This window comes from Colius striatus, chromosome 23 (genome assembly GCF_028858725.1).
Source record: "Colius striatus isolate bColStr4 chromosome 23, bColStr4.1.hap1, whole genome shotgun sequence".
NCBI lineage: Eukaryota > Metazoa > Chordata > Aves > Coliiformes > Coliidae > Colius > Colius striatus.
The window spans coordinates 6,524,615-6,785,599 of NC_084781.1; the positions used below are offsets into that span (position 1 = coordinate 6,524,615).

Here is a 260,985-nt window from a genome sequence, read left to right on the forward strand (position 1 = left end):
GCCAGGGACATTTTAGGCTCTTTTCTTAGTATTTCTGATAGCAACTCGTCCGTCGCTATCAGAAACCTTAGCGTGTGGCAGAGAGCAGAAAAGCGGGAGATAATACAAAAGAATACAGGGACGAAGCCACCAAATGCTGTTCGTTGTGAGCTGAGGAAAGGTCAGGCGAGATTCTGGACAGTTATCTCCTTGCCGTCGCTGATAAAGCACAGGAGAGCTCAGAGCCACCAGCGGCTGCCTTCAGACAAAGAGATATTTAATTAAAGCTTGAGAAAAGAAAAAGAAGGATAAGTGCTTTAGAGATAAATCCCTACAACCTATCCAGGCTTGAAGACACGCAAAAGTTGAGGTTTAATCTTCCTGTAAGCGTGTGGCAGGGTGCCTGGGCATCGACTTTGTGCTACGTGCGTGGGTGTGACCCAGGGACAGCCCGGGCCGGCGGCAGTGCCAGTGCCGGAGCCCGTCCGGGCGCTCGCCGGGGCTGAGCATCATCCCCCCGCCGCCGGGCTGCGGCTGCCCAGGGTGTTGGAACGTTATGTTTGGTTTGTTTGCCTAATTAAAACAGAGGCAGGTCTGGCTCTTCCCTGCCCAACTGTCCGGCGCTGTTGTGTGGAAGCTGTTGATTGTAGCGCTGCTGCTCGCGGTGCAGATTTGCAGAGACCCGGATCCCCTAAGAGCTGCCGTTTAATAAAAACACTGGCATGATTTATTATCAGCCCGTGCTAAGGGAGCAGCCTCTCTCTCCAGGTAAAAAACACCCTCTGAATCCGCTCTCTTAATTTGCATAGGTAATGGTCATATCATTAACAGCTCATTAGGAGCAGAGCAATGTGACAAAACAAAAGCTGAGGAAGGCTGAGCTGGAGAGAAAGCGGGTCCCCTGCTTGGCAAGGAAACGCCAGCTCCAAAGCGTGGGTTAAAAAAGCGAGAGCTGTGTCTGGCAGACAGGAAAACGTAAAGGGAAAAAAGCACGGGTCATTTAGATCTCATGAAATGTAACGCACGAGGAGCGATTTGCAGAATGAAGGTTAAAATTGTCCTGTTGTGGCCATGGCGGCCCTAAACTGCTTGTGCCGGGCAGCTTGCGAGCTGCCTTCAAGCTGAAACGGATGGGGAGGAGGTAATTGAATTGTAGCCCGGAGCGGAGGGAAGGGAGTGAAGCCGGAGCACAGATGATGCCGGCTCCTGCCTTCCCGGGGCCGTGCCGGGGATGCCATGCCAGGGATGCCATCGCAGGGGACACCCTGCAAGCCCCCGAGCCCTGGCAGGGACCAGCAGCCACGGGGCTGGGGACCGCCGGTGACAGGCTGAGTTGTGCCCTTGCTGGGGCACAGCCGGCCCTCTGCCTCTCTGAGTTGCCCCATGAATTACCCGAATGGGAGAAAATAATGAGCAGAATGTGAGGCAGAGCCCTGGTGAGCACAGGGGCTTTTGTCAGGAGAGAAAACCCTGGAGCCCTCAGATGAAGTGTGTGTGTGGGGGTTGTGTGTGTGAAATAATAAAACAGGCAGAAAAAAATGGATAAAATATAAATTAAAAAAGAATGGAGCTGGTCTCAATCAATAACCCTTGAATTATTGACTGCTCTTCCCATTACAGTCTCATCCCCCAGCAATCTTGCAGGGAGGCCCTCTCAGAGCTGGAGCGGGGCTGGGGGAGGGAGGTGGCTGTAACTCTTAAAGCTTGTGTTTAAGAACAACCCTCTCAGGGTGCTGCCACTGCCATCGCGCCTTTGCTCCGCCCAACTCAGTTCTTATACATGAGAAAGGAAATGTTTGGAAGATAAAAAGTAAATCAGGTTAAAGACCTGCTGCGGGAGCTGGGATTTAGTAGAGGAGGAGGAGAGCTGGGAGCCTCGCTGCCGGGGGAAGCGTCTCTGCTGCTGAGAAAGGGCTTTTTGTTGCTAGAGCTGAAACAAACGGGCCATCTTCCTTCTTGCTGGTCATTCCTGCTAGAGAAAAAGACTTGCCAGGCCTCGTGTGTGCCCCGTGTGCCAGACTGCCCGTGTTGCCCAGGAGTGTGGTGCCGGCTGCGCCTCTTTAAGCACTGCCAGGGATGACCTGTGCCATATGAGCAAGAAGCCAAGCCCCCAGGTATCCCCCCTGGGCTGGGGTCCCGTCCCCTTTGTGCCCAGCAGCCCTGACATTCTGCAGCCACAGGCACACACAGTCCAGTTCCCCTTATTCCACGCTCATCTGAATCTCTCCAGATCAGGCTCTGTGTTCTGGTAACACTTCCAGGGTGCTTTATTTACACATTCATCATAAGAAGAATAAGCATAGAAAAGCAGGACAAGTTCTGACAGCTTTCAACAGCAGCCTGAAATAAAGGCAGGGGCCGGCTCCTGGCTGTCCTGAGCTGCTGGCTGCAAGCACTTGGTGCAGGGGGTCGGTGTCACGTCAAATTGGAGGTGTTCCGTCTCTCTGCTCTTCCTGGGGATGGCTGAGGAGCACCCATCTCTGCTCCAGTGTGTCCTGGAAAAGCTCTGGGGACTGATGTTCCAGGGTGCCTCGCACGTGGGGACATAGGGGATACTTCAGTCTCCTCTCTCCTTCTGGCATCACATTGCTTTTTGATGGGGGGACAACACAGCATCGTCTCCTCGGCGCTCGGAAACCCAGCTCAGCAGCAAAGCCCCGACAGCCGCCAGCGCCGTGGGAGCGGGTGGGAGAGCTGGCAGCAGCCAGCAGGCGCCCGGCCAGCGCTTGGCTTTGTGCTTCCCTCCCTCATGGGTTCCTTCCCAGGGCGGGAAGGTTTGAACACCTCCGAAGGCGGAGGAATAATACCAGGCAGGCCCGTCGTACTCCACTGACTGGGCTGCGAAAGAAACGGGGCTATTAATGCTAAGCTCCAGCCTGTGGAACACAGAAAATGGTATTAAAGGATTTGCTTTTCATGACCATAATTCAGAGTTAATGTACATTTGATGTTTAATGTATGAACCACAGGTGATTTCAAACTGGCATGGCCTTTTCTAAATAGTGTTTTAATCTTAGGGGGTTTTTTCAGTTTTTTAAGGTTCAGCTACTCAGCGTGTCAGGCGAGGAGAGAAAAAACCCCACGGAAAGCTAGGTGTGAGGATCCAATGTGGGCAGAGGCTTTTGTTCCGTCTTTTATTGAGGTTTTACCTCTAATCTCTGCCTTTTTGATGCAATTTAAGATTAAGGAAATGAAAGACGAGGCTGCCTGTGAACGGTTATACAAACAGGACAGCCCAGGGGCGCTTGCGGGCGGGTTTGTAAGAGGCTTTGGGCGGCTTTTCCTTGAAGGGAGGAGCCAGAGGCTCGTCGGAGGTGCTGGGGGTGCAGGGGCTGGGCATCTCCCACTCGCCATCAAACCTCCGGAGCTCTGGGACGGTCACCCATGAGCTGCTTGGGAGTCCGTCGTTGGCATCTGTGGTTGTTGTGCAAGGTCTTTATTGAGAGAAAAGTCACCTCTGCGGGCTCTGTGAGGAACCAAAGGCTCTCTGAGCACGGGAATGGGCGGCTCATGCTCCAGCAAGGGCTCAGCTGACCTGTGCTGGGATAAACCCGCCCCTGTCTCCTCTGCACTGTCACCAGTGGATATTTGTACTTGATGCCCTCCCTGGGATGCCTCCCTTCCCAGGCAAGAGCCCATCGCCATCTGTGGTCGGGCAGTAACCATCTAGGTATACACAGAGGAGGGTGGATCCCTTGAACAGCTCAGGAAACCAGGGAAAAACAAAGTTCCTGCCAGGCAAAACATCTCAGGTAATCAAGCCCCTTCTCAGGGCACTGGAGATAAATTGTCACTGCTTATCCTGAGGAGCTGAAAGGTCACGAGCACACCTTCTGAAATCATTATTAAATAACTTTGCCATTTGTTCAGGATCAGTTGCAACCTCATTACTGGGACGGGGAGATGATATCGCTGCAATCCTGGGCACAGATCCAAAGAGGTCATTAGTAACAATCGTCCCAAATTTTGCAGGGGGAGGGAAGATTTATCTTCAATTAACACACGTAACTTTCCAGGCGTTTGTCTCTCTGGTAAACAGTCCGTGAGCACTCGGGAGATCCATCTTCTCTCTTTCCATCACATATATTTCAGTAGCCTTGAAGGGGGCGAAGGGCAGAGTCGGAAAGAAATGTTCTGTCATTGCAAAGCTTTAAGCTCAGCAAAGAATCAAGAGCCATAAATTACAACCTCTTTAAGACCACGGGACTTTTTGCCTTGCCTCTTGCCTGCTGCATCCACTGTAGCCCCTCGTTTCTATGCAGATGGAGACCTTGGGTGCGCAGCAGCCACCCAGACAGCATTTCCTCCTCCCTCCTGCCTGGTGCTGCCCAGGGGCTGCTACCTGTGCCCCAGCTCTGCTACCAACCACGCTGGGGTTGTGGGTCAGTGGGAACAAGGCCAACAAGGGTCGCTTCTTTCAAGTTAGGCAATGATTCCTCATTCATATTTCCAGTCAAATGAAACACTATTTGGGGCTTTGGCACCAAAGAAAACCCCAGGCAGTGTTTCCATGAAGCCTTGGCTCCTCCCCGGGGTTTGTCAATCACCTCTCCTTGTTGAGGCAACTGCGAGTAGTGCTGCTGGCATCAGCTGGTGAGAGCTATTCCTCCAACGGTTTGCCCTTTGCTTTTTATTGTACTGAGAAATTTAATTGGCTGCTGATTCAAAGACGAGAAGCCCTTTCCCTTTAATCTGGCAGCTGCTGCTTTTGTCCTCCCAGGATTCCAGTACCCGGCACCAATTCCTCGAGGACAACCGAGAGCTCCTGTGCTGGGCAGAGCAGTTCAACAGCTTGCCTTGGTGTTACCCAAGGGGGCTGGAGGCACATGGCAAACACAGGTCCCCACCACCCAGCCAGGGCCTGAGCTCTGCTCTTGATGCCCAGTGCCGTCTGTGCCGGACCCAGCTGAGAAATGCAAAGGAGAGCCAGGCTCTGGTAGTGCTGGGGAGCGGTTGCAACTCTGAAGGGAGCAGAGGAAGGAGAAACCATCGAGCCTTGTGCTTTCGTGCATTTCAGGGCTCAGATCTGACCCTGTGGAAGTAACCCAGAGCGTCTATTGTTTAATGCCCACACGATGCCCTGTGCAAAACACAGTGATGCCTGCAGGCTATCTCTGCTAGGAACGGGTAATGGTTGTCAAGTCCTCGGTCTGCTCTCAGCAAGAACAGAAAAACCAAGGCAGGCTCTGGAACTGTAGATTTAGCACTGAGTTTTTAACCCTTTCCCACCTTGATCCTTGCTGTCTTGAGCTGCTGTGTCACCCACCGCTGCATGCTGGCAGCGTCCAAACGAGTATTGCCAAAGCTGAGCTTGGGCTCCAATCTGTCCCGAGCTCCCAGCCTCCTTTGTCCCCCTAAACTTCTCCTGACAGCTGCTCGTTCAGTCTGTCCCAGAAAAAGAGAGTTGCCACGCTCGTGCCAGGTCGTTTGCCCTAGGAGTTGCCATGGGCCATGGCTCTGCTCGCAGCCGCGTCTCGCCTTGGCACCAGCAGCGCATCTGATGCCAAACACGAGGTCTCCTTGTCGCAGCTTATGTTTGTCTTGTCATCTTCATAGTGAACATGAAAACCTGTTTATTCCCTTCCTTTTTGGAGCTTTCTTTTACATGTTTGAAGGCTGTTTGCATGTCTCCCCTCATCTTCCTTGTCTAGAATAAGCAAACCAGAATTTCCTCCGCTTTCATCACGGAGCAGTGTTTTAAACTCTCTGCCTCCTCTGGTTGCTCTCCCAGTAGGCTCCCACTTTGGAAGCAGCATCCTCTTGTGCAGCAGGATGTGCAGGGGCCCGAGTGGCACTGGGCAATTTCTGCCCATTCCTGAGAAAAAGAACCCTTTGTTCCTGCTGATTTTGACAAAAGAAGCAGGAGCGTTCCCCTCCCTCCCTCCTTCCCCCTTCCCCCCTGGCCTTGCACTGCAGTGCTGGATGGCGTTTTTGCTGTGGTGCCGCTCTCCAGCTTCAGGGGGAGGGAGAGCAAGAGAAAGCTCTCCAGCTAGTTGCCAGTACAGAGAAAAAGCTGATGTTTTCACTTTCTGGAGCTTTTCCCCTAGAGCAGCTCAGGGAAAGAGGCGGTGGGGAGTGTGGAGGAAGACCTGGGGAAGCAGCAGGAAAAACACCACCGGAGCTTTCATTTAAATAAAGAGCAAAGTAACATTGTGCTCCATTGATTACACATTTTTCTGACTGTTGTGACATTTGCAGGAAGGCTAATTTATTCAAGCATGGAAATCTTTAAAAACTTAATTAAGTTATTTCTGCTGTTTCCATGCCGTATTGTTTCGACTTCACATTTAACTTTTATTTCTGGTTAATGTCTTTAGAAAAAAACAACCCCAAACCAACAAAACTTTGAGGGAGAAAAAGAACTAAGAGGAAAAGAATTGAAAGAAAAAGGGAGGAGGTGCAAACCTTGGCTTGATACTTTCTGTGAGTGCTCCTTTGCAGGGGCTGTCCCACCAGAGCTGGTGCCTGGGTTCGGTGGGTGTGTGGGCACAAGTGCAGCCCACCCGGGAGCATCGGGGAGCTGAGAGGTGGCTCCTGTCTCTGGGCTTCCCGGAGCATCTCAGGCCCTTCCCCTGGGCATCCCTGGGCTCTGGGTAGGCCGAGTGCCATGAGGAACATCCCCCCGGGAGCTGGTGTTTTGCTGAACAGGATGCTCTGAAGGGCGCAAGACGCTGCCAGCAGAGCTAAATGCTGCGTTAATAAAGTTTCTGTCAGTAAATTTGCTAATTAAGGCTCACAGATGGAGCTAGAAGGAATGCTCATGGCGAAAGCCAAGAAGTGTGAAAATTGCCCGCTTCTGGAGGCACGCAGCAAGTCTGGGGAAGGGAAAAAAAACAAAAGGGAGGAAAGAAAAAGCTTCAGGAGTTTGAAGAAGCATCACCTGAACCTCAGGCAAGCAGGGAAGGAGCAAAGGTCGGGTTTGGGGGCTGAGGGTGCTTTTGGACTGTGTGAGCTGGGGCTTGGCCAGACGGTACGGCCGTGGGTTTACAGCAAAGCTGCCCGGGAGCAGAGGTTTGAACCGAGTCCAAGTTTCTCAGTTCCCAGGTTAGTACCCTCATCACCACATCTTCTTATCCGTGACAACAAAGACACATGCTAGGAGAAACTGCTGCTGCTCTCAAAACCCCAAGAGCCATAAAAGCTGCAGCCACAGAAGATGAAGTGCTATAAAGTCTCCCGGCAGCGGCAGCCGGGACTGGGGAAAGAGTAATCCCCTGCTCTCTACTGTTTGCCGAGCATTAGGCTAATTTCCCTTGGGCTTCCTGAGCAGACCTTCTGCTTTCTCACTGTATTTCTGTGTATTATTTGGAAGTTGTTGGCCTCAACCTCCAGTTCCGACTCCAGAACTTTTACAGGATGGATTTATGGCGTTCCCACTCGGAGCAGCGCAGTGATTCACGGCGCCAGCGCTAATGGACATTGCTCTCGGCTGCTTTTCTCCCCACTTCTTTGCTGAAAGGTGCTGGTCAGAGGGGAAACGCTCGTTCCCCTGGCACTGGAGGTGGCTGAAGGGTCCTGGGCTTCCTCACCTTGTGTCAGCCTCTTCCCAAATGTCGAGGGAGGGAGGTGGGAGATGGGAAGAGCAGCCTCGTGTGTGTCACGGTGCTGCAGGAATCGCTGCGTGGGGCTCCTGGCTGAGGGGAGCAGAGGGAGCCAGGGGTGCTGGGGCGACCCGGGGGTGCTGGAGGGAGCAGAGCGTGCTGGGGGGAGCAGAGGGAGCTGGGGATCTGCCCCACACTCCGCGGGGAGTCCGTCGTCTCGCCGCGTTTCTGCGCTTCCTCGCTCGGTAGCTACGGCAACATTTGTATTTGTCAGCCCGTGGCGGTCCTTTGCAATATGGAATATATTTGCGTTGGGTGTTTGCCATTAACGTTTTCATTTCTGTTTAGTGTCAGGAGTTTTCGATCACCGGCCTTGCGGAGCAGCGAGCCGCTGTTGTTTTCGTGCCGGCTTTCTTCTCATTTGCACGTAGCATCTGAGTCGGTGACAGGACAGGAGCGCTGCCCCGGGGAACCCAGGGCCAAAGCCACTTACCACATGGGATGTGGGGTTGGCCCTTCTCATGTGTCACTGGCTCGCAGGGCCTGGCTTTCTCTGAGACCGCACTGTACTGAACAGTCAGGGCTGAACGAGCTGGTCATCCCCTCTGACACCTGCCTCCATCCCTGCCTGTGCTCCTCTCCTCCTGGGCTGAGACCCAGGAGAAGCTCGGTGCAGATATGTTCCCCTGGCTGGGCACCAGCTCCGTGGATGCCCAGTGGTAGCCTCTGGTGCAAGGTCCTTCTCCTCTGCCTTATCCCAGCTGTGCTTTACCCATACCACACAGTGGCTTTATGTTTCCACTTTATGTCTTAAGTCTGTGAAGTGGAGTAGAGATAAAATTGCTTTAGCCTGTAAAGAAATGAGGGCTGAGTAAATGCACATCCTGCCTGAAACAGCAAGCTCCATATTTCTGAAGTGCCGTTTTCCTCAAATATAATTAAGCCATAATGTTTAGAAGTGAGCAGTTGAGAGAGCAATAAATGGCTACCGGGTCAGGTAAACACCGGAGCTGGCAGCAAAGTGGTCGGCAAAGCTTGAGAGCCCTTTATTGGCAGCATCCGACGTGCTCCTAAACATTAGTGTCTGCAGACAGCGAGCAGTAAATCACCGGGGACCAGAGCTGGGGGTGGTGGGTCCCTACATCAGCCCCTGTGGCCATGGGTGGGTGATGGACTGCAGGATGGGTTCCTGGCTGAGCTGCAGGCTGGAGCCAGAGGAGCAGATGCTTAAGCTCAGAAGCTGGTCATGGTGTGAGTAATTAAAAGGTGGACTTTCCCTTTCCTGCTTCTCACAGCCAGGGAACCAAACCTGAGCAGAGCTGCCGGCCAGCACGTGGGGCTGATCACGGTGGCTCTGCCTGAGCGCTGGACACGGGCCACTGGCCCTGCTCCGGCTCTGTGCCTGCCAGGGCGAGGTCTGTGGTGGTCAGTGATGCTCTGCAGCATGATTGAAGGTGCCAGAATCTGTGCTGAGACTTCCAGAGAAGCCTCAGAGGCAGAATGGAAGCTGTTGTTCCTTCTGCGGTTCGGAGGCCGCTCTGTCTCATGGATGGGGTGCGAGATGTAGCCTCCACCCCAGGATGGAGAGGGAAGGAGAGTTTGGGAGCCCACCAGCTTTCTGGAGCACGCTGGCAAAGCCAGGGAAAGGCACGAAAACCATCTCCTGAGGATCCTTAGCACACGCATTGCATGCAGAGGATGTTGCAAGACTGAAGGGAGGCTGTGGGAGCTTTGCAACGGCACCACGTGCTGTTAACCTCTGATTTACAGGCTGGCTTTCCTTGTGTGTAAAATTGTTTTAAAGGTTCCTGCGCTCCAGCAGTCCAATTACCCAAAAGATTTCTGTTAGGTTCCTTCCCCTCCCAGCACTGCTTGTGACGAGGGCTCTCTGAGAGCGACACTGGGTTAAAGCCATTATGGTGTATAATGCAAACGGGGCCACTTATTGCGTTTTTACGAGGGTGATGCTGCACCATCTAATAAATTTTATAGGAAGGATTTGAGACGGAAAACGCTGAGGTTCAGGCACAGCAGGGTTGGCCAACCTGAGCTCTAATTGCAGATGGAAGTCATCAAGGGGGCAAAAACATGTATTTGTCACTCTCCTCTTTTGGAAGAGGGAAGGATGGAAGCTAAAGAAGAGAGAAGGAACACCAAGACAGATGAGAGAGCAGCTACAAATGACCGAGCTCCAACAGAACAAGAAGGTCCCGAGCTGCCAGTGCCAAAGCTACGTCTTAATAGATGCTGAAGCCCTTGGCCCGAGCCTCTCCGGCTGATCCGGTGCCAAACTGCTATCAGTTGGGAAAAAGGCCACTTGGAGTCTCAGCTCCCTCCCCTCCCTTTAGGGCTGGATGGCCCATCTGATATTTCATGCTTCCCTTGTTCTCCCTGTGGCAGCTGATGGAGCCAAATCCCCCGCAAATGACCAGTTTCATGGGCTGTTTCCTCTGCTCTCATACAAGGAGCTGGGAGTTGGCATTGCCAGCCCTTCCCCGGGAAAGAAAGGATTCAATTATTGATGGCTGCCTCTTGGAAAACTAATTGTATTGCTAATTGTTTTTTTCCTAGGAGGAATGTTACATTTTTTTTGCAGGCGAATGGCTTGGGGCAGTTTGAGGGTTTATAAGGAGGATTTCATCAAAGATGTGATGCAGGAGTGAACTCGCTGAGATGACATTTCCTTTCCAGCTTTCTGTTTATACTATCAAAGTGGGGGTTGCTGGGAGCCCAGGGCTGTAGCTGCTAACCTGACTCATTCCCTACACAGGGACGACACTCCACGCAGACAGCAGATTGTACCAGCTTGGCTGGTGCTTGTGTGTGGTGGCAACAATAATGCATTTGATCTGTCTCCTGTTGAATTTGGGAGCAGTTTTACCTGTAAGTTCTACAGAAAGAAGATCAAGCTGCTACACGGGGCAGGGGATAGTCTAAGGCACAGGGATATCAAATCCAGGCTGCACAGAAACATCAGGGTTTGAATGGTTCCTTCTCCAGCAGGCAGAAGCTCTCTCGTCACATCTTGTTTTTTCAGAACCTTGGTAAATCTTCAAGCACCCCCCAAAGAACGACAGCATCAATCACCTATTAACTGCAATGAGTTCAAAGCTTTCTGTGCTGGGGATGCTTGCTGCCTGTGGAGAACAGGCACATCCACGGAGCCTCAGACCTGCTTGTCCCCGTGCTCCATCTCCCGTGTGGCCATCCCAGGGGCTCTCAGGTGATCCCACGACCAAAACACACATTTCTCCAGCCTGGAAAAGAATGTATGTAATTCTCTTCTCATTTCCATGGTGTTAGGAGTGAAGTGGGAGCTTGTGTCAGGCCAAATCCCTTTCCTGATTCTGTACAATGAAATGCAGCAACGAGGGAAACATAATACTTCATTATGCTGCAATCCAGCTGGCAATTTACACGCTGCTCCCTTTTTTTTAATGGTGCCAGCTCACCTGAAGATTGCAATGAGCTGTCAAAACAAACAAACACAGACATCTCCCTGAGTCCTTCTGCTCCGAGGCCCCACAGTCCCCTGCAGTACCTGCTGCTGAGGAGCAGAAGCTGCTGCAGAGCCATAGGTGGCGAGGAGAAGGCCCCATTCACCACCCCCCAGGGACAGTGGAGTGCCTGAGGCTGTTGAGATTTAGCTGAAGATGTGATCACAGACTGTTTCAGCTCTGGTTCTTTACCCTGCCCCTCCTCTACCCCTCTCCTTTCCATAGGATGCTGCTCTGCCAGCCCAAGAGGAGCCGCTCCTCATCCGGATGGGAGCACGCTCGGGGACTCAGCTGCAGCATCCTACAGCAAATCAATGGCACTGCTGTGCAGCAACAAGCCCTGGCCTCAAATTGACAACAAACAGGTAAGGATGGATCCTGCAGGTTCCTCCACATCAGGAGGCATAAAGCTCAAGAGAACAGCAGCAGAGAGATAAAACACTGCTGGAAACATAGGACAGGATTTAGGATTTGAGTCTGGGTTTGAGTTTTCGCTGTCGATAGGAAGGGATAAAACAACTGCAGCGTCTTTTCTGCCAAGGGTTCACAAGCAGCGTGGCAGCAGGCAGAGGTAACACAACAGTGAGCACAGCAAAGGCCTTGCTGCATGAGCCTCGATGCTGCACAGCTCTGCTACACATGATAGATTGCAAACCTCACCTGTGACAACACATTGTCACCTTGGCGATGACCAGTTCTGCTTTGATAACAGCAGGACAAGGACTGTTGTGTGCCCCCCCCCCCACAGATGCAGCCTGCTCTTCTGTGGCAAGCAAGGTGCCACTTCAGCATGCCACGCTGCAAGGTGGTTTGGTGACAGTGCAAAAACAGTGAGAGGGCAGCGGATGCAAAGATAACAAGCTTGGTGTAATTAGCCTTGATGGATAGGAAAGGAAGCAGAGAAGTATAGATGGGAATGAATAGATTAAGCAGTCAGATTAGCTACTACTGCTTAAAGAGGGACTCCTGACCCAGCCCTCCAGCTGCAAGCAATCTGCCTCTGCTCTGCTGCTATAAAGCAGCCCAGCCAGAGCCAGGCAGCCCTTTGGTCATGAGCTGCTTCTGTCTCTGGAAGAACAAACACTTCTTGTTTGGAAGAGCGAGTGCTGAAGGCGTTCTGTCCCTTCCCATCCCGTGCAGAGGGGAGCCGGGCTGTGCTGCTGTGAGGAGGAACGAGATCTCGGAAATGTAATTCGGCTGGAGCACGCTGCAGGGCAGCAGCAGCTGAGGAGGCAAAGCCAAATAACTCAGCACTGTAATGGCACATGTGAAAAAAGGGGAAGAGAAAGGAGAGTGGTGGCGGCGTGCTCTCCTCTGCTGGGCATCACAGATGTAGCTGCTGCCGCCTGATCCTCGCCCGGCCGTCGGAGGTGCTCGCTGCCCGTGCTCCGCTGGGTGTTGTACAGACATCGCAGTGTCATTTCTGATGCGCAGAGGTCAAGCCCAGAGGCCCTACAGGCACCTCGTGGCTCTGACAATGACTTACAGAGCTTAGAGCCAGAGCACAAGTCCCTCAGCGAGGATGGCAGACCTGGAGAGGGTGAGCTGTGCTGGAGCTGAGCTGGCATGGGGCTGCACAGGACCCCCCGGCCCTCGGCAGCTCCAGCGCAGCCGTTTTGGTATCATCCTGCTCTCCCTCCTGCCTGGCCTTCAGCAACCTGCTTGGGATGAGCTGCCTGAGTCATGCTGGGACCAGGCTCCCTGCAGTCCCCCGCAGGAAGCACAGCAATGGATGGATGGATGGATGGGTGTGCAGATCTGGCCTCGTCCCCGCTGCCCTCCCGAAAGAACTGTGCTGTCCTCTCCGTGCCGACTGCATCGCCTGTGGATAACTGGGACTTAAATTCCGTGTTAAAGCCCTTAAGGTGCTTTGCAGAAGAGATATAATATTGTTTTACCGTGTCCTAAATGAGATGCTATGCTTTATATAGACATTAATCAATACCTGAAAGAGATGCCGTTAGGGAAGACGGAGTTCTTCGCTTTCAGATGAACTCTTTGCCGTGTTACGTCCCAGATTGTGGAAATTGAAATCAATTTATCAATCTAATTTTCTGTTTACAACTTATGCTTTTATTTTTCAGGCCTCCCTAATGAGGCTGAAGGGAGCCTGTGGTCGATGTCCTCCTCCCGCTCTGCGGCGCCTCGGCGTGATGCTGCTCGTGGCAGGGGATGCGCCAGGCTTAGATGGGATGCAGAGCCCACGTTCCCTGTGCCACGGGATGCTTAGAGTTTCCATGGTATCTTTTTCTCCACACTGAATTAACCTCCCCTGGTAATTTCATCCAGTATCCCTAAACCATTCCTCTCTTTCAGTGAGCTCCGGGAGCCTCCCGCTCCCTCTCCGCAGTTCTTCGGCAAGCAAACGGAGCGATGGCAGAGGCGGCTGAGTCGCAGCAGCAGGTCTCCACTGATCTTCTCATCCGTGGCAGCGGGCACTTGGAGGCTGTGTGAAGTCCTGCTTGCAGACAGAGAGCCTCCCAGCCAGGATGGGCCCAGCGTTCCTGCGATAGACCGAGCATTCCCTTCCCGAGGAATCATCCAGGTAATCCCCGACGGCGCTGTACCGCTCCACGTGGTTCCCAGCTCTCGCTTGCTTCAGGTAGTAAATGCTTTCTATTTCTAACAAGCTGTGAATCTGATGAAAGTGTAGAAAAGCCAGGACCAAGCAGCAGAAGAAACAAACTGTGTGGCACGCAGGATATTGCTCCTATAGGGTATCTTCAAGTTTGCCTCGTAATGATCCGGCAGCTGTGAATCTATACAAACTAGCACTGCTCCAAAGGGCTGTAATTATTAATCTGCTAACGCAGACACAATACACTCAGCCTTCCCCTCATCCTCTCCTAGGAACGGGAAATAATGCTGTAGTGGCAATTACCTTAATGCAATTATCTCAAACGTGAAATTTCCTACCGGCGCTTCGTGTCTCAGAGCAGGGAGGGGGACGTGGGGGCTCTGCCTGTGCCCCTCACTCCTGGCACGAGCCAGACCTTTCTGGCAGAGCCAGGCACCGGGCACTGCAGTGTCCTGGCACAGCAAAGGCAGCTCTCACCCTCCAAAAAATACCCAGAAGGAGCTGAGACGAACTGGTCTTGTTTAGACACAGCTCTCCGTAGCAGAGAGGCAGCCACGCTGACGGTAATCCCGGGGTTAACGGCGAGCATTAGCAACGTGATTCCTCCAGCCCGCAGAACCCATGGCAACCCGTCATTAAGGACACTCAGCGGGGAGAGCTAAGCTGCAGAAAGTTCCTTGAAACACTTGCCCACGCACACAGCAATCAGGCAAGAAGAATATTCTGCAATTTGTTCAAGACCGGCTCCGAGGCTATTTTGGTGCTCTCATCTCCGAGGAGGGAAGGAAAGGATTGCAGAGGGCTTTTAAAGAGAAGGATTGTGACTCGCCCGAAACAGTGCAGGGCTTTTGCTTCCTCTCCTCTGATAAATATTTAAATGCCAGTGGAGTGCAGGGCTGGGGTTGCTCCTGGTTGTTTTGATAGGCTTCTGTTTGTTGCCACACATATATATTTATTTACGTCCCGTGCTTCCAGTGCAACTGACGTCCTTGTGTGGCATCTTTAGGCTGATATCTCTTATAATTAGACAGAATTGTCTTTTCATAGCGCTAATCTGCGCTGACTAATTACTCGATGAATATTTAGCACAGTCAGGCGTGAGGCGGGGAAGCGATCTCGTGGCACAGGGAAGGGCTGAGCAAGGGGCGCCCGTCCCGCAGGAGGATGCTGAGCCTGCTGCCATCCCTCCTGACTCTGGGCTACCTGGAAGTCGTCCTCACTTGAGCACAGCCAAACGACCTGTCGGGAAGTTCCCCTGAACTCCAGAAACTGAAGAGAGGAGGAAATCTCTCGCCAAGACCCTGAGAGCTGCCGAGGCTTTTCCTGCTTTGCTCTGGGCGTCCCTCTTTGCTTTCTGGGTCATCCTGCAACATTCTTAACATCTTATTTTTTTTAAAAGGCCAACCAAGAATGTAACCCCTCAAAACCATCTGTTTACCTAAGGGATTCTCCACTGAAAACTCCAGGCTCTTGCCTACTGATGTACATTTATGTAACTGGGCAATCAGAAATCAAATGACCAACGTTTCTTTCAGCCCCACTCTCTGCCTGTGCCCTCGGTTGTCCCTGCTCCAGAGTGGCACATCGGGCTCCTTCCTGCTGCCCTATGCTCTGAGTGCAGTGCCACCCTCTCTCCGGCACAGCGACTTTGTGAGTGAGTTGCCCACACTCTGTTTCTCCCCAGCCCGTGCTTGAGGCTGATGAATTATTACTCGACACAAAAACCTCATTAAAACCACTGTGAATTTGAACAAATGAAGCACCCAGGGGTCTGGCAGAATGATACAGCTCTGTCTTACGGGGTCAGTCCTGGAGCCGCATCCGTGGCTGGCGCCGCGTCGCCGTTGATAGACGCTGCTGGCTGGAAGCCACTGACCCCCTGCTCCATCCCACAGGCACCGCAGCCTTCCCGGAGCTCCTTTTGTGCTGCAGGATTGTTCCCAGCAGGATTGATAACGATATGGCCTCGTAAATAATGCTCCCCAATGGGATGCTGTATTGGTGTCTGGCTATTAATGGCTGGGTATTTTTCTTCATAATGTTCAGCTGCCTTATTCGGGATTAATGGGCCTCGCTGTCGTTCTGAGGAGCGGTGCGATGGCTGCGACTGCTGGGGTTTAACATATTGCTTCTAATTGAAGCGGTTGTTACTGTTAAAGGTCTCCCCACATGTCCTTAGAGCCAACTTGGGGAAACGCCAGCTTGCCACTCTCTGGCCACCTGTGAAGTTTATTCCTGCAAAGGTGACTCTCCTCTCCCACGTGTCTGCAGCATCCCAGGTGTTCCCCGGCTTTGATGTGCAGAAAAGTCCCAAACGGCTCCAGCTCCTGGTGTGATAAAGCACCAGCCTCGCCTCCGCTCTCAGCTTTGCCTCTCGCTGCAGAAAGGTCTCTGGATCTTCTGTTTGATGGCCTGAGCCTCTTAAGTACCCATAAAACTGGAAGGGCAACGACACCTCAAGGTATTGTTTCCCCATCAGTTCCCCCCGCTGCATGCGCTGCCGTGTGTTACCAGCCGCTCCTGCCTGGGGAGAAACGACCATAATCCGTTGCAAGCAGCATGGTGAGAGGGAGATTTAAAGGTCTTCTCCTCTTTATTCTTCAACAGGACCCACTTTGATAGGCAATCCTGAAGGCATCGCTGGGTGCAGCTGAGGTCCTGATAGTCAGGAACCCCTCAGGGACGGGTGCCAGTGCACAGGTTGGCACTGCCCAGGGCTCCTCCGACGCTAAGAGCATCTCTGGGCATGCACAGAACCCTCCTGGTTCCTGAGGAGCCATCAGCCGAGCCCAAAGGCCGGTGGGTACGTTTGATGTCAGCTTTCATGCTTTCATGCATCCCACTGAGCCTGCATGCATCAGCTGGAGCTTTCAAAGTGCAGGGGAATAAAACTCCTCATTTATCAGGGCCCCAAAAATGCCTTTGGGCAGCTCTATTGTTCGTTGAGCACAGGGAAAGGAGCAGATGTGGTGTTAAGAACCAGAAAGCACTTTGATAATTCCATGAATAACCAAGCCCAGGTAAGGAGAGGGGAGCTTTGTTTTCACCCGGGGACCAAAGCAAAGTGGGCTGCTGGAGCTCTCTGGAGCATATCCCCATCAGCATGGTGTGAACTTTACTGCCAGCCTTCAGGGACACGGGAGAAGGTCTGCCCAGGCAGCACAGCAGGTCTCTGCTGGACCTGCCCATGCTGTCAGTACGAGTTGGCATCAAATCCAGCCCCAGAGCTTGGCCACATCCCGGCTGGCTTATCCTTCCCATTGCTCCTGGCAGCACAAGGCTCCAGACGGGTCCCTTTCTGTCCCGATGGCTCCGTGTCTCATTGCAACTCCCAAACCTGTGAAAGGAGGTGGGTAACTCCAGCCTCGGAAGTGTGGCTGCCAGGGGCACGGACCCCCCGCCCTCCCCAGGGGGCTGCCAGGCCCTGGCTCCAGCCGCAGCGCCCGGCGGTGCCACCGCGCCGGCAGATGGGCTCCTGGCCTCCAGATGTTGTCACCGGGAAGTCCTGTCAGGGGTTGCTGGCCGGGGTCTCGTTCTCGCCTGTCAAGACTTGACATCTTCAGCGTATAATTAAATGCCAGGACGCGAGCAGCAGAGCAGGTGCATGCTAATGAGGAGATCAATTTTAATTATGATTTTAATTAAACACCCAATCCGGTAGGAAATATGACAAGCAGGCTAGGGATGCAAAATTTATAACGGGGAGAAAGAATGGTGAGAGACAGGGAAGAGGGAGACGAGGCATGTGCAGAGCCGTGGGGGAACCGCTTCGCTAGGCTGAAGTGGCCAATGGGCAGTGGCATGGGGCAATCCTGCTCGGGGCCTGGGAGTCCACAGGGCATCCTGCTCCAGGTCTGGGAGCCCACAGCTCTCTGCCAGGACAGGCAGCACCTTCCCAGAGCCTTTTGGAAAGTGGGAGGAGGTAACTCATTGTCCAGTCAGCAGGGCATGAATGAAACACTTCCAGGTGTCCTTTTCCCCTCAGCTCTACTTCCCTGCTCCCCACCAGCCCCCTGATTATTGCAGAGGGGCTGAAGGAGGTACAAGTGAAAACTGAGCCAGGTGGAAGGAGGAAGGAAGGATGGGGTGGTGGGTATGAGCTGGAGCTGAACAGGCGGGCAGCTGGCTGGACTCCCTGGCTCTGACAGCCCCTGCTGTGTGGCTGTGGCCATAGCCATGGCAGTGGCTGTGGCACTCTGAAAGGAGGGTCAGGCTGCTCTCTGCTCTGCCTGCCCGGCTGCAGGCTCTCCAGGCTGGATGATGGCTGGTGCTGAATCACTCTTCTCAGCAGGATGCTCTCAGCACAATCAGAAGACAAAAAGCAGCCGACAGTTTCTTCTCGTTGCTATAATTCGAAGAGTAAAGCTTGAAAAACCCCACATTTAATGTTCTGTTGTTTTTTTTCCAGCTCCCCCTCTTTCACAGGCCCTGGGTAAACTCAGTGGCTGGTGCCACGAGGAGAGGGCTCAGGCGGTGGCAAAGGCAGTGCCTGAGCCCTGCTGTGGTGGCTGGATGCCTCGTCCTGGAAGCCAAAGGCGATGCTACTGCTGCTTTTCTTAAAAACAGATGTGTCCATTTAGACTCAGTGGCAAAACACAGGAGGAGGGGGAAATCAGCTCGATGGGAGCCAGGCGCGAAAGAAGCAAAGCAGGGCGAGGAGAGGCTATCTGCCAGGGCCTCGCCTGCTCTTGTAAACCACGGGGTGTGCAGCCGCACGGTGGAAATCAGCTATAGAAAGGAATTACCACTAAATGGAGATCTTTGGCAAGAGGCTTTACAGCAGCCTGGGTCACTGGGGGGGCTGTGGTTTTGGATCACAGATCAGAAGGAGCCTTTGGGATCCCTCAGTGTGCAGCTCTGGATTAACTCCTGTGTGAACTCGTGCATGCTTCCAAAGAACAAACGTCTCCCCGATTTACGGTCTCCCCAGAACAGGAAACCCTCCATCATTCCCTCTGCAGGTAACTTCCACCACATTATTCATCTAAATCTGGCTCCAGCTCTTGGGTTTTGCAGAATTATGGGATGCCTTTCACGGAGAGACACTGAGCCACTGAAATCAGGTTTTCGCCATCCCGTCCTGTCCCTGCACAGGCAGCTGGTGCCCCAAGTGCCTTCTCACTGCCCGTGCTGCTGAGCCCCAGGACCGAACACTCCTGAGCACGTGTTTAACACAGCCCAGGTACTGGGAGTGGGAGTTTTAAGCTCATCAGTTACCTGAACTTGCCCCTGGCCCCGCTCTCTCCCTCTCAGTCTCCCCCTGACTCTGCAGAGATATTGATTTTTGTCCTTTTTCACTATTACCTGTTATGAATTGACTCCAGCAACCTTTTTCCCTACCTAATGAGGCCATTAGCAACGGGGCGTGGGCGGACAGGCAGCCAACCTGGCATCAATCCAACCAGGGCATGTGTCTGCACAAAGAGACGGGTGCAGAACGCCGTGCACCCCAAACCACCCCCACCCCGGTTTCAGGGGACGGCCAGCGCGGGGTCCTGGACCCCGGAAGGATGCTGAAGAGCACCGGGGCCATGGCATGAGGGCACGGCGCCGGCTCCCCGGGGAGGGAGGGTGCGGAGCGGTGGGCAGTGTGAGGCGCCCGTTGGCTCTGCCTCGGATCGCGCATTTCCCCGCGGTCGGGCTTGGAGTCGGGGTGGATCACGGGGGGCTGCTGATGGCAGCGGGGGGCTGTGACGACCCCCACGCCCCGCTTTCCCCGACAGAAGGAGGCTCGAAGGAGAGAAGCTGGTGTCCTTCCTGCAGCCCCCCGCTCCGCTCTCCCACCGGGTCGGGCTTTTCTTCGGCGGCTCGAAGTTTGCCTGGCGGATTTGCCCCTCCCGTTTAATTAGCTGCAACCGAAAAGCTCCGGCCTGTGCTTTTATTTTTCTCAATATCGCACGAGCTGCTTGCTGCGTTTTTTCCCCTTTCACCCTCTGGAAATGTCAGAACAGCGGGAAACCCGAACCGCTTTGTTGCCTCCGCTGCTTTAATAACTTCATGGCTCGCAATCCTCCGGTGGCCCCCCGTGCCCACCCCCCACCCCCAGCTCGGGAGATAAGAGCCCATCAGCTGTCGAGGAGGCAGCGAGCAAGAGCAGGGCGTCTGTGTTTAACCCCGGCAGGGCAGCGCGGTGTTTGCCGGGCAGCAGAGTCCCGCACGCCTGCACACGGCCGCCCACTAAATCATCCCGGCCAGATAGCAATGAGAAGCATGGTTAGGTACTTATCTGGGGCTCAGTTTAAAAGGCGGCAGGCGGGTGGGGAAGGAGGCTGGTGAGCTCGGGGGCAGCTCGGCTCACCTCCGGGAACGGGTGGTTGTTAAAGCTTGAAGCACCTCTGGCTGCAGGAAGCAATTTGTCTCCCGAGGCTGACAGGGGCTTCTTTCTTCTCCACTTACTCCTCGCTCAGAAATAAAAGGGGCATCCGCTCACATGAAAAGCAGGGAAGGCTCCAGGTTTCCCTTGCAAGGTCTCTCCCAAGCTGGCACGGACGGGCAATTTGTACAAATGACACTTCCCCGGGAGAGGAAAAAAAGAAGAAAGACCCACCCCGGCTTCCAATTTGCGCCTCGTTTAGTGCTCCAGCTCCTCTTCTTCCCCCTCACTTTCAACCTCATTTGAGATATTCTGTCTCCCGTCCCTGCCTGCGCTTCTTCCCTGGCCCACAGCTGCAGCCAGAGGGTCAGGGTTTGCCGTCCAGGGACACGCGGGACGATGCAACCCCATCAACCACTCGAAGTGGGTTAGTTAAAACCTCCTCGGACTCCTCGGTGAGTGTTTTTATCCAGTATTAGAGCGGTTCTAATTCGATTTATCTTAATTCACTTACAATTTGCTTATAATTAAACTACAGTGAACCAAGGGATCTGATTTACCCAGCGCGCTGAGATGTGATGAGGACTCTGAATCAGCCACCTCAGTTCACTGCACAGCCTATTAATATAAATTGAAATCAATGGTGGTTTACATTAATGCTTTCTGGAATGTCCACACACGGGCACGTCGGGGACATGGTGCAGAAGCCATTTGTCTTGGGGGCGGGGACACACACACACCACCCCGAGCTTTGCGCTCATCCACAGCACCAAAAACTCTCGCATCCTTCCTCCCAGGTCTCAGGCATCGTCCCCCAGCATGAGCTTCCCCTTCCAGCCCCAGGTTTGGCCCTGAGGAACAACCCCGAAACGCGGGATTGCCGGGTTACAGAGGGACTGGCATTATTTGTGCCCCAACCCATCACATCCCCCTTCCCATCCCAGGGAGGCTGCTGCCTGTTGCTCCTGTATGGATGCAAATCTCCCCTTTGATTTGTAAAGCCACCTGTGTAGTTGGACCAAAGAGCCCGGCAGATGGATTTATGCCACTCAAAACCCCTCCTAATGGCCTGATAAAAGGGGGTCATTATCGGGAGATAATGGACCTCGTCAACATTAAGCTCTCCTAGGACGCAATTCAACGCACTCAATTATATCCTAATCAGGGCCGTTTTGTCAGAGGTTATTGCCCCGAGGAGTCAATTAGATTATATCTACGGCATTAGTATTTTATGGAAAAATCATTCACGGTAAAGTGTTAAATACCTTCCCAAACTTCCACTCCCCACCCCCGACAAAGGGCTGTGTGCCCTGCAGAGCTGCTGGCCAGGATGGACACTGCAGCTCAGCCCTGCCCACCTCCCGGGGAAGGATGCTTGGCCACCTCCTTCCTGCCACCTCCATCCAAGCTGCATCCTACGAGGGCTGCAGGTGCCCTCGATGGGGTGCAGTCTCAGAAAGAACATCTGCAGCCCAAAGGTGCCCCCTGAAAGGATGCTCTGGCCTCATCCTGACGCCTCGTGTGCAGCTCTGTACACCCGAGCACAGCAAGAGCCTTCTCTTTTCAGGATGGCTGGAGCTGACACATCTCACCAGTGTCAAGCAGCTTCACATGTGTCAGGGAAGCCTGGGTGCAGCAGCAGGACCTGCCCCAGGTCCCAGAAGGGATAGAAGCCTTGGAGCTGTTCTCCCAACCCCAGAGCCTCTTGGCTCCCTCTACGTCTGCTCCAAAGTTATTTTCATGCTCTGAGTTATATTTAACTCCAGCCATAATAGTTTGGCACTTGGAAACCTCTCTGGTTTATTAAGGCAGGCATTTGGACACTTGCAAGTAGAGCAGGTAAGGAAAAGCAGCTGCAGAGAATTGCAGAGAAAATGATTTTGTTTCGTAACCCTTTTTTTTCCCAGTAAAAAAAAGAAACCAATTGCTCCCTGCCACCTGGCCCTTACCCCTTCAGCCAGGACACCTCTTCACCTGGGCTGGCGGCAAAGCCTGCTGCACCTGGCCTGAGGGCATCTCCCTGGGCAAAGCCTCCAAAGGCCACCTCAGCAGACCCCCTGCAATGGTTAGAAGTGCTCAGGGTGGGGACCAAGCATCCTCAGAAGCCCCAGAGCTGGGCTCTGGAGCAACAGCAGTTAAAATCAACACCTTTGGGAGGTTTCTGCCAGACAGCTCTCAGGTGGGCTCATGGCATTTTTGTCCTCTCAGGCAGATTTATGGTAAAGACACAATGGAAAGAGAGAAATGAGAGGAAAAAGATGTACAAAAAGCCAGAAATGCTACAAAATGCTGTGGTATCCCTTCACCTTCTGAGACTTCTGTGTGCAAGTGAAAGTGTGGCTTTGCTCCCTCGGTTGGACTTGCTCAATGCTCCTCAATAAGGCTCCTCAGGAAGCTGCTGTGGCTGGTGATGTGAGTCCTTTGAGATGCTTCTGTGGGTCTCCGGGACACCCTGGTGCGGAGCCTTTCCAGGGCTCAGCTGGGGCCTGCAGTCATCCCCATCATCCCTCCCCCAGCAGCTGACACAGGAGGCAAGTAAGTGCCTCACTGGAGTGGGGATTGACATATGGTAGGGTTGGGGTTTTCTATTAAAAATAGTTCTCCTCCTTCCCTAGGCAGTTTTGATGTGAATATGAATATTAACATAATTTCATGATGATTAGAGAACACAATTAGGGGCTATTAATAATGACACAAATAATGACATTTAAGGCCTCATTTTCTTGTGAGTAATACTCTGTCTGGTGGTATTTAAACAGCTTTTGTCTAGCACAATTACTGCGGTGCCAAGGTGCAACCGTGTAATCGCAGTATCAATCACACAGCTCCTTGCCAGCAGCACCCCCCTGTCTCCCCCCACTGTGAGGGAGCTGGAAGGGAAAGGGGCTGCAGTGAGTGGGGGTGCCACTGAGCAGCAGGTTGGAGAAACCACGAGTTATCACTCTCTACAACTCCCTGACAGCAAGTTGTGGAGAGGTGGGGGCCAGTCTCTGCCCCCAACGAGTTACAGGACAAGAGGAAACAGCCTCAAGTTGCCCCAGGGGAGGTTTGGTTTGGCTGATGAAGAACTTTTTCCCTGAGAGGGTTGTCAGACACTGTCCCAGGCTGCCCAGGGAGCTGGGGGAGTTCCCAGAGACGCTGTAGCTGTTGTGCTGAGGGCCATTGGGTAGTGGTGGACCTGACAGTGTGAAGTTACTGGATGAACTTGATGATCTTAAAGACCTTTTGCAACCAGAACGATTGTATGAAGCCAGCATGCCAGCTGCCCCATGACAAGAGAGCGAGGATTGTCATCTCAGGGCATCACTAACCAGCAGCATCCCCAGCTGCTCCCCAGAACACAGCTGAAACAGAGTGACCTGGCAGCTGGTGGCAGGGCACGACTGGAATGGCAAGGAGACATTCTAGGGCAGCACTAAGGGTTGATGGAGTGATGGGGACGCTCAGGGAGGGGCTGCAGGGCTGCTTTCTGGCTCAAGGAGATGACTCCTCTTGGCAGGGCACCCTCCAGCCAGCCCCTCATCTCCTTGCACCTCAGCCACGGGGTGAGGAGGGAAAAGCTGCCCTAATATCAGTGAAGCCCTGTCCCAATGACTGGCTGGTCTTCTCCAGGCTCTCCAGAGACCAGCTCCCACGCCCCACGGTAAAAGCAGCTTAATGGGGCTGTTCCAGCTTAACTCCACCAAAGCCAGGCATTGAAAACGCCCCATTTCTTACACAATATGCTTCGTGCCGAGCTCAGCCCTTGAAAGTGGCCGTGCTGTGCTAATGTGACTTAATGGAAACCTCTGAATCAATTCTTCACTCCCCGAAGAAAATCCCCCTGGTTTATGCAGCAAAAGCTGTAATAGTGAAAATGGCTTCAGATTTCTGTGGGAAGAGAGAAAGAAAAAAAAAGAAGGGAAAAGAGAAGAAAGGCACATTGTAGTTCCACAGAAAGGGGGTCAAGTGAAACTTTGCCGGGTAAGTGATGGGTCTGTCTGTGTTGCCCTGGGGCAGTCCGGGGCTGTGCTGTCCCCAGGGCTCTGCAGGGAGCTGGCACATCTTCCCCAGCAGCAGATGGGGAGCTCTGTGGTAGCACTTACCCTCCCAGTTACAAACTCATTTAGCTGAAACCCCCCCAAAACATGTGGCACCTCTTGGTGCCCCAGAGAGGCAGGTGGCAAGGCAGAGGCAGGAAGTGTTAGCCCAAGCTGGGGCAGACAGAGTGCCCAGCCTGCAAACCCTGGCCCCCAGGCACTGAAGACCATCTCTCCATGGCACACACCCCTCCTCACCTCATTTCACACAGAGGAGGTGGGAACTGTGCAAGCTGAGCCCTCCTTATGCCAAGTTACACACTGAGCCGTGCTGGTGGTCTCACAGGGACAGCTTAGAAGATTCCCACAGTCCTGAGCATCACCTCTGGCTACGGAGGACTCTGGCAGTGCTAAGGAGCAAAGGCTGTGTTTTACCTGTCTCCTGTGATTGCCAGCAGGGTGTGTGAGAGGGAATCCCTCCCCCTAGACGAGTGCTCTACGTGTGAAGCATTACATACACCTACCATTCACACACACAACATACTGCAATAAAGCATTGCCATGCCATTCCTAAGACAAACACCTTCAGGCCATTCTGCATTTGAGCACTGAGTAAGATCCTGCTCATTCAGAACTGCTGTTTAATTCCACAGAGAGCCTTTGAGGCATTTGGTACTTTGCTCTGTGTGTGCAGGGGCAAGGGCTCAGGGTGGGCCTGGGCAGGAGATGCTCCGGCTTGCAGCAGCCTGATTTGCAGGGCAGGCTTTACAACAGCCCCCAGAATGGAAAAGGCTTTCAGAGCTCCTGCAGTTTGCACCCTAAGACTGCCAGAGAATAACAGCTTCCTGCACTCCAAAGCTTCTCCCCGGAGCCAGGGGGTGTCTGGGCAAGAGGAGGAGCACGACATTTCCCAGGAGAGTGCTGGCAAAGTGGACAGAGGAGCATCCTGGAGAAAGGCAACACCCAGGGTGTTTGTGAGACCCCCCTCTGTAAACCCTGCCACCTCGTCTCTCCAAGGCCCCAAAGGCTGCCCGTTCCCTGCAAAGGGCAGGAAAAGCCACCAAATAAGTCATTAAAACTTTAATCAAACACCACAGAAGGCTATGGAAATAACAGTAAAATTTAATGAGCCGGTCTTGCCCGCTTCCCAGAAGAAACCACATGGCAGTAAAAGCGTGGCTCCTGAAAGGTGCCCGACTTCCAGCTATTATCCACACACCCTCCTCGCTCTTTGTTCACCGAAGGAAGCGGTGTGTGAAGTACTTCGGCCTCTCTCGCTTTTCTCCTCTCGCCACAATTTGTTCATTGTGGAATTGTGTCTCTTTCTTCAGAGCACAGAGGCAGGAAGGTCTCGTGGTCCAGCATAGACGCAGCCCCTCTTGCAATAATGAGGATGTTAAATTGATGAAGCAGCCCCTGCCTCGACCTGCAGCGACCTTCCCTTTGCTTCTGCTGAGGCACTCGGTGCTGGTTTCCCCCTGTGCTCAGCTGCCAAAGGGGCTGCCGAGCCCCCCGTCCTTCCACCACAGTTCCACCAGACAGGCTGTGGGCAGGCAGAGAGGGAAAAACCAAAACAAGAGCAGAGGTTTTCTTCCAGCCGAGAAGATGTTCCAGCTCCCAGCTTAGGATGCAGGCAGCATAGCATCCAGAACCACACAGCTGCACGAAGCAATTCGGAAATTGTCTTGTTGGACTACAATGTGCCAATTTTCCAAATTTACAGCCATTTTCAGTATTACAGCTTGTGGCACTAAAGCCAGGAGGCTTTTCTTCAGGGAGCAAGAATTGATGCAGAGGTTACCATTACCGCCCGCTCCCGCAGCACGGCCTCTCCTCCGGCTGCCGTCGCGTGGGGCGCTCCTAAGGAAGGCGAGGGGGAGGCTTTCCTGGACAGACTTTGTCAGATCTCGGTGCTATGGGGTGATTCTGGGCTGCTGCAGGAACCGGGAGCCCCACACGCCAGCTGGGAGAGCCACGTCTAGACCTGGGGATGGGGGGGGGTGGTGTTGGCTGCCGTTCCCACACTGTTTCAATATCCCTGAGTGAACTCCAGGCTCATGAAAGTGAATTAGCTCTTGGGCCGGAGCCAGGGCTGCGGTGCTCGTGTGCTCTACTCGCGGCTCAGGGACACAGTGAACTCAGAGACCCATTGCAGTGATGCTGTGGGGTACTGGGGTAGGGGGAGCGACAGTAAAGAGGGTTACCAGGAGGCACACGCATGGGCTGAGGCTCAGAGCACCTCGCTGCTCCAGGGAAGGGCTGGCTGGGGGTGCTTTGGGTACAGCTGTGTGTGCATTTGGCTCCCCTCACACCTCTGGTGTGGGTTATGGCTACAACGGGGACGTGCTGCTCGCTGCAAAGGCGTTTGTTCCCAAAACCCCCTGGGACGGCATTTCCAGGCAGCACCTGGCCCAGCTCTGGGCTTCTGTCACATCCAGCAACACCCACCATAGCTCATAGCTGTGTCTGGCACCAGCCCACACTGGTGTGTGAAACCTGCTGTGGTGGTGTTTTTTTGCTATCCCTGCTGCCCCCCCACCCCCCCCAGCCGGTCCCATTTCCCCCCTCCACGAATCCCCCCCAGGTCACCCTGCCTTTGTTATTAATCATTGCACAAGTGTGTATGTTTATTTGCAAATGTGACTGTCATTGCTCACACTGGGACTGAGCTCTTGTGCACTGAGCTCTTGTGCACTCTGCACCGCTTCTTTGCGACGTGCCGGGCTAAGGGGGCACTTCCAGGGCATGGCAGGGGCGGTGCTGGAGGCAGGTGGGACAGATCAGGCAGATTGGGCTGATGATGAGGCAGGTGAGGCTGATGATGGCACAGCTGGGGCAGATCGGGCCGATCGGGCGAGGGCAGAGCATGATTGGGTAGCCGGGGCAGGACGGGCGGGCTGATGGCAATGGCTGGCGGCTGTGCGGAGGTGATATGAGGCGGTGGGGAGCAGAAAGCGGCCGTTTTCCGTGGAGGCGAGGCGGCGGGAGGCGGCTCCGGGCGCCGGTGAGTGAGCGCGGGCCGGGGCCGGGGGGGACGGCGGCGCCGGGCCGGGCGGAGCGCGGGGCTCGTATCGCGGAGTGCTGACAGGACGTCCCTGTCAACACAGTGTTCCGCCTTGATGCGCCTTCATCTATGAAGATATTTAATGAATTAGTTAATTAATGAGCGGAGTTTGATGGATGGATCACACGGAGTTCTCAGCAGGGTGAGCCTGACCCTGGGATATTGCTGCTGTTGCTTAAATGCATCCTCTCCCTGGTCCGAAGCACTCTGTGTTCTGGCAATTTGCATGCATTAAATGTAGCTCCTTAATAGGATGTAATGTTAGTGAAAAGCCAAAAGCATAGCAGCTGTAACTTAAAAGACAGCCCCATTACTGCAAGCCTTATAATTAGGGTAAGAGGGAGACTTGTGCTGCCATATGTTAAACTCTTTTGAGGTTAATAGCTCTGTAAGATTTTGCAATTTAAAGAAATTAGTCTTGAGGAACGATGACAAGGCTCGTCAACGAGACGGCTGGAACGCTGGGGCCGGGGATGCTCTGCCCTGGCTGCGACCGCTCGGCTCGGGAGCTGCTCGCCGGCCTCCCGTGCGCCGGGTCACGCCTGTCCTGCCCTCCTCTGCCCCAGCCTTGTTCCGTGAGAAACTTTGTTTCTGTCGCCGCTTCCCCTCGCCCGCCCCCGGCGCCGCCGCGGCTGCACCCAGGAGGTGCCGGCGCCTCGGCCGGAGCGGCTGTGCACGGTGTGTGCGAGCAGCCCCCCTCCCTGCGAGCGGCCCCCCTCCCTGCGAGCGGCCCCCCTCCCTGCGAGCGGCCCCCCTCCCTGCGAGCAGCCCCCCTCCCTGCGAGCAGCCCCTCCCCTCCTCCCCTTCCCCTTTTGAAGCCGGCTTGTTTGAATTCCGAGCAGCAGCTGGTGCCTCCAGCTCCCCGGGATGGTGTTTGACCCGTGCGCTGGGGCAAGGAAAAACTAACCCTTGTGCAGGACTTCCCCGTGTAATGGCTGTAGAGTGCCCTCTGCTTCGTGTAGCTCAAAAGCATCGGCACAGACAGGCTCCGGGAGGACTGGGGAGCGTTTAGGGGAGGTCACATCTCCCGCCGTTGGTTGGGGATTGGAGCGGCCAGGTGGTTTGTGTTTTCTGCCTGGCCCTGGCAGGGAGGCAGCTCCCCGGAGGCTTGAACTGATGGAGGGCTCAGACAGCTCTTGGCTTTTCCCTTCCTAGCTGTTACTGCTGCTTTTCTTCCTTTTCTCTGTCATGTGGGCAAATTATTCTAGCCTCAATTTCCTCATCCATAAAACTGAGACTAAAAATGTACTTGTTAAGGGTGTCACAGGGCCTTCTGAATCTACGACGGCTTTGAAGTCCTCTTGTTAAAAGTACCGTGGAAGTGCAAGTCATTTATCGCTATCATCCTGTCAGATGGGGGGCTCTCGGGCAGCAGCCAGGCTCCTGGGGAGGTCTGCAAGGGGCTGGAGGCCTCTAGGGACCCGTGGGGTTTGTGCACTCGCTGCCACAGCCTGTTGCAGCTGCCCAGGCAGGTCGTGATTTGGGTACCGACTTGTTTTTCTCTTGTTTTTGCTGAAAAATGGGTAAATGACCTTAATAAGCAGCCAGGAGGAAGAAGATAGGGCTGGTGGGTCTGGGGAAGGTTCTGTGTGCAGCTGCAGCCAAGGCTGCTTGAGGATGGGTGTGAGGTGGGAGCAGGTCAGCCAGGCTTGCTAAATATGAACATTAGCTGCTGTGGTAGTGGGAGGTCTTAAGGCCATTATGAAACCTCCCTCACCTTATTGAAGTGTTGAATAGTCTGTTTGGGGAAGCTGCAGGAATTGGGGAACTACCCTGAAACTCCAGGTTATTGGAGGGGGGAGATAGATTGTTGGAGTCTCTCCATTGGAGTTTGGAGTGGCATGGAGTTTGGGGGATGTTTTGATAGTGACTGATGTCTCAGCTTTGCAAAGTGTCATTTGTTGTGTGTCTGGTCAGAGAAAAAGGCTTTAGCTCCAAGGGGATGGAGCTGCTCGGTTACTCTTGCTTCTGGGATAGCTCGTGTGTGCTTTCTGAGGAGCCTGGGTGCAAGGGCTGTGCGTTTGTCCTTGAGTGATGTAGTATCAGTGTTTCAGTTCTGCATGGTACTCAGCATGGCAGAGCCCTGGTCTGTGGTGGTGGCACCTAGGAACCCCACAAGTAAGAGCTGGCAGATGCACTGCTCGGTAGCCTCACCCTCCAGAGCAGGCTGTGAGCTGCCTTTTCCCTCTCCCCGTCGTCGTGTGCTCCAATGTCAAAGGCAAAATCACCGTCTCTGGATCAATAGCAAAGCCATTAAAGTGCATCTTCAATTTCTGTGTGTGATGCTGCTGTGTTCATCACTGCATTGGCAACTGTTTTATAACAAGTTCATCTCTTCTTGTGCAGGGAAATACTTTACTGTCCTCTCTCCTGCAGGCTGACCATGAGAGGGTTGATCCCTTAGCAGGGAAAAGAGGAGTTAGAGGGGATTTTTTTGGAGCAGAGCAGCTACATGGCTACAGATTTTCAGCATGAAGGAGGAGCTGCCAGCCTACAGCTTGCTCACATGTCAAAATACAGCTGCACTTGGGGCTGAGCTGTGCCAAAGCATGAATAACTTGCTTAGGCTCCTTTAGCTCAAGGGGACTTAGGCATTTGCAAGCATATTCTAAAGCATAACTCTACTACACAGGAGCATGAAGAGCCCCTCGCTGCCCTCTTTCACCTTCCTCTTGGGGCTGTGCCTGCCTGTCACGCTGGCAGGGCCTGGCCTCAGCCCCTGGATCCCTTTAGTGCTGCTGCTCCCCGTTGAGCTGCCGACGCAAAGCACGTGTTCAGCAACTGGTGCTTTGTGATATGCTCGAGGTGTTACTGGCTTTAGTGCTCTGTTGCTGGGACATTTTCTGGTGCTGTGTTGAGAGCTGTGACTGCTCACCTGTGTCTGTAAACCTCCTTCATCTCCCTTCAGCTGTCTGTATGGAGCTGGCAGGTGAGGATGTCTTGGTCCTGCGCTCCTCTCTTGCAGGGAACAAAGCTGACCCAACAGCTTGCTTCCCTTTCCATCTGCTTCTTCCATATTGGAAGACAATGATATCTTAGTTGTCTGAGACTACTCTTTAATCCTTTCTGGTCTGCCTGGTGTTGGGGCTTCGTTGCCAACTTGTGAAAAAAAATCAATAGTGTTTAAATTATTCAATTAAAAGCGTTGGCTGCCAGGTCCTGTTCCTCCGATGCAGCCGGCTCCTGCTGAGGGAAGGTCTGCTGCCTGCGTGCCCCAGGGTGCTGATGGGGGAGGTTTGGGAGCCATACCCCTTCCCATGAGGGGACGGGAGGTGTCTGCTGAAGCAGCATCTATCTATGAGCACCAGCTTGTCCTGTGTGAGGGTTTTGGTCGGGCTCCAAAAGGACTTTAGCAGCTGCAGAGAGCTGGGTGTCTGCAGACTTACAGGGAAAGATGCTTGTGTGCAAGGATGCTTTGGTCCTGCCTCATCTTTCTCTGAAGAGGTTTTGGAGGGCTTTGAGGGTGATTTGACCTTCTGAGCAAGACTAACGTGGTTGGGGTGTGGGATGTCTCCTGCTGCTGATGCTCATGTGCCTCAGCTGTGTCCCTGCTGCTGCCATTCAGGGTCCAGTTTAACAAGTGGTCACAGAGGGGATACAGATCTTAACCTGGTCCTGCTCTGACAGATGGGAGAACTCACTTCAGGAGCCTGGGACTCGCAGCTGGCACAGCGAGGGGCTGACTGGTGTGTGATGAGTGAGGACAGTGAGTGTAACGGGAGGAAACAAAACAGAAATCCATCTTCTGGCACTGGTTAAATAATGATGGTGGTGTTTGGACAGCAAAGACATATCCTTTGGATAGCATGACAGAAAACCTTATGGATGCTGTCAAATGTGGCCTTAGCTCCTCTGAGCACATTGTTGATCTAGTTGCTCTGAGAGGTGAGACAAATAACCTGTGTGGGTCCAGTATCCTTCATCCCTCTCCTAGTGCAATGGCAAACGCAGAGGCAAAGGGAGTTTGCAGAGCAGGGCAGAGGGGCCCCCAGCAGCTGCTGAGGTCTGAGCTCTTGTGGCAGACATGGTGCTGTTGTCCCAGCTGTCCCATCGCCCTGTGAGCTGCCACGGGCTCCTTAATCTGCTCTGTGCTTCTCTCTAAAAATAGAGATGGTGACACTTGGCTGAGCTGCTGGAGAGGGACAGGTGTGCAGGAGCCAGTGACGGTGGCCCCTCTGTGGGCAAGGGGCAGGGAGGGGTGGCAAGCTGTGTGGGGCTTTCCCAGCTATCCATAGCTTTTTCTCTGCCGTTTCTCCTTCACCCTCACACTGGCAGTGTCCTGGCAACACTGAATGCTGATGAGGTGCGAGTCCTGGTCCGACCTGCAGTTCGAGCTGCGGTTCTGAGCAGCGGCTCAGCTCTCCGTTCCCCTGTCAAGCTGTGGGTGAGAGGTGGCTGGCGAAAAATGCTTTGCACTATTTTACACCTCTTTGCACCAGCAGCTTTCCAAGCCCTTTGCAAATATTAAGAAAGGCAGCAGGTGAGGATTAGTGTTGCTGTTTAGCGGAGAGACATAAACCAGAAGCTGTGCAGGAGCCTGTCCGAGGCCGTGGGATTAGGGCTGTGCAGCCCCCTCCCTGGCCTGCTGCCCAGGCAGCGATGTCCTGCTCTGCCTGTGCTGGGTTTTGGGGAATTGTGCTGCTTGGCTGCTGTCCTGCCAGCTGCAAACACGAGCCGCTCCTCCTCTGCACTTCCAGTTATCCAGGAGGACAGCGGTGGCCCGAGCAATCAGCTCGCAGGCAAGATGGGCATCCTGGGTATCTCCTGCTTCTCAGAGCGAAGTGTTGGAGCTGAGGATCCCAAGTAGAGAACAACCTGTCATGTTGTATCCCCTGAGGTTTCATTTCTGCTTTTTAAATTATTTAATTGATGAGCCCTTTTTATACATCCACGTTAAGCTGGTTTCCACAGTAACAACCAAACCTGGAACCCGGAGCTTGGAGCCCTAGCTGAGTAAATAATGCCAAACCCAATCTTTGAATACTTAATTAAATTCACTGTCATGCCCCTTTTATCTTTATTTTCTGTGGCTCTTTGGTAAACAGGTTTTGTGGAAACACTGGCTTTAAAGGCAATGGCAGTGGACACCCTTCAGGGGAGGGGGGCACAGACCCCCCTGGCAATCCCCAGCTCTGCTGATGCCTCGTTCCGGGGCAGAGCAGCCCCGTGGTGCCCTGTGATGTGTGTGGCAGTAAGTGCATCCTGCTCTGCCGCCTTGGCACTGCTCTGAGGCTGTTGACTCGTGTTCGGTTTGTGGCCTGCGGTAACTCCTCCTGCAGTCCTGCTTTTCCAGCAGTACCTTTAACAGTTCAGCAGCCTCCCTGGGCTTTTAGATGAATTTCCAGGCTCAGAATGGCTCTCGATGCTGCACACCCTCTGATGTGCTGCCCTTCCTAGCACGGTGTCATCTGCAAATCTAATGTTTTCCATTCCATCATTTTGGTAATGAATGGAAATAATAAGTAGTGCTAGACCTCAGACCCCAGCAGTGTCCCTGGCAAATACATCCTTCAGTTTGACAGCAGGCCATTAATAAGTACTCCTTGCATACAGTTATTTATCCCATGACACAAATGTGTTCTCTGGTAAGAGTCTGAGTGATGTGCTTTTCTACCTAGAGCTTCATTCCAAAAAGTTGTTCCTCCTAAAATACTCCTCTAAGCAGTGGCAGCCCCGTGGGGCTGCTTGCCAGGAGCCTCTGAGCTTGCAGAAGGCTGGCTGCCTGAAATGGGGGCTCCTGCTCAGACACTCTTCTGGGGCACTCTTGGTCATTTGGGGCGACTGGATCCAGGTTGACTTTCTGATGCCAATCCCGGGCTGTTAAGTTGGTTCACCAGTGATGGGCCTTGCAGTCGTGTGAAACAAATCAGAGCAGCAGCAGCATGGGTGTTGGGTGCAGCAGTTAAAGCCCAAGGAAATTGCTCCCTGCTAAATCCTCTAGTGTGCAAGGGAAGGAGAATGGCCAGACCTGTACCTTTGGAGTGGGAGGCTTAAGAAACCTTGTGGTGTCTTCTGTTCCTTCACATGCACAGGTCAGTGGATGGTGTGGCAGATGCCATGCAGGACAAAGAACAGTGGTTTGGTTGCTTGGAGCCAAGTTTTCAAAGATGCTGGTAGATGCTGTTGTGAAAACCTGTCCCTGACCTCCCCAAAGGACAGGTGCTTAGTCCCAGTGCCTGACCTTGCAGGCTTTACTTGCTGCCAGCTGAACACACTGGAGCTGTTCTTCCCCCACCTAAAAGAGAAGAAATGGGGGGGGGGGAAGGGGTGATTTTTAGAGAGCCTCAGATCGTCTTTTCTGGGACAGAACTTAGAGTAGAAGTCAGGATTTGGGCATGGGGAGAATGAATGAAGCTTGCTGATGGTCAGCTGTTTCAGTAGTGCCTGGTACCAGATCAGAAACTCAGGACTGTCAGGAGGCAGGTTTTTAGCCTCTCTTTCCCACCTCCCCTTGATGCTGCTGCGTGGAGCAAGAGGCTTCACATTGACAGCGTTGTCAACTTGCAGTAATTATCTTGGTTCACCTCTAGAAAGATCAATTATCCTTCCTGACAAGGAATATGATATTAATACCCAGTTGTGTTGGTTTGCTTACAATAGCTCTTTGGTACTTTTTCCATGGTATCACAACACATCTTAATCAGATGGTGAGTGGGCTTAATTAGCCCAAGTATAGGTTTTATTTTTGATTTCTATGACTACTTAATCTAATGGAAACACATTATCTGCTCTGAGGTCTGCAGTTTTCCATTTGTAATTATTGCTGCCCTTAATTGATAGTGCATCAGGGGTTGTGGCTGCAATATGGGAGTCGAAACGCGTCTCCTTCCTTGAGCACTGCTCCCGGTACGTTACTGCACGGGCCTCTGTGCCCCTGTGCTCTGGGGCAGATGGAGTCCTGGGGCTGTGTTGCTGGATGCCTGGGTCCTGTCAGGGCAAGGAGGGAGTTTTTTGGAGGCGTGGAGCCTCTGTGGTGCGTGTTGTGGGGTCACCGTGTCGGGGTGGAGCTCGGGCAGTTAAAATGCAGGGATGGAGTAGCTGGAAGCTGTTCAGGTAATGGAAGCAAAACAACTTATACATCTCCCAAACGAGGCCTGGCATTTATGACTAAAACCTCACATTTCAGGACATGCAGATGGTTGGGAAGGAACAGCTTGGAGGGATGGGCTAATAGGAAATTATTAATCGTGGTGGGTTTTTTTGCACGGTGTTTTGGATGAGGGCTGGGGTGCCTCGGCTGGAGCCGGTGGCAGTTGGCAGCCAGCGTGACGGCTCAGGGGGTCTGGGGGGCACGGCGACACCAGCTCTGTGTTGCTGAGCTGCTTTGTATGCCTTTGATGGCTGGAGCTTGCAAGGTGCTGTGGTTTAGCCTCTCTCCCTCCTCAGAGGGAGGGAAGGCTGCTGGCTGATGCGGCTGGCTCCCGCTGGGCAGCCCCTGTGTGTAACACGGTGCTCTCTGATGTACATAAAGACACACATTCGAAGTGGATTTCACAAGCCCTGCATCTTTGTGAGGCTGTTGGGTGTTGCCTTTTCCAGCTTCTGCCAGCAGAGGGAATATACATAACGGTGCCAAAGGCTCCTTTGCTCTCGTGAAGAGGACCCTGCTTAGCTGGAGAGCAGGCGGTGGGAGGGCAGACGCTCGACACCCTGATGTTACCTCTGGGATGGGCTGTGCCGTGTCCTGGGCCATGCCATCCTGTGCAAGGGCCTGCCCGTGCAGATGGGGAGGCAATTTGTTTCACAGAGTACTTGCACGGATTGCCTTGTGCCCAACCGGCTTCAGTGACAGGGAGAAGCTGAAGCCTCTTTCCCAAGCCTCTCACAGGGTGACTGATCAGATAATGTTCCCTAAGCAAATGCACAAATAACATGAATTGGGGTTGGCACTGAGCAGTGAGGTGTAAAAAAACCAATTTGAGGTGTTCTAAGAAAATGCCAGAGCCTCTAAGATGTGATTGCTTGTCGGAAAGCCGTGCCCACGGTGCAGAACTGCGACGGGTGCTGGGAGTGCTGAAGGCAAGACAACAGCCCCGGGGAGAGCAGGAGGATGAGCCCGGGGAGAAAGCGCCAGAGATGGATGGGGAGGCTGAGTTTACAGGCTCCTTGCGTGATCCTGAGCTCAGTTTAGTCTCCTCTGGCTGCAGCATCTCGTCTGTGGCAGTTTGTTGCTCCATCTGCCTGGGGTAGGGAGAGCCTGTGCAGCCCCCGGCAAGGCTGGAGAGCTGCTGCGAGCAGGGAGGTGGCACAGGCAGTGCTCAGGGGAGGCTGGTGCCTGAGCCAGGGTGGGAGCTGGGCTCTTTCCCAGCTGATCAGAAAGTCCACAGTTCGTCATCCTCTAAGACTCTTTGCCAAACAGATTCCTCGGCTTGTGGCTTTGAGCCTGGGACCTGTCCCTCCCCAGTGCTGCTCCAGCCAGGGCTTCCTCTGTCCCCTGCTCCCCGGTGCTGCTGTGCCTCCCTTCCCCTGTGAGCCTGTCTGGAGAGAGGCAGACGATATCTGAGATGGCAGCCTTGCATTTCTGCTCCATTTCCCTCCAGCCTCTGCCTCCTCCCTCTCCTCCTGTAACATTCATTAGCCACAGAGAGAGGCAAGGCTGCAGCACTGAGCAGAGGCTGGCTGCAACCTCTGAGTAACCTCTCTGCCAAAGCCCGTGCCTTTGCAGCCCTGCCATCTCCTCTCCAAGGAGTTTGTGAGTCCTCACCCCTGTGCTTCCTGTAATACTGCTGTTGCTCGTTAGCATGGTGGAGTGATCATCTGACTCCTTTATGGTGTCTGTTTACACTGGGAAACTTGTGGAGGAAGGCTCCATGTTGTTAAACATAAAAGCAGGGTTATAAGAGACGTGGGAATTCTGTGTTGTTAGAAATGGCACATTTTTGGAGCTCAATAGATGAACTGCTCACAGCCTTTGGGGTATCACAGCTGCTGGGATGCCATTGGCCATGTTGTGTGGGTGCAGGGTGCTGGGAGTGGTTTGAGGTGGACTCTCTGCCCCACTGACCCCAGTCCAGACCCAGGAGAGTCCTGTGACTCGTGTGTTACTGGGTTACACCGAGTTTCTCTTGGAAAGGCAGCATGTGCAGCCTGTGAAACCTGTCTGTCCTTGTGCGAAAGAGTGGCCCCTCTCCAGACCTTTCACACTCGCTTCACTCTCAAGCTCGTGCCTCCACTCCTGTCTCTCTCCTCCTGCTCTTCCCTGCCTGGCAGAAGAAAAGGCACTTCAATGTGAGGGGCAGCAGAGGAGGTCGGAGCTGAGGGTTGGAGTTTTGTGCCTGTCACAGAGCTGCTGTCCCCTCCATCCCCCCCTGAATGCCACTGGTGCTTTCCTTGCATGTCTTCGCTGCTGCTTGAGCACAGTACCAGGACAGGAGAGAAAATACTCTTGCAGATAAGGATGTGAGGGAGTTATCTGGAAGCCTGCAGATACTGAATGTGAGGGGGAAGGTCACTGGAAAGAGGGAGGTGGCGGAGATGGAGATTAGGTGATTTGGAGATGGCTTGAGGGATTTAGTGGGGAAGCGGGGCTCCCATGGAGCATGAATGGGCAGCAGCACCTCTGATGGATTATAGGGAGCCTGGTTCAGAGGCTTTCCATGCTGCTGCAGACCCCAGCAGGAAATAGACGGGGAAATCTCTTGTTGAGAGGAGGCTGTGGAGCTCCAGATAGTGATGTGCCTTGTCAAGTCCCTTCCCCACCCAGAGAAGATGCTACTGCTCGGGCAGAATGGAAGCAGCTGCCTCACAGTGTGTCAGTGGATACTGTGCCTGCCTGCAGCCCACTGCAGCAAATCCCTGGGACAGGCAGCTGGGGAATAAAAGGCCCTTTCTGTGTCTAAGATACTGTTGTGGGATGCTCTTCCAGGGCAGGGTGTCTGTGGGGAAACCCCCCCTCTTGTCCTTCAGAGCCCCATCCTCCTCCTGTGTCCCTCCCCAAGCAGCTCGCTCGTGTGAGCATTCCCCACGCTGAGGAGAAAGAGCAGCCGCTGACCTCCTCTTGCTACACCTGCCTTTGGGATTTGCCCCTTTGTGTAGCCTACTTCAAACCCTGTCTTAGCGAAAGCAGGGTTTTATGGTCTGGCCCCTGCAGACGATATCTTGTTTATATTGTGCTGGGGCTTTTCCGTGCCCCTTTGCGGCCAGGGGAAAATAGGCAGCAAGCTGATACTGCTGTGCAATTGCTGTCAAGGATGTGCACCCCAGGTAATCGGCAATGAGATGGTATCTTTTCAGCTGGTGGTAAGCAGTGAATCCCTCCATCAGCCCGGGCGAACGACATCAGCCTTTATCCTCTATTGTTAAGGACAAAGAACAGGGATTTATGTGCCAGGCTTAAGCTTTCTCAAATCTCCCCCTATATTCCCCAGCCGTTTTCCCTGGCTGTGCTTCCACAGCCACTCTTTCTCCCACTGGCCTTTGTTTTCCAGCTGGTGTTGCCCTCTGTGAGATGTATTTAGTAAACATCACCGGTATTTACTGCAAACTGGCAGCCCAGGTTCTTTTTGGCAGCCAGTGCTCGCTCTGCCTTCCCCTGGGCAGGGGGGGAGGGCAGCGCTGGGACCCCTTCCCCTTCCAGGCTCCGTGCTGCTGCCAGCGTCATCTCGTGCCTCCTCTGAGGAGCAGGAGGTGCCTGTATCCTGAAGAGCATGTTAACATTTAAATCAGTGCAATGGTCTGGGAATAGCATCGAGTTAAAAGGACCTCTCCTGAAAAGAGCACAGCAGGGACTTGGCTGAAGAGTTCTCTCAGCCCTTTAAGCGTACACGGCTGCACGGATTTTCATCAGCAGCCGGCTTCGTGCCAGTCCATTAGGGCTTGATTTAGATGCTTTTGGATGGGGAGGAACGGGGGAAGAGTGGGCATCTCCCCCTTCCGCAGGGCAAGCGGTGGTGGTGGGGGGCAGGTCTGAGGCTGGTCCCTTCCTCCTCCTGGATGTGTGCCTGGGCCACGTTCTCGAGGTCCTTCCCATGCAGGAAAAAGGTGGGAGCAGTTCCCAGCGGGTTTGTGCTGCTTTTGTTGGTGCTGTTGCCCTTCTGTTGCATTTGACTTGACCTGTGGGTTTGCATAGCTGTCTGCCCAGCGTAAGGCCTCATCCTAGTCTCTGTGGTCCAAGGTGCTCCTCAGCATGGAGGAGGAGGTTTAATGTGCTCCTCGGGAGCGTTTTGCTGTGAGTTTCAGAGCCTGGGTGCTGCTGGTAGTGCTGTGAGCTCGGGGGCCCATCTGGAGTCCTGCTAAGCTTTTGTCCTTATTTCCAGTGGCAATAACTTCAGCAACTTAATTAGTGCCCTGGAGAAGTATTTCTTTTTATCAGCTTGGACTTTCCTGCTGTCTGATTTTATTGCAAGCCCCGGTTCTCATGTCTTGTGAGATGGGGAGAGGTCCCAGTCTGCCTCTTACACACCATCCCTTGCCTCTGTATTGCTTCTCGTGCCAGTGGCCATCCCAAAGCCAGAGTCTCGTGGTATCAGATGTGCATGTCACAGCTGTGCAGGACCCTCTGCCGCCCCCATCTCTCTGGTCCCTGTTTTGGGGTGGGGGGAGTACCGCAGGTGTGATGAGGGAGCCGTCCCAGCCCCGGGACCCTCGGTGCCCTTCGTGGCTGAGCAGGAGCTTTCAGCGAGCTGTCTGACGTTGGCAGCCCCTTCAGCTGAGCTGACAGGATTAATTTAAAATCCCATATGGTGGAAGAGTTGGCTTTTCCCTCCCAGGCTGCTCCCTGTGTACACAGCGAAGCCACGCACGGTGTCTCGTTGCCTCCTCACCTGAGTTTCTGCCTGTCTCCCTTGGCCCCGGCGAACCCCAGCAGCTGTCCTGCCCAAATGCTGTTGCCATTCTCGCCTCTTCCCGGGGTAATAAAGCACATCAAAGCCCGACATCGGACACTGAGTGCATCTGGGCTTTCAAAGCGCTCCATGTCACGGTGCAGGCAGTTTGGGCAGGTTGAAGGAAGGGGGGAAGCCGCCACCTTTGACCCTAGTTCCGATCTCAGAGGTTGAAGGCATCAATGACCCAGCTGCCAGGTGCAGCCTGGAAGGAAAAGCTCTGTGTGAGGGTGCCGGGGCAGCGCCTGCAGACTGCTGCCCTCCCAGCACGGCGGCTTTGAGGGCAGCAGCACGGGAACAGCTCTGCCTCGTGGTGGGGAAGCCTCTGCCCACGAGTGCGCCGTGATTTAACGTGACTTTGGGCGAGCGAATCCATCTCTCTGCGTTTGTTGCCTTTGCAGCTCCCAGCGCCGAGGTTCTGTCGGCTGATGTTTATAAAGCCTTTTGAAAAGTGGCTGTTGGCGTGTTGGGCCTAACAAAGGAGCAATTGTGCGCGATAAAAGAGTGTTTTCCAAAACACAGCGTAGTAAAAGCAGCTGAGATAAGGTCTGCTCTCATTAATTTGGGAAAAATGATATATTCTTTTCCCTCCTCCTTTCAATAAAACCTGTCTGCGTGATGAGCTGACATCTTTAACCATTGTTTAAGCTGCACAGGTTTAAATACACACTCCCTGCACAGGCTGCTGATGAGTCACTAGTCACAATTGCTTAGCCCAAGCGATCGCTCTGTGCCAGACGGCAGAAGCCCGAGCTCTGCTCTTTTCTTCCCTTGCCAGAGCGACGTGGTGACTGAACAGTTTCTGAGGCCTGTGGTTAAACGATTTGGAGTCGATTTCTGGTGTTGCTGGGAAGCCGGATGGGTTCTATGGAGGTGCTTCCCCAAGGCTGAGGCCATGGCGTTCTCCATGGCCCGAGGAACATTGAGACTGAAGTTGCTCAGGAGCTGCTGGTAGAAAATGTTTCTGGGGGCTCTTGGGTGCTCTGAGCTGCGCTGTCGATTTTGGAACGCCTACCATCCTGTTTCTTGTGATTGCAAACACATAAACCCTCTTAGCTGGTGTAAGAGCCGCTCTGCAGCGTAGGAAATGGACTACAGCAAGGGCTGGTGGTGAGAAAACTGATTGCACAAATGCACAGACACTCGCACCCCTCCCAACGAGCCCTTATTGGTGCTAAGGTGGGATGGTATGAAGCAAGTATGAGTATCTTAGGGAAGGTGGCTTGTGAGACACCTACCCAAAGCGGCTCTGAAGCATCGCTGTGTCGATTTAGAGGCTGCAAGACCAGAGCTGTTGGCATCTGTGATTATTTTTTTGCCTTCCCCAGGGCCAATATTTGTAATCACAGCGAATCTGTTGTCTTGGGCTCCAGAATGGGCTCTTTATGGACTGAGCACAGGGAGGGGACTTGAATGTGCCACAGGCTAACCCGGATAATGGAAGGGGATCGGAAGAGGAGGCTCAGTCACTCCAAATTGCTGCTGAACGCTGCGTGGCTGAGCCCAACGAGGAGCCTGGGCGCTCTGGGCATGCGGAGGCAGGCGTGGGTGGCTTTTGGAGGGCAGCTGGACCCGTGGGTCGCTGGCAAAGCATCTCTTTGAAGCTCTGCCTGCCTCTTGGTTCTGACGACATCCAGCTCCGTAGCTGCATCCGTGCCCTTGCCTGCCGGAGGACGGGGTCTCTTTCTCCCGGCCTTCCCAGGGATGGCCCATCTCCTGCACAAAACACCTTTATTTTCTTTTAATCAAATTGTCACCAGGAGACACATCTGTTCCCTCTCGCCGTGCTGCTTTCATCAGGGGTGAGGACACGGAGCCGTCCTTTTGAGCACGCCGATGCTTATGCAAAACACTCGAGCCAGGCAGGGCTACTCGGATATCAAAGGCAGAGCCTGAAGAGGTGGCCTGCTGGAATTTGCATATAAAATTGCAAGCCTGAAATCCAAACGCGGGAAAGATGTGAAGATCAGCGTGAAGGGTGAGCTTGAAAAGCAACTGGCAGGCCCCGGGAAGGGGGGAGAGCGAGGGCAGGGACAGGGAGAGGAGGCGGCGAGAATGAAAGGGGAGGAAAGCGAACACACGGAATATTTTAGCTGACAGAAGTTTCTTGTGCTGCAGACGGGGGATGAAAGAGAGACAGCGAGGAGTTATTAGGACAGGAGATAAGGAAACAGCAGAGATAGGAAATAATTATTTTGTATCTGTCTTTATAAATGAAAATGAAGGGCATTAACTTGAATGGGATTTAGACTTTCGGGGACAGAAGGGGAGGAATTAGGAAGCGCTCAGATAACAGCTGCAGCGATTAGGAAAGGTCGGGGGCTCCTGAAAGCGATGCTGCTCCTTCATCCTGTGCAGGACCTGCTGATCTGTTGGGGTGCTGCCATCCCAGAGGGTCTGTCTGCTCAGTCAACTTACAGCTTAACTATCAGTCAACTATCAGCTTACAGCTCCCTAGCAAAGATGCTCAGGATAACAAGGAGTGCTTTCTAATATTGCTGTGAGGGGGGAGGAAAAGCCACCAGCCCCAGCACTTCCTAGAGGTGTGTTTTTTTTCATCCTTCTTGCACACAGAATGAATTTCAGCAAGTCAGGCATTTTTGAGTTCTTCAGGCCAAACAGCCCTGGGCCCTGTTACATTTTCATGGTGCTTACAAGAGCACCTGCAAAGTTCTTTTTCCTTTGCACCTCGTTTAATTTGGACTGCTACTTTCATGGGCTGCCTTTCCCTGCTTGGCTCCCTTATCCACAGGCATAAAACCTCGTGGATGTAAGGAAAGCCATTTGCTTGCTGGCTGGGAGAGAGCAAATGGCTGTGTCTGAGTGTGCCTGTAATTGCAGATGTGGAGGTTAGGCTGCCTGACCCGTTGGAAACCACAGGTCAAGCTTTAACAAACAGCCTGGCCACATCGAGTTGAGTGTCCGAAACTGAGCTGTTTGAGCCAAGCTCGACCTTCAGAGCCTGCCTGCTGACTGCTTCCTGGAAATGCCCTTGGAAGAGCCTCACTTTGGGCACTGAAGCTCTGGAGCTGCTTGGGGAAGCCCCCGCTGCTCCTCTGGCACCAGCTCCCCAGCCTGATACGAACTTTTAACTTTTACCCTGATCAGCAGCGTATCATAGGCTTTAAATAAACCAAATAACAGTAATTTCTCTTAACCTCAGGCTCTTAATAGCACTTTTCTCTTGGATTGCTCTGATACACTGAACTTGACTGGTCACAGATTGGGTTGTGGTACCATTGTGGCCTGTGTGGGATGGGAAGGCTTCTTCCAGCTCCTCTGCAGGGGCTTTTGTACCATCCTGCTGGTGGGTCTGCACGCTTTATCCCCTCTGAGAAGCTGGGGACTGGCTTTGCTGGGGGCCTTGGGGGTAGCACTGGGCTGACTTTAAGCCCATGGCATCAGATAACCCCCTAATCCCTGTGCCTGCCCCAGCCAGGGGGTGTGCAGCCACGCAGCTGCACGGAGCAAAGGGGCGTCTCTGATCCGATCCTCCCGTCGAAATCCTGCAGGGGAAGAGCTTGAGGAGTTCCATATGTCTGCCTAAAAGAGAAGCAGGATCAGCCTCGTGAGTGGGCGAGCTGCTTATTTATAACTCTCCTGCTGAGCGTGAGTTTGTTGAATTTCTGGAGCAGCTCAGGGCTGGAGGAATTTGCTAACAATAGTGTCTGTGCCTATATATAAACCTGGAGATGCTGCAGTCTGCCGTGCATCCCAATTACCAGGATGGTGCATGATGTATGGTGTGCCATAGGTAATCTGGGACCTTCTGCTGCTGCTGGTCTTATCAGCTCTGAAACTCCCTGGGAGTAACCATTGTGCCTCCCTCCTTTCTGTAGCTTCAGAGAAGTTGGAATACCACCCAGCCTGGTCCTCTGTCATTGTGCTTTTACTGCTGTCTGATGTCTTTAGACCCACTGTTGTGCTCCCCCCACCCAGGTCTTTTGCTGTTGGCTCTTGTGCCCAGTTTGCTTTCATGCTCCAAGAGCGATCCCAGACTCTTGATGGAGACGGGGACTCGCGTTGTCGCGAAGCGGGCGGTGGAGAGGAGAGGGATGCAGAGGACTGGTGAGGTGACATTGCAGTGTGAAAGGCAGCAGTTCCAGTACATCAGCCAGCAACCTGCTCAGGGGCTTTAAATAGACATCACTGGAAAGAAGGGTTTTTAAGAGATGTCCATTATGCTGTTAATTGCTAATTGATAAAATCTGACACGGAGGAAAGGCCAGAATGTGCATGAGGGAAGCTAAGCTTGTCCTGTAAATTACCCAAACAGAGCTTGAGCTTCCTCCTCGCCTATTCTGTCAGCAAGAATAGGCCTATTCACCTGTTAAAGTGGGAAACCATGATTGAAACGAGATTTACAGTACCAGTGGTGGGAAATAATCAAAAGGAGAGGCTGCCTTTTCAACCTGCTGACTGCAAGCAGAGGGGCAACCGGAGGAGGGATGTGGCTGGAGCAGTGACTCCTGGCACAGGGCAGTCAGGGATGCTTCTCTGGAGCACTGAGTGGTGGGGTTGGGGTGGGGAGCAAGCCTGGGAGAGCACACTTGCCTATTAGATGGTCTAAGGACAATTTACACCCTGAATAAGCTTCCTGGGCACACTGACAGGCTGTGCTCCGTGCCGGTGTGCTGTTTGACATGCAGCAGCTGTAGCAAGTTATGCACTGTCTTAATGGAGCAAAGTAAATCCCATCATCTCCAGAAGCTGGAGACTGGACCTGGGGAGGGGCGGCTCCAACCTCCCGATAAACCCAGTCACAATATCACCGTTCCATGTCATGCAAAACAAAAGGTGCAATTTCAAATACCATCCTTCAGGTGCACTGAGCAGCATTTGGTTGTCAAAACTGGATTTCTTTCAGGCAGTCGTCCAGAATAAACTGGTAATGAAGAGCCATTTGACAGCAGGCAAGCTGGAAACACGGGTGTGAAAATAATGTGCGACTTCATTGTGCGTTCGGCCACTTTGTCTTCCTCTGGTGTGGCAGAGGGGAAATCGGAATAAGGGTGGTTTTGGGGATGAGGCTGCAGAAGCAGGCTGGAGGCATAGGAGGGGCCTCCGAGGGCATTTTGGCAGCAGGGCAGGCGTGTGCCTGAGGAGCTGCAGTACCTGCTGAGCTACCCCTGTGCATAACCAGCTCTGTGGCTTGTTTTACTTCAGCTCTGGAGCATAAACCAAGGTGCTGTCCGCAGGCACAGCTCTGCTGGCCGTGCAACCCGAAGGGTCGGGCGCAGCACCCGCCGTGCCGAGCCGACGTTCCTCTTCGGGCACCATGTCCGCTACCCAGCTGGCAGAGAGGATAAATGCCCCAGTCCTTCCCCCATCATTCCCCTGCTGTCTGGCAGAAGCAGCTGACAGGACCTGTTATTTTTCCTGCTATCCAAACCGTCCGCATGCGAGCGCTTTCCTGCTTCGGTCGAGACAGCCGGGAAAGTTTAATATCATTTCAAATCAGAGCGCCAATAAAACTTGACATTATTAATATGATGTCAAGGGGGGTTTTCCAACTGCTTAGGGAAAAACAACGTGTCCCATTAAACAAAGCTCCCCGCGTGGTGAAATATTAAGTGACTTTTCAGCGAGCGCCAGCTGGAGCTATTAGTTTTCCTTCGGTGCGGTTGATGCGGGGAGGAGGGCCGGTTGGGAACCTTTTATGAAGACATTAGCTGCATCCGTGCAGTCAGAAAGGCTTTTGCTTTCCCCGGGACTCTGTCTGGAGCTGCATACGCAGCCATGAATTATTAACGGCGGTAAATACATCTGCGTGTGTGTCCCCTCCCCTCCTTAATGCACTTGTTACGCCGGGGAGTCTGGAGCATCCACGGGGAATTCGATCTGAGGTTTTAATCAACTGAACCCGCTTCTTAATCTTTTCCTGCATCTTCCAGCAGGAACTGGGGAACGGGGGAGTGTTGCAGGCTTCAGCTCGGGCCATCTGAGTCCTGGCTGGACTGTGGTGGTTTGCTCTGGGCGGTGCTGCCAGGCAGTGGCTCATCCCAGCTCTACCCCTTGGCCTGCAGAGCCCAGCCAGGTGCTGGGTGGTGGCTTTTTGGGAAGGGCTTCCCTGGGTAAAGCCGCCGCTGCTGCTCCGTTCCCGGCTGGCTCCGTTCTTCTGGCTTGCAGCAGCGATTCTGCAATCGTTCCTTTACCTCCCTGTTGCTGTTAAAGACAATCACTTCATCTCTTTGTCCAGACCAAACATGTTCTGCACAAAAAGAAGAGTTGAAAGCTCTATTTTTCTAGCCTGCCTTTGGCAACACACGCGGGCTGGAGCAGGTATTTAGCACGCTGGAAGGCTTTGTGCGCCACATTAAAGCCTCGTCTGACTCGATGTTTGCAATGGGCATGTGTTGGTGCATGTTCTTAAACACACCTCTGAATTCTGGTCTTGCCTCTGCCTCCGTCTCTGGTTTCCCCACTGGTACGGTAAGTATGGCTTTGATGCCTCGCAGGGGAAGTGTAAGTGTGTAATTTAACTTTTATGAAGTTCTTTGACAGTGTGAAGAGCGCTGCCTCTGAAGCAGAGTTTCAGGGAAGTCGAGGCAGTGATGTCCCACTTTTATCTCCGGGAGAGTTCCCACATCTGAGAGTGGAGCCCTCCAACCCCCAGGGCTTCCAGCAGCCACGCTCTTGCCTTTAGGCCATAACTCTTTTTGACACTTTTAGCCACTAAAACCCCTTTTCATGTTCTGAAGCGCCGGGACAGCGTGGTTATCCTCGCTGTGAATTCCATCATGGAACTCTTTCCACCAGGCCACGCTCAGGGCTGGGAAAGCTGAGTCTCAACCCCCTTCCCAAGGGTACCCCCACTCCATGTGCAGCGCAGGGACCAGGCCTGGAAGCAGCTCTTTGCCCCGTCTGGCTCTTGGGGATGCTCCGGGCAGCAGCGTGGGGCTCCACGAGCTGCTGCGTGCTGTTTGGGCTCCCGAATCAGCCAGGCTTCTCAAATAAGGCAGCTGGTGGTTCTGTAGCCCTCAAGGAGGAGCAGGAAGCCTCTCACTGCCTTTCTCTTGCTGCACAACCTTCCTTCACCTTCTTCCTTTTAATGTCTTAATCAAGTGGCTGATAAGAGAAGTGATCCATGAAAAGGACGGGTATCTTGACAAGGCGCAGGAGCGTGTGGCGGCCCTTTCCCCACAGATCAGCATCCTCCACGAGAGGGAGAGACCAAAAAAAAAAACCAAAAAGGCAGGTTTTTGTACCCTTAAGCTTCCACTGCTGCAGTTCAAAAGACCAATCTTTACAGAAAATAAATTTAAAGGAGAATTTTTGATGCACATGATGGTCTCTCGTGGTCGACAGGAGTGCTGCCGGCGGTACGCGCACTTATGCAAAGCCAGGGCTGGGATTACTTAAAAGTGTCTGTAGTTCTTTGATTAACCAGTGTGTGTTTTATTTTTTTTTATGTGGCACAATCAGAGCCCTCCACTGATGGTATCTTGCTGTTATTGTTCCATCCTCGAGCCTCCCCTTCTTCCTGTAGGGTGCCTTGTCAAGGATTCCCCAGCCCTGTGTTTCAGGGAGGGTTGGCACACTGGGGTGTAATCCTGGCGTGGTGCTGTGCCCTCCTGAAGGCTGGCTGTGGAAGCAGAGAAAAGGGATGGGTCTGTCTGGTGAAAACTGTAAGGCTTCCTGTGGTGGGGGAAGCGCTGGACCAGGAGACAGCATCCTCCTCCTTCTCCTCCCCCTCCATCTGGAGCTGGCACAGCAGGAGCCACGCTGATGATTTGGGGTGCTCGCTCTTTGCGCTGTGCTCTGCTGGTGGTAGGAGCTCTGGCCTGAGGTGATGCTTGGCTTCAGCAGCACAGCTGGGGAAGAGGCGAGGCCCCTGTTCTCTGCTTTGTCTTTGCACCCTCTCTCATCAGCTGCCTTGTTCAGCTGTTTCCCGGGTCTGGGCTGAAGGCATGTGAGATGTTTGCGAAACAGAGATAATAATAGTCAACTCCCAGAAGGCAAAAGCGAGCAATCTGAGACTAGGGGGGGTGCTGGAAGGGGAAGTTCAGCAGCTGGAGCCAGGGAGGCTGAGCAGGGAGGATGAGCTGGGCTTTCCGGGTGGGTGCTGCCTCCAGCTGCTCAGGACAAGGAGTCTGGAGATCTCGCCTGCCCGAGGCATGTAGGAGAGTGTGAAGCTGTGTGTGCAGTTAGAAGTGTGTCCCTGCCCAAAAGTCCTTCCAGCCTCTGCAGCAGCTGCAGAACTTGAAGCATGGCTACGAATTCAAGCTCAGATCTCGGTCTCTCGTGCTTTATCCTATGCTGTTCTATTTTCTCTCTTGCTCTGGGCTCTCCCTGCATGCAGTAGCCGTTGGCGGATGGGGCCTGAGCCAGCAGAGGTTAATCCTTGGGAAGCCTGTATGATCTGTGTGCTGGGTACATGCAGGGAGGCTCCTGCTCTCCCCTCTGCGGCTGCGTTGCCTCTGCAGCGCTGATGGCCCTAATGGCTTGTTCTTGTCAGTTGGCTGAGCAGACAGCACTCCCGGGTGTGCGCACAGCCGGAGACGAGCTGCATCAAGGTGTCTTATTTCCCCTACAGACTTCCCTCTGCCTTCCTTCAGAAACAGAAGGGAGGAGGAAAAAACACCAGCGTGGAGGTTCCCCAGCCTGTTCTTGGGGACCAGAGAGTGCTTGGTGTCGCTTTGGCTTCCCTAAAGGAAAGGGCACCTTCTGTTTCTGTGTGCTGAGCTGGTGCAGGGACCACGGTGGTGGTGGCGATGAGCAATGTCCAGCAGGCTCAGGAGATGGGTGCTGCTGGGGGCCAGAGCCTGTCTGGGATGCTCCCAGAAGGAGAAGATCTGGGAGCTGGTCAGGTGCTGTGGTGTCAGCCAGGAAGGGCAAAGGGATGCTCAGCCCTTTGATTATTTCCCTCCTTTTGCTGTGCTTTCACTTTAAGCAGAGATGAAGGTAGAGAGTAAATTTCCCTTCCAAAGATGGGTGTCTGCTCCTGAATAGGATCGATGTGGGGTCAGCGCTGGAACGCCGTGCTGCATTTGGGTTTCAAAAGTTCCCAGCCATTACTGCAGTCAGGTTTTTCTAAAGGACCCAGCGTGACCACATCTACAGCCGGAGGTTTCAAAAACAGAGCAGCACTTCAGATGCTGAACTCCTGAAAATCCAGTCGTTTAATTTGTTAAATGAGAGCGAAGGTCTCCTCAGACAGTCTCCCAGTCATTGTGAGAGCTGAGCTGTTCTGCAGGGAAAGCATCTGTGCCCGGCTGTGGCTCCTTTCAGGTTGGAAGCACATTAGCCCGGAGTCACTTTAAAGTGTGTTTTAAAGGCGGAGAGCAAAGGGAAGGTTGCGAGATGTGACCTAATATCAAGTAGCTGGAATTTGCATGGCTTGTCGCTGGAATTCGAGGCATTTAGTCCATGATGCCGATGCCAGTGCTGCTTGGAGCTGCCTGGCTGACATTAGGCGCTGCCTTTTCCCCGTGGGTGCCGGCTGGAGGAGGGAAGGGGACGGCAGGAGCCTGCGGGGGTGAGCGATGGCTCTCCGAGGGCAAATAAAAGTACTTCTGTGACAACTCACTCCCAAGATTTCAGGCACATCTTTTCTGTAAGAGACTCCGGCGGGCTGAGCACTGCCTGGGGATACACAACTCTGCATTCATTACTCCCTCCAGCAGCTAGCTGGCTGTGCTGAGGGCAAGACACTTCATCTGCCCACGCTGCCTGTCCTGCTCTGTGACATGAGGCCAGGAGCTCTCAAAGCTGGTTGCAAACTGCAGAGCTCCGATTCCTTGGCTCTCTGTTTTGGGTCACATCCCAACCCTGCATCCTGCCTGGAAGCAGAGGTTTGTTACCTCTGGCAGTGGGCATTGTTCCTTCCATAGCTATAATAATCTTCAAGTGAGCAGGTATTACCTGTCTCCTTTGGCTTCTGCTGGCTCCAAGAGCTGGAAGCACCCAGTTGCCAGCCTGGACACAGTGGCAAAGGGATTCTGTCACCTCTGAGCACAGGGAGCGGGTTGGGAAGATGCTTCTCTGAATGTTCTGTGCAGGTGTAGAGTTGTGTGTAAATACCAACTGATGAGCTAAACCTCTGATTGACCTTTAACTACTTGGTAACTGATTCTCTCCCATAATAAATACCTCCCGCAATTAATAGTCAATTGGTACTTAATTAACGAAGCAATAACAGTGGAACAGAACATTGTCACAGGATAATGGTCTCCTGCAGCCATTATACTGTAGCTGTCCCACTAAATCAAAATTAAGTGTGGTATTATGCCTGTTTGGAGCGGGGAAGGTGGAGGGAGCTGCGTGGCACCCGCTGCCTCCCTGCTGCTGGCCCCGGCACATGGCTGCCCTGCCGTGCTCCCTGTGCCCACATCCTCAGGCAGGCAAGGCATTGAGGAGGCTCTGCTGTGAAACAGGTAATTGCAGCGAAGGTGAAGAGTACAGAACAAATGGAAGCTTTAAATAACCTTCCTGGAAGGTCTGGAGTAGCCCCTGGGTACGGCTGCAGCTGCTGGGAGCTGTTGTTACGTGGGGAGCAAATGCCTTGTGCTAAGCCGAGTTTAATAGCGTGGATGGCACAGATCCTCTCTCCTCCTTCCTTCTGCTGACCTTCTGCTCTGCCTGGCCAGAAAGAGGGGTTTTAAGGACGGATGTGAGGCTTTCCCTCTGGGGAGAGGGCTCTGGGAAGGAAGCTGGAGCTGGAAGTGTCCCCTGTCCTTGCCTGAAGCGCAGGCTGGTGCGTCAGAGGTGACCATGAGTGTGCCAACACCAGCTTCTTAAGGTTGCTTTCTTTTTTGGAAGTCTCATTTTCGTGTCTTGTCAGGTCTATTTAAGTATTTAATGAGGTGAGGTAGTACCAGTGAATTTCACACCACACAGTAACCCTGATGTGGGCTGCAGCCTCATGGAGTCGCAAGGGTGATGTGGCGGATGCTGGCTGGCAGCAGGATGAGGGGTTGCTCTGGGGAAGCATTGGCTTTCAGCATGAGCTTATATCTCCCCAGGGACCCTCTGGAGCAGCATCTTCACTCCCACTGTGACTTCTGTTTAGGCAGCCTCAATTTGGGCTGGCTCATTTGCACTCAGTGGGTGCTGGTGGGTGCACTCCACTGCTTCCACCCCTGTCCCCCAGGCTGGAAGGCTACGGGGATGCACAACCAGTTCCTTCTGTTCACTGTTGACCCATCCTGACAGCAGTATTTTTGGTGGCTGAGGATCCCTGAGCAGCTCCCTCAGGCACCCTGATCCTGATGGCTCTGCTGCATCCAGCTTCAGTGAAATTGGAGGAGATTTTTTGCACCGTGTTGCAGAGCGTAGAGAGATTTGTACTTTGGCTGCTTTGAATATCTCCTGAGTGACTTGACAGATGAATTTTTTTTCCCTTAATTCCCCTCACTACTTGCAAATCTGTTTGCAAGCAGCTTGCTTTCTCAGAGGAGGACTTGGAACCATCAACTGGCTCCTGCATCCCGTTTACTGAAGCATCCCTTCCCGTGACTGGCTTTGGCAGTGCCTTTTCCCTTGATCAGAATGGGGTATGTTTTTTGATGGAGGGAGCAGGAGAAAGCTGAGTGTAAAGGCATTTTATACAGGGGTATCTGCAAGTTTAAGGTGTGTTCTGGTACTCTGGCCACGTGTGTGTGTGTGACTGAAGTGCCTTATGTTGAAATTAGAAATAATTGCCTCTGACTTTGCCTCTGTCTCGGGATATTTATTACATCTTTGGTCTGATCCTGCCCGTTCTGTGGGGGCAAGAGGGATGTAATAGCTCCATTGTGCATCTTTAGCTGTGTCCTGTATGTTACAGCAGGACCTTGCAGGGAGTCTGTCCTTCTCCTGCCTTTTTTCCAAAGGCTGCACAAATAGGTGAGAGGTGAGCTAGGAGTGGTCCAGGACCGCTGCCCTGTGTGTGGGAGGAGAGGTGGGAGCAGCATCTGTGCTGTCTGTCCATGGGATCTGGGCCCTGCTTACGCTGGTCCTGTACAGATTCACTTGATGCTGTTTGTTTATAGTTTCCTCATGCCAAACCCAACTCAAACCCATCATCCTCTATTACCAGCCAGACAAATCTCATTATCCCAAAAGGGGGGGTGCGTGGGGGGGTGTGTGTGTGGAGAGAGCAACTAGAAATTCCATCATCCAGCCTTGTGTGATGGGGAGCCCCTGAGCCCTCGCTTGCCCCTCCAGAGGCACGGCTTCCTCAAGCATGCCTTTGTGGAGCTGCTTCATTTTCCTGCTCTGTGCGCTGTGCTGAGGGACACACTGCGAGTAGTTTATTACAGCTTTCTGTTTAGTTCTGCTGCAGTACAGCAGAAATAATGCAATCATGCCTCAGCTCCATATGGTCTCAGAGGCTGAGAAGCAGAACAACCCTTTCTCTTTGTTTGTGTTGCCAGTGTTGGGAAGGGCTGCTGGGGACCGCTGGCTCTGCGCTGTGCCCATGGCACGGGGGGCATGGTGGTGACACCCCCTTGTGTAGCTGCTGCAGGGGAAACACCATGCTTGGAAAACAGCCACAGTTTAGCTAAATATTAGTGTTGGGGGGGTGTGTGTGTGGGCTCCACATTGAGTCAGTTCTGCAGCCTCTGTGGTGTGGAGGGCTGGAGCATCCTACCCCAGGCCGCCTACCAGCTCCAGAACGCGTGGCTGCCCTCCCTCCTGCTGCAGCAAAGGGCCTCGTGCTGCCCGCTGGCCTCTGATGCTGCCCCTGCCCTGCCATCTCATCAAGGGCTGGCAGAAATGAGGAGTGGTCGTTGGGGTTTGAGGCCTGTGGCAGGAGCTGTGAGGGTCAGGGCGCTGGGTGGTGATGGAGGGCAGGTCACGGGAGTCACGTTGCGGGGTGTTGGGTGCAAGCTCTGTCTGGAGCACCCAGACTTGGCTTTGATCAGAGTGAGCTGTGTTGCAACCAAGTCCAGGGGTCCCTCCCTGCTCAGACCAGGGAATCTGTGTTGTAACTAAGACATTTAGCAGTTGTGTGAGCAAAGTGTTGGAAGGCACAGAGTCCTGTCAGGTGAAGTGATTCACTACACAAAAATGCCCCAACTGCTGGGTTTGCTCGGCTGCAGAGGTCATGAACTCTACTGAATTCTTCCAGTCTCCAGCCCTGGAGCTCCATGAAACGAACCTGAGGGGAGAAGGAAAACATTCCTAGTGCCCCTGTGCCTCTGCATGGCTGCAGCAGCAGCGAATGTTTCCAATTACCATGTGGAGCTGGCATGTGCTGGGTTATCCCACCCAGCGCCGCAGGGTCTGTGTTCCCTCGCTGCTGCGGAGAGACTCTGTCAGTCAGCATCTGCCCTCGTGTAAAAACATAAACCCCAGCTTTGTTTTTCATCGGGGAATAATAAGCTCTGTCTGGCAGGAGAGGCAAGGAGAGGGGAAAGTGAGAAGAGGGGGGCAGGGATGCTCAGAACTTTGAGCTGGGGCAGGGGGCATGGCACCACGCAGCCAAGGATGGGCACAGGAAGCCATGCTGTGTGGATAACACACCTTGTCTGGCTTGTTGCCTTTGAGAGGAAAATGGGACAGACCAGCTCTGTTTCTTAAACCTCCCAAAGGCCAGCTCTGCACTGTGCTGTTTTCCTTGAGAGGCTGAGGCAGTAAACAGCGTGTGGTAGGCATGTGTCTGGTTTCAGGATGCTGCTGTTGAGCACGGGCACTGCTGAGAGACCTTGAGGAAAGGTGGGGGGAAATGGGTTGAAGGATCAGGAAGGCTTTGCATAGGGATGGAAGGCAGCACGTGGAGGCTGCTGTCCAGGGACGGGTGCAGATGGAGAAGAGGGAGCAGCACAGCTGCAATGTTGTATGTAGAGGAAAATTAGGGACGTGGCAGAGGTGGGGAGGGTCTGCCCTGCATAGCAGTCCAGCCCTTGGAATGCTGCTTGCCCCACAGCTGCACCTCACAGCTATAATTAAGCTGCAGGCTGGGTATTTATAACCCTTCCTGACTGCTCTGGTCATGCTTCACATGTCTATGGGCAGAGTCATCAGTGGGCAGGATGGAAACTGGTGTTGGAGGAGTGGAGAGCTCCCCAAAGTAACTGGTGTGTTGCAAGGCAGGTCTGAGCTGGTGAAGCTGAGAGCCTCTGGCTGCCCTGGGATGGGAGAAGATGGCTGGTAGGCACCTGGCCTCGGCTCCTGACAGTGAGGTTGGCCCCAGTTTGTGCTGCATGTGAGAGCAGCTGGGGAAGGGTGCTGCCTGCAGAGCAGGAACTGTGCTGTCAGGGGTTGACCAGCCCTGTGCCTGGGCATCGGGCTCGCTTTGTGAGGGTGTCAGTACTGCAGTGCCCTGAATCCGTGGGCTCTTGGTACCCAAGAGAAGTCCAGCGCTTGGAAAAGACTCGTGGTGTGGGTGTCAGGGCAGTTCTCACTCCTGAAGGGGCTTGTGTTTGATTCCTGCTGTGCTTCACACCAAGGCCTGTGATGCTGGGAGCTGGGGGTCCCGAGGAGAGGTGAGCTCTGGCTGGGGAGAGAAGCTGCTGACAGGGGTCAGCCTGTGCCAGCTCCCTGCTGCACTGTGAAATGCCCTGCGTGTGGGGGAGTGTTTCTTTAAAGCCAGTAAGAGTAAGCAGCAGCAGAAGAGCTCCTTGGCTGCCTGACAACCCAAATGTGGTAGCAATGCCATATGTTTCTGGCTTTAACCCTCCAAGGAGTGCCCCACTTTCTCCGTGTTTTGCTTTTCATTCTTCTTTCTTTTCTCAAGCAGCTCTTCCCACAGGCCCTGGGCTGGGTGGGGAGCGCTCTCCTCTAGTGGTTTGTGCTGGAGCAGATGAAGCAGCCTCTCTGCTCCCTCTCCTTCCCCCACGCTGCCAAGCAAACCCCCCAACTTTCTTGGGTGACGACATAAATTTGCAATGGCGTTGTACAAAAGCTCCCCACCACACCAGAGCTGCCTGGCATCTGTAACAAGCTTATCAAAGGGTTTCTTTGCAGGGAGATCTGAGCCCTCCAGGTTTTGATTCATAGCAGGTGAAGGCAGAGTGTGCTGAAGCCTGATTGAAATGTGCGAGGTCAACAAAATAGAGCAGAGAGTGCACAATAATTGGGGAAGAAGCAGCAGCCTTGCTTGCTGCATGTGTTCCTGTGATCCCTCCACTTTAATCTCCCATTTCCAAAGGGAAGCCCGTCTTGCATACTTGATGGCAGTGTTCATTTGCACAGGAGGCCTGTTTTCCACAGAAAAGGGAGAAACCCCCAAACTGAAGCAGACACTGACTTTGTTCTCCCCCCTTCCTTGTGCGGCTGGCGAGGGAGATGTTTCGAGAAGGGCTGTGGGGACAGCAGCTGAGCCTGGCTTCCATTTTACAGCATCTTGCTTGTCCCAGACTTGCAGCTTGTTTTTCCTCCCAAAGGGCTGGTGTTTGCCATAGATCTAAAGATGAGGAAAAGGGGTTTCTGTGACTTTCTGGAGGTTAAAAGCCTCTTGAGGGACGAGGCATCAGTGCTGAAACGGGGGGAAGAAATCTGTCCCCTTTTCCCTCCTTCCCATCTGCTGTGTAATCACCAGCTGTTTGTCCTTAAGCTTGGATTACACCCTCTCCAGCAGCCTGCTGGGCACAGCACCCTGTGCAGTGTGTGCTCCCTGACACACACCGTGGCTGCAAAAAGCCTCTGCGGCGCAAAGCTGGGGGAGGCTTCGAGTCTGGCGCCGTCTCTCCTGCAGAAACCTCGATTCCTTCTCTCTGCCTGCTCCCCCTGGAGATGGCTGAGCTGGAAACGCGGAGGTCTGGGGCTCTGGCCTCGGGATGCCGGTGTTTGAGGTGACTGGCAGTGGGAGCGATGCGATGTGGCCGGTGTTGGCTGGCGTGGCTGTGTGCTATTTACTCATTCCAGATTGTGGGGAGGAGGCCGAGTGTCGTGGCCAGAACCCTGTTTGCCCTCCCAGGCTGGGCAGCAGGAGCCAGGGAGTCTCTGTGTGCTCTGCTGCTCCCCGCACAGCCCCTGCAGGGTGTGTGTCTGGCAGGGGAGCGGTGGCGGGCTGATGGTGCCTGATGGAGTGTGGAGCCAAGAGTGACGCCGGGGTTTCAGGATGGGTGCCAGCTCTGCCTCCGTCGAGAAGAGATGGAGAAGTCAGCATAAAACCTAGACATTGCTTAACAAGCTCTTCAGTGCTACTTGGACGTGCTGAGCTCACGCAGGGAAGCTGTGGGTGCCAGGTCTTTTGTACTGACAGGCAGCTCGGTAGGATGAGGGGCCATCAGTCCCCTTTCTCCTGGGGAAAGGTTTCCTGGCCCCACAGCCAGCCCTGTGCTGCAGAGCCGCTGCTTTAGAGGGGGAGAGGCATGGCTTTGCCCTCCACCTCCCTTCCCCTGGGTGCCTGCAGCACTCCCAGCCCCGCTTCACCCTCGGCATCACCCCCGTGCCCCGCTCCGATGGGTCTGCAGCTCAGCCCCCCGCCTGGTGCCAGCAGCAGCAAGGAGTGGGGGAGGATTCAGCCGCACCACGACTGCCTGAAGACATAGCTACTGGAGCCTAATTATCACCAAACCGGATCAGTACCTCTCTGCAGCCAGCAGCCTGATTAACAAACATCCCCCCTCCAGATGAGAGCTCCTGGTGTAACCCGCACGGAGAAGCCTCTGCGCTCCGCAACAAAGGAGCTGGAGGTTTAAAGAGGCAACCTCTCCCTGTGCAGCGCCTGCTACATCATCATTAACCATAGCCCTATCAGATGTAAACTATTCTTAGACACCTGTGTCAATGGGGGAGGACAAGGAGAAGGGAAAAAAAATACAGCAGGAATCCAGGGCTGGCAAACACAGCATCCAAAATATTGCTATAGATTAGTCTGACTCGTGTGCTCAGAGCAGGGAGGTTCAAAGGAAAGCAGGGCACGGGGAGCAGCCTGGTACAGAAAGCTGGGAATCGATTGATTTAGCTCCGAGTTGGTAGTAGTACAAAAGAAACCAAGGGGGAGGACGGGGCTGGGGTTTTTGGGACGCAGCTCACAGCAGGAGTTATGAGGGGTGGTTCTTGCCGGTGAAGCAGCTGCTGGAGATGGGGTGGATGTTGCTGCTGTGCCCTGCTTGGGATGCGCAGGCGGCTGTCATGTGGTGGGAGACACGCTCAGGTGTGGTAGGAGAAGAGGAACAGGCTCCTCTGGCTTAAAGGGAACCAGAAAGGAGTGTTTACTGGAGGGGGCTGGGGTTAGTTCTGCTGAGCCAAGCTGACCTCACAGCTTTGGGCAGGACAGGCTCCAATACAGCCCCATCCAGCTCTGGAAGGGGGGAGACGCAGTGTTGTTACCTGGGGCATGTCTGGGCTTCCAGCTCACCCCGTGACCGCAGGGCCACCCCCCTGCCCGTGCTTCCAGGCCAGGTCTGTGATCAGTGGTGTAAAAGTGGGGCTTTTCCTCTGGAGTTTCCTGGGAAACCCAACCATGCAAGAGTCGGGAGCTGCTTGGAGGCTGTGAGGCAGGATGGTCCTTGGTTAATGCATCACCAGCAAGTGGGAGCTTCGTTGCACGAGGGCTAATCATTGACAAGCTGTACGTTTTGATGTGTTATTGCTTCATGCCCTGAGTATGTGCATTCGTTTCCTGGCTCTTCGGGGGTGTTGCTGATTCAGTCTTTGTTCCCCTTTAGGGAACAGACTGGGGAGGTATTGGGGAGGTACAGGTGTTGTGCTGGCTTGTGACCTCTCCTGGTAACCATCAGTTACCAAGTGTGATGGGTCCAGAGACAGTGGAACTTCTGTCCTTTGGCTTCTGCATGTGTGAAAAAGGTGTAAATTAGTAGAAACCTCAGCCTTTCACTTGGAAGCAGGGCTCTTGGATGGGGTCTAGGAGGAGCCTAAAGCCTTAAACTCAACTTAACAACTGAAAATGGAAGCTCCCATGCCACAGTCCTGGTTTGAAGGTGCAAAGCCTGTTCTTGATGCCTCAACCTTCAGGTTTAGGTCTAAGGGCATGTCTCTGTTTGCTTTTGCAGCACTGTGTGTGCTGGCTGTTGGGTGTCAGCGCCACAGACAGTGCCCTGGGGAGGGTCTGCCGGGCTGCTCCCTCTCCCCACTGCGTTCTCATCCTGCCTCTGAGCTCAGTCCCCGGGTTTGCTTCTAAATCTGCCCTTGGAAGCGGCTATTGATTTTTTTCCTGACTAATGCACCGGGCTGCATTGTGCACCACACACCAAACAAAACAAAGAGAACTCAATCAGCCACTTAAACAACAAAAAATTCAAACAAAACCCACCGGCTTCCCATTACAGGCTGGGCAGATCATGCAGTTACCACTTGAAAGGGTTCCCATTGACCCATAGCACTCAGTTGAAATGAAGGTAGCAGAGCAAATACAGGCTGGAGATGCAGGCTCAGGAGAGCTCTTTCCTTACATAAAAAAGAACATGTTGCTTTTTTCTTTCTTGTTACCTGCAAATGAGAAGGAAGTGCTGCTCTCCTCCGCTCTGTGCAGAGTTATTCCGAGTGTGCCCACTCTCAGCTCCCTTTTCCCTTAGCTAATAAGTAATCATGAGGAGGTTTGTGGCCTTGTTGGTTTATATTTGGCCCAGAAAATGCCTTTTTTTTTTCTTTCCCCTCCTCCACCTGCCTCTTTCAGTAAAACACATCTTGAGATTTCTTTGTGAGCCTGTAAATACAGAGTAAATAGCTTTAATTTAATTTACTGGGCTGCTGTAAGAAACTGTATCTGCAGGCAGGAATTCCAGCAGCCTCTGCTGAGCAGAGAAGTGCCTGTGAGTGCTGGATGCACAGGTCTTTCCTTGTTTTTCCTGCTTTTCCACCCCTCTTCCTAAGAAAGAAGATGTTTCTTCAGCTCTGCTGCCTCCAGGAGCTCTGCTCTGACTGCAGATCTGACACTCGGTGCCCTGAGAAATGTTCTGTCCAGAGGCTGTTGGCCCAGCTTGCTCTGAGGTGGCAGAGGGGAGAGGGCACCCTCCTGCCTGCCCGAGCTCCAGAGGAGCTTCTCTCCAGTTGTCCTCATGACTCCCTCTGCTTTCTGGAAAATACTTGGCAGACAGGGCTTGATGCCTGACTGTTTCTGTAAGCAGCATCTCTCCAGAGATGTGACTGAGGTGCAGAGTTTTATGAATGGGGAATAGGGGTGGCAGATGGGAAGCAGCAGCTCTGAGCCTAAAGTGATGGTGAGAAAAGGGAGAGGATGCGAGCTGCTGCTCCGTGACGGCTGCAGGGAAGGAGGTTTCTGTGCTGCCTTCAGGCTGGATGAGTGCCCAGGTGCTCACAGAGCCTGGCTGTAAGGGATGGCTCCTTTGGACCAAAGCTTATGATTGCTGCCACGGAACAGAAGCACTCTGTCCAAAGCTCCTGCTTCCTAAAAGGACAAGGGCGGCACAGAGAACCAGGCTGGCAGCCTCCTTTGCCAGCCCCCTTGTCTGCAGCAGGTGCTTTGCTCACTTCTTTCACCCCAGCTTGCAGCAGGTAAAACAAACAGCAGCCACCTGCATCCTCCCTCTGCTCATCCCTGGGAACGTAATGGGGAATTGCAACCCAGTGGGATCAACTTTAAATCCATGTTCCTCAGCAAAGCAACAGCTACCTGTCTGGTCTGTAGGAGCAGAGCCAGCACAACCCCAGCTGACCCAGCTGAGGATGAAATGGAATGGCCACACTTCCAGCACTGTCCTGTCCCTCTCTCCTCCTGCCCAGCCCAGGGAGAAGCTGCTCACCCCGTGCAGCTCTGCAGGCTGGGTGCCAGGAGCTGGGTGGGAATGCAGCAGAGCTGGCAGCGTCACCACCTTCACCAGGATAAATGAGTCAGTGGTGTGGGAGGCTGGCTGTGCCTCGCTTTGCCCCCATCACAGGGGCTGGCACTCTCCCAGCCCATCCAGTGCTGTGTTGTGTGTGTGTACGTGTGTGGGGCTTTACGCTTCCAGTGATGAGATTTGCCAGCTGAGATTTCGTATTTCGCATCAATTTGTGCAGCGTTACTCCCCCCACACACCCCTCTTGTGTTTTGTTAGCTGCCTCGGTTAAGCCTGACAACTTATTTAGAAGGGGCTGGTGCCCAGAGGTGGAATTTGCAAACAAATAACTTTCCCTGACGTGACAGCGTGCGAGTGATCGCACAACTCCTCGGCGACGCTCGCTGAGGTGACAGTGACAGCGGGAGTTTTGTCCTCATTAGTTCTCCCCATCAGAAAGGCTCCTGCCTCTGCCCAGCCCAGGCGTGTGGTGCTGGGAAGGGGCTCCTCAACCCACCCCCCCACTGCTGCTGAGCACCCTTTCCCTGCCTTTTCCCTCCTCTCCCCGTCCAGCCTTGGTTTTCCCTCGGCAGGAGGGGTTTTGCTGTGTGTGTGTGAGAGTGAATCCACATCTGGTCCAGGGCAGGAGGAAAGAGGGATGACGGTTGCCTCACCTTTTGCTGCTTAGAACAGATGTAAGAGTTCCAGCGAGTGTTGTGCTCTTCTGTGGTCATAGCAACTTCTGAATTAATTTTGCTGACTTTTAATCTGGAGTATTTGTAGTTCCCACACGGCTTGTTCTCTCTGGCACTGATCTCAGTTACCTTGTTACTGTTGGCGTGTGTGGTGGCAGGGGAGGAGGAAACGCGCTGCAGGCTGGGGTTTGTGATGGGAGCTGATCTTCCTGGGCTCTGTGGGTAGGGGGATGAGAGGGATGCCCCTATTTTATGCACCTTGTTGCTGGGGCAGTCCATCCTACTTCCCGTCTGCCCGCTTACGGCTGCTTCCCTGCTAGAAAAGAGAGTTACCCTACAATTTCCATCTCCCTTACTGAAGCCTTGGGATGCAGAGCTCTCTGGGGACAGAGGAGCCCCTTCTCCATCCTTTCCCTCTCCCAAGCTGCTGCAAACAAATGCCTTGGGAGCAGCTGCTGAAGGTCCATGGAGGAAAACCCACCCATCTCCCCGAGAGCAGAAACTGATGACACAGTTCCCCTGCTGGGGTGCAAGCTGGGCTACCATTTTTCCTAATTAGTCATGATGTCTTGCCCATCACAGGAATAAATAGCAAGCTTTCCCTAAGGACGTGAGATGAGGAGCGCTATTTATCGTTGCTCTCAGAGGAAGCTGACAACATGACAGGTGAAATATCAGGAATAATTAAGAAAAATAAGGGCTTATGTACTTTATTGCACCACCAGCAGGGCTGTCTTGCCAGCGACTCGTGCATCCTCGTGTGTGTGCCGCCACCCTGCCTTAATATGCTGCAAATATTGCCCTTTCTGTGCCGTGCTGCCCTGCTCCTGCAGGTCATCGCTTCTGGGGCCCTTGGCTTCTGCTGACCGCTCCGGCAGCGACACCGCTGTGGCTTTAGCAGCTCCAATGAGCCAAGGGCTCGGTGCCTCAGTGGCAGGGATTGACCTGGGCTGGTGGTCACGTTAGGGACAGCATCCCCTGGCTCTGACGCAGAGCTGGTCCCCGCTGCAGTCGATGATGGATGACGCAGGGGAGAGCTGGGTGACCTGCTTTTCCGTGACGGCGTTGGCCTGGCCCCCGGGGTGCTCCTGGGGCTGGTGCCAGGCTCCACGGGCTCACTGGGAATGAAGTGAAAGCTGTGGCCCGTCGGCGCTGGGAGACATGTTTGCTTATGAGGCAGGACAGCTGGGGAGCTCAGGAACCAAATCTGCTCAAACAACGTGAACATGCGATTACAGCAAGTGTCACTGGGCATCACTGAACTCTCCCTCTGCAGCCCCAGCCTCGCCTGACACGCATAACAGATCTCCTGGACACATCTTGCGCTGGATTAAAACGCCTACTCAACAGTGCTTCAAATCCCTCAAGTTTGGGCTTCGCTAATGGTGCCTCTCGTTCGCTGGCTCCCGGTTCAGGGATGGTTGACTGATATTAAGGCTCATTAAGACTGTGCTGTCGCGTTCCCAGGCGTGGCCAGGGAAATGCATCTTTTTATAGGCCCCTGGGAGAAAAGCAATTGTCCATCGCCATCCTCGTCTCGTCCCCTTTGACCGTGCGCTCGGGGTGCTCAGTGGTGGCTTTTGAGGAGGGTTGTGAAAGGGACGCTTTGTCGGGAGGAGGAAGCCAGCAGCAAACAACTCCTGAAGAGGGAAATGCTGCTCTTGGGGCACTTATATTTAGCTCACTGGCAGTGCTGTCCCTTCAATTTATACTCATGCTTTTGTCCCTTTTAACTACCAGCACCAAGGGTCTAAAAGAGAAGGACATGGGTGAGGAACGGGCAGCTGCTGCTGCTGGCGGAGGTGAAGGTATTTTTAACACAATGCATGAGAAGAAGGAATTTGTTTCCTCCAACCTTCAGTCAAAACCAGAGCTGCAAAGGGGCTCTGAAGGAAAGCAGAGCCCGTGTGCTTCTGTCTGCAGCAGCTTTGCGTGCAGCAGTGGGAGCAACACCCCATCCGAAAGCCCCAGAGGTGTGTTGAGAAACAAGGGTGGAGGTTCCTCCTGGCTGGGTGGCCTGCTGGGACTCCCTCGAGGGCAAGGTGCTGCTAGGGAGGCAGGCGAGCATCATGCATTGGTTTTAAAATATGCAGGGTGGCCAGGATCCCAGCCCAGCAGAAGCAGATGAGTGGCAATGAGAGCCAGGTCCCTGCCAGAGGACTGGGGTTTGTTCTTCTGAATATTTATGGAGCGCTGTATTACCTTGTGCTACAGCCTGTGCTCCCCGAGGCTTTGCAGCAGGAAAGAATATCCAGAGCAGGCCTTGCATCTTCTGTGAGATGCCACTTCACAGCCTGACCTTGAGGGTTTCTCGCCTTCCTCTTTGCTTTGCCATGAGCAGAGCGATGGGTCTCGCCCCTGCGCGGTGTCCCCCTCAAATGCCCCGAGCCCTGGGCAGGCAGGGAGGTGACGGCCAGTGCTGGCCTGGGCTCAGCCAGGAGGCTGCCTGGTGGTTACAGGCGAGGAGCAGGGCATGCAGGGCATGGGATGTGCTTATGCCAGGCAAAGGGCAGCGCAGGGAGCCTGTGACCATGTTCCCCAGGGAGCATTCTGGCTCCCGGGACGCTGCCTTGCCCCTCTGCTCCCGGAGCACCTCAGGGAAAAGCATCACTCAGCACCTCCCCTTCAGCAGTGCTGTGCCCGCTGCTGGCTGTGTGTTCCCATCTTACCCATCCTACCAAGGAAAAGCTTTTCTTTCCTCCCCCTTTGCTATCTTTAAAGCCTTTGCTTTCTTTATCAGTAGCCTGCTGGTATCAGGTCCGACAAGTCTTGAGTCTAACTGTGCGATTCCTCAATTCTCCAAGCAAATAAGCCCAGATAAGACCCAGACCTTTGAAGCCAATTGTAATTTAATACAGCTTAAATTGTAAACATCGAACGGTTGCAAAGGAAATATGATCAAAGCCATTGATTTTTTTTCTGTTGGTAGTGACACGGTGTCTTTCTGAATAGTTCCCAATCATGAGACAATGGAAACCTTTTTGCAGGTATTGTAAGCCTAAGTGGTCAAATAAATAATTAGCAAGCTACTTTTTTAAGCTCTGCGTATTAAAAAGCAAGGAGATCCTTACTTTGGTGTGCAAATACTAGGCTAAGCATCTTTTTCTTTGAGTAAAAGGGAGGAAAATGCCCAAACAAACCACTTTGGGCTGAGCGGAAGATGGATTTCTTCCACGGGAAGAGCGGAATGCTCACTGTGGAGAACAAACAGCTTCTCCCCAGCTGCATCAGCGTAGCACTGTACATTTGCCATTGCGGGGCTTGCGTTTCTGCTCTGGTCTGTGACTTCTGCCTCTGATCTGGGAACCGGGGCCGTGGGGTACCGGCTGCTGCCAGGCTTGTGTGACTCGTGGTGTGATGCTCTGTAATGTCGTTGTCCTGGCAGGTGCAGGAACGTGGTGGTGAATGTGAGAATTATATACTGGAGGGCAAGAAACTGAGGTTTCTGGTTTCCCTAGCACACAAAATACCTGCCTGATTACAGGCCCTGCAAAGGCTTTGAGGCTTTCAGAGCTGTGCCTGTCCCGTTCCTTGAGTGGGATGCTTGCCCATCCCCTGCCCACCTCCCTCTCTCCTTGTGAGGGTTTGTCTGCGTTTTCACATGCAGCCACGATGGCTTTCAGATGTCAGTATTTCAGCTGGCTCTCGTGGCTGCTGTTCAAAGCACAAAAATAAGGTGGCCAAAAAAAAATCAGGATGCAGCAGATAACGCTGCCAGTCGCATCAGGGCGATGCTGCAGCTCGGGGCAGGAAGCCACTGCTTATTGTTAATGCCAGGACCGGGCTCAAAGTGGATGTCCTCAAAACACAGCCGAGCTCTTCCCCGGCCCTTCAGACAGAAATGAAAAGGCTTTCATGTTCTGCGGGGGTGGAGAGCACAATTTGTGATGACCTGGCTCCGGCTGGTATTCGAAAGGTCACTTTGAGTACGACGCTCTCTGAGCCCATTGAGCGAGCCCCGGCGCTGGGGAAGGGGGGAGAGGCGGGGGAGAGGAGGCTAAAATAGCTCTGGCAACAGGCATTGTTTAAAACCAACAAAGAGGCAGCGAAAGGCTCCCTGCTCGCTGCTGTCAATAGCCACAGCAAGGGCACTGGCTGGCACGGCGGCTGGGCTGTGCCGCGGAGGAGAGGAGCGGAGCCTCGGCTCCTGCTGCTGCGGGGAGCACAGAGGTGTTGATGGAAGCTGCTCCCCTCTCATGGGGACGGGGGGGCTTGGGACCTACCTCAGGACACCTGTGGCTGTCCCATGGGCCAGGGCCATGACATTGTTTTGATAAACAGAGTGTGTGTGCTGATGGGCAGCATCATGATGGGGGTCTGAGGGGAGCCCCTACTGACTCAAACATGGTCTGAGCACCCCCCCCCCCCGCCCGGAATCAAGCATCCAAGGCCAGGAAAGAAACGATTTGCCCTACAGAGCTCAGCCAACTGTCAACTGCTTGGTGAGCATCAGTGAATAATAAGGAGCGAGAGCAGCATTAGCCCTGCACCCGTGCAGTCGTCTGTCACACAACGAGGGAAGTATTGGCACGTTGTCATGTTTCAAACACTGCTGATCAATGTCTTAACCTATAACAACAGAGGCTGGCCCCTCATGTGCCCAGCACCATGGCCCTGCGGCGCTGTGGGGCTCAGGGCTCTGGCAGAGGAGCATGCTGCTGCTCTCTGAAAGGGCTGGCATCTCGTCTGCCTGTTGCTACACCCCGGTGAGGGCTCTCTCTGTGCAGCGTAGGCGAGGCTGTCCCCTTTTCCCCACGGGCACTGTGGCTGGTGTTCAAAAGGGAAGGACAAGTTGCATCAGGTAATTGGTCCTTACCAGGTGTTAGAAATAAGACAAGTTGAGGGAAGAGGGGGTGGATGCTCAGGAAGAGACAATTTTGCTGACTGAGGTCTGGATGCTATCTGCTGTATTATTTCTGCGGGGGACTGGGCAAACGGATCCCCAGCTTGGTGCCCTGTCTGTGAAACGGAGACAGCAGCATCTCAGGGATGCTCTGAGGGTAGCAAACGGCTGTGACAGAGCTTGCTCTGCTGCTGTCTCAGGAGCCACTGGAGCACGGTGGGAGGAGAAGCCTAGCAACTGCCACCTCTGTGATTCCAGTCTCCTGTCCTTAACTGCAGCATGCAGACGTTTCGGTGGCTGAGAGGGGAGAGGGAAGACTTGAACTTGTATCTAGGTTAGTCAGGAGGCAAAAAAAACTGTACTGAAAGTGGGCTTTGTCCTGCCCAGCAGTGAGGAAAGGCGGGCTGCAGCTGACGGCGGAGGCAGCAGCTCCTGGCCTGGGTACCTGGTGGGAGAATAATGAAAGGGCAGAGGTGGCTCTTCCTGCAGGCTCAGGCATTTGGGGAAAATGGGATTTTCTTATTGACTCGGTAGGGAAGAGAACAAAAGGGTTTGTGCTGTTCCGGGCGGCGACGGGAGCCCCGTGCTGCAAGCATGAGTCCACGCGGGCCCCGGTCAGCGGGATGTGCCCAGGGAGGCAGAGCTCTGTGCCAGCAGACGGGGGGACTCAGCAAAATCTCTTAATGGATTTATCCTTCCAATTTCCCTCGGCTCCCCCAAGCTTTGGGTATCGGCAAGGAGAGCAAGTTAAGGCATAGATTATAAAAGTGATGGATCTACAGAAAAAGGAGAGGTTTGAAGGGCTGAAATTTACTGCAAAGCCTGGCCCGGGAATGACCCTCTGCCTCCTCCTCTGGATTTTTCCCCGTCTTGTGCAGAAAAATGCAGCTGGTCAGCTTGACAAGTGGAAAGCGAAGCTTTGCCATTAATGTGCAACGCTGAAACAATGATGTATGGCTGGCGATAGATCATGTTGGGTTTCCGGAGAGCGGGGAAGATGAAGGCATGAGACTAATTCATGATGCATGAACGCATTGATCTTCCTGGCTCTGAAAATACAATGTAATGAACCCCCGCTAACACATCATTTTTATGCCACTGCACCTCACTAATATCTAATGATTTCACCTTGCTCTGAGATAAAATATAATTGTATGGGAGTTCCAACTTTGTTCTTTAATACTCGCGTGGAGTTAACGAATTATGTTTTTGCTCTGTAGCTGTTGGCGAGTTGAGACAAGCCTACAAAAGCCTGGCGATTACTGGGCTGAGATGAGCGTTGTGTGTCCCTGGGTGTGTGGGTTTGTATCTGCTGGGGCCGTGGAGGGTGCTGAGGAGCTGCTCGCTGTACTCAGGGAGTTCTGGACTTCGACTGTCCAAGCAGCACCTGGAGAACAGCGGTGGCTTTGTGACTTGGAAGCACAGCAATCATTTCCTTGCTTCCCAAGTCTTTTGAAAACCAACTGGCTTCATTCTGCCCTCCCAAAGCCCCGGCTGGGACAAGCGTTTTGCCTAAGCAAAGTTTGGGTTCCCTCTGATAACTCTCCCCCTGAGCTCCTTCGGCTTGTCCCCGACATTGGGATTGTTTTCTGCTGTCCCCTCCTGGGCTTGCTCTATTGCCCGCAGTTTGCAGCTGCTTCAGATCAACAAGAGAGATGCCTCTTGGTGGCAATTGGGGCGGGCAGAAAGGAGAGAATGGGTAGCTGCTGCGAGTCTCAGCAGAGCTACATGGCTCTGGTTTGAGGGGGCTGGTAGAAGCAGTGTGTGTCTCTGGAGCAGCAAGAGGGACGCTGCTGACGGCTCCAGTCCTGGGCTGTCAAAAGCCCGACAGCAGCCTGACAGCCCCGGGCTGGCTGCCTTCCCCTCCTCCCCGCAGCAGCGTTTGTCTTGGCATCTTATCTGCAGTCACCTGTCTCCTCTTGCTCAGTGTAGTGACAGGAGGCTCTTTTGGGGGCCAGCGAGTGGTAAACTCGTGTTTGTTGCACAGCGTCTGCTGCAGCTGGGGTCCTGGCCCCTGGCTGCGGCTGTTAAGCGCCACGGCAGCGCGGGAGGCGAGCGGGAGCCAGCAAATGTGAGTTGAAGGTGAAGATGTTTGTGGATTCTTCAAAGGCGAGCCTTACTGTTACCAAAGAAGTCAATGAAAATCTAACCACTCCTGACAGTGAAAGCTGGAGTAATGTTGTACCTAATCTGAAATTCCCTCTGGGCTAAGTAAGGCTTCTCCTTTCATGTGCGATGCTCGGATCCCTTCTGGGAGCCCTTTCCTCCGCACCGCGCTCGCTTACGTGCCGTGTTGACAGATGATTAAGACGTGAAGTCTCTTAAATCAGAGGAACAGCCAAAGTTCTGCTTTGTGTGCTCAGGTGTTTACCCACAGCGTTTCAGTCCTGGAGGTTCGGGACATGCAGCTGCTCACAGCTGGAGGTGTCCCGGGCAGAGGAGGTGCCAAAGGAGCTGGACAAGTGAGATGCTAGAGGGAGAAACCAGGCCTTGATGGGTTGCCATGGGTGGTCTTCCTGGAGTTGCTGTCCTTAGAAGTTACCTTACGTGGTTCCCTTTCTTCTACAAGACTCTGCTCCCTGTCTCCGCCAAGCAAACCTTGTGAGGTGACTTGGGGAGACGGCGCTTGGTGCTTCTGCGTCTTTCGGCTGCTTCCAAAGCCCAAGGTTAAGCAAGGTCGCTGTGGTGGGCTGCTGCTGCTCAGGAGCCTGGTCACCTGGGTCCATGCTGGGTTTTTAGGAATCCAGGTGGGGCAGACAACACCCACGAGGCATCTCCTTGTGGGGAAGATACGGCGTTTGATGGGATCAAAAGGGCTGGGTGTTATTCCCCAGCAGCTCAAAACAAACAAAAAAGAAAACCCAAAGGGTTTTCCATGGCGCTTGTCTGGAGCGTGCTGGGCTGGGCGTGCCAGCAGCTTCCTCAGCTGCCTCCCAACAGACCTTCCAACCTACACTGGACTCTGCCGTGGGATCACTGAGCATCAGCAGAGCCATCTCTATGCCAAGCCTGTAGCTTCCCCGAGCGCTTATTTTGAGGGCTTCCTCCCTCCCCCTCCCCGTGATCTCCCTGTCTTGACTTTGCCAGGCACTTTTTCTCCTATAAGAATATTAAACACATTTAAAAAACACTTAAATGCTAATGCAGAACCTGAAAAGAGGATGTCAAATGCAAGAGGCGCTCCGAAGACATGATGTCTCTGTTAGAAGGGTTTGACCCCGGTAATCTAATTTGCTTTACATTTAAAATGATACTTCATTCTCTTATTATAAGGCTCGGTGTCATTGGCTCATAAAGATTACAATTTCTTGTCTTCCAGTTGTAATAAATCCCATTCAAGCACCCTCTTGATTTGAAATTTGTCACAACAACACGCAGAGGGCACAGTTCCCGAGTTTTATGGCGCGGGTGCATTAGAGACTCATCTGCAGGAAAGATGATGCAAGACTATAAAGTGATTTGTCCCTCTCCTTCCTCAATCGGAGCTGTGCTTGATAAATAAATAAATAAAGCCTAAATTATAGCTTGTTCCTCATTCCTGGGTAGCGACAGCGGTTGGATGGGCAGGGGAGACAGCCTGGCTAGCTCTTCTGTGCTTTGTCCTTACACTGGGGAATAATCTGCTCCCTTTAAAACCACTTGGAAATATTTCATCTTGTTTCAGCAGGCTTTTGGAGCTTAACCTTTCTGGTTGTACTGACTGGAGATGGTGATGAACCCACGGGTGTTTCACACATGCAGTGTTTCGGGTGTGAAATAACACAGCGGCAGCGGCTGACGTTGACCTGGGGGAGCAGGGGGGATGTTGGGATGGGCAGCCACACACGTGGAAAGAAGATTTGGCTTTGTGTCCCAGTAATCTGGCTGTGCTGCGGGTTGCAGCAGGCACAGGGTGGTTTGGGGTCCCTGCCCATGTGTTTGTGGCAGTAGCAAGGTGTTTGGTTGTGTCCAGGAAGGGAGGAATGGGTGTGTGGGTGCCTCTGTGGCACGGCTACCTGTGCTGGGGGAGAGGGCACCAGCAGGTCCTCTTTCTGCTGCTGCTGTGTAACTGGTGCTCTGTGGTGGGCTCCAGATTGCAGGGGCTGCATCCTGCTGAGCGCTGGATCTGTCCTGCTTCCCCTTTGCACAGAAGAGCGCTGGAGAGAGGGCGGTGATAAGGCACAGGTTGTTTTGTGGGGGTGTTTTTGAACGGCCTGAAATACCTGGAGAGACCTTGCTCGGTGAGAAGTTCTGTACTTTCAGTGCCTGTTGTTCCTTAGGGGTTTGGGGTTTTTTTTTTGGTGTGGTTTTTTTTTTTTTAACAAAGGTTTCAGCTGAACAAAAAATAAAAATCCCATCTGTGTGGCTTTTTTATTAAAAGATAAAAAGCTGGAGTTCATAGGAGTTAGCATTAAGTCACAGTCCGCAGCAGTCTGAGGTATTCACTGGCTGGGGACTCTCTCTGTTTATTTCAAATACCCCTTTATCATTTTGTTGAAAGAGCGGTGTTCTCTGTAAAGCTCTGCCAATTGAAAAAAGAATCAGATAATGAAGACTGATGCTGCACTGATGACAGCCCTTCAGATCCTCAATAGGATTTCTCCAGAATCAAAAGACTTTTTTTTGTTTTATTGTCACACTTGTGGCTGGAAAATAATTAAATGTAATCTTTTTTAGCTCTAGAAACAACAAAAAAATTGGGAAATCTAAAACCAGTTCCCCCCTCCCCACACACACACACAGGGAAGAGACAAAGCAGATGCAAACATCCAGTGGGGGTTGGAAGATGGGTTTGTAAAGTCGAAATGCAAGTGCCGTGTGTTGCGGTGGGTGCCCGGCGTTGTGTGCTTCACAAAGGCTGCGGTGCTGCTCTGGTGTGTGTGCCTGCAGCCTTTGTCCCGAGGGAATTGAAGTCAATGTGATATCATGCACTCGTAGCAATGCTGTTTTCATGTCTTAGCCTGGCACTGGGGTTGTTTTGTGGAATCGTTTTGCGCCGTTACCCCACCTTCTCAATCCAAACCCAAAACACCCGGCCGCGTCTCTCGACTGCGCTGAAACCGATGCGTCTGAGCTCTTCTGGAGCTGCAGCTCTCTCCTCCTCAGCAGGGCAGGCTCCCCCGGCTGTCAGCAAGCTGGTTCTGCTGCCGAGAGATGTGGCAGCCCCTTGTGCCTGCGTGGGAGCTGGGAGCTCAGAGCAGCCCCTGCCTGAAACACTTGGTGTTGGTGAGGGAAGCGTGTGTTCAGCGTGGTGCTGGTGCGCTCTTGAGTCTGCACCTTGGCTTCCCTCTCTGCGTGGTGGCAGCAGGCTCTTGCCCTCTCTTGGGGCATGTGGAGTGTGCCAAGGCTGTGCCTTGGCCGTGGCGGAAGCACACAGCTTCCTGCAGAGCGATCCAGCAAAGGTCTGGGAGCATGGCTGAGGTCAGTGACTGGTGTGTCAGAGTCAGGGCGTGTGGTGTAGACAGAGAGAGTGCTTGGTGACATGCTGCACATGTCCCTGCACAGACCAAGGGCTGAAGCAGTCCTCAGTTGGGCTGCCTCTGCATTATCCACACTCCCAAATCCACGATGAGAATTATAGAATCAGTCATTACGGTTGGAAAAGACCTTTAAGATCATCGAAGGGGGGGTTCCCTGCGCCCTGGCTCCGGGTACAGGTGAAGCTCCCAGCCCTGCTGGGACTGGACCACACAGCAGTGATGGCAAACAGCACCTTCCCCATTGTGCTTGGACACCTTTTTTGTTACAGCTTTTAAAACTTTGAACAAATTTGTTGTTCATCACAGTGGAAGGCAGATAAATAAAATGTATTGGGAGCTATTTGTACTGTAACTAAAGCCCTAAATTTATAGAGGGAGAGCGTGGCAAATGACAACTTTGTCACAGTACATGAAAGACTGGAAATTAGGCTTTGCATTTTTTACCTGATGTTTCAGGAGGCTGTGCTGGGTTGCCCGGGCTGGGGCTGGGGAAGCGGCGATGCCGGCTGGCCCTGCCGGGGAGCCCAGCCGGCTGCGGGGGAGGCAACCTGCCGGGGAAGCGCCGTTAAATCTGAAATGCTATAACTTGATTATTCCTTCCCTGGATTCCTTTTGACAAACTCCTCCATTTCCAAAGGGTTACACAGGATTTAGCCCTGCGCTGGCTTTCATGTGAGGCATGTGGCTGAAATCGCGTGCGCTCCTCGGAGTGCTTCAGAGACGGTGCTTTCCTGAGACGGACAACTGTTTCATTCCTCTTGACAGAAAACGTGGAGTGAACAAACGCTGCCGTGGGTGGGGGAGTCTTTTTTGTCTTGGCCTCTATAGCACCTTCAATCTGAGGCTCAAAGACCTGCGTCAGAACAGCAAGTCCCACACTACCTGCAAAAGTTAAGTGCATTCTGTGCTGTTGTCCTTTCCTAGAGGGGAGAACTTGGGCTTCTTGGGGTTGCTTTTCTCTTCTTGGGTTAGTGTAGGGAATGAATGGTGCCAAAGCCAGGGGACTCGTGGGAAGCCATTGAGGCCAGCAAGTGATTTCTGTTCCCTTTGCCTGTCTTGAAGTGAAGAAAAGGTAATCAGGGGCTGGTTTTGTAAACCCACCCGAAAAGAGCTTCTGCTGTAAGTTCCTCAAGGGATGTAATTCATGCCAGTTGCCTACAACGATCTGTGAGTTGGGTGATGTGTCTTCTAAGATCCTTCCCAATAGTGGCAGGGGCAGAAATGGTGCTGATTTGCACCAGGGTGGGTTTGATCTCTGGCCTGGTACGTTGCCAGCATCTGCTGCTCACCCACCCATCTACGGCTCACGCCTGCTACCAAACAGTGTGCAGACCAAACCTCACTGTCCAGATGCCCTGCTGTGGGAAAGGGGAGCTCACTTGGACCTTGCACCTCTTGCTGTTCCAAACCCTGGGGCTTGGCTCTGTCCCTAGCAGAGTAACACAGACTGGAATTCTCACTTTTAAGTTCATTTCTGCTCCTGATTTAAGAGCTGACTTAACAAACAATTGATTATCGGTTTTAAAATGCAAAAACACCATCTGGTCTTTGAGATGTGCTAAGCTGGGGCGGGGGGGGGAATGGAGGGGGGGACAGGAATGACACATCTTGAAGGATGTCCACAAGTGGCACAGGCCAGGCTCTGGGGAGAAATTCCTGCCGCTCCTGACCCCTAGCAAAGCAGAGAAGGAAACTTGATCTTTTGAGTGGGCGCCTCTAAATCTGCAGCTGGGGGCCCTGGGATGGGCTTGGCCCCAGGGTGCTGTGGTGTTTCAGCTTACAGACCAGCAGTGCAGAGCGTTGTCCCATGAGTGCTTTGTTGTGAGCTCCTCTCCTCCCTGGCACTGAGAGCTGGCTGTAGGTATTGATGACGGCCCTGGGGCTTTTCAAGGGCAGTAACCTGCTGCCAGCCTCACCTCTGGAGCAGGCACAGTGTTTCCAGCATCCTGCATCTCCTGCTGCCTTCCCTTGAGATGGGTCGGAGCGAGGCTCAGAGACGAGCGGCTGCTTGTCAGTGGGACGTGTCACCTGGGGAGCAACCTCGCTGTGTAATGCCTGCAATTGCATCAGCTCTGCTTAGGGGTTGTGTCAGCCCTTTCTGTGCCCCTGTTCCCTCATCCCTACCACCACTCCCATGTTAACCGCCGTCCCCGGCTGCCGGTGACTTGATTTAATGCAGCTTTCAATCAGTGCCAGTGGGGCTCACGCTTCAATATCATAACTGCTAAACACAGTGTGACAAATAATCTGAGGCTAAGCTTCCAGGACAGAGGAAATCATTTTCCTCTTGAAATTAAAGTTGATGCATAATGGAATGCAATAAGATGTTTCCAGCAGGAAGGGAGCCAGTTTCAGAAGGTCTGGAGTCCCTTTTCTGCCTGCCCAAGGAGAGGAGGGAGGTTGGGGAAGTGTCATTTCCTAGAGTTCAGGCTTTGCAATTTGCATTCTGTAATCTCCTGGTCATTTAGCAGCAGATAATTTGTCACGGTTTGTGTATTTTTTTTTAGATGTCCTGCTTATTGATATTTATTATGCAAATTGTATTTCCTACTACTTATTGTTTTGCACCCTATGAATACTTAAATTATTATAAACCTTTTTAGTTAATGCGGGTCGCCTTTCATTGCTGACGGTTGAGCCGCCGTGGGTAATGATGCACCGTCTTGTACAAAAGGGGCTAAACTGTGTAATTAGAGGCAAGCAGGATAGCTGGGTGCCTAACGACACCGAGGCAAGTGCCTCCTGTGCGGGGCCACTCCAGCCTGGGCTAGTTGGGCGTCTCATGCAGAGACAAAGGCTTTCATGCCAACTGAGGCATGCAGCTGCTTCAGTTATGGGACTGAGATGGTTATGGTGGCCTGAAACTGTTGTTGTGCAGGCAGGAGAGTCGTTGGGCACGCCTGTGGGGCAGAAAGGCATCTCAGGGCAGCATTAAGGCACGGAGAGGTGTGGGTGCAGGGTGGGAATGCTCCACAGGAGTGGCACTGGGTGTTTTCTCAGGATCTGGTGGTGTGAAACCAGCCCAGTTTCGCCATCGGAGAGTGAAAGCTGTTTCCAGCCCTACTCTGTGACTCACCCCCCCCCGGGGCGGTTTGAGCTGGAGCCTTGTCAGAAGACACAGTGATAAAGTCGAACTGACACCTCACCTGCCTCAGGTTAACTCGGAATAACCTCATTAATAACGTTAGAAGTGTCTGACAGCCTCTGCTAATGCTCGTGCGGGGTCTCTGTGGCACAGGGAGGGCGAAGGTGGGCTCGGGCCCGTTCCCTGCGAGATAAACCCGCCCTGGCAGGACCCTCAAGTGATGCTTCACTGGGGCCACGGCTCCGCGGCGGGGCCGGCCCCGGCGCTTTCCCCTTCATCGCCTCCCTCCCAGCTCCGCACAGCCGCTTTGCGCCGGGCTGCGGCTGCCGAGCCCCCCAGGGCCGCCTGGGCTCGGGGCTCCGCGCTCCCCCGCGGGCTCCACTGCGCCTCCAGCGGCGCCGGGCCGGGGGGCGGTGCGCGGGGGTCGCGGCGCGGGGAGGCCGCCGGGCCGGGGGGCGGTGCGCGGGGGTCGCGGCGCGGGGAGGCCGCCGGGCCGGGGGGCGGTGCGCGGGGGTCGCGGCTCGGGGAGGCCGCCGGGCCGGCCGCGGGGTCCCGGGCGCCGCTCGGTCTGCGCCTCGCGCCGCGCCCGGCACTTTGCCCCCGGCCCCTGGCGCGCGCGGCGGGGGAGGGGGCGTGGCCGCGCGAGGCCCCGCCCACCGCGCCCCCCCTTTGGCCGCCGCTGCGCCGGCGCGCGCGCATCTCATTATCGGCGCGCGCGGCTGCGAGGAGCGGCGCGGCGGGCAGAGCGGAGCAGGTGCCGGCGATGGCGGGTCGCGCCGAGCGCAGCGGCCCCGCGGCGAGCAGCGGCCCCGCGGCGAGCGGCGGCGCCACGGGCCTCCTCCCGTTCCTCCTGCTGCTTCTCTCCGCCGCCGCCATCATCCCCAGAGGTACGGACGCGGCCGCCCCTCGGTCTCCGTGTGTGTCCCCCCCCCACGCCCCGAGCCCGCCCCGGCCACGCGGGGGCGCCGCCGAGGTCCGAGGCGGGCGGGGAGCGATCGGCGCCGTGTGCGTGTGCGCGCGCCGGGGGCCCCTCTCGGGGCGGGGGGTCCGTGGGGTGGGTGTGCGTGCGACGGTGGGTACGGCGAGGTGCGGGGCTCGCCCGGCGCTCGAATCGGCCGCTGGTCCAGGGAAGCCTCCCCGGGGCCGGGTCGTGCCGGCGGGGCGAGCGGCGGGCTCACCCGCGCGTGTCGGGGCGGCGCGGGCAGCCTGCTGCCGGTTACCATGGAAGCGGCTTCTCCCCGCTGCCCGTGGGCTCATCAAGCGGCCTCGTAATTAAAAAGTAATTGCTGTGCGCGCCCCCTCACCTCCCCCCTTTCGGCCCCCGCGTCGGTGTTTAGCGCGGTGGGGGGATGCTGCACCGCGGCCTCGCCGCCGCCCGCGGGAGCGGGGAACCTGTTGGAATCCAAGTGCAACTTGCGAGGCGCTTTCCTCCCTCCTTCCCTCTCCCGGCAGCGGTGGGGATCTCGGAAAATCCTACCCCGGCGTGGTGCCCGGAGCACCGGGAGGCGGGGGCCCGGCTGGGCGGCTCGGCGGCGGTGAGCCCGGCGTGACCCAGCGGGCTCCCCGAGGCGCCCGGCCGAGCCAGCGGCAGGGACCGGCCCTCGCGGCTGCTGGCTCCGATGGAACCTTCCCCCTGCCACGGCACTTTGTATTTGCTGTGTGTCACCGGCGAGGTACAAGGCTCCATTGAGGGGCTGGCGCGGCGAGGGGAGCGAGCGATATTCGCTCGGGTCCTTTTGGGAGGAACAAGAAGACCATTGAGCGATCCGTTCAGTTCGCTAACGGGGAAAGGGGGGATAAAGGAGCAGCGGCTCGGCCGAACAAAGGGCTTTATTCACAGGCGTGCCGTACACGGTTTCTCTCGTGCCCCCGATGGCGTTTTTGGTAGGATGGGAAGTGGGGGGCAGCCAGTGTCGTTTTTGGCTTATATTCCTTTGGCAGGAGATCGTTGCCCAAGCCGGGGGCTCTGCCCGACGGCCGGCTCCGGTGGGGAAAATCGCTCCATCTCTTAAGGAGCGTTCACTTGGTTTTGGCAGTGCCAAAGGGTGACTCTGTTCCCTGCATTTGGCCGCCTGCAGCCCGGAGCCTCCTGAGGGGGGCCAGGAGCGATGGAAACCAGCCATCGGCGCTGGCGCCTTTCGCTGCGAGACGAGGAAGCGCTCGTGTCGCTTCCGTCCGCCTGCTCTGCGCCTGGCAGCAGCCGCCCGGCTGTTTCTGTAGTCGATGTGTCCTCCTCGGAGTTTTCAGATATTTTGTGGCAAGGTGCTTTTTTTCCTCATGTGGGATTGGTGTTTTGCTTAGCTGGATGTGTGACAAATTGCCGGCCGGTGCGACCTGCACACCCCGTCACTGAAAGATGCCCAAATGAAGAATATAAGCCCTAATGCAAGACGGCTGCCTTTCTCCTTTGTTTTACTGTCTGATTCTTAATACCTTTCCTGGCATTTTGAATCTGATTTTAAGGGCTGCTTTTAGCTGGCACGATCCTCCGATAGGGTAGGGCTGTTGATCACCGCCCAGCTAACGGGCAGAACAGCGCGATGTAGAATGGCAAAGCAGCCGACGGGAAGCAGAAGCGGGGTGGGATGCTGAATTCAGGCAGCTGCGCCTGACCTGGGCCGTTGTGGTTTCCCAACAGTGAAAAGCAGCGTGCAGCAGCAAAGGGAGGCTGCAGTGTTGTTTGTGGAATGTAACTGTCTCGGAGTTTTGATGCTCTGCTGCAAATCGCAGCATAAAATCCTCAACCTCTTGCTGTAGTGGCTTTTAGACGACACTTCCCAGACACCAAGGAAGTCAGGTTTTTGTTCTGTTTCCCCCTAGTTTCTCGAAGCTATGTGTTGGTTAGCTTCTGTAAGTCACGGGAGAGAAAAGGAGCGTCGTGGCAGCAGCACCAGGACAGCAGTCGTGTCTCCCGCGCTGGTTGCCACCCAGGCACGAGGGTGCGAGTGCCGTATGGCCGTGGCAGCGGGACCCCGTGATGCAGAGTGTGCTTTGGAGCGTGTCGCAGCGGCTCGGCTGCCTACTTTGAGTGGGGGTGATTAGGACTGCACCACTTGAGCTCGGTTTAAGCTAAGGCAGGAGCTCGAGGTGACTCTGTGTGTTTTTGGGGTGCCTTATCTGATCTTGATGCTTTTCAGTTAGTGTAACTTCATAACGCCCCTGTGAAGCAGGGGGAGAGTTGAGGCAGGGCTTCAGTAGAAGCTGAGAGGCTGGCAGGCAGCGCTGGGCTGGAACGCAGTATCTGCCTAACGGTGCAGAGCAACGTTGCACGGCAGTTGAGAAAGAATAACTTTTGAGCCGAGGCCGTGGGAGGCATTCGGAGAACGGCTTCGGCGTGGAGCTGCAGCCCAGCCGTGGCACGAGGGTGTGATGGGCTGAAGGAGAGGCGGTCACAGCTGTGGTCTCCCTGCCTGCCGGCATCAGACAAGCCCCACATGGCAGAGAGATCCTCTCGAAGGCAGGCAGTGCCCCTGCTGAGGCTGTGTTAAGCCAGGCTCCTTTGTAGACCGGGAGCGAGTTTCCAAGGAGCTTTTGTACGCAAGCAAGGCAAGGCTTCCGATCCGCAGCGGCTCCGTGCGGGCTGAGCTGAGCTCAGTTCTGTGGCGTTGAAAAACACAGGGTTGCGTTCTGCATGCAGTGCAAACACTGGAGGAGCGTTGCAAGGAAAGGGCTGGTGAATCGAGTAATCCATCTGGGTTGCAGCTTGGGCTCATTTGTCTTGCATGTAGGCAGTTGAGCGCAGGTTGATGAGCAAGACAATCTGGCTTGGAAACCACTGCCAAGGAGGCTCCCGTGGCTCCCGAGGGTGGGAAGACTAGGAAATGGCTCGGCTCCACGCACACTCTGCCCGGAGGAGGGAGCAGTCGTCAGCACCTTCAGCTGGATGGACACCGTCGATGTTTACCGGCCGTCGGGATGCTCCTTCGGCACCGGTGGCTGCCGTTTGTCTCGCCGAGGTGGCCGTATGGGCAGGAGCCTGGAGAGAGGGCTTGCCCTCCTCCTGGGAGCCCCAGCCCTTATCAGCTGCTGCTTTGCTGATGCTGGTTGCTGTGGCTGCTCTCTTTGTTTGCCTTTCCCTGTCTGTCCAGGGTGTGTAAATAAAGGCAGCTTTGTCACCGTGCAGCGCGGTAGCCCCGAGGGGCTTGGCGTGCTTTCCTCCGGCAGGGCCAGAGCCAGAGCCGCCTGGGCCGGTGGGGTGATGGTGTGCAGACCTGGGCTTTGGACTAAAAATGGGTCAGCTCTTTAACCCTACCGTGTCCTGGGGCCAGCCGGAATAAATCGTTGTTTTCAGCCTGGATGTGCCCTCTGCTTAAACAGCCCGTTGAAGCGCTCCCGAGAACGCCTTTGCTCAGAGTAACGGGTTCCCGATATCTCACATAGGCCGATCTTTCTGGATGTTTCTGCTTTCACCTGCTTTTTTAGGGCTTCTCGCCGTACCTTTAAACAGGGTTTCGACAGCCTGCTTTTGACAGCACCTGGCAGCGCTTCGGCCTCGAAGGCAGGGCTCCCTGTATCCACAAAGTTGAGCTGGCTCGTGCGGTGCAGGGAGCCGGCTGCGAGCACAGCCCGGAGGCTGCGAGCGCGGCGCGGGCGGCGCGTCTGCGGCGTCCGCCGTCGCTGGAAGGCGGCCAGCGAGTAAATACTTACGCGGAGGTTGAAGAGCCCAAGCACAGGCGGACGCACAATCTGTGAGAGATTGGATGCTACGCAGGGGGAGGAAAAAAATACCCAAAAGTTGGGTTTGTTTCTCCTGGGAATATCGTGTGCTGTGCTCTGCGCTGGCAGCACAAACCCCTCGGCGTCAAATACAGAGGCTCTGTTTGGAAACCTGCAATGAAGGACAGACCCTAGGTGGAATGTTGTAATTGCTAGTGGTACGTACTTGTTTAAGTTTCATAAATCAGTCGTTTCCTGGGGATGTAATTGCACGCTGCAGCTCGCAGCTGCTGTCGTGGTTAATGCGGAGCTCCACCACAGAAGGCTTTGAAGGTCGTCCAGTGTGGGCTTGGGCACTTCGGCGTGCTTGGCTTCAAGGGGAGCGTGCTGGTGACAAAGGGTATTTTTTGCATCTGTGGCAGGCATTGTTTGAAGGAAAATACCACGAGGCTTCAATCAAAAGTTTGGTGATTGCAGCACCAGGCAGCTGGTCGGGGCACACGCCAGTCGGTGCGTGGTAGCTGGCCCACGCTGCTCCGAGACGAGCCGGCGTTTGTGGTTGGGCCGCAGGCTGAATTTAGATATTCCAGCTTGTAATCTGGAGTGCAGAAGGAGCAATAGCCACAAGCTGTGTGGGTCCAGGCTGACTCCTCTGGCTGCCCTCGCCTGCATGTGGCAAACATCTGCCTGCTTTATCTCCTCCTTTTTGTCATAATAACACTTCTCCTCCTCGCCGTACTTGTTACCTGTTGAACTTGCTGGTTTTCCTGCTCTGTTGCACACTGGGTTCTTGCCTCAAGTCTTTGTGTGGCATCGAGGTAGGTGTTGGGGAGCTCCACAAACTGCTGTATGGGACTCTTGGAAACCTGACTTTCAGGTCAATCCCATGCCCCCATTCCAAATATAGCAAGTGATAAAAATACATGAGTAGCGGTTCTCATAGTTGGTGCTGAGCTCTTACTACACGTTCACTCACATGTTGACGGCTTTCTTCTTGTCCTCAAAACACTCCTGCTAGATTGTACCAGCAGCTTCTAAAACGCTCCTGCTAGATTGTACCAGCAGCTTCTCCTGGCCTGCATGCCTAGTGATCTGAAGTTGATGCTGACCCCTCATAGGGTTGGGCCAGTGTGCTATTTTTACCCTCTGGTTTGATTTTAATTGATTGCTGCCTTCTGTGGTTTAAAACCTCGAGTATTAAAAACATTGTGACCTTACTGGATTCTCAAGGTGAATCTATTATAAGGCTTGAGACCCCATTAAGATGCCAGCATAAAGGATCAAAGTGACATGTAAGCACATTGCTTTGCTCAGAAATATGAAACTTTTACGGGCTGTGGCTTCACTGAGAAATCTCTTTAGTCTTGATTTTTCGGGCTTCTTTTTTTTGGTGTGTGTGACTGGGAACGCTGGCAGCTTCTGGGTGGTGTCTGTTTGCTGTTAGTTGTATGTGTAGGTGCTGCCTTCTGGCAGGTTCCTGGTGGGTTTGTCTTGGTTTTACCCTCCTGAAGTAGTGCTGCCTGTTTCTGCGGGTCCTGCCTTAGCAGCAAGATCCCTGTTGCCCCTTCTCTTTCTAGCAGTGATGCAAGTCAAGTGCAAATACCTGAGAGGAGATAGGTTCTTAGCAGCAGGTGACGTGGGTGCCTTTGAACACCCAGGGTGTATGCTTGCATGTTTGTGTTGCTTACATGGAGACCTTGGCTAAGTGATGGAAGCCATGGGGGGATGATGGTCTCTACCTGCAGAGCAGGAGGGGATGTCAGTTTGTCTGTCAGAGCCACGGGTGCCCATGGGGCTAGTGCTGCCTGCTAAAGCAGCACTTGGCCTCGATGAGCATTGGATGTAGAAAACCCTGGGTTCAGGTTGCGGCTGCCAGTGAGCCTCTTTGATCTCATGGAGTCCATTTTTAGCGGTGTTAGTAAGCGCTGGGACCTGATTGATAATCTCTTCAAAGGTCTGCTTCCAGAATGGAAATGTCATTGTATTCCCCAAGGCACTGGCAGTTCTCTGGGCTTCTCTGGGGTGGGCTCTGGCAGCAGTGGTCGTCCGTTCACAGAGGTGCACTCAAGTGCCAGTCCAAAACGTGAGGTCTTTTGTCAGCTGGGACATAAGGTATCTCAAAATTTAATGCAGAAGCATGCCTTTTTGTTAGAGCAGTCATGCTATTTATAGATAGGGACTTTTAATGGAGAGCCTGAGACCAAACTGGGGCTCGGTAAGCACCATCGAGAGGCCAAAGAGCACCGTGTGAGCGGTGCCTGGATGGGGACCCTGGTCTCACCAGCCTATGTGACATCTCCTCCTGGGAGGTGGGTGCATCCCAGACCCTTCATCCGCCTCATTCCAGCGCTTTGTGGTGTCTATTCCTTCTCTGAAGTGTGACAGGGAAGAAAGAAATCTCAAGCAGCAAAGTGACATTCCCTTCCCTCCCCTGCTCCCCCCGTGCAGTAATAGAAATGCGAGTCTGACTCTACAGCATCAAAAGGGAGATCAGAGTAATCGGATCAAGCATGAGAAACTGCTTGTTGCTGCTTTTCTGTTTTCAAATGAGGCTGCCTGGCAGCTCCTCTCACAGAACACTCTTAAATGTTAGTGATGTTAAGCCTTGGAGCTGGGGTTGCAGCGCAGTAGGGCTCTGCTGAAAACGGGCTGGAAAGAAAACTTCTCTGCACAGCCTGAGCAGGGCATGTAGCCTCTGGGCTGGCTGGCTAAAATAAATACCCTCCCTGCTCTTTGTAGGCGAGAAGAGGAAGGTTTGTCCCCACTTCTAATTGCAGAGTAGTCTGTGTGTTTCAGAGGAAGCAGGAAGCGATGCTGGGTTCTTGGTGGATGCTGTAGGCAAGATGGCTTGTGCTCAGTGGTTGTGCTCCAAAAGAAGCTGAGCAGATCTTTTATGCCACCACTTCAGGTTGGGTTTCTTGGGCGTGGTGTGGTGAGGTCGATGTTGGACAAACCCAAGTTGCTCAAATGTAGGACAAATGCAGAAACCCTCTGCCACCTCTTGCAGAAGATTATGAGGTTGTTCAGCTAATTCAAAGTGGTTTTGTGGTAACGAAGACGTGAAGCAGTTGTGTTTAGAGAACTGTGGCTGTAGCATGGTTTGGTTTCATAGTCTAAGCTGTTTTGCTTGAAGAAGTGGTTTGTGCTATCTGATTATACTCCCATTATTGACTCTGACATCTTTGTGCACGTTAGCTAATGTGGAGGTAGGCCACGATATTAGAAGCACAGCAGAAGCAGGGAAGCTCCCAAGCATTTCCACTCCTGTTTTCCCCAGCCTGTGTAAAATTAGATGCTCTTTTTAGCTGACTTGAGGATAGGCACTGCCACGCACCGTGTGAGCTCTTTTTAACAAGAAAGTATGCCGTGTTGGTTTAGGTGTCAGCAGCTCTTTAAAAGCACTCATGCCTAGATGACTTTTCCTGCCTTACTTAGGGGGAAGGAACAGGGAAGCGTTGCTTGGTGCTGAGATCCTGGGCAGTGCCGCTTTTCGTTATCGTTTCCTGGTGACAGCCTGACTGGGCTTTGTGGCGTTGGCTTGCAAGCGGGTTGACAAACATCAGAACCGTGAGCACTTGTCATCCAGCGAGCGTCAGCTTTGTCAAACAGCTCCTGGAGGGCGGTTTGGGTGCCGTAGGGCTGTCAGAGCAAGGCTGCTTTCTCAGGACGGGGGCAGCCGCACCGAAGCAAAGCGAACCCTCCCTCTTGTGAAGCGTTTGCATGGCGTCAGGGAGAATCTAGGTCGGCTCGACAACAGCTACAGCTCTCCAGGCAGATGATTTTTTTTGGCCACCCTCATTTTTTACTGAGCTGTGCAGAGTGGGGAGGAACTACACAAGGTTCCTTAGCGCGTCCCGGCCGGCGGGGGCTCGAATTGAATTGATGTGCGGGAGCGTTTTGATTTGCAGTCTAACAGTGGAGGTGGTTTGGCCATAATAAGGCACCCGGCAGAGCCAGCTGGTATTTCCTCAGCTCTTCTGCAGAGTAATCACCTGCATGTTGCTTCTCCTGGATGGGGGTAGTGGAGCAGAGGAGGATGCCCGTCCTCGGTGCCTGCTGAGCAGGGTGGTTTGCCAGGCAGCACGCTGGCCCTGTCCCTTGTAGGTGCTTACAGTGGCTCATGGGAGGGATGAGGCAGAACTGTTGCACTTACTTGTCACCACTGAAGCATGGATGCGTGGAAAGTTCTTGATGGCTAAAAACAGAGCATGACTGCTTCTTTATCGCTTAGCCTTTCACTTCTGGCCCTTGTTTTCTAGCACTTTACAGATTGCCCAAAAAAAGGCTGCATCATGATCTGCTGGGTTGATACACGCCTGCTTTTCTGCTCTTTCTCACTTAAGGACCTCTTTTTCCACCTCCTTGCTCAGCTTCTGGTCTGAAAGTGGCTCCAGAAGAGATGTTATTCATTAACCTAGTAGGCAGAGCTACTGCAAGTGACTCCCACGATGAGTTTTTTGAGCGCTGGCCACATTAACAGCGTCTCATTCGATTTAACGTTCTTACGCTCTGAATCGTTCCATATGATCTTCAACAGAACATACACATTTAATCAGCTCTCCCTGAATCCATAACTGCCACATGTTGCTGCTTCAGCCTGAGAAACACAGGTGCATCTTTGCTCCGTAAGAGAAGGACTTTCTTGCACAAATAAATACCTTGTGGACTCCGCATTGCATTCACAGTCTGTCATTTTGTCCTCTCCTTCCCACACACACACCCCCCCCCACTCCGAAGAGGTCTGAGTTCTTTGGGTTGATGTGAGAGGCTGCCAAGGCAGGAAAAGGTGATGGAAATAGGTGTTTCTGGTATGATGAGGGGTGCATTGCCTGTTTGAGTCCAGCATCATTATGAAGTCCTGAATTAAAGGAGCGCTTGGCCACGTGCAGTGGTGAGATGGTGTCGGTGAGACGGTGTTGCACAGAGGATAGGACATGAAGAGCAGTTCAAAGGAACTTGTGGTATGTGTGAGTAACAGACCTTAAAGTGCAGTGTGGTCTTGTGGCTATTGCTGTGGCACAGAGGTTTTTGGTACCAAGCATCACTGTGCCGGTAGCTGCTCCTTCAAATGGTCTCTGAGGTGACTGTGCCTTGGTCTCCTGCAATGATGGAATCTCTCAGGGAGGAGCTGGACTGATGGGATGGGGTTCCCGTGGTGCAGGCTCAACAAGCAGCACATCTTTCTCCCATCCTCTCCCTGTTGTTGTGTGTAAATCCCGTCCTAAAGCAGGGAATAGCTTGAACGATGCTGCAGTAAACAAACGAGGATTAGTGAGCTATTTTCAGCCTGGTCATCTGCCTTTCCTCCTGGGGAGAGCCCAGCAGGCTGGCTGGTCGATCCAGTGGGCTTTCTCTGCTGGTAGGGATGAAAGGATTTTGTGCTGGAATTAACAGGGACGTTGGTGGGTGTGCACAGACGAGGAGAATGATGGTGAAAAGCCATGTGGATTGTTCCTTGCCTCTACTGGGTTTTGCTGCACGCAGAACTGTGTGCAAACTGTCACTAAATTCACTGGGGAAACCTTGGGGAATGTGGCTCTGCCTTAATAAACTGTCATTGTAGCAGTTGAGGAAGCTGTCGCCCATCGCAGATGCAATCCAAAATGATGTGAAAGGTTTAATGGCTTACTATTTTTGTGGTGCTAAAAGAAGAGAAATATTACAGAGTAACTTTTGGTTCCTCGGATGATTGATAAAGGTCTGGGATATCATCTACCCAAACCTCCGTAGAGGTTGCATTTGAATGGACTGGCTGATAAAGTAGCTTTTGCCAGTTTAATAAGCACAGTGAAAGGGTACATCTTGGGAGGGAGAAAAACGCCTCTGAAATGTCTGCTTGCTAAGATTTGTAAGGAACTCGAGGGCAGATAAGACAGTGAGGAGCTCTGCGTAGGTGTTGAAGCAACTTGTCCCTGTTTTTCTGGAACACATGTGGATGCTGTGGCTGAGAAGCCGGGCTCCAAGGAGCTGTTGTGCAGAAATGAGTGCTCCTGGGCTCTTCCCTTGGCTCTGCTGTCAGCAAGTGGCCCAGGGTTCCCAATGCCTTCAGCGATTGCAAGGTGCTGGCAATGTTTGCTCCTCACCCTGTGCGTGATTTTGTAGCTTTAAGTCTCCTCTTGGAGCGGCTTTTTTGAGCCTCCATTTGTCCAGATGATCAGCATGCGGAGGAGGGCTGACTTGTATTTACATGATTTAGTTGTAAATATGGTAAGTGTTGATAGATATTGTTGTCATAAGTGCTTACAGCTACTGGACTGATTGCTGTGTTTCTTCTGTGAAGATCTGTACAAGCTATGCATACGAGCAGCTTCCCAGGGGAAGTGCATGAGATGAGCTGGTGGTTTCCGTGCAGAAATCAAACCCTACATGTGGCTGGAGCAGGCAGGTTCATTGGGAAAGTGTCATCCATATTGCTTGGCAGCAGCTGGGGTTCCGAGGCTGTAACGGAGCAAAAACAAGTTCCCTTTTTCCACTCCCTCCCACCCTCTTCTGTGGTAGCAGATGCCATATGTGGAAGAACTATTTGGGGCTGGTGTGCAGGGGAAGCATCTGTAAGGTTGTACACAGGGGGCTGGGGATGAGCGATGTTAATCGCTGCCACTGGGGGTGAAGGAACAAATGCATTATTTGCTACTCGTTTCTTTTTAATTGCCTGCTACGCTCTGCTTGAACCGCTGTTGCTTAATAGTATTACTTCCAGAATGCTTTACATACCTTCCTAGATCCCTTGCCTTTGCAAACGAATGTTTCTGGGAAATGTGTCTCCAAATGCAAAGAGCCTGGATTTGGCAAAATCCTCTCCAGGGGGTGTGGATTGTACAGGGCTCTCCGCAGCCTTAAGGCACGGCTTCAGGTTGCTGAAAAATCTTCGGCTCCTGCGCATTTGGCCAGAGGAAATGCGAATTTGGGGGCTGTAGTTTGAGGTTTCGAGGTGGTAACAGTCATTCCATTAAAAAAATGCGCAGGGAGGGAGAAGCACAGCTTGGCAGTTTGTTTGCTTTTCAGCCCCCTGGCTCAGGACTGTTTTGCCTTAAGGGAGGGAAAAACAACAGGAAATAAAATCCTCGCTTGTGGATTCAGGAGGAAAGGGAGAACAGGAGCCCTGAGTGAGTACTTAGTATGGACAGTGTAAGCTTTGCAAAGTCACACATCCAGATGGATTACACGAGGAACTTGACATCTTGTTTAAAAACAAATCATTCATTATGTAGCAATGAATAATCAAGCATTACAGTTTCATCTCTGGAGGTTCCTTTTTTGGTTGGAATTTTGATAGTTCAGTAATTAAAGGCTGAAAGCTATTACACTGCCTACACATTGATCAATTGGTAATTAAAAAGTTGATGATAGATACGGTGTTCCACGGGACTGGTGAGTTGCCATCGGATCTCCTTCGTGTGTGTGGAAAATTGTCATTTAACTTGGCACATGAGCCTTTTTTCAATATTCATGGACTATCATACTTGAATTTTCTAAATGCCTTTAAATGGCCAGGATTTGCATACAGTAATTTGAGATCCTAATGGATCACGGGATTGTAATGCGACCTGAAAGGTTGATTTTTGAGCCCGTCTCTGCCTTCCTCCTCCCGTTACTGCAGAATTCCGGGGCCGTTGTCGCGTTAATTTGCTGTGGCAGATTGCTGCGGCCGGCTTAATCAGCCTCAGTCCAAGGCAGATACCTCAGTGGGCTTGGAGGTATGACCCTTGCTGCAAGATTCATTCCTTGTATTTCCCGACAGCTTCTTAATCTGCACCTGGGACCGAGGGTCCGTGGGGCTGCGGCTGTGCAGCCCCTGCGCTTCCCTGCAGCCGTGAGCCCTCGGCCTGGGGCGTGTTTGGGGTTGTTGAGCACAGCCTCAGCACCACATCCTCTTCAGAGTGACCCTGCCAAACGTGTGGGTGGGATGCTGAAGGGATTCAGGGATGCTCGAGTGCAAGAACTGTCAAAATGGGGTGCAATTTAGGAGGTTTGTGTAACTGCGGAGGTTTAGATTGGATATTAGGAAGAGCTTTCACACCGAGAGGGTTGTTAGATGCTGTCCCAGGCTGCCCAGGGAGGTGATGGACTCCCCATCCCTGGAGATACTGAAAAGAGCGCCACAGCTGAGGTGTTGAGAGACTTGTTTTAGTGGTGGGGTGAGGTGAGGACTTGGACTTGACAATCCTAAAGGTCTTTTCCAACTGAAAGGATTCTGATAATTTGGGGCATTTCGTCAAATGGATTAGCCAAGGGACAAGTAATGCATCTGAGTTTCGGTGCTGGAAAGCAGAATGCTGTGTTGCTGTGTCACAGTGGTGGGTTGTGTAGGACACCTTGTCCTGTCCTGGCAGCTCCCACTTTCCCAGCGTTCACCCTCTCCAGTCGTTGAATATTGCAAGAGCCTGGGGCTCTGCTGAGCCCCTTGCAGCTGAGGGAAGGTTGGAGATAAGTTTGGTAATGCAATCAGGGATAAAGCAGTCCAAAATGAAGGAAAACTGTGTTGGTAATGGCCTCCGTGATGGAAGATTCATTGCTTCAGGAGTCTAATCTGAGACCAAAATGAAGCCCAAACCTGATACTCTTCACAGCATAATGCAAGATTTACTGCTCTGCCACGCTCCCAAGATTAAAAAAACCCACCACTACCTTCCAAAAGTCAAAACTGGGGAAAAACAAAGTTTGTTTCTTTCTTATGAGTAGGGGAAAAAAAACCCCACCACCAGACCCAGATTTGGCCAGGTTTTTATGAAGGCATGTGCGGATATAGAGTCCTTCCTGCTGTGATGACGATAGCCTCAGAGAGGGCGGAGTGTTGGGGGTGGTTCTGGTGCATGGTGCTAGTCCTCACCCTGCCAGAATGGCGACTGGACAGGCATCAGGTGAGCTCTCCTGGAGGGATGTGACTCGGTTAGAAATCCTTCCTGAGCAGCCCTTGGCTGGGCTGGCAGCGCGCCTCACCTGATCTGCAACCCTGGCACCGCTTCCCTGGATTTGGCTGAGAAGCAGAGAGCTGTTCAAGATCTCTGCCAACCTGATCTAGGGGAAAATACCTTCCCATCGCTTTCTCTGGCAGTGTGGAATGAGCCTGGAAAGGCAGGCAGGATGTCCCCAACGGGGAGCAGATGCCTGATTCCGGGGCGTGAGCCTGTCCTTCGCAACGCTGCGTCTGCAGTGCCGGGATGCTTCCCAGGGGTCAGGAGGTGTGAGACCCTTTGGAAAGGCAAACTCCTTCTCTCAGTGCTCACCTCTGACTGTTGGGATGTCCATCTGTTCCGGGACAGGGCCATCTGCTCCGTCGAGACACGGTGCTGGAAGCCACCACGTGCCGTGGGAGATGAAGAGGTGCCGTGGGTATGAACGCTAACACGCTCTGGAAAGCTCTGGGTTTCCAAAGCACTTCTGTCCTTAGACACTTGTTGCTTTGTGACAGCTGGTTCCAGTAATTTGTTTTTATAGGGCAGTTTGTAGTAAATGAATGACACGTTGAATATTTTACTGAGATTTTAGATTATCTAAAGAATACTTTCCGCTTTACTAATTGGTAGATAATGCCGAGTACATTGATGTTGACATGAGCAAATGGATTTAAAATGATTTTGAAGTGAGCCTCGTTAAAAGATGCTCTAATTCAGTCAACAGGAAATGTCAACTAATGCGGCCGTGCGTGCGCTCTCAGGCCAGATTGTGGCAGCGCTGGAGTTTTTGCAGGTCTGCATTAATTACAGGCAAATGCCCTGCTGCTCGTGGCTATGGGCAGGGCTCGTTTCGTTCTGGAAGGCAGGTTCCATGAGTTGCATTTGTTCAAAGGCAGTAAGTGTGAAAGGTGCCTCACTGCTGATCTCAGAGTTGTTTTTGGCCCTTTGTGAGCCACCTTCAAAGAGGTGAGAGTGGGGAGGCCTCTCTTCATCAGCCTTTTTCTCCAAAATACCTTGGGGAATTAAACCCAGGTGGAAATGTAGTTAACTGGAAGGTGTTCCCAGGTTGATACGATGTCCAGTTGAATTTCTTGAAGTTCTGGAGGCAGGCAGTGGTTTTGGAAGGTTTCCTAAAAGCTCTTTCTTCGTGGTCTCAACGTGAGTGGAGGTGCCAGCTGGTTGCCGTTGTCTGAAGCAGCCCTGGCAGAGCTGGGGATGATGAAACTGTGTGTTTCTGCCCGAGCTGCTCCTAATGCTGCCTTGTGCACGTCATTTATCTGCAGTGGTGAGGAAAATAAAAGCAGAAGCCCTGTAAGAGGGCCAGGTAGCCTGTTTGTTTGGGTACAGTACATGGGGCTTTGGTTGCCAAAGGTGATCAGGTCTTCAGGATAGATTGCGATGAGCAGCAGCAGTCCAAAGGCATCTTGGTTTTAATCCCAAGGAAGGAGCTGGATGTCATTGTGTGCTCAGGTCTGTAATAAATCACTGTAGTGCCTAGTACTGCAAGTCCCGTTTGTTGTAGATAGGAGGAGATTTTTTTACTTGCCCAGATTAGGATCTGCCTTTTCGGGGCCTTCCATCAATAAAATGAACCTTTCCCTTGCTCTGTGACTCTGCAGAGGATGCTGCTTTGCTGTCTTTCAAGTAGCGTCTGAAGTTCTGAATTCATCAAACTGGATTTGCTTAAGTCTTGTTTTCATTTCCTCGAGACAAATGGGGAAATTGGTGCATGTGGAGCTGTGGCCCAGCGTTAACCCTTTTCTCTTTCAGGGAAAATGAGCCGCTCTGAAGCTTAGGAAATGAAGGCAAGAACGCTTTGGAGGCATGACTAACATATCAAATATGAGCTATGTTGCATAAACCTATTACGGATGTAATGTAATGTTCTGTCTAAAGAGATTCATGGCCGTTGGGGGGAGCGAGGAAAAAATCCTTTTCAGTACATTGTGGCTGGATTAATGTTATTTCTAAAGTAAAACTGAGAAACTTAAACATCTCTTCCAGCATCGCTGTGCTGCTCTGCTGCTGAGTCCCTCTGGTCGCAGCCACCTGGCCTACTTAGGGAGCACGGTGTGCACTGGAACAAGACTAATGGGGGAGATACTTGACTTAGCTAATTGGTTCAGCATAAAGGAAAAGGTTGTCTATAGCCTTGCTCAGCAGTCTTTACACCTTGGAGACGGGGGAGCAGCGCATTGCGGGTGACTCGGAGTCGCAGCTCCTTCAGAAGGGACACGTAGGAGCCTTGGGGGAGAGGGGGGGGTGTGTGTGTGTGTCAGCTGCAGGTTTTCAACCAGATTTAAACCACCGTGGCTTCGGGAATAAGCTGCTGTGCTCCCTGCACAGTCTGTGTTACCTTATTTCCACAGACTGAGGGTCACATCTGGCGTTACTGTACGTTGGATGGTGTGGTTGCCCACAGGGAAAGCAGCATGTGCCGTGTCATAGTGGAGATGACATAAGCAGAGATGTGGTTTACAAATGCTGACAACCTTTGCTTTGCTTCCCTGCTGTCCTCCTGTTACCCTGGGTGTGGATGACTTTTGCACCACGTGCATTGCACAGAGTCTCGCGCGATGCTGCGTTTGTGTTTCTCGAGCTTTCTGTTTGCTGCCCTGTGCCACGTCTGCAGAACCTTTGCTAACGTTAGAGCAAAGCTTTCCCTACCAAACCTGAGCATAGAGTGGTGTTATCCAAAGGGAGAGGGTGAAGCCAGTTTCCTTGGTTTTCCTGTGATGCCTGATGGCCCTTTGACACCCGTGAGCTGACTCGGGGAACTGTGGTCAGGGGGTGTCACGGGATATAAAGATCCATTCGTATGGCAAACACCGTCTCAGCTGTGGGAGATCGTGGGGAAGGTTTAGCCAAGATGATAAATCTGTGTGGAAAAAAATCTACCTCAGTTCTGATGTATTTGGAAGCCCTCAATAGTTAATGGGTTCCTGCAAGGTGGTTGATTCTTGAAATATATTGAATGCAGCAAAGTGTAAATTAGGGGAAGAACCATAGGAATATTTGTCAGAAAACCCAACTAACCCAACAAGCCCTTACCTTCCCTAAGTGGAAACAGAGTGCTTCAGGGATAACTTCTTTGGGAGTAACTCTTTGATTTCCTAAGCCCATCTCTGCAGACACACAGTGGATAAAAGCTGCTGGGCAGTAAAGGAGGTAGAGAAGTCCACTAGAATCTCTTTCCCAGGCGAGGGACGATGGCAAGGAGCTCTTTTTAAAGGGGTGAAAACCTCAAAAATCCCCAGGAGATCAGGTCTCAGCCTTCCTGTGTCATTGTGGGCTTGCCAAGCCGTTCAGATGGTGGCCTGAGCCCCCCTCTGAACGCTCATTAATGTCTAAAGTGAATAAATGGGGATGTTATCCATTTGGTGCATAATCCCTTCTGTAGTTTGCAGGCAAGCATCATCAAAGGATGCTTAATGTATTATGTTACCTGGGATATTTGGGGATATTTTTATTGTACTCAAAGTAATCTGCAAGATCTGATATGAAGAGACACAAAAAGGTTAGTTGAAAGCAGACAAGAACTGAATCACTGAGTTGAATAGGAACTGCATTGTGCAAGCTGTAATGCTCCTTTCCATTCATTACTGCAATTATAATTATGGAACCCAAAGTATTTAATTGGCCTCGCAGACTCTTCACACTGAATAGATTGCATTGTTACCATTTAAAAAAACCACATCCTCTTATGCATTGCAAATACACGTACGTGTTGCGCTCTGTTTCTCAAGAGGTTCCTTTGTTTATGTGATGAGTGATTAACTGAATTATGGATCCTTCCTATGTTGTGTCAAAGTAAAATCAAATGGGAGATGAGTTCTTCCCGTGCCTCAGATGACATTAGATGTAGGCTTTAAAAGTAGAGCTTCATGTGTTAAAGACACCAAAGATCAGCATGGTTGGGGTCGTGGAGGGAGATTTCAAAAGCATGGCAGTCTCTAGGATGGAGTCAGCACTTAGGGCTGGATTTCCCTGACTTCCAGTCCCCAGAGTGCATCGGTAAACTGGGTGTTCGGGGCTGGAGTGGGAAAGGCTCTGGGCTTTGCCTCGCCCCCAGCTGCAGGGCAAACGCCTCAGGAGATTCCCACCTCTGGGTACGGCTGGTTGGCACACCGCTCTGCCAAGCCCCTTACTGTGTCCTCCTCTCCCTCTCCTGCCTGAAGCAGCTCCATCGAGGTTTAAGTGTCCCAGTACGGCTGGTTTGTGTTGGTAGTGGAAATGAGTTCTCAGCAGCGCTGGCATCTGCCTGCCGGGCTTTGTCGGGCGTGCTGCTGGGGGTTGGTCCCGCTGCTGGCTGCGGCTCGGCCGTGCGAGGTGCCTTCTCCTTTCCTTTTGGGTAGGCTGGCTCAAATCACCTTGCTCTACACAGCTTTGCTCTCTGTGTGTTGTGTGCGAAATGAGCAGACTAGTTTAATTACAAGGCAGTCATTCCATCAGCAAGGCTCTAGCGAGCCCTTCAAACGTAGGGAAAGCCTATTTGTTCTCCATTAGCAACAGAAAGGTGCAGGAAGGTTTGTTTTTCCATCCTTATTCTGGCATCCCTGTTTGCTGCTCAGGCAGTATTTATTGTCCTTTCCCTATCTCCTGTAAGGGCTGCGCTAATGGAAGGACAGTGGGTTCCGATATACCCAGATCATAACTTCCCATTTAAACGGCTTCTGAAATGGAGCATTCCTTCTGAATTGCTGTTTCTTCTTGTTGGCTAATCTTCGCTGAGGGGTGGCGAGGGACGAGGGCTGAAACCGGCATCCGCAAAGATGCTGCGTGTAACACTTGGCAGACGGACTCGAAATTGGATTACAAGCTACTATTCCGGCAAGTAAATGTCCGTGGTGTTTTTATAGCTTATCTCTATTCATCTATGTTTGCGGGGCTTTGCTTGCCAAGCGTTAATGTAAACACTCTATTTTGAGTCATCGGTCCATTTGCCTTCTGGAAATCCGTCTTTTATAAGGTGGCAGTAAACCCCTGTACATAAAACCCAAACGGCCCCGTGGTCATAACTGCACGCAGATGAATGCTGCGGATGCAGAGTGTCAGGCAGCGCCTGCCACCTGCGTCAGCAATCCGGTGCACTCTCACCAGGCTCCGGGTTCGGTGAAATACCCTTTCTCCAGCACCAGAGCTGTGCGTGGTGCCTCAGCAATACCCTCTGGCCTTGGAGTCCCCGCTTTGGGTTCCAGCACGGGGCCGAAACCAGTCGCTACGTGAGCAGCGCAGCTCCAGAAGCCGGGTTTCTGGGCTTTCATTCTCATGAGTGGGTTCCCTGCAGTGAAGCTGGATGCTGTGTTGGAGATTTCCCCATCAGCTGATACATCTGCAGCACATTGCTCCTCTGTAGGTTCTTCACTTCTTGACAAGTGTTCTAGAGTTGATGCTGGGTGTGAGATGGATAATAGCCGAAACCCTTACGCGAATGTAGGAAATGATTTGTGTCGTCGATTTGTGGCTGAAAAAATTCTGCCCAAGCATCACCTAGAAGTTAGACTGAGAAGAGCAAATGAGCAAGTGTTGTGTGTCCAGCCAAGCAGGTGATTGTTTTGGTGGTGTGTGATGTGTCGCACGATATTTTGGAAGGAACTGCGCAAGCTCCCAGAAATAGGGGCTGGAACATTTGTGAACAATTAGTGTTCTGTGAGTGTGCAATCTGTGCAGCTCACAGAGAGAGCTCGGTGTTGAGTGCTGGCATTGAATACTTCAGAATATTCTGTAACAGTTCAGAGCCTTCTCGTGTTTATTTATTTTGGGAGGCTTTGTGATTGGGGAAAAAAAATGTATTTAACATACTTTCTGGCCTCTTTTGAGAGCACAGACAGAAGTGAATGAAAAGATAAAGGCGTAACTTCCCAGTGGAGAGCTGCTGCTGGCATATTTGTATGGGAAGGAATTGAAAATGTGCCTTGGTAGCATAGGGAAATCTGTAAATAAAACCTGGTTGTTTTCTTCCCCTTCATTTGCTCCAGTCCCCTGAGAACGTTTTGATATATTGAACAAAGTTAAACTGCCTTCCTTGGTGGTGGGTCTTACTGAGAGCTCGGCCCAAGTGATGGGAATGAGAGCCTTAGATCGCTTCTTTGGATAGCGAGGCTGGCCTTCCGAGAGTCTCTGGGATTTGACTGGGCAGGGAAAAGACTTGTCCTGTTTGCTGGCATTGCCACCAGGTCAGGGAAGTACAGGACAAGCTGCCCACACTGCCTGGTGATGATGGGGGCCACCATTAACCAGGCTGCTTTGCTGCTGCAGCGTGCCTGGAAAAGCCTGTGGAGATGAGGCTTTCAGGTTGCTACTGATGCTGGCACAACAAAAGAGGGATGAAGGGAGGGACGCAGTAAAACTATGAAATTACATGAAATTGGGCAAACTACTTTGATGCCTTCTGAGAAGGCAAAGGGTCAGGCCAGAGGCTGTAACTGAAGCGTGTTACAGGGATGCTGAGGGCAGAATGTGACACAAAGCTCCGTCGTACTCCAATAAACATGGTTTTGTACTGGTGTAGAAGGAAATAGTTTTCTACTATGTTATCCTTACAATGAAGACGTTTACTCTGCAGTACCTCTGCACTCCCCTTTAACGGGGGGACTCAAGGATCAGCTGTGCTCTGCATGATGGTATGAGAAATGTGTGTGATCAGCTTCTGCGGTGACAAATGGCAACTGTCGCTTAATTTTTATCCCCAATTATGTAGCTCCAGGACCCATTTTTCAGGTGGAGTGCTGGAGCCATTAAAAAGAAATAAGTAAACTATACTGTATTCCATCATTTTTGGCAGCTACCCAGTGGTCTGTAGCCTTAATATGAGCGTATCTAGACAGGTATTTTTCACGAGGCTTCTGCAGGATGACTGTTTAACACTTTGCTTGTTGACTTCACTTACGGAAGCTGCAAGTGTTAAGTAAACCTTGAGCCAGGCTGTTCCGTGCGGGGGAAGCGAGGGTTCTGTGCTAGCGTTCCAGGAGGCTGTAGGTAAATCAGCCCTGGAGTATGTTTAATACTTTCAACTGCAATATTTCTAGCCTCAAGTGAGGCAGACTCCATCCTGAACTGTAAATGCTGAAGAGAAGTGACATTGCGTTGCTCTACTTGTTTTACTTATCGGATTAGAGCTGGATAGACGGGTTTGCACTTCTTCCTTTCTGGCAGTGCAGCGGTTTCTGCCACGCAGCTGTGATGTAAAGGCTGACAGAGCCTTAGTTTCACTGGAAGCATTAACATACCATCCTGAAGCTTAAGCATTATCAAGCTTTGCCAGTTGCTCTTGGTATTTTCCTTAGAAAGCAATAAAGATCATAGCTTGGGGAATGCTGTAATATCGAACAAAGCGTTCGGTGACAAGTGCGCTTGCCCCCTCGCTTGCAGGGGACAAAAGCCCCGCATCATCTGCTGATGTAGGATTTCCAAGCCGTGAGCTTAATTTCTAGTAGAAAGTGTTCCCGGCGCCTTGCAGATGATGTGACATTTGTAAAGGTCGTTCGAGGGAAGCTGGGTTACCTCAGGAGAAGTTGAGGAAGTCTATTCTTGGCGTTGGCTTCGCGTTGGCTTGGGGCTGCTGTTCAAGGTTTTGCTACGTGGCCCTTTCGCTCGGCTGGGAAAGCTGCCCTCGTGCAGGCACAGCCCATTTTCTTACCAAGCTGTGTATTATCCTAAAAGCGTGTGATTTGTGAGTACTGCAATCTCGTGCTCTTGACATCTGCCTTTTTTCCTCCGACTGTTCATCAGCCATTTTAGGAAGGGAGTTCAGGTGTTTTTATTGAGAGTGACTGAAGCTTTACATTTGGTGTGCTGCTCTTCAGTGGCTTGTATCTGTTTTTTATGACCTTGCTAAGTTATGGAAACAACCTGCAAGTTTAGCTGTTTCTTTAGTGGGTTGATATGTGTATATGCACCTGGCTTGCCCCTGCTTGTGCACAAGCAAGGAGGAGAAGGAAGGTGAGACTGAGTGTTCCTGTGCATCTTCTCGCCTTCTAGATCTTGGTTCTTCCCCACACACCTTAGGACTTGGAGGTGCCTTCATTTCAGTGGGAGATCTGCTGCTATGGTAGCTCCTGAGCAGCTTTCTTCATGAACGATAACCGTTAACTCTTCGCAGTTAGAGGTTCAGGATTATTGGATCTGCAATTGCCGAAGCTGCTAAAATGACTATTTAGGAGAAAGCCCTGGCACGAAGTTGCAGGATTATTACATAATGTGCCTTTCAATAAAGGTATCTCAGAGATTTATTTCCATGCATCAAATTTTACTTTAATGTGTATTGTTCACCACTATGAAAAGAAATGCCCTTTGTACGAGAGGTGATGATGCTGTGAAGCACGAGGCGGGCACGTGTTCCTAGGTGTTCAGCACAGCTTAACTGCCAGTGTCCTCTTTCTAGGCAGCCACATAAAGCCCCTGCTCTGCTCCTGGAAAAAAAACAGCCAAAGAAGTGATAGAAAATGTTTGTGAGGTTAATACCAGTTACAAATGTGCTTGTAAAGATGGGCAAACTGGGAGGGTGGTGGAATCAAACACACTTCTGCCTCTTAAAAAACCCCTCTGAACAATCAAGCTCTTGCTAGTATAAGCACCCAGGATAACAGAAAGGGAGCTGAAAGAGATTATTTCTGAGGTAGGATCAGATGTATTAGATAATTTCTTAACTTAGTTTTGAAACTCCTCCCTTTGCGGGGATCCCATGATGCTCCTTGGCAGCCCTTGCACGTGCTTATCTGTCCTTAATGGGTTTTGTATGTCCAGGTTTTCCCACTGTTAGGTTTAAACCTTCCTTGCCGGAGAGGTGTCTGCTGTGAAATTGCTCAATGGGATTTAGGCAGCTGTGCAGCGAATTGCTGAGGGCCGGAGCACCGGTGCAGCGGCCGCTGAGCCTTTTCCTTTCACCCAGCTCAGCCAGAGAGCCGAAAGAATTCAGCAAATAGCGTTCGGGGTAATGGGATTTGCTGAGGAAGGAGGTATTTTGAAGGGTGTTTACTACAGAGGCCTAAAATTATGTGGACAATTTGCCAACCTCGACAAGAAGAAAATGTAGCTCCGGTGAAATTTTGTACTAGAAGCAGTCTTTTAATAGACCTCTTCTCTAAAAGCTCAGGTATCGTCGTGACACCGGCTTCACTGTAAGTCGAACGTTTATTGCTGTGTACCCTCAGTGCCTGGCTTGGGGCTGGTGTCTCCTTCATCTTGGTGAGCAGTTCTGATGCTTTCCACCTGATGCATCCCCTGGTTTAGGGGTGCAGAGATACCACAAAGCTGCCTGCTCGTGCTCCACGTTGGCACGAGGGGAGCCAGGGAGGCTGTGTCGTCCTCAGCTGCTGACAGAAACAACCAGCTCTGGCTCCTCAGCGCCGTGTTGAGTAGCAGAAGGAGCCCTGGCCCAATGTGGGTGCGTTGTCACTGTCCCCAGCGTGCCCAGACCATCCTTCCCTTGCCCTGGCTGGTGGCTTCAGCCACACTGGAAGTTCGTGATGCACTGATAACAGTTTTGTTATGGGCCAGAGAAATATGCTTTCAGATCCCAGGGACTTGCTGCGACAGCTACTGTGCTGAAAGACATTTGCTTGGCAGTCAAAGGCATTAATAGTGATTTTTTTGGTTGAACACCTGTTCGAGGGGGAGATTTTTAATTACCTTTTTGGTTGCTGGCCAGCATGATAGTGCCTGTACGTGTTTCTTTTCCTCTGTTTGGTTCCCCCAGCTTGAACACAAAGCGGGCATTAAATTGGCTTCTCAGAAGCGTTGCAGCCTTTGGAAGGGCTGGCCTGCTTTTCCTCTATCTTAGCTGTATCTCACAACCTGGGGTGCCAGGGAGTTGAATTCAAGGGAAAAGCTCAGAAAAGGCTTCAGGAGCCGCTGGCAGCGTTGGTTACTCGGGAAGTTTGTGTGCTTAGAGGGTGGCTTGGGGAAGGTGCTTCCTGGCCACTGGCAGGGACTGGGAGAAGAAAGGATTGCCGGTGCCTGCTGCGGTTTTTGGACACAGTGTCTCTTAATCTCAAAGCTGGGAAACGCAGAGTCTGACACCTGAAGTGTGTTTATTCCTATGTGGATCATCAGCCTGCTGCTGGTTCCTGTGGAGAGGATTCCTGTCGTGTGAGCTACCGGAGGAGCCTGGCGCTGAGCCGCTGCTCTCGGCGTGAGGCAGCCAAGAGCTGAGGGATGAAATCCACGCCGGTGAGAGGGTTTGTGGATGTTTGCTGGCAGCAGCAGAGGATTGTGGAGTTCAGGACTTGCTCTGGGAGCCCTGGCTGCACTCTGCTTATAGATTTTTCCATGCTTTTTACCCCAGGCTCTCTGGTTTCAGTTGACTTTTTGACATCTCTGAGCTTGTGTAACCTTCCCGTTCCCTGCCCCCAGTGCTGGAGGTGGGTGGCAGCAGCAACTGCCTGCATGGCTCTTTGCACTCAACATTCTGGCTCATCGTCAGGAAGAACTGTGTGAAGCCCACATGGCCCTGGGCTGTGAGCCTGGGGGAATCCATCACGCAGGCAGGAGCTGCTTGGGAGCTGAGCATGGGCATGGAGCCTTTTGCTGCTTTAAGTGCCAATTCTGCTGCACCTTCCCTGAGCACATGTGCCATCAGACCTGGCCCATCTTGCAGAAAGTGTCCACCTCAAAAACAGAAGGTAAATGGCTGTCACAGAAGCAACAAGCTCTCCACTGCAACCCCTTCTTTCTCCCCAGATTCTTTGTCGCTTTAGATGCTTATGGCTGGAGTTGATGGCAAACATCGTCCAACGAGCATGTGATGGCTGCTCCTATCTGGCTCTGAAGGGAAGCCATAACAAGTTTGCTGGAAATGTACTGTTACCTTCCACGTATATGGATTCCCTTATTCTGACTCCTTCCTGCCTTAGGAAAAAGAAAGCAGCTCCTGCCCTGCCTAGCCCAGCAGAGCCTGAGCCAAGCGCCGGTCGGTTCTTTTTGGCTGTGTTTTCAGGGAATCAGTCTTGCGGCTGTTCCTCAACCCAGAACTATTTTCCTTAGTTACAGAGGGCATCTTTGACTTGGGGGTGCCTGAGAGGAATTGTAAAGGTAAGGCCACACAGCTGGGGCTGGGGAGGCAGAGCAAAGGACCGTGAGGTGGGGGCAGCTGGAGCTGCTGCAGCCACGGCTAGTACTGTTGTCAGTGATCCCTTTGATGTGGAAAGAGGATAACTCTGACCTTCCTCTGAGGGCTGTTAAGGATTAATATTTGCACAGGGCTTTGAGTATGTCAAGCTTTATGTAAATACCAGTTATGACTTTCTTATTAATTCCCTCCCCCCTCAAGTAAATAAGCGACACAGCGTGTGCCTGATGCGAGCCTGCGCTGGGCTCAGGGAGCACACTGAAGCTGGGTGTTTGGATGGGGCAGTGTGACTTTTTTAGAAGGGCATGTACTGATAGGACAAGGGGGAAGTGTCTTTCAACTGAAAGAGTGGATTTAGGTGAGATATTAAGTTCTTTCTCTGTGAGGATGATGAGGCCCTGGCACAGGTTGTCAGAGAGGCTGTGGCTGCCCCACGCCTGGAAGTGTTCCAGGGCAGGTTGGATGAGGCTTTGAGCAGTCTGGGCTGGTGGGAAGCGACTCTGCCCATGGCAGGGGGATTGGAGTAATGTGTTCTGTAAGGACTCTTTCCAGCCCCAGCCATTCTAGGATTCTCTGGTGTCACCTCACAGGGTGACACTGAGACCAGCCACCTCTGCAGCAGCTGCCTTGCCCTGGCTTACTACCTTGCTGGGAGGTTTACCCACCCCCTGCAGCCCTGCCTCTGCTCTTGCCTCAGGGCATATGACTCCATCAGTGCTTGTTGGTGGCCTCTGCAATGACCAGGGAAGGAGGGGTGTGTATGGACCATCATTGGGTGGGAATGCAGCCACTTAGCAGGAGATAGCTAAATAAATGGGCCGTAGCCACTCAGGGCAGGCTGCCTCCTTACAGTCTGCTCTGCTTCTTTTGTTTGTGGCTGGGGAAAAAATGATTGTGTCCCTCTGAAATGCTGGTGCTAGGTTTAAATGTACTGCCCTTTGGTGCCACACAGCATTTCTGGTACAGAAGAGCTGTATTAGTGCGTGTTGAGTTGGATCCCGTGTTACATTAATTTATGGCTTGGTTTACTCTCAACGTGAGCTGTTTACACAGGGAGAATTACTCTGTGGTTTTTAGCTCCTCTGCCCTTGTGTTTGTGTGTCCTCAACAGCAGGCAGAAACATCATTAGGAGTGTTTAGGAAAGGTTAGATGTGTATGAGGCAGTCAGTGTTGGGCATTTTACTGCTGAGTTCAGGAGCTCGTTTCCCAAACTTAGTGGTGTGTCTAAAACTATGGAGGATGGGAATTGACTCTTTGCCAGTTAGTTACTTAAGAGATCTTTGCATTCAAATTACTTATCTGGAGTGCTGGCAGGCTAATAAATTCAAGGGACTGTTCTAAACATTGTCAATCTCAAATGTAATCCTATTAAAATAATTGAGTATTTTCAGGGCAAAGAATTCCCTCATCCTCTGTCCCCCGCTCACAGGGGGAAACATGAAAGGCAGGCTGGGGCGTCCTCTGCACGTCATTGAGCTGCCCCAGCGTCCTGGGCTTTCTGGCGGAGGGGCAGTTCAGGTTGAGCCTTCCTCGTGGAAGGGAGTGGGTTTTGGCCTCGTGCCCTGTTGGAATTGGGCTGGTGCCCCTTGAGCGGGATGGGAGACTGCTGCTTTGTTCCTGGAATGCAAGGAATGCCAAACCTGCCCTGCTCTTCCCAGGGCTCCCTGTGAGGCTCCCAGGTGCAGAGAAACACTGAGCCCATAGCCTCTGGCCTTTCGGTTTTTGAATAGGTGCTGACAGTCTCTGCCTGTGGCTTTTCCCTTTTGAGAGACAGATCAGTTCTTTGGTTTGTGTTGTTTCAGCAGAGCTGGGACAATGGGCTCTACTGGTGGTGATGCTGCCAGCGAAGCCACCGGGACATCAAAGCATATTCTTAGAGGAGGCAGTTTCTCCAGTTTGCCTTTTGATAATCTTCAAATGCAGGCATGACCTGAATTTACCACACAGAGAAAGAAAAATGAGAGGAAAAGTATCTCTGAAAGCTTTTAAGGTGTCTTTGACAGCAGTAAACTAGAGAAAATAAGCACGAGTTCTTTTCTCTCCCCTTCGCTTTTGTAGGTCACTTCAGGGGAAATCTGAGCAAATGGGAGAACTTCAAAACCAGCCTCCAGCCCAATCGCTTCCACCAGCTAACCAACAGCATCTCCTGCCGCGCAACCCACAAACCTCAAGTTCTCTTTGGCAGGCTTGTGTGAAAACCGTCTTTGAATAACCCTCTGCAAAGGGGACGTGAAGTTCCCTTGCTTTGGAAAAGTAAACAAATGTGGTTTGGTTTGCAGCGGCTTTGATGTGGTGCAGCGCTCTGGCAAAGGCAGCTCGCCCCCGGCTTTTCCTTTTGTAGCCTAGGATCCGGCAGGCTCGAGAGAGACAAGGTGTCTTGGCAAGAGAGGGAAGGGTGGGCTGCAGAGGTGGCCCTGTGACTCGTACCTTCGTGGCCACGAGCCGTGGTGCTGTCGGCTCTGCTTCAGTGCGTCTCGCTCGGAGGCTCGCGTGTGCTCCCTTTCACCCGGCGGCTTGGGTTACCTTGAATTGAATTGGTTTATGGCAGGCGGATGGCGGTAAAGCGGGAGAAGAAATGGTCACATAACTCAGCAGGGCTTGCCCTTGGAGTGATTTAGTTGGGCTGGATGGTGGCCGAGGAGCCGTATTGATTTGGAGCTCCCGCTGGAGCTGAATTCGGAAAGCGCTGCGGCACCTGCGAGACGCTCGCCTGAGCAGAGCCACTGAGAAAAGCATTTCAGCTCCTGGCATGGCTCCTAATGCGTTTGTATGTGTCTGTACCGCGGGGAGGAGTGCGTGGTTATTGTTGAAATATTATCTACACGGGTTTTCAGAAGATGAAGAAAAGGCACTTTGCTGCAATAACTGTTGTGGACACGCCATTGTGGTAATGCTGTGGCGGTTTTATATTGAGATGGGGCTCGATATATTTCCTTCTCCTTTTTAAAAACAGCCAAGCAGATATATCTGATAAATGGTGCTTTGAAGGCTGCTTTCAGGTGTCCGGTAATTTTGACCTGAAATGTTTATTTGCTGGAGTCATTACTGCAGTTCAATCTACTTGGATGTAGCTGTCGGCGTAGCTGCCCCGTGTGTTAAGCGTGAAATAGCGGCGATCACGGGATGGGAAGGGACACGTGAACCTCTCGGGAGTGCTTGGAATGGGTGTGTTTATTGAGGTGAGCTTGAGGGAGCGGGTTTTATTCTGCCATGGCTTTGCAGGACTGCTGGAAATAGCTCTACGCCAAGGTCTTGTCCTCTCCACCCTATACGTGTTAGCAAATACCCTTTTGTGTGGGGGGGTTTTGACACAGGAGCACAGACCCTGTGGCTCTTCCTCAAGGCCATTTTCAATTTGTCTTTAAGTGTGTGGGGGTTTTGTCTGTGAAAGGCAGGTGTGGGTGCTGTTGGCCTCAAGGCGAGTGCTGCCCAAAGCTAAGAAAAGGGATGCTCAGCTTTGCACATCTTTTGTCCTTGCAAAGCGAACTGGAGTTCATTGTCTCATCACCAAAGCTGCAGACTAAGTGCTTGTGTCCGGGATGATAGTTGCATGTGCCAGGAACTGGAGCTGAGCAAAATTAAACCTGTACCTGACTGTGTGCCCTACTTGCAGACTGCAGGAGGTGCTGGGATTCTAGCTTAGGCAAATCCACACACCCTATTGGATTGTTTTTCCTTGGTGAATCATATGGAAGTGAAGTATCAGGATTTTTGAGACAAGGAAACAACTTTTAAACATGACATTTATTTTACCTCAGGAGAACTTAATTAGCTGTCAACAGCACAACACATGAATGGTGACTTTTGAATGAAATTATGAGATCTCTGCTCCTGAGGCATTTTTCTCCCTCCTTCCAAGGCAGAGGGAAACGCGACAGATTTGTTTAGATAGAAGCAAAGTAATTTTAGGGAAACGCTTTTGCCTGCGCCGTTTACTCGTATTAATTACAGCAGTGCGTAACCCTTTGGTGCTTGTTTGAAAGTGAGCAACTCACAGGAGGAGGATATTAGATCAGGTTGGAAGTGCACCGAGATGGTGGTCTTGCGGTTCTCCATTTCATGGCCTAATTTCTTAAGTGATTGAACTTCTCTCATTCAGCTGGCTACCATGGTAATTTACCGATTTCACAAATGCAATAAATAAAACAGAGCCAGCAAATCACTTGAACAGCCCTAATTGAGAGCTGCCCGCTCGCGCTGACACATGATGGAAGCGTGGCACGGTTATCAGCGAGATTGATGCGCTGGTTGAGCGCGGCGGAGAGAGCTGGCGGCGGAGCGGAGGAGAGCGAGACGGCTCCAAGGACTAAAATATCTTAATGTTTTGATGGGTTTGTGGCGATGTGAGTTGGTGAGACAGTGTGCCAGTATAAACAGCTTTGCCGGAGCATTAATGCTAAATTTAACTTGCCTGTTTCACCCAAGGTTGTTTCATGATAGACTGGAGTGCATTAGCCGAATGAAGCCTCTAAGCCTGGGGTTCCCACACCAGCCCGGTGCCTTTACATCTGATGCCTTTCTTTAATATGGGGGGCAGGGTTTGTGCTTTTGGGTTTTTTTTTCCCCATAAGCCTTCTTTTAATAACTTCAAAAAACCCCAACACCACACAAAAGAAAGGCAAACAGAGCCCAAGCAAAATGTCCCCGTTTCAAACTAGGGATAGCTGCGTTGCCATGAGAAATCTGGTGTACGGCAGCCCCTAGAAGCAAACCTCCAGTTAGAGCTTCAGGTGTGGCAGGGCTTTTCCAAGAGCCTTGTGTAAGGAGGAAAGGCAGATGAATGTGGAAACAGAAGACATCCACTGAGAGGACCGCCGGATGATTTGTGCAACTCCCCTATGCTCGATTAAGCTTGACCTTCATAAAGAGTCAAGGTGACTCAGCACTCCACGCTGGCTGCTTGCTTAGAGTTCATGAATATGCCTTGAGGTGAGTTGTGTCGGTTGGGCACCATGAGACTTTCTCCATGTGGTGTCTCTGTGGTGTGTGAAATATCTTCTGTCTCGGTGATGTCTTTGGGCTTTACTCTGCACTGTGGTGTAATCCATCCATTCGCAGCAGTGCCAATAGTTTGCAAAACACCCCCGGTCTACCTAATCATTCTTGTACAAACGTTGTGTCAGGTCATGAGCGCTCTGCAGGGGGACAATTTCAAAGGAGGTGAGAGGAAAGGGAAGAGGAGGAAACCTGGTTTTGTGATCTTAGGGAAAAATCTTGAGAAATCTTTGACCAAATCTTGAACGATGTCGTGTTCATATCAGAGTAACAGCAAAGGTAGTGCAGAAGGCGTTTGTGCTGTGTGAGACTGTCCAGCTGCGAGAGAATGTATCGAGACCCTTTAAAGAAAACAAACCAAAACTGATCTGTAGAGCGTCCCTGCGGCTCATGAGCAGCTCAAGTGGCTTAGGTGGGACAGGGATCTCCTCAAAGGGTTCCATTTCAGTGCAGTAGGGCTTGCCAGGGCTGCTGCTCCTCAGAGCATCCCACAACAGGGCTGTACAGTGCGCCCCCTGCCATCTCTGTGTGTGGGCTCTTCACTGGGGTGCACCAGCACCCAACTGCTCTCCCGTGCCTGGAGCATCCCTGGGGACAGCTCTTTGCTAAAGCTGCTTGGAAACAGGGCAGATGTGAGAGGGAGAGGATTGTTCTTGCAAAACCTATAGCATGTGATATTGCGAGGTTTTTTTCAGTCCATCTCTAACCTTCAGCTTCCCTGTCGCAAGTCACTGTAGGCTTTCTGATTGAGATTGCCCCACTTTCCAAGGTGGCACGGAGAGAAGCAGTGAAGTGCTCCTCATGTGTCTGTGGCAACTTGTGACAAACCATCTCAAATTTGGCAGACTCAACGAAATTGTTAGCTCTGTCCTGACACTACTTCTGGGGCTCAGGAATGTGTTTTTGTAGCAGATGGAGCTATTAGTTAGCTGTGCTGTCTTGAAGAATTGCTTTCCCAGGTAATCAGCTCTGCTCATTTAGGATGTCGTTTCCCCACCTCGATATGTCAGCCGAGGAAGCAGGAATGATTAATCACTGCGGCTTGGACACTGCACAAGAATAACTGCGTGGAGGGAATCGTTCTGCGGAGCACCAATGCCACAGGGAGTTTAAAGTGCTCTGATGCAAAGCAAACAAGATGGAAAAGATGACCGTGATGCTTCCTGATGGCTGCGTGTCAGCCCGGAGAGTTTCTGTGGCAACCTGAGGATTTGCAATTCATGGGAAGCCTGGAGCGAGACAAAACTTTGAAGGCCGTGGCCACGGCGGCTGCGGAAGGGCCACCAACACCTGGCAGCCGCCAGCCGCTGCTCTCTTGTTACGCCTGGCAGGAGGAGTCACGGGCTGCCTGAAGCTCACACACCTCCCACACTGCCAGTGGTTTGGGGCTAAACGACGTTAAGGTTATAAATGAGCTGGTGATTCTAGGCTTTGTTTGCAAAGGGCTGGGTTTTGGTGGACGGAGCGACGAAGATGCTGTAAGAGATGCACGTTTTCATTCCTCTCAAGTTGAAGGCTGAAAGTGAGGTTTTGTTTTTTCAATTACTGGTGCTCGTAAATTGCCAGTGAAGAGGGTTAATCCTTATTTTTTATTTTTCTCTGTCATATCTCAGGCTTAAGTCTTCCGGAGGCTGCCTCTGTTCTCATTTCACCCCTTTGAAAGTCGTGTGGAATATTTTGCAAGACTTAGTGTTGCCATGTGCCGTATAAACAGAAGGTGCAAAATAGGGCAGCCTGGGATTTGTGATATGAAGGGCTATCGGCTTTAGCTCTCAAGTATGACCAAGTAATTTAAACTTGTTAGGCAGCCTCATCTTCTGACGAACATGGAGGATTTCCAGCCTCATCCCTTCTTGTAAGAGCCTTCTGCCACTCACTTTCCCCTTTGGGCTGAGCCATTCCTGACGTTGTGCTCTTCAGGCCTTTGAGCCCCTGGATGGGGATTCTCCCGAGCTTGGCCATCTGACAGGAAGGAAAGAGCCAAAGGGACTCGTGGTGCCCCAGAGATTAACGTGTGGGGAAGTAACCACCAAGGCTTTTTGAATTTGAAGAGCTATGAGGAGGTGGAAACCAATGAGGCAAAGCTTCATCTTTGCCTCGAAACAGCAGCACTGCAAACTTCTTGTCAGGACTGCTTTCTTTTGTAACCCTCAGGCTTAATCTTCGTTTCAGGTGGGGTCATACAGCAGCTAGCCATGTTTGAGTATAGAAGTTATAGTGACGTTAAACCCTCCACCTCGAGTTGTGCGGCAGCCGAGCGGGTCCCGCGTGGTTGTAGGGTGTGACGGGGAGAGGCCGCACACGCCGCGATGGAGATAATGCGCTGCCCCGGGCGCCTTGCTCTCTGCAGCGTGTGCAGGGCTCACGGGGAGTTAAAGGTGTAACTGCTCGCGTGGCCAGGCTGTGTTTACCTCGGAGCGTGGTTTGGTGAACTCGCCTTCCCCTTTCCCAGCTTAGTCACGTCTCCTTCTGGAAACATTTCAGCTTGTTTCCCGAGCACCCGATGCCTGCAGCCAAACGTGGAAGGCAATTGCCTGGATGCGTGCTGCGAGGAAGGCGAAGCGTTACGAGGAGATACGTGTAGATGGAGAGGCTGAGAGAATAACCTCGGGGCGTCTGCCTGTGAGCAGGCGTGTAAAAATATTAACTTTTGAACTTCTGACTTCAAATGGTTTGTGTAAGAATGTTTAAGTGGCTTTTTTTTTTGCCATCAGGTTTGATCTCTTTGAGTCACAAGACCTTTTTGTGGTTGCCAGGGCTCCTGTAACACAGCTCTCTTTAAAGGATCTCTGAAGTTGTCGAGTACATCGCTATGAAAGCGCTCGATGGAAGGCTGTACAATTTGTTCAGGCACCAGCATAGAAGGAGTGTTGTCAGTGGATTTTTGAAGCTGAGCTCTTCCCGTTTGAGCTGCTCCGCTCGCTCTCCCCAGCGAGCGTGAGTGTCCCGATGCGGAGCTGCCCTTGGTCCAGGTGTCCTTTGGGGCAGCACGTTTCGGTTCTTGAGACAGACGAGTCTTTCCGAACGGCAGGGCGTGGGCCTTGTTTTGGGAAGCGTTTCCATGTCAGCTTTAGTAATGTGTCTGTGCCCCCCCATCTGCCGTCATCGTGACGGGCGAGTTTCTTGGCTACTGGTTCCCTCCTTGTTTTGACTGAGTAGGAGCATCCTGACACGCAGAACCGTACCAGACTGCAGCTGAGTCAGAAATGATTGAACTAGTTAGATTATCACTTCCTACACACACACGCTGCGAAATTGTCCCCAGAATCCAAATGAAGGGAACTTCCACTGGTGGGGGAAGAGCTCTGAAGGCTTTCAGGCAAGAGTATAAATAAAAACCCCAAATGTCTGACCGTTGTTTTAGATGTCAGAGAAGTGAGAGACCCCGTGGCCTGAGCGAGTGTCTCTTGGGGTGACCTTCAGGCCTTCTGCAGGGTGCAGAGCTGATGTTTCCTGAGCGTGGGAAGTGGCTTTGACCACGTATTTTTGGGTATGACTCCGGCACAGTCCTGATACAGGTAGTCAAATGCTGCTGTAACATCAGTCTGCCAACAAGCAAGCAGCACTCCTCATGAAGATATCAACCGTTTAGGTGTATGTAACTGGGAGCCCAGGAAGATGGCGTTAAGAAAAGCAGAACAGTCCAGGCATGTTTCATGAGTCAAGAAGCATGGGGCTGCTTCCACTAAATCCTTCTGTTTCGGCCCTCAGGCCGGTTCCCTGGGCAATAGCAGCATGCACCGAGGGATTTTTCAGTAGTCTTGAGTCTGGTTTTGACCCTAATAAGGCAAATGGACAAGTTAAAAAGAGCAGCAGGCATGTGTCATCTGAAAAATTAAATGTTTTGAAATTGATTATGCTCTGCAGAAACACGGTTGTCTTTCTGGTAGGAAGCTGTAAACAAAACAGATTGGATCAATTATCTCTTTCTTTGCCGCAGCCGTTGCAATTAGTGAGCATCTGAAGTGCAAAACGTGTTTCCCAGGTGGAGTGGGAGCGAAACGCCGGGCGATCCGGGCCTTGCGTCGGCACTGGCAAGGGTGGGAAGGATGCTGGCACAGAGGCAAACGGGCTCAGTGTCCGTGGCCTGACTCCGAGATGCCCTCTTCCAAACCCAGGAGCAGGATGTTGTCCCCACATTGCCCATTTCAGGGTACAGGGATGGAAAACAAGGGGTAAGGGGGTGTCTTTGTGTATGGTGACTTGCAGATTCCCTTCAGACGTGGAGACCCCAGCCTCCATGTGTTTCTGTGCTGTTTTCCAGCCGCTTCCTGGTTAAAGTTGAGCACATGGAGACATGTTTTGCTAAGTGGAGGACTTAATGAGGTGCCATGTTGGGAGCAGAGTTGTGCTCCCAGACTGGAGTTCGTGCTGAGGCGTACCTTTAATGTGAAGTGACACTTGTCAAAATAAATGAGGGAGATTTTTACTGCGCGCTCACTTGCTTGTAAAATCTGCTGGTCTGCAGTGGCTCTTAATCATTGATGTGAATTAGCCAGGTTCTCCCTTAGTTTAATTATTGGTATGTCATGTTTAAACCCTCCCGTGATGAGCTGGTGCTTAGATTATGTGCACAGTTTCATAATAGGTGATGGGCAAAACACAGACATGCCAGAGGAGTGTAGATGGTGCAAAGCAGTCAGTCTGCAGGAGACTGAGGTGTAGCTGCTGTTAGGAGCAGAAGACCGAATGGGAGCTCCAGGTCGCCACAACCAGTTCTGCCAGCTGTCTGCGCCGGGTTTGGGGCAGGGATCTATCCTAGTCCAATATATGCTTTGCCCTTCGCTGGGAATTGCCTGGTGCTAAGACAAAAAGGGGCAAATCAGGCTGACGTTGCCATGGCCAGCATCCCTTTAGGTCACCTCTGCTTCCTGATAACACCCATCGCTGGCTTTGGGCTGTTTGTTCTGTCATGTCACGCTGCTTTGTGGTCTTGTGTGATGGTGTTTGCTCCGTATCCATAGCAAGGCTGCGTTATTTTCATAGGCAAGAGCAGGAGTGCTTTGTAGTACTTGGTACCTCTTTGTTCCTGGGGGATTGGTGGGGAAATGGGCAGAGGGTTGACCACAGATGCGGATTTCCCAAAGGAGCCTTTCTTTCTCTGCTATTGCTTACAGCCTTTCAATAGCCCAGAGCGCTTCCACGCTACGCCGTTCCGTGGAGATGCTGCGTGCCAATTGTTTGCCTGGCTTCTCAGAAGATGACTGAGCTACAGTATTTAAACAGAATGGCAGGTGGAGCAATAGATAACATTAAACTGAAATTCTCTGCGAGAGATGTACTCCTACAGATTGTCTGAAACTCAGCAGCAGCGTTGCTTATCCTCGGCTCTAAATACAGCGGGGCCGGGAGCTCAGCGAGCTGGTCTGTTCTAGAAGCGCAGCCTGACCAAGGCTTGTAGGCAGCTGCTAACTCATCCTCCTGGTAGCAGTAATTGTACCTCCCTTGTCTTGACCTCTCACTCAAAATGAAATTCTTAATTACCAAGGATCCCGGTAACTGAGTCACGCTGCGTGTTGTCAAGGAGACAAACAAAGCCCGTCGAGCTCACCGAAATCGTGTCGGAGGAACTGGCACGTTTCCTTCTCGTTCTAGAAGCACTTTGAGGCAGGGAAGTTCTCCAGATGTTAGGTACAGCTGTTGCCTTTGCAATATACATTTTCAAATGACATACCTGAATACAAACAAGCGAGCTCCTTCTCCTGCCTCTTATCTGTGCTCCTGGTGAAATTCTCTGTTTGCCTTGGTAATGGAGTTTTCTAAGTAGCCACACTTGATAATGGCTAGGTGAGATGAGACAAGATGTGCAGAGGTTGTAATTGGAAAGGAAATAACGTTTAAGAAGCGAGAAATTGAAGATGCTTTCCATATGGAGTAATATATAATCAGCCTTTTAAACCCAAGGTCCTCCTAACAGCTTTTTGGGGAGAGGGAGGAGGCGTCGTCTGCAAATCACTGGCAGCTCTGCCGAATAGGGGGTTTCATTACAACTACAGGGAGCACTGGGCTTCGCTTCCAGCATTGCTTTACTGCTTCTACCTTTTCCCTCCTGTTGTTTGTCTGCCTGATGCTGAGAGGATACAGGAAAATGAGGAGATGGTGCTGTTTGAATGCTTCTGTACGCTTTTTGGCTGTCAGGAGGGTGAGCAGAGGCACCTGACTATGACTGGCCTGTTGTGTTGAGCCGGTGCTGGGGGAGTTCTGCAGGGAAGTGATGGTCCCTGCTTGGCAGAGGTGGGTTTGCCTGTATCCATGAGCCACTGAGAAGGTGTAGGGACTTGCTGTCCTCTCAGGAACGTTTATTTCCAGATTTCCTTGCCTGAATGCATCTACTTGATTTCTGTAACATTGCCTTTGGAAGCTGCAGCGCTTGAGCAGTTCTTACTGTTCTTAAGCCAAAGAGACCGTGATGTAAGAGCAGTTGATGGTGAAGCAGCCCCTGGTCCCTGCTAACCCGAGATGGTGTCCTGGCTCTGCTCTTAGTAGAGCATCACTTTCCTCCTTAGGAAGTTGAAATTAAGGATATTAACTCCAGGGTCTCCAGCATCACATGAAGCCCTGGCAAGTGCCACGGGTCCCAGGATGAAGTGGTCGTTGCCCACGTCTCTGATGAACAAAGGACGACTGAGCCACTTGAAGCATAACTCTTGTGCAGTTTGCTTTGACTGCAGGGGAGACAGCTTTCCTTTCCAGGCCTCTACCTGCCTTCTGACTTGGGGCTTGGAAGGATCCAGATGCGTGTGCCCATCAGCGCGTCTGCCTAAATGAGAGGTGACAAATTATTGATAATTAGCACTGCTTTCTGTTTTACCATCACAAGGAGCGAATTTATAAAAGCCAATTTATTTTTATCTTTGGCCTCAGGAACTCCAGAGCAGTTGTACTTATTCTTAATTGCTTGTTTTATGGGTGAAAATTAAGCTGCAGTGTAAACGGTGGTGCGAGGAGGCGGGGACGGAGCCGCCGCGGCGTTCGAGCAGCACGGGGGGAAGTTGGCGCCGAGGATTGCCCAATACTTCACAAATCCCAGTTTTTATGAAGTTTAACAATGCAACTGCTTCCAACCATTCTCTAACTAAATATAGTAATGAAATTTTATTTGAAGTCAGGAACATTATCCAGATATGACTTGATGTGTGTAAGATACTGCACATCAACGGAGTGGTACAGATTGTGTTAAATGGGCCTGAAATAATCTTCAGGAAAGAAAATCGTTCTCTATTCTTCTTGACACAAAGTGTTTGTCACAGATATGCGTTCTTATCCACATCTTGTTAGTGAAATCATTATACTTTTCATTACAACTTCTATGCAAATACACTGGTTTTCCTTGATTAGGTTTACAGGAAGAAGCTGTAATTACAGGCTGAGGTGGTATTAATGTGTGACAATTAAATATGTAATTACTATCTGTAATTGCAGCTTGAGAAATGTGTTGCAGCAGCCCTGGTGCCAGGCTGGCACAGAGGCCTCGGCATGAGGCTTCGCTCCTGTGCTGCAGCTCGGGGGGACGTCGCGGGGAGGGGGTTGTGTTGCAGCCCTGGGGACGGGCAGAAGGGCTCAGGACAGGCAGAAGGGCTCAGGACGGGCAGAAGGGCTCAGGACGGGCAGAAGGGCTGTGCCCAAGCCGAGTTCCAAGCCTGCCAACCCAGGGCTCGCCTTTGTGTGCATGTGCAGAGGATGTGAGGAGAGGCTTCGTGGTCAGAGACTTGGGGACTCTGCTGGGGTCCACGAGAGCTCTTGCTGAGTGTTTAAAATGCTACTGTGGCTTGGAGCTTTGCTAAAGAGAATGACTTGAGGCTACCTCTTGAGCCACGGCTTCGGGATGTGCAGAAGCGGCTGTTTTACCTGGCTCTGAGGACAGCTGGGGGTTGGTTGCTTATAGATATCTGCAGATGAGATCTGTTTGCCTTTTAGTATGCTTTTACTCTGATGCTGTGAGGATGATTTTGCTTTAGCTCCTTCCCATTGAAGTAGAGGCCAGGCAACAGGAACGCCTGGGGGTTACATCTTGAAGAGGGCTACCATGAAGCAGATAAAACGGTAATGCTTTTTGTGCTGGAAGCATACCAATGAGGGACTTGGGGAACCTCATCAACTTGGGTTTTCCCTGTGCTAAGGAAGCAACTGAAGAAGGATGCAGATGTAGCAGAGTTATCGTAAACCCACCGTCTGCATAGCAGTGAGGTCACAGCCTGTGATGCCTGCAGCCTCCAAAATTGGAGAGGGAAGAAAGGGTGAGGCCGTGGGAAGGCACTTGTAGTGCCTGGATGCTGACTGGGGTGAAGTCATGTAAGGGAGAGCCAGAGGACCTGCTCAGGGGCTGTGCCTTGCTGGTGGATGATGCTCAGGCAGCCAGAGTGAGAATGGACCTCTGGGAGCATTTTGAGGGGTTGATTCCTGTTTCTCTCCGTGGTGGGAGAAGGGATTCCGTGTCACCAGTCACAGAAACGTGCTCTCAGAGGTGACTGTGAGTAGTGAAAAGATGTGCTGGCAAAGGCCTGGATTTAAATCTCTTCGCTTTTTTCTCCCCCTGCAGTATCCTTATTCAAGAGTTCCCACAACTGTAATTAGTTCTGGTTTTGAGTGGATTTTTCTGTTGGCTGATAAGGCAGCGAGGCCTCCTCTGGTGGCCCCTCTTTGGGGGGGCTGAGCTCAGCCTCTCCTTGCTGCCTTCCTGCTGCTCTGCATCCCAGAGCTGGAACCGTACTGGGATTGCTAACGCAGAAGCACAACTTGCTATCTGTAGCTCGAAGAATGAGTTATTGTGCCAGTAAGAATTGTTTGAAGAATTAAAATTGACCCATTTCCTTCAGGCACAGAGAAGTTAATACTCCCGAGTGTTAACATCGTAGGAGTGATTTGAGAAGTATTATTCATCAAATCCCTACGCTAATATGTATGTAGGTATAAATAAAAAGGCCTCAAAGGTTGTTTCAGTATTTATTAACCTCTCCTCTTCCTCAGGGACTGCACTTGGCAGCAGAAGCTTGGTCAAGGGTTTAACTGGTTAGTCGTCTGCTTCCGAACTGGCGGAAGGGGAGAGGCAGAAAAACACCCGCCGCAAAAAGCAGTCGCCTTCGTGTCTGTCATTGCTTGCTGTGCCCTTCTCCTGTTGGAAGTTGTCTTCTCTTAACATGGAGAGGCTGTAGATCCAGTTGTCCTCCCTGCACGGCGTGAGGCATAGCTGGCTCTGGGCTGAGCCCCGGTGCAGGGCTGGGCACGCTGTGCCAGGTCACGAAGCACCGACGGGGACAGCTTGTGAGGTTTTGCATCCCTTGTTTTCCCGAGATGCAGCTTGGAGTGAGGAGCTGTTCTCATTGTAATACTGCAGGGAACCTTTTTCTCTCCAGGCTTTTGTGTCTGAGTTGCTAACGTTTGTATTAACGGTGTGTTTTCTCTGCTTTCTTCTAGGTAAGTGAATGCGCGCAGACACGTTCTTTGCATGATGATGTTGTGCCTTGGACAGCTACCGAGCGCGGACACTGGAACCTGTAAGCCCCTTGTCACAGAGACGCGTGGTTAGTAAGCGTGGCAGTGCGGGGATGGAGGGGGCAGCCCAGGGGGCTTCGGGGCCCTCAGGGGTAGGCAGCAGCCTTGCCTCTGCCTGCCAAGTGCCCGTAACCTCAGATGGCCCCGTGCCATCTGCAAAACAGCAATGCTCCAGCAGCTTTTGAGGTTCCCTCGTGCTCTCTCCCGTTTGGGTGAGGAAGGGAACACTTGGCACTTGCTTTCCCAGCCTCATCCTGAAAACCCGTTCTGTGATTCTGTTTCTGATTTTCAGTAGTATATTTAGCACTGTTACTCTTCAAAGAGTAATTTTTAAGTATAGCTTTGATTCCTTGGCTTGGGAGCGTTCTCCAGCTTGGTGTTGAAAGGCAGCAGGAGGTAGGAGGCAGGAAGGGTTGTGTTGTGGTTTGTTTTTTTCTTAAATAATGCTTAATCTAGAATTAAATTCAGAGGAGTGCCTGGAGAAAATAACATCTCTCTGATCAGATTCTCCAAATACTTTTTGTCTTCTCTAATAAGCAAGAAAAGCCAGTAGAGGGAATTATATGCTGGAAGGGGAATTTTAATAGCAACAGATATGCAAAGAGGAAAGCATCTCAAGTGGATAAAGAATGCAGGCTGGCAAACGATGGATCATTTCCATGCTTGAAGAACGCAAGGTTTCGTGGCACAGACACAAAACCTGTCCTTCCTTGTCGAAGCTGGGAGAGAGGAATCGGCTCCCTCGAGCTTTTGGGGTTGTTGAGGATCCCTAGTCCCTGCTTGTTATGGTGAGAGCTTCCCCTCCCACCAGGACCGAACAGGAGAACGCAGCACTCGCAGACCTCTGCAGCAGCCTCAGGTGTGATTCTACAGGCTGCGTCTGTGTCGATGAGTCTGTTCTGCAATTCTCCTTCCACGTGCCCGACTCTTCATTAAAGAGTCCCCCCGCTCAAGGAAAGCATTTAAACTCAGCGAGTGTCCTGTGTTTGACACACTTCCCTAACTTCTGCGAGTTACTAGAGAGGGTGCTGCATTTTAATGGAGGTGCAGCCGTGGTCAGCCGTCTAACACGGGCAAATATCCTCCTTGTCCTAAGGCTTGGGCACGTTGCAGGGAAATACAGGTGCGTTGTAGCAGGTGCCAGATGCTCTCAGTGTCTTTGTGCCCAAGAGTCGAGTTCAATAACAGGGCTTTTGGTGCAGATGCCATTCAAGGTCAGTTCTTTGGTGACGCTGTAACTAATTCCACTTAAATCAGAAAGCCTTTTCCGGCTTTTAAAGCAAGAAAATATTAAAAGCTTTAATTTCCTGCAGTGAGCTGCGGCTCAGGGTCTTAGCTGGGCCTCTCCAGCTGGGCAACCAGAGCGGTGGGGCTGGGGAGCTTCAGCGGGCGCCTGCCTTTCTCCCCAGAAGCCAGATGTGTGGAGGGGGCTGTTGAGGAGGAGGAGGGGAAAAGTGGGGCTGGGAAGAAGATAAATGGCTGTTCCAAGTAGGGCGTTTGAGTCAGGGCTCCTTGTGTGATGTGTTAGAATCCCATTTGCGAGCAGCAACACCCTCGTCGTTGTATTCAAACACTGAGATAAATGCATCAGTCTAAATTCATGATTTTGAGTTTTCCCGTGTAGTTGCTAATTATTGAACATAACTAGCTTATTCATAATTTCTCCTCTCCTTCTGCTTGATAGCCATAATCCTGTATTTGTGCGGCTGCCATTCCCATGGTAACAGACTCACTGTCTGAAGCAGAAGATTGTTAAATACAGAGCAGTACATTAAAATAATGTTAAGGTTCTGACTTGGAGACTTTCACATGGGGGCAAACTTCAAAAAAGAGAGCGTTTTCACAAAAAGCAATTTACTTCGCCTGTAATGTTCTCTATTCCCACAGCTATTACTGGAGAGGTTTGTTGGAGTACCAGCCCCGCTCCCTCACAACCCATCTTCTGCTCCTCCTGCTTTGCAGAGAAATCCTAATCTTGTGTTTATGTCGTCAGTCTGTTGCCATGGAAACTGTCACAAATGTATCGTGACCTCACAAGGGGCTGGCAGAGGGAGGAAAATGTGGGCTGAAAGAAGGTGTTTAGAAGTGATTATCAAAAGAAGGAAAACAACCCCGAGCCTTAGTACGTGTAACAAAACAAGAGAGGGGGAAAGGAGATGGGGCTGCAGCCCGTCTGATGGCTGGTGTGTGAACCTGTGCAGCCACGCTCGCTTGGTCCCCTGGGTTGGCAGAAGCTGGGCCACAAAGCCCTGAGAAAGCCCAGCTGTGTGACTGACCCCGTCGGGTTCGCAGCAGTGTCGGGTGTCTGGGGCAGAGCCAGGGGAGCAGACCCGTTTCCTTCAGCAGGACGCAGAGCTGGGTGACCAGGCTGCCTCCTTGCAGTGTCAAACACGTGTCGTTTCGGCTTCTGGACTCTCTTTCGTGTGGGGATGAGGGCGAAGCAGTCGCTGGGATTTTGCTGCAGCACCGTCGCCTGGTAGAAAGCGAGTTCATGGTGATCTGCAATAACAGGTCTCAAGATGATGCTTCTTTATGCATTTAGGAAATCAGACTTTCCTTCATGAAAGCTGCAGCTGAAACTTGCAAGAGGATTAAGCGAGGGTTAATGAAGGATAGGTAACGAAGAAGCTTGACTGTCTGTCATGGAGACAGCAGCTGAGTAAGGTGTCATGGCAATGAGGTGGAATAGAACATTCTTGCAGAGCTGGAGTGTTGATCAATAGATGCTGCAACTTGTGATGCTCCTTGTTTGTGCTGGCCAGACCAATGCAGTGCATTAGCCAAAGACAGGGTGACCCTGGTAGGGTGGAAAGACCCGCTGAGGGGGTTTCTCACGGCGTTCCGGGCTGGCTCTCGCAGGAGCAGCAGCCTCTTGCTGCCTTACCCTGTAGCTTTTCTGCTCGACTGATTTTAGAGTACATGCTTCACCATTCCCTTTCTCTCTTAGGCAGTTTCCCTGTCCTCTTGCTCCTAAAGAGCTTAAGCATCGTTTTCCCCTCGCAGTTGGTAATACTAGAAGAGATGAGTAAGTACAGATTTCCGCGATCCATAAACCATAAAGCCCTGCCTGCAACTTAAACCTTGACTTCTTTATTTGCTTTGTTACGGCTTTTCACATGTGTTAGGTTTTAACAAACAAGACTTCTCCCTCTGGAGATAGACTTTTTAAAAAGAGGCTATAAGGAAAAGTATTGTTATCAGAGCATCTCGTCTCATGCTTAGCCTTAAGAAATATGTGACTTCAAAAGAAAAGCAGCAGTAGGTCTGCTGGGTTTCTTCTGCTCTTCCTTTGTTCCATTTGCAGCGTGTGCTGTCTAAAGTTTGTTTTAGACCCCAGCTTACAGTGACTTTACAAGACAGCTTTGTAACATTACAGGGTTGCAGCGCTTCCTGCCAGAGATTTGGCTGTGTCTTCCTGCAGCCACCGAGGAGGGTTCCTGCGCTTGGGAAACTTCTCCCACTTGTTGCAGGAGTGGTGGCGAATCCTTTGCGGGTTCGTCACAGGAGAGGGAAGTGATCAAGTGAACAGAAAAATCTCTTTTGAAAGTAGGGCATCCTGGCTTCTGCTGCTGTTGTGTAACTGCAGTCTTCCCTCTCCCTTCCCAGGCAACCCTCTGCCTCCTGGGGAATTTATGACCGAGTTCACTGCGGTTCTATATTTGACTGGTACGTTGAAAAATGCATTTGCTATCAGTGACTCCCCTTAGTACAAAAGGCACTGGATTAATGGGAAGAGGAGTGCTGGCAGTACAGGTACCCTCTGTCTTTACTCCCTTAGTTGATTGACTCCTACCCTGTACATGTTTGAACCAGATATGGTGTTCAGGAAGACGAGGACTTGCAACTGTAAACGTGCCTTGGATTCCCACTTCCCAGGAGACAGCCCGAGGACACAAGGTTGCAGTTACATAAAACTTGGAGATGTATTCCTTCTTCTGCTCTGCCTGTTTCTAATCTTTTCTTGAGCTTTTCCAGTTGAAGATGGAGGAGGGGGAAAAAAAAGGAAACATGGACCGTGAATTAGCATCCAGAAATGTGGCAGTGCTTTAGAATGGTGCAGTAACTACCCTTGAAGGATACGGTCCAAAGGTAGTGGAGTTAACTGTTAGGACCTCTGAAGAGCAAACATGTTCAGAAGTCAGTTCAGATCAGCAGCACACGAGTTAGGTGCTGTGCTGAGCAGTACAGAATAGAATAGAGGAGAATGGGCCGTTGCAGGTGTTGGGCTGACAGGGCACTGTCACTTGAGCACCTATCAAAAAACGCTCTCCAGGTCCTCTGCTCTGCCTCCTCCTCTCTCTGGTCAGTAGTTTTGCTGGTGTGCTAACCCCCAGGCTAAGTGAGGGAGCTCTGGATGATCTTTCGAGGTCCCTTCCAGCCCTTGAGATTCGGTGAGTCTGTGGCAGGTTTTAAGTCGAGGTACATCAGCCGCTTGCTGGTGTGTGTCCAGGCGGTTCCTGAAGTCTGGCTTTGGAAGTGAGTTTCAGTGAGTCTGTGAAGGACATCGAGGAGGCCAGGCAGTCCATGCAGGGCAGCACGTGCCACTCCTCTGTCATCCCTTTGCTGGTAAAGGCTGAGTGCAGCAAGGAAATGTTGAGCCACCAGGCTGCAGCGAAGGCGGGGTGTGCTCCCGGGAAGACGTGGGAAATGTCTTTATTTTTGTTCATTTTGATGAATTCTCTGAACAGTATGTCTAATTGTGCTCGATTATCAGAGCCTAGCGCAGGTAGGGTAAGGGTGTTCAGGCTGTGATGTACATTGATTTCTTTCAGAGGCTTTGAGACAATAGTCAATTTATAAAGAACGACTGACTTCGGTTTGCTGTCAATTGTGGGGGGTTTTGTGTTTCCACTGCCGTGTTATTGGCAGCCTTTAAATTGATTCCATCTGAAAACCCAACAAGAAATTAGTGGGTTCTCGTGTGGACCTGTTTCAACTAAATTATTAAATGAAGTGGTTGACTCTTCTATCCGAATTAAACCGGTAGAAGAGCTATAATTAACTATTTCATTGGCTGCAGGATTGATGTGAGATATTGACCTCATAGATTTTTTTTCTTGCCTGTACCATGGAGGCAAGGAAGAGTTTTTAGAGGGATGAGAGAGGAGAATGATGTGTCTGCTTTGTTCACAGAATGAAAAATGCCTTTGCCTTAAAGCACATAGCTGTGTGTTCAGGATACCTGTAGGTAGTAGCTGTGCCTTGCTCCTAGTCCTTGTTGGCTTTTCTTTCAGAGAAGAGACAGAGCAAACAGTGCAGTAGCACCTTAGCCTTGGATATTTGTCTTACAAAACACGTGTGCTGCCTAAATTTTGACATAATCAACTTTTCCAGGCAGCTTCCAGCCAGCCTGCGATCCTAGCAAAGGTTACTTCGCTCAAGTCTCTGGGATGCTGGCAGATGTCCTGCGCCCTGTGTTAGGCCACCATTCAACAGCTGCTCCGCTGCCACATCTATTGAGGATGATGGGTAGACGCTTCCTTGGCACAGCTGCCCAGACCTGGTGCCACGCTGGGAGAGGCATCCTGTGCATGTCCTGGTTGCCTGGGAGCTCGCAGGTGGAAAGTGGCACGGTAAGAGTGCGTGGTAGCTGCCATTACAGACCCCTTTTCCCCCAGCTCTGCGGGGATGCTTGGCCCTGTCTTGCAAACAGAGAGATGGAGAAGCGCTTGAGGGAAAGATTGGAGAGGTTTGTGGCAGGAGCCAACCTTCCAGCTGTTGTGTGTTTCAGCCTCATGCCATTCCTTCAAATGAAAGAGTGGCCACGGAGCTCGGGGGCAGCAGGGGCGGCTGCCCCATGCCTGGCATCTGGCACCGTGATCTCGGCTGACACGGCACGACGCAGTAGGCACGACCAGAGTTAGCCAGGGATTAGGTGGTAAATCCCTTGAATGCAGGGTGCTGCCAGCTGTTTGTTCCAGAAGACGACATCTGTCTCTCAGGCTTTGCATGCAGAAGCAGCAGCTCAGTGGGTCTGTGCAGCACTACAAACTGAGAAATGAAGGATGGCGTCTCCTCAGCGATACCTGCGACGGTGCTGTGGCACTCGGAGCTCCTTGGAGACAGGGAAGATACATCCTCTTTATCAAACACCATCCCAGTTACTCTCCTAATGTAAAATTACATTAGCTACACGAAAGTGCCCTTCTTGGCGCGGTGCGGCGTCAGTAATGGATTTTGTTGCTTCAGATGTAATACCTTTTTGCTATCCAGATTTTGCATCTAAATACATAAACCCAGTGTTATTAGCTACTAACTTCATACTTCAGGTTTCATTAGGAGTTGCCTGGCACTTGGTGAGGTATGTTGCATTATGTTCCAAGGCAGGTGTGTGAGCGCTTGATTTGAAGAGCAAACAACGTGGGTGTTTTTCCACCCCCTCCCCATCTATTTTAGCTAGCCCAGCGTGCTTTTGTATTGGGGATCTGCTGAAGGTCCTTCACTGGAAGAGAAGCTGGTGCCAGTAGTGAGTGGGTGACCCCTGCGAGCAGCGGGGTTGCTTCTGCAGCCTGAAATTCATGAGAGTCTCATACGATGCTGTGGGGCTGTGAAGCATGTTCACATATCCCTGTCTTATGTGCAACAGCTCCTTTAACCTTATCTATTTTTAATCCCACTGTACTGTAATAAGTATATATGATAGGTAGCTTGCTGGGAGAGGCTAACATCACTGTGAATGCAGGTTTTGTGTGAGGCTCCTGAGAGCAGCGCTGGGACGCGTTAGAGGCAGACTGTTAGGAGAAGGTGAGCTATCCATCAAATGCACAATCTTGGATTTGAGTCTTCTATTTAGATTAAGCATGTTAAGAAAGATGGATGGTAGGTGTATTTCAGCAGCATTGTCCCCAAACCAGAACAGAATATAAAGACTCTTGAAGAAGGATTCAATTACGTGGGCAAATAGCCTGAACGAGAAGTGGGCAGAGAGGGAGCTCGTAGGGCAGTGGGATGCTGGCTGTGGATTTATATAGTTTGAAGATAAAAACGTGGTTTTCATTAAACTCTCCCATTCACAAAACACACTTTCTGGTTTGGTATATTTTCTGGAGACACAGCAGTGAGGTGCTTGAGGTGGTGGGATTTGTTCTGCTTTCCGTGCATCGGGACGTGTGCAGTAGGTTGTGCCTGTGGCACACCTCATTCCTGCTGGTAGGAAGGGCGAGGGATCTGGTTGAAGGTGTTTGAGTCGGGAGTTGTTTCTGGGATGGTGCCTTTTGGGTGATGTCCCAGCTCTGCTGGGGACAGGCAGCTATCATAGTTGGAGGGTGGCAGAGCCGCTCTGCTCACGCTGTCCGCGGGACCTCCTGGCGTTCGCTCTGCTGACGAGACTGACAAATGCAGCACCGAGTAGTCTGGTTGCAGGCAAATATGGCCAGTGCTTGGTTTTGCTTCAAGTGATGAAAACATCTGCCTGTTCAAAGCAAAGTCCTCTTGTTTTGTGGTCTTTGGTTATTGGTTTCCTACAGCAAGATGTGTCAACAATGGGGAAGCTGCTGTAACTGGGGATTGGAAGGTGACGTTGGCATTCACAGTCTTTGGTACACACAATCAGGAGAGCTAGAAACCTCCCTAAACCCTTAGTTAATCTCTGAATTCAGCCAAGAGGTGTATTTCTGAAATGCTTTAATGCAACCAGAGTGGGAAGAGTGTTTTTGCTGGTTACTCCCAGAAAGCATCAAAAGAGAGAAACAAGTTATGTGCTTGATGTGTGAAAGATGTGTTTTAAAAGGAAAAAGCAGGAGAGGCAGCTGTGTTACGTTGCTTCCCTGGAACATTAATTAGTGCCTAAGACAGATGTTAACAAGAAGCTGTATGTTCTGCCACAATGTAAGGTTCAGGGGGAGTGTGAGTAGGACTTGGCAGTAGTTGGCATTGTGCATTCCCTTTTTTACAGCCTCGGTTGAGGGGTGCAATTACAGCGACTGCTCGCTGCCGAGATGATGTCTGACTCTAGATGTAACTGCAGTAGCTGAAACTTTGTTCTTTTCCTCCTAGTCTAGCACTTGGCAATTAAGGGGAACTGTACGATCCTTGTACTTTGATCTTCTTTACCCATTTCTAACATGTCTTGTGTGGCTGTGATTTGGAGAAGGGCAAGTATTAACCATTGCTTAGACCGGGGAGCTGGGAAGGGCGTTTCACTGCCAGGACGAGTTTTGAATGATTCTGTGTGTTCATTTTACTCCTTCTGCCAAATCTGCAAAACAAATAACCAGCCCAGACCTACTCAGGTGAAAGTCCTGTGTTTGAAAGACTTAATCCTAGAGATCTCTCAAAATCCAGTCTTAAAGACTCTCTTGGCCTCTCAGTAGCAGCAGATTTGTAGCAATGGGAACTAGCAAAGTCTTCTGGCTTGTCAACCATTCAGATTTTAACTGATTCCCCGGGTTCAGTGGGCAGCCGACGTTTTAGGATGCTTTTCATTGCCCAAATCTTTCGGTTTTATACTGTTCCTCATGTGGTTTAGGTGTGTTTGAGTGCATGGGACACTCGTGCTGTTGAGACATGGACACCGTGCTGCCAGCCAGGTCCCCAGCCTTCTCTTCTGGTTCTTGGAGGTGGGAGAGAAGTTGTGTAGGTCAGCTTGGAATCATCATGCTTGCAAGAAAAAAATTGAAGCTGACTTCAAAGGACAACTCTGACACGGTCAATTAATAATTAAAACAGTTTTTTAATGAGCTATGCAATTACCTGTGTGTCCCTGGAGATGATAGTTTACGGTATTATTGCTCAGTGCCCTTTCTTTAGTCATGGCAGATGACATCTGTAATTTAAAGCAGGCTAGACATTAAAGTGACAGAACTTTCATTAACCTTGTCTAAAGTTTGTTAATGACAAATGTCTCGTAAAAAAAAAAAAAAGCTATTGTCAAAACACAGGCTGAGGAGAAAGAGGAGCCTCTAATCCTGCAGTCTGGGGGGTGATTCTTTGGTTAATAAGCGGGCACGGGCCCTCCCAACGTCCCAAGGGGCACTCGTTTCCCTTCCCATCTCAAAGTCTTTGAGGTGAGTGTCTCTGTGTGTGGGGTGTGGTGGGGGTTATGTGGCTTGCTCCACAGATGGTTTTGGCTCGATTTCTGTGCTGGAGTGACTGGCGTGAGTTGAAGCCGAAAAGGTGGTGTACAATTGTGGCTTGGAATTTACAGATGTGGTCTTCTGAGAGCAGCCTAAAGACCCTTTTGAATGCCAGATGATGGGAGAGGACCGGAGGTCCAGCCCCCCAGGCTGCTGCTGGATGAGGTGTCTGCATCTCTCTCCCCCACCGTGACGGGCAGAAATCATGGGCTGCCTCTCGCCTGGTTTCTCCCAGGGCTCTCCTTCCGCCATGGTGCTGGCGCGTGGTCCAGGTGAACCTGGGGCTTCCTGAGCATGTGGCATGCTGGTGCCACGCTGCAAGAGCTCATCTGGTTTCCTTTTCTTTGCCACAGCAGCAGGTTCCCCACGGTTGTGGCTTCTGGGGGCTGGTGGCTGCGTGGGAAGGCGAGATGAGGTGGGAGAGCTGCGCAGTTCCAACTCTTCGTCTGTCAGGCGCCCTGACTGAGAGCATTTGGAGGCTTCTGTAAATACCTTCTTATAATACACTGGTAAATCTGACAACCCTAACTCTTCAACTGTGAGCTCTCCGTCGCGGTGCTTTCCGTTTGAGGCACCGAGAAGTTAATTTAGTTTCCACTGGAGTCTAGATTAAAGACAGAAATTATCTGCTTGAATCATGAGGAACTTTGTAGGAGAGGGATCAGCCACAGGGAAGGCTGGTGGGGAGAGATGCATTAGCGAGGAGATTGCTTTGAAAAGGCTAAGTCAGATCTTAACATCTCACTGTTGAATGTCAGGCCGCTTGGAAATGGAATTTTTTGTGGTGCCGTGTCAGTGAAGATGCTGCAGAAGAAAAACCCCGACATTGTGTTTGGCATTCTCGTAGCCTGCAACACAGAACAGGTAGGGAGTGCCTCGTTACATTATTTATTACCTTCAGACGAACTTTGAGGAGTTTATATCAGCACACCGTGGCCTCAGACTTTGTTACACTGGATGGATTGTTGCTTGCAGTCCTGTTAGGGTTGACTGCAGCGTTTAGCAAGGACCTTTCATGCAGAACGCCTCTACCTCTTAACATATTTCAGGGTCGGGAGACCTCTGTTTCACCTGCCAGGAAGAAATGTTTTCCTTTTGAAATGAACAATAAGGAATGTAAATGTCTGTGGAAGGACAGCACCGTATTTCATGCCTTTGTTTGTTGTGGCAAATTGGACTTTAAAATCTTGCCTCCTGCAAGAGGGTTTTATTTGCCCTGAAGAAAGGATTTGCTCTACTTGGCTGGGGCCCTCGGCCGTCAGGAGCGTGTTTGCGTACACAGACGCACGTAGATGCGTGGTTGTGGGTTTGGATAGAGAGGGGCACGTGCGAATGTGTGCAGCTTGTGTCTCAGCTTTGCCAGCCTTCGAGATGCAGGAGGAGGCTTTGCTAATTCCAGTTCCTCCTCCTGATCTCAGCGTAGATTTCCAGTTGGTCTCTCGTTGGCGTGAGATGGATGCGGAATCTAATTTGGGAAGGAAGGGAAGCGTTTGGATGTTAGTAACGAAGTTGTAACAGATGTCAACTCTTCTTTCTGTATCCACTTCAGTTTGGCTGTGAATAATTGTCCAACAGAAGAAGAGTGTTTCTTGGACGAAGGGCATCCTCCGAGGAGGAGGTTTAGCGTACGGCTCCTTACTCACTGCACCGCTCTAACGCAATCCGTGGCAACCTCGGCACTGCCAGAGGAACGCGAGTTGCTCTGTAAGCCACCGCTTCCGAGTAAAGGCAAGACAAAGGAAACCAGATCTGATGGATTACTGTCATAGAAATGCAGAGAAAAAGGCCAGAGGATGGCGGGGAATGCGGGCAGCGTTGTTGTTAGTGTATTCTGAAGGCAACTGAGATTATTTACAACCTTGTACGTGTGTCTGTTGATCCCAGAAACAGCGTTGGAAGCCTAAAAGATGGAACGGCGTTTCCCGCGTGGCGGGCCTGACCTTCCTCTCTGCAAAGGCAGCCAACCTTTGTGCTTAATTCAGCCGGTAATGGAGGTGCTGAAAAGAGATGGGGAAGAGCTATTGTGTGTGTTTATCTAAGTAAGACATAACGTGTATTCCCCAGGCAAACGGATTGCGTTGCCAAATTTTTATCTGCAAACCCGTAACGCCAGGAGGTTTGCAAATGTGCCTGGCTCTAGGGAACCTGCTTCCGCATCAAATAGCCCGTTAATTTGAACAAAACGTTTTAAATAGTTTGAGATGATTTATGACTAAAAGCTTAGTTGCTCTGATGTAACAAGTGGCAGATGAGCAGATGTGTCGCTGCTTGTTCTTGCGTGCGGTGGATGGGCTTGTGAGTAGCCTGGGCTCGCACCGGCACTGCCGTTCTGCATCGTGTTGGTCTCCTGGAGCAGGGATGTGGAGCTGGGAATGCTCAGCAGTGGGCTTTCTGCTGTGTGTAATTGGTGCTTTGTTATCAATATGTGAAGGAGAACGTATGTCACTCATAGTTTGAGTTACTCAGCCCGTTTGTAGAAGCTGAGGAAGGAGAGTACAACACGCAGACACGTGTGCTCTGAAGCTCTGGCGCAGCCCGGGCAGCGCAGATGAGCTCTGGCATTCCTTTAAGGTTTGCCAGGGTCAGTTGGCTCACTGTCCAGGTGGCAGTCAGCACTTGGTTTGCAGGTCCATAAGCTGCCCACTCGATGTTCCTTCCTAACCTCCACTTGTAAGTAAAACTGTGTGACTGACTTACTGAACTGAAGTTGAGGTTTTGGTCTTTGTGGGTTACCTGGTCACCACCCTTGCTGCCTGGGCTGGGATCAAGGTTACCTAATCCCTTCCCAACATACAGGCATCAACTTCCTTTAAAACAGCTGTGGCTGCCTTAAACAGTCTACTTTAGTGTTTATAGCTGCATAAACCTTCGGTACTGTGGTTTAACAGGTTGCAGCTTGCCAGGTCCGCAAGGTATGTGCAGAATGACGTGTTTTGTTTGCCTTTGCAGCTGCCTCTGAGGTGTCTGAAGAGCACTATCTTTTCCCTGCCCTCTCCAGGGTGAGCAAGCTCAGTTTGCTTAGTTTTTCTGCACAGGTTACGTCTTCTCAGCGAGCACAGGGGTGCAGTGAACCGAGCCAAAGTAGTCAGCTCTCAGCAGGTTGGCTTTCAGCACCCGATGCTGATGTGCTGAGTGCTTCCAGGAGTGGGAGAGATGGGTGGTTTAGCTGATGTCTTGACCTGTGGATAAGGTCCTAATGGCTGTTCCAGGACCCTTTGGTTAAGGATGGTAATTTAATACGAGGAGTGGAGGAATGGCTGGTATGGCTTGGCTTTGCTTCACAGGGTGGTGGGGTGCTCACAGATTACCTCTATTTAACTGTAGATGGCTGTTGCATGGCTTTAGTGCAGATGGTTCAGCTTTTGCCAGTCTTGAGGAAGGCAAAAATAGGGATGAGTTTGGTTTTAAAGACAGCAAAATAACTGGTGCATAGCTAACTCGTGATTATTGCCCTGTTTCTTGGTGTTTTATAACCACAAAAATATCAAAAGCTGTACAGTTCAAGACTTATGATGTTGGGGGGAAGCAAGGTTAAATAGCATCTCACACCTTTCACTTCACATCTCATTATTCATCGCTAATGGAAGCCTAGACCATCTGTCTCCGCACGGAACACTGGGATGTGACAGGCATAGTAGATGTTACAGAACTTTCTCTCTGAGATGTTTATTTCTGGCGCGTTCTGCTCTCGGCGTCCCTGTGCTTCCCGCAGCTCCCCAGCTCCTAAAGACGAGTAAAACACAAGCTGCAGGGAACTAGTGAGGGTGCTGAGGCTTTGCCAGACAGTTTCAGGGCTATCAAGAGCTGTGAACGTTGTTTCCTCACCTCTTAAATTCTGTTGACTTGCAAACAGCCTCCCAGAAAACCCTTGCCACACGTTAGACGCGTGTTTTGGGCGCTGCAGTGTGTGTTCTCCCCGGTACTCGTCAGGTTAGGGCACTGTGGCTGACTGGCTGTGCGGGGCTTCAGGATGTGAAGTGGACTTGCAGTAGCATCCTGATCATTAACCTTGGTTAAGGATTTGCTGCAGTTCCTGTTGCAACCTCTGCCTTTCGGTCTGTGGGTACCACGTTGTGCCAGCACCAGCTGAGCTGAGGAGATGGGGGCCGGGGTGTGTTCGTCCCCTCTGCTGTGTGCACAGCACTCCTGAGAGCGCTGCCTGTGTGTTTTCCTACCGTTGTGCTGTAAAAATACTTAGAATATCAAATACTCATCTTCCCTAGAGGGAAAGGACTGCTGTGGGATGTGATTTTTTTCATTCTTTTATGTTTTCTTTCTGTGGTGGCGAGGAAAAATATCTACTTGTACCCATCAGTTAAACCGGTGCTTGTGTAGGAATTAACCAGTGTCTGCCTTCCATATGTTTATCAGGCTCGTGAATTTAAGCGGTAATTGGAAACAAAACACAAAGGGTCGTGTTGAGTACAAAAATACCTTCTGTTCAGATTTAAGTCTCCTCAGTGGTTCTGGTGCAACTCGGTCATTTTGGCAGCTGGTAGCAGCTCAAGTCCCCCGTCCTCCTCTCTTAAGAGGAAAACAAAAGGGAGCAAAGTTGACTTCTTTGCCGTGGCCATGTAATAGCTGCAACATATAATTCTGGCCTCTGTGCTAGAAGCAAAGCCAGGGAACTGGAGTCCTGCTCAGCGAGGGGCTCAGGCAGGCGCTGGCGTTGCTCAGCAGGGCTGCTGGAGCAGGGCATGGTGGTGACTGCCGCCACAAAGCCTGTGACCACCAACCAGCCATCAGCTTTGCCACCCAAATCCAGACCTCCAGGCACTCTGGGTCTCAACTTCAGCAGTTGTTGCGAAGGACAGGGATCAGCTGAAGTGCCAAATAGCTTAAGGCAGGAGCACGGCAGGCGCAGAGGCCGGGTGCTGAAGTGAGAGATGATGGATTCCTGCAGAATCCTTTTTTTCTCCCTTTTTGAAGGCATTTTAGGGAGACGATCTTCCTAAGGGGATTGAGGTCATCGCTCTCTCCTTTTTGAGACCTGGTGAATTGCCTCTCGGACGCTTTATCTCGTGGATGACATGGTGTTCAGTCAAGGGGTTCTGCTGACAGCACGAGCCACGCGAGCACGGCTCAGTCTGTGAACATCAGCAGAATCTGAGATTGAAATACCACCCTGGCGTTGATGATTTAGTCATGGGATGTAAAGGATTTTCAACAGTAAATGCATTGGGTTTTGAAGTGTTCTCATCCTCTGCAGGGTTTTAGCTTAGATGGCAATAGGATATCAGTGCTCATTTTATAGCATTTTCCCCCCTTTTTGCCACTCTAGTGGTGTTCGCATTCAGTTTCCCCATTATCAATAACTGTAGAAGCAGTCCTGGCATAGTTTGCAGAAATTGCTTTGTCTGTGCTTTGCTCCTGCAGTATTTATTGGCTGAGGCTGTAATTTGATTATTTTTCTGTGTGCCTGTTAAAGATACAGCTCTGAAAGATACTATCCCGAGATGCAAAATCTGCACTTTTCTTCTGCTGATGAATTTGTAGGAGAACAACTGTTTTTATTACAGGTAGCTGATTTGAAAATTACTCCTTTGGAAGCTGGAGAGCAAGGAGTGTTGAGTAATTTTTTTATCTTTTTGAAAAATAGGTCTCAGAAATGCAATCAGACAGCAGTAATATTTCCTTTGAGGTACTGTGTGTGACTGACACTTCGTTTCTGGCCGAGCGAGAGTGGTGGACTTGCAGTGCTCTGTTTTCATTGCTGAGAAGTTCTCTGCAAGCACTGCCTGGATTTCTGGAGAACCTCTGGTTCCCTTGTTCTGCGGGAGGCTGAGCCATTGCATTGGGGCTTTTTTCCTGGCAAGGTATAGGGGAAATACAACCCCCCTCCCTCCTCACTCTGTGGGAAGAAGGGATAGAGCAGCCTGCAATGAGATGCTGGAAACTCTGGAACGGTTTAATTTGGTGATGCTCACAAAAAGGTGGTAGGAGAGAGAAGTCTTAATAGGACAAGAAACAAGTTGCATAAGTTGCCATCTGCGATGGATCTCTATTGGCAATACGTGCCTTTGAGCAGTATATTTGGCCACTGAGCTGGAAAATTGTTATCATTTGTGGAAAGGCTATTTTTAGTCAGTAACATCTGTGGGAACACCATTTCCTCAAACTTTCACTATCTTTTGACAAGTCAGCCAGATGTGACTCACTTGAGCATATTGTATGGAGAGGAAAAAACAAAGCGTTGTGTTTACCAGAAATGCAAACATGACCTTTTCCAGCTGAAGGCAGCCTTTCTTCCCATCCCTTGGAACAGGCAATCAGAGAAGATTGATTTTCACCATCGGTATTAAACATCCGTGGAGTTCAGTGTTTTGGTATAATGCTCTCGTGGAAGTCATGTTGAACAGACTTCTGCAGAAATCCAATTTTCTCTCTCCTGATTTCCAAACTGAAAGGGAAGGTGGCTGAGGAGCACGTTCCCCCTCTCACCTCATGTGTTGCCTGTTGTAATGAGGCTTGCTCTCAACCCTGGCTTTGCTTCTGCTCTGTTCTCACCTCGACCACGGGTCGCACCTTTTCTGCAGCGTCCAGCCCTGGCAGCAGAAGTGTTTCTGCTCAGCTTGGATTGCCAAGGGCTGCTTGATGAAATCGGATGTAGGGTTCTGTTTTCTGTCTGCGTCCTGCCTGCCCTTTTTTGCAGCACAGACCCCGGTGTATCTGCGTGGCGTGTTGGCAGGTCCTGCTGTCATCTCACATGGAGATGGGCTTGTCTTCAAATGGCTGGCAGCATGAGGTGCTACAGGACCTCGAGTGGAGGTCTCAAAACCAGGTCTGACTTCAAATCGGTTGCTGACTGCTATAATCATGAACAGCTTTGTTTAAGGAGCTTCTGCATTTTGGTAACAGGAGTTAACTTATGGTGATGTGTTGATCACTTGCTTCCTGCCCTTCCTCGGGCACCCAAAGAGGCGAACAGACCCTGAAGTTTGCAGGGGCTCATTGAGAATGTTTGGTGTGGGGTATGTGGGCCCAATATTGCCTTGGAACCATTGCAATGTGAAGAGGAATAACCAGAGTAGACCTTGGGAGCTACGCGGCATGTTTTACCGCATGGAAGAACTTGCTGAATTAAAGGCATCTTGTCCTTCAACACAGCTTAGGCAAAGCAAGTAAGCCCCAAGAAAATATTACCTGCCAGGCTTCAGCTGGGGTGTTAGAACAGGAGTCAGACCTTGACATTTGATGTCTCCAAAACAGGTTTTGGCTTAAATTCAGTTGTTTACTACTGCAGTCAGGAGCAGATTTGTTAGACAGGGCTAATTATACGTGCATGTTCCAAAATCATTTGGAAACTGTAACATTTGTTGCTTTTCAAACACTTTAAAATATGCCAATATTTCATGCAATGAAGAGAACTGATTTTTGCAAGAATCCACAAATGCCATTAAAGCCAAACGTGGTTTTTAGAAGCGGCCCAAGGCGAAGCTGTTAAAATGCCCTGACAAGGCAGGGGGGGAGGAGGGGGAGCTCCGCTGCCAGCTGCAAACACGTGTAATCCCAGGCGAAGAGTGAGCAGGTGGAGCCTTTGTTTACTCTCCTCAGCAGGCATTTGTTGGACAAGAAGTGGGAAGGTTACCAGGAAACGTTTCCAACTGCCGATGGAATGAGGAGCGGTGGTGTTTCTGGAGGTGATCTGGCTGCCTTGCAGAACTGGGCGTCAGCTGCAAGGGGCCAGCAGCCTCCTGTCCATGCACAGAGCAGAGGCTGCTACCCGCCTTCAGCTCTGACCTCCCCAACTGGAAGCCCTCAAACGACAGCCTTTTAAATGTTTGTGGGCTTCTAATTTGGAAGCATTTAGCTGGTGACAGTTGAAGGTCGTGGGTGTTGAGGAGAGGCGCGATGAGCTTCTGTAGTCGGCGTGAACACACAGGCCATCTTTGTCTTCTCTTGAATCTCGTAGAGTTTTGCAGGAAACCTGTGGATTTGAGGCTTTGGAATGTTTTGCTGAGGCTCCAACCACCGCAAACCAGGTGTCTGGAAGAGACTCGGGTTTTGTGTGACAGCTGCTGGGATCTGAAGGCATTTCTTTTAGGGCAAAAGGCGTGGTGGGAAAGCCCCTCGTGCAGCGCTGCGGTACGGTGGGAGTCACCCGTGCCTCGTGGGTTTGAAGTCTGGGTAGTTCTTGAAAAAGCCTACTTATGTTGTTTGTCTCTTTGCTGGGAACCACGTCTCATCTGCCAACCTTTCGGAAATGTCATGATGTAATTATTTTAACAGGCAGCCTGTGCGCCTTTATTTGGGGGATATTAACCTTTCTAAACAAAGGAAGCGTTAATATACATTGGAGACGCAGCTAATGGGATTTCATTTTTCTTGTTAGAGCAGACTTGAGTTCTCCTCTTTTAAATTGTTGTGAAAGAATTCAGCAAGTCAAGTAATTGCCTTCAGCTAATCCGCGATAGCAGGTTTGCACGTGGGCATCCAGATCGTTCTGTGTGCATCGGGAAAGGCAATGTGGTGGGGTTTTTTTGTTTGTTCTTGTTTTTTATTTGCTGTGGCTGAGCAGCGTTGAAGGATGATGGAAATTCATTGAGTTTGGAACAAAGCAAGTGCTGATTATTAATGCACCGAGTTCTGATATGCTATAAACTGGCTGTTTAATTTGCAAAGCCTGTTGCAGCCTATTCATATTTCATTGCCTATTGATTCAAAGTTTGTGTTTGAGGTTCAGTGTCTTTCCCTGGTAGCCTGGGAATTTCAGCCAGGTGTGTGGGCTTTCCCCTCTGGCATGCACACACTCAGCAGATCAGGTGAACAGCTCTTTGTTTCAGAGGCTGTGTGTATTTTCAGTGCCTCGGACGCACAGGTTGGCTTTCGGGGAGGCGCCTGGTGCCGCCTGAATGAGGGACTGGAGGCTGGAGCTGGGCTGCGTGGCTCTGAGGGGATGTGGATGCCTGTGAGCGATGGCTCCAGACAACTGTATTAATTAAAAGTGGATATATGCACGATCTATACTTAAGGCTGTTTGCTGCTTACCGAAGAGCCGTTTGGCTTGCTGTGTTGTTTTCGGTGCAAACACTACTGCTTGTATTAGCTGATGCTGCATTTGAAGCCGTTCTTCTTTCCCCATAGTGCCTTGCGTTTGGAACGCATCGAGATAAATATCCTAGGCTCTAAAGGATTTATCTTTCAATCTTGATTTTAAAGGAACACTTCCAAGCTCTCTAATCACCTTTCTTTATGTGCAGCCAAGCCAGCGTGTTTTGCAGTGCTGTAACTGCTTCAGCACCTGCGCTGGAGTTACAAAGGAGCAATGCTTACAGTTAACAGATCCATAATAGAATTCCATGTAACCCCTTGATGCATAAAAGAGGATAAGTGGAAGGCAGAGTTGATTGCATGTCTGGAAGGATATTTGTGCCTGATTTATGTTCTAGTTTCGGTACTGGGTTCTCTCTGCGATAGTGAAATGTCACATTAGCATGGCCCTTCTCATCTAATGCACCAAGTCCCGGTGCCGAGGCTGTGGTTTGGGCTTTCCTGAGCTCCGTAGGCTGATGACTTCCTCACAGCCTGCTCTTGGTTAAAGCAGTCTTTCTTCATACATTTCTTTTTTTAAGACATACTGGGGTAGTAGTTTCCTTCCTTTTCCTGCCCAGCCCATGAGTGGCTCTGCTGGGGGAGGTCAGCCTGCCGTGGGTGCTCCCAGCAATACCATGTCAGGGTGTTTGTTAGCAGCTGAAACAAAACAGCCTCCAAAGCCTGGAGCCTTCTGAGCTGTCAGGGGCATGGCACCGTTTCTATTCCTCACCGCTTGGTATTGGTGCTGCCCTTTCTCTGCATCTCAAAGCGCACGGTTCAAATCAGTGTCGTTGGCTTGGCAGTGCCGTGACCCATGGTTTGAAGCTCCAGAGTTTACCCAAAGGTTCAGCCACTGTGCGAGCTGCTGGTGGGGAGCTCCGCAGTTCCATCTCGGTGCTGGAGACCATGCTGAGCTCACAGTGATAGGCAGGGACTGATAATACGTGGGAAGAGAATGAATATTACCTTTGGTTACTGAAGGGCAGGTTTCAGCATGGTTAATAAGCTTTCCAAGTTTGCTAATAAGTCTTTGTCAATAGCTCTAGAAGCCTCTTTGTTCAGGCAACTCCGTTGCAGCTGGTATCATTTCTGTTTTCCAGGAAAAGAGGCATCGGTATTATTGAGTGAAACTCATTAAGGCTGTAGGATCCATTTCACTTTTCCACGGTGCTTTTCTCTACTTATATGCCACAGATGAGTCACGAGCCTGTTTTGATTCCTGGTGTGGTTCTCCGCGTGCTTTGCCAAGTCCCCCAAGATTTCTTTCTGAGATGACACTGGGTGGTTAACCGTGACTTCACTCCCGTCCACAGATGTTCTGTGGGATTGTTGGGTTTCTGTCAGGCGAGGGGAGCTGTGAAACGTGACAGCAGTCACACGCAGTACACTTGTCAAGAGTTGGGAGAGGCCGTGGAGCAGAGCCTCGTTGGGATCCGCAGTGTGGCTTCGGGAGTGGCTGCGCTTACTGCTGGGCTGTCTTTGGGCTGTACCAGGTCAGGAAACGAACCGTCACTTGGTCAGGCAGGGTTGCACCATAGATATTGGGAGGGTTTCACCCTGGAAAAGACTTGCTGGTAATCACTGGGGAAAGCAGGAGGCCGGGGCTGCTGCTGCCCTGGCAGAGGCTCGCTCTGAGCGCCGAGGAGAGCGTGGAGATTTCTTATGCAAATGTGCAGTTGAGAGTTGCATCCTGCTCGCTTGGGATGACGCTGTTAAAAGTTGTGCTGCTTTTGTAGATAAACACTGAGACATCCGCTTTCAACTTCACATTCTTTAACCTTGTTTTATTCCTTGCCGAGTGCTGACACTTTCAAGGCAGATGAAAATCGGACTAAATTTAGCAGTGAGCGAAGCCCCCGATTCCCCCCCCACACACACACCCCATTCCAGGCACAGTGTCTGCATCCTTTTGATTAGTTTTGCCCTTGGTTTCTGCTTCAGATGTGAAGTTTTGCAAAGTGATGCTGACAAGAAGCCCAGTTTCTGTATTTGGCAAGCCCTTAGCACAACTGCAGCACGGCTGGCCTGGTGCTGACGCGGTGCCAGCTCAGGACAGGATGGAGCCACTGCTCTTGGGAACTTCTGTAGTGACTTCACTCTGCCCTGGTAAGACTCCACATCTGGAGTAGTCTGTCCAGTTTTGGGCTCCCCAGTACAACAGTGATAGAAAACTTCTGGAGAGAGTGCAATAGAGGGCTACAAAGATAATGAGGGGGCTGGAACCCTTCCTTTGGAGGTTTCCAAGCCCACCTGGGCACGTTCCTGTGCCCCTCGATCGGGGGGATTGAGGGGAACTTACTGTAGCAGGGGCTTGGGCTGGGTGAGCTCTGCAGAGCCCTTCCAACCCCCACCATTCTGTGATTCTGAGGTTGTGTAACTAGTAATTGCAAGCATCAGGCTCTTTGTTGCAATGTTGACAGACTGTGTGCACGCTGGTCCTCGCTGCCCCTCCAAGAACCCTTCCTTAGATGTTGCCCAGCTAATTTAGTCCCGTGGTTGATTGGTTGGTTGAGCAGATTAATTATTTTGCTGTATCAGGATGGCTGTTCAAACCCAAGCCCTCAGGGGAAGGAATTTTTAAAAGCAGTTGAGCCACGAGATTTAGTTTCAACTCTTGTCTTTGCATTTGGACAGGCAAATTAATTGACCCTTGTAGTTGCAAGCTCTGTCCAAATAAAGAGATTACAGCTGCTTCAGCTGCACTTGGAAATGGGCAGGTAAATGGGTGAGTTGTGCAATGTGGGATATCCAAACTCCCACCTTGTACCACTGGAAGGGGAAAGGCACATGTCAAGACACGTGCCTTTGAGCAGGGGAGAGCGTTGTCAAAAGATGTTCCCAGCTGGCTGGTCCTTTCCAAAGAGACCCTGATGAGTTGTTGCCGTGGCTGACCAGCATGGTCTGTCCAGTGCGTAGCCACTGCCGCTGCTCCTCAGCCCCCCATCGTCTGCTGAGCCTTGATTGTTCATTGTTCTCCAGCCTTTCATCCGGCACCAGTCGGTTTGCATTTCTAATAAGGAGAAATTGGTGACATCTCAGGATTAAATAACCCCCATCGGTTGTGAAATTAAGCCCTCTTGAGTGTTAAAATGCTGCTTGGATGGCAAGCGTGCGTTTCTATTATTAGGCTTAAATATGCAGCTGAAAAATGAGATTTGCTGTCCTGTTATCTCTTTCTGTAGCCACTTGAACTCGCCTGCCTCTATCTTGGAATAAAATGCACCTGTGTAAATAGTGCAACCTCTGTGTGGCACAAAGCGAAGGCACAGCCAGGCTGGAGCTCCCAGCACGGCAGACATGAAGCCGTCCTGCCACCGACCAGCATGTGCCCCGTGCCAGCCAGTCCCTTGGGCAAGCAAAAATGACTGCCAAAGGCCTGGCTAAAACATCTCTGGTGCCATGGCCAGAAGATGCACTGCAAATGCTCTCCTTAGGTAAGGCCATCTGTCACGTGCCATTAGGCTTTTTGCTGTTTGCAAGCTCCTCGTGCTCCTCGTGCTTTTGGGACAAAAGGGATGTATGTGGTATTTTGGGTTCAGATTGAAACTCCCGTTTCCCCAACCCACATCTCCTTTCCTTATTGCTGCTGAGAAGAAAGTTACGACTTGTGTAAATTTCCTCACACAGTTGATGTGTTTTTCAGCTGCAACAGTGATAACATTCAGGAGCAAAACACAGCAGCCCAGCGCTCCAGTCTGATAGATGGTCGCTGGTTTTTAGGCCCTCTATTAGCTTTGTTCCTGAGGAACCAAATTAAAGTAATCTTCTATTAGAGCATGGTAGAACCTGCACAGACAGCTACTTTTTATGGTAGCCATAGTTCTTAAGGAAAGGTACAGTTATTTCAATTGTTACTTATCTTTGGAGTGACGGCTGTGACAAATGGCTGGTGTAATTTCTTTCCTTAGCAGATGGATATAAAGTGAAGATATTACATAGGCTCCTCGCTGAATTCATATGTTTTTAGATTGGGAACACTGAGCTGGATATTGAAACATTTAACTTGGTAAAAAGATAGAGACTTGTTTTCCGATCCAGTCAGTGCCGTAAAGTGAAACTCTGTTGATGAACTTTGTCAGCAGCTTTATTCTTGCTGTGTACTTTCGCTCAGGGGAGCAAACATCCAAGAGAGAAAGATTGCCTTGGTTGTCTGTTTTTCCTCTCCTGCCGTGTAAATGAGCTGTGAATTATGCTGTGGGATCTCAGGGGCTGATCCCCCAGCAGGGCCCTGAGCAGGGCCAGGGCACAGGCGGTGTCCGTGTGTGCAGTAGGTGAGGAGGTGCGTGGGACCGCTCGCGCAGCGGTTCTGGGAGAGGCCTGTGCCGGCACAGTGGGGCCTTTGGGATGTCTTGTTATAGAGAGCAAATAGCAAAATGTTATTTGAGTATCTTTTCAAGCAATATCTCTTTTAGCTACACGTCTGCTAGTTCAAAAGGATAATGATGTTTGGTTTAAAGCACGAGTCACACACGGAGATGAGCCTGCCTTAGCTGTCTGTTGGCTAAGTGATACAGATAGGAGCAGCACAAAGGACGTCCAGAAACCCAAATGACTTGGTGTGGAGCTGCAGAGCAGCGTCTTCAGCAGCAGCAGCGGGGGTAATGGCAGCGAGCCCCTTCCCCAAGTCCTGATCCGGCCCTGCGCTCTCCAGGCAGGCTCCTTCCCTCATTCCCCGAGGTGCCAGTGAGGGTTGTGGGCGCAGCCTGCCCGCAGGAGCACTGCCAGCGTTGTTCTGGCTTGCTTCGAGCCAGGCAATGCTGGTGGGAGGCCCATGAGGTTTGCTGACAGGCATTTTTTTCTGCATGAAATGAAGTTTTTATTTAGCACGATGTTAATTGGGTGTTGCCCTTCAAAATACGTCGTGTGTGATCCTTTTAGCTTAGACGATGGATGAGAAAGGAGCGGCTCAGTTGAAGCACACAACTGACACTGGTAGCTCCCCAACTGCATCTGCAGTGCTTACACTTTCATTTGTAAGAGAGAAGGAAAATTTGGCTTCGGATTTTGCCAGCTATAGAGACAATATTTTGATACGAGCTCATGAGTCATCGGAGGTAGAAGGGAGGAAGCCTGAGCACTAGAGCTGTGTGTGGTTTCCCCAGTAGCAGAGGAAGAGGCTGAGCCTAACTCCAGGGTGAGGTCTTGGTGGGTTCTGCGACACCAGTGCCCCAAGGGCTGGAGAGGTGCGGTCCCTGCCAAACTCCCCTCACCCTTCCCAACGAGTGGGGCTGTAGTATATGCAGTACAGACCCCTTTCCCGACCAAAGACACAATAAAGAGAGGTATATTCTCTCTAATGGGCAAATAACCTCTCTCTGGTTCCCTCCTTTGTCTGTGAAGGTGTTGTGTTCAGAACACACAGCCCACAGGTTCTTCGTCATTATTTGCCATCCGGTGTGCTGTTGGACAGGCGGTTGGACAGGCTTACTGCCAAGGACATGAACTTGAGCGCAGCCCTGGGGGGTTTGTGTCCCTGTCTGTGCTCGTGCTCCTCTGGGGATGCTCAGCCACGGGGAGGTGCCGTGTGTGCAGGAGAGCAGCTGGGTGACACAGTATACTACAGCTACTTACAGAGGAGAGCGTAAATCACATTACCTGCAAATATTTTAATGCCTCCAGAGAGTGAACATTGACCGAGTGTCTTCAGAGAGAGCCTGGGAAAGGCTCCTGGGCAGGCACGTGGAGAGGCCGGGGAGCATGAGAAGTCTCTTCCAATTGTCATTCTTGCTGTAGCAGTGTTGAAACGATACTAATTTACTGCTCATCTTTCATTTGTTGGATAGCTGTTCAGAGGAGATAACTTCTTCATTTTCCCCGTGCTTCTGGATGGTTCCCATCACGAAAAATAAGCGGCGTGTCTTGTGAGGTGGTTGCGAGGAGTGGCTCTTGGAATAAATAAAACACAGGCGTGTAAATCTGAGGCAGTTCAGTAGAGGAGGAGAAGGGGAGTCTATCGCATGGAAGCCAGGTGGTGTTGCATCTCTTAATGTAGCCCTTAAAGGTTCTATCTAATGCACACAGAAAGGCAAACACACACACAGCCGGGCGCGTGCGCCACACCGTGTGTTTCCTTCGGCACAGGGTTCTGAATATTAACTTGAAACTATATCAGCACACTAGTGATGTGGTGACGTGTGGATGAATAGAATCCTTTGGTCTTCTAGGGACTGTTTGTTCAGTATAATTGCAGCTTTAAACAAATTCAGTGGCCAGAAAGATGTAAAACATTTGCAGGCAGGAGCACGCTTTTAATATTCATCTTCTTTAAGTGTCAGCAAGTGACATCCGAGACTAACTGGGCAGAGATGGGTGCCAGGCAAAATAGAGAGTGGGGAGTCTGGCTTGCTAATTAGTATTCTAGATGTAAATCTTAAATTAGTTTGAGATGTTTAAAATGGGTTTTTAAATGCCAGGCACATAAGAGGCAGAATTGATATTCATATTAATAAGCTTAAAAAGATATTTAGTGAAATATTTGTATAATTTAATTCTCTTCGTGATCAAGTCAGACGAGCGGACTGACCACGGGGCTCAGCAGCCTCAGCTGCGCCGTCCCTCTGATAGCGCCGGCGTGCTGACCAGGGCCATGCATGGCTGGATGCTCCCTTGGCTTTACCAGGTGGGAAAACGACGCCGTTTGGGTGGTTGTTTCTTACGGGCACGTTGGTGTTCTTGCACCTGGAGTGTCATTGGCCTGTTGGGAGCGTTAAAGCATCTCTTGAGGCACAGTCGCTTATCGGTCCCATTGGTTTCACAGCAGTTTTCCCCATGCTGGGAAGCAGCAGCAGCTCTGGGAGGGAAGTGATCTCTCCCTCCCTGAAATTGAGGCCACTGCAGCAGCCTGAGGGGCTGAGGCTGAAGGAGCAGACAGGCCCAAGTCCCTGCTACACCTCTTAATGGGGTGAGGAGCAATCAGCGTGGCTCACCTTGGGGAAAAGGGGAGGACTTGCTTGGTGAGCACGCGGTCCTACAGCAGGGAGTGTTGCTACTGCAGGCCAAGAACAACTCAGGAGAAGTAAGAGTGGTATCCTGCAGATATAAATAAAACGAGGGCAGTTGCAGGAGGAGGAGGAGATGGGAGAAGCTGAAATATTAATGACCATATAAAGCACTGCACCTACACTGAGAGCAGTGCGATGTTCTTGCTCATCTCTTCATGTTGAGCTTTAAATTTTAAAGCCTGGGTGGAGAAGAGGGGCAAGGTTAGGCAGCTCATTAGAGTGCTGCAGTTGCACTCACAACCAGCTTAATAGCTCTAAGGGGAAAGAAGCCTTTGGTACCAGGGATTTGGCAATATCCATCTGTCTGAGCCCTGTCTGTTAAGCTTCATCCCGTTGCCCCCAAGTGCTGCTCCTCTGATGCAGCTCTGCCCAGGAGGAGGATGGGCTCACAGATGGGACGTCTCTGCTGCCAGAAGCCCATCCACGCTGGGGACAGTGGGAGGGACTGCAGGACACCCCTAAATGAGACAGGCAGTACTCATCAGGCCTTGAACATCTCAGAGAGGGGGAATAGGTTAGTGATTGGGCTGTGAGGCACATAAGTGGTGGCAAAAGAGCATTTGCTGCCCAGGTGGCACAGTGGCCCATGTCTTGGGATGCAGAACGCCACTGAAGGTGTAGTGCAGTGGCTGCTTTGGGGTATGTGTCTGTGGCTGTGCTGCAGGAGAGGGCATCACTGCGAGAGGGATGCACTGGTGTTCCCCTGCAGCTGCTGCAGGTACCTTCCAGCTGTGTTTTCGTCCTGCTCCTCTTCAGCAAGGAGTTTGCCTCCACCTACAGGAAGCAGAAAGGAAGAAGAACCCCGTAATGGCACGATACCGTCTGTGAGCCTCTCAGCTCCATAAAGCATCTCATCAGTCTCCAGTGCCACGTGAAGCACTCGGGCGTGCTCCTGAAAGGTGCCATGGTAGTCTGAAGACTCCCTGGCTTTCAGACAGGTTTTAATTCACCTTTTCTGGTAACGCAGGCCTCGAAAGGAACGCGCACGCTAGCTGACAAGCTAGTAATTGAATTTTGGTTGGCGTTAGTGAGGGTTCTGCTGGGGTTCACAGCTGAGAGACAAAGCAGGTATTTCTGAGGAAGACAATAACGGTGCAGGAAGGTTTTGGGAAATCACAGCTTGGGGAGAGCGGAGGGTTTAGTGTGGTCTGGCGAGAGCAGGGGGGGATGAGTGGCACAGAGCTGGCTGGATCTGCTGTCTGTGCACAGGGGAGGAGGACTGGGGTCAGCTATTCACATCTGTCACACTGAACAGGCCGGGCAGGGGCTTCAGAGAAGTGAGAGTGCTAGAAATCCCTTTTCACAGAGAAACGATTACAGAAGGGGCACGTGGGACCCTTCTTGTGTGTCCCGGAGCCAATGCTGAAGAAGCTGAGCTGGACCGGGGACAGGAGATGGCGCTGGCCCCAGAGCTGGCGGGAGGGTCGTGCTGCCCTTGCCTGCAGCAGCCTTGGCTTGGCTTCAGCCATGCTATTTCAGTCACGTTCCATGCTTACAGTTCCATTTCCCTTTTCCCTGCAAGCGCAGAGACAAAGAAAGCAAGTGCAGACTTGGCTGCAGGGAACTTCTCTGGTGAGACTCCTCCGTGGCTTCTCTACAGGGAACTTTCAGTTCTTGTTTCATTCTTGAAATGGTGAGCAGCTTGGTTGGGTTTCCATCCGCCTTCACCGCTGTATTGGACCTGTCCTTCCCCTTTGGGTGCGCAGAAGTTGTTTTAATGTGAATGTCAGGATAGTTTTTCCACAGAACAGGATTCTAATTGGGGATGTCTCTGCAGCACACTGAAGTGCTTGGAAACTTGCAATTACTGACAGTGCATTGCATGCAGATCCATGGGGAAGCAACCAGCAGGGCAGCGTGAGCAAAAGCTTTTGGTTGGGGTGTTGTGGATAGGCACACCCTTTGCTCTTGGTGTCCTCAGGGTGCTCGGAGCCAGGCCAAGGAGGGGTCTGGGAGTCAGCGAGGGGATGCCCACCGCAGCCCTGCAGCCGGCATGCTCGTGGCCGAGCAGTGAAGGATGTGTCAGGCTTGGCAGCGTGCTGGCTCCGGCTGTCAGTCCAAAAGTCACGCCATCGATCCGGTGTCACGCTGCTGGAATTACGTTTTTGTGTGTCGGGCGGCTGGTGCAGCACTTGAGCCACGTCTGGGCGAGAGAAATTCCAGCCTCCCTGTTTTATGTACAGGGTACCTGACAGTAAAGCTGCGTGATGACCTTTATCTTTATGAGCTGTGAGAATTAAGGAGTTCTGTATTTTAGTTTAATTAAGCAATAAGGCATAACAGATGGTGCTTTTCTGGGTGATTATTGAACGTCTCTGGTTTGACTGAGAAGTGCACTAACACCGCAGTCGAAAGCGTATTGTGATTGGAGATAGCTGAGATCCCGGGGAACGTGTGTCTGTAGGCAGGTGTCTGTCATCAGCTGTGCCATCAGCCGGGCGTCTGCCCCTCCTCGCATTCCGTGAAGTGTGTGTCAGTGTTGGCAGTCCACTGTGGCCAAGGTGCCAGGGTGACGTTGGACAAACTGCCCCTAGGTAAGCATTGGAGTTGACTGCTTCCCCGTTACTCTCACCCCTAAGGACAAAGTTCTGCAGGGAAATACTGTTGCTCTCCTCACTGCCCTGGGTGGAGTGAAGCCTTTGATGTGTTCTTCTGTGGCTGAAATTTTCCATGCCCAGTGTTCCTCGGCACGCTTGCAGCTGCCATATTTACTGCAGAGAACGTTCAAAAGCAGCAGAAGCGAGGAAGGGCCTGGAATTAATTGAGCAAATTTGGCCAGCCTGTGGCTCCTGGAGCCAGCTTGTCAGGCTCTGAACTCAAGCTGTGGTTTCTTCCTCTGGCGTGTCACAACCTTCCCCTTTTCTTGCCCCCGACGCCATCAGAGATGTGAATTGCTTGCAACCTGGCGCTGAACTTGCGCTTGCATGGTATTTCAGCTCACTGGCTAATATGCCTCAATTTCTCTCATTAATGGAGTATTTGAAATGATCAAAACGAAACAGATTCACTTAGTGGCTGTGAAGTTGTTGCAAGGATGATCTACGAGGAGTTTTTTCCTATGGCTGTAGCCTTTTCAGAGGAAACGACTCGTTTCTCCCAACCTCACGCTGTTTTCAGGAGTATCCAGAACCGTGCTTTAAATCAACAGTTAGGCCAGAAAGCTTCCAGTGTGGGTTTGGAAGGGCCATTGTCCCTTCCTGACCTTTGGGCTCGTTTAATGAGCCATTTCCTCATTAGCCCCTGTCGCCAGGTGGTGGCCCAGAGTGGGACCTGTGACCCTTGTCAGGGCTTGGGCTCCCACCCCCCGCTGCCGTTTCGGATGCTCTGGTTCGGAGCAGAGCGAGGCAATTACAGCCAGTCGGTGGTGGTAGATGGGTTGGCTTGATGCCATTTGTGGAGACAATGTCCCACTTAAATACCCTGGATTGGGCTGAGAAGAATAATTGCTGCTATGAAATAATTTCGCAATTACGGCTGTAATTAAGGGCAGTTTGTTAATGAAGGCGCTTGGTGAATAATGACTGCAGGGCACTCCGTCCTGCGGCTCGGCACCAGGCGATTGGCTGGGGCGGAGGGGCCGGCTGGGGATGCGGTGACACAGCTGTCAGGCGCGGGATGGATGCGGGTACCCGCTGCCGCTCCTGATGAAGTGCTGTCATTAGCCTCCTGCCCTGTGGGAGCTGGTCAGACAAGGAAAAATAAACTTAAAATATGATGGCGAAGGCGATTGCTAACGGCTGCTGACGGCCCCTCTTTTCCCTCACCGCGTTCGTTTGATATGCAGATGCCCTTAGCCAGCTGATTCATTGTTCAGTGGCGAACCTCTAAATCCACTTCTAGGGAAGATGAGCTTATTCTGGCTTTATTTTTGTACCTTTGCTCAGTTCAAGCTTGCTTTTCCACGCCGTGTTTTCCTTTTGGAACACAAACCATTGCTGCTTTTTCCTTTGCATGGGGTGAAATACATACAAAGAGACCTTGATGTGTTTGTTTTAGCACACAGGTCACTGCTGGCTGTAAAGTCTTGAAAATAATGTGTGTGTGTGTGTGTGTGTGTGTGTGTGTGTTCAGGGGCAAGAGTTAAACTCACAGAGCATTTTCAAGCACTGTATGGAGGCAGCTGGAGATGGACAAGTTGACCATGGACCGAAGGTCAGTAAGAGGTTGCTGGAGCCAAGATAGTAACGATGCCAGCGCTGATGGGATTAGGCAAGTCACCCTCAGGAGCTTCCCATGTTTCCTGAATGACCCAATACCTTTGCTCTTGCCTCCGTGTGGGGCTCACTGGCAGGTTTTCCACCATGAGAGAGGAGTCAGGGTCGGGGAGATCCCGTTGTCCGTATGATGGGAGCGTCTTTCCCAAGAGCTCTGGGTACTCGGTCATTCTTGTGATGTTTCAGTTTCAGGTTAGCAACAAGAAAGCCAAACCCCCAGGTGATGCTTCTTTATGGGCAGCTCTTCAACTACTTTTCCCCAGGAGGGTGGAATTGTTGCTTTCTGCCAGTGGAAGTGAAGGTGGGAGAGCTTTAGGTGTTCGTTTGACCAGCTGCAGGAAACAATTTCAGCCCTGGCCATTGAGTTTGCTCAGAGAGAGCTGGTTGGAGTGTGTGGAGAGAGGGGCAGGGCTTGGAGGGTGCGTCTGTGCCACGCTTCGCACTGAACTGCCGGTGTAAATGCGAGGAAGCAGCCTGTCTGCCTTTTATACGAGGCTTGTCAAAGGTTTTATAGATCTCCATAATGAAGATGGATCAGGTTCAGTCTCATTGCCAGTTGCTCTATCAAAATAGCGCTAATTACCGCAGTCACGCGTGTTACGTGCCACCATCTTCTTCCTTAAAGCTCAGAAGCACGTTTTGTACCACTTACAAAAGATGAAATTGAGGCAACTTTTCCCCTTCTATTTTTGGAAAAGTAGTTAGTAAAGGAGAAGGAAATTGATTTTGGTGTCAGAAAGGACATTTCTGACAGGAGCACACTTTGAAATGATTCAAGGCATCTGTTTCTGTTGCAGACACCCAAGGCTGCTAAGAGCTGTACCTAAATTAAACTGTTTAAGATGTCAGCTCTGGGTATGAATGCAATTTACATCCCGGTGCCACGGTTGGAATTTTTATCATTTCATGAACTTTCCCACCAGGTTTACGAACAAAGCGTCTCCCACGGCGGCTCCTTCCCGAGCGGGTGCAGGTCTCCAGGTGTGGCTGGGACGCCTGTGCTGGGAGTGGATGGGACAGGGTTTGGAGGCATGGGCAGGCTCGGCCGTGGCTGCCTCTGGGATGTCGGTTTGGACTGGCTTCCTGGTATAATCCCGATTGTTGAGCGTTGGGGAAGAGCCTTGCCGCCTCCTGAAGTTGATCTCCCCCCTCCTCCGTGCTCTGCTGAGGGTCTGAAGGAAGCTCGGCTTTCAAGGTGAACGTTCAATTAATATGAGAGACTTGTAGAGCTCTACAATTAAAAGGTCTTTTACTTTGCCCACTTCAGAACAGATCTGATGGTTTATTGCCGGAGCCTTGGCTCTGAGCCTGGCTGACCTTGGATCCATGCCTTTTAAGTATCAGCAGGGTTTCTAGTGCGCTGTGGTGGCCTTTTATGCAAAGAACAAGCCGCTATTATGGCCACCGGCTTTGAGAGAGATTCCCGGTACTGGTGGATGTTGCAGAAGGCGGGATACTTGATTTGCCCCTCTCGCATGTGTCTCTTGGTCGTTTCCTATTGTGTCAGCCAGTGTAGATATGTTTTCCATTTAGATGCTTATCTTTCTGAGAGCTCCAAAATGGACTGGAGGGAGATGAGGGGAAAGTGCAGGTTCCTTTGCCTCTCAGAAATAGGAGAGTTCCATGCCAGGTTGCCTTTGGTATTTTCGGGGTCCAGAAGTGGCAGCAAAGCTGATCCCGTCCCCTTGAAATCGGCTTTTCCCGTTCCTGCTCCATGTGTTTGAGCTACAGCTTGGGCTGTTAAAGCAGAGTATTCGGTTTGCATTGAAAATCCCAGCGTGTCATCTTAAGGAGGGGTGTTAAAACGTGCTGCCACTATTTTGGGCGTGTTAGGAGGATTGCACTAATGCAATTTGGGTATCCCTTTTGGCCAAAGTAAATTTTCACTCGAGTCATCTGCTTGAAGGGGAGAATAAATATTAGACTGCTAACATAAGGAGCGTATTTAAGAGGTCATGGGTGACATGTCATTATCATTTGTATTAGTTTATATTGGCTGAAAGGATGAAAGGGGAAACAAGAATATTGACTTACGGTACTTAATATGGAATTAGCATCCCTTTGCAGAGGGCTTCTGGCTTAAGCCAGGGCTGTAAATGGCTTTGGGTTCTAGCAGGCACCCAGGGGAGTTTTTGGGTCAGGGACGTGTTCGTCCCTTCCAAGTGCCTCTTCCTGCCTTTCACCATCGCGTTGAAATTTGCAAGACTTCGTGGTGCTGCAGCTGAAGGGGAGTTTGTTTAAGCTTTGGCTTCAAACAGTGGATTACCTTTTATCATATTATATAATGAATTATTGATCTGATTTGGAATATTGCAGTAAAGCCACGCCGACAGAGGCAGGTCCCTGCCAGCGCTGCCCTTGCTCTGCCCTGGAAGCAGAGCGGCAGAGTCTCGCCGGGTCCCATACAACACGTTTTCCACTCTCAAACCGTCCTCGTCTCACACCAAAGGCAGATCCTTTGGCTCCAGATGCACAGACTCTCAACCACTCGCCAGATTGCAATGGCTTTCCCTGAGGCAGAGCGTCCCTTCTGTAGCCCAGAAGGGCAAGATAAGCTGGGCAGACCCAACAGCTGATGAAGACATCAGTGGGCAGGCCTTCAGGCCGGAGGTGGACATCTCACTGTTGAATGACCTCCTAGGTCAGTCCTGGAGCCTCTTACGACTTTTTCTGCTTGTAAATGCAGCTTTTATCCATGTTTACTTATGTGGAAGGGACTGTAATTTGTGTTTATTGAGTTGCTGACTTGAGGTGTTACCAGTGCAAATGTGTATGGTAGGTGTGAGCAAATGGTGCTCTGGAGGGACCCTTATGATTTCAGAAGCGTTTCCTGGGGGACCGAGGGAGCCAGCAGGTGACTGAGACGCACATTTCTGCTGTCCTCCCTCTGGCAGCACAGAGCAAGGAGATAAAGAAAAAAACCATACATATTTCTGGCTTACAGTTGCCCAGACAAGATGGTCGGGAGCTGTTTTGCTCTGAAACCAAGATGTACAGCGCACGCAAGAGTAGTTCTGGAGTCTGCTCACCATCTGCAAATGCAGAAGATGCTATCACTAGAAACAGAAAGATTTCAAAGCCTTTGAGATGAGCTTCTGATGGTTTCGCCTCATGCATACAGCTCGGGTCCTTGGGCACAGCAGAGCGGTGCCGGCGCTGCTGCCGGTCGTTGGCATTCCGGCTGCGTTGCTCTCCCTGCATCAATCGATCACGGCCGCTGCCCCGCGTGCCGTATTGACAGACAACTTAAATAGTTCTCATTTTAAGAAGTGCAGCATGGATAATTAAGCAATGCACTCTACAAGTTGGTGATCAGCTTCTGGTGGAGGACCAATAATGAATAGAAAGTACATTAACTAAATTAAACTCTGGATGCCTGTAGGTCTGTAGCTGTAGAGTTGCCGTTATGAAATTCATTACAGTTTGTAAGAGTTCTGTTAATCAAAAGACTCCTGCAGAAAACGTTCTGGGAATTAAAGTTTATTTAGTTTCTGTGTTGTTTAGGGCAGAGATGAGCGTTGGTTGGCTGCTGCTGCTCTGCCTGAATACTTAACCATGCTCTGACTCTGGGCCCATCCAACCAGAGGAATTGAATTTAAACAATGAAATGGTCTCATCCTCCTGCTCTAAATCTGCATAACGAGGCTTTCTGCTGTTTCCTAATGACATCTTGTCTTTGAACAAGCGCTGTACTTAGCCTTGTGTTTAGTGCACCGATGGCCTCAGCACCTGTAGGCCAACAGGCCTGGGATGACCAGACGTGCTCCCCTGTTCAGTGTTGAAATCCATCCCGTTTGTAATGGACGTGTGTTTGTTTAGGTTTCTATCTCTGGAGCGCTGAATTTGTGTTACTCTCTGTAGGTGAAATACAGAAGCTGGGCTGCTTGGTGGGATGGGCTCTGGGCTGACGGTGAGCAGACGCCAGTCTGCGTGTGGCTTCCTGGAGCTGTGCTGCCTGGCAGCTAATTGGGGTTCAGTGATTCGTTCTCTTCGTGCTTGAACAAACAGCTGCAGAGTTCTTCCACAGTTTTGTGTTTTAAATCCACGTAGACCAGTCAAGATAGAGGAGATAATCCAAATCAGAAGCTCTGCTTGGGTAGGTGTGCAACTGAGGCTTCAGATCCTAAAGGCACCACAAGCACAGGCCCGTGCACGGTGTCCCCTGGTCCTGCCTCACCGTGACGCTGTGTTTGGGCTCAGCACCAGTCCCCCTGGTCATAGCCCTGAGTGTAGCAGGGAGGGTTCTTGTCCCTGTGCTCCGTGGGTGATAACAGCGTAGTTGCAATTGGACATAAACACGTGCTCCCGGTCACCATATCAGTGCCCTGGAAGCTCGTTATCTGCAGAGCTCTCAGCCAGGCTGAGACTCCTCTTGCTGTCCAGGTGCGGAAGTGTTTGTGACCGACTCAAACACGCTGCAAAGCCCCTGTTTGCTCACCCAACTTTTGTTTTTACGACGGGAGGCTGCCAACTGCAAACTTGGATAGGAGCCATTTATTTGCAGCGCAGTCAATCTTCCCTTTAAGAAAACCACCAGTGAATTAGCTTTTGCATAGTGTTTCAATCAAAGCATTTGATCCTTGTTTCTGCGAGATAATCCTAAGAACTTCTTATTTGGAGAATAGAAGACCGTGATGGATTTAATTCATAAAGGGAAGCAGCCGTAAGGAATGTAAATGTAAGAGGCTGATAAGGTAGGATTTCCTAGTTGCTATGACAACCCCTGGGTCATGAGCCTGAGAAAATATAAAGTAAGTCCTGGAGCTGAGAAGATGATTATAAAATTTAACTGTCATTCTTCATTTAGAGTTGATGGCAAACATTATTTACTTAAGTTTATCTCCAGGCAGGCGAGGATCCTTTCTTCCCTTTTTTAAATCGAAGGCTTGGATCACAAATGAACGTGTAGTGGGCGTCAGACATTATCAAGTGGACTTGCTCTTTATTATTCTAACCAGACAATTTGCACGTCATAGCCCTGTAGATTTGGTCACTCCCCTGTAGAAAGCAGAGGTTTGATCTGCTTTGAAGCCTCCTCAGCACGGGAGGATGCTCCCAGGGGAGAGAGCGGCTGTGCCGAGAATGGGCCCCCTGCCTTGGGGATGCCTTTATCCTTGTTCTTTTACCTCAGAATCCCATTCTGGTCTTCCTTAGGGGAAGGATTGTGCAAAGCCATTATTTGTTCTATGTGTGTACCCTGCCCAGCTGGCTCATGTCTGCCTGTGGGAGAGCTCAGGAATCATCCATGACCTCGATGGTGTCAGCTCAGCACCCTCCCTCACCTCAACAGCAGAAACTTGGGTTTATTGGTTTGTCTTGCTGTGCTCTGGTTTAAAACTGACGGAGAATTCCTCTTCCAGCCCATAAATGTGTTGTGGTGTTGAGGGCTGAAAGAGCAGCCCCAGCTGGAACAGAAGAAAGCATCAAACAATCTCAGGTGAACTGCTCCTGGGATTAAGGGCTCGAGCAGTGCTGGGTGCGTGGCACCGGCTTGTCCCACATTTGCCAGCTGCTGTGGAAACATGGATTGTTTTTGTAAAAGCACGTCCTAAAGCTCTCCTCCAGATGGAAATCGGGGAGTCCTTGCCTTCAGAAAGCACTTCCTACCCATACAGCTAGATTTCAGGCATCTCTGGTGTCGTAGCATAAGTCTGTGATGAGCAGTTGTGCGAGTGCTTTGAGGAATGCCAGCTGTGCCCCTCTGCAGTGGCCTCTGGCCTTTCCAGACACCTTTGTTTTTATAGCTGAGTTTTATAAAGAGATGGAAAGTAAATTGTCCTCTGTTTAACGTTAACCTTTGTACTGTCGGGGTGGCAGCATCGTTTCTACCTTCTTTTTAAAAAGGGAGGGAAAACACTGCAATGACTTTGAGGACATTCCAGCTCCGGCATGGGAACGTCTTGACTCAAATGAAGAGCACTAAAAATCATCCAGAATCTCCCTCTGAACTTACTTTTTTAGTGCATTTGAAAGGTTTTTCTATTGCTACTCAGTCTCACTTGAAATGTGAAAAAAAGTGAAGTCATTCGATTCAAAGAGTTCCCATAAACTAAATTCCTTGTAAGGCTTTTCCCTGGCTCCTGGAGTTAAAGCGACGCTGTTCTCGAGGTCCGTCCCACGATTTCGGTCGGGAAACTCTTTCTCGCCTTTGCGGCTTTGAACCTGAAACGAAGCCGGCGCAGGCGAGCGGCGAATTCTGGTAAGGATCAGAGTTTACAGCCGTTACTAAAGACAAGTAGCTCTTGTGGAAATGGAGCAGAGAATTATTACCCTACTAAAGAAACCACAAGTCATTGCTTTTCCTAGGCTGGAAACTTTTTGAAGGCACTTGCTCGAGTGGAAACTGAAGCAGCCTGAATGTTTGCCACCTCTTGCCTCATACATCAGAAGGGCTGGGGGGTTTTTTCAGTACCTGGTCTGTTCATTGTCCCGAGGAAGGCTGGTGAAAACATTTGTAAGCGAAGAGAGGGAAGGAACCGTGCGACTCTCTGGCCAAACTCTCTTAAGCTCTCTTGTTAGACAGCTCTTGTCAGCAAATACATCCTATAGAAAGAAACGATCAGCTAGAAACCGAGTCAACCATGTCTTTCCACATGGAAGAGTATGTTCAGGCAGGGAAGAGCACCATCACGAGTGTGTGTGTTTGTGTTCAGAGTCTGGTTCAGCTTCCTGCAGTAACTGTTTTTCAGAAGTTCCCTTGTGACCTACTCTAGGTGGTCCTGCTCTGGCAGGGGCATTGGAATAGATGTTCTTTCGAGGTCCCTTCCAACCCTTAAGATCCTGTGATTCTGTGAAATGTTCACTTGGTACAAAACAGGTACTTTTCTCCCTGGAGCAGCTGTGATGTTTGCTTCCCCGTTTATAACCTAATTTATCTGGGATAAAAATAAAGCTGTTATATTGGTGTCTGCCGTACACATAAAGCAGCTAATCTGGAACTGTGGTTTCTCTATCAGAAAGCAATTTTCTCTTTTCAGAGTCTGGGTGTTTTTGATGTTTATTTGCAGTACCTGGAGGAGGCTGAGTTTCAGCATGAGCTGAGCACAGTTTGCAGTAGACTCGTCCTTGGACGTGGGGCGGCGGTTTTGTTTCTCCGTGCAGTATTTAGTCATTCAGGACCACGTTTGGGGAAGGTACATCAAAAAGCATGGTCTGAAAGGCTTCCCTGGGATAGACTGTTGTGCTGGAGCTCTGAAGTGCAAAAGAGAATCCAAAGGTGTGAGTGGAATGGGTCTGAACACAAAAGGGCATTTCTTGTGTAGTTCTCCACCAGTTCTCCTTAAGTGTTGCGGTGGCTCCGAGTTGATTGAAGCTTTGGCTCTGCTGCCCTTATTATCCCAAATCTAAGATGGAAAATACTTTCTTTTTGCGAGTGTGAAGACAAAAAGCCTTTTGGGTTAATTAAGTCTGCAAAGAAACGAGCCGTGAGCTGCGCGTTGTCGTCAGCCCACTCCAGCACAAGCCATGGGCTCCCCGGTGCTACAGCCTGACCTGCCAGCGTTCAGGTAACATCACATTCCTCGCTAAAGCGGAGATTTCAAGCAATGTGCAGGAGGCTGTGCATGTAAATCCACGCCAGAAATAGCTGCTCTGACAAAGAGTGACAGGTACATGCCATTCTCTTCATCTGGCACATGCTGTCTGCGGTACTGCTATGGGAGCTGGCAACAGCCTTGCAGTGGTGGGTGGTGAACAAAGGCTGTTCTCAGAAATATTTCCCAAAGTTAGAATTGAAAGCACGGGGCTGGTATAAAATAACAGTGCCGAGGGTACAGATGAAGGGAGTTGCTGGAAAGAAATACACCACTAGGCTGAAATTCAGCTTAGGAATGAGACTACTTCTTCTTGCACCGAGTGCCCCGGTGTTGCTCTCTCCTTTCTGTGGCCCGTGATCTGCTTTGCCTGCCTCTTGTTGATATAGCAGCAGGGATCAATAATTCATGAGCAGACAGAACAGAATTAGCTCTCGAGATGAGGTCGCTCGATGACTCTGGGAAGATGATGTTGCTGGTCTGCCTCAGCTGAGCTCGGGCACCGTGTGATGCCTCTGACCGAAGCCTTTGACTCATCTTTGACTCGCCTCCCAAGGCCTGGGGGTGGAGAGAAACAGAGTCATCTGCCAGATCTCTTCCTAGAGCTCACAAAACTCGATGCAAATGCTCAATGCTATTCCCCTCCCACAGCCCCCTACGCGCTGCCTTGAGCTTTAATCTCGTCACTCGTAAACACTCGGATGGTGTTGGTCCTGATAGCTCAGCAGAACCCACTCAGCGCCCTCCCCTGCGAGGAGAGCGCAGGGAAGGCTGCTCCGAGTTTCCCGTTCTTGGCAGTGGGAGGGATCTGAGATGGGTTTAAGGGCTGTGCCTGTTGGCAGGACTGTGCAGGAGCAGAATGGCATCAGCCCTGTGACCTGCCCCTCACCGCTGTCTCACATGGCTGCTTTCTCAGCCAGTTTCATCCCTGCTACTACCCCCTTCTTCTTGTATTAAACATCTGCTGGAGACAGAAGCAATCGTGGATGCTTGGGGCTCTGTTACATCAATCTACAGAGGGACTAAAGCCATCCTTGCCTACCATCTTGTTCTTTATCGTGGACCTTTGTCCGTCTGCCTCTTCATTCTTGCCAGCAGCTGCCTGTGGCCGTAGGTGCATCTGTGCTGCCTGGCACTTCCTCCTGTGGTACCACAGGCCCTGGAGCAGAAGTTACCCAACAGAGGTCAGATACAGAGCAGGAGACTCAGAGAAGTCCCTTAGTGTTTTGTAACTCTGTCTTTGTTGGGATACTTGGGAACTTTTTACTCTCATTATGGCAGTGCTTTGGTTGCATAGCAGGGACCCAGCAGAAACCCAGTCGGCTCGCTCGAGCCTGTCTCAAGTTCCTGTAACTTTGCGAAAGGCCTGTGGTTAAATGTGTAAGCTGAGGGAGTCCTTCTGGAGGTTTACACGGTAGGAAGGATCCGACTTGGCTCACGGGAAGCCACTTGACCTCGTGGCTAATAGTCAAATCCCGCTGTCAGGCTTGTGGCAGGCATGGGAAGGCAGCAGCCCCGCATGCTGCTCCTGCAGTGCCTCATAAATTGGCACATCATCCTGGTATTAGCCTCACGGTGACAGTACGTGTCAGAGAGGGGAAAAGGCATGCATAATGTTCAGAACAGACCCAGGAGAGCAGGCAGGGTGGTGTGACAGCTCTTCGGTCTCCCTTACGAGTGTGTGAGATGAGCAGCTGAAGCTTTGCTTTCGGGTGCTGCACCAGCGTCCAGCCTGGGACGTGCTGACCCGGGATAAAGGGCTTGGCAGGGGCTGGGGAAGGTGATCCCATCCCTCGGGAGCACAGCCGCCTCCGCAGCGAGGATGGCTTCAGGGACAGCGCGAGCTCTCGTCTGCCACGCAGGAGAGATTGCAGGGCAGGGGGGAGATGCGTGAGTGTTTCTGGCCAAAATGCAGTTGGACAGCAGTGGGTGTGGGTGGAATCCCATGCTGACATTTCAGATACCTTCAGCTAAAATAAGAGATAATTGCCGAGCATCAGTGGTAAATGTCGTGTGTTCTGCTCCCGCAAAAGAGATGAGGCAGTGCAAACAAGTAGGCAAAGATCACGCAACCAATAAAGATCATTATGAGTAAGTACAGAAGCAGAAGATCAACCTATATTCCCATTGCCAACTTTTTTAGCTGCCGAAATGTAACGATCCTGTTAAACACGTGGCTTTCCAGGCAAGTCACGTTAAGCCCATTTGTGGGTGTGCTACATCGTAGGAGGCGATAACTCTGCTCCTTTCCCTCCGTGGGTGTGAATGCAGCACCCCCACCCCAAAAGTGACCCTGGCTTCTTGGGGTGCTGCTGATTCAGAGACTGCAGCCTGGAGTAGTTGAAATGGACTAGGATTTTCAAGAGGCAAGCTGAGATCTCCCCTGAGGACTCCACAAATAGTTCTGTCCTCCAAAGCGTACTCGGCTCTGCTTTCACGTGTTTTCTGACCTGACTCTGGTTTTGACTCGGGGATTTTTGTAGATGCTGGAAGGTTTTGAGAGGACAGGCCTTGTTCTCATTACCAAGCTCTCATGCGTTTTATTGTCTTCACGTAAACCAGATGCCATGAAAAGTTCCCATTCCCAGGAAGCCCATAGCACTCTGATAATGGGTTAGCAAATGTGTAATGGTGATTGGAGCACACCCAGGACTTCTGTGGTTACACACAGAAAAGCGTGTGTCTATCCTAAAGCACCTTCCTCTTCACCCGTGCCTGGGCAGTTCAGGACCAGGGGCTTTGCCCACAAACTTTGTGCATTTTTGCACCGCAGCTTCCCCTTTCTCCCGTTTGCTTGTGATGGGCTCGAGACCCTCGGCAACACCAGAACTGAGACAGCTTGTTGAAACTTGGGGGGAGACTGCTGGAGAAGCGTATCATGATGGTATCGAGACTGTTTAATTCATGGAAAAGGAGGAAGGTTAACACATGAGAGACAGAAATCTGCTGTTCTCTTTGTAAGTGAAAGGTCATGTTACTGAGCACTGCAGGGTGGATTTCTGAAAAACGAGCTCCTGTTTGCGAGGAATTAGAATGAGCCTCTGATTTATTTTTTTCCCCCCACTTTTGACCTTTAAAGACGCTGCTCTTAGATTGATAAGCAGGCTGATGCTTTTAGCAACCCAATCCTAAAGTTCTTCCTCGCAGAAGGACTGTCTTTCTACTGCCATGGAGGTTGCTTCCAGAAAACCTTTTCTTCCTGCAGCCCTCTCTGGGGAAAGAAGGGATGCAGTGGTGGGATCTCAGCTGACAAGCCAGGAGAATTCAGATTTGTTTCCAAGGAGTAAGAACGTACATTTCCTGTGGTCTGGAGCCTAAGCCTGATAGCTTTCCATATCTTGTTTTCTTGGCAGTTCTACTTTATTCATGTCGTTGCCAGGCTTTGAAGTGCTCCTGCCCGGTGGGGCTCAGGGAGGTTGCCTTTGCACCCTGAGCCAAGAGATGCTCTCATAGCTCCTGTGCAGAGCTAACAAAAATCCTTTAGTCTGTGGTGGACAGCAGATCCATTTTCTTCAGGTGTGCTGGTGCGTTGCTGCAGAGGCAGCTCTCTGGTCCTGCACGGCTCTGTTAATTAAATGGAGGGCTGGCTCTTGCAGCTTGGCAGCCTCGCTCTAAGAGGCTTTCACTGTGTTTGTTTTATGTTCCTAGAGTGCTTTTGGCACTGGAGCGATGCGACTGTAGACACCCTTAGTATTTAAATTCCTGTTGCTGATCTCCCCTACGCTGTCTGTTCTGCCAGTGGTATCATACAGTCGATGGGCAGCTGTCCTGGACAGCCAGTCAGGGCTGTGCTGCTTACAGGGAGAAAACTCATTGCAGAGGAAGCGGTGCCTCTCTGGTGATGTTTCCCCTCATTGCCCTTGGTCATTGCTTGTCTTCCACTTCAAGCAGAAACTGGAAGATGTGGCTTCAATCCAAACTGTGCTCTTGGTGGGAGCAATTAAGCTGGACGACTCCACTGTATCACCTTGTCGAATATTACTGGGGGGGACATTGATTCACAAGCAACTCTCGCTGCTGGTCCAAGACTGTTTTCTGACCCACCTCACTGTTTTGGCAAGGTTTGCCAAAAGGCCTGCTCATAATGGCGTTTTCCTCTCTGTAGCCTGTGTTGGTGTCCGTGAGGAGCAGCCGAGGGGCTGCCCTGTAGCTTCAGTGCCTCTGAGCCCAGCAAAGAGGGAGGTGTTTCGCTTAACGCTGCTGTGCCGAGGCCTGGTTCAGCAAAGTACGAGGCAGGAGCATGTGTGGCAGCTCTGCCCTTGCAGAGGGGAGCTGGGGGGGCGGTGGGGATGAGGCTCTGTGTTTCACAGGGCCCGTTTGTGAATGCTCCCCTTACATAAGCACAATGATTTGGCAGCACTGCTGCGGTACAATGGCAGCGCAGTGGAAATCTCACTGGACCAGCCAAGTTTCCTGGTCTGGAGCCAGACATCTGGGTTTGGGGTTTTCATAGCACTCTTCAGTAGTGCAAGGAGACCTCATAAAGCAGCCTCTCTGGGGTATTGTGCCGAGAACCACATTCCCAACCAATTACAAAACTGGTCTACATCAGTAATGAGCCCTTACTTTGGGAAGGGACAGCGGGAAGACAAAAGCAAAACTTTCAATGAAACCTTTTACCATGAATAGCTGTGGGCTCGTTAATTGGGATCACCATTTGAAACGTTCCCTCTAGCTCCGGCTGTTTCCCCCAAGCCAGGGGGAAGGAGGGAGGGAGGGAGGTGGTAGCAAGGGGAACCGGCTGAGAAGCTGCAGCTCGTTTGGATTTGGCCATTAATGGCTTTTGACGATGGGGACGAGGCATGATTGAGCATTTTTTCAGACCAGAAAAGTACTGCAAGTCGTTGTCTCAGTCGAGCAGATCTCATCCTAGCAAAATGATCTCACAGTGCTTTAGAAGAAGGTTTGCTTTCTCTGCCTTCAGCACAATCCTTGTTAGCTGTGACATGGTAGGACACGGAGGAGCTTTCTTTGGCATGTCTGTGGGAAGCAGCGATCAGGACATAGGCTGAAGGCTGACAATGGGTGCTGTGGCACGTAGACCAGTGGCCACCCTCAGTGCCTGGTGGCAAAGGCCTTGTTCAACTTGTTAGTGTGCACAAAACCAGGGCTTCACCCTGCCAGAAAGTGATGGCACTAGCTGTCAGAGGCACGGCGTGAGTGCAGCTGGGCTGCGTCTCCTGGGACGGGACCAAGCGGGTCTCAAAGCACCCAAACCTTCTTGTTTCAGAGCAGGTCAGCACTGGCTGGAAAATGAAGCAGGAACTGTGAGAAAGAGTGGGCTCAAACTGGATTCAGCCTCCCATTTGCAGGGGTGCAAAGTTGATAGTGTGTGGCTGGGGCAATAGCAGGACACTTCCAGGTGAGGCAGCATATTAAAGTGTACATTGTGTAAATAAACACTGCCCTGATAAGAACAGCTATTGGTTAACCGAGGCTTGTACTAGATATTTTACAGCTTACTGCTTGTGAGTGTTTTGTTAAGAGTTTGGTAGGTACCAAACAAGAAGTGAAGTTTGAATAAAAATCCCTTTGGCTTCTGCAGTTAATTATTGCCAGGTCTGCTCAGAGACGGACGTGTCTGTGTCTACATGGGTAACCTGCCTATCAGAGTACATCTTACTGATGCTTGTTTAGAAAATGAACCAAGAAACCCTCTGAGATGCATAAAAATCTGATGCCTCTGGGGTTTTGAGCGAGACAGCAGGTACAGCGTACATTGTGGTTCAGTCTGAGCCGCAGCAGCGATGCTGCTTCCCTGCTAACATCGTGTGTCCCTGGAGCTCTGCAGCCCACTGCAAGCTCAGGGCAAATGACTCCAAGCTCACACACTGGAAATGTCTGGTACGATGTTGGGGGGCATCAGTGTTTACCAGTCTGAAATCAGCCTATGCCCGAGCCAGCAGTGAGGGGCTCGCTGTGCTCATCCCTGTCCGTGGCCATCCCAGCCCATGGGGATCTGTCACCCGCCTTCTGGCAGCCTGTGCCTGGAGAGGGATGGGTTTAATTCATTATGCCGCACTTGGGATTGAAATGAAGAGTATGGCAGCTGAATTTCCTTCTTTTCTAATTGCCTGCCCCTGTTTGATTGCGCTATTGTCTCTTTGGGCATGTTGAAATGGGATGTGACTTCCCTCGTTACCTGCTGTCCCCCGCTTGCCGTGTGCTGGCAGAGCCCTTCCCTTGGAGCAGCAAGGTTTTGCTACCCAGCAGGATGTAATTGGGTTTCTGAGGAAATTATACAAAACAGCAAACCCCTAAAACCTTGTGATTCACGACAGTTTGTTTTGTTCTCGTAATGCAACCCAAACTAAGAAGCCATTCATCAACCTGCAAAGGCTGTCTCACGGCCGCCTCTGGGTAGCAGGAGAAGGGTAATTCATGCCCAAGCAGAGAAGGGGACGTCCAGGTCCTGTTGAATCTCCCCGTTCAGGGTGGGGATGGAGAGACGAGCTGCGTCCATATTACACCGAAGCGTTCCTGGTTGAAGACGCCCGTCTCATTTTCGGCGTTAAGCGTATGGTGTCTGTGTCAGAGCCGTTTTTCCACCAGCCCCGAGTGTTCCACCTCACCGTCTGAGCTTTAATGAATTCCCTCTCCGGGATCGTTATGCCAGGGTGATGAATTCGGCGCGGCTGCCGAGGGGGCCGTGCCGGCGCCTCGCACTTGTTGCAGAGAGGCTGTTGTGGCTGAAGCCCGGGTGAGTTATTAGCGTAACTTGGTAGGCGGGACCCAGCGAGCGCCTCACAAGGATTCCCTGATTTATGGTACCTGCAAACCCCTGTAACTCTCCCAGCCGAGAGCCAGCCTACCTTACTGAAAAATATGTCAGTAATATGCAGCCCTGGCAGCTTTATAAAAGGAGCCAAACCCAAAGCAGCTCCATACAGAAGCTGCCCGAGTGGTGTTTCAGCAGAAGCCATTTTAATGTTTATAAACTGCTTTTAAAAGCCAGGCTGTAATTTCAGTGACTTACTGGAAGAATACCCAGGGTGAATTGCACTTTCTGTTTGCAGCTCCGAAATACAGTGCCAGATACGGGTGGCTGGCAGCAGCATGACTGGAAGGGCAGGGTTTCGGGGTTGTGAGGAAGGGCGTTCTTCACCGACCTTGCTGTGAGTTAGAGGGGTTTACAAAGTGCTTTTAAATTAGGTGATTAAGGGGGGCAGTTTCTCTTGCTCTCGGATGCAAGTGCAGCTCCTGAATGAAACAGTCGGCTGAAAACCGAAACTTTCACGGCTGTGCTGCCGAGCTGTTTATTGTAGGGCATTTCCTTTAAAAAGATATTCTTTTTAAGTATTCTGCCCTCGATGTGCCGAGTACGAGAGGGCCAGCCTTACAGTTCATTAAAAGCTGGCAAGAATAAGCAGATCTCTTGAAACTGTTGAGGTTTGAGAAGAGAGTTGTGAAGAATGTGCATAATTTAAACTGTTCTTTCCAGAAACGCTAAGCAAATGTCTAGTAGATCTGCGACTGCTGTTGGCAACATCTGCAAAAGGTCTCATGTCTCTCCTGTGACATGTCAACAGAAGGATTTAAGTGTGTGGAGCTTTGACGGCAGGAGCACAGGGAGAAGCTGCAAGAGGGTGGGATTGTGAAATGCAGTTGCTGTCTTTACAAATAAGAAGAGGGCAGGCTGTGTCTATGCTGAGGCTGCCTGCTTCCCTGGAGTTGTTCTGTAGCCCAGCCAGTCAGGGTCCCCAGGGCACGAGCAGTGGTCGCTGCCAGCTTTGTGCTCCATCATCCGGATGGTTTGACTGGGGGCTTCGTGAGGCCCAGGGGCTGCTCCTTCTCGGGCAGTCCCAGCACTACACTGCGGTCTGGGGCAAAACCACAGCAAATGAAGCAGCGTGTCAGATTTTTCTAGCTGCTGGTGTTACCCAGACTTGTGCCAGAGAAGAGAGGCCTTGGCAGGGAGGAAGGGGAGGAGCAGCAGTTGAGGGGAAGGCATGACCCCCAGGCTGAAAAGCCGGTACTAGAAGGTGGGAGGAAGGTGAATCCTTCCAGGTTGCTTTGTAATGCTGGCCACAGAAGGAGAAGCTCGCTGTAATTCTAATAACAGTGGAGATAATGTTGGCTTTGTGATGGTCCCGGGCACGGCTGCTCCGTAATATCCATGGTGGGACACGATACAAATGGCTAGCAAGGTATCGAGCCTCTGGAATGTTTTTCCTTGCTTTTTCAGTGCTTGAATGGCTTGCACCGGTTTATTGGAATCTCACTGACTTTGTGCTTTGGTAATTAATTCCCTTTTCCGGGCTGGGGGGAAGGTTGGTTATAATTTCCTGCATTCTTTTATCGTGAGGCCAAAGGAGCAGCTCAGAATAGCGAGCAGATAGGAGCACTGCATACATGCATTTTAAATTCCCTTTCAGGCCGTTAAGAAGACAGATTTTTAGTGGAGTGGTCCCTCTGTATTTGCACACAGTTTTCAAACAAGGTGACCCAGAGGATTGGTGCTAGGATATAGCCGAGATCCCTGGCCCTACTTCCAGCTAGCTCTATCTGTGAATCTGTCCCTCTCACCATCTTAAGGGCAGTTTAGTGAGCTGGAAGACAGGAGTTTGTCTGCTGGTAGTTGTCATGCTGCAGGGTGGGCAAGAGGAGGATTGTTGGGAGGGGATACAGATCCGTATCGACCGAACTCCTTTTGTATCCGAAGCCTGCTCTTTGAGCTTAGAAATGCGGAGAAGGAGCAGCACAAACGTGTGTCCTCCTGCCGTCCTCTCAGCCTGTGCCCCACGTAAGGATGGCCCTTGTAAGCTTTGCCAACTGAGGACTTCCCAGGAGCACGGAAACGGTTTGGGCTGGAAGAGGCCTTGAAGCTCATCTTGTTTCAACCCCCCTGCCACGGGCAGGGATACCTTTTGCTTCATGGCTGCTGCTGCCCACAGCATGCATTCCCTTCAGGAATGAGTGTATAAAGATAGGCAGCACGGGCAGATGCATGAACAAAATGGCCAAGGTAGTAATGTCTCAAGTCCTGGCAAAAAAAAACCAATGGTAGTGCTCATGTTGGAGGTAGTAGGGCGGCCCGAGACAGCGCTGGGGTCTGTACAGCGTGGCTGGATTGCTGCGGCCCGTCCCTCGGCCCCTCTGCGGGCGCAGGAGCAGGAGCGAGCTCCCCGAAGCCCTGCAGTGCCTGTTGCCTTGCCAACACGGGTGCGAAGGAGACGTTTGAGCAGAGAGACAGTCGCTGCTGCTGCAGAGCTGCAATGCCAGGCGGAGCAGGGAGGCAGGAGAGGAGGAGGCTCTCCTCACTCACCAGCCTGGAAGCACTCCTTTGCACGGCTGCAGAGAGGGGGGATTAATAAATATGTTCAGTGTTCCCTCGTCGCTGCTTCTGAAATTGCACAGCAGCGTAATTTTTTAATGATGGGTACTGATGAAACATCAATTTCAGGTCTGGTTGCTTTTTGCCTTTCCCTCTGTCTGAAGCTGCGAAGTCAGGGAGCTCGGCATAGTTTACAGCCGACTGGGTGCCTGCGATCCTTATTGATGGAGCAGATACCTGCTGGTGTTTACTGTGTGAATATCAAGGAGGAGCAGTAAATTGGAAATTGCTTCTAATGGGCTCAGTTTGCATGTTCTAATGCTCCTCGGGAGAAAAGGAGAAACGTTGAGATTTTAAACTAGAACAGGCACAGCAGTATCTATCTGGTCATGCACGTTGCTTGTGTTTTCCTTTCTTTACAGTTTGCATCTCTTTTGTGGTAGCTCCAAGGTGCCCGTAACCAGAAAGCACACACAAACATGTCATTGTATCTCAGGCTTCCTACCTGCTGCAGCAGGAACACCATGTGTGCCTGTGTCGTGGCCCTGGGTCTGAAGTGGGCAGCCCGATGCAAGCTGGAGCTGTGACCCGGAGCTGTCCCCAGGGAGGGAGGAGGGAGTGGCAAGATCCTGACACCGGCACCCAGGCCCTTGACCTGGGGGCTTTGGGTTTGCACCATGCTCCGTGGTGGCAGCTGCAGCTGTGTAGGTTGAGAGGAGGATAAAGCAGAAGGTGCTCAAGCAAGGCAGGATCCTCCTGAGCAAACATGCCCGTCTCGCTGACACTCACCCGAGTCCAGCAAATACTTTCTACCTCTTTTCTCGCGGCTTTGCAGAGCGGTGCTGGCCATGCAGATGCTCCTCTGGCAGGAACAGCACCGGTGCCTTGGCATTTGGGACCTTTTCAGGATTGTGTCTGAGGTTGCCCCTCCTGCCCCTGCGTCGGGGACTTCTGCAGGAGCCGCAGCGTCGGCAGTCACGCCTCGCCCGTCCTGCTGCGTGCGGGAGTGTAGCAGAAAATTAACACTGGAGTCCAAAAGATGAAAACAGCAAACAGGAAGGTTTTTCTAGCTGCAGTTTTGCCTTGGAGCACACTGCTTCAAAGGCAACAGCGAATGGAAGTCACTCGCTGTAGCTGTCTCGTTCTTTCTTGAGGCAGTGTTTTGATAAATGTTGATGAGTTTAACTGTAAAACTAAATGACATTTATAGCACGATGTATGCTTTACCCATTGCTTAATTGCATCTAATGGTGTTGCATGTAAAAGGCATTTACCATCCCGCTTTTGTTTAAAATGACAATCTAAACCTCAAGGCCTGTGGGTTTTCCTACAAAGACGACGACTTAATTAAAAACCAAATACGATCTGTTTTTAAAAGGCGACTTCCAGGAAGATGTGATGAAATTTACCAAGTGCTTGAGCAGAGAGGAGTGCTGGGAATTCAGAGGTGTCGGGCTGCTGGGGCTCGGGCTGGCTTTGGAAGGCTGGGTGAGGGGGGCAGGGTTGGCCCGTTCTCCCCTCTCCTCTGCCAGGCCCTGCACGGGCACCCTGCTTGCTGTGGGGTGGGTTTAGGGGGACAAGCTGCGCCTGCTCGGTTGAGGAGGATGGGGTGAGGACCGCATGCAGGATGGTTTGCTTTCTGGTCATGTCCGTGTTTGTTTAGTGGTCTCGTTGCTGCAACTCCAGAGGCAGTGAGGGGACTGGGCTAACGCGGTTTATAGAAACCACGGGGATATTGCTGTGTGCGCAATACGGCTCCATTTCCCTTCCAGCCTCCCCTTTGTCCTGCTAGCCAGCAAACAGGCACAGATTCTCCATTGAAAACAAGGCATGAAGAATGAGAATGTACCAGGCAGGCTGCACCTTTAAAAATAAACACTGGATCAGAGCTTTGTGCCTTCCACTCGGCTGGCAAAGCGCTGACAGCAGGCAGTAATGTGTGCAGGAGCATCTGCCCTTTCTCTTCTTTTCATGGGTTTAGTCAAAGCAAATCCCAGGGATGAAGGGGAAAAAAATAATACAAAAAGCATTTTTTTTCCCCCCTTAGCCTGGAAGAACTAGCAGACACGTGGCCGTGCAGGATCTGCGGCCCGTGGATTAATGCTTACAGACGTTAGCATTGGGCTTTTACTATCATTGATAAATGCGACGGGTGGCAGATTGAGGGCTGGGGCCACATTTTTCCTTCCTGTTCTGTAAAGTAATAAATATGGTAACAGGGCTCTCGGAGCTGCCTTTATCACGGGGATGAATCAGGACAGTCGGTGTTGCAAGAGACTTAAAACTTACAAATACGTTGCCCTTTAGGCTAGCATTCATCACTGTGTCTGATCTGGGATCTAGACTAAAGGCGTTTGTTATAACATACCTTTTTATCCTACCTTGGAAGTATAAATTGAAAGGAGTTCTCGCTTTGATCGTGGTGCTGCTGCTGAGAGATTTCCCCCCTCGCTTGTTTTTTTTCTGGAGGGAGTGCATAGCCCTCGCTCATGGTGCCTGTCGTGCTTTGACAAAAGATCTCGTCTCTGCTCTTTAAAAGAAATGTTAAAAGTGGAGGGAAGGGGCTTAAAAAGTAAAGGAGAAGATCCCTAAAGCCAGTGTCCCTTCCTCATTGGAAGGGGAACGGACAGATGGTGCCCGGGTACAGGAGGGAACCGCTCTGGTCCTGCCCACTGAGCTTCCCAATGGCAGCAGAACATCTCCAGGGAGGACATGAGGTGGGAACTTTCTGGGCTCTTTCATGGGACTGTTGTGGGTATTCAGAACAGCCTTTAGATACAAGTTCTGTGGGTGCCGTGTTGCAGGCTAACAAAATACCTTCCTCTACCCCCCCAGAGCGTGGTAATTCAAAGCTGACTGCTTGCTGTCTTAGCAAAAGGGTGGGAATTGGCCAGAATACCTCAAGAAAACATTTGTCTGCCAATTTATTATCTATTATCCCATTGAGCTTCAGGATGTTGTCTACAGGTTTGCACATTTGTGATTAATTCTGTCGTTCACTGCTTGCCTGCCGCAGCAGCACGGCTCCAGGTTTCAGAAGGGCTTTGCCTTACACGTGCAGGCAATTAAGGGAGGTGCTTTCTTTAGGAAGGGGATTGGGCTGATGTTGATCAAAATTCATCTCGGGTGCTTTATGGAAATCAAGATTTCTTGGGTTTAACAGAAATTATTAAGCTGCACATTGTGACAGATGCTACTGACAGTAAAAGAAAAGGAAGGATGTTTAAAAACCTGCAAGAAATGGGTTACAGGTACGGATATGAGACATATCTGCTCATTAGAGTAAAATGAAACCCGTTGTCTGACTTGAAACAATTTTCCTCGTTACTAGAAAATCCCGTCAGGCTGCCTAATCCTCGCAGGCGATGTGGGGGCCGTGCGAGCGGGTGCTGGAGCATCCCACAACCTAGTGTGTAGCCAGAGGGGCTGCGATGGCCAGGCATCCTCACAGAAGGCCTGGAGGTGAGGCTGGAGGGCCAGGGCGCGTTGTGTCCCTGCACGGGCTCCGCAGGTGGGCGAGTTTCCTCCAAACACTCGCTTGCCAATTCCGAGTGTGACTGGTGCCGTGCTGAATCCAAAGCATGTGGCTGCTGCCAGCTTCCACAGCACAGAAATAAAGGTGATGGGGCAGGTGACAAACCTGCAGACACGTCCGTCCTCTCCTTCCGCGCTCAGGGTTGGAGCAGAGGCTGCCAGGCCTCGAGCCGCCCGTGGCAGAGACAGAAATGAATGCAAGGCAGCAGGAGCTGTTAAACAGTGTTGTTCCAATCATGTAAATGTGGATTTGCTGGCTGTCTGTGTGCGCAAAGGGAGTGTTTCATCCCTGCTCCTGACCAGCAGCAGCCCGCTGCACACCGGGCTGCGGCTCCCGACGGAACGGGTCGTGGCGGGGACACGTGTGTTTTAAACGCGGGATGAATCAAGGTCCCCTTCCTTGGATGTAGGCTGCGTGTGTCCTTGGTAGTGATGTAGCTGGAAGATAAAATGCAGATAAGGAATTCTGTATTAGGGCAGCGTTAATAATAAATGAGTGTTGATCCTAATGGAGTATTATTTAAACACACTGAATGGCGGCAGCAGTCTGCTGGGACCATCTGATGTTGTCAAACCGCTGCTCCCTTGCTGATGCCTCTTCCAAGCAGCGGTAGGGAGTGTTGGATTGTAGGGGGTGTCCTTGACGGGTGATGGCTTGCAGCCACGGCTGAGTGTAAGGAGGAGCACGGGTGGAAGGCACCTGCCAGGACTGCTGCTGAGGCTGAGCACAGCTTTGTCCTTTACTTTTGCTCTCTCTCTGCTCCACGCTCTTACCCACTTCTCCCTTTCAGCATTCCCCTGACAGCCCCTTTCAGAGCCCTCAGGCCTCCTGGTCCTGCCTCCCATTCTCCAGCCTCACTGCAGAAAGATCTTCTGTCTCTCCTGCGTCCGGCAGCCGAGGAGCTGTGCTCACATGGGAGTCCTCTGGAGGATGCTCTGGCAAACTTCTGACCTTCTGAGAGCAAGGCAGTCTTTTAATAAGTGACCTTTTATTGTCTTGGCAACGGACCGTCAGCTTCCAAAATAAAAGCAGGAGGTCGACTGCTTCTGTTTCTTAAAAGCTGTTCCTCTGGAAAGTCAGTTAAACACTTTGAGCACCCCTATGCAGATAGATAGGCATATAAATAAAATACAAAGCTACAGTAGCACCATCTTTTATTTGAGAACTGTTCAACAGGGTAAGAAATCAGTTCTGAACTGGGCCTGCAGCTTTCTAACTTAGCCATGGCAGCAAGACGTGACAATGGGGCTTCCAGACAGCAGAAGCTCCTCTGTGGGGAGCGTGACTTGTAGGATTCTTCCTTCAGATGGTCCAGACCCATTACCTTGAAACACGGCCGTGTTCTGAAAGGCTTCGGTTTCCAGCGATTACTACAAATTGCTTTTTGTCACAAGGTTTGGTTAGAGATGCAGAATGAAAAGGGAGATGTGCAGAACAACAGGCTTTGTTGCAGGCCCGATGATAATGCAGCAAGCTGTGCCAATTGCTTCCCGGCCGGGCTCCCGGCAGCCTCGTTTGCCGTGCCCCCCACTCCTCCAGTGACAGATAAGATCAGTATTGATCCCTAGCATCTGCCACCAGTAACCTTTGAAGGGACAGGCAGTGTATGGGCAGGGAGTGTTATCTGTCAATATCTGGGTAATAGAAAGACAAAGATGACACCTGGTCCCAACAGAAGTGACAGATCATAACTCTCCGCTGATGCAGCCCCTGGCCGCGGTGGGCAGCGGGAAGGGCACGGGCTGAAGAACCTTTGGCCAAAAAGCACGTCCATTGTAGAAATAAAAGGCATTTCTTCTTAGCATCAAAAGAAACGTTTGAATTGGATGGTTAGATGGGACGTGGGCAGACTGGTCCCTTGCCCCCGTGATCAGGGGCCTGCCGTCAGCGTTTGGATTCGGACAGCCCTCTCCGGAGGGGTGCGTGGGGAGCGGGACGCTCCCTGCCCCTGGCAGCCTCCCCGTCCCTAACACCGAGCGTTTCAGTCATTGAGGGGGGAGCGTGATTCAGCAGAGGAGCTGCTCTCCTTTGGACTGCCAGTCCCCAGCCGGCTGCGTTGCTTTAGCAGTATTTCGCCTCAGTTTTCTGTCTCCGTGCCATTTCGGTTAGAAAGCAGTAGAAAGAATTCCCCAACGCCATTTCATCATGCAGAAATTCACAAATGTTTAAAGTAAATACAGCCTCCGGTGTCAACTCGGAGCTATTGTCATCTTTTATTCCTGCTCTTTAAGCGAGCCGAGCCATAAAGGTGGCTGTAGCAGGTTTTTTTCCACACAAATTTAATAGCTGTGCACAACTTGCTCGGGTTTGCAGTATATTTTTTCCGAAGTGTTATGTTTCATCACGTAAACATGCTCCCCACAATAAGTAATTTCTAGCACAATCTTGCAGGTTTCTCTCTGAAAGGCGGAGAGTAATTCAGCAGGGAAGTGTGAGCTGTAGCTTGGTGAGAGCTGGGGAAGAGGAGTCGCTGCTGAAAGGTGCTGAAAGCATTCACACGTGTGTGCGCTCGCTAAAATATGGGCTGAGAAAGAGGGGAAATAGGTCGCCGCGATTACAGAGGTGGAGTAAAGCTTGTGACAAGAAGGTGAAATAGTTGGAGTGGAGGGTGCAGAGTGGCAGGAGAGGTTTGTCCCTGCAAAACAACATCAGAGCGAAGGCAGAAATCTGCTGTGAGGAGCAGAAGCCTTGTGGGGGTCAATCCCTCTGCTGGGGATGCGCTCGTGTCGCTTGGCTGGGCGTCCAGAATTGAGGACTTGGATGTCCTCTTCGCCTGAGGTTTGCTGGCAAGGGCTGTGGGAGAAGCAGCCCACCTTTAGGCAGCCAAGGAAGGTCCCAGCATGGCTGAGGGAGAGTGAGGAGCAAGCACTTTTCAGCTCTGGGGGACACGTGGCGAGGTCAGTGTCTGACTTGGCCCAAAGCTGCTTTAATGTGCTGCTCCCATCTCTTTTTCCATTTCCTCCTCTGAGAAACTGTAAAGCTTTGCACAGGTTTGTTCTCTGATGTGAAAGCAGAAGGTGTTGTACATCACCAGGGAGTGGTTCCTCCATTGGCTTTCCTGATCAAGACCTGTATTTTTACAGCTGTTTTGGGAACAGTCTCTGTGGACACTGATTTCACCCCTTCCACGGGGATTGTCAGGGGCAGCAGCAGCGTGTTGGAGGTGAGGCCTGCACAGCACAGGAAACTTGAGATCTTTCTAGCATTCCATTCGTTTGCCACCGTTACCTTTTCTGAAGTGCATTTTGTTGCATCTTGGCCATGCTGAGCCCATTGCTGGCCATGGAGAAGATGCTGAAGAGGGAACAAGAGCTACTTGAGTGCAGGAAAGTCTCAGCGATGCTTGACTCGGGGTTACAAAACCGGTAATTAGATCTTAGTAGAAGAGAAAGTTGCCATTTCAAAATGTTAGTGGTAAATCTTGGTGGAAAACAAGATTTTTCTCTGAGGGTTAGGGATCAGACTAGAGGAAGAAGAGTTCAGAGGTTCAGTGGCTCCAGCCTCCGTGGCCTCAAAGGGTTTCCATGGGTGCGAGGAGCTGCTGGCTGCCTTTTCTCCAGCCCTCCCTTCGCCCCCAAGTTTTCAGTCAGCTTTTTTAAGCAAGTGTCTCTGCGTACTTCAGACACACCCTCAGGGAACACAGACTGGTTTTTCCTCACCTGTTTTTGAAGCTGTACCGCCCTGACCCGACCCTTTCCGTGGCGGTGCAGGGCCTGCTCGGCTCCAGCAGCACTCGCTGCCACCAAAGCTGCGCCAGGCGCTCGCACGTGTTTTTCACAGCAGCCTGATCTAAAATCGTCACTGTTCTTTCGCTCGGGAAAAGATGTCACGAAATTAACTCTGCGAAGAGCAATTGCCTTTCCTTGCCAGCACAATTAGCGTGGATTGTCCATTCTTCTCCAGAGTTCAAGTGTGACGACTGCAGCTCTTGAGAACAGTCACTCGAGACGTCGAGAGCAGATGCACCGAGCTCCAGCAGCTTCCTCCAGAGCTGCCAAGTTCCTTCTCTTCTCTTCTCTTCTCTTCTCTTCTCTTCTCTTCTCTCTTCTCTTCTCTTCTCTTCTCTTCTCTTCTCTCTCTTCTCCTTCTCTTCTCTTCTCTTCTCTTCTCTTCTCTTCTCTTCTCTTCTCTCTCTTCTCTTCTCTTCTCTTCTCTTCTCTTCTCTTCTCTTCTCTTCTCTTCTCTTCTCTTCTCTTCTCTTCTCTTCTCTTCTCTTCTCTTCTCTCCTCTTCTCTCCTCTCCTCTCCTCTCCTCTCCTCTCCTCTCCTCTCTCCTCTCCTCTCCTCTCCTCTCCTCTCCTCTCCTCTCCTCTCCTCTCCTCTCCTCTCCTCTCCTCTCCTCTCCTCTCCCTCCTCTCCTCTCCTCTCCTCTCCTCTCCTCTCCTCTCCTCTCCTCTCCTCTCCTCTCCTCTCCTCTCCTCTCCTCTCCTCTCCTCTCCTCTCCTCTCCTCTCCTCTCCTCTCCTCTCCTCTCCTCTCCTCTCCTCTCCTCTCCTCTCCTCTCCTCTCCCCCCTCCTTGAAGCAAATCTGCAGAGAAATTACATGGCGATTTGATTTCCTTCTTTGTCCCACTCTGGGGAGGCTCCTGTATCTGATCACAGCAAAAAGTCTCTTTGGTTCCTGTCGCCTTCCCAGAAAGCTGGTTGGCAATGTTTGTTTTAAGGGAGCGCTGTCTCCATGATGGATGGAGGGAGCGTAGAAATGGCTCAGCGAAGGGAAGTAACGACAGAGAGACAAAGCTTCTGGAGTAGGAGGATTGCCAGGTGTTTATAAAACCCACTGGATGTTTGTCTCGGCTTTGGCTGGTTATTTAAGCACCACGTTCTTTTTAGGTAGCTGAAGCTGATAGATGAGTTTTGACGCTCAAATTGCATTAATTCCGTGGATTGATCACCGTGTCATTTTTTTTTCCCTCCAGCACGCAAACAAACAGTTTGTGTGTCTGTGTGGGTTGTTTCCTTTGACTCAGTTTATTAAGAGGAGTTTTGTTGAAGTTTATGGGTTTGTATAGTTCAGGTAGGATGAAAATCGCTCCTCCTTGGGAAGCGTTTGTGTCAGCATCGCGTGGACAGAATCCACAGCGCTGCTGCTCACGGTAGGGTACCTGCGGCTCGTGTCGCCTTAGGGATTGAGAAATCGTGCTCATGAGGATGTAGTTTTAATCTTTCCCTCTTTTCTCCCTGATGCTTCACTCTGTCCTGGTGTGCTGCAAGCAGAGAAGGAATTGATTTTAAATGGGACTGCTGCATGTGAGCCAAGGTCCCTGGGCTGTGTCCAGCTAAGAGGAACTCACTTGAAGCACAATTTCCTCATCTCCGGCTGTCTTTGCAGTCTTGAAAGCAAAGACTGCAGTAGTCTGAGGCAGAAAGACCAATGCACAAATGAATCGTGTGGGTTCCAGCCAGAGACATTCCTCAAGCGTTGCACCTCCCACCTCACTCCCCTTTGCAACAGGGGTCAAACACAATGTTGTTTTTCATGTTGGATGGAGAGGTTGAGCGAAAAGGGCAGGAGAGTTGCTTTGGGTAACGAAGGAAACGTGAGGAGCGGGGTTTTTTCCCTTTCCCCTGCATTGCAGATGCCTGTTTCAGTGATTACACTTGCCCTGTCAGTGTTGTACCCACACGTTGCCTCACTGTGGCAGCTCACCCTGAGCCCGCCCTCGGAGGCTGTTGCGGTCACAGTCTCTTTCTCCTCTCTCAGTACTTAAGATCAAGGTGATCCAAGGCTCTGAGTCTTGGAGTCAGTCCTCAAGCACGTCAGACACCGGGGAGAGGATTTGTACTTGGCGTTGGACTTAGCAGCAGGAAGCCATTGTCTGGTACGAGGCCAGCGCACGGGGGCTTTTGTGGCCCCGTCACATGTAATGGATGAAAATGTATCACTCTGTTGGGTTTTCTCCCTGCCAGCTCTACTCCTGTCCCCCCAGAGTACTGCTAACTGGCAGGGGATTTAAAGTTAGATTTCCAAAGCAGCTTTCCTCTGCTTCCCTCAACTTGTGTGACTGTGCTGGGTCCGTAAACTTCGTTTCCCGCGCCTCAGTCTTTCCTGTTACAACATATTGTAATGCTGTGAATGTGTCTGCTTCGCTGCTCCTCAGAATACTCGCGTACTGCCAGTAAATGTTTACCAAGAAACTTCCTGAGATGTTGATGTGGAGACAGGCCTAAAGAGTTCTCACTTCACGTTGCGATTTTATTTCATTCCGAGTTGGTAATCGATGCTGTTCACAGGAATAACTTCCTCGTCTCGGTAAGCGGGAGCGGAGATGAATACAGATACCCACCAGCGTGAGCTCGTACGGTCTGGTGCTTTCAGTTAAGCGAGCACATTTAGGTCAGCAGAGCAAGAGGAGCTTTGCAGACAAGGGCCGGATTAGACGCCCTTTGATTCAGAATAAATAGGCTGGGCCTGTGAGGCTGGAGATGGCGTCCGCCTCGGAGCACGGACGCGGCGTGTCCTTACGTGCACCCTGCCTGTCGCGAACCCCAGGCCCTCGGGGAGAACAAATGCCTTCTTGAGAGGGATCCTGATGCCAGCTTGGACCGAGATGCTGGACTTCTAAAGCCATCAGTCAGCAGGCTTAATGTAGCAGCATCCCGGCATGAAAAGCTTCAGCGGCTTGAACTTCAAATAATTTATTTCCAAATTACTTTTACTGTAATTCTTATTAATTCAAATAGGCTTCTAAGCTGATGTAAAATTCAGTAAATGCAAGGGAACAGTTTAATGAATTGAAAATAGGATTGAGTCTTTTAAAGTAAATGTAGAAAAATATGCTAGCAATAATTGCTTAGATGGAAATCGAATCTTAATGGCTTTGTTAATGATTTGTAGTGAATATTGCGTTTATGAGAACGTATCAAGCTGATCCTTGTGCAAGAACCTTGTTTTGAATTGGTTTGATGAAATTATTCCCCAGAAGCAGTTGGTAACATTCAGCATTTCTGCTGGCAGTGGTTTTGAGCTGTTTGAGTGTTGTTTACACTGGAGCTGTTCAGGGCTCTGTGCTGGTAGTGCGATGGGGTGGCTGGAGGCTCATCTCCTGGTCAGGGGGCTTTGAGCACCATCAGCCTGCAGACAAGGAGCCAGGCAGACGTCTGTGATGGGCTCTTTGCACCTCGTGCAAGGGGCCTAAGGGATTCTTCCCTGGTAGAGGTGTTTCTTGTTGGATAACTTTCCCTCCAGGTCACTTTCCAGTCTTGACAAGATTCCTAGTAGTCAGAGGAAAATGGAAATGCCAAGGGCTTGGTTCAAATTCCCATCCTCTTCAGCCTTTAACACATGAAGCCAATTTCTCCTTGTCCACGTGCTGCCATGATTCGATTCATTAGGAGGCGAGTTTTGGAGGTGATGACCTGTAAATGATTACAAAGCTCCCAGCACATAATTGCATCGAATTCTTCCCCCCACCCCCACCCCTGCCTCTGGACATTAATAGCACCTACTGATTACCCAGAGTGAGCAAAAACCATCTCCCTAAAGTCAGTCTGCTCAAGTCAAAGGATAAGTGCTTGTTAAAACGAATCGTTCTTTCAAGGTAATTTAACAAAACTCGTCTGTTGGGAGAGGGAGCAGGTTTGTGCTGTTCTGTGGCGTGGTGCAGAACTTGCTCCCCCGAGGCCGGTTCCAGTATTAAAGCATGGAGGGGCGTGTGGCATCCAGCGGGATCTTCCCCTCATCCTCTGCCTTTGGTCACGCTTTCAAACAGAGCAGGGAGAACGTGCCAGGATGAAATGGCTTCTTTGCAATAAAAAGCATAACAAGGCTGTGCAGCGGTCATACAAACAGGGAGCCACAGAGTAGCCCTTTTACTTCTTTTCCCACCCCACAACTCCCTTCCAGTTACTCTTCTGTAGTTCAATGCAGTTTGTGGGGAGCAGGTCCATATTGGTGTTCCCTGGCATTGCCTTCTGGAGCCTTTGTCGTGCTGGTGATTGTGTCTGTGCAGCAGAATGAGCACCAGCCCCACCAAACCCCCACCGTGGGAGGGAAAGGACGAGGGTCCCTGCTCCGTGTAACCCCATCTGGCTGGAGGGTCTGGGGTCAGTGGCTTGCAGAACAGCCAAGTGCTTCCTGGGTTCGGTGGAAGATGCAGGGCCGGTTTTGCCGTATGGGTTGTGGTGCTGGGCCTGCAGTGCTGGAGGAACTCTGAGCTCCCAGAGGAAACGTACCACCATTGTTTCTGACGTTGCCATTTCATCTTTGCTCTCTTCTGAAGGTGACGGTCAGAACTTGGTCACGGAAGATGTGACGGTGGTGGAGGGAGACGTCGCCACCATCAGCTGCCGCGTCAAGAACAGCGACGACTCCGTGATTCAGCTCCTGAATCCCAACAGACAGACGATTTACTTCAGAGATTTCAGGCGTGAGTTTCATTTTTCCTTGTTTGATATCAACTTTTCCCGTGCCTCGCTTACACTCGGGAGGGAGCATTTGTGGAGTTCTCCTCTTTTAATGTGATGCCAGACACTTAAAGTTTAGTCAATTCTTTAGAGGGTAGATGAGACAGCAATCATAATCTTTCTCCTTAATGGAAACCTTGATGGTCCCTTTTAAAAGTCAGACCGTCTTACTTTGCAGTAGGAATTGATTGTAGTAATTCAGGGTGAATTGCAATTGAGTGCCAAATATTTAACTGACACAAACAAATTGAACAGGGCAACGCTCTCAGAGGCAATCTGTTTGGTTTGAAGGCTGAATGCTTGGAGACAGTCTCTGCTGCCTCATAACCAAACAAAAACCTCCCATCACTGCCGTGTCCGGTGCTCCAGTCTGGCTCTGCCTTTCCTCATGGCAATGCTGCAGACACCACGTTCTCCCTCACATCCCTGAGCTCTGATGATAAAACTGTGTCCAGAGCTCTGACACTGTGCCCAGTGATTTGCTTCTGTTAATTCTTTGTGACAATCTGAGAGCAGCAATGTTTGTAAGTCGAGACCTGAAGGTAAGATGGAAGGCGGGATGGGAGCTGCGGTCAGGGACTCGTGGGGTCCTGTTTCTGTCGAGCTGTGGCTTTGTGGCGTGGTGAGGGGGGAACGTGGTGCCTCTCTTTGTGGTTGCTAAGGGTGTGCTTGCTCTGCAGCACTGAAGGACAGCAGGTTCCAGCTGGTGAACTTCTCCAACAGCGAGCTGCGAGTGTCCTTGACAAACGTCTCCATTTCCGATGAAGGGAGGTACTTCTGCCAGCTCTACACCGATCCCCCCCAGGAGATCTACACCACGATTACCGTGCTCGGTAAGGACCCAACAGCTGCCTGCACTGCCTTTGGTAGTCCCTGGCACACAGGATGAGCAGGACAGGGCCCAGAGAGCACTGCAGGTCTCCATTGATAACACGCAGCAAGGAGTTGAATGCAGACCAGCTGCAGACCTGAAGGCACAACATATTCTGGAGTTGCCAGCAAATGCCAAGCAGCTTGTGTGGTGGGAAGCCATAGCCTTTGCCTCACCTTTGTGTCTCACAAGGTGTCCCTGGTTGCACCCTGAGCCTCAATTTGTAGTTTACATCATGCTCAACGTGATTCTCAGGCCTTCCCCTTTTTGTTCACAGGCAATTTTTGGCTTCAAGGAGGCAGCAGAGGTGTGAGCATGCGATGTTCTATACTTCTAGGCCTCTCTTTTTACTTGGGTGGATCCCTCAGGAGGGCTGTAGGGTTTCCCTGCCCTTTATGGAGCAGGGTTTAATACCAGCCTGCATTTGCAGACAGCCTGCAAGGATTAGTTGTTTGTGCCGTCACTGCCCTGTAAGAGTATCCGAGAGAATCACTTGGCTTTTTGGGCAAGTCTGGATCTTGCTGACATCCTGGAAGGAATGTCTGTCCAGGCCAAGGCTTGGCAGCACGGCAGCCAGAGCTCTGCAAGCCCTTCTGTGTTCTCCAGGGCAAGAGAGGACGCGTTTCTTAGGAGGAAGGGAAGATAAGTTGTGGCAGTTGCATCTCGTTTGGTGAAGCGAGAAAGAAGTCAATCCAGAAAGTAAAAGCTACAGAAAATGTCTTTCACTAATTACCTGATCTGCAGATGGAAGTAAATCAACATGAATGCTCCGTGGTGTGATAGAGCTGTTTGGTTTATGACTTTAGTGTGTTCAGCCATCAGACTGCTCTGATCACACACTGAGTGGTTTCTTCCCAAACTTGGGGGTTTGAGAGCTTACATCACAATGACAGATGACAGTGTCTTTGCCCAGCTATGACACTCCTTAAGGGCAATTATTCCTACCAGCAGCACGGGTGAACCTCCCGCCTTGTGAAGATGGGGAAGTTTTTGCACATCTGTCCGTCGACTTGAGGTACTCAGTGAAACCTCGAGCTCTACTAACGGAAAGCGACGGCTGCCTGTTAATTTCAGCGGAAAGGCGTGAGAGAGTGTCAGGTCTCTCATCTGACATCCCAGCTTTGCTCATTTGCTTAGTCTGGGCTCTGGGCAGAGCTGAGGCTTGGTGCTGCCGAGCTCCCACGGGCTCGCTGGGGCTGCGGAGCTGCCGACTGGCCGTCCGAGCTGCTCTCCCAGAGCAGCAGCTCGTGGCGTCGGAGCTGGTTCTGCAGATTAGCAGCAGCTCTTAAGACTCTATTAATAGGAGAACCTGAATCACAGAGGGTGACTTAATAACGTAAGATCTCACTCGCTGATTAGTTTAAATCTTCCTTCCATTATTTAATGAGGTTCGGCTCTCAGGTTTTTATATGTTGTTTAGATAATGTTTATGAGCAGTTCCACTGTGGCTGTTAGGTTTATCAACATCTTCTGAGTTTCAGTGCGCTTCGCAGCGTTCGTAGCTCTCGTCCAACTCTTCCCTTTAATCACACACTCGCAGAATTAGTCGGTTGGGTTTTATTTCGCTGCTGAGGATGCTAAGAAAGTGTTTGAAACAATAACACTTCACTTTATTCACCTCTAAGCCAGCGCTGCCTGTCTTTCAAGTGGGAGACAAAAAGCAGTTTTTTATTGGTTCCTGGGCTGTTTTTTGAACAGTGCTTCAGAACTCGGGGAAAGGCTGTGTTCTTGCTTCGTGCTCCGGGTGTTTTGGCGGAGGGTTTGCCACACAGCATCCCCAAACCCGCCGGTGCTTTCGGCTCCATCGAGCAGTCAGACCAAACCAGCTCACAGAGCAGGCAAGGACAATAGGTGTTTGTTATTAGAAGACCGAGGAAGGGACTGTTTGTGTCAGCATTTGGACGGAGAGGTCGCCAAGGATAACTTGTCTTTACTGCCTTCCCTATTATCGACTCCCTAATTAGGGGAGGAATTGAGCCGGGGTGGAGGAGCGGTGCTGGCTGGTCCTGCCAGGGATGCGTTCCCCACCGCCGCCCTCACTCACACATCGATACCTTTCCAGTTTGATCAAAGAGGAATTTTGCTGATCTGCTGCTAATGATTCACCCTTCAGAGAGCAGCAGAGCCAGGGTTTTGAGGCATCCTTCGGTGTCATCAGGATTTGGAGAGCTTCGCCTTTTCTTTAGCAGTGTGCTTCCCCCCTCCTTCCCTCCCTCCCTCCCTCCTGTGTACTTTAATGTCTTCTGTGACACGATACGTAGATTTATTCATGCTTAATTGGAACATGTGAAAATCTCAAATATGTAGCCCATTCTGTTCTTTTTAGAGGAAAGCCACAAGTGACTAATTAGTCCATTTGATCATCTGGATGGTATTTATACATATTTGTTCTTCATTAGCTGCAAAACGTGTTAGTCACATTTGAACTATGCAGTTGCTTAATCATATTGATCAGAGCAAGGTTGAGCTTCCTTTGGAAGTTGTGGGATTTTTATGGAACTGCGGCTCTGTGCCGTACGGACTCTTGATGTTCTTTTTTCCCCCGTTTCTTGCCTCAGTAGCTGTGGATGCTTTCCTGGGGAAGAGATTCCTTGCTCTTGCCCTGTGGTTTCCCAGCTGCTGTGTCCCACTCATGAGCCACGCCGCAGTGGTTGTTGTCCTCTGAAGGTGCAGCCCATTCGTTGTTAGTACTGGGTTATTTTCCGTTGAGTGCAGCCTCCCAGCGTTGTGTTTTAGAAGAGTCTTGACCTGTGGAAGGTCGGTGTCAAGGGAGGAGGGGCAGATGAGCACCCGAAGGGAGTCGCTGTGTGGTGCGGGGGGCCTGTGTCTGGGTGCAGAGCGGGCTCCCTCCTCTCCGTGCCACGTTGGTGATGGGGGTGAGGTGGTGGGGAGTCTGTGTGGTTCCTCAGGGGATGATGTTCCCCTCTGCGCTTGCTGCCTTTTTGAGCATCTTTCACTGAGCTTGATGCTCGCTGGCCTGCTTCCACTCCTCACGGCTGAGGCCTGAAGCTGAACAGCAGGAGAGAAAAATTGCTTTGCAAGGTTAGAGGCACAGTAAGTAATGCACTTCCAAATGTCAGCTTCAGTGTTTCCTCTGCTTGTCAGGAGAAGTCAAGAAACGCGCACGGAGTCAAGCTGCACTTTTAAATAGCAACACGCGCTCCCGAGTTGCACAGACGACTCAAGCTCTTCCCTGGAACCGTGCCTGCCTGGGAGAGAGAACAGAAAGTTACACGTTTGATAAGTAATAATTTGCCGAAGCTACGGTGGCGATTAGGTCGAGAGGGCGAGTGCTTACTCTGATTACTGCGAAACCGCCTATCAAAGGGTTTGATCGATTGACAGATCCAATAAATGCTGGTGGCTGGCTTCCTCTAGTAGCTTTTACAGCTTTTCCTGGAGGTTTCGTGTTGCCTTAGCGATGAAAAGGGTGGTGTTTTCTTCATCGGTGTGTGTTGTGTTGTCTCTTTCGTTGCAGTCCCGCCGCGCAATCTGGTGATCGATATCCAGAAAGAAGTCGCCATCGAGGGGGAAGAGATTGAGCTGAACTGCACTGCCATGGCCAGCAGACCAGCCACCACCATCAGGTGGTTCAAAGGAAACAAGGAGCTGAAGGGTACGTGTGGCCTCTCCCTCGCTTGCCTTTTGCAGGTAGCTGCAGTGATTTATGTAACGCTGGGTGTTTGTTCTCTGTTGCCAGTTCAAGGAGTGGGGTGGGGGGGAAGAAAGGAGGAAAAGTAGAGCGAGCTGCTTTAAATGCCAGCTTGGGAACAAAAGGAGTATGTGGGCAGACAGATGATTCTCTGACACAAGGGCTGAACTCCATTTGGTCCTCTGCCTACCTGCCAGGCTCGAGTGCAGGGTTCTGGATCTTTCTGTAGCTGCAGGTGACCTTGACGATCCCCGAAGCCGTGCGTGGGTCAGATTCGTTTCTGCGGCGGTTTACGTAGCTTTCTGCCCCGTTTTAGGTACGGGTAGGATCGTCTGTGCTCTGGGCTGTGAAGGTTTTCAGTTCACCTTCACATGCAGCACTCTTGTTGATGGAGCGTTCTGTGTTCAGTTGAATATTCATACGAGATGGGTTTCTCCAGCTCCCTGAAGTCTGGTCGCTCCCGCTGTTTGCACATTCAAGTCACCAACTCTGATTGTGTGTGACGTGCTGTTAGTTTAAGTCTGCATGTATACGTGAGCTTGGTTGACAACACCTCTGTGCTTTAGCCAGTCAGAGACACCGAAGGGCTCTCTACAGAAGTCCAGACTCATTACTTCAAATCTAGCCCCCTACCGAGGGCAAGATCAAATCCTCTCTTTGAGCCCGACACCTACGAGCATCCGAGTAGGACAGATGCTGAGGGCGTGCTGGTGAGGGCAGGGTGCAGACATGCTGCCGGGCAAAGCAGTGCCCCATGGATCAGTGTGGAGTGCAGACCCTCCAGTGCTCCCTCCTGGGGGCTCCTTCCCCCTCCAGCGGGCAGCAGCACAGCAGCGTTGGACTCTCCATGCTTTGACCCGTCTGGCTTCAGGGCTGACTTCCCTTGCGTGGGCAGTTGAATGCCAGCTTCCTCTTTGAAGGCTGCTGGGCTGAGTAGCAGCTTCTTGCAAACCAGCTCACCCTGCTGATTCTTCAGATGTTGGGCTTTTTTTAAACAAAAGTAGGGAAATACTTCATTGCAGGTTGTGAATTGCATGGAAGTGCCAGTCAGAAAGCCTTTCCTCTAAATACCAGGAGGCATCCCTTTGCATGTCTGTCCCGTTTCACTGTAATGTGTTACACAGAAACAGTTTGTGTTTGAGGGACCTGTGCTGCAAAAGTTACCCCTAAGGTTTTGACTGTGAGTTCTTAAATAAGAAGGCACAGATAGGAGTGCTGGAGAATGAAGTGGAGGTGTGTTGTCTGCAAGTGCTTGCCAAGGTTCTTCCTGGAAGAACCCTTGTCTTTTCCTCCTTGTTTCCATGGGTTGTGCACCCAGAGGCAGCCAGTCCTGAGCTGTGCTTGGATGGAGCACTGCTGAAATGCTTTAGCCTATCAATACTACTTTTAATTACGTTGATCTGTTTAATCACTTTTCTAGCTAATTGTTGATTGTGAGTGGGAAGGTGTTTGTAACCCCATCGATTTGAGAGTGTGGGGATTTGAGGGCGGCAGAAGGGGACTGTTAATCATTACTGTGACACGGTGTGGACTTCAGCTGGCAATAATCCTACAAAGAGGTGTGTTATCTGGTGCACACATCCTCCCTTCCCCAGACCTGAGGGGCTGCAGAGGGGGACGGTGATTCAGAAGGAGACATGTTCCTGCGCATGGGAAGGAGGGAAGAGGCCTGTGTGCAGGAGAGATTCCTCCCATGGTCACTCTCTGCTCTGTCTGTCCTCTCCCTGGCAGGCAAGTCGGAGGTGGAGCAGTGGTCCGACATGTACACGGTGACCAGCCAGCTGGTGCTGAAGGTGGGACGGGAGGACGACGGGGTCCCTGTCATCTGCTTGGTGGATCACCCTGCTGTCAAAGACTTGCAGACACAGCGTTACCTGGAAGTCATGTGTGAGTAGCAGAGCTTCAGTGTTCTCTTTAACATATAAAATCGCTCACTTGAGAGTTGAGGAGCTATGAAACGAGCGTAGATGAGGTTTATATCCTGTTATTTCAAAACTGAAATCACAGTGTCGGGGTTCAGCCCCGACTTTGTCCCTCTGTGGTCCAATAAATCCATCCCTTCCTTCTCTTAAGAAATAACTTTCTGTACACAGAATTTGCGCTGTCAAAGGTTCCTGCCTGGGCTTTGTAGTTGTCAGAGCAGATTAGATCAGAGTGTTTTTCTTTTTGCAGCCTACTTATCTCTTTGCAAAGTGCTTCTGTGCTGCCGTATCAAAGCGACCGGCCGCTGCCGCGCAGAGACTGGCGAAAACCTGGGGCTATGCAAAAGAGTCAGTGTTCTGCCTTATGAACCTGCAGCACCAGCTGCTCTTCCAAATCAGAGTGGTGTGAATTATGTGGAATCTGTAGTAGCACCACTGATTAAGGCCACTCTCTGTTATATGATGCTCCTGATGTGTTCAGCCTCAATATCGCCTTTTGCTTCATTTCGGACCTGCTCTGCCGTCTGTGATGTTCACGAGGTTCATGGGCAGGTACCTGGAAGCACCTGTGGTCCCAAATGCAGCAATGCCTGACTTTCAGGTGGTGGAGAGGAGGGAGCTGCTGCATGTCCTCAGAAAGCAGAGAGCCCTCGCAGCAAAGCTGGGGTACCCCACAAAACCAGGCTGCTGGGGTGATTCCGAGTGCTTGTTTTCATAGGTTCACCTCAACTGCAGCATTGCATGAAAAAGGGAAGAGGAAGTTTGGTACTAATTTATTTCATCTGCTTCATTATGTACTTTCATTATGAACATCTTGGTTACAATTCTCGTATCTCTGAAACTAGCGGGAAGTAATGTTCCTGTAATGAGGAAAACAGAAATGATCAGATACTGCCCAAATTGGCAGATACGAGATTTCTTGCGACTGTGCTAATGTGTAATTCATTTATGCAAACTCAGTGTCCATTAACATTTCTTGTAGAGCTCCATTAGCTTTAATAATACATTAGCACCTTTGTGAGGCTTGATCAAATACTTAACAGGGAAAAAAAACCCACCCCGTCTCCCCTGTGAGATCTTGCTGGGCTTCTTCCCCCTTGCCTGGAAGAGCATCAGCTTAGCTTCAGGCTTCCTCTCAGAAATTCCTCTGAAATCTTGATCTTTTGATGGGATGGGAGAAGGGACACTGCTCCTGCAAAAAAAATCAGCACTGTTTCTCCATTCTTCCTCAGAGAAATCCCCTCTTGACTGCTTGTGCTTGCAGCCCTGGCAGGGTTCCCCGTGTGAGGGAGGCAGGGCACAGGTAGCCTGCAGTTACTGGGATGTCCCCTGGGACTTGTGCTGTCTCCAGCTGATGCACTGGTCACGTGGGTTCCTGCCTTCAGTGCTGAGCTCAGCATCCCCTGGACCGGTCATGGGCTGCGTGTTGGAGCGGAGCCAGCGCAGGGAAGGGCATCAGCAGGGAGCGGCCTTTCGGACTGGTTCGGGTTTGGGCTCCTGTCCGGGTTAAACTCTGAGCCTGTGAAAAGTCATTCTGTTTAGAAGTGGGGACTTGACCCGCGTTAGTCCAGGCAGTTCCTCCAGCGAGCAGCAGCAGATGGCCTGAGAGAAGAGGACCAGCAGAAGAACACGTTGTGCATCATAACCTTGCGGCTCCGAGCAATTAGCAGCTTCGGGGCTTCACGTGCTGGAGCCTGTCCAGACATTTCCATTCAATACCTGCTGTTGGGCCTGAACTCGGGCTAGAAAAGGCGGTCTCAGAGCAGACTTCTACCCTTGAGCTTTTCCTGCCTCAAGCTGGCGACTTATTGGCTGATGGGAGAGAGCGAGCGGGAGGAAAATCCTCTTGTCCTCACAGTGACTCAGTCAGAGCTCCTGAGGACGTGGGCTTGGATTCTTGGGGAACGTGCACTCCTACAGTCAGGCCTGATTGATGTTCTCAATTGCTGTTATAAGATACAGAGTTTGGGGTCGGTAGAAAAGGCTCCTGCCTTCCTCTGTTCCTGCAGCCAGAGAGGTGTCACTGGATCAGTTAGCCCTGGTGCTTCCTCAAGCCTCTGCTCTCTGTCCTCTCCCCCCAGCCCTGCCTGTTCCCACCAAGGGCACAGCACATCAGCCTCTTTGCAGCGTCAGCAGGGCACGAGGAAATCTCTTTTTTTTTGCGGCAAACGTTGTATTTCTCTGCACTTAATGTATCCAACTGGAGCATGAAATGTGTTGGGGAAGGACAGGAAGATGATGGATGGAGCCCTCTCAGATAATGAGGCGTTTTTTTGTCTAAGTTTCAGAATGTGGAGAGATTTCTTTCCAAGAGGCGAGTCACAAGCACAGAATAACAGGCTGGCTTAGTTTGCAGAGTGGGGAAGGGAGGGGTGGGCTGTTGGTCAGCACAGGAAGCTGTTCAAAACGCAACCTGCAAAGAGGGGAACAGCCCCTGAGTGCGTGTGGTGTGTGCCCTTTGGAGCCCAGCGGGCTCGAACCAAAACCCAGGCCTTTCCCAAAGCTGCTCTCCACTCAGCCCTTTCCCAAGGGGAATATGTCACTGGTGGCTCTCAGGATGCTCCCTGGGTGAGCTGGCGGTGGCAGGTGGCAGGGAGGAGGAGGGAAGCCTTTCTTCTCCCAGAGCTCCTTCCCTCTCCCTTCAAAGCAGTCACCTTGTGTCTTTTTGGAGGGATTTTCCAAGAGCTCAGCGTGCCAAATGCCATTTGGGAAACGAGGACCTGAAGTGTGGTTGACAATCTGCAGCGTTTGTACTTTGACTTCTTTGGAGGTGTTGCCCAAAACGTGTATTTATGTTACTGAAACGTTCTCCTCTGCTAAAAAGTGACAGAAAGGTGTGGAAATGTAAGTCTGCTGAGTGACCTGCTTTGCCCTGGTTTAAAAACAACTCCTTTGAACATATTCTTCTGTGTTGTGGATCAAAGCAAACGGCAATCCTGTTTGAGATGTTTCTAGGTGGCTTTGGCCCCCTCACTCCAGGCTGGGGTGGCTCCAGGCATCCTGCCCCAGCAGGAAGGGAGCAGATGGTGCTCTCAGAGGCAGGGCAGGTTCACACTCCTTCCAGGATGAGATTAGGGTTTGTCACGAGGAAGGTCTGTGATGGTTTGCTGTGCTGCACCCAGTTTCTCTTGCTGCTGCTGCTGCTTTGTTCCTGGCTGTTTCCAGGTATCTCCTCAGATGCTGGGGCTGTCACTTCTCTGATGTCTGGGTCTCTTTTTCCTCCTCTTACACATTTTGGAGGCTTTCTGCTGTGGCAAAACCAGCAGTGTCCCACATTACTGGATCAGCTGCCGTAATACACGCTGAGCACTTGTCCTGCACCCAAAGCTAGGCTTCAAAAACCAACAGCAAGCTCCCAGCGTGTGTTCTGGGAGGAGAGGCTGTTCTGCTGCAGTCGGCAGAAGCACAGGGAGCGCTGGTTGATGCTGAGCATCAACTTGCCCTCCTTGTGGAGCGAGCCATTTGTTGCATGTGTAATGCAGCCCAGCCCGGCCCTTTGTGGAGCCCTGAGATAAATGCCTCTGCCTGAACGTGCGGTGTGTGTTATTGAGAAGGAATCTCTGCAAACAAGCGCTCTGTAGTATGGATGAAACCCCTCCTGGTAATGCTTCTGAAAAGCAAACAGAGTTTGACAAATGGTGCCACGTACTCAGGGCAACAATAACACTTTCATGGTTGATTAATAGCCAGGCTGGCGCGCGGATCGCCCTCTGCAGCGGGTGGCCGCAGGACGCTGCCTGGTATCGGGTTGGAACCATCCCCTGGTTCTGGCTGGAGCTGCTTTCCTTTTGTGATTCAGATCCGTCAGCGAGGGACAGAAGGGTCTGGCACATTGAGTGTAATTTTAGAAAGGAAATTAAGCAACAAAATGCATTAAAATATCATTAAGGAGCTGAATGGAAGCAGAGGATCTGGGAGGCGTTGGGCTTGGGCCTTTGTGGTGCTTCTCCTTATCTCACGACATGACAGTGTCGCAGTCTCGGTTTGGCTCTCTTCTTTCTGCTTTCCCAGAAAGGTGATTAATTGCACGTTGGCTTCTGTGGCCTCCACACGTGGCAGATGAAAACACGCACCGGCAGAATCCCTTTGTGGCCGCCGGTGCTGCGGTGGGTTTGTGCCCGGTGGCGTTACAAACGGGCCGTGCGTGCTGCGGCGGCCGCAGTGTTCCTTACGTTGCCACCAAGGACAAATATTAATTGCACAGTACGCAGTGAAGTGAGCAACATCAATGTAATTTATCATCTGGAAATGTCTAGAAACGAGCAAATGAGTTGTTTTGTTCGGTGAGGTGTTGACCCCTGCAGAAACTTGGGTTTGAAGCTTCTCTTTCTTTCCTTTTAGTAAATAAGTAAAGCACCACAATCAGCCGAGTGTTGAGTTATTTGATTTTCTGGGGCGTTAGCCACTCTTTGTTTGTGACATTTCCCAGTTGGGTGCTCGTTTGCAAGCTCATTAATAAGGATTTCTGGTGGGAGTGAGGAGAGGAGCAAATGGTGCAGCCTGAGCTCTGCCTTTCATGGGCACAGAGCAGCAGCCTTTGCCTGACCCATGTAAAAGGGAAAGGTTTGTACCTAAAGTACCTGCTGGGCTTTGCTTTTCCTTTTCCTGCTACAACCCGAGTGTTTAAATGGCTTTAATCGAGGGCAAACTCTGCAGAGCCGCCTTTGGGGTCAGAGGGCTCTTGCAGACGGGTGGTGAACTGCCAGGCCTAAGCTTAGTCACTGTTTCAAACCCAGGATCTGTTTGTTTCACAGATCTCAGCGTTTTGGCTGAAATCACTAATGCAAGCTCTTGTCCTTGGCAAAGGTGACAGGACTTGCCAGGCCTGGGCTGTCTCTGATGCAGACTTCCCTTCCTGATAAGCCAAGCAGCTGGGTTTAAGGAAGGTGACAATTGTCTTTACCCCTGCCTACAAATGTTCTTTTTGCTGGCTTCTTTTAATATTGAAGAACATAGTTCTGCTGAGGGCTGAGGAGCAGGGGGGCGGGAAGGGGGTTGCAGCAGCAGAGGTCCGAAGGCTGACCCAGCGGCCAGAGCACTCTGGCACCCTGGGCTTGCCAAATCCGTCTGGTGGTGGAGTTGGAGATGGTGATCTTGCCTGCCTCTGAGGTCCTGGGTTGGCCTGATGGAAGGAAATGGGTGGAAATAATAGGCTTAGGCGTTTGTAAGGCCTTGAACTCGGTACAGCATGGTATCTTGGCTGGTTCATGAGATCTAAGCGTTATCGATGGAGCGCACGTTTAAGTGGCTTAAGAAATCAGGAACTGGCAGATCTCAAAGGAAGGTCATTAGGGAGCAATCGGCAGATGATGGTGTTTTCAGAGCCAGTGCCCTGGTCAGGGTGCTTGGCCTGATGCCATTCAGTGCATCTGAAGTTCTTAAAGTCACTGTTAATAATCTCTGCTGATGGAACTCGCAGCTGATAAGAGAAAGAATTGGGACAAGTGTTTTGGTAACTTCCAAACCACGAGGCTCTGACGGGCTGAAAGGCCCATGAGTGCAGCCTGAGGAGCCTTCCACACACACCTGCCCTGCTTCAACAATTAAACTGCAGTTTGTTCAAGGGGGGAAGCAGGGTTTTGCTTCTTGCATGGGAGGAGCGTGCCGTGCCGGCAGGGCTGCGTGTGCCGTGCTGCCAGGCACGCCGTGCGCCTCTTGTAAAAGAAATCTCATCAAGCAGCAGAATGGGTTTGTAATAAGTTTTCCAAATTGGTTGCTGCTACAGCGTAACCTTTAGACTACTGGTATTTAACCTTGTATATCACTCTTAGCTTTTGAATGAATTTAGCTTAATAAAGGTGCCTTATTAAATTACCAGGCTGTTTTGGTTGTTTTTTATAAGCCGCTAGAAATAGGCGTACTAGGAAATAGCTTGGGGTTGTTAGATCTAATTGGCTGCCAGTGGAGGATGTAGTGGCCTGGATGCATAGGTGCTGGTGGTTATATTCATGCAGTAAAGCCAGGAGTATGATGGTGTGAAGCTCCAGGCTGAGCTGCTGGTACAAACGCCACCGCTTCTCGCCGTACGCCGCAGGTCACTGTAACAGAACCCACCACCTGAAGAAGACAGGCTGGCTTGTTCTGAGGCAGGCCTAAGGCATGGCCTTAAAAAAGGGGAGGAAAAAGGCACCACCTCCAAGTTCTTGGGTGTGAAGCGAGCGAGATTGCTGCATACCCACTGCCATTGCCACATACTGGCAAGGACAGAGGGTCATGGCCCTGGCTCTGTTGGAAACACTCTTGCCTTGGGAAGCACATGCCCCTGTGCTGGCAGGGCTCGGGTTCCTGCAGCCGATGACAGCTCTCGGGTGTCCAGGACAGTGAGGCGGGTTCCTTTGGCTGCTTTCGCGTGTGTGCGACTGGGGGCCTGGAAAGCCGAGAGGGAAGGGCTCACCTCCCGCAGCTCCTAGGTTTGCTTCCTTCTGGGTACAGGGAGCCTGCAGGGTGTTCCTCCTGATTTCCATAAGTAATTGTCAGCTGGTAAACAGCTCATTAGAAATACTGGAGTTTACCTAATGAGAAGGGGATGGGAGCAACCAGAGAGAGGAGCTGCGGGAGAGGTTGAGCGGAGCTTTCTGAGCACAGGGGGCCACAGTCTCTGTGTTCCCACGTAAATGGGGCTGGAAAGGTTTCCTCCTCTTCCCCAGCACAGAGGATATCACAGCCTCCATGTTTCTGGCGTGGGCTCCTCGGCGCCGCCACAGAGCAAATACTGAACAGCGAGCAGATGGCCGGCAGGCTGGGAATTGTGAATGAGAGTGGTGAGCAGCGTCAGAGGAGCTGCCTGTGGTGCACTTTGCTGCACAGTACTTGATTTCTCTCGTCTTCGCACATTGCTGCATCGTGCAGGTGCTCCTGCAGCCCTTCAGCGCTGCTTCTTGCCCTCCCTGCTTTTCATGTGCGTGCTTGTGCCCTGTCCCTGCCGGGCTGGGCCGCCTCAGCTGTGCCCACGCCGCGACCGGGGAGCCCAGGGACAGGTCCCTGCTCCGGGGTTTGGCACAAGGGCACGCTCAGAGGCTCCCTCGCCATCCCAAAAGGACCTTTTTCCCCCCTCAGCTGGCACCTGGATCACAGCGTTTGCCATCTGCTCTCCACGTTGCTCGTGGGGAGTGTGAGGCGTGTTTTGAGGCGCGCCGTGGGGCTGGAGCTGGGCCGTGGGGCTGGAGCTGGGCCGTGGGCCCGCAGAGCTGCCTCAGCTTCAGAGCTGCGAGAAGCATCTGTAAAGGAGGATTAGCTTATGAAATGTTTGTGGTGTAGTCATCTCGGGAGAGGATTTACTCATGTAGCTTATTCCATTACTGAAAATTATGAGAGTTCAAATTGGTTAAATCCTGACACAGGTTTGGTTTTTTCCTCCCTAATCTCTATTATTCCATAGGAGGCATGTTAATGAGTTAAACACAGTTAATAAAATGCAGGCAGCCAATATTTTTGGTAGCAGTTACTCTCAAAGGAAATAGAAACATTTAAATGGTTTCAACCTTTATGCATACTGATTTTTTAGCCTTCCTTTGTTCCTTACAGTCGAGTAGATTCCTGAAAAATATATACAGCTTAATGGCATTTGCAGCACCGAATTGATTTCTCGGGCTGATAATGTTTTAGCTACAGCTTGGGTTGGGTTCTTAATCTGTGCTTCGGTTGTAGGAGGTAATGAATTTTTTAATTGTGGACTCCAGGTTGGCAGTTTGGCTTTTTTTTCTTCTCCTGCAAGGTCTCACTGAAGTGGTTTTTGAGTTCTCTCCCTAACTGCGAATGCTTCAGTCCTCTGTGTTTATTTTAGGATCCCGAAGAGCCTCGCTCGGATGAAATGAAACCTTCTGTTGTTTAAATGAGAGCGGCGGTGGCTCTGACTCCTCTTTGTGCTTCTAACAAGCATCTCTTGTGAAGCCCAGCCTATCGCTGTGTGTGGGGGCCAAGTGCTGTCGTACAGTAACATATGACACGCGATAAAACCCATCAATCCCCGGCACCGCAGATGTCTCTGGCTCCACCTCAGCGGGAAGGCGAACGAGTTCCTTCTAGGCTGAGCGAGCTCAGAGATGAACCACAGCCCAGCAGGATGCGTTTGCTGGGCACGGGGTGCTGGGCCAGAGGCCGTGGTGGCCTGGGCCTTCGGGCCCGCTCCCACACGGCTGCTGACGCATCGATGTTTTTGTCCTGCAGATAAGCCTCAAGTGAGGGTTTCTCAGAACTACCCGGTGCAGGGCCTGACGAGAGAAGGGGAGCCGCTGGAACTGACCTGCGCAGCTTATGGCAAACCACAGTAAGTCAGACACTTGCCTGGGCTGCAGGGGCTGTGTGGCGGCGCCGGGGCTGAGCCGCAGAGGCACACGGACCCTGCTTGGTCTCCCTGGCTGGGGCAGACACCCCATATGCCATTGTCTGCTGCGAAGACAATGTAACTGGGGGTGAGATGGGGGTGCTTTCTGCACCTGAGCAGCTGCTGCACTATTAAGACATCTATTTTGATTTGCATTTGTTCTCGTGTGGCCAATGGCTGATGGATTTCTACTCGAAGAGCTCCTGGGAGAGCTCTTCCTGGCCCCCATGCAGCAAGCCCTCGGGTGCAGAAGGGGAAGATCCCCCAGCTGTGTGTGCCTCTTCCCCAGGGAATGTCATGGGTGGCAAGCAGGGGCCATTACTCTGCAAAAGCAAGGGCAGAGCCCTGCCTTCGCTATCCCAGCGAGGTGCCAGTCTGCAGGAGTAAGACTGGCACCAAAGAACTGGGCACTTGTGAAAGTGGGATGGATCCCCAAGGTAAGGCAGTCTGTCTTGCTGCTTGTGTTGACTATGTGACAGTTTTCCTCCCTTTTGGTGCCCTGTGTGGCTTTTATGAAATGCAAGTCTTAGTCTTTCTCCTCTTCTTGCCATGCCCTTGAGGCTTTCTTACGTAGCTGAAGCAACGTATGCGTCAGGAAGATCCTGGCAAGGGAGGGTAGATTTTCGTCCACACTTTCATTGTCGTTCTGAGTTCAGTTTTGTCAAGTTTTGGTTTTTGTTTTTGGTTTGTTTTTCCTTTTTTAATACTTCCACTTGGATTTGTGGCTGTCAGGTATTGACTATCCTTTTTTATTTTCTTCATGTCCATAAGATTCCCTGCAAACATCCCTGAAATCTGTCAGCATCTCCTTGGTAGCGTGCCCAGAGCTGGGGAGGTACTGCGGGTGCAGTCGAGCTGGAAGCCTGGCAATTGTGCCGCTGTGGGCAGAGGGGAGGCTCAGCACCGAGGAGCCGTGGGCCATGGGCATCCTCTCCCAGATTATTCTGTTGATCCCTGCTTCCCAGTTCCTTCTGGTCGGCACGAGGCTGATTCATTCCCCATACGTTAGAGAGCGGCACATCTGCTGCCGAACCTCGTTTACTGTCTATCCCCCACTCAGGGTCTGCCAAAGCCCCTTTGCATTCCTCCTCTCATTGGTACCCATTTGCCATCATCTGGGAATTTAATGAATAGGCTTCTTTACCCCATTTTTCCCCCCTCCAGGCTATAAGGCATGTTAAGAGACAGACGCATCTCTACAGCAGCACGCCACTTAACGTTACCCTGGTGCCAGTAACGTGTTAGGAGCTTGCCTATGTAGGTCACTTCACCTGTGTCTCCCAAAGCGTAGGAAGTTAGGCAGTGAAGTACTGGGCTGTGTTTAGCTCTGTGATTTTAAGGCAGAGATATTTGATAAAAGCCTGTATGGAGGTCTTAAGATGAACAGGGACGTTTCTCCCATTAAGCAAAATTGTTTCTCTGCGAAATTTGGCAATATCAGCATTGAGCTCAGAGGAAAACTAGAGACTGGAGAGTAAAAATCCCTTCTTGGGATGTTAATACAGTGGTTTTGTTAGGTTGGACACAGGAACCCCAGGACTGTGACAGAAGTGGGAAGCGAAAGGGTCACTGGTGGGCCACGCAGGGTGAGAGGCATCTCTGAGAAACAGGCTGCTCTGCAGTGCGGTGCAGCAGGGCTCCGGGGTCACACATAGCCTTTTCAAAACCCCAGCCACCAGCAGCAAAACTCATTCCACACAAATTGAGATGCAGTTCTGCTCTCTGCAGGGCTCCTGGAAGCGAGGAGGAGAGAGCTCCCAAGCCCCTGCCCCAAAACCGGGTGTCAGCTCTGTAGCAGGCAACCGATACCCAACCAGATTTGCTCAGCATTGTCCCCGTCCAAGTAGCACAGCCCCTGGGATGCTGAAACTTCAGGAACTCGTACATCATGACCACAGCCTGCCATGTGGGTACTAGGAAAAGCCCGAGCTATGAGCTACCTCCAGCAGCACGAGCTCCCAGCAACGTCCAGCTTGCAGACTTTGCAGCTAGGCAGACTGGGGGCTGGTGTGCTGCATAAACCTCCCCTTTTAATTGCTCACTGGAGGGTCGCCCTGAAAGAAGGTGCTGTGTTGTTCTTGCTTGGGCAGGCTGTCTTGGGAGTAGCTGATCTGTCCCCTCACTGATGCTTAAAAACTATAATGCTAAGAATAAATTTAGGCAAAAAAGAAAAACAGAGGCACACCCTCCCCCCAAGCCCCACAGCACTCGTTTGCTTCACCACCTCTAACAAAACAGGCCAATCCGCTCCCTAAACGCTGCAAAGGTGCTGCTGGCTCTGGCTCCGTTAGCCAAGGGGTGCAGGAGGGAGGCTGACCGTTGGCCAGGGGGACTGGGCAGAGGAGAAAGGTGTTCCTGAGATGCTGGCAGTGAGGATCCATGACACAGCTCGGTGGAAGGGCTCAGGCTTGTCACAAACGTGCTCATTGTGCCACACGCTGTCCAGCTCTGCACTCAGAGTACCCCGTGGATGCACCTCTAGACCGTAGCCTCAAAGGTTCCAGGTTTGCTGAATAAGTGAATGATTAACCACTAATGACCTTTCTTCCTGCTTGCATCAGGGCTTTCAGAAAATTTAAGGTCTGGATACAGTTTCCTGTTGGGTTAAAATAAGTGTAAATTGAGAAAGCCCGACAGCATCTGGGCTTGAGTAGTGCAAGAAAACAAAAAGTGTGTGTTGTTTCTTTACAGTTTTTTCTTGGTTTGGGCTTTCTGTCTGTGGATGAACTATTGAAGATGCCATCTTTTACCATAGGAAAATAGTAATGTGACTGTTTCTTTTTCTCCCTCCTCTGTAGGCCTACGGACATGAGGTGGTTAAGAGTAGATGATGAGATGCCTCAACACGTTGTAGTGTCTGGTTCAAACCTTCTCATTAGTAACCTAAACAAAACAGATAATGGTACATACCGCTGTGAGGCTTCAAACGCGGTGGGGAAATCACATGCGGATTACATGCTGTTTGTATACGGTACGTGAGAAAAAACACCGTTCTTCTAGACTCATTTACACCTAATTGCAACAAACCGCGCTCTGAAAGCTCTGACAGACCTTAACGTTTTGCTTAACGCAAGGTTTTGCACGTAGCTCCCGGCACCTCCTCCTACGTTCCACCCGGCTGGGGCCGGGGGGCTGCAAAAGAAAAAGAAGCCCCCATTCATTCGTTTTGGCTCCGGTGAAGTGTCGGTGCGGTGCAGCGGGTGCGGAGCCCGAGGGCTCGCCGCGGCGCGCGGCTGCTGTCGGGAGAAAGGCCCAGGAAGAGCCAGAGCAGGGGCACGGGGAGAACTGTGAAGTTCTCTGACCTGACACTCGTCTTAGGACTAGTCCGAGAGTTCCTTTTCCTTTCCTAATGCCTTCTCCAGTGTCTTCAGCAACGGGCCTGGCGGGGAGGGGGGCTGCCGAGTCTTTCCTTAGCAGCTTAACGTTACCAAAAGGCCAGCCAGCATCCCCAGCTAGTGACAGACCAGTCAGTGCACTGGAGGGATGGGGTGCTGTGAGCCTGTCCGTGGCAGCTGAGCAGACGTTAAAACACACCTCAGCATCTTTGTCAACTGCTGCCCAGCACCCACTGTAATTCTGCAGCTCCTCCGCGTTGCTTTGCCACCACCTTCAGCCTCGTGCTCCTGTCACAAGGCGCTGTGTGGAAGGGAAGGGTCAATAGGGCGCTTGAAGAGTGATTCCCCCAGTTTGGATACGAGCAGTTCCCCCAGGCTGCACGTTTAACTCTGTCTGCCAGGAGGGGTGATGGTGTGGCCGGGCCAAGCTCGTAGGGGGCAGTGCCTGTTATTGGGGTGGGACAGCAGCTCGTGGTGGTTCCAGGTTCATTCCGTGCCACAGCTGCTTGAAGCTCTGCAGCCCAAATTCTCTTGTGCTTGCTTTGACCTAGAGAAGTATCTGAGAAGCTCACATTGCCTGTCCAGAGGCCACTTGCACGTGAGCCGTTATAAGCCCACGCTGAGAAACTTGCCCAAAGGCCGAAGGTGGGACCAGAGCCACAGCTTTGAGCTGAGGTTGAGCTCATCCACCACACCGTATGGGTGGTTTCCACTTCACAAAATCAAGTCAGACAGGCATTTATGGTGGAATAGTCTGTGTGCTTACGGTATAAAGAAAACCAAGCTTCTGTTCCATCACTGTTCAAAGGATCAGCTTATGTTGTGGAGAATGGAACCACTGAGGTAGGACCCAGGCAGTGCCCTGTGAGCTGATAGGAAGCCCGTGCCATAAAGCTGTTGCAGATGAGGTGGTTTCATTCCTTGTGTAGTTTGATGTAGCTTTGGGGCCCAAGTGAGTGCCAGGTGAACCCTCAGTGAGGTCAGTGACTCGGGATCAGGAGCTCATAGAAACTGTGGCACGTGTTAATTGTTCTATATGTTAAATGTGGATGAGAACTAGACTGCACGGGATGTCCTCAGTGTTGCTCACCGCCAGGATTAAATCCAGAGGGGGAGACCTGAGTGCTGCTTTAAAGGAGATGTGGATTCTCAGGGGCTGTAAACCTGTGCACTCAATAGTTGAGGCATCCAGCAGATGTTTTGGCCATGAAGGGGAGGGCTTCTCGTGGTCTGGCACAAGCTTGCAGTGGGTTTTCATCCCGTCACGTTCAGCTTCTGCATGTTTGGGAACATCCCACTAGCATCCATCACTCAAAGGCACAGCCTTTTCACCCTGAATTTGAGAGATTCTAGACCTGCTGGTGTGGAGGAGGTGCTCAGGCTGTGGTCATCGCCAACTCGAGCTGGCACGAAAGGGCAGTTCTACTGCGTGCATGGAGCATGCTGGGCTCACCCCATGCCTCAGTGCAGAGCATTTACCTGTCCACCCCACAGCACCTTTCCCTGCTCCAGTACAGCAAATATTACAGGAGCCCAGTGTGTGAAGCTGGTGGGAGCATGTGCCTCGCTGCCAGTGGGGCTATGGCCTGCACACCTCCACGAGAGGCAGGGCTGGTGTAGCCCCTGTACCAAGGGATGCATTGCAGTTAAATGGGCTTTATGTGCAAAGGGCTTCCAGCAGCCAGGGCTCGCAAAATAACTGCTGCTCTTAACACACCTTGCTCTGCTGCACATGGGGTACAAGGATGGCTCAGCACATGGACACGCACTGAAAGGGTTTGTTTTAAAACCTACTGCCTGTGGGAGCTGACAGACACATGTGCTGGAAGCTTCCAGCACAGTTGGCACGCAGTCTGTTGGGGGTTTTCCCTTCATAGCATCTCCCCTGTGCCATTTGGTGAGAGGCCAGGGACTTTCTTGCCTTGATTCTGCTGCTCTTCAGCTATCTGGTCTCCAGTGGCTCTTACAGAGACAATCATTAAGTGCAGGGTTGATAAGGCCTCAGATGGAGGGAAAGGGCAGTCACTGCTTAGACTCTAACCCTAAAGAGTAAAGGAATAAACCCCACAGCGAAGCAAAGTCCCAGGTAATGTTACCCAACGTGCGGGAAGTTGTCCGGAGCCTAGCACGGGTGCAGAGTGTAATTCAAGTTCAGACGGCTTAGTTAGGGGATGTGAGGGAGCTGGCCTGGAGATAAAAGAGTGGCAGATGGGTTAGTGATGAAGAGTTGACATGCTATAGAGGAAACCTAAAATCAAAAGCCCGTGGAACGTTTCATGCTCTATTATTACCGAATGAACCCGTAGTTCAAAGTCTTCCCGGCTACTTAGCGCATGCAGTTTGATCATCTGGGCATCGAGACACGTGTTTTTCTTTACATCTCCTCACATCTACCTTCTCCTGCCCCATACACGCCGGGAGGAGCGGCAGCGTTTTAGGGGTCAGTCTGAGAAGGGGTTGTCAGGTGGCAGAGGGGAACGTGTCCGTGCCCCTCGTTAACGGGGCCCCAGCAGCAGGAATGGAACTGTCAGAGCAATAGTGACTCTTTTATTGAAAGATCTTGCTGAAATCCTCCACGCTTTGATACTCAGCAGCCATGTCCTTGTTTCTTTGCATTTATTGCTCTCCTTGAGGTAGTTTGTCACATCTTACTGACACGTACTACGCGAGGAGGAAGAGCAGGGAAGCGAAGGGCCCCGGGAAGAGAGGGAGATGCGTCCGTGTGCTCGGCGTGTGAAGCGCAGCAGGGCCCCTCACACAAACCTCCCCCCTGCGTTTTCAAACGTTAGCCGTAGAAAGCCAGCAAAGCACCGCTGTGTCTCTCTTTGTACACGTTGAACTGTTGTTTTTGTTGTGAGAAGCGTGCAGTTTATTTTTCTTATGCCTCTCCCATCCCATTTCGCTCTCTCCCATTGACTAATTTCTGCTGGGTTTTGTTTGTTTACCTTTTATTGTTGTTATTTTTGTTAGCACTGTAGAAGGCAAAATAAAACCCCCCCGGGGAGAGTTTTGGGGCCAGGTTCTGCAGCTGGAGGCCGAGCCCGGCTGCTCAGGACCTGGCCCACTGTCCCCAGAGCCGGCTGGGGCTGGCGAGGGCGGAGGAAGGGCCTCCTGCAGCCGTGCTGTGCCGCTTCTTAGCGTCCTTGTTTCTCTCTGATCACGATTGACCGCTGTTGTGTTCTGCTTTGGTTTTTTTTTTCTCCTTAATTTGCTTTTTTATTATTATTATTTTTTTCCTTTTTATATTTTATCCAGATCCCCCCACAACTATCCCTCCTCCCACAACAACCACCACCACTACCACCACCATCCCTACCACCATCACAGGTATGGTACCTTCATAACCATTGGAAATGTCCTGAATGTTTTATTGTCTTTTTTTTATGTATATAAGCAGAGCGTGAAGCCTGGGGAAAAAAAACCCATAAAACCCAAACAAACAAAAAACAAACAAAACAAACAACAGACTTACTACTTGCCTTCTGTACTTTTGTTTTCCTGGAACACGTTACAGCACGAGCCCCGGTCCGACGAGCTGGAGAGTCCTTGCTGCAGGTGTTTGTGAGACACGGAGGTGCCGTTCCAGACAAGGCCATTAATGGTGGGCAACGTTGGGTGCTTTCAAACCGTATAAAAGAGTACGAACGGCCTCAGAGCTCATTTAACAAGGGTGGTTGTTTCAGCCTCAGCCCCCCCGCCCTTCAGAATCAGGTGCTGAGCGATTTACGCTTGGGAGCAGGGAGTTTGGTGTTCGGTAACTCGATTCTCCCCTCGTGTGACTCGAGCTGCTCTTTCCCAGGCCTAGGTGTCAGGTCTGTCCGTGGTAAGCCCTCTCCCACACTCTCTCAGTCAATCCCACCACTCCTGGTTTCTTTTGTCGGGTCGAGCCCTGTCTGTAGGAGCCTTTTTGAGGAGATGGCTTTGAGCATTGTCTTGTGAGAATGGGGGAACAGAAACCAACCGGCCAGCTCTCTGTTTTACACACACCCGTCACTCCCTCGCTAGACCCGACTCCTCCGCTCCTCAGGAAAGCTTTCCTGGTCTGTTTGTAATCATTTGCATTGTCATCGTTGTGATCCTTTCTATTCCAACTGCTGCTTTTGCTTCTGCTTGCTTTGCCGTTGGGGGTTTTTTCTCGAGGTAGAGGTGACAAACGGAAGGTGAGAACGGACCGTTGGATAGCTAATGGCATAACGTTTATTGTCGCTGTAAACCATCCCCTGTGTAAATGCCTTCACGTTTTATTTGCTTTTATGACGCTGCTCAGCTGACTCTGACTGTCCCGCTCAGGGTGTTCTGTGGCTTCTTTCCTTCTGAGGTTTCTTTTTGCAACCCACTCAGACTCCGTGGCATGGATGAGCGATCGAAGCCGTTCCTGCGACGTGCCTTACTGCGCGCTGCCTGCCATCATGTTGTCCACACCTTGCCATTCTCTGTCTTCCTCTTCCAGGTGGTTATCAGTAACAGCCCAGCTCCAGGCACCCAGGTGTGGCTGCTTGAGACGCTCCACGCTTGCCCGTTTTGAGATGGGCTCGCTTTGTTTCAACTCTGTCTTTGATTTCTTAACCAGCTTTCGTTTCGCAGTAGGTCTCAAAGCTCTTAAGAGCCGTCTGCAGAGAAACCGTGTGTGTCGGTGGAGGTGGACGTGCACACGGCTTTTGAGTTGGTTTACGGTCATTTGATAATGCTTTTGGTGAGCTTGGGAAGGCCAAAAGGAAGAATTTATCGTGGTGATTGTGACCCTGTTTGACTCTGTGTCAGTTCCTGCAAACGTTAATGACTGTCCTTTTCCCAACAACTGGATTCTTACCAGCCTGTCACTTTGGGACTGGCCCCCAGAGCACACGCTGTCCTTGCCTGCCTCTGTGGGCTCTGAACCGTGACTGTGCATCCTCAATAGCAGGATTGTGGTTTGCTCTTCCTCCTGTGGGTTTTCAGTGGCTTCTGGGCTCCCCTCTGCAGCACTTCTGTAGCATTTTCCTGTCAAAAATAGTGAGGGGCAGGTAGGTGGTTCTTGAGGTGAGAAGTGGCTGTTGCCACGGCTCCTGTCTGAGCCCGTTTCAGGTGTAACTTTGGCTACTGCTGTGGTGTTGCCCAGGTTTGGTATCGGCCCCAGTGGGTTTTCTGCCTCACTATGAGTCGGTGATACCCAGGAGCTGCTTTTTGATCAGCCCAGCAGAGCTACCTTGGGGTCAGGAGCATGTGGCCACCCTGTATTTTCCTGTCCCCTTCGTTTGCAACGATGGAGGATCTAAAACACAAAGCTTGCCAGCATCCTGGTGGCAAAACCCCTGCAGGTCTCCATCACCTCCTTCATGCTTTTCTGTAGTGGCTTTGAACTGCTGAAGAGGCTGGAAATGTAATGAAAATGTAATATTGTTGGCTGATTCCAGCAGTTGCTGCTCGTGGTATGTAGGAAGGAGATTAGTCAGTGCTGATAAGAGAAATTTGTGTGTTCTCCCCTGACACCGATCCATCGCTGAGTCTTCTTGATGCGTGTCTTCACGTCTTCTGCCCACAGATTTAATGTGCTTTTCCCAGAGAGAGCCGCTTCACCTTCCTTTTTCGTCCAGAGATGTGCATGTGCACGTCTTAAAGCCGGCAACCAGGCTGCGCAAGCTGCAGAAACTTCCACTCTTCAAATAGTTAAGAGATTTCTGTAGCTGGGGGGAAAAGAAAATCAGGTCAAATTAACATAATCTCGGGAATTACATAGCATAGTAGTGTTGAAACACTTTTTAAAGCCTCAAGAGACAATTGATACCTTAATTCCCGTCAGCACCAAAACGCTCCCGTGGTGCGACACAAGTGCTTCGGGAGCAGACAGGGTGTTCCTTGTCTCTGCTGGGCGCGAGTCGTCTGCCACCCACCCAGGCTGAAAACCATTCCTTAGGAGGAAGGTGGCTTGACATCTATTTCATTTTGCCTTTTCCCCCTCCTCTTTCTTGTGTGATACTGGTCCAGTTCATGTCCCCTGAGGCCAAGAGAGTGATTCCGTAAAACAGTTATCTTGCTGTAATTAAAAAAGGGAGAGAGACCAGCCTGCCCTGAAGCTGTTCCCGTGTCCAGGGCAGGGTTGTAGGTGTGCTGTTACCTCTAGCAGCTGCCCCTACAAAACTGCATTCTTGGAAGTGGCCTTTTTGTGCTGTTGGAGATGGCTTGTTTGGGGTTTGTGTTCTGCCCACCAGAATGATTGCAGAGGGCTGCAGTAAGGGCACAGTGAGTTACTCCTGTTGTGCAGGTTCCAACAGCACACCTTTTTTTGCTTGCTTACATGCAATATTTCTGTTGCAAGTGTGTTCCAGAGTGGCATGGAAGTGCAATCCTGTCCCAAAGAGTTTTGCTTTGAGTGGTGACAGACGCTGCTCCCCACCGACCCCCAGTCCCTCCCCAAGCCCCTGCCTCCAGTCTCTGTATCAGCCTCCCTTGCTTGACACATCCAGAAGCTGTATGGCTGCTGCTGTGGACTCATGCTCCAAGCCAACCAAGTTAGACTTGGGTGATCTTTCGAGGTCCTTTCCAGCCCTTGAGGGCCAGTGATCCTGTGTGTTAGGGCTGGGAGGTTTTGGGAAGGTCTCTGAAAGGCCAACCTGCTGCTTTTTTCCAGGAGAAGGAGAAGCTGAGTGGCAGTGAAGCTTCCGAAACAGCACGACCTTTAACGCGTTTCCTCTGTCACCGTCGCTTTGCTTCGGTGTAGGTGCTTGAAAAGATTTCCTGCGTGACAGCCTGATCTCTCTCGTGTGCCCTCCAGCTGCATTGATATTCCAGCCGTCCTTTGGCGTCTCGGGCGTTATCACCGGCCAGCCCTTTTTTATCAGTTCAAGTTGTCCTTGTGGCTTTGTTCATTAAGATGTACAATATGATACAGCAGAGCAAACTGCATCGTTTGAATTACCTCTAGAGTCGTTCCTTGAAACGCTGGTTTTGGACAGCTGTTGTTTCCTGGGAGATAAAGGTTCCTCACCAACAGCCAAGCCCTCGCCTTCAGGCGCAGGGCAGAGCAGGGCGCTGCAGCCCACCTTTCCAAGCATCGCTCTGCTGCCTTCTGGTCCTGCTTCTCCCATCCACCTCCTCGCCCTGGGATCTGCAGCATCATTTGTACACGCAGATTTGCATTTATCACAGTTTCTCCACAGATGGATCACGCAGGTGCCTTGGCAGCGGTTGCAGTGCAGACCTGGGGGTGCCACACACGTCGCCGGTGTTGCGAGCCGTGCGGCGCGTGCTGCTGGTCCTATAAACCCCCGCTGTCCCTCTTGCAGCAGTGTGAACGGCAAGCTGGCGGCTTCCACTACGAATGGCCTCTCCTCGTGCCCTTTTAGGCCATATTTTAAACCGCTTTGATCCCTTGGAGCGTACATCAGCAGGTGTGTGTTTGTGTGTGTGTGTATGTATGTGTTCAGGGGGTTGAAACGCTGCAGACAGTGGCTCTAGCTCAGGATTTCCTGGAGGTGCTCGAGTGTCCTCAGTGAGCTCAGTGGAAAGCACCAAGCCTGTGCTGTGGGCACACACACTCTTGTCATTCTTGAGGCTGGGGATCTGTATCAGCAGGAGCAAGCGAGTTCTGTTGGACTTGGAGATGTTTGGAAGCTGATGAACTCTGAAGCAGGAGCTGAGTCTGAATATGGCATCTCAACCGGGGCTGAGTAGTAGCTGAGCTTTCTTTTTGCCCACGTGGCCGTGGGCCACTGTACTGGGTGAGGGCAGAGGGCTGCTGGGCAAAGGCTGGTGAGGTTCCAGCTCTGGGCACTCTGTTCAAAACCACCTTTTTGGGTCATCTTAGCTCCCTAAGAAGGAATGTGTGGAAATGTGAAGTCTCCGAGAAGACATAGTGTAGCACGTTTTCAAAGCCTGAGTTCACACAGCAGAAAGCTTCCTCGGGAGGAGGAGGATGGTGATGTTCTCCTCAGTAGAGGTTTAGTCTGTTCTGATTATGGCTGGTTGTGCGAAAGGCTGCAGTTGCACGAGGTTTTTTCCAACACTAATCCAAACAGGTGGGCAGGGAGAATGCAATAACAGTGCTTCTCTGCTCAAATTACCTTGCAGCGGGTTAGTGGGAGGCAAAGAGGCAGCGTGGGGATTACTCAAGTGCACATGAGCCGGCTTTGCATCTCACCAGGTTCAGCTGCTCCTGTGCGCCGCAGCTGCTGGTGCCCACGGGGGAGCAAATCTGAACTGGGACAAGCACCCCAGTGAAATCCAGCATGGTGGGTGGTGGTGGTGGGCTCCAGCCCCCCGTCCAGGCTCTTTTCTTCAGGGATGCCCAGGCAACAGAGAGGGAGACGGGCAGGTGCTCTGCTGCCAGCTCGCAGTGTGCCCAGGTGCTCGGTGCTGCTGTGCGGGGACTTGGCCCCGCGATTTGTTCCCCCAATTCATTTATTATTTAACTTGTGCTTTCCGTTGGAGCTCCTGCGTGTCCCTGGGAAAATGTCAAGTTAATTTAAAGATGATACCTCACTCTTCTGACATTTTCATCCAGGATGTGACCGCATTAAAGGGAATAAAGGAAGAGACAGTAGCTGACAGCCCTGTTACAGAAAATGAAATGAAAATCACTCTTTTAGTACCGTGTCCAGTTAGCAGCAGCCACGGCACTGTCACTTCTGGACTTACTGGCAGTGGCACAGCCTGAGCAGTGCAAAAGCCAACGTTTGGCTGGGCAGGAAGCTTGTGTGTTCAGGAGTGAGGGCAGAGGAGCTGTGCCCTCTCGGGAGGCCAGGGCTCATGCAGGGTCTGTGAAACAAACCCAAAGACCTTGCAGATCTTTATGGAGACCATGCAGGGGCGAATCCAGAGCCACAGTACAGATTGTGATTACTTCTGTGGAACATCTGGTGGGCAAATTATCTCCTGGGTGCTTTTGCTGCCGTTGCGGAGCATCACCCTGCAAAGTGCCTCCTCCTACACCCTTCCCCGAGTGCTCAGTGAGGGAGAGCATTGCTGTGCTTTCACACTTAATGGGTTTCTGGAGCCCCTTTGCTCCTCAGACCACTCTTTGGCGATTTAAGCAAAAGGCAGAGTCTCTGCTCATGTCCCACAGGTGTTTGTTCAGGGGGTTTTACCGGCCTTAAGGACCTGCAAGAAAGCAGAAAGGCTGCTGGTAGTACTGCAGGCTGGTCCCCGAGGCTGCTGTGAAAGCAGCAACGTGAGGGAATTGGTGCTGTCTCTGCTCAGTACTTGTGAAGCAGCCTGGAAAATCAGGGGGGAATCAGAGCTCCACAAGTCAGCGATCAGATTGGCTTTTGTTTTCGGTTCAGAAAGCGATTGTCACAGCCACACGCTGCATGGATGCCTGTACTTATGAACCCCCCTTTGCATTGTTTGTGGAAGGAGGATTTTGCTGTTCTGCTGACGTGCTGTTGTGTTTGTCTCCACAACAGCCGTGTGTTCCCAGGCTCCTGTGTGTCGTGTGCTGCTGTAAGGCTGCAGCTCCAGCGTTCAAAGTCCGTGGGTTTAATTTTGCTGCTGGGTTTTTAATATTCCTCCACCGTGCTCGTTCTGTTTGAGACTGTGGACTAATTACAGGCGAGCTTAAAGGGCCCAGTCTGTCATACTCGGCAAACAGCTTGAAGTTGGAGAGAATCCATTTGAAAGAGCGAGGAGGCTCGGCAGCAGGGCTCGTCACCGAAGGAAGCGTTGTCCAGATGCCTCCACGCAGTGCTTTCCTAAGTATGTGTGTATACGTGTGTGTGTGTCTGTGTGCACGCTCGTGTAGCTGCCTAATGAAGTGGTGAATGCCAAATACTTGGGAGCCGTCCGAGTTTTCTTAGCTTGGCAGATAACACCATCTGTATCACAAGATGATGTCTGTTAGTGCCTTAATTCGAGAGCTGGCAGCGCTGAACTCTCTTCTTATGACCAACGCTAAAAGGAAATCACAATGTGTTGCTTTATAGAGGCCAGTGGTTCCTTTCTTGGGTACTTTCTTCAGTTACAAACCGTTCCTCCGGTGAGTTTATGTAGACTTTGAAAGACTCTCGCATTATTTTACTTCCCCCCTCAGCACAGCAAATGTTGTTCTCCCTGATCAGTCAGGAAGAGAAGCCTGAATCTTAAGGTGGGAAGTACCACATTGTGCCTCTTCATCTGTGTGCTGTCTCCATGCACTGCTTTGCCACACCTTGCAGAACAACCCTTTTTCAGCACCAGCTTATCATAACAGTCAGCTTCATGTGAAGAGGTGATCTTTAAGGTCCCTTCCAGCCCAAGCTATTCGGTGACTGTGTGACTGCTCCTCACACCTGTGGCTCAGGACCAGAACGGCGCTTTTTGGTGACGGCAGAGCCTTTCATCGGCTTCCTTCCACCTTAGTCAAGTCAGAAGCACGTCAGGGACCTTGTTGTTGGTCTATTTGTGAGGAGAAGAGGCGATTTTCCTTCTAGGAGGTGGTGCAGAAGCCTCATGTGTGGGGCGCCGCGGGTTTGGTCGGGAAGGGCGGCTGTTGTTGGCTGTGGAAGTCGGTGTCAGGTACCTGCAGGTCAGGGGAGCACGGTTACAGTTGGACAGTCAGCCTGCGGGTGCTGGGTGGTGTGAGCAGCAGCGTGGCAGGGCTGGGGCGCTGCTGGCAACGGGAGCCGGACCAGCTTCGGCACACGCGCGGGTTCACACGCGGCTCTGCCCGTCCCGCCGTAGCCACGGTGACGATTTTTCTCTCCTCCGCCACACAAGTGTTGTAGTAACGAGCCCGGGCCGGGGGCACCCTCCGCTCCGCTCTAACACGACGTCGTTCCTCCCCATGGGTGTCCAACCCTTCTTCTCAAAGGCCTCTCTGAGATCCAGAAAGGACTTCCAGGAACAGCTCCCTTCTAAGCTTTTAACCGGTCTGTGTTTCCTATTGCAACCATCCAACCCATTTGCTAATCATAACTTTGTCATTCCAGCTGCAGCCAACATGTTGTTTGACTTGGATATTTGTTCGCACTTACAACCGCTTGAGAACGTTGGTTTTTTTTTGTAACCTGTTGGTCTCTGTCCCCAGACGGGGAAGCGAGATGCACTGTCCAGTTTGCACTGTTCCTTGACTAATATCTCTTCCAGCACGTCAATACAAGTTTGCTTTCGGCATCTTCTCTATTTAGCGTAAAAAGCTGACGTAACTCTCTTTGTTTCAGGAAGACAGTAAATTGAGGCTATTTATAGATGCCACGATGCTCTCTCAGGAATGAATACTCAGTTTTACAGCCCTTTCTAAACGACAGCTTTCCCCCCACCCTCCCCCTCAACCCTCACCACCATTTTCCCCTTCACCATTTGCTTGGTTGAAGCGAGGCACCGGTCGGGGATCACTACCCCAAAGCCCCGCTCTTGTTCCCCTCCCGGCCTCGGAAGGAAGGCTTTCCCTTGCGGCCTCCCCCAAGAGCTCCCGGCAGGAGAACAAGCGCCAGTGTCTTTGAGCATGTGTTAGATTGGATTGCCAAGACGAGAACGGTCTGTGTTGGCAGTGGAAACAGGCTAATGACGGCTTGGTAACCTGTGATGCAAATCTCGGTGCAGTTGGTTAAATTGCTCAGGGTTTATTTGTTTTGCTTCCGTAATTAAAGCATGTAGACCTTGTCTCTGTAAGTATTGTGTATTCCTTGTATGATTCTTGTCTCCACTGGTGCTTCAGAAATTCAGACCTGGGTTGTCCTCAGCTAAATTGCAGAGGAACGGGTCCCGCTTTTTCCACTGCTGCCTCTGAACGTGCAGGAGCACGGCCCGTCCCGGGGCTCTCCACGCACGTTGATGAGGGGAAACGCCAATGTGAGTTGTCTTGTCGTTGCTCCAAACCCGAAGCTCCAGGCCAGCGTGCAGACAGATGTGGCAGAGCGCCTGCACGGCTTCAGTCCTTGAAACGTTGCCTGCACCGAACCTAGGGTGACTGTGTGGGGCCCGGGGGGTCAGCAGGGACACGCAGCCATGGTGATGTCGTGAGGAGCCACCCCACCAAAACCACCAGCATCACCTAGAACCTGGTGAGAAGTGAGCTTCAGTAAGAAAGCAAGCCAGTCAGATAGTAAGATGATTTAGACCTATTGTAGACGGAGTAGCGTAGGGCAGTGTCAGGAAAAGCCTTCAGAATTGGGTCAGTCTTCAAAGTGACCTGCTGCAAAGGTGTGAGGAGATGAGGCATTTCTCTGTTGGTGACTGAGGCAGTAACCCCCAGGAAAGTTCCAGTGCCCTGCAATGTGTCTGGAGTACAGGCAGCCTCAGGGCAAAGGCCACAAAACTCTGATATCCTTTAATTGCTGATGCCTGTTCACCAGATACCCATTGCAGTCGAGGGACTGGTAATGTCTGCCTGCGTTTGGCAGCTGTAGCACACCAGTTGTTAGGCTGAAAGGAGCATCTTGCAGATGCATGGCTCAGCGTGGCCAAGGATGAGGCCCTCTCCCACCTCACTACCAGAGGTGAGATTCCCAGCAGTCTCTTGGCTTTAGCCTTTGCTTGCCACCTCCAAAACGTCCTGGGTGCAGAGGACATGCCCCATTCCGACCTGCGGGGAGGTTTCCTGCGAGAGACAGAGGAGGAGAAGAGGTAGGAGCGGGTCAGGCCCCGGGCTGCAGCGCTTCGGTGAAGGCAATGTTTGAATGCATTACAGCTGTTTTATTCCAAGTGTCACCTCTCTGTCCTGGCCTTGAGCTTCTGTTTTGGTCCCTACCAACTTAAAGCGTTGGTGTCGGTGTTCTCCCCCCATTTCCCGTTCCCCTGACTTTGCAACCACCAGTAATTGTTTTGGCAAGGTCCTGGAAAAAGAGACAAATTTACTGTTTTCCTCAGGCTCCTAGCTTTTGAACTTGGAGGCATGTCTTCTAAACAGTGCAACTCACTTCAAATGCTTTTTGCCTTTCATTTTATTATTGCTTGTCACGCAATGTTCTTTGAAAGCTTGCTCATATATTATCTGTTCCATTTTTTCCATTTTCCCTTTTTTTGCATGCTGTTCCTCCTGTTTCTTCCCTTCCTCCAATCCTCTGTTCCCGTGTGTAGACACAACGGCGACGACAGAACCGGCAATTCACGGTTGGTATCACGTTCCTGTTTTTATCTTATTTCTCAGCACCACTGAGTGGCAAGACAAGCCTGGGAAGGGGGACCCAAAAAGGGAAACGTAGTCTTCAAGGGAAAACCGTGTTTCAGGTGGACCAATCTCATAAATACAACATAGTTTTTAAGGCTGGAAAGTCTTGTCTGGTCTTGTCATTTCTGTTGTGAGCTCGGCCAGCCGGCTGTCGGTGTGCCGGGCGAGCGGCGAGATCCCCCCACAAGCCCCAGGGAAATGGCTCACGTGGACGAGCGGTGCCAAGGCAGCAAGGGGCCCTCTGCTCATCCTGACTGAAAGTAGGAGCTCAGAGCACATTTCTGTCACGAGGCGCTCGGAACCTCGAGTGTTTCCTCTCCATGTGACATTGGTAGGCCCCACATGTGGCTGCCGGGGAGGAGCGAGGAGGAGAAGGGCTGGAAAACAAGCGGCAGCTCTCCCCTGTCAGCGTAGGAGTCTAGCAAAGTCTCCCTCCTTGTCTGCTTGAGGCAGCCTGGCCAGCAGCTTGACAGCTCCCTTAGCTTCCTGCACTTTCCAGGCGAGCCTAACTAGTCGCTTCAGGCTGGACGTTGAGCATGTGGCTTTTTTTTGGCACGAGTTTGCTTTTCATCTAAAGAGCCAAGAAGCCTCTGACAATTTGAATTAAGGCTAATCCACAGTTGAGCTTGCTGGTTTAGTATTTTTTTTAAACTCTTGACGAATCGACTGTTTTATTGACAGAAATCCATAAGGCAGAACGATCCCTTTTTCCTGCCTTCTCCTTAAGCATCTGCCCCGTATCAAGTGGAGGGACGTGCAGTTCACGTCCATGTTCCCACCTGGCGTACGAATTGGAAGCCTAGAGCTTGCACAGGGAAGGTCATTGTGTTCAGACAGAGCAGTGGCTGCAGCATCCGAAAAGGGGACCATTTTTGTTTGTGTCTCTTGGGCAGCCCTAGAAATGAGCAGGTTTAGATGTTGGTCCCTGATTTTGGGGCTGCCCAGATGGGCTGTGGAGTCTCCATCTCTGGAGACATTCCAAACCCACCTGGACGAGTTCCTGTGTGACCTACTCTAGGTGGCCCTGCTCTGGCAGGGGTGTTGCACTGGATGAGCTTTCGAGGTCCCTTCCAGCCCTTGAGATTCTGTGATGTCCTGACCAGCTTCTCCAGAGGTCCCAGCGAGCCTTTTTGTGCCAGTCTCTAGATCAGAGTGGCCCAGCACCACGGCTCAGGAGGCCGAGCGACAAGGCCCCAGCACAGGCCCTGCCCGTTTCTTTCACACGTTCCCCGTGGCTTTCATCATTTTAACCTGTACTGGAGAAAGCCACAAAAGGCAGGTTTTTACCTGAGGGCCTCCCCTTGAGTGTTTGCACCCCGGAGGAAGGGCTGCCACCTGAAATGACAAGTGATCCCCCAGTTGAACTGCCGCAAACTTTCCTGCCTTAAAAACCCGCCGATCCGTGCCGAACCCCCCTGCGCTTGCCCTCCCGGGCTGCTTTTCCCGTGAAGACTCTGGGCTTTCTTTCCAAGCTTGTGTTGCTGGAGTGTGTATGGAGTATATACCAGGTGTTTTCTGTACGTTGGCCATTTGTTCTGAGCGATGTCCGACGGGAGTGAGCATGTCTGTGAATGACAAGCGATGCATGGGCATGAAACTACACAGCCAAATGGATTTTCTCCAAAAACGATTTTTAAATGAATTGGAGGATGGGAAACAAAAAAACTAAAACAAATGAAAAACCAAACCCAAAGCAAAACCCAAAAGAATTCAAGCAAAGAGATTGGTAGCAAAGAAAATGAAATGTAAGGCTAGTGTGGAACCAGCACAATCCTTCCATCGGGGAAAGGATTTGCGAGTCATTTGATGTTTTGGAGTGTATCCTAGAGGACTGGGGGGGAAGGAGTCCTGTGTGTGTGTGCATGTAAAGGCGGCAGCAAAGCCCCTGCCATTCCTGTTTCCTCCTGGAACGGAGTTGACGGCAGCGATGCATGAGTGACTCAAAGCACGAACGTTGTTAACTCTTCTGTTGAACAAATGAGAGCTTAACTGTAAATTTTCTGATGCGCTTTCTCCTTTCTCTGCACTGTTCATTGCCAGAACTCCAATAACAGCATGGTCATGGCCGGCAGGAAGGCTTGTGCTTCTGCTGCACTGCGCTAAGCCGGGTTTACCGAGCTTAAGCCCTCCTTCCCTCTCGTTTTGCCCTTCCCTGTGTCAGGGTGCCAGCGGGGCTGAGGTCGCAGGCCCCTTGCCGATTTGCAGCTGAGGTGCAGGCAGACCTTAGTGGGGCCAGGAGAGGAACACCTCGGAGCGTCTGCACCGCTCCAGCCGGAAAGAAAGCACTTTTTTCTGCCATACCCTTTCTATTCTCTGCTCCTGCCCCTCTCCCCCTCAAAATCACCCTGCAAGTTCTCAGTTTCTCTCCCGGGGAGCACAAGCATTGTGGGGCTGCTGCCCTCGGAGGAGCCCTTCAGGTGAGACCCCCGGCTCACGTTTTGCCCCTGCACATGTACAAGCAGCCATGACCTGATACATGATGGCCTTTTGCTACAGCAAAAGCGGTGGCTCAAACTTTGCCACTTTGTCCCGGATTTTGACCCCACCCCAATGCAAGCAAAGAGCCTGAATCCCCAGATGATTTTTGAAGACCACAGGCAATGCCCATCACGACAGGTTATGCTTCCTGCGCTGCTCTCAGGGCAGCCGCCCCGTGTCCTTACGTCTGCTCAGCGCTGGGGAACGCTCGGAGCTGCTTTTCAGCTCTCCCAGCGAGGCAGGAACAAGGTGCTGCTGCCTCAGCACGGGCAGAATTTGTGCTCCTCCTCGGGAAAAGGTAGGGTGAAAAAATCCAAGTCTCTTCTGAAGTTGCCAAAGCAGGAAGTCTGGAGCGAAGGTTAAAATAAGGAAAACATCCCAGTCGTGAACGAAGAGGGACAAGTACCTTGCCCATAAGATATCAGGTAAATTGTTTCCTAAGCTGGGAGTTCTTCCCTGAAAGCCCATTTGATGTTTTTAATTGCAGCCTTAGCAGGGTTGCCTGCAGGAACGTTGAAGGCTGCTGTGTTAAGCTCTCATCGCTCTTCCTGGGAGTGCTCAGTCCCCATCTGGAGCTGAGAGCTTGGCTGTGCCCGCTGTACTCTCCACATCAACGTTATCCAGCGGCTCTGCCCATCCAGCTGCCTTTTTCTCCTGTTGAAAATGCCCTACTTAAAAGTGCAACTAATAGTAAATACACTCCTAAATATATTTTACAGATCCAGTCCTTTGGGGCGATTGAATAAAACATCACACAGCTCTCTGCACATGTTAAAAGATTTCTGTGCAGTGCCGCGGCATAAAACAGAATCCCTAATTGGTTATTTACCGCTGGATTACAAAAGAGAAATTGCCTCTTCCTTTTAAAAGCTGGAGGTAGCTCAGGAAGGCGGCACAAAGCACCGCTGTGTCGATAGACATCTGTAAACAGGCGGGTCGGACGCCCGCCCGAGAGGGAGGCTCCGGCAGGGAAACGGCCGCCGAGACAGGAGTTACCTTTCATTTATTTAACAGGAGACTTTGAATTCCTTCTGATCAGAAGTGAAGAGAAAAGGGCTTTTAATAGCTGATATGAAAGTTTAATGAGGGAGGCAAAAAAAAAAACCATGAGAAGTAATTTACCACGTACTTAAAGTGCCTCTCAACAGGTTTTTAATGCTGTTTGGTGGCATTTTTAAGGATACCAGGTGCAGGCAGAAACTGGATTGTCGAGTTCTTAAATTTCCTTGGAAAAAAGGGGTTTTTTTTTTCTTCATGAAAAATGCACTGTTGCCCTTTTTCATTATTGAGAAAATGTAGTTCCTTTTAAGTGAAAGACTCTACAGAAGCAGCGAAGGTGAGATGAAAGTTGAGTGGCTTCTCTCCTGAGCCCAGGTTTGCATGTCCAGTGCCCCTGAGGGTCAGCTACGATTCCCAATTGGGGTTAGAGTGAAAACGGGGGGCTCCCAGAAACCAAATTCTACAGTCTGCAAACTGCTGGTGCCAGGTCTCCAATGCCTGGCCACAGTGGGCTCCCGTCATGCAAAACAGGCTTTTTGCTCTCCATTTGCTTTAGCAGCAGCCAAGAGTAAGTTACTGCAAGGAGCAGCTTTCAGTAGCAGCCCTGTGCCACCCTTCATTTAATAGATCCCAGTGACCTCCAGACACTGGTTTGCCCCGTAACCTGTGCTGAGGAGTTTGCCCAGAGAGGTGCTCTGTCCTCCCGTGGACTCCCCAACATTTCCCCAGTCAGAAAAGAAGGGCTTTGCAGCCAGCATTAAGCTGCCTGTGGCAGTCACAGAGCGTCCCACTTAACTGCTTCATCAGCTTTGGGGACAGAGACTTTTTCCATACGTTCATCTAATTGGGGACAATGGAACAAAGAGTTTTCCTGTGAGGTGTTTTTGTGCAGAATGTTACAGCCTGCAGTCTGCACGTGCAGACGCCTTAACAGTCCTGAAAGCTGATCCTCGGTAGTCCCTGACTGGCCAATGCTCGGGCTTGCCAACATGACCCAGAAAAAGGGATGGGGTTGAATTGTCAATTGGGAGAATGTTTTACTTTGTGTATACAGAACCGAAACCAAACTAGGCCAAATTGGGAAATTGCCCCCCCCCCACCTCCCCGTGGTGACTAAAAGAGTTTGGGGGTCTTTGCATGCTGTTATGAATGAGTGGGTTTTGATTCCATGTTTGGTGTGCCAACAGTGTAGACTGAGGAATGTTTCTGTCTGTAATAAAGGATATGATTGCAATTCTGTCACACGAGTTCCTCTGCCCAACCCGGCAGAAGGTGGCGAGTGGCTGACGCTTTTACACTCTTCTCCCCACAAGAAATGACTCCTCAGTTGTTAAGTGTGCTGCTGCTGTTTTACTTTGTCACTCGAGAAACGCAGAGGAAAAAATGAGTTTGTTTTTGCTTGTAAGGCTTTACTCAGTTGCCCAATTCGGCAGAGGAGCTGGACTATGGGGATCTCTCAGGTAAGGGCTAGTACGTAGGTAAACCGCTGCTCTCCTACACGTAGATACCGATTCCACTCTGATTTCTGCATCTTGGCCATGTTGCATTGTTATAGTTGCTGTGCTGTTGCCATTGCTCCAACGCACGCAGGGTCTCGCTGCTTGGATGTGCTCTCCTTTCTGTTGGGGTTTCCCTCCCTTGTTTTGGTTTTTGTCACCCATTTCTGTGCGTGGCAGCCTTGGACCGGGGCGGGAGGCGTGCGGGGCGGCCAGGCTTCCCGTGGCACGTTGCCTTCCGGCTGCTGGGCTCTGGACTTTTTTGAACACCTGATTTGGAGATGGGTTGAGTTGAAGCCCTATGTTTGGGAAACACTCGACTCTGCTGTGTCCTGTGAAACCGGCTTAAAAACGCAGCCGGTGCTAAATCTGCCTGACAAGTATCAGACTGGGGGTAAAAAAGGAGGGAATCGCTTTATCGGAGGAGAAGCCAAGTAAACGGTTTAAAGCTCTCTTTACCCACGCAGGACTGAAAGTTGCCTAAGTACATCCTTAGAGCTAGTCCTGGCAAATTAATGCTGAGCCAGATGAAGAAGTAAAAGCATCGTCAGTGGATGCAGTTGATTCCAGACTCATATCAGTGGTACAAACGTAGCCTGAACCTCTGATCACATTTTACCAGAGTCTTCCCAAGTGTTTTTAGAAATTCAGTGGGGTTTTTTTCTGCTCCCCACTCGGAGCATCTCTGCAAGGCTGGTTTTACCCACCAGCTCTAGGGCACAGTGGAGACCAGCCCTGGTCGGGCAGGATCACAGCCCCCCTTCCTGTAAGCCACTATAGGTATGCTTTGGCCAAGAGGTTGGAAATGGTTGATGGTTCAGTATATATTCTAACACCTGATCCGTACTAATGATTGTTGTTGCAGGCCTGGGCCAGACCTCCTGGGTAAGAAGCACTAGGTGCCCGTTAAAGTTACCACTGTTTGGATGGGAAGCAATTGTTTTGCTCTGACAAGCTTCATTGCTTTTTTAGTTTGTGATTTTTTTCAAGGAAAATAAACCTTTTGGTGAACGTTGAGGAGAAGGGGGAGCGGTTCCCTAAAGGAACTGCTCCAGGTGGGTGTCTGCTAGCAGCCCTGCCTTCCCCTCCAGCGCCTCCGTCCCTGATGCGGGATCTGGGGCTGTGCTGACTGCCTGGTACCTTTTCCCCAGCGCAGAGCTCACTGCTTCCATTTCCCTGAGCCTCAAATCTGAGTCAGCTTCCCCCACGCTTTGCAGGAGGCAGCGTGAGCAGAGCTGTGCCGGCGGGCTCGCTCCCTTGTGCGCTGTTACACCCGTGTTCTGCAGCGTCCTTTGGGACTGTGGATCACTGGGGTGGGGTTTTTTTCCCTAAGAGGGTCAAAATTCTGGTTCTTGTTCTCTTTGTGACTTAACGTTCACCCAAAGGTAATGGTACTGAGGCAAATATGCTAGAAAAAGAGCCCCGGGCTGTCCTCTCCTACCAACAAATCCCTGCCCTCGGCCCCCTGTCCCATGCCCAGACTCAGGGGAAACTGAAATCGGCTCCGGATGGGGCCCGTTTGGGCTGTCAGACCCTGGGGGCCCAGGTGAGTGCTGGAGCTGAGCTCTGGGTCGGGAGCCCCGGGGCCGCTGCCCGTGCCTCGGCTGCCCCGGGCCGTGCGGGTGCTGCTGCGGTGTTTGCTCAGTGTGCTGTTCCTTTCAGGTGCTCCTGTCCCGGTAAATGCTTCAACGGAGGCTCTGCCAACCGTGCAATTAAGTAATGCATCCCTTGACTTCCGCCCAGGTAGCTTCCAGAGCTGTCCCCGCTTTCCCTGGTCGAGCCGTGTGTGTCCGTGGCCACTCGCAACCCTCCCGTGTTCCTCCCGTCCCAGGCCGTGGGTGTGCAGGTGTCAGTAGAGGCGGCTGCACCCCCAGCCCCGGCCCCTCGGGCGCTCTGTGGCCTTTTCTGCTTCGCTCTGGTGTCGGGGCAGCTCTGGTTAAAACAGGGAACCATCCAGAAGGAGCCGCGCGGGTTTCACATCGGGTTTGATTAACTAATCAGAACCTGATTAGCACCTTTGTTCAAGGGGGAGGCTGATGAATCAATTGCTATCGATTGTGAGCGGGGCTCCGTTTCCTGGCACAGAGGCACGTTGAGCACTTGTCATAGTGATTAGATTTATTAAAACAGAGCGCGTTCTTTTTTCCGAGGCGGCCTCGAAGTGGGTCACTGAAGGGGAGCTTATTGATTGAAGAAGGATGAGCTCCTCGAATTTCTCTGGGCTTAAATTAGGCCAAATTCAATTACAATACGACAAACAGGTTAACGCTACTCTTTAACAGCCCATCGATAGACCAGAGCAGGGGTGGCACGCTTAATGGCGCGCTGCAGTAATGAATAAGGCTCATCCCATCACACGCAGGAGGTGCTTTCTGTCCTCCCACGTCCTGGGTGGGCAAAGGGTTCCCAGTGGTTCCGAAGGAAGGGCAGCCTGCTCTTTCCCTGGGCCTGCCCACCAGCACCTGCTGCCAACCCCACCTTCTAGTGCTGCTCCGTCCTTTCAAAAGACGTGCAAAAAGGCTTGAACCACAAATTCAGTGGGGAAACCTTAACTCCAGGTTACGTTTCGTACCCGGTAGCAAAGAGGAGTAGTGGGCCAGCCTGATTTTCAGCAGCACACCAGTGACTTCAGGCCGTTGGCACCCATATTTATTACTTCATTAACTTCAACAAGAGGGAGAAAAGATAGCTAAGCTTAGGAATTCTTCAGAGGAGCTGCTTGAGGTTTGCTTTTCCCTGCCTCGGTGCAGGTGTTGCAGTAACACCTGGGCAGCATGGTAGCCATGGTGGAGTTGGTGTGTGTAAGCTTACACATGCACACACACACAGAGCCAGATTCCTACATCAGTAGCTTGACATTCAGCCCTGGGCTGTGTGGCACACACTCTCTTCCCCGAGGCGAGCCTCAAACCTGCCCTGGGAACACGGTGAGTGCTGAAGTTAAAAGGTGTTTGACCCTGATTGATGGGACTGAAGCTTTTAGAGTGGGTAAACTTGGGGTTTTAAATACCAGCTAAGTATGGTCAGCCAGGCCCAGCCCAATCTTTCTCTGCATCTTGAGATGCTGCTGCTTTTATGGAAGGAGTGGAAGCTAGAATATACATACATATATATTTAAACCTTGTTAAGACAGAACTGAGTGAAACCTTTTTGTTGAGTAGCTGGGAGGAGAAAAGTCCTGCATCTGCTAAACCTTGCCGTAAGCCTTGATCCAGGTTGGCATATTGCTTTTGAAACCTCCCAGCTCTTTTCACTCCAGACAGTCCCAGGGAAGCTGTTTGATAAACATTTGCATCTAGGAAAGTGCTACAAGAGTCGGGATCATGGATACATGTGTTTGTTTAGGAAGTTGCCCCCCCTTGCCCCTGAGCTGAGAGGCTGCAGGTTGAAAGTGCAGATGTTAGTTGGCAGCACTTCCATGGAGAAGGAGCCAAAACATCTGTGACTTTTTGGTCCTGGCCCCCTGGATGACCCATCAGTGTGGTGATGAGCAGGAACCACCCCAAAAGGCCTTTTCTGTCTACATACCCTTGAGTGGATGGCACTTCTTGTTTAAAGGAAAGCTGCAGCCCTGGCGTGCGAGCGCTCTGATCTGTTCTTTGTCGATTGCAACAGTAAGCAAAATCTGAATTTAGAGTCAGCAAAGTCTGGGAATGGGACTGGATGATCTTTCAAGGTCCCTTCCAACCCTTGAGATCCTGTGCTCCTGCACATAGATCTGCATCTCAGGCAGACAAACCCAGTGCTACGTGGGATAAAGTGAGGTCATCACTCTCACAACTGCACCACGGTCCTGGGGCAGCCACCCCAGCAGTTATACAGAAGATAAGATACTGGGGTTTATTTACCTACATGTATTCAGTGATTGGCAGCAGATGGCACCGCTCTGGCTGCAGTTTCCCTTTAAGGTGCTTTTCTCTCCAGGAAAGCACCTCCCCACCAAACGAGGCTCATGGTAGCTGCAGAGTAGCCCCGTAGGCATTGCATGTTGTCCATATCCCTGTCCTTCCCTCCCTCCTCCTGCTCCCCCCCCCAAAAAAAAAACCCCACACTCAAACCAGAAACAAAACCCTGGCAGGAAAGCCCTGAGTGTTGGATTTAAAGGCCAGCCTGCTCCGATATATATTAACGCCTTAATGGGAAAGCTCTGCATGTATACATTTACTGCTGGCTGACAAGAGGGAATTAAATGTCAGAAGGATTTGTAGCATCTGTAATTGAATTGGTGCTGAGAAAAGCAAATCTTAAGGAAGAATAACATATTAGGATTAGCAAATAATGTGGCATTTTGTCAGTTCCTGCCATCTCCTGCGTTCCCTCTTCAGTAATAAAGTTGTGATTTCTGTTGTAACCGTAGATAGGAGGCAGGGATGGCTTTTGTGAGTCAGAGACGGCGTTTTTTAAAGCAGGTTCCAGGTTTCTAAGGTCAAATCTCTCTCGCTTGGCACAAATTTGGCTAGTTATTCCTTGCTCCCTAGGCCTGACACCGTATTTGTAGTTCCCAGAGAAACAGCAAGTGGCAGAAACAGAAACAGCTGCTGTCACGGTGATGCTGTGCAAGTGGATGTGCTTGAAGCGGTGTCCCTAAGTGCTGGCCACCTGCGTGGCACCATCAGGTCGCTCCAGGGGAGCACGTGGAGCTGGAGGAGGTAGAGAGGAGATGTTGAAGGGGAGGGGTGTCTAGCAAAGGGACTGGTACGGTGCTGGAAGAGCTTGCATAGGGAAATCCATCACTGGAGAGGTTTATTTAAGGTTTGGAGCAAGCAAGCGGCATTCTCAGCGCCACAGGCGTTGCTGACATCGCCACCGTGGCCCCCAGCCTCCCCTGGCACCTCGGTGTTTAACTTTCCCGCTTCAAAAGAAAGCAACATGGGTGAGAGGCCTCAAAACTCTCCAAAGGTGTGTGTTTTTCTTAGGAATGGCCGGTAGTTTATCTTTGGGGAGCAGACGGATGCAGTGGGGAGAAGATCCGAGGCGGGCTCTATGTCGGTGGGTGCTGTGCTGCCTCTCAGTTTTCACACAGCTCGGGGATGAGCTGTTTTGGGCCACGCACATGATAGAACAAACGTGCAGCTGGCACTTGGCAGAGGCCTTTTTGAACAGGAATAATTAAGAGAAATGTCCCTGCCCATCCCAGTAGACGCTGTCACGCTCAATAAGCTGCGTGGGCAGGAGGGTTTGCCACGCTTTACACGAAGGGCCCTTGCTGGGGAAAGGCTGTCTCCCTGCTCCGGGCACAATGGCACAGGGGAGGGAGGCAAAGCAAGAGCCACCAAGGTGTTGTCTTCCCACAGCTTTAATTTACGCTGATTGAGACAAAACGCCTCTTGATGCAAAATCCTGCTCGAAGCACAGGATAGAGCCGTAACTCAGCGTGTTTATCCCCCCTCAGCTGTTCAGATGTCAACAAGACATCCATCCTCCCGGCCTGGGGTGCTGCCGTCTCCTGCGTAGCGCAGCCGAGTGGAACTGGGTGCTAAGGTTCTTGAAAAGCAAAACGAGAAAGAGGAAGAAATGGAGTGGGAGTCGTGCAAAGCAGCTGCTCCAGCGGCTGAGCCAGCTCCAGTTGCTTCGAGAGTCCCTTTTTGTCGCCCTGACGCGGCTCAGCCCTGGGCATATCCTGCTGCCTGAGCCAGAGCTCCTGCTTTTAGAAGTTACTCAGACAAACACTCGATGGTTTGGGGTTTTTTTTCCTTAAATTGCTTTAATTAAAAGGCGCTTGATGGTGCTCTCAGTCACGAGTTATTTACCCAGGTCCCTCAGCCCTTCATCTCGGAGCAGAGTTGGAAATATCGATAGAAAGCGTAAATCCCGGGCTGCCGCTCGAGAGCTTTGTATCAGGTTTCAGCTGAAAAGAGCACCATTACCTTTAGCTGTCACGGATCTGTACGCTTGATCGATAAACTTCAAATATTATTAGAGGTGGAGGCTTCAGAGATTTGCTCTGTTCTGTGGAGGGAGACGGAGATAAATCTTTCTTAAAAATTGACTTGCATTTGCACTCTCAGTCTTCCTGGTAAAATGCATTTCTCTTAGGTGTCTGGGCAACTGCATGCAGGGCAGATTTATAGCCCGTGTGCTTCTTGTAGTGAAAGATTTAAATGGTAAATCCTTCACATATGACTTCACAAATCATGTAAAGTTAAAAGATTTTTACCGTTTCTGTTGCTGCTGAGCTTAAATTGTAAGGTATGGCCAGTAAATCATTTTAATGGAGGTGTCGCGCTTGACTCAGTAAAAAAAAAAGAGAGAGACAATGGTTTAGCTTCCATTCCAAAATGTTAATGTATTAATCAACGGTAGAATAATTGTTTTTTACTGCGTTATAAATCTGGGGTGCCATTAGGACCGCAGCGAGGGTTGATGTAGCTGCGTCCTTAAATTAAAACTGTTTACACTGCCATACATTGGTTCTACACGGCCATAGCTCATGCCGGGTTCATTCCGGAGCTGTTCCCCCGCCAAATCAGTCACTCCTCTCCGGGGAGATGGCGTCCTGAGGGAGAGGAGCTTAGGAAAGGCAACTAATTGCACGGCCAGGGGTTAAGTAAGTGAGAACAGGCAGTTGGAGGCAGCACAGGCCAATGCTGCGGGCTGCTGACGGGAGACCCACGTCCTTGTGTCTCCAGACACGGGGGGTCTGCGTCCTGCAGCAAGGGTTGAGAGGGGAGAGGATGGTTGGAGACGCGTTGAGCGTGCTGGGTCGGTCGTGTTTCAGTCGAGCAGGTTTTTCAGCCCGAATTAGAAACGTTTCTGGCAGGGTGCTTGTTAGCGATGTGTCTGCAGAACCGAGAGTCCTCCCGTCTTGGGCTGGCGTTCCCCGTCCCTCGGGGAGGCTGAGCTGTGGGGAGTGCTCCAGGGAAGTTCCCCAAAAGGTGTGCCCACCGCTGACTCCATCTCTCCCTCTCCCAGCTCTCTCCCACCTGCGTAGTCGTAGTGCCGCTGCTTATAGTGGAACCACTTTGCGAGTTGAGCCGCAGATCAGTTCGGCTCTGGACAGAGTTCCTGAACTCATCTGTCTAGGTAGCAATGCGCTTGACCCCTTTTCCTTCTGAGAGCACAAGGGTGGCTTTTCCCATCCCGAGGGCAGCTGCAGCCAGCCCCTTCAGAGTGCACCGTAGTAAGTCCCACGTTCTTATTCCTCTTCTGATCTCCACAGATTCTCGTGCAGGTGAGGAAGGGGCGATTCGGAGCGTGGACCATGCCGTGGTTGGTGGCGTCGTGGCCGTGGTCGTGTTTGCCATGCTCTGCTTGCTCATCATTTTAGGGCGATATTTTGCCAGACATAAAGGTAAGACAAAAGACCAAAAATGAATGTGGCACATTTGTCTTTGCTTTGTCGTTGTCCCGTCTGATGTGAGAGACTCCTCCTCTTGCTCTGCACCAACATCACCTGAAAGCCCTTTGAAGTGGGAAGTGCGTCTGTTCCCCTGGATGTGTCTTTGTGTGACAGGATGGAAAGTTAACCAGGGCACAGGTGGAAAAGCTGATGGAAGCTGGTTACAGCCACAGCTGAGGCAGTCAGGAACGTTGGGAAGGGAGGAGGAGTGGGGGCGAAAGCCCTAAAGCACATTAGGAGCGAGAGAAAGTGGAAATGGAAGATTTGTCTCCTTAAAGTAAAGCGTATAAAGGGCACTTTTACTGACGTGTGTGCTTTTTAGAGAGGGAAATAGCTGCAACCTCATTTCTTTTCTGCAGAGCATGACATGTTTGTGAGCAGAGTGGTCAGCCCTGGGAGTGTCAGGCGCCGGCAGCTCCCACACCGGGCAGCATCAGCCTGGGCTTGTTGCTGGCATTGTTTTTTCAGGCCCCAGCCTGGCATCTTGGTGTTCCACAGACTCGCTTCCCTTGCAGGTACATACTTCACTCACGAAGCCAAAGGAGCAGATGATGCAGCCGACGCAGACACAGCCATCATCAACGCAGAGGGAGGACAAAACAACTCCGAGGAGAAGAAAGAGTACTTCATCTAGAGCAGCCTTGGTTTCTATGAGGTGTCCAACCGTGGATGGTTACTACTGGCCCTATTTAAACGCTCAAGAGACAGTGATATTGGAAGTTGCAACCAGCTTGTGTCTTCTTTTTTTTTTTCTTTAAAGAAAAAAGCGAGTAGGTGGAGAGTGGTGAGGCTGGGAGGGTCCGGGATTTGCTGTGTAAAAATGTTCCTCGTCAAGTACACTCTGCTGTTCGACACCTCGGTTCGTTTGGGTTTTCTTTTTTTGGCCAAGTCCAGCTTGGATTTAGTTTAGTGAAGTCATTTGCAGAAGATTCTGTGCCTTGTTTAATTTCTGTTCGTTCGGGTCGGGGGGAGGCTGGGAAGAAGAGGGGCTTCTGTGCGTTAGTTCCCTTGGGGTTTCTTGTGGCTCTTCGTTTCCCCTTTCCTGTTTGTTTCGGGAGTTGCCTGCTGGGAACCCCGTGGAGTAGGTGGCTTTCTCTGAAGGTGTTCCTCTTTCCTTTCCCTCCCCACCCTTTCCCGTTCAGAACTCGAGCTCATCGGAGGAGAACCAGCACGTTTTAGATTCCGTAGTTTGCAGTTCAGTGTGCCCATCTCCCATCCCCTCTATCCGTCGTCAAGGCTCAGATAGACAAGCGACGACAGCTCGTTCGTGGCTCTCCGCATCTCGGGTGCTTTCAGTGGCAACGGCCAGGGAATAGGCTGGAGTGGGGCCGGGGCCCTCAGGGGGGGCTCCTGCTCCAGCCCCCCGCCTCGCCCCCCGCTCTGTCCCGCCTCCTGATGCTTTGCAGAGGAGGCAGAGCCCTCGCAGGGCCTCGGGCCGCCCTCTCCCCTCCATGGCGGCGGGTGCAAGGCCTTTCCTCCCCTCCCCGGCCCACCACGGCCGAGGCCTCCCAAGCTAAACTGCCTTTCATTCCACCCGCCGAGCGACACGTGGGCGTCCACGTCGCAGCCACAGCGCTACCGACTTACAAAGCCATAGGTGAGAAGGAGCCTCTCGGTCCGTCAGACTCGTGACACGTAGCGGCCCGCGGTGAGGAGACGAGGCCCAAATTGCCGATGCCCAGGTTTCGGGGGTGGACAGGTCTTGGGTTTTGAGCGATGCTTTTGGTTTTTCTCTCTGGATTTGTTTAAGGGAAGCATTAATCTTAGCATCAGGTCAGGGGGTTGTTTTTAGGGGTTCGGGGGGGCGTTTCCGTGCGGTTTTGGGGTTGTTTTTTCCTCTTTTGATCATTGTTTCTGGCAGACCCATGATAACACAGGAGGGAAAGGGATGGCCCGACAGCAGCGAGCGAGTCCGTTCTCCAGCAGCGTTCTGTCCTGGCCTCTTTTCACCAGAAGAACCTCACAGAAATACCCGTTTTGTTGTCGTTTTCCCCCGGCTCTGAGCAGCTTTCGGTGGGGCAGCTCCCTCCCGAGCGCCGGGCGCCGCTGCCCCGGGGCGGGCGGGCGGCCGGTGAGCGCGGCGCCGGTGTCGGGGGAGGGGGGATTTTCACCCGTCGCCGGTCGCGGGACTGGCACCCAGGTCTGGAGCAGCCCATCTTTGTTTTGGAAGTGTACCGTAGTGCAGTGTTACCGATGTAACTTTGACTTACGCTGTTGACATGTCTCAGGTTCATGTGTTTTTTGATTGGTGTTTTTCCGTCTCAGGTAGATCGCGAGATTTCGGCCCCACGCATCAGAGGAGAATAAAAAACAACGGTTAAAGAGAACAAAACAGGCTTAAAAACAACAGGAAGTTACGCATTTTAGTTGTATATGGGTTTATGTATTTTTTCTTCAGTGTACAGTGCACTGTTGGAAATGTATTGTTGAGTATTACTTTGTACAGCTTTAGATCATTAGGATTTTGAAGCGTGAAGAAAGAACAACCTTGTTTAAAGGAGTATTACAAATGAAGGACGCGGAGCCGATGACAAACAACCTTGTTCTTTATTCACCCGGCCTCTTTTTGTTTTTTTCCCCTTAGGCCAGTTCTGTTTTTAAGGTGTCCATGGAAGATGTTGCGGTGTAAGAAAATACATATCCATCCGTTGCCATTCACATTTTGTATCGGTTCATGTATACCATTTTTACAAAGGAAAAGAAGTACTATGAAATATCTGTCTTCTTAATAAAAAACAAATTAATGTTACAAAACCACACCTCATTTTGCAGTCTTTGTCCCCTCCCCTGCCCTGACGGAGACCGTGGCCCTCGCGACCTTCACCGGAGACGGGACAGTGCCGAGCAGGTAATGCCATGGGCTCTGACCCCTCTGCTAGACACCGGGCAGTGGGTGCTCTGCCCATCCCCACGGCTCACTCCCTGGGGCAAAAGGAAGAGCCTCCTCTCCTCACTCAACTCGAGTGAGGATGAGGGTCCTGCTGTGCTGCTGCAGGGTCTTCTGTTACTGCAGCAAAGAGCCAGCCATGCTTCCCCTCCCCTCCCCTGCCTTCCCTCTGCTGTAGCCTGAAGCCTCCCGCAAGGGATAATGTCTAAAGTTAATTAATCTCCAGGCTTAACCTTGCTGCGAGCAGCTGGAAGCCCGTCCCGAAGCCGGCCGCGCTGCCATCGCGTCTCCTAGCTCTGCTTATCCCGTGTTGCTGTTCACTTAAGGAGAAAACTGATCTTAACTGATACTTGCACCTCGCCCAGCTGCTGCGGGGGCAGCACACAGGTATTTCAGTCCCTGTTGTAACACCTGAGGCCTGTCTGCCTCCAAACACCAAGCTGCAAGGGGAGGTACAGCCACAGAGCATCCCTGTGACCGCTGCTCTGCCTCAGCGTAGCCGCTGCTGAACCCTGCGCTCCTCCCTCCTCCGGCGCCTCTCCCCACATCAGGTTAGGAGGCAGCTGCAGTGCTGAAATTAGAAGCATCAGTCTGTCGTGTTCTGGACCAAGGAGGAGAAACACAGTTGCTTTCCTCTGAGGAAATACGTCGTGAGTGTAGGTAAAGAGAGTGAGGAGCTGTCTGGGGTTGGGCTCCCGTGCTGGAGGCGGCTGCTGCTGCTGCTCGAAGGCTGGCCATCAGCTCTCAGCACTTGGGTGCATTTCCTCTGGTCTTGTGAGAAATAAGTATCCTAAGATACACAGCACCAAGAAAGAAGCTGTAGGGCAAGCCAGGAAAAGCAGCTATTCCTCTTCTTACACAACCCTTCGAGACTTAACGTGCTGATTCTTAATTACTTCCATGCGCAGGAGGTTTTAAAGTCACCGTCCCCCGTGCTGGCTCGTGAGGCTTTTTTCCACTTCAAAGCAAAGGTAATTGTGTCACACACTTGTGATGTCCACAGCAAGGTGATGGTGTTGAATCCTTTTCCCACACAGTCCCTGTTCCCCTTTCCCCAAACCCTTGATGGTTTTGGTAATTCTGGCTCAGCTCAGGTAGAGCTGTTGTCTCGGTGATTGTTCAGTCACACTCACCTTGGCATCTGGTGTGTAGCGGTTAGGGAAGAGGAGTGGTGTCGTGTGCCACCCCATAGACCTGCAGGTCCTGAGCTGGGGGCTGCCCAGATGCTCTCCTCTGGTGGAGGGACAAAGCAGCTGAGGCATTAACATCGCATCCCTTAAACCTCCCCAGGGCCTCAGGGACGTTGAGCCTTGTTGCAGCAGGGAGAGGTTTGATGTTCTTTGTTATTCCTCAGTGGGCATGTTGCGTGGCTCCACACTCGTCCCCAAGGCCTTTGGCCTGTGATTAATGCCGGGGTCTGTCTCTAAGCACAGCCAAGCCGTGTGGCAAAGCCAAGCCAGCAGGAGCAGCGTGGGGCTGTGGCAGGAGCCGGGGAAGGGACAGACAGCCTTTGGTTATGGCCGCTTCTGCTTCCCAGAGCTTAAACCCATCAAGTGTGACTGAACATTGAGAGCCTGTGAGGAATCCAGTTGTGAGTGCTGCTGGTGGAGCTGCTGCCAGCTGTCGCTATTGTGAGGACAAATTGTGTTGGAGCCTGGTGATTTATTGTGGCTGTGTGTGCCTCACTCGTCCCGTCCCGTTACCTGGGGGTTTGCCGGTGCCTCTGCTGCAAAGCCAACGTGGTCGCTTCGCTCTCGGGCTGTTTCCCTTCCGCAGGTGCCGAGCGGGGCCTTTGCCAAGGCTTCACATCCCCGTTTCCCCAGTCGCCTGTATTAAGCCACGGCTGCCTTTAATCTTGGTGATTCTATACCGCAGCATCCATCTGTTTGGGAAAGGAAACACAAATGGGGAGTGCTGCCTGCAAAGATCACAGATTCGCTCTAGCTGCAGCTTCAAAAGCTTCTTAGCTCTCCCTCCCATGGGAATGAGGAGGTCTGCGTGGACAGCCGGAGCTCAGCCCTTCCTCTGGCTGGACTCCTGCCAGCATCCCACCCCTGGCAGCAGCCTAACGCTGCAAGCAGCCACGTTAGCCATTTAGTGACCTGCAGAGAACTAAATCTGCTCAGAAACCTCCTTCAGCTCCTCTGCTGGGGCTTTAGGAGCTGCAGCACTTTTGCCCACACCCTGCATCATGCACCCTGTGTCCTTCCCCTCTGCTGTGCCACTCAGAGCTGGCCGGCCCCCCTCCCAGCAGGTCTCAGCTTCTGACGAGCTGCCCATGGCCTCGGCAGTTCACAGACACTAAAACCCCCAAAGTGTGTCATTTATCCCATCAGTGATCCAAATCTTTCAGGATTCTTTGCCCAAGCTGCCCAGGGCTGTGAGGTGGCAGCTGAACAGGATGGTCTTGGCCCCCAGTCCCTGCAGAGAGCCTGACTCTGGAGCCCTTTTCATTCAGAGGACCTCAGGACGCTCCGAGGGGTTTCTGAAATGGAACAAAACGGTCGTTACTTAAAGAAAGAAGGTAGTGTTTGCCCTGAAACTTTGCATTTTCACAAGCTGCAGACGTCAGTTGGCCCTATTTGCAGGGTTGTTTTATTAGGAAAGTCATACAGTTCTTAATTGGTTTAATTTTTTAATCCAAGTACAGGGAGGAGTTACTTTAATGTATTAATCTGACTTGCATATTGACTGCCTCTTCTGCCAGGCAAAGTCCAGGCTTTGAGCGCTCGTGCCACGTGAAGTGCTGAGTGATGAATGGCACTTGAACATAGATGTGGTAACACACCCCCGAGTCCGGGGCCGCTGCGTGGCTGCAGCAGGGAGCAGCGGGGAGCCGGGGCACGGCATCGATCCGCGCTGGCCGCTCAGCTCTCATCAGAGCCTCCTGACAACGGCCTAATAGCTTTTTCTGAAGATCCAATCCCATTTTGCAGGCAGCGTCTGGCAGCGTGCCACGGGGGAGAATGTCTGCTCCCCCCCGGCATCGATCGGGCCGGGACGTGTCCCGCTCCTGGGCCGGGCTTGTCGCAGGGACGCGGTGACAGGAGGCGATGCTGGAGCCCAGCTCCGTAAGGACAGGAGCTCATGGCTCCCGTGGGGTCTCACAGGCGACTGCTGAGCGAGCAGAACGCTTCGTGCCGTATTTATGGCCCGGGAGTGGGAACGAGCTTTGCCCGAGCGCTGTGAGCCTGGGCAGAGCCACTCGGGCCTCTGCACGGGGCCATAACTCTGGTGCTTCCAATTTGCCAGCCATTTGCTGCAGATTATCTCCCTCGCTCACATTACCCTCATCCGAGTCTCAATGAGCGCTGCTTTAGCCGGGTGTGTAAATCCAGCCAAGGGAAAAACAAATCCTGTCTCGGAAGTGACACCCGCGCTCGTGTGTTTGCGCCTGAATTAGCGCGACACACAAAATCATCTCAGCCCAAATGGCCAGTAACAGTTGGAAGCAGCCTTGTCCTATTTCAGGAGGCAGCAGTGGAGGCATTCCCTGCTGCACCTCCGAGGCCTCCCCTGAGAGACCTGGGGTTGGCAGGGCGGTGGGTTTGTAACAGCCTTGTAGGAAGGGTGATTGTGCAGCTGGGCAGAGCTCTCCCTGCCCTGCTGCTGCCTTGCAAACTAAAGGAGCTCCTGGGCAAACTTGAGTTCGATAAATACACTTCAGTCAAGGGCTTTAAGTCAAGCAAATAAAGTTTAGTTACAGAAACAATCCTTGGTTAAATAAACTTGAGTTGCAGAAGCAATCTTTAGTTAAATAAACAAACTCTAGTTAAGTGATTGAAGAACCAGAGCCAGGCAGCTGGCTGCAGAGCTCTCCATCCCTCTTCCCTGGCAGCCGAGGCCCATCTCCATTGACACATGGCTCTGCCTCTGCTCCACAGCCCCTCTTCTCCAGCTTCTCATCCTGTTCTGCAGGACGGCAGCAGTACCGGGAGCAACGGGCCTGGAGTGATGTGGGTAGAATAGGAACAAAGAATGTGGGTGGAATAGGGATGCAGAGTGTAGCCAGAAAGGCTGTGGATAATAGATCCAGTTCAGCAGTTCCTCCACTCTAAACTCAAAGGCAGGAGAGTCAGTTGGCGCTTGGCAGTCTGGGTGCAGTTTGGGGCGAGCTCTGCCCTGTGCTTGCAGAGGGAATGAGGGTGTTCTGCAGTCCCTGGGGCTCCGCTCCTGTCCCAGGGCTCTGCTGTAAGCTCACCCCGTTCTCTCCTGCTGGCTCGTGCCCTGGCCTTGGGAAGCAGAGGAGCTCCTCCTGAAAGAACATCAGGCACAGACTCTCCCTGCCCCCCTGCGCCTTGCTGGGCTCAAGGCTTTCCTAGAATCTGCTCCTGTAAGGTAAGGAGCCTTTTCTCCATCTCAGAGGACAGAGGGGGAAGGAGTCCCTGGTGTTTAAAAGGATCCTGAGACACAACGAGCTGGGCAAGAGTGGGGGCTGTTTTAAAAACCTGCTCCCTCGTGCCCACCACTGCTTTCTGGAAACACCCTTTTCCTCAGAGTGACTTGTGCAAAGACTCAAAACACTGTTGTCCTTGGCAGCTCCCCCAGGTCCCCGAGTGCTGGCTCTCAGTATCCTTTGGGGTGAGCAGGATCCACTCCCCTTCCTCACCCGCTTGCAGGATCCCCTCACCGCCTTGGCCTCCGCAGCCTAGGGGTTGGCAGGTGGATGTTAAAGGTTCCTGCTTGGGATGTGGAGCCCTCTGCTTGGGTAACCTGGGTTAAGCCTCTGTGCGGGCAGCACCCTCTGTGCCCTGGAGCCCTTTGCATCTGCCTCCGTGCCGCAACACGCGCGTGAGCAGCGCCGGCGTCGCCTCGCCCGCGGAGCGGGGACGCGTGAAACGAGCGAGCAGACAGAGATGAAGGCTGCCAGGAGCAAAGGGAATATTTGATCACACGGCCTCCTCTCTCCTCTGTACTCGGGCTCTGCAGCCTCCCTCGGGGCCGGCACCCCGCTGCCTCCCAGCCCCGCTGCCGTCTGCGTGCCGGCGACAGGTTGGCAGCAGCTCCTCAAAATGGCAGCTGCACCGGAATGTCAATAAGATGGAGAAGGTAATCTCCAGCCTGCACGCACCCTGTGTGTACTTGCTTTCCTTCCTCTGCATCCTTCTCTTTCCACCTGCTCTCCACTGGGTTGCTGTGCCCGTGGCCAGCTTTCCTGTTCTTGTGCCCGGTCCCTGTGCCCCCATCCCCTGACACCGTCCTGCTTCTGCAGCTGTGCCCCTTGTTAACACCCTGCCCCAGGTGTTTGTGTTTTTCAGGCTCCTCCATGCCTCCCAGACCCACACCTGACATCAATGCAGCTCCCCTTTTAAAAGGTGAGGCAGAGGCAGGAGTCAAGCCTGTGACTTCACACCCTGGGGTGACTTTTCTTCCCCAGCCTAGCCTTTGAGAAGAAGAGCGAGCTCAGGCCTGGCTGCAGCATCCCAGGGATTTCCTCCAGCCCAGGGGCAGATGGAAAAGCAGGTAATGGTCCCCACACAGCCCCTGTGGGATCCTCCCCTAGTAGCTCACTCCCAGGCAGTGGGACACAGTGCCCAACAGTGACCAGAGCGTGCCAGGGAGCCAACCTCCCGCGTGCCCCGGGCTGCTCCCCGCCCGCAATCAGCCCCCTTGGCTCTGGCTAATTTTCCCTTGGCTGGGTGATGCTGCTGTTGAGCAGGAACAAGGGGAATGGCAGTGTTTTTCTGTGACTAAGAAAAGGTGTTCGTGGCCTTGATTGCAAATGAGGAATTAAGGCCCCGTGTCTCGCATCCATTCCCACTTGATTACACACCGGTGCGTAAACAAATCTTCGCCCCGTTGCCTGAGGGGTGGCAATGATCCACCTTCCCCTCCGCTCGCCTCCTCCAGCAGATCTATAACGCATTTAATCTTCGCCAGCCACTCGTCTCGCTTTTTAAACGTCTAATTTGCTGCCGAGAGCTGCTCCAGTTCTCTCTGTGCTGCCGCTGTAACTCTCTGGCTGGTGTTTGCCCACTCGCCCGTCCGGGGCGCGAGGGGCTGTGGGGAGCGAGGCCGGGGGGCAGGCGCTCCTGCCACAGCCAGCCCGCTGCTTCCCAGCAACATCTGACAAACCTTGCAGGTTTGCCTGCCAGTGCTCAGCCTTTCCAGGGGAACAGGCTCTTTAAACTTCAGAGTACTTGAAGCAGAAGTGGATGGAGTTGGAGCTGGTGCTGCTGTTCGGGCGGTGGCTCTGTGTGTGGCTGGCTGGCAGCAGGGGCTGGGGCTTCGCCTGCCTGCGCTCTGTGTGTGTGAAAGCAAACCTGCAGCCTACAGGGTCTGGAAAACCAGTAAACAGCGAGAGGGGAATAGAACCTGCAGCTTCCTGACCAGCACTGAGCTCACTTGTGGCACATTTGGGTGGGCACAGGGTGATGCACAGGGCAGTGGGAGCTGCTGCAGGTGTTGGGCCCTTTCCATGTCTGATGGAAACGCCTTTTGTGTTCATCACCTGGTCCAGCAGCTTTCCCTGTTGAAACCAGCAGGAGCAAGAGCAGATGCTGTGCCCATGAGGTGTGAGGGCTGGAGGAGTGTCCTTCCCTGTCATCACATGGTAAGTGCAGCCACGCCATCTGCCTCGGCTGTTTGTGCATGCACATCTCTGCAGTGGAGGCCATCTCATGCCTCCTCCTGATGGGACCAGTTTGCTGCCTCCTTTCAGCTGGTGTCTCATCTCTGGAGCACCACAGGCCACTGCCTACCACCAACCCCAGCCCTCAGCAGCCTGCAGAGGGGCAACACGGCTTCTAAACCCAAACTCTAGCCTATAGTTTGATGAAGAAGGGCTTTTGCCATTTTCTCTTGTACGTTCTGCACAGCCAGCCAGGAGAAGCCCTCTCCTCTTGCCCCTGCTCACATCTCCTCTTGTCTTTGCACGCACAAAGCTTGCTCAGCACTGCTGGGCAGCCGTATGTGCTCACCCCGGCCTCGGCAGCAGCCTCCCATCCCGCAGAGCCATGGGCTGCCTGGTCGCCTCTGGCACACAGGAAGAGCATGAGACAATAATGGGTTTTTCCTTCCTTGCAAGATTTGTCTCTGGCTCCGCACAGCTGAGTGAAGCAGGGGCCCTGCCCCAGGGCTGTGGTGGAGCCGGGCTGGTGCTGCCAGAGCTGCCAGCTTCCCGGGCAGGGCGATGCTGTGTCGGTGTTCAGCTGCAGGCAGACATTTCTCAGGGGTGAGTCTGCTTGGAGTAAAATGCATTTGGATTATCAAACTCCCCATAAAACTTGGAAGGCATCTCCTTCTGCCTCTGTGTGTGCGTGTATGTACGATGCTTTTCCTTTTTATGCTCTGCCGAGGTCTGAGGCTTTTCCTTCCACTAGCTTTTATCTAGTCATGACTCCTACAATATTTAATCTTTATCAGGGACTGTAAGCCTTGTATTTATTTTATGGGTCAGTTGTTCATCCTTTTCCCTTGATGTTCTCTCTGGTGGTGAATAGTGCAGGGGGGTGTTGGGGGGAAGAAAAGAGGAGGGGAAAAAAGCAAACCCTGCTTGTTTCTGCCTGTCAACATTTGTCCAAATGACAGGCAAACAAATCAGAGCTCTGAAGGCTAATAGCAGGCAGATAAATCTGGCAGAGAGTAAACGGCTGCGTGAAAGGGACGTTGGAAATTTCCACCCCCAGCCAGGGTGTGTGGGAGGACAGGAGGGTGGCAGCTCCTGGCTGGGGCCAGGCTAATGCACTGCCCCCTCTGCACAACTCCCTTTCTCCCAGGGAGAAATTGGGGTGTTGGCAAAGCTGGAACTTGGAAACTCGCATCCTTACGGATGTGGCTGCGACCTCCAGTGCCAGGCTGGGGTCTGACACGGGCAGGAGGCCGTGGGTGGCAGGTGGAGAGCATCAAAAGTCCCCGTGTCCGAGTGAAGGGCAAATACCCACTGCTCTCTGTTGTCTTCCCTATCTAAAAAGTGTTCCCTCGGAGTGGAGATGAATAAAAGATTAGCGTTACGGGGGAGAGACGGCGCCGAAGGTGAAGGTGATCCACTGAATTTACTGTGTGTACTGCAGAGACGTAAATCAGGAGATAAGCGCTACCTCGGCATCCCAAAGCCGCTTTAAAGATCCCACACACAGCCTCTGGCCCTTCTTGGGGTGCAGAGGGAGGAGGAGGAGGTGGAGGAGCATCCTTCAGAGCCTCCCCGCCTCTCCCAGGCTGGCGGCTCGGGGACGGTGGTGCCTGAGGGAAGCAAGACCCGAGCGCTGCCGCCGAAGCGGGGGCTTGGAAGGAACGAGGGTGTATTATTTGGGGGTAGGGAAGCGTTTACCAGCTTGCAGACCCCTCATGGTTGCGAGGCGATGAATATTTCATGTCTAAAGCACTATCTGAAGCGTGGGCAGGCAAAGACTCTCTTTTCCTTCTTTCCCTCCCGCCCTCTCCTCGCTCTTTTTTCCTTCCCAAAGTCAGGAAAATCTGTCAAAGCCTTTATCAGGGATCTGTGTGAAGTGGCTGAGCGAGGAGCTAATCTGTGCAGAGCCACCGCGAGCGAGCAGAGTCACCCCCGGCTTGCCACGGGCGCTCCCGATAAGGGTTTATCGGATGGGTCCAGGTGAAACACGACCTGCCTCTGGAAAAGCAGGAGGCAAACGTGTCGCTTTCACACGGGCTCGTCCCTCGGAGCCCCTCGGTTGTCCGGGGAGGGAGGAGCGGGGCTCCCCACCGAGGCCACGGGAGCAGGGGCTGGCAGCTGCCTCCCCATTTTGGACTGAGATCTGCTTGTAAGTAAGGTCACCCTGGCCATCTGCCTTTAGGAGGCTTGGAGAACCTCGGGGTTGTTTCATATTTGACTCAGAAGTGTAAATGGACCTGGCTGGGAAGCCCCATGTTCGGGAGGAGAAATCTCTTGCTCCCCCATCAATTAATCTTGGGCTGCGGGAGGCTGGAGCTTGTGTATCCGTGGGAAGACTGGCAGCTCGTCAAATGGCACGAAAGGAGGGTAACTGAAGCTTTGGGGTGAGCGGAAGGGCACAGAGCTCTGAAGAGAGAGTGGTCCTGGTGTGGTCCAGGCCTGAAGCACAGCCGGGGATGACACGATGCTGCAGTTAACACACCATTTCTGACTCGTGGCTATTGAAGGTGGCTTGTCAGCATCCAGGCCCTATGGGCTAACACTGGGCTGTGGGTGGCTCCTCTCCCAAAGAGCAGAGATGCCCATGCGCTTCCTGGGCCGGACTCAGCCTCCTCCAAAGCAGAGCACAGGCTGTGCCCACACACTGGCTTTGTGAGACAACCAGGGTGGTGTAGCGGGGCTGGGGTAACAGTCCCAGTGTTGTCTGGAGACAACTAACCCAGATATGGCAGAGACAACATTTTAAAACCTCATTGAAGCGAACACAATGAGAGGACTCTTGGGTGGAAGGAGAACTAATTAATCTCATTCCTACGTAGGTACTTTTAATTAAGTGTAAGTGCGTGGTCTTTTTTTTAAGGAAAGTCTGGAGAAGAACCCGCCTTGGTAAGAGTTTGTCAGGCAGGAGGAGCATGGGGAGAGGGAGATTTTCTTCATTTCGTCAAGTGTTTTCAAGAGGAATGTGCCTGAGAGCAGAAGAGGAGGTCTATTTGGTGAGAGCGGGCGCTGAGCTGCTCCTGCCTCTCAGCCCCCGCTGTGTGCTGCAGCGGTGTGGGGGGCACAGTGATGGGCATGGGAGGGCTCTCTCTGCCTGCCAGAGGGTGCATCCTCCTACAAGAGCATCCTCCTTCCACAGTGACTGCTCAGCAGTCTCTCCCAGGCGAGGTCTGCAGAGACATGAGGAGGAAAGGCAATGTCTGAGCCTCCCCATCTGTGGCATGGAGGTGATGCTGACAGTGCTGCCTGGCTGGAAGCACAGCTGGTGACTTGGGAAACTCTGCCCCAAACCCCTTTTTGGTCACTTCTGGTTCAGGTAATTGCTACCTGAAATGCTGGAGGAAAGCAAGACTAAAAGGTCCGTTTTATTTTACTCACTGAGACTGAGTTTCCTCCCTCATCCCCGGTCCCCAGAGCTCTCTGCTTCTTGAGAGCAATCAGCATCCTTGGGGCAGTAATATCAAGGCAGGCAAGGCTCTCCCTCTTGCTTATTACCGAGCTCCCTGAAGAAGCCAGCGATGATTCTGACTCCTGCAAAGCCAAAGCACCAGCAGGTGATAGATCAGCGCGGTTACATATTTATGAAGTGTTGGTTTTTGACAGGCACAGGGAATTCATCCAAATATTACTCCATTTTCCCCAGCCCTTGCTTAAAATATGAAGAGGATAAACAAGGAAGGGGACCTGTGTTTGCTCGTTCATGAGAGCGCGTTTCCTCACAGCCCTCTCTGGAGGGAAGTAGCTCTTATCAAACACAGTTACTGTGGTTTTCTCTCTTAGACTTAACAGGAGGGAAAAAATAGAGATGCTATTTTTCTGGGCTGAGTGCAGCATGACTGCAAGAGCAGGCTCTGCTCTCAAAGGTGGAGGAAAGCAAGGGGTTCCCCGGCAGCCCTTGTCCTGCTCAGGGCCTTGGCTCTCGGCTGCATCGCTCGCCTGCTCTGGGGCTGCACAGAACGGGAAGCTCTCCCCAGACCCACTGCCAGAGAGGGAAGGAAAGGCATTTTGCTTGTGAGTTATTCAGACTGAAAGAGAGGTGAGATGTTAAGAAGCTCTTTCCCTGTGGGGGTGGTGAGGCCCTGGCACAGGCTACCCAGAGAGGCTGTGGCTGCCCCATCCCTGGAAGTGTTCCCGAGCAGGTTGGACAGGGCTATGAGCAACCTGGGCTAGTGAAAGGCATCTCTGCCCATAGCAGGGGATTGGAACACGAGGATCCTTAAGGTCTCTTCCAACCCAAACTGTTCCATGACCCTATGCCTCTTCCCCTGCAGCTCTCCTGTCGATGGCTCCACACGTGCTGGGCAAGCAGCCGTCGGTGTGCAGGTCTCGGCATGGTTGTGTGTCTTTAAAGCAGGTGAGCTTAGGGCTGGGCTCCAGCCTTCCTGCTCCTTTTCTTGCTTTCTCTACATCTGGCTCTGGCTTCCTTTCCCTTCAGTGACTCCTTACCCTGGTAGCTTGGCCTCACTCATCCGCAAAACCTATTTAACACCAGGAAACGCTGTCAGCCGTGGAGAGCTGACAAAACCCAGGATGGTTCAGGAAGCGGCAGCAGCTAGATGTGCTGACTGCATTTTCACAGCTCAGATGATATTGTGCTGCAGCTGAGGCTGAAAGGGAAGTGAGGTTCAATCAGAGAAGTGTGAGGTGTGTGTGTGGGAGCAGCGCTGCGGGCGCCGCCAGCGCTCACCCTCCCGCTCTGCCACAGAGCCCCTGCTGTGGCCATAACCACTGGCCACGTTTTGCTGGAGCCTTTTTCCCTCAGGGAAGGAGGTGGTGGGATTTCTTTTGGACGCAGGAAGTTGCTGTGGTCCAAGGACCTCCCGGCTGCTTTGTGGTGCCAGCGGCTGCCAGACCTGTTAGGAAAGACAGCTGCTGCTGCTTGAACACAGGCAGATCCTTCCACCTTCCAACAGTACCTGAGTTTTCCCAACCAGATTGCAGATTTACAGGTTCCCACCAACCTGCTTTACTGCTCCAGCACGCTTGTTCTGCTTGCCAAGGCCCTCCCTGCACACACAGAGGGCTTTAGGTTATCCCCCTGCCTGCAGCAGCCTCTGAAGATCTCCCAAAAAACACCCTTTGAGGAGGGTGAGCACCTTTGCTGCAGCGAGTGAGAAATGGTTCATCCCCTCTCCCTGCTCAACAAGGGGGAAAACAACACGCTGGGTCACTCCTTGCAGTGTCTGTTACTCCTTTGGCTCATTTGCTAGGTGTATCCTGAATCCATCAGGCAGATGACTGGGTTTGGGGGTGGAATGGGGTGGATTTTACAAGGCGTTTGCGCCAGCTGTTTGCTCCCCACAGTTCAGAACCTGCACTGTCTCTCTTACTACACTGTTGTTATTTCCCCAGCGGGTGATGAGCCGTTGTCAGGAGACAGGAGATCAGCAAAACCCATGTCTCTGCAGATTCAGTGAGTAGTTGCATGAGCTTCACGGCTCATCTGAATTTTTGCTCGCAACTTATGGCACCCGATTGGGTGCAGAAGTTGGGTTTGGATATCACGGGGATAGAAACCTGAACTCTGCAAAGCAGGATGTTTGCAATTATGTTCCAAACCTTGATGAATTCGGGAGGCCATCAGATGACTCAGGGTATGGTGCTCCTCAGCCTAAATCCAGGTTACTCCATCTCTTCACAGACTCTGGCATTGCTGCCCACTCCGATGTCAGCAGCGACGTGGGCTTCCTCACTGTGCCAAGCTGATGGAATAAATCTGCCCCCTTTGAAGAGGTGTCATTAGCCTGGTGTGATGTGGAGCACCTGCATTAGGAGACATCTGCTTCACCTGGCCAGTGGAGAGTGGCCCAGACCTGCGGGGAGCTGTTGAGACACAGGAGCCCTGTGGCTGCAGTGCCACCTGCATTAAGGTACTCAGTGCTTTTGTTAACACGCTGAATCAGCAGCATCGGGGTTTGTGGTTGCTGTAGGGAACTGTGGTTGCTGTAGGTTACTGTACCATCTTGTGTGCCTTGTTGGGCTGGTGGCTCCTTCAGTCAAGAGGTTCCAGTCAGTAGGATGTGGGAGTCTTTGTTTCCAGTCTGAGCTCATTTAAACTCAGGGAAGAGAGAGGGACGCTTTTGATTCAGGCATCCAAAATAGGGCATGAGTGTTTCTCTTGAGTAAGAAGTAGCTTAGAGTGCTTGCTCAGACACATGTATTCTGGCTCTGGCCAGTCTTGCTGCTGTCTCCCAAACCAGCCTCATCATGCTGGTCCCCAGCAGCACTGCAGGTCACAATAAACCCACTGACATTTGGGAGAGAAGGCAGCTGGAGCTGCAAATCCTCCTGTCCCCAGCACCTCCTGCTTGTCCAGCAGCCTCAGCACCCCACTCCAGGCTCGGTGGAGGGGCTCAGAGTCTCTTCCTTTCACAAGGAGCCTTTGTGAGGGTTGAGTCAAAAGCTCTGCCTCGTTATCTAGCTGCCGCACTGTACGTGTGGTGAGCGATTCGAGAGGCGAGGGGAACGGAGGCCTTTTTCATGTGCCAGCACCTGCTGCTTTGAGCAGGAAAAACCCCACTGGCACGAAGGAGGCTGAAGTTGCATAAACCCCAGAAACTCGCAGAGGTCAAAAGAATAAATTAACTGTAATTTTTAGGGTTTTGTGGGTTGTTTATCTCCCCTGTTTTCAAGCCAATCTAATCAAACACGGATTTGCCACAATCACAGCTCGTGCTAACCTTCACCTGGAGGGCATTAATATGCATGACGCTCGTTAAGTGTTTGTTTAATTTTTATTTATGGAAACGAGGATCTGCTCAGCGTAGCCGAGCTGGGTGCGAGAGCACGTGCGGGAGTCGTGCTGGAGCAGGGAGGCAGAGCAGCCAGCTCATTGCCTGGGTCCTGCCCCAGGGGACGCTCGGCATCGGGAGCCGCTCGGTCTGCAGCACTTGGGGTTTGGGTCATGCACCACGTCCCCCTGCAGCTGCTGGGGTAGGGAAGCCTGGAAAAAGCCCTAATTTGACAGCCCTGAGCAGAGAAAGAGACCTGAGATGCGGTTAGTGTTGCTTGGATAGCCTTGCTGGGACCCAGAACTGGCTCCCTGGAGCCTCCCTGCTCCATGCACATGCGTCGCTGGGACCATCTGTCCAAAAGCTTAGGATTTACAGAGGCAGCTGGGAATGCTATTGCCCTGGTCGTTCAGGAGGGGAGCTGAGGTGCACAGAGTGGCTTGCTTCCTGCCACAGAGACTCTCTGGCACCTCAGGCACTAAACCATTCCCGTTCCTCGCGTCAGCATCGTCCTTAGCCCAAGCACAAAGTGGTTGCCGAAGAAGCTGTGGGAGGTTGGGGTGTGTAGGGGTGGGAGGGTATGGTCATTTTGCTGTGCAAAGCTGCAGAATTGGCTGTGAGAGCTGTGAGGCACCGGGCCGGGGTCGCTGCCAATGGCACGCTCCCAGCGTGCTGCATCAACAGTTGGCTTCCATATGGCTGGCGCGGGGCTCGCTGGCGGCCGCGGGCTCTGCTGACTCCACAAACACTCCCGGGCGGCCCCTCGGGGACAAACTGCTGCTGAGCTGGAAAGGGGGAAAAGGGAAAAATGGTTTGGTTTTGACTGGCTGTTGCTTGTTAAAGCACCCATGGGGAACAGAGGCGTGCAGGGAGGGTCGTGCCGTGCCCCAGGAGACACTCGCCCTTCCATCAGTTGTGGTGACAAATCCTCCCCAGCTGCTTTGTTTGGGGTTCACGAGACATGGAGGCTCTGACTTCCCAAAACCCAAAAACACAGCGGTACCAGCAGCCTAAAGGCCAGATCCTGTCCTGGAAGTGCAGGATCCCTTTCCTCTCTTTTCCCTCCTAGTGAGGATGGGAGCGTAAGCCCTGGGATTTCCTCCTGAGTAGATTTTTGGGGACATACCAGTATAGTTATCCTCATTTTTCAGGTAGGACAAGAAAGCATCGTGACAGGAAGCATCCCAGTCTCTTTCAGAGCATGGCTGTTGCAGAGGCAGAGTGCCAGGCATAGCGTGGGAGCCTCTGGGCTGGGTGATGTTCCTCCCCCAGGGTTTTGTTGAGGTGAAAACGTGTATCTTTGGTTTGTACCGACCCTGCTGTGAGGTTTGGGGATGCAGGCGCGGTGGCTGCCTGCGTCTGTTTTGCCTCCAAAGCAAGCAGAAGCAGGAGGAAGCTGGAATGCTTTCCCTGGCAGACGGAGCCAAAGGAAATATGTTCCTAAAGGCGAGGGAAGGGAAGTGGTGGGGTTTTCCCCAGCTCCTCCCGGGGCACGGCATATGCCAGGGCTGCAGAACGCAGCAGGGACAGAGGCAGGAGCGCCAGACAAACACTAACAGCACAGCTCTGCCCTCAGAAGCGGAGCCTGCAGTGACCTCTCAGCAGGCTCAAGAGATGGTGATGGGAGCACGCTGTTTAATAGAAATGCTTGACCCCCCAGCCCTGGATTACTGTTTAATGGTCTGAACCCTGTGTGCCATCCTTCTAATCTACTGAAGATGTGCTCACAGCTCGCTTACACGGCGATAGCATTGTGTTCCTGGGAGAGAGGAGAGAGGAGCTTTTGTGATGGGGTGTTTTCCTGCAAATGGCTCTTATTTTTAGAACTGGCTTTTGGGAAGGGAAAGGAAGAAAGGACAGTGTTTATTTTTAGCACATATTCTTAACAAAGCTGCTCCCAGGTCTTTAGGCTGGAGGCCAAGTTTGTCTGAGGCCCTATTCCTCAGAGACCTCCCATGCTGGGGTGAAGCATCACACCCGTGCTGGTGGCAACACAGCTCCCGTGGCTGCTGTGACGCTGGGGGGGTGTGGGGAAGGGGGCAACGAGTGCCCTGAGAGGTGCAAGACAGCAAGAACAAACAGTGGTGGCTGGAGGAGGGCTGTTGGCTTGCTGTGGCTTCTATGTGCTAGGACAGAGCACAGCACAGACCACCAAATGCCACCCCCCTGCCCTTCTCCCAGCAGCTATTTCAGGCAACTTGAGCACACAGTTAGCAAGGCCAGGGTGACAGAGAGAGGCTTCTCTCACTGCTGATGCAGAGGACATAAAGGAGGTTTATCGAGCCAGGGCTCGGTTTGAGCGTGGTGTTGCCAGTCCTGTGCCAGGAGCAGCGTTCCCAGGGTTCAGGGTGGTCACAGCTCATCCTGGGACATCCTGGAGAGGTGTTTGGGTAATCAGCAAACTGAGAAGGAGTCTGAAAACCAGGCAAGGGATCGGGTTATTGAGAATCATCCACTCTGCTCCACCTATTAGCAGTTCTGTTACGGATGAAAGGTTCTGCTGCCCCGTTATTTAAATCATGGGGACGTCTTCCTGCGTCGCAGGCGGCTCTTGGCGTGCGAGGGCATTAATCTGAGCTGCAATGGGCTCCCTCTCCTCCTTACCTTTGCAGCCAGTCTATAAATAATAATTTCTCATTGACCTCTAATCTGCAGCCTTTATCGGGAGCTGCGGGATCGAACCTTTTTACAGCACCCCGGGTGCGTTTCAGCAGTCAGTCCCAACCTCGGCATCGATCATCGAGTCAATATTTGGCCGGGTTTGTGTTGTGATCTCTCTGCAGAGGAGGCAGCGGGTGGTGGTGGTGGTTCTGTCTGGCTCATCCCGCCGTCGCTGGGATCTGGCACCACCTCGGTGCTCGCACCAGAGCAGCTGATGGTGAGGCTGCCGATGGCAGCCGGCTCCCGAGGCAGAATCCACCCAGCCGTCTCCTGGAAACCCTTAACGCGCTCGGAATACCAGTATTTATGTATCTGAATTAAAAACAGAAAGAAAGAAAGGAAGGGAGGGGGAGAAAGGCTTAACCTTGGTGAGGGGGAGCTCGGGGAAGGGAGAAAGGTTGCGGTGATTAAAGTGAGCTCTGCTCATTTGAGCGATATTAAATACGACGGGCATAATGACGACTGTGAGATCTGATGGAACAGAGAGAAGGCTGAAAATAAAAGGGCTTGTATTTTTCCCTGATGTAACATAATGGTCACATTTTTCTTTCACAATGGTTTTTTTCTGAGATAAAGAACAAATTATACTGATTTGATTGCTACTTAGAAATACTTAAAATTGAAAAAGACAGCAGGTGGGCATGGTTAGGAAGGATGGTTATTTTAGCATAACAGATGCATGCATAAAGCGTTGCAGAGCCAAGTTTTTAATCGTGGGACCCAAGGAGAAGAAAAAAAACAAACCCCAAGAAATTCCTTTGGAGTCTTTCTGTGTGAGCTGGGGAGATGGTGAAGGAGGAGCAAGGAGGGACGGAGGAGGATGACTCCTCTGCTAGCGGGGCCGCTGCCGGCGCCCTTCGAGGAGTGGGATGAGCTGTGGGACTGTTCCTGGTGAGGGATGTCCTGGTGGGAAATAAATCCCAGCACAGCTTCAGGGTTTGGGGCAGCTTCATGTGCTGAAGTTGGTTAGCCAAGGGGCTGATGTTCACAGGAGATGAGGTCCCACTGCTCTGGACAGTGAAAACAGGAGATGGCATGGGCCAGGCAGGGAGGGACAAAGCCCACAAAGCCACAGCCCTGCAGGGATATCCCTTGAATAGAAGTACACAGTAATTTTCAATTATTCCCACGATTAAAACCATCTTGTTTACTCAGATTTACGCAGCACTAATAAATATGCCTTGGAAATTACTTAGTAAACCTTCGCTACTTAATAAAACCACCATATATAAAGGCAGCGCATCGCTCGCTAAATCAATTAACTCACGTTTCATGGCTGGAAATTACTACCAGCAACTGGCCATCGCTCCAGTTTTGCTCCCAAAATGGACACGCTTGTTTACAGCTCCAGATAAATGTTCTCAGGGTGGTGGAGGGCTGGAGTGTGGCTGCGAGGCTGGAGGCATTGGGAGGGCTCCCGTCCCAAGGAAAGCTGGTGGCTGCTTCCCTCGCCAGGCTTGGGGGCGTAGGGTGGGCGACCAGGACAGGATGGACCTTGTGGAGAGTGGAAGTAGCACCTGGGCCTTTCTACAATGTGCCAAAGAAGTGGGGGGAGTCGCTGGTTCCAAGCGAGGTGTTGAACGCCAGGAGGGCAAAGCAACGGCAGCCAAAAATGTGAGCAGCCGGTCGCAAATAATGAAAGACAGATGAGTTTTCATCCTTCCCCTCCTCCAAAGGGGATTTCTTACAATACAGAAGGCACCAGGCAGAGGAAGAGCTGCCAAGTGGCTGGGAGCAGGCTGCTCTGCGGCGCAGGGACCCGTTGCTTACGCTGCACAGGCATGTGGGGATCTGCGCGAGTGATCGGGTGTGTGGCAGAGCTGGCACAGCCTGGCTGACGTGTGCTCGCGGGGATTCAGGGCTGAGCTGGCCAGGCCCCTGCCGGGACTGCCACGATGGTGAGCATCAGCAGACCTCCCAGCCCCGAGCAGGGTGACGGGTCTGTGCTGCGGACGGTGCCCTGGCCAGGTGACAGCCACAGATGGAACACTGTAAGGCTCGTGTTGTTGTCCCTTGTTTTTAGGACTCTGACTAAATCAAGGTTTGCTGCAGTGACGTTTCGGTCTGTCAAAGCGAAAGGGCTGGCTCTTTATGTTTCTTGGTTTTAAATTAGACAAGGTTCAGCCATGGGTGTCCATCTTCAGCAGCTTCCAAAGCAAACTGCCATCGCTCATGCCGATAGTCCCGTGAACAGCACGAGGCAAAAGGCTGAGGGAGAGGCACAACGGCTAATTCCAACCTCTCCCTCCTCTGAAATCTCAGGGAAGTTTCATTTAGCGATAAGTGTGGTTTATGTTTCTTTTCTAACAGCGTTTTTAAGACATCTTAGGTTCTCCTGGGATAGTAAATCAGATCCTTATCTCCTCACTGCAGACACCTCCCTGCCCGACACTGCTGTCCGTAAGCGTTACTGCAGGGGGAAGAAATCAACCCACCCTGCCTTAGAGGAAAGGCTTTGCCAACTCAGTACTGAGCCCTGCAAAAGTGGAGAGGGACTGTCTTGGCTGACAGATTTCCCCAGATGAAAAGTATCATTTTAAGGCAGAAGAGAGCGTTTGGTTGTGTGACGTGGTCCCACGTCATGTACACACACGTACTTGTTTTGAGCTGCTGCTTGGTTAAGGCAGGACAGTGATTTATAAACTGAGGTTTGGGTTAAAATGACAAGCTTTGTGTCCCTGGGCTGCAGCTGTTTGGCTGATGCTGTTGCTAATCGTTGGTGTTTTCAACTGTGCACGTGTAGGCCAGCTGTGCACAGTGCAGCGAGCTCCTGCCCCAGCCAGGGCACCACGGCAGGGGCAGGATGGGGAGCTGGGATCTGTCTGTTCGGGGAGAACAGTGAGCACTGTCCCAGCCGGGGTGAGAGACCCCAGCCCCGTGGAGCAGTGAGGGGAGTGGGCAGAGAGCCACTGGCTCGGGACTGGCTCCTGGCACAAGCAGCAGCAGCAGCCAGATTTCACATGTGTGTGTCTCCTCTTTTCTCCTTTTGTTTTCCTAATCCTGCCTGTCCTGTTGCACCCACTGGGGCCTCCTATGAAAGTGTAGATTTGTCTGGCTTTTGTGCTTAATCCCGAATCTGTCAAGCCACGTTAAATGTGATGGTGCCTGAAAGGTCCAGTGTTAAGCAAATACGTGGTGGCCAGAGCCTTTGATGGGAATCAGACGGAAAGTAATCCTAAGGTAACAGCTTTTCCCATAAGCCAGGAGGGTAAGTGGGAGGAGAGCTGGGAACCTCTGCCTGGGATGGGTGTCTGAGGGCCGTGTCCTGTGGGATGTGAATCACACCTCCCTGATGATGGGCCAGGAGACGTTTCTCACTCTGATTCACGACCCCCCTGTCCCTCCATCCCACGGTGGAGCGGAGCCCAGCCCGGGGCAGCGACAGGCGTGGGGCAGCGCCGACTCTCCATCCCTGGTGCAGCAGCTCTGCAGCCCTGGCGTTTCCCTCCCTCGTGTTGCACAGTGCAGGCTGTGGCTGGTGGCTCCTCTTTCAGGGCAAATTATCTTCTCCCTTTCAGAAAATCCTTCCCGATACAGCAGGAGCTGTCACTCTGGCTCCAGCTGCTTCCCAGGGGAAAGCTGCTGGGAAGAGTGCTAGGGTATCTGATTAAACATTCATGCAAAAGCTATAAACACTTTGCAAAATGATGCTTAAGCAATCAGAAGCTGGAGGGAGCGGGGTGCTGCGTGACAGCCACACACCCTGGGACAGAAAGGCGTGAGAGGACCTCAGCCAGCCCTCTCTGCATCCCTGCCCTTCCCTGAGGCCCTGCTATTTATTGCCACGGGGTAACCCTGTTTCTGTCTTTAGTTCCTCTTTGGTTCTGTGGGTAGTTCCTGTTTTGGAATCCCGTGGTTTGTGGGTGTTTCTGCAGGATGCTGCAAACGGCAGGCAGCTTGCTATGTGCCACAGTTGGTGCCAGCTTAATGAGGTCCCTGAGTTTTTATTAGCTGCTGTCACTGACTGGGTTCAAATGGTCTCCAGTGCTCAGGAACAGAGCAGACACCTTTGGCTTGCTGGAGGACTGCCTTTGTTTTGAAGGGAGGGAGCAGGCTGGCACTGGTAGCAGCCTGGTGCTTGTACTTCGGGTCCTTGTTGTCACCCTCCAGGTTTGCATCCACTCTGGTTTCTTTGCTCAGAGCAGGTTCCTAAAATTCCAACTGCTTTTTCCCCACATTTGAGAGGAACAAAACAAAAAGTCTGGCCCAAGAACATGATACCACTGAGCAAATCCTGCAGCAAATAAAATGAGGTGCCGGGAGCAGCCTGTGCGGTGGGAGATGGAGGAGCAGCAGCCAGTGATAGCGGTGCCCTCCGAGTGCCTCCCTCCTCGAGCTACAGCATCCCATGCAGATTTGGGGGGGGCTGCCTGGGACAAGGGACCCCAGCATTGTTTCAGCACCCTGGGAGCAAGGAGGGCAGCAGGACATGGGCAGGTGAGGCTTCCTTCTCACAGGAGTCATGCTTTAATCCTCCTCTTTGCTCTCCCTCCTTCCGACTGTAGCCCACAGGCCAGGATGATGCTTTTAATTAAGTGAGTATTACTGGTCACGTAATTGAAATGCAACATAGTAAACTCAAGAGCAATGAGCCCTGAAGGAAATCACAGTGCTCACCAGCCTCCCACCTTCTTTCTGCCACCTGAGTGGGGAGGTGTCACCTGCCCTGGGAAAGGTCCAGCCTGAGTCTCCCCAGTCCTGCTGTGCCAAAGCCCCTTGATGCCTTTTTAATCTCTTTTTGCTGTCTCCCATCGTGCACATCACCCCAAAAGCTTGTAGGGTTGGTTTGGAGTAGCAGTTCCTGCTTTGCACAGCTCCTACCCCACGTGGCAGCAGAAATGAAGATGTATCCTTTCCCATCCGCAGGCAAACTGGGCTGTTTTGGTAAAGTCAGGTAATTCATCCTGCATCTCTAGACAAACCTGTGCTTGTGCACTTGTTATTAATACTGCCTCTGGTTTTAATTTGCTCTTTTTTCTGCAGCTAATTACCTGTCAGATAAAGAGTTATCTACTGTTTCATGTGCATTCAATAGCTGTTGAGGGCAGCAAAAGCAACAGGGCAGGGAGATGGAGGAGGTTTTCGGACGGGTCTGAGATGAGTCAGGTGTGTGGGAGAAGTTACTGGGCGTGAAGAGGGGAGAGTCCCAATCTGTAACTGGGATGTCCCGGGCGGTGCAGCTGGCTCCATGCAAACATCAATACCTCAGCAGAACCCAGGGACCGGTGCCCAGATACACGGGGTGACTGGATACCCCCGTTCTGCGTGGCGGGGGCTGTGGGAAGCCCAGCAGCTCTGCTGAGGGCAGCGTGATTTGTGTGCTGTGCATTGTCTGTACGAGAGGGGAATGTATCTCACTGACCATCAGCAATTCCTCGACTCAGGATAACATTATTAATCTCCCAGGCCTTTTTAAGGTAGGGAGTGTTGTAGGGGGACGGGGCGGCGGCAGGCAGACAATAGATGCAGCGGGACTGGGTCTGAGCTTATCTCCCGTGCTCATCTTTGTGATGAATGGGCCTCACGTAGCTGCTGCGTTGGATGCTCTCTCATCCCTGGCGAGGCCGAAACCCTGCGCAGAACTCATCCTAATGCTCTGTGTGGGCCTCGTCTGAGCAGGGCTGCACGTGTAGGTGGGAGCTGGCGTCTCTGGGAGGTGTGATCTGGGGCAGGGGTGCTAGGCAAAGGTGGGCAGAGGCATCCTGGATGCCCCAAGCGCTTGCTGAGATGATGGAGAAGGTTTGGTTTGGGGTTTGCAGGATACTGGGCTGCAGGAGCTGTTGGCAGCTCACTGCTGGTGCCCTCAGAAGGATGATACACTCAGGTCCAGTATTTTTAAGGAGTTGTCTGCTTTCTGTTCCTAAAGCTGCTGGCACAGGTTGGAGTGTGTCCTTGGTGTTTGTGTACCTTGCTTCACGTGGGGTGGATAAATGAGTGAAGAGCCGTGGGGAGGTGTAAGTGGGGGTGTGTGAGATGATTATAAACACATTAAAGCAATGAATTATGTTTATGGTTCCAAGAAATTATCGATCTGTTGGGTCCTAATCATGCAATTACTCACCCAACGATCTATTTCTCACGCCTTAACCTTTTGCAACCTGCTACAAAGGGAGTCTGCTGCTGGCCATAGCTCCAGAGCCCACCCCCGGGGACCTCACTGGCTTCGTGTGGCTTTTGGCAGAGCGGTGCATCTCCTCTCACATTATTAACCACGATGCCCACCAGTCTCTGGCTGATACATCCCCCTGATACAGGTTTTTTTCTGACTTGCCGATTATTTCAGCTGCCTCTGACAGAGAGGCCGTGCCCACAGCCCCAGCCCACCAGCTCTCCCCACGAGCAGCCCTCGCACACACAGCTCAGGTGAAAAACCACACAGAGAAGCCTGGAGAGCTCTGCTCTCTGCAACCCACGTGACTGTTTTGCCGAGTTGCTGCGTTTCTCTGTCTTTTGCTGGAATGGGTGATAAAGCTGATTGACTCTCCAGCTTTAGACGACTCTGCAGAATATTAGTTGGGGCAGGATTGATTTTTTTTCTCTTCCAACTCCTCCCCGACCTCACTTTTTTATGCAGCGGGCACCTGACAACTCAAAGTTACGAACTTTGGGTTAAATTATGAACCTCTTAGTTTTGCATTACGAGGAGTTATCTGAAACCTGATTTGCTACATCAAACCACATTAGTTGGGTTATGTTATTTTCTAAAAACACATTTCGGAGAAATAACTCCAATCTGTGTTGCATTTTATAGAGCAAAATAATTGAATGGCGGCTGTTTGTAATTTTAGCAATCTCTTAACCTTAATCATATTTAATGGCTTTTCTCTTCAGGCTAACAGGAGGGGAAAAAAACATATTTCAGCTCCATTATAGAACAGCACTACAGTAATGCACTCCGGCTCTGGCAGGCACCGTAAATTCCTGCTTTCTGAATTGTTGGTTCAGGACAATCATTCAGCAGGGAATTACTTTCTCATCTACGAAATAAATGAGATGTTAAACTAGTTTTCTGCTTCCTGCTGTAGGAGCTCGGCGGCGTGCAGACCCGCGGAGGGCGAGAACAAGCTCCCAGCCCCTGGCCTGTCAATAGGGAGCGAGGAGAAGGGACCTGGGGCGAGGTGATCAATGGCATATGTGGGCAAAGGAAATAAATCAGGCAAAATCAAAGCAAGCAGAGAGAGAGAGACGTATTGGCAGACACGGTGTCGCTGAGCTGGGGTGCTGCCCACCAGCTCGGATGTGGAAGCAGGGGGAGTTGGGCTCCAGCGGTGCTGGTGCCAGAGGCTGTGAGCTCAGCACAGGGCTGCAGTGAGAGGTGCATGGCACTTCTGGCGTCTCTGCTTGTCACACTGTGCAGGACCAGGTGTCTCCTGCCAGCATCCTGCTGACAATGCCAGAGACTCCCCTCATCTCCTGCTGTGAACTGGGAGGGGACGCGTCTGACGTTGCGGCTTCATGTGAGGGAGTCAAAGTCATTAGCAATGGAGTTGCTTTCTGCTGCTGGGCTGAGAAACCAGAGTGCCCTGAATAGGCTTTTAAAGAGCCAGGAAAGGACAGGGATTGTGGAGGCAGTACCTGTTGGAGCGATGAAAGGTTTCTGTTTTGGGTTGTTTGTGTTTTCTACACAGCCGACTGAGTCAGAAACACTCCCGGGGTGTTGCTAATTAAAAGTTCCATTGCCTTGGTAATTGAAATCTGTCTCAGGGATGAGCTTTTGCAACTTCTTCGTGACACGTGGTGGCTGCCCAGTTGGTTTTAGACAGTTCACTGCAGAATAATGCCGGGAGCCACCGGCACGAGCCCCGGAGCTCACGGGGTCTGCCAGGCAGCCGGCTCCCTGTCCCACGGGCACCTAGGGAGGTGCTCTCATCTATAGATACAGTCGGTTCCTATGTTTTTAGCTTGCATGTGTGTGTCCAGGTTAAGAGGGAGTCCCTTTGGGTGTCTGTTTGGAGAGATAAGTCCTGAGTGCGCTCGCAATGAGAACTGAGGAGATCCCGGGAAGCTCAGGAGTGAGGCCTCGGTAATATTCCAACTCCTGCTTCTGCAGCCACCCTGCCTGGTTGGACACTCGGTAACGTACCTGGCTGTACATCTGGAGCCTGAGGGAGAATGGAGAAGGAATGAAGTTAATTGCTGGTACCTTTGGGCCGGATCCCCCCGCCCTCTGCTTGCCCCATTCATTCCTCTTGTTCCGCAGGCGGTTCTGCGGGGAGTTACGGTGCTGCCAGGAGGAATAAACAACCATCGTGTCTCAGCGTGAGGGAGGAGGGTAATTTCTCCCCAGCGGAGCTCTCTGTTCCCCCGAAACTCTCTCCCATTGTCCTGGTGACAAACGCGTTGGTATAATTACGGGCAGCGGCCCAGGCAGCGAAGGCACGGCATGGCGGTGATTAGCGCGGTGCGTGTGGGAGAGGTCACCTTCCCTCACCCTGCCATGCCAGGAAAAAAGTCCCTCTTTTTTTCCCCCCACCCCCTCAAGACATGCTGGAGCTACGTGAGTGACAGGGCAATATCCATGACAATGTGCAGGATTTGGTACGAGATGCCAAACCTGCAAAGAGTGAGAGAAATTGCCCCCGAATCTCTGGCTCCTTGCAGTTGGAATATTAATGCTGTTTTAACAGAGTCCTTTATATTCCATTTCTACAGATGGATTTTTTTCTTCTAAATGATGGCATTTGAAAGGAAGACTCGCCCCCACACCCCCCTGGTTTCTGGCTCCCATCAGAGCAAGCTGCTCTTGGAAGCCTTTGACATGTCGCGGTGGCTCCTGAAATCCATGCACACCTTGCAGAAGTCCATGGCCAGGTCTGGCATGGTGTGGTGTCCTATTAGGATAGTTTGAGAGGGAAGGAGAGACCCCAAACCAGATGTGCAGCTCTTGTGCTTCAGCTGCAGGGTGTTCTTCTGTCCTGAGCTTTCTTAGCCGTAAGCACACCCGAGTGACCTAGGTAAGGGCTGGTGAGGACTGAGGCGGGGGAGAAAATGCTCAGCAGCTCCAGTTTGCTTTTCTTCCTGAAAGGATGACATTTTTGAAGCTGTCTCATGTAATTTAAACTCTTCTTCTTTGCAGAAAACTCTTCTTAGCAAAGGAAAAATCATTTTGCAGCAGACCAAAAGTTGTTGTTTTGCTAAGGGGAGGTGATGGGAGACGAGAAGGTGCTCAGCCGCTCCCTCCCAGCTGGGCTGGCTCAAGGGCTTTCTCCCCTGGTGCAGGGTCCAAGGGACCCTGAGCTGGGGGCACGTTGAGCGTGTGATGGTCCTCAGCAAAGGCAGAGGAAAACCACAACTGCCTTTTTGTTCGTTTCCACGGCATCGTGAAACATGGAAGTTGGGTTTGGTTGGCCGCATGGGACCGTCATCCATCAGTACCTCGGTCTCTCCCACTGCAGGCAGGGGGTGTTATTAAAGAAACCAATCACTTAAAAAAATAGTACAAATAACTTAGCTGTCTGGTGAGCCTAATGGCTTGATTTTCCCGTTCTCTGGTGTAATGAGAGCAGTCTGGGCTGCCTGAAGCTGCCTCTCTGAGAGCATGATTGTTTTTAAATGTCTTTGCTAACCGCTTCTCACATAGAGCCCGTAAATCTGGGTTTGGGTAACTGAGAGCCAGGCTTCCGAGCTCCCTTTTAGGATGATGCATCTGCATGTTAATTAAAAACCTGCTCAGGAAGATGGAATCCTTCAGTCCTCAGCTGTGTGGCTGGTTGCTGTGCTGGAGAAGGGGTCCTGTGCTGAGCCAGGTTCTGTGCTGTGCTGCGGGTGGTCCCCTGTGGCAGTGAGCACCTGCAGGGACTCAGCACAAGTCCAGCCATGGACTTTCCAGCCTTGCTCAGGTACCAGCCAGGGTGCTGACCCACTCTGGCTACAGGAATGGGTATCCAGGAAGATCTGGACTATTTTGGTGAGTAGAAATGGTGCCAACATGGAGAGATAAGGGCAGATTGTTTGGGCTGCTCCAGTAGCACTCTGCATCCCTTTAAAGACCAGCAATACATCCCTTGATCAAACGTGTTTTCCCCTGTAAAGCTCAGGGATGTCTGAGGTGGGCTGTGACTGTGACCCTTGCGCTGTGTTTAACCTCAAACAGCCCAAAAATGTCACTTTTTTTGTGCAATCTACACACTGTGTTTCCTCCTCCTCGGCAGGTGACACATTAACAGCCTTGGTTCAGCCGCTGCTCCGCTGAGCTGCGAGGTGAGGCGAAGGGACGGACTCCAGGCACGACTCCCAAGCAGTTTTCTCTGAAGCAGCCCGTTCCACGTTAACCTGCAAGATGGAACGTTTTAAGGGAGCCGTGTTCCTCACCTCAGAAAAGTCAAATTAACATAATTTCTGGGAAAGAACAATGGGGATAGAAAGTGTTAGTCATTGTTGATTGAGCAGGTACCGTTCCGGTGGCATGATCTGCTGAATATTCATCCTATATTGTTTTTGACATTTAAGGGCTCAATTATCAGTTGACTAATCAGTCTTTTACAGGACGGTGTTTTTGTGATGGAAAATGAAGCTCTGGCAAGCCTCAAGGGGAAGGTTGCTCAGAGAAGGGTTTGATTTGGGTGGGTTTTTTTCTGGAAGGCATGTTTTTTCTTTATTACATGGATTAATTTAGCACTTATAGTGAGTAGAGGAGGTCGGGTCACTTTTACCTTGGCTTTCCAGCACAAGTTGCCTGAGCTTTGCAGCATCCTCCCAGGGGATGCCAGGGGCCAAAGCAGCAGGCAGGCAGATGGTAGTGGGTGTTCAGAGATGAACACAGGAGAAAGGGTCCAGCTCCTCTGTCCCTGAGAGGCTGAGGGGCCAGCTAGGTGCAATGCCCAGGCCATAGGGTTCCTGTCTGCTTTGTAGGACAAAGTGATGGTCATAAGACAGTGGCCAATGAGCTCCGTGCTGCTTTCTGCTCAGGGAATAATCCCAGTTCTCAGGCAGGAAGAGGACATTGGCTTTTCCTCTCTGTTTCTCATGAAGGACGGGATGGCAGCACACGTGGTACCTGATCCCAGCTTATCTCTGCTCAAGTTTGGAGACGCAGCCATGCCAAACTCGTCTTGTGGCAGTGGCAGGGAAGGAGAGGAAAGAAAGGCAGGGCTCTGGTGTAACCCAGAGCTCTAAAGAAGTGTGAAGAGGGTTGATAACCTCAGCTAGTAATGACTGTTTCCAAACATATTGCAAAGCAAGAAAGGGATGGGCTCTGTGTAAGTGCTGATCAGGACCCACAAGCCTCGTCCCTTCCTTTCCCTTTTCTCTTTTTGGAAGATAGTTTGGAAATGTAGTAATAGTCTTTGTGTAATTTACCTCTTCCATTAAGCAGCTCAGGGACCAGCTTTCCACTTGATAGACTATTTTGACATACTCACAGCTATGTCTGTCTCAGCAGCATCCCTGCAAAAACCTCAAACTTTTAAATCAACAAGCAGGGACTGAGGGGTTTTTGCCTGCAGTTGAGCAGTCTCTTAAACACACTCCTCTCGCTGGCTTTTGGTTATATATAGGTCTAAAACTGAGACAACAACAAAGCAGCAAGTGCATTTTCTTGGGGGTGTTTTGAGTGAAAATGAAGGCATTGTTCCACAGTGTTTGCTGTCAGAGGGCAGGTCCTGTCTCTCCTGGGAGCTGAAGCTCTGGTGATGGCACTTGGGCACCCAAAGGCCCTTTGCTGTGCCATTGCAGGACACAAAGGACGGGGGTGGAAGCAACTCCCCCCAGGTTCATGTTAATCTATGAGAGAAAGAAAGTGCATTATTTCACCTTCTGGGAATGTGACAGTTATTAATAACCCTATTAGGAGCAGTGCAGTTTGACTCTGTTTAAGCAGGCGATGCCCGAGCGGTTGCTGGGGAGTGGGAAGGCTCCCCCGGCTCACAAAGTTAACAAGATGTTTTGTTGCTAAACATTGTTTTTTCTCCTTCTGTGGTGTTTTTTTTTAACGAGCTGTGCACAGGGTGTCGCAGGTCAGATCAATAAGAGCACAGGCCCCTTCCATCACCCCCGAGGAGGCAGAGACAGCTGCTGAAAGATTTCTTACCGTTGCTTGAAAGGAGCTCTGTCCTTTCCGCTCCTGTTTATCGCGCTCTTGGGGAAGCATTTTGGTGTTTGAGTGAGTTTGTGGTGCAGTGTAGCCCCCTGGGAGGTTGGGGCCGTGGTGGGGGTTGTGTGGGAACTGCAGTGCCCACTGCCACGCAGCATTGCTGTGCTGGGGGGGCTCAGGGCTGCGGGGCTGGCAGATGTGGTTTGCTGGATCCGCTTTGCCAGAGGCTGGGTTGGTTTTGGAGGGCTGCAGCCATGCTGTGCTGTTCCATCATCCCAAGGGCTTGCTGCTGATGCCATAGCTCCTTGATTAGGCTGCTGTGGCTGCTGCAGACCTGCCTGTGAGCAAGGAGCGGGGGGGTCAAGCATCAGCACGAAGGTCGATGAGGGAGCTGGCAGCCCCAGGCACCTCCTCCACAGGTCCCATCAGGCTGCCTCTATCTGTTCACCCTGGTTTGTTATTTAGGGTCACAGATGAGCAATGTGAGTGGAGGAGTCAGCACCAGCCACCACGCAGGGCACAGGGGTACCTTGTTAGCAGTGTGCTTGGTGTTTGCTGCTTTTGCTTCTAAAAAAAGCAAGGAAAAAAGGAAGAAAAGAGCGTTGTGTCTTGGGTTTTCCTCTTTGGGAGGAGAATACCAAACACTGTAATTCCTTTTTTCAGGCCGATGTTATATCCACATCCATGTATATGTGCAAGCACTCGTTCATCTCACATGAGAATGATGATGGCTGGTTGTACAGAACTTGAATAATTCAGCAGCACAAACACTTTGTGCCCGGTGTACGACAGCCCTCTCTGTAAAAGGGAGACAAGCCCAGGGAAATGGTTGCCAACAGTCAGGTTCCTGGGGTGGCTGGACAACTTTAGGAAGTTGTTCTTCAAGCCTTCGGGTTGTGGAGAGGCAGGGCTGGTTTAGGTCACTTCTGGGTGTTTGTGCAGCCGCTGAGGGATCTCCCCTGAGCTTCTGTGCAGGAGGCAGACCCGGACAGAGAGCCAGGGGATGGCCCGTGGTGCTCAGCACCAAACCATGGGATTTGGGGTTGGTTTCTCCTCTGTCAGGTAACTTTTGAAAACATGCCTGTGGTTTATTTTGAAGAGCAATGCATTGCTTAGGCACAGCTACCTTTTGTCCTTCCAGAGAAGGAAATAGGCACATTTTCCCTTTCCCTCCTGAGGTGAGGGAGCACTGGCAGGGGCTGCCCAGATGGGCTGTGGAGTCTCCTTCTCTGGGGACATTCAAACCCAGCTGGATGAGTTCCTGTATGCCCTACTCTAGGTGGTCTTGCTCTGGCAGGGGGGTTATGCTGGATGAGCTTTGCAGGTCCCTTCCAACCCTTAAGATCTGTGACTATGAACTTTACCACTGTTCAGAAGAGTTATCTGAAGCAAGTCCCAGAGCACCAGCTTGCATTCACTAGTGATACTAAATGCTCCTGTGTGTCAGAATCAGGCAAAGAAAAGGGAAAACATGGTGTTAGTGTGGCGGGGGGAGACATGGGTGTGTTGGGGAGCGTTCTTCTGACCGCAGAAGAAAAGGAGGCTGTGCCTTGCAGTAAATAAGCGCAGGCTCCTGGGGTGGCAGAGCGCCAGGCCTGAAGATTCACTGCTCACTGCTTCTTTTTCCAACAACAACAATTAGCTTCTTGAGCTAATGAGGGGTTTCATAAGCAATGGTGAATAACAGAGCTTAGGGACTGTTGGCAGAAAAAAAACCCCCAAAACTGTGTCGTTAAAATCGAAGCGGAGGCTCCTTGTTCAGCGGTTTCCTCCCACATCCATCTCCTGGGCAGACAGGACGGTCCCAGTGCGGGATGGCGATGGAGATGGAGTGGCTGTGGGCCCTGGCTCCGAGCAGGCAGCAGCCATCCCGAGCAGGTCCCACAAGCAGCTGCCATCCCGAGGCAGTCGGAGCTATCGGAATACGATGGCCACATTAGGAGACGCAGAGAGACTCTTTGGCTCCATCGACGGGAAGGGGTGGGGAATATCAATTCTATCTCTCTGAATTAATGAACTATCGTCTGAACCTTGCAGCCTGCTTAAAAACATTATAGATTTCACCCGCCTGCTGCTCTAAGAGGATTTCTGTTCCCCCCTCCCACGCGTGCTCCTGGGCTTGCCACGGCCCTGCTCGAGAGCTGCATCCCGTCCTCTGCTTGGCAGAGCTGGGCAGCTGGGTCGTGCGGTTGCTGCACAAAGGAGGAGGCTGGAGGAGGTCCCTGGAGCGTTTGATTTTCTCTGGTTGGTGGCAGATTCACGTGGGTTTGTTTTCTTCCCCAAGTAAGTGGAGCAGTAGAGTCTGTATTTGGCTTGGGACCATAACTAGTGAAGGAGCCCTTCCTCTCCTTGTCTCACCCATGAGGGCACCTTTTTTCCTCCCCATCCCACTGACGGGGGTGGGAGCAAACGGCTGTTTGGGGCTTTGTTCCCAGCTGGGCTTGTACCACAGTGCCCAGCTGCACCGTGGCCTTGGCTCCAGCACCTTCCCAGGTGCGAGGCAGCGTCGGTGCTCTGGCTTATAATTTTATTCATAGAGCCACTATTACTCCATCTGGATCACGCAGGATGAATACTAATGGCCCTCTGGATTGTTTTAAGTGCAGATCTGAACCAGATAGTTGCTTTCATTTTGTCAGGAGCTGTCTCTTCGCACAGAGATTTGTGGTATTTCCCTTCTAATGGATCCCACTCGGCTGCAGCACCAGACCCTGGTGTGTGTGTGTTGGGGTAGGACAAACCTGCCAATGCCAGGGAAAACCTCCTCTGATTAACAACTCCTATATGTAATTACACAGGGAGAAAGGCTCTACCCTGCTGCTGGGGGAGGGCGGCTGAGGCCCCAGTGCTTAGCTGTGGTTGGCAGACCCTGCCCATGCTGCAGCTGGTTGCTGTGCTCTGGTCCCCGTGCAGCGATGCCGTGGCTCTGCCTTTGCATGTGCCAGCCACCTGAACAGTGAGCTTGGCAGCTCAGGGACCTCCTCGTGCTCCACAGCTCCAGGGGGACCTCAGGCAAGCAGCTCCTGGCAGTCCTGTAGCACACAGAGTGCTCAGCGGTGATAAATCGCTTCTCGTGTAGACTTCCCTTCTTCCTCTCCTGTCTCTGTTTCCTCTGAATGTTGATCTGTGCCCCCCATAATCACTCCTGGCTGCCCGAGAGGATGGTGCACCAGGGAACACGTTGACCCTCCGGTGAGGTCCCGTCTCTCGTCCCGAGGCGCAGGAGCTCCCCGCCAGCTCCTTCCGTAATCGCTCCACGCGAGAGGCCGCGCAGGGTCTGCTCCGAGGGCACTGCTGCCTCCGAGGTGGGAATTACTCCATTTAGCAAAGAGGATTAATGTTTCACAACAAAAGGTAATTTATTCAATTGTATGCAAAAAAGGTGTCAGCAGAGCTCGCTTTACTTGTGGCTATTGTGTGACTATTGAGTTCAAATCCTGTGGAAACATCAGTAACTCTGCCCTGCCCCTTGGGGGAGAACGTGACCAGTCCCAGCCTGAATTGAATTGCCTTAATTAAAGATGCTTGACTTTGACAGAGGAGGAATGTGGCAGGCTATTGGGTGTCTCCTCCTGAGCTGACAGCAAAGCGCTCACCTCCTTGGGCACAATTATGGGTCTCCCTGCACCTAGAGGAGGTCCCAAAGAGCGACCCTCATCCACAGGAGAGGCAAGTCCAAGCTTGTCTGCATTGCTCCTGGGGGACTGTCATTCACGTTGCTGTAACCACAGTCAAGGCCCTCTTCTGCTTAAAAGCTTCCCTCTGTTCCAGCAACACTGGTGATGCTGGCAGGAGAGATTCCCACTCATCGTGCTTCCCAGCACGACTGCTCCAGCACTGGTAAAGCAATTCTGGGCTGGAAATGATCACTTCATCAGAGAGCTTTTACTCTGGTCTGCAAGCAAGAAAGCAAAACCATGGGAAGCTGGGAATATTTGTGCACAGCTCTCTGCTTTCTATGGGCTCTTGGGTCAGCTGACTGTCCCTCTCTGATGTCTGTCTTGTCCATCCCCAGAGCTTTCCTGGCCTCCCTCCTCTCCTAGCTGGTGGCCCCAGTGACAGAGCCCTGGGATGGGCTGCAGTGGAGCTGAGGCTGGAGCTGCTGCTGGCTCACGGTAAGCTCAGAGGGGCCGCTACACCTCCTTGTTGTGGGATTTTGTGCACAGGCTGCATCCCTTGACCTTGTTCTAATTGTTCTGCTGTCCTATATCCAGTCCTTGCCTCCCTCCAGCCGTGCTGGCAGGGGCAGAGGCAGCGGCTTTCAGCTGCCCCTCCACCTTCTGCCCCCCTGAAGCTGGGGCCAGCGGTACCACTGCCGTCAGCCCACGGCAGCCTTTGATGCTTCACGTTGTTTCTGGGGTTTCAAAGCCCGTCCTCCTTCTGCTGAGCACCCCGAGAGCAGCCACTTGGCTGCCTGGCTGAGGGGCTTTGTGGGGAGCACGTCTCTGCCCCTGCGTTGTTTGTGCAGCTCGCTGTGAGCCTGGGGGAAGGGCTCTCTGCTGGGACTCTCGCTTTGATTGCTGCTTTGCTGGCCGTGGCATCAAAGAGAATAGCAGATAAATTGTGGCTGGAGACAATTAAGGGTAGCGTGCCTCTGGGATTTGTACCAGAGCCAGCACTGTGCCATACAGTCACTAATGATCTAGAAAAGCAATAAGCTGCGAGGGAGCAGAACTTGCAGATGAGGCTCAGCTGTTGAGAACAGGCGAGTTTCAGGCAGGTAGGGAAATGTTAAGGACATTCCCAAAGCCTGGTGGACAGACACCTGGCTCAGAGCTGACGTTTGGTTTGCCCGATGCAAAACGATGACCAGAGACTTGTCTGAGCTGTTTGCATGTCTGTGTGTTCTGAGTTAACCCCCTTGGCTCAGGAAGCCAGTATACATCTGTGTGAGAGGAAACCTCTGCACCCATAATCCACAAAGCCAGGAAATACCGAACTCCAAAGCGTGTGGCAGGGTAAAAAGCCCAACCCTGGAAATGGGATGTTTGAATTAACAGCTTCTTCTTGCTCAGAGGGTGTTGAACTGGGCAGTGGGCTGCTCTCAGCTGCCTCTGGCTCCCTTGACCTGTGCTCTCCTCTAGCTAATGTGCTCTGTAGGGAAAGTGAACAAATACTCCAGAGGCAATTCCGGGACATCTTCTAGGACAAGCCTCCTCTTTGGACCAGCTGAATTCTTTGCTCACATCTTAGCTCAGTCAGGTACAAAGCCCAGCCCTGGGTCGTCACATACTACCTGGCCACAAGCTTTGCAGCCTGGAATCTCCATCTGGTTGGAGAGAAATGGGAAGAGAAGCTGGAAGGGAGGCTGGCAAACCAGAGAGTTGCCACAAGTGAACAGTCTGCCTGTCTTGAGCTCCATCCCGTGACACTCAAACTGTGACATTGCCCCTCACTCTGTCCCTAAGACGCCCTGTCCCCAGTTAAACCTCCAGCAGGGTGTCTCTGCAACGTGCCACAGGGATGAGTTACCAGCTGGCAAGATTCATGGCACTGCTGCTCCCCTCAGTAACTAATAATTCCAGAGCAACGTTCAGCATTGCGATTTATTCTGCTTGTAAAACACAGGGAAGCTAAATCACAGAGTATAATCACTTTTCTTTCTTTATAAATCAAACCTTGTCTGAAAACTTGTCCTCTGACTTCCCCGATGGGCTCTTTCAGTTTAGGGGCAGGTAGAGGCAGGGCAAGGCTTGCTTAGGGGCTAGCTGAATTCTTCGGGAGCTTCTCCAGCCCCCTGGCCACTGTGCAGCAGTTCCTGGTGGTGTTTGTGTGATTATGGTTTGCAGCCAGTGATCCTGTGTACCCCAGGTCGGGGAGGGGGGGATTCAGAGATGTGGAGAAGTTGGGTGGCTTGTCCTGGGCACAGGCAGCAGCTGGCTCAGCAGGAGAGCAGGTGATGCTGCAAAGAGCCTCTCACTTCTGCACTTGAGTGCAGTGTAGATGCTGCTCCAAGCACAGGGCTGGGGGGTCAAAACCATGTATATTGAAATTACAGCTCTGAAAATGATTCCCTTTCTGGTGCAGGCAGGTCACCCTGCCCCAGTCACTGCCTGTGCTGCAGAGATAATTGTTGGGACATTGCTCCTGGGACAGGATGGGATTAGAATGCTGAAAAGCCCTCTCTCTTGGATTAGGTTTCCTTCCCTTGGAAGTGGTGACAGAGCTTTCCTTGCCTTCCTCAGAGGCCCTGGTGCAGCCAGGTTGGGTTTGCAGAGCATGCCATCACTGCCTGCACAGTGCTGGGACGGTGCTCAGAGTGACCCAGGAGCCTGTGTCTTTGCCACTGTCTTCATTTCTTCTCCCTCAACTCGTGCTCCTCTCTTTAGTGGCACAGCAAATCTTCCCATTGGAGCCCTTCCCTGTGCCTGCCCACGCTGGTGATGGCCACTTGCACAACACAAAATGCAAGTTGCTCTGTGCCAGTTTCTAGGGGATCTCTCAAAACAGCTGCTTAAATTGCCAGGATTGTGGGATTTGGTAGTGAAAGCATCCGTGTCTCGTATTGAAACGGGTGTGGATTTGCTGGAGGAAAGACCTTAAGCGGGATTTTCCAAAGGCTGAGTCCGGCAGCGGTTGGGAAAGGCATCGCCCCTTGCTCTGCTGCACAGAGGTCTGGCTCCTCACCGAGGCATTGCTGATGCCAGGACAGAGCACTCACTTCTCAGTGGCAGGGCCTGGCCGTTTCCTCCTGGTTGGAAGTGTCTCTCGGTGGTCACTGCTGCCTCCCACGACCTGGTCCCAAGCCCAGTGCGGTGAGACGGGGTCTGGGAGGTCCAGCCCGGCCGAGCAAGGCTGCTCAGGAGCCTGTGGCTCAGCCCTGCTGATGAGATCCTCAGGCAGGAGATGGTAATGAATGGTAATTCTCCCAGCCCAGCACTGCTCTGGGTTTTTTTCCCCCCTTAACAACTGAACTGATTAGAGTGAAACTTTGACTTGATTAGTGATTATTGTCTCGGTATGGTGGTTGCTTGCAGCCCTTTCATTTTCTTGGTTTGTTTTTAAAAAAACATTGGCAGGCATTTCATCCCCTGATTTAATGCCTAGGCTCTCTGCTCCATATTCATTTCTCTCTCCCTCCTTTCCTCGCCTTGTGCTCAGAAGAATCGAGTTACTGTTTTATGTTTGTTTACGTGTACAGAGCGAGGCCTTGCGAGGTGGCTGCTCCTCTCCCTTCGTGCCACCCCAGCGAAAACGGGTGTGCTCCGGCACGCAGGGGACAGGGACAGAGCTGCAGCAAGCCCTAATTACACAATAACATGCAAGAGCAGCTCCATATTTCTTTCTGCGGGGTTCCAGCCCAGTGAAGTCCTTTACTTCTCAAGCTCAGAAGCATCCAAGGCTTATTCAGCATTATTTCTGTTAATTATTGGCATTAGAGCAGTTTCTGGAAACCCTGAATGAGCTCAGAGCTGTAACTCATTATGATTTATTGCCTTCCTCCATCCTCCCAGGGCTCCAGCCCAGGTCAGGTCTCAGGGTTGCAGCTTGACCAGCAGCAACCGTGCGACGGCCCTGATGCCAGGACAGGCTGGGAGCCATCCCGGAGGGTCAGAGCAGCAGACCAGGTAAGGCCAGACCAAAACATTAAATATGTCCCTTTCTGTGCAAGTTAGAGGTGACAACAATCATCCACTCATGTGGTCATCCCAGGATAAGGGACCAGGACCCCACAAGCCTCCGAGTGCCCCCTTTCCCGGAGAGCCCGCGGCAGGGAGCTGGGTCTACTGGGGTCTGATGGACACCCAACCGCCCTGCACCCACTCCTGCTGCTCCTCTTCCTCCACTAACTGAGCCCTGGGTCCCCAGTGGCACCAGCTCTGACACCGAGTCACCCTCCCACCTTTCTTCCACCTTGCAAACACTGACAAAGTGTTTCTTGTGGGGCCGAGGCAGATCCCGGCTCCTCCTGGGGATGCAGCTCACGTGCCGCGTATTTCAATAACAATGACTTATTAAATAATAACTGACATTTACCTAGCTGCTTCTTGTCCTCAGAGCCCCCAAGACTTGGCAAACTTTAATTAATAGTTGTTTTAATAGTTAAATAACCTTTATTAACTGCGTTTTGGAAATAAAGTCGTAATGCTGTGAGTCAAGCGATAAAAGCACAACATCTGGTTTAATGTTTGTGGGTTATTTAATGAACGGAGGAACCTGGCAGGAGGAGGATAGACTTACTTCTGTTTCTCCTTGTGAGAGCATGCGCTGTGGTAGCGAGGTGCTGCTCGGGTGCTCACGTTTCACCTCCTGCTTGCTCGGTGTGTCGCAGCTGAAGGTTCAGCCTCGGGGACACCCCATGTGCTCATCCACCGAGGGAACCAGGCGCTGGTGAGCCCCACGGTATCGGGCACAGCCATGGGTATGGTGGCAGCAGCACCTTGGGTTTATTTCTGGCTGTTTCTATACTTCTGTTTCTGTGTCACTCTTGGCAGACGATGAGTAGTTCCCTTATCGTGCACATGCTTCGTGGGCTGCAGAGCTCCTGCGTCTGCAGAGACATGCCCTAAGCACATCCCTCAGGCAAGCGCTGGCCAGGGCTGGTGGTGCCACCTCCAGTTGTTTCCGTTCTTTCAGGGAATGGCCAGCCAGCCCCTCGCACTTGCCATAGCACCTAGGCCTGAGATGTGGCTCCAATGTCCTCCTCCCTGGCCTGAAGCAAGCTCCCTGCTCACCCCGGCTCTCTTCAGCTCAGCACTGTCGTCTCCTCCAATGCCTGACTTGGGCTTCCTCGTCTATCTCAGCAGCCTGCGCAGAGTACCCTGACTACTGTTGCTTAACATGGCTTTCACTCCACGGTTCCCAGAGCACCGTCTGCACAACAAAATTAGCTTCTGCGGGCGTATTTTGGGCTCTCGTCCTTCCCTCGCGATCTTACCTATTAATTGCGTGGAGAAAATAGTCTGGAAACTTACTTCTGCCCTTGAGCTATATTCGTGTTTATTTCCATAACTCTTTGATACAATATTTGTCTTTGCCCGAGACACTTTGCCAAAAGGAAAGGGAGAAGGAGGAGAAGCATATGAGGGATTTGGATTGCCTCACATCTGCCTTCCTTTAAGCAGCCCATATGGGAAAACATATTCCTCTGCACAGAATTTGTTAAAGGTTTCGTAAAACGCATTGCGTACACATTTAGCACAGAACCTAGCAATATTTATACCCAAAATGAGTCCAAACAGATCCGTTTGGAGAGCGCGGGGAAGACGGAGGGCGGCAGCGCGGCTGCGAGTCTCGTCAGCTCAGCTCAGCGCGTGGGATCTGCTCGTGCCTCGGCGCTGAGGGGTTGCCCTGGTCCCCTCTGAGGCAGAGTAGCTGGGTAAATGGGAATCGACATCAGTGGGCACCTCGTCTGTTGCCTTTGTGTTGGTGTGAATCACGAGAGGCAGCTCACGAGGCCCTCGTTCCCATCAGAGCACGGTTACTCGGGCGGACAGTTCGATCAGCTTCCTTGCAATGGAAGTCACGGCTGGTGGGCTGGCCCCGACACGTCAGTCCTGGGGGGTAGGAGCTGGGTGCAGGTGCTGCATCCAACCCCTCTGTGTGGCCCAGAGCAGCCCCTCCAGAGCTGGCACAGGCCTGAAGCTATAGGGAAGGAGAGCAGATGCTGAGCTCCCCTCTCAGCCATAGGAAAAGCAGTCGTGGACATCTGTGCCACGATTTCAGTGGGGCTGTTGGCCCAGCTATAGGTTTATTTTGTGGGAACGTGACTTAGAACTGTTTTGTGCAGTCCTGCCCAGCATGTTTCATTACATGTGCAGCCCCAGCACTTCGGCAAGGCTGGATGGATGCCGAGGTCCTGCAGATAGCAGGTAAAAGTGGAGGCTGATGAGCACTAATCACATCCCATTAGCTGGTTTCAGACTTCAGTGGGTTTTGTTTGGTCTGGTTTGTCTGAATCTTTATTAGATAAGATTGAACTGGCAACAGAGGGTGTGTGATGCAGCAGGCGACGTGCTCTCCATCGGAAGAGGCGGGAGGGCAGCTCGGCAGCCCCGCAGCCATCCTTCTGAGCGTGCAGCCTGCCTGCCTGGAGAGAAGCTTATTTCATCTTGGCAATCTCCCTACGTAAGTAAACAAAGATCAAGCTACTCACAACCTTAATTAGGCTACACATAAATAATAGATTACTGGATTAGCCAGGAGTGCACATGGGAGAGTTACAGTAACAACACAAAAATCCCACTGCCCGTGTTTTCCCGGCAGCGTAACCCTGCAGATCACTCCTCTCCCCGTCCCTTCCCACTCTGGGCATCTTATTTGCTCGCTTGCCAAACTGAGGGAACAGTCTGAGTGTTGTAGAGTGAGGGGACCCCTTTGGGTCTGTTGCAAAGCTTCCACAGAAGCTTCCAGAGGCCGGGCTCCCCACAGCAGCAGCAGCAGCGGTGTCTCTCCCATCCCAGGTGCATTTCTCCCGCCGTGGAATGATGGAGCACTTCAGCCCTGTCAAAACCAACTCCCTGGCTGTGGTGGTTCCTCCTGGATCAGCAGTCCGTGAGGTCTCAATCTATCAACGCCTGTCCTGTCCTGATGATGTGATAGCTGTGAGAAGTTGAGCTATTTACGCGAGGTCACATTATTAGTAGGGAAATCACTCTTATGATAAATGAGTGCTCTGCAGTTTGTCACGAGCTCTCTCCCATCCTGCCCGGCCCCGCTGCTGCTCAGCTCTGCAGCCCTGGCAAAGTAAATAAGGCCTTTGGTCAGAGAGCACTGCACAAAAACGGTATGCTTCTCTTCTCTTTCTCTTGGCACAGCACTAGGTGGATGGAGGGGAACATCCCAGCTCTCGGCTCAGCAGAGGTGACTGCTTCCTTCCCCGAGCTGCCTCGCTTCCCGCTCCCAGCGACACAGGGTAACGGGGATACATGACCAAAAGGCATAAAATATTGCAAGGAGATGTTTTTCCAGGCAATGTGCTGACACAGCACCATCTTTGTTTCTTAAGCAGGAGTGATGTATGAATTATCTCAACCTAAAGCCTGAAATATACATTATAGGCCATATCTTTCTGTGTTTTATTTGGGCTGTAAAGCGATACCTTATTATTTCTCCCTCCTGGGCATCCTCTAATGACTCTGGATTTGAAAGTGAAATATTTATTATATTTCGGGAGCTTAGGCATGGAAGGGAGAGGAAGAGGGTATGCAAATTTGCAAGGAAGCATTAAAAGTCTCCTCTTTATTAAGACAAAAATGTGCCAGTGTGCATCTGTTGAGGCACCACATGGCCATCCTGAAAGGGGATTTAACGGGGATGCAGGCAGTGAGACTCTCCCTGGGAAACTCCATGGTTTGTCCCTGTTCTGTGCTCTGTTTTCACGTGAGCACCAGCCCAGGGTGGCTTTTGGTGCAGCATGCAAAATGCTACCCAGGGTCTCCAAGAAAGCCAAGCTGGCATCTGCCTGCCTCGCTGCGGCTGGAGGTGCTGCCGAGAAGTGCTGAGAACTGGGAGATGGAGAGGCATGGAGTTGTTGCTGGTCTTCAGCCCGGTCAGTGCAGTGGCTTGGAAAAATGCAGGAGAAATTGTCTCTTCCTGCAAATAAACTGGTCGTTTGTAAACAAACAGATCGTCCTGGGTTCACGGGCACAGTTTTAAATGCTCTCAGAAGTCGCCAGCGGCTCCGCCAGCTAAACTGAACTCCCAGTGTCAAAACCACGGTGGAGAAAAAGGTCTGCAGCTGCAGTCGTATCAAGATGAGCCCTGGCTTCATTAGAATGGATGCCATTTGTTTAAAAATAGAAATATTCTGCCATCTTCCAGCAGCAAAAAAAAAAAATGAAGCAAGCTATTAAAGGCTTATGATTCTGTGACTTCAGACCTATTGTAGTCTTAATATTTCATGGTGCATTGACACGGAGTACATAATATGCTGAACAGCACTGTTGGCTTCAGCTGTTGCAAACAGTATGGTGCAGAAATAATTGAACTAAAAAGAAATTACAGCTATTCGGGGAGGTGGCAACTCTGCTTTGTAGATGTGAGGTTGCAGGCACCGAGTCAAACGTGCACTTTGAAGAAGAAAAACTAAAAACCCACCAGATTTGATGCTGGAAAGATTTTTTTTTTCGGTGGGTTCTTTTTTCTTTTCTGTGTAGGAGGATCTGGTTTGTCAGCAGTAGGTAGAGAGAGGAGGGAAATCAAGGCCTCATCTGTCCGGGGAATCGCCTTCAGTTTGGGCAAGCCGGTGTGAATCTGTGCCTGTGCTTTGAAGTCTCAGATGCATCATGTGGTTACCGCAGCGTAACAAGTCGCTGTTTGTCAGCTGTGCTGTAAGTAACAGCGGGCGCGCTCGTAACCCAGCGTAGGGGAGGCATAAACCACGGCAGTTTACGCCTTCCCTCCGCTCCTACTTCAATTCTTTCAGCTTAAACTTGGTTCCTGAGCATGAAAGGAAACCCAAACGAGGCTAGTTACCAGCAGAACAGCCGTGGGTGCGGAGTCTTCTGTGGGGGGCATTGCAAGCCATGCGGGCTCAGCGTGTGCAGGCAAGGCCCTGGACGTGGCACATCAGTGGGAAGATGCCTCCCAGAGTCACAGAATCACAGAACAGCAGGGGTGGGAAGGGACCTTTAGAGATCATCCAGTCCAACCCCCCTACCCAAGCAGGTCGCACCTAGATCAGGCTGCACAGGAACCTGTCCAGGTGGGTTTTGATGACCTCTGGAGAAGGAGACTCCACACCCTCACAGTAAAGTAGTTTTTCCTTACAATTAAATGGATCTTTTTGTGTTCCAGCTTCCTTCCACAACCCCAACTGGAACCCTGGGCCGTGGCGTTTGCAGATGTCACCGTCCCTCACCCATCTGCGGCTGCTCAGCCCCATCTGCCACACGCTTCCTCTGCTCCTTTAGCAGTTTGGCCCAGAGCTGCATCCTTCGTCCCCCAGGGCAGCTCACACCGTCCCTCCTGCCCCGGCAGCATTGGCTGTGCCTCTGGTGCAGCGTCCCCGGCAGCCTGTGAAGCGGCTGACGCTGACCACCCGTGGAGACCGTGTGCTGGATCAGACGGAGCTCGGGTCTGAGCCGCTCTGCCGCCTCCCATTTCTTTGATCGTTTCATGTTAAGCAAGAAACGAGAGGCAGAAGAAGTGCCGCAGCAAGTATTGAAATGTTTCAGCGCTGCTGGGTTGCAGCGTGGTGATATTTCATGCTAGAATAGATTTTTCACTTGAAATTTGTGAAATGGTGGATGTCAGCTGGGAAACTCGATGTTTTGATCACTGGCAAGTGCCTGGTGGAAGGGGGAACTTTTCTCCACAGTGAATTTTGAAGGGTCTGCTTTCCATCTCGGAGCAAAGACGCGCTTCAGCGTGGGGGCATTGCTCCTAATGCCCATCCACACCAGAACTGCCCATGCTGAAGGCAGGAGGGCTCCTTACCCCCCTCACACCTTGAGGGGTGTGAAACCACCCTGAGTTTCTCTGGTCCTGAAATTAGATGCCATTCATTTGTAAGGAAGTGCTGGTTAGAAAAACTGTTTGCTGGATGAGGTGTTACTAGCTGTGCATATATGTATATACATGGAGATAATCACAGATGTACTAATGTGTCCTATGTACAGAACACACATAAATAAAATGTTTTCCTTGTGAACCTGGCGCCTGTGGCAATGAAGTTACCCACATCTGAGATTTGAAGGGCTCAATCTATAATTTATAAAGAGTATTTAAGAGCTTGCAGCTCATCCCAGGGATGGTCTGGCAGGTGAGGAAGCGCCAATCTGACCATGGTTTTATGGGATGGAGGATGCAGTTTCGAGGCTGTGGCAGTAAATGATGGTGGAAGTCACCTCACTCTCTTGTCACGCAGCCAAAGGACTTTCCTGGGCACTTTGCCACCTTAATAGGTCCAGTGATGTGGCAATCTCGTGTTGATGGTTTGCAATTAAACGTGGAAAATGCAGCTGGACTCCTGTAGAAGCTCGGTGAGGCTGTTGGTGAAATGCAGCCACCTGCGGCAGGAGACGTGTCGGCTGCTCCATCGATGTCCAAAAGCCCCTGTCACAGCTGGAGCATCGTTTGAGTGCTGGCACACGACAGGCAGTGGTTCCTCTGGGTTAGCTGAGGGAGGATGTTCTCGTGTGACCTGCTCTCTCCCAGGGTCTTGGCACTGTCTGGCTGTGGAAAAGACTCTCTGCCTCCTGCAAAAGGTGGGAGCCCCCCCCTCCCTCTGCCAGCTGCAGTCACGGTGCTCCCTGAAAATGATCTGGTTGTTACTGTCAGAGAGAGAAACTCTGCTTGTGACTTTCCCACTTGACATGACAGGGGCTCTTAAGGAGATGGGAAAATGGAAAGCAAGGCTTCAGGTTTTTTTACTCTATTTGCTGGGCAACGATAGAGGGAAAGTGCACAAGGTCTCCAGGTAACGTAAGATTCTGGATCCTCTCATGGTCAATCACAGTCCTTAACCTTTCTCTTCTCTGCCGCGAGTGCCCTTGGGACTGTTTGCATTCTCATTTCAAGGCTTTCGCCCTGAATGCAAACAGGCAGAGGGGGAGATTGTCATGCAGGCACAGAACTCCTCTCTCCTGGCATCATACACACAAAGGCGGGTTAGAACACGGTCCCATCCTGGGATCTGGTGGTGTTGGAGGTGTTGTGCAAAACTCTGCTCGCTCCACCAGAGCAGTACATGAGACAGTCTGGCTTCAGACATCTGAGAGTTTGCTCACGTATATGTTGTCTTCTAGATTTTTATCTGTTGGTTTGGGGTCTTTTTCCCTGTCGAATCCATAGTGACCTCCAGCAGCATCAGAGTGTGGCCTCTCCATCCCACCCTCCTGCTGTGGGGACCCGCTGGTACCCCCCTCAGCGCTGCCCCTGCCTGCCACGAGTGTGGAAGAGGCAGCGGGCAGGAGGGCTGGAGCGTGCCCAGGTCCCCTCTCAGCCCTGTGCCTGAGGGCCATCGGCTCCTCTTTTTTCTCCCCGGCTCTGCTCCGAAGGCGCTCGCAACGCCCTATTTATCTCAGTGTCATTTTCTTCGAGATGTGAGCTGGAACAAATCCGGAGCAGCTGCTCCATCTCTAAGTGTCCTTTAGGGATCCCTTCAGCAGACACTTTGCAGGATATAATGATGACATTCTAACGAGCGCTAATGCACGTGTTGTCATCTTTCTGTATTTACACTTCCCACAGGAGGCATCGTTGGGAGGAGGGAAAGCGAGACACACAAAGTTTTACACAGAAACTTCGGCACGTGAGCCGGGCTCGGCCAGGGAATCCACCTCCTCCACAAAAGCTGTAGGGCAGGAGACGATGATAAACACGAGAACCTCCCAAAGAAGTGAAATGAATCTATATATGTGCTCGGTGTTTTGTAATATGAGCGGTGGAAAGGGATACGGCTGCCACTTTGTCCTCTGCATACTGATCTGATCAGAGGAAGATGGTATCAAATAAATAGAAATCACAAGATTTCTCTCTCCATCTCCTCACACACACACACACACACACACACACACACACGTGTGTGCGCTGCATTACCAGCGTCAGGGTGAGGATCCAGCCGGGCCCGTAAGTGCTAATCATCATTGTCTCTGCTCATTGCTGGAAATGCTGCTGGCACATTTCTGAACCGGGTTAAAAAGTAAATTAGATTTCTTCTGGAGGGTTGTTTTTCAAGGGTTTTGTCTGGCGACGTTCTCGTGCGAGATTGAGCCTTTGACGAGGGGGGAAGAGAACAAAAGGCGGCGATGCAGAATGGAGGGTGCAATTATCCGGCTGAACCGGGCTCTCCAGGGGAAGGCACCTCATCAGGGAAGGCTCAAATTTGCTCAAAATACAAGGTTGCAGCACAAAATGCATTTATAATCTGCCTCACCCGCTCATGTTAAACTGTTTGCAAAGCCAGGCAAAGCAGCACAACATGGCAAATGGAATCCAATGGGGTATTAACAACAATGGGATGAGATTAGGATCGAGGGGGGTGTTTTAGCAGAACTCAGTGTCTGTTTTGTGGAGTGTGCAGGTGGAGCAGCATGAGGCAGAGGAACAGTGGGGAGATGGGGATGCAGGGGCTGCCTTAATCCCTGAGCACTGTGAGGAAGGGGCAGGGCCTCAGGTATAGCGAGTAACGGGGCACAGCTGATGAGGTGAGTGGGGAGGCTGCCCTACCCAGACACAGCTGAAGTTACTAAAGGCCTTTTGGCATCATGGCTGCTTCTGAGGGAGTTGGGTGCAACGTGGTGTTCTCCTGGAGCTGCTGCCTGGGACCTGGGTGAGTCTCCTGGTCTTTTTTTCTCTCCATTCCTGCAGCAGAAATGTGGTGACTGGGTGTATGCCTTCAGCCCATAGACTGTTGTTGATCTTGCTTAGAAGCTCCAGGAGTGACTGTAGCAGAACTGAAGAGGTTGTTGGATGTAGGGCTGAGATGGTTTTGCAAATCCTGCAGCACTATGAAAGCTGTTTGTTGGGGATGTTATCCCAGTTTGCTATCTCTGTGCTTTATAACATGCTCTATGCCCTTTGAGGGCAAGGTCATTGCTGAGGAACACACTGGGCTGAAGCTGGGGAAGCATATTTGCCCTCAAGTGTTGGTAAAGCTGTTTGCCCTACGCAGACTGGCTCCTTGTTGCACTTGGCTCTTAGGGGAGGCAGATGGATCTGCTGGGTCTGATGTACTGCAGTGTCCTGGTTTGAGGCTGAGCAGCTGGTTTTGCACTGTTGGTAAACATCCTGGGGCAGCTGGCTGCTCCAGGTGTTTGTTTGGAGAGGTGTGTGTTGGTGCTCTGGAAGCTCTTTGTGTACAAATAACCGTCCTGTGTTTATAAGCAAAGTCTCTAGGAAATGCACTCAGTGATCAGGAAATTGATCCTTCCTCTTCCCTCTGGCCCCGTGCAGCTGTGGCAAGGAGCAGGCAGCCGTGCCCCTGGCCCCACGCCATGCCGCGCCGTGCTGGCTGCCCTTGCCCCCAGCTCCTGCCCTTCGTTGTGTGTGTGTTTGGGGAGCT

The 260,985-nt window shown here is 51.7% G+C and overlaps 1 protein-coding gene across 1 annotated transcript; it reads left to right on the top strand.

Annotated features, from left to right (window-relative positions):
• The first annotated feature begins 73,271 nt into the window (after positions 1-73,271).
• Positions 73,272-214,075, top strand: CADM1 (cell adhesion molecule 1). Its single transcript, XM_062013917.1, has 11 exons — positions 73,272-73,395; positions 169,501-169,647; positions 170,365-170,517; positions 174,034-174,171; positions 175,939-176,094; positions 184,296-184,395; positions 187,251-187,423; positions 191,043-191,114; positions 200,757-200,789; positions 212,980-213,111; positions 213,675-214,075. Exons 1-11 carry the CDS (start codon positions 73,272-73,274, stop codon positions 213,791-213,793), a joined length of 1,347 nt encoding a protein of 448 aa, XP_061869901.1. The 3' UTR covers positions 213,794-214,075.
• Positions 214,076-260,985: the final 46,910 nt, after the last annotated feature.

What these genes read in the sequence shown, in the direction of transcription:
- CADM1 (XM_062013917.1), top strand. Translation starts at nt 73,272, where the DNA reads ATGGCGGGTCGCGCCGAGCGCAGCGGCCCCGCGGCGAGCAGCGGCCCC. An exon ending in GCAGCTTATGGCAAACCACA is followed by an intron (nt 184,396 to 187,250) that starts GTAAGTCAGACA and finishes CCTCCTCTGTAG; the next exon opens with GCCTACGGACATGAGGTGGT. An exon ending in TTACATGCTGTTTGTATACG is followed by an intron (nt 187,424 to 191,042) that starts GTACGTGAGAAA and finishes TATTTTATCCAG; the next exon opens with ATCCCCCCACAACTATCCCT.